Raw genomic sequence first — 288,358 nt, forward strand, 5'->3', positions numbered from 1 at the left:
GAGCCTTGGCTTTTCATACAGATTTGTTAAACAAAATGCTTGGGTTCCATATTACAAATTGTAATGATTTAGCTCGCCTTTTGTCAGAGCCCCACAGGATTATGAAATACTTTCATTTCTTCCCAGACACGAATTTATTTAAAAAGCTCAAGTTAATCACTCTTACATGAATGTTTCCTACTACCTGTTTGTATTGCTTTGTTTCCTGTCTTTGAATTAGAACAAAGATTTCCAAATGTAAATCCAGTGGCTGAGCATACTGCCCAAGCCTGGAGTCTATGTCCATAGACCTTTCACAATCAACCCACACAATTCTCTGAACCAGTTTCCGAAAATCAAATAAAATAGAAAAACAATGAAAGTCCTGACTTCAAGCACCATTGAATTTCGATAATTCACATACCAGCTCAGCTTCTTTGAACATTTCATCTGAAATTGGAGAAAGAAAAGCAAAGCATATTTTATACTTCATTGCTTATTCATAAGTAATGAAATAGTTAAGAACACAGTTAACATATATATGTGCTGCCTTGTATTTGCGATGTTTACAGTGTGAAACAAACTACACAGCATCTATGTGAAGAGCACATGTGGGTCCTCAGGCAATGTGTAGCAGGAGGAGGCTGACAGTATGGCCCACTGAGCTGTGTGCTGCGGGAAGTCCTATCACTCCTGTCCCAGGTGCCTTTCATTTCTTCTATACTGCTCCTGTTTGACCAAGTCGTCTACTAAATGTTACTGGCAACACAATGTTCAGAGAAGCTTCTGATAGGTCAAAGAATAATGTTTTGAAATTCACTTTGATACACACCAATTGACTGCATTTCAGACTGTCAGCCCTTAGCTAAAGAAGAAAAGGAACTTTCACTCAAATGGAATCCCAAGTACAAATAAGCCACACATTTCGCTTTACAGCTTCTGTTAGTGCCATAAGTAAAGCACTTTCATATAGTTTCTTCCTATGACTCTTCCACACCCAACCTGCTCTTGAAGAAATAGTCCACCTGATGTCAGGCAACAAAGAGGGGGCAGTGAAGTACCTCATTGTTGACTTATCTGGTCCCAGGGATGAAGACCATCTTACAATTAACACCACAAATGTTCTGCTTTTAGGCAAAGATCAGCACAGAAACCACATGAGTTTGCATGCCTCCTGCCATTGTTCTAGATCTAAAAGAAATTTGTTATGGCAGCAAATAGTTAAAGAAGAAAAATATTATACCACCATTTTGGAACCTCTAGCATATCAATAGGTAAAGTTGTATCAATTACTAGTTGCCTCATAAAAAGAAAATAAAAATTATCTTATAAAACTTATGATTTATCTTGCCAAAAAGTAAACCTAAATCTGCTCATATCTCTTTATATAAATATTAATATGCTAAAAATAAACAAAGCAGAAGGACACATTTAAAAGATACCTAAGAAATATAATGAGCAAAATTCAAATGCAAAAGTCACACTAAAAATGTAACCCTGTCTCTTAAAAAAAATAAACAGAAAAATGGTGGAGTGAGGAAGTTACAGATGAAAATGGGCTTGTGGTCTCACACAAGAGCAAAAGGAGACAAATGAAAAATTACAAAATATTTTAATAGGAAATTTTAATTTAAAGTAATTTAATATGAAATGGAGATTTCAATACCAAGTAGTTTTTTAACTGACAAAATGAAATTATTTTTAGTTTCCACTTGCAAGAGAGGTAAAAATGAATATAGAATTTTTAAAACACCACCAAACCAAATAACTCAGTTAAGAAATGGGGTTCAGAGCTAAACAGAGAATTCTCAATGGAAGAAGATCAAATGGCTGAGAAACAATCGATGTCCCTAGTCATCAGGGAAATGCAAACCAAAATGACTCTGAGATTCCATCTTACACCCATCAGAATGACTAAGACCAAAAACTTAAGTGACAGCACATGTTGGCAATGATGTGGAGAAAGGAGAACCCTCCTCCATTGCTGGTGGGATTGTAAACTTGTACAACCACTTTGGAAATCAATCTGGTGCTCTCTCAGAAAATTGTGAATAGTGCTTCCTAGGGACCTAGTTATAGCACTCCTGGGAAAGATAATCCACCATACAACAAGGATATTTGTTCAACTATGTTCATAGCAGCCTTGTTTGTAATAGCCAGAATCTGGAAACAACCTAGTCCCTCAACTGAAGAATGGATAAGGAAATTATGGTAATTTACACAATTGAATACTACTCAGCTATTAAAAACAAGGAAATATTGAAATTTGCAGGAAAATGCTTAGAACTAGAAATGATAATCCTGAGTGAGGTAGCCTAGACCCAGAAGACACAAATGGCATATACTCACTTATAAGTCGACATTAGCTCAACATAGATGTCCTCTGAGAGACTCCACTCAGTGGGGCCTGGGGACAGTTTCTGGAACTCGCTGCTGGACTCCAGGTGGGAGTGATATGGAAGAATGGGGGAATGGAAGGACACAGAGGGTTCAGGAGCTCCACAAGGAGACCATCAAGCCTGGCAGATCTGGACCCGGTGGGGGGGGGACAGCACAAACTGTTACACTAACCAAGGACAATGCATGCAGTAAACCTAGACCCCCTGTTCAGATCTAGCCAATGGACAGTTCATTCTCCATGGTTGTGGGGAGATTAGAGACTGCATCTTATATGAACTCTGGTGCCCCCACTCCCCAATTTGATCACTTTCCCTTGGTGGAGAGGCCCAGTGGCACACAGAAGAAGGGGAAGCAGACTGTCCAGCTGTCCAGATGAGACCTAATAGGCTGTGGTCATATCATGGGGGAGGAGGATCCCACCTGTCAGAGGTCTAGAGGAGGGGTATAGGGTGAGAGAGGGAGGGAGGATGGGAATGGGAAGACACAAACAAGGGGATAACATTTAGGATGTAATCTGGATACGTTTTTAATAAAATTATGTTTAAAGTATGATTTTTACAAGTTTCATACACTGATATGAATTTTAATACCACTCTTTCTACTCCAAATCCTTTTAGACTTCTCTCCCCACCACATCTTCCTCCTAACTTCATGTCTCCCATCAACATTGATTCAAGTTAAGGCTGCCCATATGTGAATGGGTGTAGGACCATTCACTGAAACATGGGTAGCCCAGCAGGAGCCACATCCCTGAAAAAAAATAAACACACTCTTTCTGACCAGCCACCAACTGCCAATAGCTCCTCAGCTAGAAACAGGGCTTTTCAAGTCCCGCCCCAATCCTTGCTTCAATTTGCTAGGTTTGATCTTGTGCAGTCAACCTCAGTTTCTATGAGTTCATCAGTACAACCCCCCTGTTCACTGCAGTCATCCCCAACCTCTGGCTCTTATACCTTTTTTCTGACCTCTTTTCCTCCATGTTCCCAGAGGGAATGAGTGTGCTATAGATGACCCAATTAGGGATGAACACTCCACAGTCACTTATTCTCTATTCTTTGTCCAGTTTGAGTCTTCATATTGCCTTAATCTATGGACATGAAGATAAATATTTAGAAGGCAGTCTGATACTATATCCATCTGGCAAAATAGTAATAGTAATTCTCTAGAGCCTATGATCTCACTGGTCATGGGTTCTTGGCCCAATTTACAGTACCAGGCATGAGGCGCATCCTGTATGATAAGCCTTACGTCCAACTAGAAAGTAGTTTGTTACTCCTGTAATATTCCTGCTATTACTGCACACTTATGAACATCTTACCAATAGTCATTGCTGTAGTTCATAAAGTTGACAGCTGTTGATACTTTATTCTCCCCCAGAAGCTGGCATTGCATCTCCTAAAAGTATAAGAACTATGGGTAAATATGTTTAAACATGTGATAAAAATGAGAGCACTTTCCCTCATTCTCAGTCTCAGGATCGCCTGTATTACTAAAAGTTATTGAGAACACTGATACTATTTTAAATGGTTGATACTTATCAATCTGTATATTTTTAAAATTTGTAACTCAAAATGTTTTCAAATCTTTAAAAGATAGCTTTCTTTTCTTTCCCTCTTTTCTTCTCTTTTTCATCTCCTTTCTCTCCTTACTTTATTTTTTCTTTCTGAACAGGGTTTCTTTGTGTACCCCTGACTATCCTGGAATTTGTTCTGTAGACCAGGATAGCCTCAAAGTCAAAAATTCTCAAAGATAGCTTTCTTATTAGAAATAGATTCTCAAATCTACATTTGCATCTATTCCTTTTTGATATTGTCTATCACAACATGTGAAAAGTTTCACAGTTTGTTTACATAAAGGATGGAGAGAAAATGGCAAAAAGAATCTCAGAATTATTATGGTAACCACAGGGCCTTAGAGGCCACCAACCGTCAACCAGACATCATATATGCCATAAGAACCATGACATTTGAGGCAGACTCTGATATATTCCTTAGGTTTGGAAAAAAAAGCAATTGAGTTTGTATTGAGAAAATTTCCCCTTAATTTGCTAATGGTTTAAAATAAAATGAGAAATACAGGAGTTCATTATACTAACCCTTTTCTGATGCTGACTTTTCCATAACAAAAAGTTAAAAAAAAAATAAAAAAGTTGATATAAAAGGGAAATGTTTTGCAAATGGGATAAATATTTTACTATAACACAACTATGATTACAGTATTAAAAAATTTGGGTAAGGGAAATATCAACCTTGGTCTGTTAGCATTATCTATAAAAACATGAATGAATATATTGTAGGCAATACCACATTGTTGTAACATTCATACTCTGCCAAGTCACACAGTTTCATTCCTTTAACTGAAATTGCTTAATGAGTTTTTGCCTCATTAGTATCAGTATAGAGTTGAATAGAACAGAGTTAAGAGATTGTGGGTTTAGATTTCTTTGGCAGTGTAGAGCGTACAACAGTTGTAACAGGTAATTGTTAGCAAAAGAAAGCCTTCTCACTGAGAAAACACTGGTACCGACTGCCTTTTACAAGTGAGCTAACACATTTTCAATGGACAGATCTTCTAAACTTACATAGCATTTTTTAAAATACCAAAAAGTACCTGAAAAGTTCTTAACAAATTCTATAAGACTATTTTAAACTTACTAGCCAAGCTAGGCAAAAACAAAAGAAAGAAAAGCATGGCTGTCTAAATACATCCTATCTACTGATACATTATGTCAAAATATAAAAACAGAAACAAAAACAAAACCTTATCAAGCTAAAACTAATAGAGTATTAAAAACGATATACATTCATACCAATCTAGTATCATCTGTCTGTCTATCTATCTATCTATCTATCTATCTATCTATCTATCATCTTCATCTATGTTTCATGAAGGTAAGCTTTATCTCTATAAATCAAGGTAGACAGTATAATGTCTCACTAAACCTGTAGGGATTTTCTTCTTCCTTCTTTAACCCACTGTGTCCAGTTAGTGATGCCTCGTTTTTTAATTGGATTATTGGGTTTGGTGGTGTTTAATTTCTGAGTTCTTTTTATATTTTGGATATTAGCCCCAGGTCAGATGTAAGGTTGGTGACAATCTTTTCCCAGTGTGTAGGCTGTCATTTTGTTCTGTTGACAGTGTCCTTTGCCTTACAGGAGCTTTTCAGTTTCATGAAGTCCCATTTATTAATTGTTGCTCTTAGAGCCTAACTTGTTGGCAAACTGTTCAGGAAGTTGTATCCTGTTACAATGAATTCTAGGCTCTTCCCCACTTTCTCTTCTAACAAATTTAGTGTGTCTGGTTATGTTGAGGTCTTTAATCCACTTGGACTTTGTTTTGTCAGGCTGATAGATATGGATCTATTTGCATTTTTCTATATATAGACATCCAGATTGACCAGAGCCATTTGTTGATGATGCTTTTTTCCATTGTGTGGTTTTGGCTTCTTTGTCAAAAATCAAGTGTCCATGGTTTATTTCTGGATCTTTGATTCAATTCCTTTTATCTACCTGTCTGTTTCTATGCCAGTACCATGCCGTCTTTATTACAGTTGCTCTATAGTACCAGCTTTACATCAGGATCCTGTATTATTGTATAGGATTTCTTAGCTATATTCATGGGTTTTTCTTTTTCCATATGAAGTTGAGAATTGTTCTTTTTTATTATTCAATTAATTTATTCAGATTACAGCTCAATTGTTATCCCATCACTTGTGTCCTCCCGTTCCTCCCTCCCGCTTTCACTCTATTCTCTTCAAGGTCCATAAAGAATTGTTTTGGCATAATGATGAGAATTGCATTGAATCTATAGATTGCTTTTGGTAAGATGGCCATTTTTACTATGCTAATCCTACCAATCCATGAACATGGGAGATCTTTCATTTTCTGATATCTTTTTCACTTTCTTCAGAGACTTGAAGTTTTTTTCTTACAGGTCTTTCACTTGTTAGAGTTACACCAAAATACTGGTTTTTTGTTTGTTTGTTTGTTTGTTTTTTGCTTTTTTTGTGGATACTATGAAAGGTGTAGTCTTCCTAATTTTTTTCCCATTTCTCATCCTATTTGTCTTTTGTATAATGGAGGGCTACTGATTTTGTAAAGTTGATTTTGTATCCAGTTGCTTTATTGAAGGTATTTATAGTCATCAGGGGAATGCAAATCAAAACAACTCTGAGATTTCATCTTATACCTATCAGAATGTCTAAGATAAAAAACTCAAGCAGCAGCACATGCTGGTGAGGATGTGGAGAAGGGCAAACACTTCTCCATTGCTGACAGGAGTGCAAATTTGTACAACCACTTTGGAATCGATCTGGTGCTTTCTCAGAAAATTGTGAATAGTGCTACCTCAAGACCCAGCTATACCACTTCTCCTAGGCATATACCAGAAAGATGATCCACCATCAACATGGACATTTGCTCAACTATATTCATAGCAGATTTATTCATAATAGCCAGAATCTGGACACAGCCTGGATGTCCCTCAACTGAAGAATGGATAAAGAAACTGTGGTCCATTTACACAATGGAATACTACTCAGCTATTAAAAATAAGGCAATCTTGAAATTTGCAGGCAAATGGTTGGAACTAGAAATGATCATCCTGAGTGAGGGAACCTAGACTCAGAAGACATGTATGGTAGATACTCACTTATAAGCAGATATTAGCCACATAATACAGGATAAACATACTACAATACTTGTACCTAAAGAAGCTAAAAAACAAGGAGGACCCTAGGGAGGATGCTTAATTCTCATTCAAAAGGGCAAAGAGACACTGGAAACAGTTGAAGAGAGGAAACAGGACAGGAGCCTACCATAGAGGTCCTCTGGGAGACTCCACCCAACAGGGGATAGAAGCAGATGCTGAGACTCACAGCAAGACTTCAGGGTGGAGCACGGGGAGTCTTTCAGAGGAGTTGTGGCATAGAGGGTTGTGCAGGGGACAGGAGCTCTACAAGGAGACCAAAGAAGCCAACCATTCTGGGCAGAGGAGGGGGATGCTTCAGAAACTGATGCACCAAACAAGGACCATGTAAGATGAGGACCTAAACCCTCTGCTCAGATGGGCAGCATGCTCTCCTTGTGGGTGCCATAATATGGGAAGTAGGGATTACTTCTGACATGGACTCTGATGACCACTCATGGATCACTGCACCCTGGTGGGGTGGCCTTGCCAGGCCACAGAGAAAGAGGATAGAGGCAGTCCAGATGAGACTTGATTGGCTGAGATCAGACGTTAGGGGAGGAGGGCTCTCCTTTCTGAGGCCTAGGGGAGGGAGGGAGGAGAATGAGAGTGGGAGGGAGGGACCAGGAGGCAATAAGTGAGAGGGATACAGTCAGGATGTAAAGTGAACAAATTAATTTTTAAAAAAGGAAAAAAGGGTCTTTGCAGCCCATGGAATATGCTTTTCTGACTGTGGTTGACAAATATTGACTATGTGTAAGCATACCTATATAGAATACATTTTGTAGTGTGAACATTTAGGGGGAAAGAATCATAAGTTTTCACTAGGGATATGACCTCCTTGGTCATGATTTTTGGCCAGGTCTGAATCTCCTCCTACAGGAGAAACCTTAAATCAAACGAAGGGAGTGGTTGTTTACTGCAATAAAGTGTGTTGCCTATATTGCACCAATTAGAGCATCTTACATAGAAAGATGGGCTGTATCACTCAGGGTCTACCACTGGCTAAAACTGCTGATGCACTCAACTGCAGTAACCAACACAGCACCTTCCAGCAGTAAGAAAGCTAGCCAGCAGAGAGGGAGTTTCCTGGTCAATTCAGAGTTGATTTCTCTATGTCCTACAATGAAAGTGGACGGCACCTTCAGAAATAGTGTCTTACTATCTAATTATAGTGAGGAACCAAGAATAGTGTTAATGGCCTGTATTGTGCTGGCTGCCTCTAGGGCCTTCCTTACTGATAACACATTGAGGGGGTAACCTGTATCTTGCATTAGCATTTTCATTTAATAATCCTTGTCTTTTGAAGCCAGCATGGTTCTCCTATATGGAGCACTTCTCTTCAATTCCCCTTTTAAAAATTACAATTACAATTTTTGAATTGCATGTAGCTTACAAATTAGTGGGTCTACATAAGGCTTCATATACCCTCAACTTTAGGGGCACTGCTTAAGCCATTCCTTATACCTGCTTTTCCCCACTGCCCCTTTCCATTCCCCACATAACTGGCACCATCAGTGGCAGTGGTGGGGGAGGGGGTGGGGTTAGGGTTACTATTTGGAGATAAACATTCCAATTCTTTAACCCGTTCTCATGCGTATACCATTTATTTCATTTTCTATATTATTCTCTTTTCCTAAAAATAGTCCTATAGTTGTCTCCTATGTGTTTTTAAAGCTTATTACAAATTATATATATTTCATATATTAACATTTAAATGTATTATATATAACTTGTTCATTTAGTATAATTGGAAGAGTCACATATTTGACCATCATAACTGTGATAATTTATATTCACCCCCATGCCAAAGAGTTAATAGGCTGTCTCTATGTCTAAGAAGTGCTAATGGTCTGCCTCAGCTTGCCTAGATGGCTTTGGTAAGCTTAAAAGAAATCATTCAAGCCAAGACCTGAGTTCTATCCCTGAAATCCACAGAGAAAGGCGATAACTCTTGAACTGTTGTCCCCTGACCTCTACATGTGTGCTCTCTCACCTACATACCCCTCATCTCCACCAGAATAATACACTAAAGTAAGTAAATAAAACTCTGATTTGTCTTTCATGTGCCGTGCAAACATTTCGTCAGCTGCGCTAGTCTGTTTCTTGTCTTTCACCTGTTTTCCATTAGGCCTTGCCATTTTCTCACTGCAAGCCTTGCGTTTGAGGGTAATTCTTTGTACTTTCTATGCGTCTTGAATTCTCTATTCAAAGTCGGCACTCTCCACTTTTTTTTTTCTTTTTTAAAATGTAAATTTACAACTTAAATAGTAATACAATCAATTTTAGTCTCTCATGATTCATTTGCATCTTTTGAAATGTGTGCAGTCCATCAGATGTGGTTCCTGTCTGGGCTGTAGTTCAAAGACTGCAGGGGTAGCGGGTGCGGGGTTGGGGATAGGAAGCTTCTTAAAGAGACCACAGAAAGTGTTTTGCAAACTGGTATTTGTGAAATAAACAGAAAATTCTCATTTAGTGTTATACTTTAGATTTTAAAAATTGTTCACATGCACTTTAAGTTGTATCCATATTCTTTGACATTATTTAATTACCCATTAAAGTTTGCGTCTGAAAAATATTTAGCAACTTGAGCAAGTATGTAATGGTATAGAGTAGATCGAAACAGCAGACTTACCAGAAGTATTCTAATTGTATGTGGACAGAAAACCAAAAAGGAAGAGTAGCAAGGGGAGGAAGAAGAGGAGGGAGAGAACATGAACAATATGAAAATATTGCTGATATCTGTTAAGTCAGAGTATATATGAGTTCTGTTTTCCATTATTAATTTCACTATATTTTTATAAAAATTTTATATGTTAGGTACATATTGCTTTTAAGGACAGCAAAAAAAAAAAAAAAAAAAAAAGCTGAGAAAAATAAAACCACACAGAGTGAATTGAATAAGCTTGAGAAACACATCTGATAGAAATGCATGTGCAATTCATTTGGTAGATAGTTAGCTGGCAAATCAAATATGCCACTGGGGTAAGACAGAGCTTTGAAAAGAGTGGACTTGGGAAGGGAATTTTCAACAGAACCATGATGGGCAATTTCATATGTCAATTTGACTTAGCTAAGAGATTCCCAAATACTGCTAAAATGTTATGGGTGTGTCTGTCAGGGTACTTCTGGAAGACATTATGCTTTGAATTAGACTAAGTCAAGCAGATGGTTCCTGTCAGTGTGGGTGGGCATCACTGCTTAGAGCTGTAATAGTATAAAAAGGTGGCGGGAGTGGGGATTGAACCTGGGCACCCATACTCTTCTGTCGTGAAACATATACACTGCTGATTCTTGGACCTTCGGATAAGGACTGAATTTCTCCACCAGCTTCCTGGTAGTTCACCTGGCAGATACAGTACTACAAAACCTCAAAGTTCCTCAAATCACATGAGATAATTCTGTAACAATTTCTTATATGGTTTTCCATCACTGAAGTATTCTGACTAATATGACAACCCGAACAAAAATAATTCCATCCAACTCCTTTTAATTGTCTGAAACATTGTTGGTCCATTGAGAGTCATGATTCCTGTGAAGATCTGAAAATCAAATACAGATGCCCAGCTCAGTGGGTAGCAACGAGGATCAAATAGGCGTAATCGACTGCATCTGTATGATCAGAGCCTTTAAATTTTCTTTTTCTGTGTCAAATAGTTACAGTTTTACAGTATTGCTAATAAATAATGTGAGCAAAAGTCTTTGACAAGTGACTAAAATACTCAACTTCTGAGAGCAAGTTGCTCAGGTTTGAATTATGTTTCTATTCTTATTAGCTTTTTGACTTGGAGGAAAATACAAACATCTCTGTGTCTAAGAATCTTCATCTTTGAAATAAGGACAATAGTATCACATTGTAACATTTTAGCAAGTGCTACATCTTTCACTGCTATGGGAACATGGTTCTAGAGCTCGGAAAGTTCTCAGTGCCCCTACCATATAGAAAACACACAGAAAGTCCCATCCCCATGTTCTTCTACATGCACAAAAGACTGAAGCTTCTGTAGAGTTTCAAATGTTTCCTAGGAATGTGAGCTCCAGAAGAAAAATCTGGACTCTTGGCATAAGTTGCTCCCTTAATTTCCAGCTGAAATACATCCCATTTTCTCAAATATACTGCACACACCAAAGGAAGAATGTAATGTGTATAAAGCCAGTCTCCTTGAGCTGATCATTATTTATAAACAATATGAATTCACAAAATTTTAACTTACTTATTTCCTCATGTTTATCTTATATTAATTGGTTTACTTAAATAGTGTTTAGATGAAAAATCTCAAATTTAGTATTATAAAAACAATTTAAAGATTGCTGGCTGGTAATATGTTTAGTTCTAGTCTCAGTCCTGTGACAAACTCTCGTGAGTTAATGACAGACAGCAATGCATGATTACTTCATTCCTCCCTCATGGGTCAAACCACCCTACAGGTATCATCAGAAATAAATAAGAGGAGTATGTGGCCGTTCCACATATAAAGGGCTTACTGATTGGCTCTGAAGACTCTAAGACTTAGAGTTAAGTGCATTCAGATGTTGAGGTTAAATGAAAGCCTTTACTTTCAGAACCTTGCTAGGTCTTTAGTGCTAGAAAGTTAATGTGCCAATGATTGTTGACTTAAAAATGTGCAGAAAAGAAATCACAAAATTCACATCCAATATATGAAATGCTGAAATTGTACATTTTACTTTGTCATTGATATAATGACAGATATACAGTCTGACAATTATTTCTAAAGTTACAAAATAGTTAAACAAATAACAGCATAACTAGTTGATGCTCTCTTTCCAGTTAACACACATGCTTTATAAAATCTACCTTTGTGCAGTCTCATAGACCAAAGTCAGAGGACAATGAGGAGGCAATGATACTGTTGGCCATTCATTGACAGAAAGATCAGTTTAAAAAGAAGTTCAATTGTATGGTTGACATTATTGGGAGTTTATGAATTCATTCTATTATTCTAAATATTATAACATTCCTTGATCACTTGTGAAATTGGAAGAGATTTCTTTGGGAGAAATAATTGAATAATTGTCTTGGATCTTTGGAAATAATTGTGAATTATGCTAAAGGCAGCTTAATACTGTAAAACTCTAGGCATTCAAGAAGAGTAATTTTCTATGAATTTACTTAACAAGTCTGTCTGCTTGATCACACATCCAAGAAATCTCCTAGTTCCAAGACTTGTTGCTACTACAGTGAATATGAAAGACTTTAAGATCACTAGGCTGACCAGAAAGTAGGCAGAATCATCATGGTATGGTGGGCACTGTGGTGTGGGATCCGAATTCTACCTGTCCAATGCCATGATGCTCACACCCAGGGGTAAAAGTGGGGGTTGTTAATGGCAAGACTTAAAGAAACACACTACACACATGCTTTAACTTCCTTTACTCAGATAGTGTATGTCCAATTACCAACTGATGATAAAAGTAGAAAGTCCCATTGTATGATTTGGGCTTCTTTGTCAAAACTTAAGTGTCCAGAGGTGTATGGGTTTATTTTTGGATCCTTGACTCATTCCATTGATCAAGTAGTCTGTTTCTATGCCAGTATCATGCAGGTTTTATTACTATTGCTCTGTAATACAGCTTGAAATTAGGGATGGTGATACGTCTAGAAGTTCTTTTATTGTATAGAATTGTTTTAGTTATCCTGAGTATCTTATTTTTCTATATGAAATTGATGGTTGTTTTTTTCCAGGTCTGTAAATAATTGTGTTGGAATTTTGATGGAAAATGCATTAAATCTGCTAGTGATCCATGACCATAAGAAATTTTTCCATATTTTAAAATCCTCAATTTCTTTCTTCAAAGACTTGAAGGTCTTGTCATACAGGTCTTTCACTTGCCTGGTTAGACATAAACCAAGATATTTTATGTTATTTGTGGATGTTGTGAAGGATATTGTTTCCCTAATTTCTTTCTCAGCCCATTTATCATTTGTAAACAGGAAGGCTACTGATGTTTTTAAAGTTAATTTGTTTCCAGTCACTTTGCTGAAGTTGTTTATCAGCTGTAGGTATTCTCAGGTAGAATTTTGGGTGTCACTTATGTATAGTATCATATCATCTGTAAATAGTGATATTTTGACTTCTTTCTTTCTAATTTGTATCCCCTTGATCTCCTTTAGTTGTCTTATTGTTCTAGATAAAAATTCAAGTACTAGATTGAATAGATATGGAGAGGTTGGGCAACCTTTTCTTGTCTCTGATTTTAATAGCATTTCTTCAAGTTACTCCTTGTTTAATGTGATGTTGGCTATTGGCTTCCTGTGTACTACTTTATTGTGTGAAGTGCAGGGATAAATGTAGAGCAGAGCTTGAGGCAATGTTCAACCAATGACTCGCCAAACCTGAGACCCACCCCATGGGAGAGAGCCAGCTCCTGACACTATTAATGATACTCTGCTATGCTTACAAACAGGAGCCTAGCATAATTGTCCTCTGAGAAGCTTCACACAGGCAAACATTAGGTAGAGCTCTCAGAGTCTTGGTTAAGAGTGGAGGAAAGGGTAGAAGGACCCAATGGGGACAAGAACTCCAACAAAGTCAACAAACCTCGGTCCATGGGGGCTTACAGAGAATGAAGCACAAACAAAAGAACATGCATGGACTGGACCTAGGCCCCCAACACATATGTAATTGATGGGCAGCTTGGTCTTCATGTGGGTCCCCTAGTAAGGGGAGCAGTGGCTGTCTCTGATATGGACTCTGTTGTCTGCATTTGGATCACTTTCCCTTAGCTGATCTGCTTTGTCTGGCTTTAGCAGAAGAGGATGCAGTTAGTCCTAATGCAACTAGATGTGCCAGGGTGGGTTAGGGGTCTCCCATTTTCTGAGGAAATGGGAGTGGGAGAAAGGAAGAAGAGAGTGTGATGGTTGGACTGGGAGTAGAGGAAGGAGGGGCTGCAGTTAGAATGTTACTAGTACTCACTACTGGACTTCAGGTGAGAGTAGTATGGAAGAATGGGGGGGATGGAAGGACCCACAGGGTTCAGGACCCCCATAAGGAGATCATCAAGGCTGGCAGATCTGGACCCAGGGGACCTTCACAAACTGTTGTACAAACCAAGTACAATGCATGCAGTGAATCTAGACCTACTGTTCAGATCTAGCCAACAGACAGCTCATTCTCCACAGTTGTGTGGAGAGTGGGGACTGCCTCTGATAAGAACTCTGGTGCTCCCAATTTGATTACTTCCCCTCGGTGGGAAGGCCCAGCAACACAGAGAGGAAGGGGAAGCAGGCTATTGGATAAGCCCTGATAGGTGGGGGAGGAGGTCCTCTTCTGTCAGAGATCCAAGATAGGGGAATAGGACAGGAGGAGGGAGGGAGTAGAATTGAAAGATACAAGTGAGGGGATAACAATCGGGATGTAATCTGAATAAAATATAATAAAAAAAGAAAAATAAGAATGTAAAGTGGATAAATAAAAATTTTAAAGTAGAAAGGCCCAACATATTGCCTTTATCTGGAATTGCTTTGAAAAGGTTTTTGTTTGTTTGTTTGTTTTGTTTTTACCTATCTCCAGGGCTTCTCAGAAGATGGCATGTTGGACGGTGCTGTAGTTCAATTTGCCCCTCTGTCAAACACTCTGCTCTTCTGACACCTTAGGCATTCTAAACATTCTGGGGCAACAGTAATTTTAAGGGATAGAGCTTGTTTATATTGATTTGATATTATATTAGATTACTATCGAGAAATATAGCTTAGCTCAGTGTTACCGAGGCAACTGAGGAAGACATTAAAGTGTGGAGATTAAAGAAATTAAATGTGAGCTCTGAAACTTTAATGACCTCCTTAGTAGCAAAAGACTTTTATATCTTGCCGCTGAAAAAAAAGAAAGAAAGGAAAAGACTTTGTCAAGGTAGTAGACTTTGAAAGAATGTTAAATTTTCAGCTGTAGTAAATGCAAGATGCCAAGATCAAAAGCAGCACATTAGGAGGTTATGGAACCCTGGAATTAATCATAAATCACGAATCCTGAGGTTTCAAAGTCCCTTTAAGCTTCAAAGTCAGTACACACATCCATGTTAAAGGACACTACTAATTTTTAAAGACAAACCTATAGCCAATTTATAATCTAACCTTTCCAGGGAAGCAGTGGGCCTGCTAAAGAAGGAAAGGGACTATACAACAAAATACCAGCAATACCGAGTCAACATGTGCGAGCACAGCCAGGAAAGTTGTTACGAGATTTATTCCTAAGGCACTGAATCAGGATAACAGAACATAAGTTGGAAAAGTAAGAGTTTATTTGCTGTTCTCCTGGGATACAGGGTCTAACTCCTTGGCAAGACTGTAGGAGAAAGTGTTAACATACAGCTCCTTGGAAGCTTGGAAAAAACAAAGAGTTGCTCTAAATGAAGCAAAATAGTAGAGCTGTTTTGTGACAAATGGCTAGGTGGTGATCAATAGGCAAAGAGAAATGAGCATACCAGAAACTAACACTATAGTTTATGTGGCTAAAAATTCTACCAGATTATAGTATTTTAGAGAGCTAAGAAGGCACTATTCTTGCCAATGCACCAAGGGCTGTACTGGTAAAGGACCTAACAGCATCACTAAGAACTTTGAAAGTATATCCTGTGATAGGAGGGGATATGCTGTTACAGAAGTAGAAATGAAGGTGATTGGGGTTATGTCATAAGTAAGCTGTGCACAGTTACTAAACATATACTACAGAAAAGTCTGAAATGTTGACAAAAAACTGACCTCGAGAGAGCTAGGAAATGATTAACAGCATACAATACACCTAGATCAAAAGAAAAATGGGCAACCAACAGGGACAATTATTAATTTATATCACAAAAATGAAATATTTGTGAATAGGAGGCTAAGGAATTTTGTTTCAATAAAATGACAAAACCATATCTAATTTCTGTACCTCAGCAAAATCTTAGACACAAAACTCAGTGGCTGAAGCCTATATAAGCCTATAGAAGAGACCTCTATGGTTAATGTGTTGGCCAGAAACACTCCTCCCATTTCTCCCAAGGGGATATATAGATATTTATTACTAAAATTATATGCTAGTTAAAGAGGAATATCCACACCGGTCAATGATATTGGACACAGCATTTAATATGACAATTATACATAAGACCTGAGATGCTGTTATAGGCAGACAAATTAGAATAGGCATCGTAAAAGTTGGGAAATAAATGGAGCTCTTGGCAAGTATGACTCTATTAAGCTTTTTTCTCTATCTCCAACATGTAAGTCATACAACTTACATACTGTAAGTCAGGACAGGTTAACCTGAAGTGAGTGAAAGTGCCCACACACTTCTAGTAAAACTCATTTTTAAAAAAGCAACATGGCACTCAATCAGTAAAATCAAAGACGAAGACCTAAATGCAAAAGAGTTGCTTGTTTGTATTATTTGACTTATCAGTCTGGCAATATGAAAGCATTTGGATCATGTCTGATGGTAGTGTATTCCTATAAAGTCAATAAAATAATCCAACCTGCAGCTTCTGGCCAAGGTCTCTTATCATTGCTGGAACAGACTAATAGAGACTTAGGTGCATGTGGTATGAACCCACAGATCTGGCAAGTGACTTATTTTCCATCTCAGTCAAAATGGAGAATTAAAGACGGTTAATGTTCACATGAAACGGGATATGTACAGTATTGACCCAGACAGCTTTAAATATCCAGCGCTCTTGCATAATATACTTCCAAAGGATATGGCTATCTTACTATTTATACTATGCCAAATTGTTCCACTATCTTGGAGTCTCATGTATGTCAGAACAAATGAGCACAAACTTCCAAGTATGCTGGAGACCCTGCTGTGTGTTCTTCAGTTAGTCATGTTATCTTCAGATTCTGAGCTTGCTTGTCATTGTAGTAAAACTGTGCACTTCTTATTTATGTGATGCGTCCTCAGAGGTAGAGGATATGCCTGTCTATAATTATTTATGCTATATAATTGCCATATAGTATAAAATTCTATACTTTGTGGACTTGAGCTACTAGTTTTCAGAAGGGTGATGCTACCACTAAGTAATATGGTAAAAGTCCCACTAAACTATACAGGGTGTTTGGTTCAGAGGACTGTCAGGAGGAAATCAGTTGCTGCTGTGTTATGTGAATAGTGAGGGGCATGTATGGCAGGCAACCTTATGGCATAAAGCAGTTTCTTTGGTCACATTCCTATCTCTGTTCTATTTTGAGGTCTCAGTAGTCACAGCCTGAAAGTGCCATGGTGACACTTGGTCATCCCACCAGACCTCACACTTGGACAAGTAGATGTGTTCACTAAAGTTCAGAGGAATCAAGAATGACTCACAGAAGAGAAAGATGATGAAAAATGGGTTACAATTAGAGGAAGCGATGCAATAGGAACTTAAATCTGTTTTAGTATGGGTCCCTCTGAAAAATGTACCAGTCATAATCCTGGGAAAGGTTTTCCCAGGTGGGATGAATTTCATACTAGGGAGCAAGCAAGCAAGCTGGTTGAGTGGTGCATAGAACACAGAGGTGGGTGCAATCTCCTGTTCTTCTCACATCTGCAATATAATTCCATATCGTATTCCTCTTTCATTGCATTTTAGTTAAATTTTGTTCCTTTACCTACTTGCCACAACTTTTAGGTTTGTTGGGCTTTTTATTTGTTCTTTTTAGAATGCTCTTAGTCCAGTTTTTGTTATAGTGGGGCCAACTTCCTTCATTAGTTCTCAGCTAATCTCAGATGTCATTCTCCCTTAAAAGTTTTAGAAGATCGCACAGTTATTGCATAACGTTGTAACACCTAATACAGTCTGCTAATCATCTTGTTTATTTAGTAGCTGTGTCTGTCTTCACTGAGCCGTAAATTCTGTAAGCACCAGGGACAAGGACTTGTCTGTATTTCCAGCACCAGTGATGAACATATCTGAGGTATGCAGAAACACTTACTTCTTTCAACAGAGAAATTTATTTAAAAGATTAAATCATTTTTAATGGAAGTCAGAAATGATTATTTTTAATATTAAACTAGAACATGATTTTGATACATATTTCCCTCATATTACATGTGGAACAAGAGTAATGTAGTGATTAAGTAGTTAAAATCAATTTTCACTTACTTCTCATGAAGTATTTTATGACAATAGTCTGTGTTTTTATTGACCAGTTTGCCATATGTCAATTTTATATGTTCTCTCTCTTCAGATCTCTCACTTCCTCCCTTCCTCTCTCTCTCTCTCTCTCTCTCTCTCTCTCTCTCTCTCTCTCTCTCTCTCTCTCTCTCTCTCTCTCTGTTCTCATTTGATATTTATAGTAATCTTGCTACTGTTACCATTTTGCTAGGGAGGAAGCTAAAACTCATAGCAGTCTATACCTCATCAGGATTTGTATGTCTGTAAGTAGATTGAGGACCAGAACTCATGTCTGCTAAACCCAAATCAAAGCATTCTAACATCCCTGTTGTCACATCTGTGCTTAGCATGTATTAGTGAATATTGCCCTATTGCTCTCTGGTCCTCCTCACATTTTTCTCCATACCCCCCCCCCCAATCATTAAACAGGAAGAAGTCATTACTCTAGCCAGATGGCAGCCAGATCACACCTCTTGAAAACAAACTAACTGCCTTTACTATAAATGGCATATAATGCTTAATGTTTAAATCACCCTTTCAACATAGTGCCAGGAAAAAATACAGGGGAAATGATTGAATATATAGCAAACAGTCATAAATCCCTTAGTGTGGAAAGGTTTGAAGCTTTTGAAACTGAAAAGGATATTTCAGGCTGTAACACATCTTGCTTTAGAGTACGAGCTGGAAAGACAATGTCTTTTCAGAAAAAGGAGATTTGAGGACTCAACAGATGATATTTTTTTGAGAACTCATGACATCAAATTGGGTTTGGGAATCTTACCAAGGCAACATCCTCCTAGGATATGAGCTTTTATCTTCCTGTGTGTCATCATGAATGTGTATTTGCTCCACAAATGTACCCATTGGATGTGTTTTTGTTGTAATGATGAATCACATTCCCCCAAGGATGCTCTTGTTCTCAGAGATGCATCTTCTTTGCTTAATTAGACTCCTATTTGGCAGGAACAACTTTTTGTAACCTGGGAATTTTGTCAAAGGGGTCAACCAAAAATAGTTGTAATGTTACTACTTAAATCAGAACTTAAACACAAGATACTATACTTTGTTTCCGGTTGCTACTGTTGTAGCAGCAGCTAGATGAGGTAACCTGAGAATTAATTGATAACGCTGATGATTATAAATAAAAGTAGTGGACAACTAACCAAAGAGACTTCCATTTAATGTCTAAGAAGCAGAGAACTATAAATGAAAGAACATATAATTTAAATGGAATCACCATATAATAAGGGACAGAATGTCCAGCTAGACATTTTATGTCACAAATAAACCCTTTAGTGCCAGGAATATATTATAACTTGTTGAGTCATTAGCCAAAGAGGTTCCACAGGCTCTCTCTCTCAACATTACAAACTATGGCTGAGGCTATTAGTTACTTTCCACAACCTAATGGTAAGGCCCTATTGCTGAAGACAAAAGTTATTTCATAGAACATAGAACAATCAAGTTAATGCCTAACTAGAAGTTTCAGTCCTACTAACTAGCATTCATGGTTCTGTGAAGTACTCTTTTTGCTACCAGAGAGAAAGGTAATCAACAATATCACCCGGCTACAACCCCTGAGACCTACAACAGTGATCTTCCTGCAAGATATACTAGTACAATAGTGGCACAGATGTTATGGGAGTAACCAGCCACTTTCTGATTGGATTTAGGGCCCAGTTCATATGGTGGACTTCATGCCTGACACTGCTAAAGTGACCGAGAACCCTAGACTAGATAGGTCATGGGCCTATCTGGAGAGAACCACGACTGTTATTCCACTAAAGGAACGTAGCAATAAAATGGCTTCCATTGACATACTGCTGTACCCATAGATCAGAGCCTCGCTGAGCATTCAGAGAAGCTTCTTTGTGCCGAAGATAGTAATGAACACAGAGACCCTCAACTGGACATTGTGCAGGTAGTGAGAGACTTCAGAGCATTTAGCCATAAATGTGAGGTCTTTGTCAAAGCCCTCCCCTCAAGGCTCAAGAATCTATGCAGAAGAGGAGGCAGAAAGTGGTAGATTACACCAAGAAAAGAAGACTTGATACTTAGGCTTTCAAAGGCCTTTGTATTTCTTCCATTGCATCAGTTTGTTTTTTTCTGAGAGAGTAAAGGCTCAAAGAGAAAATTGTCCAAAATTGTGTGCCTTTGTCATCTTGGTATTATCTGACAATGTACTTTGCTTGATGAGCATTTTATGTTGTGTTTAATGATTTAATTATATATTATGCAATTGTGTTCAGAATAACTCATTACCCAGTATTATGGGATCCATAACATTCTGGTCCCTTGGAAGCATTGAGGCTTGCTGTTTGTCTGCCTTAGATACTCATAAAAGATCACAAATACTTACAAGGAAGGTTAAGGTGAGTTTGACATTTGACCATGTCCCCTGGAGGGGGAGACCTGGTGGCACTCAGAGGAAGGATGGCAAGTAGCCAAGAAGAGACTTGATACCCTATGAGAATATATAGGGGGACGTAATCCCCCTCAGGAACAGTCATAGGGGAGGGGAATAATGGGAAAATGGCGGGGGAGGAGGAATGGGAGGATACAAGGGATGGGATAAACATTGAGATGTAACAAGAATAAATTAATAAAAAAAAAGACAATTTAATATGAATGGAAAAAATATGCATTTAACACCTAGCTCCTTTTAAAGTAATTTTTCTTTATCTTTGTTTGAGGTTTTCACAGATTTATTTACATTCGTGTGATTTAGTAGGTTTTCTCTCTGATTTGTACATTTTGCTCATCACTGTAATCTGTGGTCTCTTCAATTGCACCACTGGGTTGCTCTCTTATTTAGCTTTTGCCTCTTTTTCATAACTGAAGGATGAAAAAGTCACAGGGCTCACATCATGGAAGCTTCCCCTCTTTCACGGCTTGGTAGCTTTCTTTAATGGGGCAAATTTTCCAGCTTAGTTAAAAATGAATCAAGTGATGAGGTTCCCACCGCTTCCCCTGGAGGACTCTCCACAGACTGACAGATCTCATTATGTGGTCATCTTCCTCAGAACGCTCTTCCTGCACTTCCCTTTGTTCCATTTAATCCTGTTTCTCTTGGTTATGCTTTTTCGGTTAACTCCCTCTCTTCTTACTCATATTTGCAGGTGCTTATTAGTTCACCTTAGTCACTACTTGGCTCAACCATTCAATTAGTTCATTCCCTGTTTCCTGTTATCCAGGTCTTTACCTTTTTAAAATCTTTTTTCTTTTCTTTTCTTTTCTTTTCTTTTTTTTTTTTTTTTTTTTTTTTTTTTTTTTTTTTTTTTTGTTTTTGCACTAAGAACTTTCAGTTTTCTTTTTTTCCCATTTTTAAAATTTATTTAGATAACATCTCAGTTGTTATCCCCACACTTGTACTCTCCTGTTCCTCACTCTTTCACCCTATTCCCCTCCCCTAGGTCTGTGACAGAAGGGGCCCTTCTCCCCCACAATATGGTCACAGCCTATCAGGTCTCATCCTGGTAGCCTGCTTATCATTTCTCTGAGTGTCACCAGGCCTCTCCACCAAGGGGAAGTGGTCAAATATGGGGCACCAGAGTTTATGTCCGAGTCAGTCCCCACTCTCCACGCAGCTGTGCGACAGCCTACAGACTGGAAAAAGATCTTCACCAACCGTATATCTGACAAAGGTCTAATATCCAAAATATGTACAGAGCTCAAGAAATTAAATACCACCAAACCAAATAACCCAATTAAGAAATGGGGCTCAGAATTAAACAAAGAATTCTCAACAGAAGAATATCGAATGGCTGAGAAGCACTTAAAGAAGTGCTCAACATCCTTGATCATCAGAGAAATCAAAACAACTCTGAGATTCCATCTTACACCCATCAGAATGGCTAAGATAAACAACTCAACAGCTCATGCTGGCAAGGATGTGGAGAAAGGGGAACACTCCTTCATTGCTCCTGGGAGTGCAAACTTGTGCAACCACTTTGGAAAGCAATCTAGTGCTTTCTCAGATAATTGGGAATAGTGGTACCTCAAGACCACCTATTCCAGTCCTTGGAGTATACTCAGAAGATGCTCCACCACACAACAAGGACATATGCTCAATCATGTTCATAGCATCCCTATTCATAATAGCCAGAAATTGGAAACAACCTAAATGTCCCTCAGTCAAAGAATGGATAAGGAAACTGTGGTGCATTTACACTATGGAATACCACTCAGCTATTAAAAACAAGAAAATCCTGAAATATACGAGCAAATGGATGGAACTAGAAATGATCATCCTGAGTGAGTTAACCCAGACACAGAAAAACTCACAAGGTATATGCTCACTTATAATTGGACACTAGCCCAAAAGGGATGTCCCATGAAAGTCCTCACTTACCGGGAGATTGAGATAGATGCAGGGACTTCCTATTGGGACTCTATGTGAGAGAAATATGGGAGAATGGGGAAATAGAAGGATCCAGATGGTCCTAGAAATCTAAGAAGAACATCATGATGGGCAGATCTAGACCCAGGGGGGATCTGCTCAATCTACTGCACCAACCAAGGGCAATACATACAGTAAACATTGAAGCCCTATACAGATCCAGCCAATGAACTTTTCATTTTTCATAGTCTTCTGACTGCTTTGAAATGAAAAGGTCTGGATGACATCATCAGAGTTGCTATCTCTTAGAAATTTGTAGTCGATATGCATTCACACCACAGGACGGGAACAATGCATCATCTCAGGCCCTTGGCAGCTGCAGGCATAACATTGGGCAGTAGGGCTTTTTCCAGTTGCCTCTTCCACAGAATCCCTCCTCAGCACTCAACACTGTTAGGGGAAGGACTGATAACACCATATGGGGAAATCACACTCAGCCACACATCTAGAAACATCCACAAAGATAAGGATACAATTTCTGAATATACAAAAATTTAATTAAAAATACAACTTTCCCTTTTAATTTTTTGTAAACCTATTTTTTTTTTCTCCCTATATCCTTTACTAGACTCCAAGTTCATTCTGTCTAATCAGGGTTGGAAATCCTTTTCGAACATGATGTTCCAAAAGACAGATCTTTTCTTTAGAAATGCTATATATTAGTAATATAAATAATGATGATGTGAGAAAAATGTAGCAAATATAATTCTTGAGTTCCTAGATACCACAAATACCCTCTTGATCTCCTGGGTGGTCACTGCATGAGTTAGATTTCAGTTCTCATATCAAACTCCTTTTTTTCCCATTTGTGAATGACTATAACCATAAATTTTAATTTATGTTTCTTTTTCTTTTATTCCTGTTGCCACTCACTCTTGACACTTGGCAGCATCAAATGAAGCTACCAGGACAAGTGTTTTTTAAATAATATTTCTTTGCTCAATAAAGTTGGAAATAAAAAATTGCAAATAAATGCTTGCTAACCTGGTGTGTATTTAGTGTGGACTTTCTGGAATCACAGAAACCAAATAATAAAATAAGGATGCACAGGATTTAGTCAGATGGACCTTGAATAGATATTTATCTGTAGCTGGCATTTGATACTTTGTGGGTTCTTCTTCCTTCCACCCTTCTCTGTCCTTTTAGTTCCCTTGCACCTCCCCCTTCCCCCCAAATACTAGGTATGAGAGAAAAAAAGATATAGAGAGGAAAGGGTAGAGATTGCTGAATAAAGTCAGGGTCAGAAAGAGGGTGATGTTATTGTTAAACTAAGTCTGCTGATAGGGGCGCTGAGATCCTTGGGGCAAGTTTGATCTTCCACCAGGTTATCTCTAATTTCTCCTTGCTGTTGCTTCTTCTTTGCACATGAGTACTTAACAAACCAGGACCAATAGCAATGAACAACCCACCACACTAGCGTGTATATACCCTCTGCAAAGTCCCCAGAATACAAAGATTGCACAACTGTACAAACTATCTGCAGCTGCCAAAATCATGGTCCTGCTAGAACACGAGGCAACTCAGAGTCAGCCGCTATGAAGCAGCCCCATATTCTATACCTGGGATTAAAACAAAAACACATTCTTATATATTTCTGGGCTTTTAGAGAAACCCAAATTCCAAAATTTTCACTACATTATTTCTGCTTTACCATGCTACCAAAACCAACCAATTTAGTCTCTATGAATCAGTTGAATTATATTATTTTTCATATATTATTTTATTTATGAATAATAAAATAATTTAGGAGTGAATACTTCATCTTCTTTTTTACTAATGATTGCTTTATTATCTGTGACAATTACCTAGCTTATCTAGTATGTACAAGATCTTGGAAAAGGAGTTAATTGATTAGTTGGAACAGATCTCTCCACAGAGTGTATCAAATTAAATAATGTGGAGGACACAATTCTTAGCCTTAGGGTTACCCATCATTTTCTATCTTTCTTTCTTTAGTGTGATGTGTTGGGGGGGGCGGCTATAAGTATGCAAATATGTATCTGTGAAGGCCAGAGGAGACCATGAGGTGCCTTCCTCCTTATCTTGACTTCATTGCCTTGAAACAGAATTTTCCACTGAGCGGAAAGATGCCATTTCATCTAGGTGTTGAGCACCTGGGACTCAGGATCTACCTATCTCTCTTCCCTAGGGCTGTGGTGAGACGCACATAGCTAGGTGTGTATGTGGTTATTGGGGATTCAAACTTGGGTCATCATGTTTCTAGAGCAAGACTTTTACTCATTTCCTCAGCCCTAGTTAGCATAGTTATTCTGATCTTCCTGGCCCTGGCTCTCTCCTAGAGTCACTCTTGTCATGTGCATGAAATTCCCTATTGGATAGTAGAAATTTACTGGGTACTACTGATACCTGTGTAGGCCTTGCAAATGCTTCTGATATCCTGGCAAAGGCATCAATGTTCCTAATCTTCTATTTAACTTCCAAAGCAATTCCTGGGTTTCATGTAGTAAGTAAGGATAAGGCTGGGGCCAGAATGACCCCCCTATGGCACTCATGTCCAAATTTATCAAGATGCACCTAAATTATGAGAGAAAACAATAACAAATATTTTTGTAGATGTATTGTTCACAGCATTTGTGCTTATTTCTCTTTGTTGTTTTCAAGGGGGTGACTGTCCAAAAGCTGGACATCAGACTGCCCCTTTTGTTGTTATATCACCACCCTCTGACACAAACATTTTTGAGCTGAAGTATCTGGTGTGGTGTCATGGCTCCAATATGTGCAATTTCTGTCAGCTCACATGTGACTGTTAGGTCAGTGGCGCTGCAATACCCAATGGTATGAAGTCCTAGGGTATATTCTCAGATGAGATTGAAGTTTTATGTCCTGTAGGAAAGCAGGCGAGTACTGAATGTCTGTAGGCTATCAAATCGTGGCAGAGGACAATTCTGCCCAGTAGTTTCTCTTCTTCCTGCTTTATGTGGGTTCTGCACATTGAACTCACAGCACAGCCAGACCTCTGCCCATGGGAAGTGGGGGGCTGAGACAGGGTTTCTCTGTGTGTCGCCCTGACTGGCCTGGCCTGGAACTCACTATGCAGAACACGGCAGCCTTAAACTCAAAGAGATATGCCTGCCTCTGCCTCCCAAGTGCTGGGATTAAAGGCATGCACCACCAATGCTTGGCCTCTCCCTAATTCTTACATTTAGATTTTTTTTTTATTTCTTTGTCTCAAATTGACCCCACCCCACCTCTCTCTCTCTCTCTCTCTCTCTCTCTCTCTCTCTCTCTCTCTCTCTCTCTCTCTCTCTCTCTCTCTCTGTCTCTGTGTGTGTGTGTGTGTGTGTCTCTCTCTCTCTGTCTGCCTCTGTCCCTCTTTATTCCTCCTGTGTATCTAACATAATCTTTGTTAGCATTTGATTCTTTTTTTCCATTAATTTTTGCACTCATTGTTCTAATTGTTTGGTGCCAACCTCATGTCATAAGCAGCCATGGCCATTCTCTTATTGTCTTATTGGACAGACAATAAATAATAACTTAAGATGGTATCTTTCTCCTGGTGAAAAGTGATTTTCTTTGGGTAATTTGATAAATTAATTTTTCTTCTGGTGCTTCAGTGGCTCAGTTAGCTAACATGTAGTACATAGATACTTTTCTTTTTGGCATTTCAAAGAAAGATATTTTTTACTTGAATAAAATAAGAATGGCTTTAATTTCTTCCCTGGGAGTGGTATACAGGCAATAGGTAGCTCAGTCTCCATATGGGTACCCTATTAAGGGGAGCAGGGGCTGTCCCTGCCAGGGACTCTGTTGCCTGCATGCTGATCACTTCCCCCTAGTGGGGTGCCTTACCATGCCTCAGAGGAATAGGATGCAGGCAGTCCTGGTGAGATACTATAGGCTGGGGGTCAGGTGGTAGGGGAGAAGAGCTTCCCCTCTCTGAGGACTAGGGAGACTATTAAATAGTAGGACTTGGGGAGGGCAAGAGAGGGGAAGACGGAGTGAGGGTGAGACTGGGAGGAGATGAGGGAAGGGGCTTCGATTGGGAGGCAAAGGGAATAAATTTTTAAAAGTCAGAAGAAAAAAATAGCCAAGGTTTGTTTGTTTCCTTTTACAGAGAAGCACATTGCAATTTTGTTTTTTTGTTTGTTTTGCTCCTCTACTATAAAAGATTCACCTTAGTGTCTGGCCAGTTATCCTATATAATTCATGGCTATGTCATATAGAATCTGTGTTTTATGCTTTGGAGAAGCAATTAATACCTCCAGGTGTGTGTCATCCATGGAGATGGAAGGTTTCTGGTGTCCCAGTGATGGTTATTTTGGTGATATGTGCTCCAGAAAGGGAACTTCTAGGGAGGGTCCCATCTAGCTTAACCTGTCTCTGCTGATTGGAAAAGGGGGAGAGAAAAGAACCAAATAATCTGGATGGCTCATTTAGCACAAGAATGGATGGAAAATGAGCAGCAGAGAAGGAAAGGGTGGTTAGAACAAAGAGGAAATACAATATAATAAAGAGGCTTATAGGTTCCTATAAGTAGGTAAGATTGTGAGCTTTTATGTTTAGAATGTGAGAAACTTTGGGGAAAAACTTACAAGTGTAGAAATTACTGACACCAAAAGAGGTGGAAATGAGATACGAAGCTCTCCTGGAAATCCAAATTGAACCACCTATTATCCCGGAATTTTCCTGAGGCTCGGTAGTATCAACTTCATCTTTTTTATGCTTAAGTAAATTGGCTCTGTGTTCCTGAGTGTCATGACAAGGCCACCCAGTGGAAAATTTAGGGCGGGTTAGATGACAGACCATAAATTATAGGGTGCAAGTCATAGACTTTGTAGCCAGGCAGTCCTTGTTTAAAAGTCTGGCTGGATAAGTGTTTGATGGATAATCACGAACATACTTAACCTCGTTGAGATAATTTTCTTATCTGATAAATGAAGACAGTGCTACCTATCTTATGTGGTTTTAGGATAAATTTTAAAGTCAAGAACATACTTTACAAAAGTTATCATATTACAGTCACTGACTACAACCTCCTCCCATTGCTTAAGGAAAGTGGATTTCTTTCAGGTCACCAAATATGCTGTAATCTTTCCTTTGGCTTGTTATCATCCCAAAGTTATTTCTCTTGCCTGTAAATCACATCTTCCCCTTTTTTCTGTCCCGTGTAACTCCAATTCACCCATCATGTCTCAGCTTAAACATCCTTTTCTCTGTCGACATTCTGTTAGTCTGGTTCTTTTTCTGTTCTTGGCTTCTCTAGTATAGTAAAGAAATGGTGTCACTTTCCCATTGTAACATTAAAGCATTTTATTATGAGTATCTGTTAATCTATTTGACCTCTATCCTCTTTGGTCAAGGACTAAGCCTTTTCTTTATAGTGTTAGTGTGTAGTAGAATATCTGTTAGATGTCATATTCAATAAATATTTGTTAAATGTGTGAATGAATGAGCAAATTATGCAGTACGTTGTTGGGATGGTCATTTTGTGTACTGTGTAAAAGTTGTCTTTGTAATACTCAAATGCTGATTTCTGTACTGGCAGAGAGCTGAATACAGGCTAGACTTTGGTATTATTATTCCTATGACCCATCATATTTTGTAAACACTCACTCTAACACCTTTTGATTGGTTTAATAAAGAGCTGACAGCCTATAGGAAAGCAGGAGAGCATAGGTCTAACTTCCAGGGAGAATAGGAATGCTGGGAAAGAATCAAGCATGGGAGATTTGCTAAACAGACACAGAGGAAGGAACAGATGCTAGGACTGAGGAAAGGTAAGGAGACAGGTGGTAGAACATAGATTATAATGAATGGGTGAATTCAATTTATACAAACTAGTTGGAACATGCCTAAGCTGGGGCCAAGCTTTCATATTAAAAGAAAGTCTCCATGTCATTACTTGGATGGATGGCAGGTTAAGACAGTTTGTGATAGTATGTGGAATGGAGTAAGGATTCAATGAATGGTGTCACAGGATCCTCTCAGCTTTATGATTTACATGGATATATTATCCATAAAATGTGACTAAAAGAAAGATGCTAGGGCTGGAGAGATGGCTCAGCCATTAAAGGCTAGGCTCACAAACAAAAATATAATAAACGTGCTGGACTTTCCTTAATGTAACACAACTTAAAGATTTTTACTGTAGAAAGTGAAGAAAAAGGGATTCGCAAGATGGCATCGGCCAGTATGCACCATAGCTGATCTACTCCGAGGTGACCAGGGACGTGAATGGAGCCACAGACTGCAGGATTTTGAGAACTGTAGGTGAGTGGAGCCCCAAACTCTGCAGACCACCAGTGGGTCTATACCCCGGACAAGTAACAGCCCGGAGGTGCTAAACGCACACCCCAAACTCTGAAACGGAATCCACAACCAAGCTGCAGCCGGCACATAAAACCCAAACTCGCCATTTGGGGAGGGGATTTTCTGGAGCCCCCAACATGAGGAGTCTCAGCGAATAGGGTGAAACTACCATTGAACCTCTCCATCCACACCACGCCAAACTGTGGAGGTTACCTGCCTACCCACAGTGGAATCTCAGGTGGTGGGACTCACCAAAAACAGCTAGAGATGGCATGTAGCTCGCGCTCCGCGCCCTGTGCCCAATCTGAACCCAGACACAAAGGATTGACCCTGCAAACATGGGCAGTTAGAAACCAGCGTGGACTGCTCCCACAGCCCAGTGGGACTGCCCACGTTATCGGGAGACGTGGGTCTTGCTTGTGGCATCTAACTGCAGATCTAAAGCAAGCTGGGAGCTTTCTGGCTGTCACTGGCAGAAAGAGAAGATACAGGGGATTCCCGCCAGCAGTCTGAATCGCCATTGTAGCCAACCACCCGCCCGGGCTGCCAGCACTGAACAGGCACCCCACAAAGAACAGAACCTAGCTGGGTCCATTCTGGTGGGCGTGACAGGATCTCCCACGATATAGAGAGCCGTGGGTCATGCGTGCAGGGCCTAACTGCTGACCTACAGTGAGCAAGGAGTATACTGGCTGTCACTGGCAGAAAGAGAAGATACAGGGGATTCCAGCCAGCGGTCTGAATCACCATTGTCTGGGAGTGTCCTGGCTTACAGGGGTGTGGAAATTGCTGCCTCCTTGGATACTGCCAGTGGCCTGAAACCATATTGTCTCTGGCCCACCAGGCACTGATCCTCTAATCTCCAACAGGCAGATCCTAGCTGGGTCAGCTCCTGCAGACCCAGCAAGAACTCCCAAATTCATGGGAGAGGCTGCATGCTCCTACAGAGTATAGAGGCAGAGCTAAAAGACAGCTGCAGCCCAGAAGATCTGATACACCTGGTGTCTTGACTACAAAGCAACAGGAAGGACAGGCAGCTGGGATCAACCTACACAACCAGAGAGCTTGTGTGCTGACCTTACTCTAGAGCCCAAAACTGCTGGTCTGAATTACAGCAGTAAGGTGAAAAGGCCCAAACAGAAACCTACTTTGCAAGACTCAGCCTGGAGCCTAAGGTGTTGAGAAAAATCTCCAGGAGTAGAACCTGAATCACCTGCCTGGTCCAGGGAAATACTCCCTGATCCCCACAGGCAAGGGCACCCTACCTATAATCAGGCATCAACTATCCACTCTCAAACAGGGAAGGTCACTACAAACCACCTCCCAACACCAGAGTCACCAAAACGACAAGATGCCAGCGAAAGAATGCTAACAAAACCCAAAACAGGCTGGCATCTCCAGATTCCAGCAATCCCAATGAAAACACCTGGAAAACCCAACAACAATTGATATACAAGAAAATAACCTCAAATCCTTAGTAAGTAAGATGATAAGGGAAGAAACAAATAAAATCTGTAAACAAATGCAGGAGGAAGCAAACAAGAGGGCTGAGGATTTAAAAGAGTCATATAAAGAGGCATTTGAAGAATTTCAGAAAAATACAAATAACCAGATGAAGGAAATCATTAAAACAGTTCAAGACCTGAAGATAAGGATAGAAGCTATCATAAAGGAACACATGGAAGAAAAACGTGATCGAGAAGCATCGGAAAAGAAAGCAAGCATCTCAGAGGTAGCCTTATCTAACAGATTGCAAGAAATGGAAGAACGAATATCGGGACCTGAAGATATAATCACAGAACTGGAAACATCCATCAAGGGAAATTCTAAATCTGAAAAGTGCCTGACACAGAGCATTCAAGAAATCAAGGAAACCATGAAAAGATGAAACTTGAGAATAATAGGGGTAGCGGAAAGAGAAGGCAACCAACTCCACAGCCCAGAAAATATCTTTAATAGAATAATAGAAGAAAATTCCCCCAATTTGAAGAAGGAGATGCATATGAGCATACAAGAGGCATACAGAACACCAAATAGAATAGACCTGAAAAGAAAATCTTCCCGCCACATAATAATAACAACACAAAATATACAGAACAAAGAAAAATATTAAAAGCAGCAAGAGAAAAAGGCCGAGTAACATACGAAGGCAAACCCATCAGAATTACTCCGGACTTCTCAACAGAGACCATGAAAGCCAGAAGGGCCTGGACAGAGGTTCTGCAAACCCTAAGAGAACACAGATACCAGGCAAGATTACTATACCCAGCGAAATTATCAATAACCATTGACAGAGAAAACAAGATATTCCATGAAAAAACAAATTCAAACAGTACCTAGCCACAAATCCGGCTTTAAAGAAGTTACTAGAAGGAAAACTCCACCCCAATGGGTCAAACTACAACCAAAACTACATAGGAAATAGGTAACTATACCATCGCAAAATCACAACCTCACAAAATCTCGACTATTACAAATGCCAAAAATGAAAGGACTTAGCAATCACTGGTCATTAATATCTCTCAACGTCAATGGTCTCAATTCTCTAATAAAGAGACACAGACTAACTGAGTGGATGCATAAACATGACCCAACATTCTTCTGCATTCAAGGAACACATCTCAACCACAAAGACAGACATTGCCTCAGAGTAAAAGGCTGGGGAAATATATTCCAAGCAAATGGTCACAAGAAACAAGCTGAGGTAGCCAATCTAATATCTAATAAAATAGACTTTCAACCAAAATTAATCAAAAGGGATGAGGATGGACACTTCGTACTCGTCAAAGGTAAAGTCAATCAAGAAAACATCACGATTTTGAACAACTATGCTCATAATACAAGGGCTCCCACATTTGTAAAAGAGTTAATAACAAAGCTTGAACCACTCATCGATACCCACACATTAATAGTGGGAGACTTCAACACCCCACTTTCACTCAAGGATAAGTCTTTGAATCAAAAACTAAGTCGGGAAATAACTTCATTAACCAATGTCATGAATCACATGGATCTAACAGATATCTACAGAACTTTCCACCCAAACACTAAGGAGTATATCTTTTTCTCAGCTCCCCATGGAATGTTCTCTAAAATTGATCACATAGTTGGTCACGAAGCAAACCTCAACAGATACAAGAAGATTGAAATAATACCTTATATCTTATCAGATCACCATGGTCTAACAGCAACAGAAATAACAAAAAGCATACTAACACGTGGAAACTAAACAACTTTCTACTTAATGACACATGGGTCATGGAAGAAATAAGGGAAGAAATAAAAGACTTCCTGAAATTCAATGAAAATGATGGAACAACATACCCACGTTTGTGGGACACATTGAAAGCAGTGCTAAGAGGAAAATTCATAGCACTAAGTGCCTTTAAAAAGAAAATGGAAACATCCCACATAAACAACTTAACAACACATCTGGAAGCTTTAGAAAAAAAAGAAGCAAAAACACCCAAGAGGAGTAGATGCCTAGAAATAATCAAACTCAGGGCTGAATCAATAAATTAGAAACAAAGAGAACAATCCAAAGAATCAACAAAACCAAGAGCTGGTTCTTTGAGAAAATTAACAAGATAGACAAACTGTTAGACAATCTAACTAAAAGACAGAGAAACATTATCCAAATAAACAAAATCAGAAATGAAAAGGGAGACATAACAACAGACACCGAAGAAATACAAAGAATCATAAGAACCTACTTTAAAGACATCTATGCCAGAACATTTGAAAATCTAAGTGAAATGGACAATTTCCTCAACCGATTCCATTTGTCAAAATTGAATCAAGACCAGATAAACAAATTAAGTAGCCCTATTTCGCCTATAGAAATAGAAGCAACCATTGATAGTCTCCCAACCAAAAAAAAGCCCAGGGCCAGATGGTTTCCACTCAGAATTCTACCAGTCCTTCAAAGAGGAGCTAATACCGATACTATTCAAGCTATTCCAAAAGATATTCCAAAAGAATATTACCAAATTCATTCTATGAGGCCACAGTCACATTGATACCTAAACCCCACAAAGACCCAACAAAAGAAGGAAATTTCAGACCAATTTCTCTTAGAACATTGATGCAAAAATACTCAACAAAATACTCGCAAAGTGAATACAACAGCATATCAAAAACAACATTCACCATGACCAGGTAGGCTTCATTCCAGGCATGCAGGGATGGTTTAACATATGGAAACCCATCAATGTAATCCACCATATAAACAAACTGAAAGAGAAAAACCACATGATCATCTCTTTAGATGCAGAAAAAACATTTGACAAAATCCAACACCCATTTATGTTTAAAGTTCTGGAGAGAGCAGGAATACAAGGCACTTATCTAAACATAATAAAGGCTATATACAGCAAACCAATAGCCAACATTAAACTAAATAGACAGATATTCAAGGAAATCCCTCTAAAATCGGGGACCAGACAAGGCTGCCCACTTTCCCCATATCTCTTCAATATAGTTCTTGAAGTTCTAGCCAGAGCAATAAGACATCAAAAGGAGATCAAGGGGATCCAAATGGGAAAGGAAGAAATCAAATTATCCTTATTTGCAGATGATATGATAGTGTATATAAGTGACCCCCAAAATTCCACCAGAGAACTCCTACAGCAGATAAACACCTTCAGCAAATTGGCAGGATACAAAATTAACTCAAAAAAGTCAGTAGCTTTCCTATATACAAATGACAAACAGGCAGAGAAAGAAATTAGGAAAATTACTCCCCCCATGCCACAAGCGATATAAAATATCTAGGAATAACCCTAACCAAGCAAGTGAAAGACCTACTTGAAAAAAACTTTAAATCTCTGAAGAAAGAGATTGAAAATGACATCAGAAGATGGTGGGATCTACCTTGTTCGTGGATCGGGAGAATTAACATAGTGAAAATGGCCATCTTACCAAAAGCAATTTACAGATTCAATGCAATCCCTATCAGAATACCTACAAAATATTTTGAAGATATTGAAAGAACAATTCTCAACTTCATATGGAGAAACAAAAAGTCCAGAATAGCAAAAATGATCCTATACAATAAAAGATCCTCGGGAGGAATCTCCATACCTGATTTCAAGCTGTATTATAGAGCAACAGTAATTAAAACAGCATGGTACTGGCACAGCAATAGGCCAGTGGATCAATGGAATCGAACTAAAGACCCAGAGATGAATCCACACACATTTGGTCACTTGATTTTTGACAAAGAAGCCAAATCCATTCAATGGAAAAATGACAGCATCTTCAACAAATGGTGCTGGTCTAACTGGATGTCTACATGTAGAAAATGCAATTAACCCATATTTGTCACCATGCACAAAACTCAAGTCCAAGTGGATTAAAGACCTCAACCTAAAAACAGAGACATTAATCCAGTTAGAGGAAAAAGTGGGGAAGACTCTGGAACACATAGGCACAGGAGACAACTTCCTGAACAGAACACCAACAGCCCAGGCCTTAACATCAACAATTAATAAATGGAACCTCATGAGGCTGAGAAACTTCTGTAAGGCAGGAGACACTGTCAAGAGAACAAAGCGACAGCCTACAGACTGGGAAAAGATCTTCACCAACCCTTCACCTGACAAAGGTCTAATATCCAAAATATATAAAGAACTTAAGAAATTAAGTACCACTAAACCAAATAACCCAATAGAGAAATGGGGCTCAGAACTAAACAGAGAATTCTCAACAGAGGAATATCAAATGGCTGAGAAGTACTTAAAGAAATGCTCGACCTCATTAGTCATCAGGGAAATGCAAATCAAAACGACACTGAGATTCCATCTTACACCCGTCAGAATGGCTAAGATCAATAACTCAACTGACACCACATGCTGGCGAGGATGTGGAGAAAGAGGAACACTCCTTCATTGCTGGTGGAAATGCAAACTAGTACAACCACTTTGGAAATCTATCTGGCGCTTTCTCAGAAAAATGGGAATAGGGCTTCCTCAAGACCCAGATATTCCACTCCTTGGAATATACCCAGAAGATGCACTACCACACAACAGGGACATATGCTCAACCATGTTCATAGCTGCCTTATTCATAATAGCCAGAACATGGAAACAGCCTAAGTGTCCCTCAGTAGAAGAATGGATAAAGAAACTGTGGTACATTTACACTATAGAATACTACTCAGCTATTAAAAACAAGGAATTTCCGAAATTTGTGGACAAATGGATTGAACTAGAAATTATCATAATGAGTGAGTTCACCCAGAAGCAAAAAGAGTTAAATGGTATATACTCACTTATATTGAGACACTAGTCCAAGGGGTGCGTCCCCATGGAAAACTTTACCTACCAGGAAAGTGGGTCAGAGGGGAGGACATCCTATTGAGACTTTAGGTGAGAAGCCTGGGAGAATGAGGAAATAGAAGGATCCAGAGGGTCCTGAAAAACTACAGGCGGGTCTGGGCCCTGGGGTCCTCCTCAAACTATGACACCAGTCAAGGAAAATATAGGCAGTTAACTTCGAACCCCTACCCAGACTAGCCGATGGACAGGACATTCTCCACCGTTAAGTGGAGAAGGAGATCTGACTTTCACACAAACTCTGATGCCCCATATTTGACCATGCCCCTTGGATGGAGACGCCTGGTGGCACTCAGAGGAAGGATAGTAGGTCATCAAGAAGAGACTCGATACCCTATGAGCATATACAGGGGGAGGAGGTCTCCCTCAGTCACAGACATAAGGGAGGGGAATGGAGGGGAAGCGGGAGGGAGGGAGGAATGGGAGGATACAAGGGATGGGCTAACAACTGAGATGTAATTTGAATAAATTAATAAGAAAAAAAGGAAAAAAATAAAATTAAAAAAAAAAGAAAGTGAAGAAAAAAATCACAATGGTTTTTTTTCATTTGACATACATGTGACATCGAGAGTGAGCTGCCCTTTTGCTAAAATTTACTCCATGTGTTATATCAACAGTAAGTAACATGTTTTTACTTATGCTGATGTTTTCTAATTGACGTAAAAGAAAACCTGGCAGTTACTTCTAAATACCATGACATTGATAATACGAAAAGAAAGGCACCGCTTATCATTCCTGCAGTCTCCAGAGGCGAACACATTTGTTGTTACCATATAATTTTCCTTTCATAATTTTTTGTGCCTACGCAGCCCACACATAAAAACGTAAATATGTGTAAAGGCTTTTCTCTTTTATAACAGCACACAAAATAACCATAGGGATTGCTGCTGTTTCCACAAACCAGAGCTAAGGTAGCTAAGTCACATTTATCAGACCACTGGGTAAGTTGCCAGGAGTCAAAACACTTCCCACCTGCTTGCTCAAGGGGAAAGTTCAAAAGCCCACCAGGCCCCCTTGAGGTGTTGAGAAACTAAGAGATGAGAACAATTCCTGTCATGATGACTTTTGTTCCAGATCATTCTCCTCGATGCTGTGTTAAACAGCTCCTCAGAAATCTAGTAGTGTGAAGGACATTATTTTCTCCCAGGGCCATTTATCTTAAAATAATATTTCAGCCATAAAGACGGCTCTAAACATGCCAGACAGAGTCAAATTGAAGTGAATCGTTCTTAAGTAGAAAGAACAGGATCCAGCTCTGTCAGGAGCTAGAGAACACTTCCCCCAAATGCCATTCTTGCAGAAGAAGGAAGGGGATGGGCTGAGAAATCCTCAATTGAGAGATGAGACACTAAGCTGCAGATCTCATGTAACTAGACTCCAGTATCCAGCCGATCAAGACTGATTTCAGCAGTGCTGTTTTACACTCACACCAAACACCTTAAGTTGCTGTTTGCTTTACATCCTCCGCATTAGAGCACGCACTCTGTACCTAAGAAAGCTTGCTGCTGTGCCTAAGAGGCTCCCCACGCCGTGGTGTGATGTGCTTCCATTTCACTCCTGGGCACACACCAGAGATATCTGCACTCTCGTGTTTGTGGCTGTTTTATTCACTTATAGTGAAGAACTGGAATCAACCTAGACGTTCATCAACAGATGAATGGATAAAATACATTTTCAAATCTTGGCCTATTCTCTATATATTGAGGAGATAGTTATACCGCCTTATATTTTGATATCTAGCTGTAAGTAGGTTTTAATGAAATAGAATATCTCTGAAGAAATCAAGAGTTTGGTTTACATTAGTGTTCATATAACAGACATGTACTTTCTTTGTTTCACCCCTGCCCATCCCTTTCCCCATCTTTCACCTTGATTTGATACCTTATTTTAAAAGAGAAAATGCTCTATTTTTTCAGTATATTGATATTAATCACTAGTTATTATTTATTCATATTTATATTAATTGCATAGTTACAAAGAAATACAAAGTTAATTATATAATTATAAAATAATAATTTATATTGTAAATTATTAATTTCCTAGTACTGTTTTTTTTATAAATAATGTATAACTACCTGAATAATCTTAAAACTTGGTGTCAATATTTGTTTGCCAGGAAAAGAACTGAGCCCCAGAGAGTTTAACCCACTCAGTTAAATGTATACAGGTATTGATTATACTGACTACTGACACTTTTCTTTATTTCCCACCAGAGCTATGTGGTAAAAATCTTATTGCTAAAGATACTACACAGATAAGTTATAAAACACAGAGAAATCACATGGAGCTGAGTTGGAAACCCCTTCCCTATTTTCTAATGTTCATAATGCCTCAGGATGCTGTGCAGGTTGCTGAGGGAGAAAACACATCAGTCATCTTACCCTGCTGCATGGTATACTTGCTACGCTACAGACCTGCCAAGGCAAATATGTATACTGGTGTGACAGTGGCATGGCTATGTTGGGGTTGGGTGCCACTAATTCCTTTGCGATTGGATTAGAAGCACACTCAATGGGAAGGAATATGTATCTGGCACTACAAAGCTTGTCAAAGGCTAATGGCCAAGAAGGGGTCATACTATGCTTCTTGCTCTAAGTGAACATGTTATCTAACTCCTTTCTAAATACCCATGTTTTTTTTTTCTTTTTAAAATCTTATTTCTTTTTTTTTTTTTTTACATAGACATTTATATTAAATATCCATGTTAATACTCACTGGTTAGTGCTTCTGCCCATCTGGGATGGAGAGGCTCCTGCTTTGCAGAGGGAAACAGTTATCCGAGAGACTCATATCTTGTTAAGGTGCTGTACTGCCCATCCCATGCCTCTCTGAATGAGCTGTGGAAAAATGTAAGCACCCAGAGAGAAAACTGCATCTTTTAAAACTCGAGTTTCTTTAGAGTTGAGAAGTGTGAACAGTCTTAGGATAAAATCTAAGAGCTTAGGGTATTGGCGTGTGTTAGGAGAGGAAGGATATTCCTCAGACATAAGTGGAAGTAGTTTTGAGAATCACAGAATCTAAGGAGCAATGCTAAGTAAAAATAAGCTGGTAGCCTTTTTCCAATAAGTAAACTAACGTTTATTCTCACTGCAGTACAAATGGAATGGAAGATTATAGTGGCAGATAATGGTATGGTTTCAAAAACCATTCTTGTTCTATGAGCCCTTTCCATGACTCCAGTATCTTGGACCTTAAATATTCACATTTCAAGTCTAATAGTAAACTGGGTATATTAATTTCGTTCTCCTCTCTGAGCTTTTAAAATGACTCAACATAGTCTACTCTCTCTAAGTTTAGAGTCCTTCACTTCCATCCCATTTATCAAGATTGAAATCAAGATCACTTTCCATCTGAGGTCTTCTGTAAACCACCCTTGTCACAATGAGTGCAATCATTCCAGAAATCACTTCCCCCTTACCATGGGAACTGTGTAGACAGTGATCACTTACTATCTCAATATGAACAGGCCCCACCTCCACAGTGAGACGTAAGATTCATTTAAATATCACTATGTTTTGCTCCCTTGAGATTCTCACGGTACAAGGCACAGTGACAGTGACAGCCCTGTATGTACTCTTTATACAGGGTGAAATGATGGACTGTGATATTAACAAAATTAAATGAAAGAACATAAAAAGCAATTCTAAGAAGTAAATGTAAATTTTCATTGTATGTTTGAAAAGTAAAGTCTTTAAATGAATGTTCTATGCTTTCAGTGTTTCTGTGTTCAATAGTTTGTAATCAGATTATAAGAACAAGTCACTCTACCCCCACTTGAGGCTTAGAAATGACACTATTCTCCCCCCTATGGGCATTATATAGTTTCCACTGTACTATCCAAACTTCCTTTTTTCAGAATTCCTTCTTATTTTGAAAAATAATCTCTTTGTCTTCCCCCCCCCCCATGATTGAAATACATGGCTTTGATAGATTCTGTTCTTTACTGGAAATTATAATTCTAAATTTCACACTGAAAATCTAGAATTTAAAGAGAATTTCAGTGAGATTGAGAAAACTTTTCTTTCTCTCTTCTTTCCTTCATTCCTTCCTTTTTTCTATTTTTTTTTTTTGAGACTTGATATTCTAAGAGCATATATAGGGGGAGGAGGTCTCCCTCAATCACAGACATAGGGGAAGGGAGAAGGGGAGAAATGGGAGGGAGGGAAGAATGGGAGGAAACAGGTGAAGGGCTAACAATCAAGATGTAATATGAATAAATTAATAAAATAAAAAAATAGACAGCCAATTTCTTCCCCTGGGGTTTCCCAAGTACACAGACAATTATGACCTAAATACCCAAATTAATTCCAAGGGAAATGTAACTTGACTTTTGACTGATGTCACCATTGGGACTGTCTTGCAAATGTGCTACTTAAACATTTGATATTCTTATTTTCAGAACATTTTGCTATTGTGTTTCTTTAAAATAATATTATTCCAATTGCTTTTTAGTTATTTCAAAAATGCTTTAAAAATTATATCCAATTGTAATTTCCTCTCTTTTCTCCTCCCAGTCCCACTCTATCTCCTTATTTCCCCTCTCCTCCCTCCCCTACTCCTCTGACAAGTGAACCCCCCTCCCACTCACCCACATCGGCATATCAAATTACATCAGAACCAAGAACATTCTTTTCCCCTGTGTCCTGGTGAAGAAGTCTCTCCATGGGGAAGTGATCTAAAAGCAAGCAACAGAGTCTATGTCGGAGACAACCCCTCTCCCCTTTCTAAGGAACCCACATGAAGATCACACTGCCCACTATAAATGTATATGTCCTAGGTTGAGTCCAAGCATGGTCCTTGGTTGGTGCATCAGTCTCCGCAAGGCCCCTTGGCCCAAGTTAGTTGGCTTTGTTGGTCTTCTTGTGGACCTCCTGTCCCCTCCAAGTCCCTCTATTCTTCCTGCCACTCTTCCACAAGGCTCCCTGTATTCTCCCAATGTTTGGTTGTGAATCTCAGCAGCTGTTTTGACCTGCTGCTGGGCGGAGTCTTTCAGAGGACAGCTAAGCTAGGCTCCTGTCTGCAAGCATAGCAAAGTATAATTAATAGTGACAGGGGTTGGCTCTTTCCCATGGGGTGGGTCTCTGGGTGGACCAGGCACTGGTTGGACATTCCCTCAATGTTTGCTCTACCATATCCCTTCACATCTTTTAGGCAGGGTAAATTTTGGGTCAAAGATTTTGTGGGTGGGTTGGTGGACCTTGTTCTCAACTTACTTCTTAAGTGTGCTCATTTTTCTGAGCACCATCTAAATGCTTCAAGGATAACATGTGATGTTTACAGTTTGGATTCAAAATCCAGTTCTATTTATACATATAAAGCCTTATGTTTTGGGCTTGTATTAGAATAAGAAGGAAAACCCTTCATAGTAAAAAAAAATGAAATACAAGTGTTACTATGATATTCTCATGAACTATAACTCTCTGCATACTGTATTAATATATAGATATTTACTTCATCACAAGAACAGTTTTCAATCTCCTATCGCTCTCTTCCCTTGAAAGTTGGTTGTCTATTATGAGTATATGCCTCTAAGTACAATTTATTTCTAAACAAGCCAGGCTTGACACAAGCCAATTATATTCTCATTTATTTTAAGAAGCCAAAAGTTTCATGTATTGTTTGCTTATTATTTTATATCTTGGCAAATGGGTAAAAAGAACCAGTTTGCTTATTATTTTATATCTTGATAAATAGGTAAAAAGAAACAGTAAAGTTATTAGTTTCTATTTCATGATATTCTAAAACAGTGGTTCAACTGTATTAAAATAGTCTCTGTAAGAATTGGCTCAAACATTCATAGTTAGGTCTTTTTTCTTCATAGTGAGGTATAGTCAGGATGTTTAATTTTTTTTAAGCTTAATAGGTGATTCAGATATATTTCAAAAGCTTAAAGTGTTTACCTAGAATCATTCATGGAGGATTTCCGAATGTGTGTTGTTCTTAGTGTCTAAGGCTGCCCTGTATTAGTCTTAGAGAGAAGACTTTCACTTCCGTTTATCAGAATGTCTTCTTTGTTCCACTATCTTCAAGCATTATACTAAGTGCTGGAAGCATCCACTACCTTGTGCCATCCAGGAGTCTACAGTTTACAGAAAAACTAAAAGAATAATTTTCAAATGATAAGAAAATCTTAGAGAGCAGATACACTAAGCATCACTAGGAGATTGTCCTGCTTCTCATTGTGATAGCAGAAACTTTGATTTTTATTAAATTACTCTCAACTTGGAACCTTCCTCTTGAGTGTATACTGTGCTTGATTATTCAATTTTGTGAACCTCCCACCTAGTAAAAATCATTCACCCTATTTGTGTGACCTTCAATGTCCCAGAAAGATGAGGGGCCTTTAGGATTCTCTTTGCTATGGATACTATTTGTTACAAACTCAAAATAGTATCTATCTGGAGTCAGGAAAAACATGATGAGCAGAGATAGTTGCTATCCATACTAGCATTCAACTAAGATCCTGTTAACCTTTTACATCCTGCACAGCAATTGATACTTTCCCAGCTGTATCTAAATTCTGCATTGTATTAGTTTTCCATTACTACTATAACAAAGTCCTTCCAGTTCAGTGACTTGAACCAATACAAATCTTTTAGTGTACACTCTGGGTTCAGCATGTGACTTGCCACTTGGCTAAGATGAATGAATTCATATGGCCTACTTCCTTTCTGTGGACTCTAGAGGAGAAGCGCCTTGCCTCTTCCAACTTTTAAAAGCCGCCCACACTCCTTGGCTCATGATTCATGTCTATCTTCAACACCATGAATCTTGCATCTCTCTGAAACTGTATATCCTACATAGTGGGGGTATTCTCCCCATTCATGGAGTTGTCTAAGCATGCTGAGCCTTACTCTAAGAGTCTACAGCAATGTCTTCTACTACAATATCCTTAATCTTAGCTTTTGGTTCTTGTTTCTGCTTGTGTTTTGTTTTGCAAATACTTATGCCATTTAAGGCAAATCATTCACCATTTCCAGGAACCTGAACACAGATATTTCTAAGTCACTATTAATCGATCATATGCATATATGTATTATATTTTAAGTTGGATTGCAAATTTCTTAGGACCTCAGATGTGAGGCTTGTCTATGGTTATTTTCTATGTGGATTCTATCCAAGTATACTGCATGCAAGAGATGTTTCAACTGACATTAGTTAAGTGAGCCAGAAAGTTCAGATTCATGGCAGTAAATGACATAGACATGGAATTTCAATAATCGCTGAAAGAATGACCTTCGGGCTATTTTCAGATCCACTAGAAAGTTCATTAAATTTATGTAACTTTATAAGCATAAGATTACCAAAGTTATTATTCTTTTTATTTTTTAGTGTTTATACATTGTTGCTATATATGTTACATAATCTAGGTTGCTCTGGCAGCTGAGTTCTCTCATGTCTGTAGAACTGATGCTTTGTATTTTTCAGTAACAATAGGTATAACTCATCAACTGGAAATCAGGTGCTATCATGCAGACTCAATGTTACTATCATATGTGAGCCACGGAACAGTCAAGGGAAAGTCAGACTTATAGAGATGGCTTGGGTTCTTTCCCTGGGCAATTGACTTGCTGATCATTTGCAAAGTTTATTTCTAATACAATTGAATGTGATGCTTTGCTATTCAAAGGAGTAGTTTTTAATAAATGTGTCTTATATGGTTTGTATCATATAGAGTCCTGCAATTTGTGTAAGGCAGTTACAGGCTAAAGAACCTATACCTGGCAAGAGAAATAAATGTTCCCGTATATATTTAGCAATTGTTATGTATTAAGACAATTTTGTTTAAAAATTATTAAGGGCTTTATAGCACAAAGACACTGTTAAATTACACAGAAAGGATTGGATTTAGATGGAGGGGTGTACTGGGGGATATTGGATATTCTGGCACAGATGGTATTGATTGGCTCAAAAATATAGCAGAGCCGAGTGGGTAATATATGTTTTGTGTGGTTATATATGTTGTAAAGAAAATTGCCCTTGGTCTTTTCTATAAGAGAACAAGATCATGTGGAGAAAGGTGAAGTAGACACAAGACCAGCATATGTAGCAGATGTCTGGCAGAGAGCAGTCAGACAGACAGGCAAGAGAGCCAAATTCCTCCCCTGGCATGTGAATGACGATTGAGAGCAAGGATCTTTTTTTGCCAAGATTCAGGAGCTCTGGGTGGGTGTCTGTTCTGTGGATAGCTGCCTTGGAATCTAGGTGTAACTCCTCAGCCTCACTGCCCGGTTTGGCATACAGACTGTCCTCCCAGAAGGAACAGACACATAGAGAGTTGTTTCTAACCCACCCCATTCCTTCCTTTCCACAAGGACTCAAGGCACTGGAGAAGGTTGGAACAAACTGAGATATTGTGAACACTTCATAGATTTCTGAACTCATATAAGGAACACTATGAGGTTTTAAAGTTAACCCCCATCTCATAGAAGAGGAAACCTAGACACAGATGGGCCCAAGATCTTACAGATAGTCAGCCAGGACTTAAAAATAAGCAGCCGCATTCCTTAGAAGATGCTTTGAAGTCTTCCCTGTCTCTACAAAAACTGTGCCCTGACTGCTTTAAACAAATGAGCCCCATGAGGGCAGAGTTTCATATTTGGAGTTTTTATAAAATTTGTCAGAATATCTACCCACAAAATAGTCTTCCGTTTCATTGTACGTTAACTATTTAAGTTTCGAATACCATTTGTCAGAAAACCAGTCCCTTGAACCTTAATTCTTAGGGATGTATTCTCAGATGAAGAAAGGCATGGAAGAGTTTCAGTGACCCTCAGCCAAGCTGTCAGAGCATAGGAGATCTAGTCACAATGAAACAGTCTCTGATTATCTGTGACTGTGGTTCCTTATGACTACACCACGGCTATTCTGCCAAGGTAATGGCTCAATATCCCCTCTGCCTTGCTTCCTACCTATTTCTTTTTCCCAAAGATCCGGTAACTAATACATACTTCTATTGTCTCTCTCTCTCTCTCTCCCTCACCCTTGCTCTAGCTCTCACTCCCTCTCTGAATTTTACAATCGATACTTAGATATTGGATCTACATTCATTCAGGCTATCTTGTTTGTGGGACACCCCTCATGGTATGCATTCTACTTTGCTTTATTTACTTCTCAGATTCTTTTCCCACTACTAACTCAGACTTTGTAAGCCTGTCAGCCTGGCTTTAAGAGAGGGACCTGATGTGATCAGTCATCCCATCATTTTTGTTGAGCAGTGTTCTCCAGCTGGACGCCTTTCTGGCTCTGCCCATTCCATGGATGCATTTGGGTTGGGCACACATTCTCTGGCTAGAGAAACTGTAGCCACAGTTAAAGGAGGGGGTGAGGATCACAGGCACTAAAGTATAGCAAATTAGGGCTGGAGAACCACCCTGGAGGGAAGCAGAGGCTTGGCAGGAGCTCCAAGGCTTCTCAGAAGAGCCCCAAATGTGTCTTTTCTGGTAGTTATATGCATGAGAATGAGTAGAGTGACAGCGTTGGGAGTATATGGAAATTCAAGGAAGTTTGGCTTCCTGATACACACAATGAACGACTCTCCAGCAGTACTCAGAGCTCCTGACTTAGAGTATGGTCTGCACGTGTTGTCATGAAGGCGAGCTGATTCAACTTTCTTCAAGACTCATTCATCACTTGTTTATCAAACTTACAATCAGTAAATGAGGAAACTAGAAAGCAATGTAACATAGCATGTAAATCATGATTGTAGTTGCCAAGAGAATATATGCCTTTATCTCTTTTGTTAAAAATCACAAGCCTAATGATAAGCATGGCATTCAAACTTGGTGTGATATAAAGCATTCTTTTTTGTCACAATCTTAAATATGAAACCCCCAGCTCCCTTCTAGAATGCCATATGGAAAAGAAACAACATCTTAAATGGGTTTCTGAAGAACTGCAGTTGACATGAACACCAGAAAAAAACTTCACAAAAACCACTAAATATTTGGCTAGTGTTGAGTCTACTGGAGGTTTTAAAAAGTCTGAAGACAAATTGTTATGTTAAGAGAAAAAGTCTTCAGACCATATCTGACCAATAACTTTCAATTGACCAATAACTTTCCCCACCAAACATTTGAATCATCTACTCATTAGAGCTAGTAACCCTCCTAATTAAGCAGCTTTGCTCCTTGATTTGGAATGGGCCAGTGTCCTACATTAGTTTTCTTGGCAAGGGAATGTGCAATATCTAGTCTGGCCAGTCATTCAAACCACTTTGCCATACATCAAGGATCCAAAATAATTTCAGCAGACACTCTAAAGTGCAATTGCAATTTGCCAACTTCCATCTCATGTATCTTCCTAGAAAATGGAGAACTACACAAGTCCATGGTATTTCTGCTTAAATGTGAATCTTGGCAAATCGCTCAGAGACTGCTTCCTAGAGTGCTAAATGAAGTGTCTTTCATATGAGGCATACATATTAATTATGATGTGAATAATAGTGGTTTACATTTGGCATATAGATTGAATTCAGTTGAAAGGCCTTCTAGATATATGGATATCATGAAGTCAAACCAATAGGCAATAGGGTATAACTAGGAAAGATGATGAACATTGTTGAAAGCCTAACTGTTGTACAATGTTCAGAGGAAATGGCTCTGCATCTCAAATTCTAAGTCAGCAGTTCTAGTAAAATTGTGTATGTCAAAAGAAAATATATATCAATGGTAGGTTCATATTCTGATTTCCTTGGACTTTGCAGTGATGAGAATTATGCTTTTCTACTCAGAATGCTGGCCAAGATTGAAAAGTACTTGTTATAGAATTTCATAGGGTTAAGAAAGCCAGTCTGGTTTATTCATAACATGGCTATAAGAGTTGAAGACATACCACTTTAGCTAAATGAAAAAAATAGGGAAACCTTCTGAATATCAATGGAGAAATATCTACATGCTTGATTTTTTTCAGTCTGCTATAGACCCAAACCTCCTTCTGCTCTTTGGAAAATCTGTTGGCCTTGGGACACAGAAGGGACAAGCCAGGCCAGCATCTGATGCATGTAGGCTGTCTCTTCTTATATCCCCACTGACGAAGGTTTAGGCTCACAGCTGGTCACAGTACAAGGAGACTGGGGATGTTGTCACTGGAAGGTTTGACAGTGCTCAAATACGGAAGCACCACCCTTGATAAATGTTCTTTTCTTTTCTGGAGTTAATGCATCCTAGACTCCATTGGTCTGCTATATAGCTAACATTCTGAGCATCAGCATCTTTGGGAAACTATTATGTCTGGTTGAGAATTTTTATGAGGCGAGAATATTGCCTAGAAACTTTTGAAGCTGGTTCCTAATACAAAATAGGTCTCTGTATTTGTTTGAGGATGAGCATCAAAAATTCATGAGGTAAGTATTACTTTTGTGTGCCTAAAGGAAAAAGAAATGTGTTCCACCAATTTACAGTTTTTAATCACCAGAACCAAACAAGAAAAAGAAATCAAACAAATAAACACAAAGGCCACTACAGAAATTTTATGGATCTTAATGTTTACAGTATTATAGCTATTTTATTTTTTATTCTTTAATATGTTTATTTATGTACAAAATGTATCTTGATTATATTCAGCTCCACGCACTTCCTCCAACTCCACACATCAATTCTCAACATAAAACATCATGTCGCTCTCTCTCTCTCTCTCTCTCTCTCTCTCTCTCTCTCTCTCTCTCTCTCTCTCTCGTGTGTGTGTGTGTGTGTGTGTGTGTGCTTTTTGCCTAGGAGTGTGCCCTTCAGAGCCCCTACTTTTCTATGCTGGTGTTTTTAGAACTGGATTGAATTTATGCAGTTCTTAGGCAAGCAACTATAGCTCCTGGGAGTTCATGTGCGCAACAGCCATGTCATGTCCAGAGGCCAGCATCTCTCAGTGCTCCTCCTGATTCTCTGGCTCTTGCTTTCTTTCCACCGACTTCTTCCATGATGGTCTCTGAGCTTGAGGATGTGGTGACTGAGGCAGATGTTCCTTAAAAGGATGAACACATATAGTCTCTAATTCTCAGAACTTTGAATAATTCTGATTCTCTGCATTAATTACTACCCACAGCCATAAGCAGCTTCCCACCAAGGTCAAGAAGGAACACAAATCTACGGATAGAAGCACAAATATTTAGAAGATAATTTCACACAAGATCATTTAACAAAAGAGAATCAATAGAGTCTCTCCATGGGTCAGTGACTTCCCATCATGAATTTTAAGAATGTTGAAAGTAGTAGGTATGAATTCCCTCCAGGAATATGTGGACCAGGCCTCAAATATAATCAAGAGACCCACTGGTCACCCCTAGAAACATTTCTTGCCCCTATTGCAACAATGGGCACATCTTCCTTGGCATGACAGTATTATAGATGCTGGGGCAAACGTCTGTGTCTTCTCTCCCCCAGCAATATGTAGAGCACCCCTCAGTGCCATGAAAGCTAGCCACAAGAGAGATCAACCTGAGGGTAACTTCTCAGTGATCTTCAACTGAAGTTTGTGGTTTGTTTGTTTGTTTGTTTGTTTCAACAATAGGGTCTTACCATCTAGTTGTGATGAACAAGATGGATGTCAGCCTATATTGATTTGGGTGCTTTGATGCCTCCCTGACCAATTATTAAATAAAAAGTTAGCAATTCCTAGCACTGAGATTTTTCACTGAAGGACCCATGTTGTCGTGAAGCAGTGTTATTCACCCATACAGGAGTATAAACAGAGAACAGAGAGGATCTTCTAATCACACATTTAAAGAACACCTGGTTTGATGCTCTTTCTGACATTTTGAGCTTTTCAGTTCTCACCCTACCCAATGCTGTATCCTGTACTTCCTGACATACTCTTCCTTGTTGTATCATTTGAATGTCACCAGTGCATTGAACTTTAGTGGCGTTTGAATATTTGTAGAGGTAATCCAAAAAATGATGATTGACTTTAGTAAAAGGTCTGAGAAATTACTATAACAGCTGAAAATAATTTCAAAACACATTAGACTCTGAAGTTGATCTCATGGCTCCAAATTTTACCCCTGAGGTTAAATCTTTACATGTGGCAAAGGTGAATTGGTTCTACCTTACCATCTGTAAAAGTACCTGCTTATTCTCCATTCCTTTAGAAACACGTGTTTCTCATGGTATGGTGGTTAACAATCGAAATCCATGTTCCATGTGTGCAGTGTATAATTTTATTTCCTATTCCTATTAAAGCAAATATCCAGAGGGAAAATGTCATGCACAACTCTGATTAGGATTTGAGCAACTTTTAGTTCTTGACAGGCATGTGTAGACAGAAGAAACCAAGGAAAATGAAGGCCATATTGTGACATTGTGGGTTGCTGCTGCAGAGGGAAGCAAAAGAAATTCCTGCCTTGCTCTGCTGGAGAGAGAAAAAGAGAGAGAGAGAGAGAGAGAGAGAGAGAGAGAGAGAGAGAGAGGAGAGAGAGAGGAGGAGAGAGAGAGAGAGAGAGAGAGAGAGAGAGAGAGAGAGAGAGAGAGAGAGACTTTCACATGCACACACATGCCTCTAAATTATATAAGAAGAAAAATAATCAAAGAATTTTATAATATCATAATTATTGATTCATTATTGTTGTTTTCCATCACAATCAAAATAAATATCTCTACTATTTCATGATATTTTAGGACAAGTTTCAAAAAATGGATAGCTAAACCTTGTGTCAACAAATCTAAATGAGAAAGTTATTTTGCTGTTAAAAGGAAAAAATGTACCTTCGCTGAACAGAGAACAGCAGGCATTCTGCTCCTCTGGCCTCCAGGTTCTACTTATTAACTCCATTGGGATGCCTGGGAAAAGAAAGATTGCAACAATGTCTCAGGAAAGCAAGAGTTGTTTTTCTCTTCTTCCTGGGTCTAATATAGGAATCCTTATATGAGTGGGCAAGAGAGCTGTTTCCTGAAGGATTCTGACCTGCTGACAGAAAGTCTTGGTTGCTTCAGGGTCAGTCTCCTTGATGTTATTATCAGATATGTTGCCTTCATATGGCTCATCATTTTACAAGGTCCTTACCAGCAGATCCTACCGGCTGACCTGTCTCGCCCCTGAGAAGACAAGAGCCAGTGTGTCAGCAGAATGATTCTTTGCAATGCTCGGTTCAGTCCCAGATGCACATTGGTCATTATAGGTCAGGGTCTGTCAAGGAGGTGATTCCAGCGGTTTAGAGTGCAGCAGAAACATAGGGATCAAGGTGAGCCCTTCAGTATCGGAGCATCTAGCTTGTCATCCTCATGATCTACAAGATAGTGAACAGTGGGCAGATGCACATCAGCCTTGCTCATTACATAGGCACAAGATGAGGGGTTTTTTTTGTTTTTTTTGGGGTTTTTTTTGGGTTTTTTTTTTGGTAAACAGTTATCCCAGCTTAATATTAGTACCAGAGGCCTCCAATCAGAAATTGCAACTATACATGTTCAAAATATATTGTTACAACTATTTTTAAAAATTTGCATGTTAAAAGTTCAACTAATAACAGCGCATTTTCATTCACTTCCCCAAATTTTCCCCAGATACTCTCATTAAAGATTAAACTATTGTTGGAAAGGGATACCGCTTGCCTTCTTCATTTTGGTGTCCCTTTGCCAGTATAGAAGCCAAGCATTAATTGAGGACATGACCTCAGTTTGCTCTTCTCTTGGACGCTGGAGCACCCCTTTATTCTCTGGGATAGAGGCATCCATGGGATCTCCTGTTTCCATATGATTTATCACTAATAGGCATATTAATTTATAATTTTTGGTCTTTTCAGACAACAGATTTCTCCAAACAATAATCTTGCCACACTTTCCCATGTATAGTTAACAACTGTTAGGCTACTGGATTAATTTACTGACTAACATGTTGATTGGCTGATTTTGCCACTGAGTGTGTTATATCTGAGTTATACTGATTAAGAAAACATCTATTTGACTTTTTTCTTTGCAGCTCTCTAAAGCCTTTCCCCAAGATATGCTGGAATGTTTCTAAACTTTTTTGCAAAACAAAAAAGACCAGAGAAAGTAAACAAAATCTTACTAACAGTGAGCTAAGTAAATTTTGTTCATCTGAACTAACTTCTGAAAGCCCCGTCCTATATTTAAATCACTTAATAGCTCTGCGTAAGAAAATCAGCAACAATCCCTGTTCTTCCCTTCTCTTCACATCTGTTTTCCCATATGTTTAGAATCTCAGGAGCTGTATCCTACATGTGCGCTTTTTCTTTGCTGCTGCATTAATATTCTTTCCTGACCTTTCTGATTATTCTAAAAGCATCTGAGGGGTGGGAATGAGTACTGTGATTTGCACACAGACTCACCAAGGTACTTCTTTCCTCACCACCCAAGTGGAAAATGGGAGAACGCCTCCATACCCTAACCATTTGCCTCTAGATCACCTGTGCATGCTTCTTTTGGTTCCAAGTGGCCTTTGGGCTGGCTTCTTCTGCATGGCACTGTCTTTAAGTAGTGGAAGCACAGCACCAACTCTTCTGCATCCCTATTCAAGACTGTGATGCTGAGGCCCTATCAGAAGAACCAAATGTCTCTACTTTCTCAAATGTAAATAGCTGCATCCTTTGTATATTCTATCATTCCACTGTGAAGACACCCCTGGATGTTTCCTCACATCTAACCTGTGACAGACCACAGCATTATAAGTGAGCTCTGCCACTAGGCAGGAGCTTGGAGAGAGAAGCATATTTTGTGTTATGTTTTATTATTTTTATACTTAACTGCTTTTTTATTTAAATAATTTTTTCAGATTACACCCCAATTATTATTCCCTCACTTGTATCTTCCTGTTCCCCCTCCCTCCCTCTTCAGTTTCTCTTCAGTCCCTCTCACAAAGCTTGCTTCTCTGTGGTCGCTCAGTAAATGTTTTGAAAGAATGAACAAATGTGTGGTAAATTATTTTCTAATGAGAAAATGTAATGTAGTCTGTTTTTTATCATTACTAAGAAACCATCACTTTCTATTTTTAGTGCCTTCGTTATGAGAGTCATTTTTTCAGGATGATAGTCAAGGTAGATGAGGTACAGGTACTAGACAGATAAAAGGCATCTGGGTCTGACAAATTCAAGAGTCTGAGAAAAAATAAAATTCATGAAGTCAGATATTATATAACTTTTAAAGTTTTATATCCATTAATTGAACCCAGGGGTTCTCCTTTGTAAGAAAGTGCCTAAAGGACACAGGACGAAGACTAGCAAACAAATACATTTCTCCTAGACACAAATTTGGTGGGATTTAATGCCAATGAAAATCAAGTTGCAATCTTTCTTCCCAGTAGCTTACACTGTTATTTTTTTTTTTTACTCTTTTATCCATAGTTATGAAAAATTCACTTCTGTTGATGAAGATTATAAGAGAATGAGGCTGAAAGCAAGTCGAACTGTGATAAATCCCACATTGTTGTGAAAGGCAATTGAGTGATGCATTGTATTTCTTTAAGCCATAGATCGGTTATAAAAAGGAAGATGATGACTGCTCTCTCAATCTTAGAAAGTTATGAAGAAGACACAGGCAAACACTTAATGTAAAAGTAGCAGGCTACCAAGAAGAGACTTGACACCCTATGAGCATAGCATATACAGGGGGAGGAGGTCCCCCCTCAGTCACAGTCATAAGGGAGGGGAGTAAGGGGAAAATGGAAGGGAGGGAGGAATGGGAGGATACAAGGGATAAGATAACCATTGAGATGTAATATGAATAAATTAATAAAATATTTTTAAAAAGTGAAATGGCAAAAAACCCAAGTATTTTACTTAAGACTACAGACAGCTGATAAACAGTGCATTGGGATCCTATCATCTTTAGAGCCATCTCAAGTTTAACTGTCAGTTGTTCTGTTAACTGAAGATCCTTCTGTCTTAAATGACACCATCATTCTCTATGACAAAGTCAGCTGTCCCAGAGGCAAGGTAAACATTCTTGAAAGAAGAAAGTCCCTTTGCAGGGAAGTAGAAGGTCATAGCAAACTAATTCTAAGCAGCATGCATATCCTGTGCATTTCCTAATGCATACTGGACGCGCTACTTGTTGTTTCCTCAAAAATGTCAAGACGTGGAGAGAGCTCACCTTCATGACACCTGTGTAGAGAGGGAAGTACTGATGTACACAGGGATCCCTGGCTAGCTGAGGTGTTAGCTGGGCATCGGCAGGCATAGCCCAAAGAAGAATAGTTTCAATATTTGAGATAACTTATAAGCCACTGTCTACAAAGCTTTTTTAGCTCTCTAATATAATCCTGTCTGATTTCTCAAAAAAATTGGCAAGGGGTATAAGCAGGAAGATTAGACCAAGTTTTTTTCAAGTAAAGTATTTTAGTGCCTTCTGGCACAGCCAGTCTATCTGTACCTACTTAGCCTGGACTGTTTTGTTCAGCAATAACATACATTGAATTCGAGTGCTGGCCAGTAAGTGTTCCCAGGTTTCTTTGACATCTTTGGAAAGGACAACCATGTCATAGTAGAAATCAGAAATGACACCAATTCTTATATAATACTACCAAAGCACTAGACTACAAATAAGAGTGAATATGTAATGTGGTTCTTACCATGGTTCTTACTATGCTGTGCGCAAAATGATGGAAACTTATTTATTATCCAGTTAAACCCATGGGACATTCTAGAAAAATCCAATTTTTTTAAACATTTTTTTTATTAATTTATTCTTGTTACATCTCAATGTTTATCCCATCCCTTGTATCCTCCCATTCCTCCCCCCCCCCCATTTTCCCATTATTCCCCTCCCCTATGACTGTTCCTGAGGGGGATCACCTCCCCCTATATATTCTCATAGGGTATCAAGTCTCTTCTTGGCTACTTGCTGTCCTTCCTCTGAGTGCCACCAGGTCTCCCCCTCTAGGGGACATGGTCAAATGTGAGGCACCAGAGTATGTGAGAAAGTCATATCACACTCTCCACTCAACTGTGGAGAATATTCTGACCATTGGCTAGATCTGGGAAGGGGTTTAAAGTTTACCTCCTGTATTGTCCTTGGCTGGTGCCTTAGTTTAAAATCCAATTTTTTATGTTAGGAAGTTATGCAGAGAATCAAGTATCTTACCCGAGGCCCCATGTTAAGCAAGGTTACAACTTAAGTGCGAGCAGCCTGACTCCAGAATTTGTATTAGTCTGTGCTGTTTTGGTTAGTTTTCAATTTAGATCTGCGGGGGAGGCTTCAGCTTTGGTAGTTTGAATAAGTAATACTTTTTCTTAGTAATTATTCAGCTAATAGAGATTGATTGTTACTGCTGGGAAAATCAAAGATGACTATATTGTGACACAATCTTTTCCTCTGCTTTGAACATCTGGGGTACTTACTATAAGCATGTGAGTCATTTTTTTTTCTTTTTTCAAGTAGGTCAGTTTTGTCATTATTAGATTATAAGCTAGTAAAGAAGAAGAGTGATGAGGTCTTTACGCTCCATTGGCCTTATTGATTACACATATATACTCTTCACTTTCTGCAACACACACACACACACATACACACACACACACACACACACACACACACACACACACACACACCACTTCTTTCTATATGCATAAATACAGGGCACAAAGTGGCTATTCATAAGTATTATTTATTAATTTTGTCACATTTTTTTCTTTTCTCTGAATACCCATGGAGTTGTAAAATGTATAGTTGTTTCTGTGCCACTCTGGCATTTATCTCTTTGGTCAGTACTTTCTTCAGTGGAATGGCATCAGATGCCCATAGGAGCTGGATTGTCCAGAAGAGAAAGAGCTAAGTGATGCTCAACTTCGGACCAGCGGAGGTATGGTAGTCTGGACAAGGCACAGTGCTGAAGTTTCTTGTATTTACAATAAAATAAATCCATACCTCACAAGTAGCATCCCACATGATCATTGTTGATGGAAGTCAGAACTAGTGCTTGAATCAGTTGGAGTTTCCCTCTAACCAACTCCTTGGTAGATAGCTCATGTGACACGTGACATTGGGGTTTTGATTTTTGTTGTTTTGTTGTTGTTAGTTTTTGAGCTAGGAAGTGACATTATTTATGAGGTCTGACTACCGTGGATGTTAATCTAAGTGTGGAAAAGAAATTCATGTGTAATTCAGGGTTAAAGTGGCTCTTTAAACCCCCATGTTACCCTTCCTGGCATCCCTTGTTTACGTTCAGAGTTAGAAGTGTATCTGTATCACAGGCCAGGCTGAAGGTAATTTTAATGAGCCAGGGGAAATGACTGTTGATTTTTTTAAAGTTTTATGAAAACAAAGAGAATGGATTTTTCATGAATGAAATAAGTGATTTTATAAGAAGTTGAAGCTAAAATGGAAAATACGCTCTCCCTTCTGGGCTGTTCTGTTCCTTGTTAGTTGAAGACAAAGAAAGTAATTTTGAATCCCTTTTATTAATAATTTTACTCTAGCTATATGACATTGGTTGAAAACTAAGAAATGGGGGAAATTAACTTTAAATTTTCAAATTAATATACTTGTAGCAGATGGTACAATTGAAAGATAAAGTACCAGGATGAGTACTGGAGACTTTCAAATCTGTAGCTACTAAGTGAAGCCAAAAAACAAGAGAGAAGGGCAAGGACAAAGGCCCAGGGCTATCAACCACTAAATGAAAGTGGGAAGGGGTGTCGTGTTATCTAGTTTCACTTCTATTGCTGTGATAGATATACTGACCAAAAACAGTTCAGAAAGGAGAAGGTGTACTATACCTTACAATTCTGAAGTAGACTCCATCGCTGCAGGGAGGTCACAGGGGCAGGAACTCAAAACAGCTTATCACATCCATAGTCAAGAACAGAAAGAGAAGAAACACACACATGCCTAGTCCTTAGCTCACTCTCTCTACTCCTAGCCAATACACAATGTAGTGATTGTGTCAAGCAGAATGCTAAAGGTAGTCATCACACATGTATTTGAGATGCAAAAGCCAGCCAAGTGGTTATACAACAGAATGGTCACCACATGAAGCTTTGAAGAGAATCCTATGCTGTAGTGGGGGAAGGGAGGACTAGATGCCCCTTAACCATGTTATAGCCCCCATGTTTCCATTGTTTTGGGCAGAGAGTTTGGATAAAGTCAGTCTGTAGCTATAAATAAATAAATAAATAAATAAATGGATGGATAGATAGATAAAATACAAATCAATATAAAGAACTATGAACGGGTCCACCTGAGGCACAGCCAGCGTTGTCCACCATCCTGAGGAGACCTGTGGGGGACCTGAGCAACATTCAGTGTACAGCCATCTCCACCTACTCCTGATCTGCCTGGGGCACAGGCAGCAGATCCAGAAGAACCAGCAGAAGCCTGTGGGACACCAGAAACATCCTAACCCACCTGAGGTCCAGCTACCAGAGCCAACACCAAGGGCATCCTAATGGCTAAAGGCCATCCTACTTTCCTACTACAGCAAGCCTTTGATACTCTAACACAGCTGAAACATAAGAGGATGACCTTAAATTCAACCTTATAAAGATGATGGAATACTTGTAGATTTCTAGAACCATCTGTATCCTTTTATTTTGCTATTCTCCCATGTTTCTCTCATTTAGAGTCCCAATAGGATGCCTTTCCCTCTGTCCCAGTTTCCTGGTAAGTGAAGGCTTTTGTGGGACGTGCCCCTTGGCTAGTATGCAGATATAAGTGAGTATATACCATTTGATTCTTTCTGCTTCTGGGTTAACTCACTCATTATGATCATTTCTAGCTCAATCCATTTATCCACAAATTTCGGGAATTCCTTGTTTTTAATAGCTGAGTAGTATTCCATAGTGTATATGTACCACAGTTTCTTTATCCACTCTTCTATTGAGGGACACTTAGGCTGTTTCCATGTTCTGGCTACTATGAATAAGGCTGCTATGAACATGCAGATCTGGGCCCAGGGGTCCCGCTCAAACTAAGGCACCAGCCAAGGACAATACAGGAGGTAAACTTTAAACCCCTTCCCAGATCTAGCCAATGGTCAGAATATTCTCCACAGTTGAGTGGAGAGTATGATATGACTTTCTCACATACTCTGGTGCCTCACATTTGACCATGTCCCCTGGAGGGGGAGACCTTGTGGCACTCAGAGGAAGGACAGCAGGTAGCCAAGAAGAGACTTGATACCCTATGAGAATATACAGGGGGAGGTAATCCTCCCCAGGAACAGTCATAGGGGAGGGGAATAATGGGAAAATGGGGGGGGGAGGAATGGGAGGATACAAGGGATGGGATAAACATTGAGATGTAACAAGAATAAATTAATAAAAAAAAAAAACTGAAGGAAAAAAAAAAAAGATGATGGAATATACCCAGAAAATGCCCTACCACATAACAGGGACATATGCTCAACCATGTTCATAGCTGCTCTATACATAATATCCAGAACATGGAAACAGTCTAAGTGTCTCTCAGTAGAAGAATCGACTAAGAAACTGTGGTATATTTACACAATGGAATACTACTCAGCTATTAAAAACGAGGAATTCTCGAAATTTGTGGACAAATGGATTGATATAGAAATTATCATGATGAGTGAGTTCACCCAGAAGCAAAAAGAGACAAACGGTATATACTCACTTATATCAAAACACTAGTCCAAGGGATACGTACCATGAAAATCTTTACTTACCAAGAAAGTAGGTCAGAGGAGAGGATATCCGATTGAGACTTTAGGCAAGAGTAGCATGGAAGAAAGAAGAAATAGTAGGGCTCACAGGGTCCTGGAAACCTACAAGAAGAACTTTATGACAGGCAGATGTGGATCCTGGGGTCCTCCTCAAACTATGGCACCAGCCAAGAAGAATATAGGCAGTAAGCTTCGAACCCCTACCAGGACCTAGCCGACAAACATGGTATTCTCCACCATTGAGTGGAGAGTGAGATCTGACTCTCACACGAACTCTGGTGCCCCTTTTCTGACCATGTCCCCCGGATGAGGAGACCTGGTGGCACTCAGAAGAAGGATAGCTAGTTAGCAAGAAGAGACTTGATATTCTGAGAGCATATATAGGGGGAGGAGATATCCCTCAGTCACAGACATAGGGGAGGGGAGAAGGGGAGAAATGGGAGGGTGGGAAGAATGGGAGGAAACAGGGGAAGGGCTAACAATCGAGATGTAATATGAATAAATTAATAAAAAATAAAAAATAAAAAAATAAAAATAAAAAGATGATAGAGGCCTTAAATGAGGAAATGAATAAATCCCTTTAAGAAATACAGAAAAATACAATCAAACAGGTAGAGGCCTTTAAAGAAGAAATTAATAAATCACTTAAGGAAATACTTGAAAACACAATTAAACAAGGGAAAGACATTAGTAAAACTGTTCAAAACCTAAAAATGGAAATAAGGAAAACAAACTGATGGAATCCTGGAGATGGAAAACCTAGAAAAGAGAACAAGAACAACAGACACAAAAATCAGCAACACAATTCAAGAATGGAAGAGAGAATCTCAAGCATTGAAGATATAATAAAAGAAATTGATATGTCAATCAAAGAAAGTGTTAAATCTAAAAACTCCTAACAGAAAACATCCAGAAATCTGGGATACTATGAAAAGCCCTAATCTATGAATAATAGGAATAGAAGAAGGCAAAAAACTTCAAGGACCAGAAAATATCCTAAACAAAATCATAGCAGAAAATTTCCCCAACCTAAAGAAAGAGATGCCTATAAACATACAGGAAGCATACAGAACCAATTAGATTGGACCAGAAAAGAAAATCTTCCTGCCACATAATAATCAAAACACTAAACCTACAGAACAAAGGCCAAGTAACGTACAAAGGCAGACATATCAGAAATACACGCAACTTCTCAATAACAGAGACTCCAAAAAGGTAGAAGGACATAGACAGATGTCTTAAAGTCTCTAAGAGACCACAGATGGCAACCTAGACTTCTATACCCAGCAAAATCATATATGGAAAAAAGAAAAGATTCAAATAAAAAAATTAAACAATATTTATCCACAAATCCAGCCCTATAGAAAATACTAGAAGGAAAACTCCAACCCAAGGAAGTTAACATCAAAGAAAATATAGGGTATAAATAATTCCATACCAGAAAAGAGAGAAAGAGAGCGAGAGAGAGAGAGGAGAAGAGGAGAGGAATAAAAGATGACATGAACACACACACACTCTCCACATCAATAGACTCAATTCCCCAGTAAAAAGACACAGGCGAACAGAATGGGTGTGAATCATTCAGCAGAGCTAAAATCAATAACTTAGAAACAATGAGAACAATACAAAGAATTAACAAAACCAAGAGCTGTTTTCTGAGAAAGTCAACAAGATAGATAACCCCCTAATCCAAACTACTTAAAAGACAGAGAGACTATATACAAATTAACAAAATCAGAAATGAATTGGGGGACATAACAACAGACACGAAGAAAGGCCCAAAGAATCATTAGGTCTTACTTCAAAAACCTGTACACTACAAATTTTAAAAATCTAAATGAAATGGGTGCTTTTCTTGATAGATACCACTTAGCAAAGTTAAATCAAGATCAAGTAAACCATCCAAATAGACCTACAGCCCCTAAGAAAATAGAAACAGTCATTAAAAGTCTCCCAACAAAAAAAAAGCTCTGGGCTTTTTAGCATGGAATTCTAACAGACTTTCAAAAAAGAACTAATACCAATACTCCCAAAATGATTCCACAAAATAGAAACAGAAGGAACATTGCCAAACTCATTCTATGAAGCCATAATCACCTTGACATATAAACCATACAAAGACTCATCAAAGAAAGAGTATTTCATACCAATATCCCTCATGACCATTGATACAAAAATATTCAATAAAATACTCACAAACCGAATCTAAAAGCACATCAAAAATATCATCCACTGGGCTTCATCCCAGGATGCAGAGGTGGTTCAACATATGATAATTCATCAATGTAATCCATCCTATAAACAAACTAGAAGTAAAAAAAAAACCATCATCATCATCTCATTAGACTCCAAGACAATCTTTGACAAAAATCTAACACCCTTTCTTGCTAAAAGTCTTGGAGAGATCAGGGATACAAGGCACATATCTAAGGACAATAAAAGCAATATAGAACAAGCCAGTAGCCAAAATCAAATTAAATGGAGAGAAACTTAAAGCAATTCAACTAAAATCAGTGACAAGACAAGGCTGCCCATTCTCTCTGTATCTATTCAATATAGTACTTGAAGTTCTAGTGAGAGCAATAAGACAACTAATGGGAATCAAGGATACAAAAATTGGAAAGAAAGAAATCAAAGTATCACTATTTGGAGATGATATGATAGTGTACATAAGTGGCTCCTAAAATTCTACCAGAGAATTTCTACAGCCGATAAACAACTTCAGTGAAGTGGGTGGATACAAAATTAACTCAAAAATTCAGTAGCTTTTCTCTATTCAAGTGATAAATTGGCTGAGAAAGAAATTAGGGAAACAACACACTTTATTATAGCCACAATATCTTGGTATAACTCTGACCCATCAAGTGAAAGACTTGTATGACAAGAACTTCAAGTCTTTGAAGAAAGAAATTGCAGAAGACATCAGAAGATGAAAATCACTACAATTAACATAGAAAAAATTCCATCTTACCAAAAGCAACCTACAGATTCAATACAATTTCCATCAAAATGTCAACACAATTCTTTAAAGACCTTCAAAGAGCAATTCTTAATTTCATATGAAAAATAAATAAATAAAAGACTCGGGATAGCTAAAACAGATCTGTACAATAAAAGAACTTTGGGAAGTATTCACCATCCCTGACTTCAGGCTGTACTACAGAGAAATAGTAATTTTAAAACTACATTATAGTGGCATAAAACAGACAGCTTAATCAATGGAAGTTTATTGAAGAACCAGAAATAAATCCACACACCTATGGACACTTGATTTTTGACAGAGAAGACAAAACTATACAATGGAAAAATAAAGCATCTTCAACAAATGATGCTGGTCTAACTGGGTATCAGAATGCAGAAGAATGCAAATAGGTCCATATTTTTCACCCTGCACAAAACTAAACTCCAAGTGGAAGACCTCATCATAAAATTGAATATACTAAATCTATTGGAGGAGAAAATGAGGAAGAACTTTGAACTCATTAATATAGGAGAGTATTTCCTGAAAGAACACCAACAGCTCAGGCTCTAAGATCAACAATTAATAACTGAGACCTCATGAAAATGAAAAGCTTCTGTAAGGCAAAGGACACTGTCAACAGAACAAAACTCTTTGCCAGACAGAGGGCTAATCTCCAAAATAAATAAGGAACTCAAGAAATTAAAGACCAACAAACCAAATAACCCAATTAAAGTTAAATGAGCTAAACAGAATTCTCAACAGAGGAAACTCTAATGGCTGAGAAGCACATAAAGAAATGCTCAACATCCTTGGTCATCAGAGAAATGCAAATCAAAGCAACTCTGAAATTCCATCTTACACCCACCAGAATGGCTAAGGTCAAAAACCCAAGCGACAGCACATGCTGGCCATGATGTAGAGAAAGGGGAACACTCCTTCATTGATGGTGGGAGTGCAAACTTGTACAACCACTTTAGAAATCAATATGGAACTTTCTCAGAAATTGGGAATAGTTCTACTTCAAGACCCAGCTATGTGACTCCTGTGCATATATTCAAAAGATGCTCCCCATACAGCAAGAACATTTGCTCAATCATGTTCATAGCATCTTTATTCATAATAGCAAGAATTTGGAAACAATCTAGATGTCTCTCAACTGAAGAATGGATACAGAAATTGCGGTGCATTTACACAATGGAATACTACCCAGCTATCAAAAACAAGGAAAGTATGCTTTTTTCAGGCAAATGGATGGAACTGGAAAAGATCATCTTGAGAGGTAAAACCAGATTCAGAAAAACACACATGGTATGTACTCACTTATAAGTGGATAATAGCCATATATTACAGGATAACCACACAACAATCCATAAACCCAAAGAAGCTGAGTAACAAGAAGGGTCCAAGGGAGGATGCTTGAATCCCACTCAGAAGGGGAAATAGAATAGATATGGAAAGTAGGTGAAAAGTGGGAACTGGGTGGGGCAGGGTGTGAGAAGGGAATGAAGGTGGGGATCCAATGTAGGGAAAGCATGGATGGGAGGCAAGAGGCCTGGGAGAGAGAAGGGAAACCAAAAAGGAGGACATCTCTGAGACAAGCTGGAGACATTCCACAGAGTAGGTTCCTGGGAGGATATAGGGGAAACTCTAACTGAAACTCCTAGCTGCAGAGGACATGGAGACTAAAGTAGCCACCTCCTAACCAGGTGGGACTTCCAGAGGATGGAGGGAGATACAAGCTCACTCACAAAGCCTTTGACCCAATATTTACCCTGACAACAGGATGTTCACAGATAATGATGGAACAGAGAATCAGGGTTTAGCCAACCAGGGCCTGGCCCAACCTGAGACCCAACCCATAGGAGAAAGCCAACTCCTGACACTATCAATGATACCCTACCATGCTTGCAGACAGAAGCCTAGCATGACTGTCCTCTGAGAGGCTCCACCATGCAGGGGATCCAAACAGATGGTAAAGACCCACAGCCAAACATTAGGCAGAGCTCAAGAGGTCTTGTGCAGGAATAGGGGGAAGGATAGAAGGTCACAGAGGGGGGCAAGAACTTCTCAGGAAGACCAGCAGTGTCAACTAACATGGGCCCATAGAGGCTTACAGAGACAGAAGCACCAACTGAAGAGCATGCATGTACTGGACCTAGGCCCAAACACGTATGCAACTGATGGGCAGCTTGGTCTTCATGTGAGTCCTCTAGCAAGTGGAGAGGGGTTCGTATCTGACACAGACTCTGTTGCCTGCTTCTGGTTCACTTTTTCTAGCAGAAATGCTATTTATGGCCTCAGTGTAAAAAGATGTGCTTAGTCCTGATGGGAATTGATGTGTTGGGGTGGGCTTGTAAGGGAGCCTTCCTTTTTTCAGGAGAAAGGCAAAGGGAAAAGGGATAGAGGATAGGAAGGTAGGATGTGAGAAGAGGAGGGAGGGGGTCTGTTATTGGGATGTAAAATCAATAAATTTAATAAAATGTAAAAATGTATTACGGATATACTGTATCAGATAATTAACTCATTGTTTATGAAACAAATATCTGAAAAGCATTAAGTTAAGCACTGAGAATACAGCAAATGAAATTAGATTGTAAGGTAGAGTATTGCATTAATACTTCATATTTCTTATACATTATATCAGTGGAGGTCACTTGATTTGGTTAAAGGATACTTGAGACTTGATGAGATAGTCTCAATGATTTTACACACGGCTACTGTTTTGAGGGCATAATTACTACCTCAATACAAATATAGCCAGAGGCAATGGAAGTGCCCGCAATGCATGGACGCCCTAGTAGGAGAATGGAGAAGAATTTATTCTTTGTGACTTCAAATTAAGCCAGAGTCTTGGAACTGTTGGATACACCTAATAAACCATGCACAAATAGAATTGTCCAGCATCACACAGATGAATAGCCTTTATGACTATTCAATGTGCATCTATTTATAATAATTTAAGATTATTATAATTTATAAAAAGATAATGTAGTAAGTAGTATAGTATTTATTATTATTATTATATCATCCCTTTGGTAATCTTCACAGCTGAGGATACATTGGTCCTGGATCAAGAAAGCTTGTCATTGGATTATTGGGAAGAATGGAATGCTGTGGGAGTATTTGGTTAACATTTTTAAGCTAATGGTTAATTAAAAGCACTTGTGATGAGCCTTAATGCTGGTATTTGTCCTTGGATTAAGTTTTTATTGCAGGTCTAACCAAGTATCCCAAATAATTGTAATAATTATATATTGGAGCCAAACACAGTCTCATGAACATAATGTGTGATAGACTTCTTTCTTCATTTTATACAGTCTCAGGAACCAGGGAAAGAAGATTAAGACCACATGGATGTCTGGTCTTGCCTTGGATGTAGTACAAAGCACTCATTCAACCCAGAAACTTGTATTATAAAGACTTAGTGTTCTTGTCTTTCTTCTTGCTGAGATTATATACATCACTTGGATACTTCTTAAAAATAAGTATTCTCTTGGTCAATATGATCATGACCTATTTTTCTCCTCTCTTGTGTATATAATAATGAAACTGTGTTCTGCACCTGAGTAGTCTATATGCCAATGTTGAAAAGAATATAAAAATATAAATAGGAGTTGGTGAGATAGGTCCGTGGTTAAGGATTCTTTCTGTTCTTCCAGAGGATCAGAGTTCATCTTAGCATACATATTGCATAGCTCACAACTGCATATGATTCCAGCTCCAATGGTTCTAACACCCTCTTCTATCCTCTGCAGACACCCACACATAAGTGGCATACATTAATACAAATGCACATATACAGAAATAAAATAAAAATAAATATTAGTGAGAGGATAGATAGAATCTTTTCTCCCAAATGCTTACAAGCAACTCATTAGTTTGGTCTTCTAGAGTGACTAATGATACTAAAGAGTGAGTAAAGTAGTTTGGTCCTTCATGTCCTGAGTGTAAAATTTTAATCATAGAAAATAGACAGAAGAGATATCTAATTCATTGCAGCACTTGTTGCCAAGGCTGAATACCTGAGTTCGATCCCTGGAACTCGCATGGTAACAGGAGAGAACTGACCCCTGAAAACTGACCTCTGACCTCCACATGTGTGGCATGACATCAGCCCATGTAAAATTTTACCAAAAAAATTATTAAAATGAACAGTCTTTTCTTTTATTGATAGTCAGTTGAATATTTGTTATGAACAAACATCAAATTTTGTAAAATATTTTCTGTAGCTATTAAAATATTTAAATGATTTTTCCTTTAATAATGAGTTGCTTTGATTTATTTCTACATGTCAAAATCAGTCTTTCTTTTTTTGAGTAAACCATATTGTTATATGATCCTTTTTACTAGTTGCTGGCCATAATATAATGTGCTTAAAGCATTTTTTGATCTATGTTAATATACATTCTACTCTGTGGTTCAAATGACAAAATTTTTATTAGGGTGAATCAGTTTAGTCTACTTTATATACTATACATCATGGTGACTATATTTAATGAGTATATATTATATTTGAAATTACTAAGGTAGATTTAACTATAAAAACTATAAAAGTAAAACAATGAGTATATTAAAATTTAAGCCATTAGAAATGTATTCAACATATCACTGGGACTTAGATATATTTGTTATCAACATATGAAAATTATACATTATACACATTTATATATGTAATTTTTAATTCTCAATTAACTAAATAAATGAATGAAAAGAGTTAGTAAATAGACTAACAATTGATAGCAACAAGTGTACCAATGACAATTAATATTTTGTTTCTGACCTGTGCATCAATCTCTTTTGGTTCAGTAAAGTTACTCACTATCAGTTTGGCAATGCAAAATTTAGGTACTGCTGACATTTTCATGATGGCGATAGCATAGTATTGTCATGGATGGATGAATATTACAGAGGAATAAGGTGAGGTGAGTTGATATTTAGAAGAGTACCTCTTATGAAGAACAAAGGTGCTTCTTACAAAAGCTAATAAATTAGAAAATTTGCATTAAGTTATTTTAAAAGTGAGTTTTCAATTCAAATTCCTTAAATATTTTGTTGTATGACTTTTCCTGGAGAGGCATAAATAAGCATTTCTTCAACTCCTCTATGGTACCAATAGCAGTTTAAAGAAATGATCACACTGAAATCCAACACGATGAAACAATGAGCTTATAAGGGCTTATGTACATGAACATATGTGTAATATATATATTCTTCTGAGTTATTATATATATATATATAATCTTCTGAGTTCATTTAGTGTTGCTTGTATGTATATGTGTTTGGAGATGACCAGTGTGGCTTAGGTAACCTATCAGGATGCTCATCCCAGGAGAAGACTGAACACCCTTCTCTTTGTAGTCATCATTTGCCTTTTAGGAGTGGGATCTTGGAAGATTTTCCTTTCCACATTGGCATGTCAACTGCTATTGTCAATGTGCTGTTCTTGTTTAGGCAACCACGTGGTTGAGATTTCATGGGCGCATGAATTAAATTGAGGACATATAAGACACTTCTTGTAGTAAAACTCCTAGTTCTCTTGCCCTTACAATCTCTCTACACCCCTCATCTAAGATGTTTCTTAGGAATAAAGGTTGTGTTATAGATGTAGGGGTTTGGACATCCCTCAGTCAGTTGTTCTTTGTATTTTAAAGAGTTTAGGATTTTTGTGATGGTCTACTAACTGCTGCAATAAGAAGTTTCTTTAATGATGAGTGAGAGCTACATTTATCTGCAGGCATAAAGATAAATATTATGAATACAGATAGATAATTTAATGACTTAGGAAAGTGACAGTAATTGATTCTCCTCCAGGATTCATGACCTACTCCATAAGGAGTTCACTAGATTTATAGTACCAGATATTAATTTCTTCCTATTAAGTGAACGTCAAGTCCAATTAGACATTTATTGATCATCCTTAAGAATTAAGGGTGTCACAGTTGCACCCTTGGCATGTGCCAATGTGTTGGTTATTGTTGTAATTTTCAGGCTAATACATTTCTTATTTATCATCATATGATTTCTCCTGCCTAAAGAAATCATCTTTGTCTTTGTCTAAGTCCACACTGGACTCCCACCTGAAACTCAAAGCAATTAACTTCCTTACCTCAGTACCTGACTTGAATATGAAAGATGTTTTCTATCATGAAGAAAAACAGGGTCCTCTATGGATTTTTCTCTGTGGTTTTCCACTTATTTACATGTTTAAGACCTTTCAAGTCATCATAGTTTTCTCTACTTATTCTTCCATTCTAACTTTATATGGCATTTAACTATGCTGGAAAAGAAAACTCCATATTTCACTTTTTATTCAAAATTTATGCTTGGTTTAGACATCTGTATGATAAAATAATGATGCTTTCAGATATCACAGTGTCTCCCATCTAACATATGTCACTACAAAGTGCTCAGCATAGAGTTAATTAGAATATCAATGTAGACAATTACTCCCCATATCAGTGATACCTCACCCAGTAAGAAAAGCTGCAGCACAGTTGAACCACTAAAGAACACCAGGCAACGTTTGTGTTTTAGGAGAGCGTATGGTGTTGACCAGGGGGTTAACTCCCAGATTTTAATATAGATGTAATGTTTTCCTGGAACCTCATAAATTTCTTTATGAAATTCCATTCATCATACTTGTCTATACCATGGCAATACCACACCCAACACATATTCATGAAAGACTGACTGTATTCAGAGCCAAGCTGTCCGTCAAGTGATGATTTGGTAATGTCGGTATGCTTGATAAACCAATGTTCCTCCAACTGTAATAGAATTTTCTGCAAGAATGTAACACTATTAAATTTTTGAAATATTTATTAAAACTATCTTACAATCTTTGAAACATGAATGTTGTTTGCTCCTAACAAAATATCATGTGTCTAGACAAACTATGAAGAATTTCCTTTTAATATTGGACACATTTTCTAAGCTGATGAAGAAAGCATAAATCAACTTCAGACAGAAAGGCATGAAAGACACACAGATCACCAAGATCAAATAATTTGACATATTCAGAAAAGACCTTATCTTTTCTGCATATTGCTATCACCCCATTGTTTACTACTTAAGAGATGAGTTTCTTGCTATTTTCTTGTTAATATCTATTTATTGATTTTTTTTTTAAAGTTTGAGTTTACTTTATTTTAATTCTTCTCTCATACATTGCATCCTGACCATAGTTTCCTCTGATGATGGCAATAGTGCTACCTTTTATGGAAGAGATTTGTTTTACAGTTACATATATTCAATAGTGTTAAATAAGACTCAGTATCAATATAATTGTTGCACAATTTTCTCAGTAGTCTGCTTTCTCAGAACTCTAATTTTAATTACTGAATTTATTTTTTAAAAAATGGACAAACAAAAACTCAAACCAAAACAACAACAACAACAAAAACCCTCATAAGTACTTCACAGAAAGACAACTAAGGTTCAAAGACAGATGCAGATGATGAAATTTGTATAAAACCAAAGTCTCCTTAGAAGTCTCCTCAGCCTTGTAAGCAGATAGGTGCTGGGGACCACAAAAGCATTTTTCTAGTAGTCAAGCCAGCCATAAATTATCTAGCACTGGAATTGATCGTGGATGTTCTGATGTATCTTCTGGTAAGATGTTTAAGATCATTTAGACAGCATAAAAGTAACTTTCAAATATTTAACTCTTAGAAAGTCTAGACTCACTGAAGGGATAAAATAAACCAATAAGGATGTGTGTATCTCCGTAGATACTAAGGAGAAATGCACTAAGAGATTCCATGAAGCGGAGACCAAAGCAGAGATTGACCTACTCACTGCTCTCATGCTATAACATGTCCCTGAATTTAAAAACTGGTACCATTAATTACTTGTGGTTTTCTTGGTTACTATTTCACTTTTGTTTTGACTTCCTGTAGGAACTGTATGTTTAATCTTGTATAAATATAAATCATTGTAATTCACACGGAAAAGTTTCCACCAGAAATTTGGGATAATAGAAATATCTTTTTGATATTTGGTTTCTTCCACTAATATCACATAACAACATGCATGGCACACATTTGCATATTAATTATGTATTCCCTTCTACCTGTCTACTTGTACAGCTCACCATGAAGCTTTTCCTCATGCCAGGAAATTCCATGTACTTTCTGAAGTTCCCAGACAGACTTTGGTTGTTCTAGTACTAAATGGAATGCAGCCCCATTGGGTCTGTACTATCCTTGTACTCAATACACACTTACATTGTTGCACATGTGTCATATAACTTTGGTGTATGCCTGTTTAGTTGTCTATCTCTTCAAAGGTAAATCCTCTTCTTCAGTTCATTCTCCACAGTTGTGGGGAGAGCAGGGACTGTCTCTGAGCACTTCCCCTTGTGGGGGAGGACCTGAGGGTACTTAGAGGAAGAAGAAACAGGCTATCGGGATGAGACTTGTTAGGTTGTGGTCATGGTGTGGGAGGAAGTGTCCTTTTGTCAGGTCTAGGGGACGGGAACAGGGAGGAAGAAAAAAAGGAGGGTGGGAGTGGGAAGATACAAGTGAGGGGATAACAATGGAGATGTAATCTGAATAAATTACAATAAATTAAAAATTATAGCATCCATATTTGCATCTCCTGTATGGATAGGCTCTCACTCACTCTAAAGATAACTGCTCAATAAACAAATATTCGTGCATATTTATTCTTTTTTTTTCTTTTTTTTTATTAATTTATTCTTGTTACATCTCAATGTTTATCCCATCCCTTGTATCCTCCCATTCCTCCCCCCCCCATTTTCCCATTATTCCCCTCCCCTATGACTGTTCCTGAGGGGGATTAACTCCCTCTATATATTCTCATAGGGTATCAAGTCTCTTCTTGGCTACCTGCTGTCCTTCCTCTGAGTGCCACCAGGTCTCCCCCTCCAGGGGACATGGTCAAATGTGAGGCACCAGAGTACGTGAGAAAGTCATATCACACTCTCCACTCAACTGTGGAGAATATTCTGACCATTGGCTAGATCTGGGAAGGGGTTTAAAGTTTACCTCCTGTATTGTCCTTGGCTGGTGCCTTAGTTTGAGTGGGACCCCTGGGCCCAAATCTGCCTATCATATGGTTCTACTTGTATATTTCTAGGACCCTCTGTATCCTTTTATTTTGCTATTCTCCCATGAGTCTCTCAATTTAGAGTTCCAATAGGATGCCTTCCCCTCTGTCCCAGTTTCCTGGTAAGTGAAGGCTTTCGTGGGACATGCCCCTTGGGCTAGTATGCAGATATAAGTGAGTATATACCATTTGATGATGTTAAGAACTTGGAAAATGATAAGAAAAGAGGAGGGGGCAGTTTGTCGAACTCAAGCATAATTATTTTTCTCCTCAGCTAAGGCTGGTTGCTTTTGTGCTTACATATAAGCACCTAAAATGAAATCTTTAGAATGCCATAGGAGATCATGCGTGTCATGGTTATGAAACCAGCACATACTACATGTTTCTAGGAGCATTCCAGAAAGATTTTGGTGTTCTTATGCAGTCACATAATATTGTAGAGGTCTGGGAGAGGGAGCAGGTGAAAAAGGAAGAGAGGAGAGAGACAGAGAGAAACAGAGGACAGATGGACAGAGAATATGTGCAGGTCTATAAATACAGATACATGCCAGTAGTCGAGCAGTCTTCGTCTCTGTCAGTTAATCACATGGTTTAAGTCTAGGCTCAACAGTAAGCTAATTTCCTGCTTACACAAGGATGTTTAGTAGAACTAGTAGGAATCTGCAATGAGCAGAGAAGATCTAATCCCCTCTAAAGTCTTCTGAGGGTATGCCATTGATCTGACTATAAGATGTCTTGCCTACCATGTCTCCAGATCTTCGGACATTTCTTATAACTCCAAGGACTGTGAATTTAATAGGCGCAAAATGGCTTACTTTATTTTCAGACATTCCTTTAAAAAATGGAATTACATGTACTTTTTCAGTCACCACTTCTAAAGAATAATTACTATTAAACAAGAGCTTCATATTCTTAGGATCAAAAGAACTCATTTTACTTGTAGAATCTTCTGTTAAGAATGTTTTCAGATATTATTTTCTCCAAAATCACTTTCACATCAAAGAGAAAGTAAGTGGGCCTAATGATAGGTTGTGATTTCCTCTGTGTCGTCTTGCCTTGGCTTAATTTCTGGACTTTAACACTATTCCTTTCCAGTTTTTAGCAATGTCTATTTTAGAAGATGACATGCTAGAAGATTTAAATTAAAAATTGGTATGTTAGATTATTAAAAATAATCCAAGACCATAACTTACAAATGGTGCATATTTTCTCCAGAAGTTCTCTGTGTAAGCAACACTGATTAAGTCATAAATTCTATTTTTTATGATGCCAAAGGAAAATTACTATCAAATGTAGAGTGATGTAAGTTAAGTAAATAAAGCCAATATGATGCCTAAATTTTCAAAAAGAAAACTCAGCACCAGTTATAATTTCTTAAATCACTTTTATTAACTCATTAACTTGTTGATCAACACACAAAAACAAGTGGTCATGATTAAAAATGCAGCAAGTGACCTCCTCAAGGAAATATTCCCTGGAAATAACAATTTTGTAACGTATGAAATTCTCTGCATATCTTAGTCACTTGATATCTATCTATCTGCCTTACAATGTTAAAAAATGTCAATTTTGGTCCTTTGGCCTTTACTCATATATACTCAGATATCTGTCCTAAAACTGTTGACCAAGTCAGTGTATGCCTTCCTACATCATATAAAAGCTATCCAGAAAAAAAAAAGTTACTGTATAAAGCAGAAAATAGAATTCAAACTTATTATTTTTCAAAGCTTGTATAGATTAGGTAATTGTTCAATCATCAGTGAAAGTTTTGGGTTTTTTTTTTTGTTGTTGTTGTTGTTGTTAGGTTTGTCTGAAAAACTAACTGCTAACCAAGAATTTTTGTTAGTAGTTCTGGAACCTTCCTTACGGCACGCTCCTTATGCTATCCCAAACTCCCCAGAAGTGCCCATTATAAAGGTCGACCACACACTCACTCTCTGTGTTTAATCACTTCTCAAAACTGAATTTTCAAATTAAAATGTTTTTTTATTCCATCCACTCAGAACTCTGATAATGTACTGAGAATATTTTTTATTATTAGTGTATGAGATTGTGTTAGTTGTATTTTCCTTAAGTTTCACTGAAATATAATCATTCAATCCAAAGCAACATAGCAGATGGCAAAGAATTCTGGCAGGGAGCAGGAGATAAGGTATTTGCTCTATCACCAGTTTTTAAACCAGAATTTATAGATATGTTTCTTGAGTGGTACAGTGATGTATGTGTCTAGATAGTTCTCCAGAGGAAATACAACTGACTATACACACACACACACACACACACACACACACACACACACACACACATGCACCACATACACACACACAGACAAATGTGTGTATTTATGTGTAGATGTATGCTGTATGTGTGTGTGTGTGTGTGTGTGTGTGTGTGTGTGTGTGTGTGTGTGTGTGTGTGTGTGTATGGTACAATTTATATCATGATGTAACACAATAATATACAGATGCATTCCAGCCAAAAGTTTACCAAGGTCTGGGACAAAAGCAGAGATGGTTTTTCAGATCTAATCTAAAAGCATGAAAAGACCATTGTTCAGGCTCAAGCAGCTGATCTATGAGAAAATCCTTATTATTTAGACTGTCTCTTCTATTAAAAACTATAGTTGTAAGCTGGGTGTGGTGGCGCACGCCTTTAATCCCAGCACTCGGGAGGCAGAGGCAGGCGGATCGCTGTGAGTTCGAGGCCAGCCTGGTCTACAAAGTGAGTCCAGGATGGCCAAGGCTACACAGAGAGACCGTGTCTCGAAAAACCAAAAAAAAAAAAAAAGTATAGTTGATTTGGTGAGGCCCACCTACATCAGGGAGTATACTGTAATCATTCTACCAATACATTCAGCTTATTAAGAAGTCATTAGCATATATCAATTCATTCCAAAAGTGTTAAAGTTATTATATATATATATATTATATCTGTTTTGGTCATATTTACCCTTTGCATCTTTTCTTGTCCTCCTCTTATTCCTACTTATACTTTTCTTCCCTAGTAGTGCCCGTTCCACTTTCTTTTTTTTTTTTTCTTTCTTTTTTCTTTTTTTTTAAATTAGGATTGCTTACAAAAGCATGGACAACTTACCAGTAACTACTGAAAATAATGTTTCTATTAATCATTAATTGCTTTCAAGTTATAAGGAGTGGGTGAGACCTTTTCATTCCTTTACCCTAGAAATTTATTAATTCCCTCAAGGAGACCTCTTGACCCACCTCCCCTACCTCAATAATACAATATAAATGGATTTATATTGTGCAGGTCTTGTGCATGGACTCACAGTTGCTGAAAGTTCAACAACAATGGCATGGTATGCCTGGAAAACAGCATCCCACGACACGACACCACCTCCATTGGCTCTTACAGTCGTTCAGCTGCATCTTCTGCGATGCTCTTCGAGCTGTGCATGTCCTGTTTATGTATAGATGTCCCATTTATAGCTGCACAGCCAACACTCGTTCACAGCACACTGATCCATCATGAGCCTCTGCAGCAATGCCCTTCAACTGTATAAAGAAGCTTTTCTGACAAAAGCTGAAGACAACACAAATCTCTGAGCACAAATGTAAATATTTATAATGAAAATTGATAAGGATATCATGCTCATTTAGCAAAACAGAAGATGTAGTTTGCCTACTAGGTCCTATGTCCTTTCCGACCACAAGCTTTTGAGCATGTTTATATTGCTGTATGTGAGTGCTTTCCTGTGGAAATTCAAGAAGAAAGTGGTCAGTGACTCTCATAACTGCCATGCCACTATGGCATCAGTGGGTATATATTTTCTGACAGGTCAGTAGTATAGCATGCAGGGCCACAACTTAGTTATTTGTGATTTTTATGCCTAAGGAGCCTACATAGCACCTTCAGGTACCATCAGATCTAGTCACCAGAATGAAAGCATTCGGCTATGTTCTAGCTTGGTTTCACTATATACAGAACCACAGTATGGTGTCTCCTGTAATGAGGCTTTGCCATCTAGTTTGGTGGGTAAAACATAGCAATGAATAATAGCCTTTTGTTGCTGTTGTTTTTGAGGCCTTATTGGGCTCCCTGGCCAATAATTATTTAACCTCATCAGGAAACATTTCACAGACATACTCAGGATGTTTGACAAAATATCTGGGTCCCTGGGTCCCAGTAGGCTTGCACATCAAATTAACTGTTACAGACATGCGGGAAAGGTCAGCTCTAATCTGTGATGTTCTGTAGTGCAGAGGACAATTGGGGAATGATCTGAGCCCACAATAGGAAGATGTTTATAACAGTTGCACATATGTGAGAAAGAATAAACTGCTCTACAAGAGAGTACGTTTCCAGATTTTTTTTTAACTAGTAAAGCTAGAAGACAGCCTGTAGTGGACACTTCAGAAGAGTTTTTGGTTTCAACTTTCTGATGCACACATGCTTTCCTAGGTGTTTTTACCTTTGGAAAAAAGAGGAAACACTTTATGACATGTTCAGTGTTTAGGAGGCCATTCCCACCATCCTGGGATCTTGACAAACCTTCTGTTGCCAATTTGTTAGGAAAATGTCTTCATGAGAAGCTGATGCTGGAGTGTGGGAGAAATGAAAGCAAGCGAGGTCCCAACCTTAGCCTATATCTAGGAGAATGTAAAACAGGAATTAAAGCACAGGTTGACCCTATATCATCCGAGCTGCCTTAATACCATTTACTTCTCTTACATTTCGAGTTCTCATATGTTGTGCAGGGAACTCTGGTCATTCAGATACAGGCCTTTGAAACAGGTTGTGGAAATGAACACTTGACTCCCAAGGCACAGAGGAGTCAGGAGGATAAGAACAGAATAGAAATTATAAAACGACTTATAGAATCTAAGCAGAGAAAAAAAAACGTGTTCTGTTTATGATAGTCTAGGATGATATGAATTCTACAGATATAATGGAAGGATCAATCGATGAAACAACCATCCACTCAAAATCTTACTACAGACTATGAATATTTTGTTTTACAAAAAAAGATTTACCTGATGTTTTAAGCAGCTTTTTATTGTGTAGAATTTGATCGTGTGCTCTCAAAATAAACAACAGTTAAGTCTTATTAAATATAAGGAACTTCCATGCTGCTAAAATAATAACTGAAAAAAAAGAACTTAGGAAGTGGTGAACTGGGCTCCCATTCAGTTCAGTGTTTTTCTGGAGCAGAATAGTAAGAGTGAAGTTGACATTGTGCTGACTGCTTAACTGCCAACATTGCCACCTGCTATCTTGAGGCAACAAGCAGCCTCATTGGCACCCTTCTGCTTGGTAAGAAAAGCAAAGGATGATGAATAGCCAGGCCCTACAATCACACAGGGCACACAGCAGCAGCTGGCACAAGAGGAAGTCACTAAGGAAATAGAATGGCCAGTTGAAGCTTTCAGACCATTGATCAAACTTGTTTGTCACCAACAATGTTTTTCTTTTGGCTGCTAGATTTTTATTACCCTTCCTAGTCTAAGAGAAGCCAGAAACCCTTCATCTGTTTATACAGACCATATGTAACTACAAACAGAGCTGAATAAAGTGGTCCCTTTGGAGCCCAGGCATCCATGTGCTCCTCCCCTCTGTAAGCCAAGAATGGATGCGTTCACTTCTTGTGTTTCTGTGGAACTTTAAAAAAAAAAAAAACAAAACAGATTTACCAATGCTTGACTTAGTCCATATCTTCAATGTGCACACGCAAGAAAGTAATAAAGCCAGGGGTTCTCACTATTAACAGATATTAGGACCTTTCCAAATCTGTTCACAGATAAAAATGACCCCAAATAAATCAATGTCACCTTTCAACTTAAATGCAGATTGGCTAGCATATAGAGTGGAAGACTTCAGTGCTAGTAGTTGTTAAATATTAACAAGGCTAATTTGAAAGGGAGGAGGTGCCCCTATGGCAACTTCTGTGATGTTCTCACAATAAAGAAATTCCTCAGAGTCGTGTGTCGGGGGATGACAGACAGCCTCACCCAGTTCCTTTAGTTCATTCAGAAAAGCCTTCCTAGATACTGATCAAAAACACAGAGAGGATTTTTAAATAATTTTAGTTAGAGGTTCAGAATGAATTCATGCAGGCAACACTCACTGGATGCAGCATTACCCTGGAGAAATAATATTACTTTCTTACACAGAAAAATTACATAGCTCCAAAATGGCCATGGGATCAAATTAAATGCCTTACATTGGAATTAGGACAATATTTCTGTTACTTGTGAGCCCCACTTTGAAGGCCTCACTTTGATCCTTTTTTAATGTCCCTCTGGGAAGAAATAAGTTTGGAGACCTAAAGAGTTATGCCTACCTAAAACCTCTCTCTGAGGTCATGCTCAGGCAGCAGGAAAGCAGACCATGAGATACCTGATCCCACAGGTTGCAGTGCTCTGCTACCGTGAGTTGATTGTGTGTGAGATCGCTATCATGATTTCATTAAAAAAAAAAATCAACAAATGCTTTTCTTATTTGTTTCTCTAAACACTTTTTAAATCTCCATGTTTCCCAATCTCTTCATCAGAAGGAGTTGCTCTTCCTTGGTTGTGTATATTACATATCTGTCCTTATTTTGGATTGTCTGCCAGTCTTCCTCACTAGATAAGCTTGTGGGCTCCAATCTTTCTCCCTGGTTGTGCATAAAATCCAGCGTGCTGCACATACCAATCACAAAGAAAGATACAGCACAGAATGTTTCCTTTCTCACCTCTGAAAAGTAAAGCTTTACACAGATTGTCTGAAACCATTCCCTTATTAAACAGTCTACAGTAGTGTACATGAACACCTTTTAAGAATGTATGCCAGAAAAATACTGAAATAATACACTTCTAAAATTCTATCTAGACTAGGAAAGCAAAAGTCAGAATAGGAATGCTACCTTTAATACTCTAGTCAAATAGTCACTCAATCTGACTTAAACGTATACATGAAAATGGGACTTGTGGGGCTAAAAAGACAACTCAGTGGCCAAGAGTGACTATTGCTTGTGCAAAGTATCCACATCAGGTCATTCTCAACTACCTGTATCTCAAAATCCAGGGGGTTCTGGTACTCATTTCTAGCCTCTGTAGGCACCCACATCCTCATGCGCACACACATAGGCAAGCGTGCATGCGTACACACACACACACACACACACACACACACACACACATACACACCAATAAAACTAAATAAATTTTTTCTAAAAGGGAGCTTGCCATTTCGTCAATTAGACAATGAATTTTCCCCTCTGGAGGAACACATAGTCACAGTGTTTCCGTTTTGCAGTGTCTTAGTCTAAGTACTCTTGTCTAGACAAGACAGTGCCAGCTTCATGTTCCCGATCTGTGATAACATCCGGACAATTTGACTTCCTTATGGTCTTCACCCGAACACAGCACCATCATTCTAACCTAACCTTCAATGGCAGACAGTGAGGTCAGCCATACTTTCAGTCCTGCCTCTCCTGTGAAAACATTGCTGTGAGACATCTTTTACCTCAGGGTTTCTCTTTGCAGACAATCACACTGTTGACTTTCTAGACTTTGCTCATAACAATTTCTTTTAAGCCAGGTGTCTCCTGTCTTTTCCACACAGGGTGATTTTGGAGCGCAACATTATTTTGTTTTAGTCCAATATTTCAGCCTGTCATAATATTTTTCAAAATTGATGCAGCCATCCATCACATTAACAGTTGCTCCTAGCTTGTGTTGGCTATGGATGTGACGAGTGGAACCTATTGGTGTCTTTTGCGTCATCAATGAAAGAGTTGAATACGAGAGACAAAACTATGAAACTATAAAGTAGAGGCTGAAGAGATGGCTCAGCAGGTACCATACATTGCTCCTGCAGAGAACCTGAGTTCAGTGTGAAACAATCAAGTCAGGTGGCAGCTCACAACTGTCTGTAACTTCATTTCCAGGGGATCCCACATGTTAATCTGGACTTAGGACACCTGTATTCATACATGTACATAGCCGCACATAGATGCATAATGAAAATTTGGATAAAACTTTAAAAGAAAAACTACAAAATATTCACTTTCTTAATCCACTTTTTAAAAGATAGAAAATACTAAAAGCACCATGCCTTATTTTTTTCTTTCTTGGAAAGCCACTGTTATAGTGAACATTATAACTTGATAAGAGCTTTGATTTACTTCAGTTATCTCACTATCTTCCAAGCTTATTTGATAAGGAAACTGTGTTTGGAAGCTGTCTTGTTTTGCCTGTACATCTTAACATATTGTAGTGTTCCTACTTCATTTATGAATGCATGCGTTAGAATTTTACCAAGAATAGGTAGGGATGTTTAAGATCGTGTTTCATTCCTTTTGAGCTTTACACTGAGGTTTCAGTCTATTAGCGTCTACACTATTCATTTAATTCTTTAAACATTGTGCTATTTTGAGACTCCATTTTTATTGAATTCATTAATTCATACATCTGATTCTTTGCCACACTTTATTTTTCTCTTCTCCAGTTTTACCTGTTCGTTATGAAATTCTTTCTTTTGGTGCATAAGTTGGAAGCAATGCAATAGCAGAACATAAATCTTCTAAAAATGCATTATGCCCTGTCTCAAAAAATGTATTACATTTACTGCTGTACTAGGAGCAGGCTCATCTCACAGCTTCTCTATGGAGGCCACGGGGCGGGGGGGGGGGGGCAATTAGCAGGAATCGGTCCTCTTCGCCAACTATGTGGATCCCTAAGATCAAACTCAGGGTATAGTAATCTTGCCTGGTATCTGTGTTCTCTTAGGGTTTGCAGAACCTCTGTCCAGGCCCTTCTGGCTTTCATGGTCTCTGTTGAGAAGTCCGGAGTAATTCTGATAGGTTTGCTTTCATATGTTACTCAGCCTTTTTCTCTTGCCGCTTTTAATATTTTTTCTTTGTTCTGTATATTTTGTGTTATTATTATGTGGCGGGAAGATTTTCTTTTCAGTTCTATTCTATTTGGTGTTCTGTATGCCTATTGTATGCTCATATGCATCTCCTTCTTCAAATTGGGGAAATTTTCTTCTATTATTCTATTAAAGATATTTTCTGGGCTGTGGAGTTGGTTGCCTTCTCTTTCCTCTATCCCTATTATTCTCAAGGGGTTTTTGCCTCTGTGTATGTCTGTGTTCCACATGCCTGCCTGGCCCTCAGAGCCCAGAGAGTGTGTTAAACATTATGGTATTAGACTTATAGATGGTTGTAAGCCAGTATGTCGGCTCTGGCAATCAAATCAGACCCAGGTCCTCTGGGAAAGCAACAGTTTTTCTCTTACCTGCTGAGTCATCTCTCCAACCCTGAAGCTAATATTTCCTGAGAGTTCAGGCTTGTGCTTTAGAATGGTCAAGAACATATTATAATTATATAAAACATATTAAAGCTCAAAAAAAAAAAAAAAAGATCAAACTCAGGTCATCAGACTTTGTGGCAAGCACCATTACCAGCTGAGCCATCTTCCTGGGTTTGGAGCTTAAATCTTTTACTAATAAAAATCAATAAAATCATTTTATCCAAACTTAGCTCTTATGTTCTTTTTATTCTGGATAGTGCTAATTTTGAACCTTTTAAAAAGCAGTAGTGTCTTTCCTTATTCTCTTTTCTCTGGCTACACAGGCCAATTTTGAACTTGACTCATGGTCAAATTGCAAATTTATAGAACTCTTATTTTTATTTTTGGTTATATAGTGTTTATTCTGTCTTTATCATTTGTCTTTGTAAAATATGATCTCATAGCAGGCCATACCTACGGCTTGATTTTTTTTTTAATATGTGATCAGTGACTGTATTATCAGAATGCCATTGTTATTTTCCATCTCTCTGAAGATCTCTTCCTTTTTAGGCCCCTGCTGTGTGGTCATTCCTAATTTGTCTTATACCTTTTGAGAACTGCTTTCCTCAAACTCGGGGCAGAAGGTCTGGCCAAGAACGTTGCTCACATTCCCCAAAGCTACAATTGCTTACATTGACTAAGGCTGAGTTTTCTTGCTGCAAAAAGATTCCATTTTAAAAAGTAATTCCCTTTGATTATTTCTGGAGGAATTGAGAACTGAAATTTATTAGCAAAGTAATATAAGAGCTACTTAAATGAGCTGGGCTTCATCATTAGTAAGGTCATAGGATTTACTATAAGTCAAGTTAAGATGTGAAAAGAATAAGCTGAGGAACATGGCAAGAAAGAAGACAGAGAGGAGACAGGAGAAACAGTGTCAAACAAACAAAAGCCAAAATAATTTCAGCTCCTGATCATATCTACAAGTAAAATACCATGTCTTAACAAGCCATGGTACTAATAATTTGAAATAGATGTTTAATACAAGGCTTGCTAAGAAAATAGTTCATAAGCTGATCTTTAAATGCGATCTTTAAATTATATTTGTATCTATCTCTATCTCACTATATATGTGTCACCTCTATATCTCTATCTATCTTTATTTAGGGAGGGCACTATTCACACTGAGGAACAGTGAGTGAACTCTCCTGGAATGTTATAAGTCTACTATAGAAGAGGGATCCCTACTTTGGAATGTTATAAGTCTACTACAGAAGAGGGATCCCTACTTTGGAGCAAGTAGGGATGGTAGAAACTCAAGGGCCGGAGATGAAGGAGCAGGCAGACATCAGCCCATGTCCCATGGTGGGCACACCCAGTGGTACAACAAAGGCCTTTCGTGGCTTAAATAAAGGAGGCATTTTATCTGGTCCACATTTTTTTTTTTTTCCTTTTTTTTTTTTTTTTTATTAATTTATTCTTGTTACATCTCAATGTTTATCCCATCCCTTGTATCCTCCCATTCCTCCCCCCCCCATTTTCCCATTATTCCCCTCCCCTATGACTGTTCCTGAGGGGGATTACGTCCCCCTATATATTCTCATAGGGTATCAAGTCTCTTCTTGGCTACTTGCTGTCCTTCCTCTGAGTGCCACCAGGTCTCCCCCTCCAGGGGACATGGTCAAATGTGAGGCACCAGAGTATGTGAGAAAGTCGTATCACACTCTCCACTCAACTGTGGAGAATATTCTGACCATTGGCTACATCTGGGAAGGGGTTTAAAGTTTACCTCCTGTATTGTCCTTGGCTGGTGCCTTAGTTTGAGCGGGACCCCTGGGCCCAAATCTGCCTATCATATTGTTCTACTTGTAGATTTCTAGGACCCTCTGGATCCTTTTATTTTGCTGTTCTCCCATGCGTCTCTCATTTAGAGTCCCAATAGGATGCCTTCCCCTCTGTCCCAGTTTCCTGGTAAGTGAAGGCTTTCGTGGGACATGCCCCTTGGGCTAGTATGCAGATATAAGTGAGTATATACCATTTGATTCTTTCTGCTTCTGGGTTAACTCACTCATTATGATCATTTCTAGCTCAATCCATTTATCCACAAATTTCGGGAATTCCTTGTTTTTAATAGCTGAGTAGTATTCCATAGTGTATATGTACCACAGTTTCTTTATCCACTCTTCTACTGAGGGACACTTAGGCTGTTTCCATGTTCTGGCTATTATGAATAAGGCTGCTATGAACATGGTTGAGCAAATTTTCTTGTTGTGTGCTGGAGCATCTTCTGGGTATATTCCAAGGAGTGGAATAGCTGGGTCTTGAGGAAGCCCTATTCCCATTTTTCTGAGATAGCACCAGATAGATTTCCAAAGTGGCTGTACTAGTTTGCATTCCCACCAGCAATGAAGGAGTGTTCCTCTCTCCCCACATCCTCGCCAGCATGTGGTGTCGCTTGAATTTTTGATCTTAGCCATTCTGATGGGTGTAAGATGGAATCTCAGAGTTGTTTTGATTTGCATTTCCCTGATGACTAAGGAGGTTGAGCATTTCTTTAAGTGTTTCTCAGCCATTTGATACTCCTCTGTTGAGAATTCTCTGTTTAGTTCCAAGCCCCATTTCTCAATTGGGTTATTCGGTTTGGTGGTGTTTAATTTCTTGAGTTCTTTATATATTTTGGATATTAGACCTTTGTCAGATGTAGGGTTGGTGAAGATTTTTTCCCAGTCTGTAGGCTGTCGCTTTGTTCTCTTGACAGTGTCTCCTGCCTTACAGAAGCTTCTCAGCCTCATGAGGTCCCATTTATTAATGGTTGACATTAAGGCCTGGGCCGTTGGTGTTCTGTTCAGGAAGTTGTCTCCTGTGCCTATATGTTCCAGGCTCTTTCCCACTTTTTCTTCTAAGTGAGTTAGTGTCTCTGGTTTTATGTTGAGGTCTTTAATCCACTTGGATTTGAGTTTTGTGCAAGGTGACAAATATGGGTCCAGTTTCATTTTTTTACACATAGACCTCCAGTTAGACCAGCACCATTTGTTGAAGATGCTATCCTTTTTCCATTGAATGGATTTGGCTTCTTTGTCAAAAATCAAGTGACCATATGTGTGTGGATTCATATCTGGGTCTTCGATTCGATTCCACTGATCAACCAGCCTGTTGCTGTGCCAGTACCATGCTGTTTTAAGTACTATTGCTTTATAGTACAGTTTGAGATCAGGTATGGAGATTCCTCCGGAGCATCTTTTATTGTACAAGATTGTTTTAGCTATTCTGGGTTTTTTGTTTTTCCATATGAAGTTCAGAATTGAACTTTCAATGTCTTTAAAAAATTGTGTAGTTATTTTGATAGGGATTGCATTGAATCTATAGATTGCTTTTGGTAGGATGGCCATTTTTACTATGTTAATTCTCCCGATCCATGAGCAAGGAAGATCACGCCATCTTCTCAGGTCATCTTCAATCTCTTTCTTCAGAGTTTTGAAATTTTTTTCATACAAGTCCTTCACTTGCTTAGTTAGGGTAACTCCTAGATATTTTATATTGCTTGTGGCTAATGTGAAGGGTGTGGTTTTCCTAATTTCTTCCTCTGCAAGCTTGTCATTTGTGTATAGGAAGGCTACAGACTTTTTTGAGTTAATTTTGTATCCAGCCAATTTGCTGAAGGTGTTTATCAGCTTTAGGAGTTCTCTGGTGGAGTTTTGAGGGTCACTTATGTACACTATCATATCATCTGCAAAGAGGGATAATTTGACTTCCTCCTTTCCCATTTGGATCCCCTTGATCTCCTTTTGTTGTCTTATTGCTCTGGCTAGAACTTCGAGTACTATATTGAAGAGATATGGAGAGAGTGGGCAGCCTTGCCTTGTTCCCGATTTGAGAGGAATTTCCTTGAGTGTCTCACCATTTACTTTGATTTTGGCTATTGGCTTGCTGTATATAGCCTTTATTATGTTGAGGAAAGTGCCTTGTATCCCCGATCTCTCTAAAACTTTAAACATGAATGGGTGTTGAATTTTATCAAATGCTTTCTCTGCATCCAAGGAGATAATCATGTGGTTTTTTATTTTCAGTTTGTTTATATGATGGATTACATTGATGGATTTCCGTATATTAAACCATCCCTGCATGCCTGGAATGAAGCCTACTTGGTCATGATGAATGATATCTTTGATGTGCTCCTGTATTCGTTTTGCAAGTATTTTATTTAGTATTTTTGCATCTATGTTCATAAGAGAAATTGGTCTGAAATTCTCTTTCTTTGTTGAGTCTTTGTGAGGTTTAGGTATCAATGAGACTATGGCCTCATAGAATGAATTTGGTAATTTTCCATCCATTTCTATCTTTTGGAGTAGCTTGAAGAGTATCGGTATTAGCTCGCCCTTAAAGGTCTGGTAGAATTCTGCACTGAAACCATCTGGCCCTGGGCTTTTTTTGGTTGGGAGACCATCGATGATTGCTTCTATTTCTGTCGGGGAAATGGGACTATTTAACTTGTTTATCTGTTCTTCACTCAACTTTGGCAAGTGAACTTGATCAAGAAAATCGTCCATTTCCCTTAGATTTTCAAATTTTGTGGCGTATATGCCTTCAAAGTAGGATCTTATGATTCTTCGAATTTCTTCAGTGTCTGTTGTTATGTCTCCCTTTTCATTTCTGATTTTGTTGATTTCAATACTGTCTCTCTGCCTTTTAGTTAGTTTGGCTAATGGTCTGTCTATCTTGTTGATTTTCTCAAAGAACCAGCTTTTGGTTTTGTTGATTCTTTGGACTGTTTTCTTAGTTTCTAATTTGTTAATTTCAGCCCTGAGTTTGATAATTTCCAGGCGTCTACTCCTCTTGGGTGTTTCTGCTTCTTTTTTTTCTAGGGCTTCCAGTTGTGTTGTTAAGATGCTTATGTGCGATGTTTCCAATTTCTTTTTAAAGGCACTTAGTGCTATGAATTTTCCTCTTAGCACTGCTTTCAATGTATCCCACAAATTTGGGTATGTTGTTTCTTCATTTTCATTGAATTTCAGAAACTCCTTGATTTCTTTCTTTATTTCTTCCCTGACCCAGGTGTCATTTAGCAGAGAGTTGTTTAGTTTCCACAAACGTGTAGGCTTTTTGTTATTTCTGTTGTTGTTGAATTGCAGCCTAAGAGCATGGTGATCTGATAGGATACAAGGTATTATTTCAATCCTCTTGTATCTGTTGAGGCTTGCTTTGTGACCTACGATGTGATCAATTTTGGAGAAGGTTCCATGGGGTGCAGAGAAGAAGGTGTATTCTTTCTTGTTTGGGTGAAAGGTTCTATAGATATCTGTTAGATCCATTTGACCCATGGCATTGGTTAATGATGTTATTTCTCGGCTTAGTTTCTGTTTCAATGACTTATCCTTCAGTGAGAGTGGGGTGTTGAAGTCTCCCACTATTATTGTGTGGGGATCGATGTGTGGTTTAAGCTTTTTTAGGAGATCTTTTACATATGTGGGTGCCCTTGTATTGGGAGCATACATGTTCAGAATTGTGATGTCATCTTGGTTGACTTTACCTTTGATGAGTATGAAGTGTCCTTCCTCATCCCTTTTGATTAATTTTGGTTGAAAGTCTATTTTGTTCGATACTAAAATGGCTACCCCTGCTTGCTTCTTGTGACCATTTGCTTGGAATATTTTTTTCCAACCTTTTACCCTGAGGTAATGCCTTTCATTATGGGTGAGATGTGTTTCTTGGATGCAGAAGAATGTTGGGTCTTGTTTATGTACCCATTCGGTTAGTCTGTGTCTTTTTATTGGAGAATTGAGGCCATTGATGTTGAGAGATATTAATGACCAGTGACTGTTAAGAGTCTTAATTTTGATGTTGTTTCCAGTCGAGCGTTTGTGTAGTTGTGTTTTTGCCATGGGATAGTTATCTATTTCCTGGGTAGTTTTGGTTGTAGCTTGACCCTTTGGGATGGAGTTTTCCTTCTAGTACCTTCTGTAAAGCTGGGTTTGTGGATAGGTACTGTTTGAATTTGTTTTTGTCATGGAATATTTTGTTTTCTCCATCAATGGTTATTGATAATTTTGCTGGGTAAAGTAGTCTGGCCTGGCATCTGTGTTCTCTTAGGGTTTGCAGGATCTCTGTCCAGGACCTTCTGGCTTTTATGGTCTCTGCTGAGAAGTCAGGTGTAATTCTGATAGGTTTACCATTAAATGTTATTTGGCCCTTTTCCCTTGCAGCTTTTAATATTTTTTCTTTGTTCTGCATGTTTTGTGTTTTGATTATTATGTGGCGGGCAGTTTTTCTTTTCTGGTCAATTCTATTTGGTGTTCTGTAGGCCTCTTGTATGTTTATAGGCATCTCTTTCTTTAGATTGGGGAAATTTTCTTCTATGATTTTGTTGAGAATAGTTTCTGGGCCCTGGAGTCTGATGTCTTCTCTTTCTTCAATGCCTATTATCCGCAAATTTCTTCTTTTCATGGTGTCCTTAATTTCTTGGATGTTTTGTGTCAGGAGTTTTCCAGATTTGGCATTTTCTTTAATGGTTGATTCAATATCTGTGATTGTATCTTCTAGCCCTGAGATTCGTTCTTCCATCTCTTGGATTCTGTTAGAAAAGCTCACCTCTGTGTTGCTCACCTTCTTCTCTGAGGTCTCACGTTCTCGTTTTTCTTCTGTCTGTGTGTTTATCATTGAATCCATTTTCATTTTCAGATCTTGAACTGATTTTTTGATTTCTTTCATCTGATTTTTTGTATATTCCTGAGTTTCTTCCATTGCCTCTTTATAGGTCTTCAGAGCTTGAACCGTTTTAGCTATTTCTTTCATCTGGTTGTTTGCATTTTCCTGCAATTTTTCCAGTTCCACTCTATGTGCTTCTTTTATGTCTCTCACCTGTTTGTCTGCGTCTTCCTGCATTTGATTACGAATTTTATTTGTTTCCTCCATTATCATCCTCATTACTAAGGATTTGAGGTCATTTTCTTGTATTTCCGTTGTATTTGAGTTCTCTGGGTGGTTTTCTTTGGGATAGCTGGAAACTGGAGACGCCATGTTGTTTTGGGGTTTTTTGCGTATGCTTTTTCGTTGTCCTTTAGACATCTTGCCGTCTTTGTTTTTGTTGGGTAGCTTCCAGAGTTGAATAGAGGGTGTCTGATGATAGATTCACTTGTTTTCTTACGATTTCCCTAGGCTGCGAGCTCAAAGCTTCACTGGTGTGGATGTTAGGAGGTTAGCCCTGTTGTTCTGGTCTCTCACAGCCAGTGATCCTCAGTCCCTCTCTGCTGTGGATCCTGCAATTGTTCTGGGTCTCTGAATGAGCGTTGGGTCAGGCCAAGGTATCCACAGCCTTCTGTGTTCCCTGCCAAGTCCAGCCAGGAGCACTGGGACCGAACCACGGGCAGAACTCAGCTAGATTCTCAGGGCCAGAACCGTCTGCCAAGCTCAGCTAGGGATTTTGGGCCCAAAATGCACACAGGGCCCAGCCAGAGTTTTTGGGCTGGGACTACGCACCAAGCTCCACTAGGGCCTTTTGGCCCAAAGTGCGTGCTGTGGTCAGTTATTGACTCAGGGCCCGAACTGACCACCAATCTCAGCCAGGAATTCTGGATTCAAACTGTACACTGTGTCCAACCAGAGTCTTAGAGCTGGTGGAACCGAGAGCTCTGTCCAGCCTGTGCCACAGCAGGAGAACTGCGGCTGCTCTGAGTTAGCGCCAGTAGTGGAACAAGTGCTCCACCCGGACTGTGTCACCGCAGGGGAGCTGCCGCTGAGCTGAGGTGGTGCCTAGGATGGAACCGAGCACGTCACCAAGCCTGCGCCACTGCAGGAGAACTGCGGCTGCTCTGAGTTAGCGCCAGTGGTGGGACAAGTGCTCCGCCCAGACTGTGTCCCCGCAGGGGAGCTGCCGCTGAGCTGAGGTGGTGCCTAGGATGGAACCGAGCACGTCACCAAGCCTGCGCCACAGCAGGAGAACTGTGGCTGCTCTGAGTTAGCGCCAGTGCTGGAACAAGTGCTCCGCCCGGACTGTGTCCCCGCAGGGGAGCTGCCGCTGAGCTGAGGTGGTGCCTAGGATGGAACCGAGCACGTCACCAAGCCTGCGCCACAGCAGGAGAACTGCGGCTGCTCTGAGTTAGCGCCAGTGGTGGGACAAGTGCTCCGCCCAGACTGTGTCCCCGCAGGGGAGCTGCCGCTGAGCTGAGGTGGTGCCTAGGATGGAACCGAGCACGTCACCAAGCCTGCGCCACAGCAGGAGAACTGCGGCTGCTCTGAGTTAGCGCCAGTGGTGGAACAAGTGCTCCGCCCGGACTGTGTCCCCGCAGGGGAGCTGCCGCTGAGCTGAGGTGGTGCCTAGGATGGAACCGAGCACGTCACCAAGCCTGCGCCACAGCAGGAGAACTGCGGCTGCTCTGAGTTAGCGCCAGTGGTGGGACAAGTGCTCCGCCCAGACTGTGTCCCCGCAGGGGAGCTGCCGCTGAGCTGAGGTGGTGCCTAGGATGGAACCGAGCACGTCACCAAGCCTGCGCCACAGCAGGAGAACTGCGGCTGCTCTGAGTTAGCGCCAGTGGTGGAACAAGTGCTCCGCCCGGACTGTGTCCCCGCAGGGGAGCTGCCGCTGAGCTGAGGTGGTGCCTAGGATGGAACCGAGCACGTCACCAAGCCTGCGCCACAGCAGGAGAACTGCGGCTGCTCTGAGTTAGCGCCAGTGGTGGGACAAGTGCTCCGCCCAGACTGTGTCCCCGCAGGGGAGCTGCCGCTGAGCTGAGGTGGTGCCTAGGATGGAACCGAGCACGTCACCAAGCCTGCGCCACAGCAGGAGAACTGCGGCTGCTCTGAGTTAGCGCCAGTGGTGGAACAAGTGCTCCGCCCGGACTGTGTCCCCGCAGGGGAGCTGCCGCTGAGCTGAGGTGGTGCCTAGGATGGAACCGAGCACGTCACCAAGCCTGCGCCACAGCAGGAGAACTGCGGCTGCTCTGAGTTAGCGCCAGTGGTGGGACAAGTGCTCCGCCCAGACTGTGTCCCCGCAGGGGAGCTGCCGCTGAGCTGAGGTGGTGCCTAGGATGGAACCGAGCACGTCACCAAGCCTGCGCCACAGCAGGAGAACTGCGGCTGCTCTGAGTTAGCGCCTGTGGTGAAACCAAGTGCTCCGCCCGGACTGTGTCCCCGCAGGGGAGCTGCCGCTGAGCTGAGGTAGTGCCTAGTGTGGAGCAGCGTGCTCAACTACGCCTGCGCCACAGCAGGGGAGCTATGGCCACGCTGAGTTAGTGCCTCAGGCAGAATTGTTTGCTGGGCCGGGCCAATACCCGGGACTCTGGGGCCGAACTGTCCGCCGAGTCCAATCTGGGTCCAAAGGCTCCACGCGACCCAAATCCTGTCCCGAGTCCCCTCTCCCGCAGCAATTCCCTCCAGCCACCACACCAATCGCCTCCACCGGAAGGCTATGAGCTGCAAACCTCAGCCGCCGCTGCTGGTGCCGCTGGTGCTGCCGCCTCTACCGCTGCCGCTCCGATCAGAGAAAAACCACGCTCCTCCCGTGTGCAGGGGCACGCAGGTCCTCCGCACCCTGGTCCCTCCGAACCGTGGAGCACTCCCGCTGCCGTGATGTTCGGACCTCGGTGTTCCTGGCTCAGAAATCTGTGCAATTCCCTGAATTGTTCACTGGAGCCTCCAAACGCGGTCCACACTGCTCGCCGCCATCTTGGATCCTCTCTGGTCCACATTTTTAAACTCTTAAACTGGTAAAAAAAAAAAAAAAAACAGATTTAAGTATGAATCAGAAAGAGGTAAGAGTCAAGAAAGGCTGTTAGGTGTAAGTGTGATGTACATCTCCCATGTTTTACCAAGCAAAGTGGTACTTTCTCCAAGGTGGGTTCTTTTATAGCTCTTATTATTTTTTATTAGCACACATTTCTTCATATTTCTTTCATGTTGGTTAGAGTCTTTCACATTGTGCACAAATTCTTGATTTTTTTTAGCTTGTGATAATTTTCTTTTCTCCATCTTTAAGAATAACTTTTTTTATTTGAAGCAAACTAACAGCACAGAGGCTCAGCTTGTATAAAAATGTCATAAACAAACTGCTCCCAGCAGAAATCCTGAACACTAACTAAACCACACTTTAACCATGAGTCACAGATCACATACATACTATATTTTTAATGGGCTCTCTTCAGTTTTTAGAAATTATTAATATGTCCCTGTTTTAATGGTAAAAAACATATATTTATTTTAAAAAGCTATTATTGAGGGAAGTCTTAGAAAGAAATAACACATTTTACCTGGTCCAACTTAACTAACAAATTTGGCATGGTAAACATTTCAGGTAATTCATAAAACTGTAAGAAATTATATTCAGTAGCTAATAACAGCTGTTCCCGATCAGACACTAGATTGAAAATTGTAATACCTGAATTTTCTATAAACACTAAACTTAAAAATCAAACTCGTTTGTCAGACTCATGCTCCATCATTTCATTGCTTCACTGCCCACAGACTTACATGGAATTTCATAAGCATCTCAGTTCTTTGTGCTATGACTCCGGGGACCAGTGGAAAGACAGGTGAGTGTCATAGTCATTTGCATTTCTTGGCTGTATTTGAGTTTAGGATAAGGACATCAGCAAGTCTTGTTGTGACCAGTTGTTTTCATTCTTCACAATAGATTAATGCCCTGGTATTATGTAAAGTAAAAGTCTCCCAACCCCAGGGACAGTTTTACTGGGTGGAATTTCACAGTTATAATATAATGCCTATTATCCTTACCAGTCCTTTTTCATAGAGAGAGAAGAAAGCATTCTCTGTTACTGCCAGTAAGAAAAACCAGAGACATTCCAGTTCTTTAAAATAACCGATCCCTGAACAGTCATCTGAATAGTAAACCAATAGAGGAATTATAGCACTAAATTATCACACATTTTATATGCACAAAACAAGAAGACTATAAACATGTAGGACATAGCTCAGAGGCTTTTTATGACTCAGGTCAATCTAGTAACAATGTTGTACAAGAAATGAGAATATTTGGTGTTAATGCTCCTTTCTGGGTACACTTTGCTAGTACCTGAATCAGCTGCATTAAAAATAAGAATACTGAGATAAGTTTTATTTCAAGTTATGCCAACATAAAGCTATGAGGGCTTGGGTAAGTCACAGTTCTTGGATCCTCAACTATTTTTGGCAAAGATAATCATTAGAAAATGGGTTTTAAAAGCAGGCAACAGAGTCCTTATGGGAATTGATGTGTTTGGGTGGGTTGATAGGGAGAGGGGGCTCCCCTTTTCTGAGGAGCAGGGGAGGGAGAATAGGGGAAAATAGGGAGGGAGGGTGGGAGTGGGAGGAGAGGAAGGAGGGGGCTACAATTGGGATGTAAAGTGAACAAATAAATATTTTAAAATTATACTTCTTAAAAATAAAAAATTAGTAATAATAATAAAAAGAAAAGAAAATTAGTTCAAATGCCCACTCAATTCAAAGCTTGTATTTTCTTTCATTGAAATTTACCATTAGTAAAAATATGATAAAATCAGCTTTGTGGTCCCTCCTAGTACAGTGGCAAACCCACAGACTGGAAAGCATAGAATTCTACTGAGAGTATTTCTTCAAAATTAGAATACAGTCTCCTGTCCCAGGTTAAGCTCTTGCTATTACTGTGTCTAGCCAAGTGTTCTCTCCAGAATGTCATACATGAGAAGGCTCAGTTGCATGTGGTATGAGAATCGAGTGTGTCTAGAAGACATCCAGGAGAGGGAGTAAGGGCTAAATCCAACCCCCACTGCTTCCCTCTCTGAATGTCAAGTACTCTTTTAAAAACCTGCTCCGTCTACCTAGTGGTGCCATGCCATGACTTTTGGTCTGGTTTTGTGGCTGACTTAGTCATCCCCAGGGCCTTCTGTGTGACTATTAGATTGAAAATATTAATTGGAACCTGGTTTGTTCATCAACGGATATGCGACTAAAAACAATGTTTTCTCCTCTATCTTAATGTGTTAATACCAAATAATTCGCCATTGAAGAGATGGGCCCCATGAGTCCCACCTCTATCCATCCTTGATTATTGATGGGACCTTTCTTCTACAGCCCCAATGTAGGCACCAATAGCTGGGTGAGTTCCCCCATTGCAATTACTGTGCCTTATCCTGAAGGTTATTTCTATTACCAGCTGTTCCATCTCTGTGACAATGAGTCAAAGGCATTGCTTGTCCATGGCTTAATTTGGATACACTGAGAACATTTTCCTCCATGTTGACCCTCTTTTTCTGGCAAACACTTGGTGGAGTGCTCATGTCCTCCCCAAATAAGGGGACAGGTGACTCACCAGGGCTCCAGTGCTCTGAAAATGATGCCTCACAGTTCACTGGAACCTAGCTGACCTTGAAGAGCAAGAGCCAAAATATTATCCTCTTTAGTCACCCAATGGGCCTCTGAGTATATCTATTGAACACTTGGGCCTGTTCCACCAGTCTAGTACTTTTTATTATAGTGTAATATTTAGATAAATCTTGGACAAAACACAAAAACTTTAAATAAGCAATATAAGTGTGTGTGTGTGTGTGTGTGTGTGTGTGTGTGTGTGTGTGTGTGTGTGTATGACTACTATGTTTGCCATTTGCTCTCAGGATCCTCTGCACAATGCACTCTTATCACTCTGATGTCATAAGCCAAAATGCACTCATCTGAAACTTGGTTTTGATCATGGTGTTTTATCATAGCAATAGGAAATTAATCAGTACAATGGTTAAATAGCTTTTATCCCTCCTAATCTGGAAGATGTCTAAGATGGACCTCATACTGTGATTCTAGCCTCTCTAACAGCTGTCAACATACCTACAAATCCTAGATTCCTAAATCCTGAAGGGTTTTTCTCCTTTGGAGAAGAAGATCCATGAAAAAAGAATATCATGAATAGATGTCCTTATAAATCCATCAAGAGATTCTAATGCAGTTTAATTGGAACATTTTAAAATGTCCTTTGCCTTGGCTTCTATTTCTCTGTTGACGGCTTGTAATGTTAAAAACTCTTGCACATAAATTGTAATAAACTAAAACGAAAGAAAGGAATGAACAAAAAATAACATTAAAAAGTTTTTACTTATCTAAACAATAATATGTAACACATTTGATAAAGCTGTGAGATATACTAAATGCTTTTAAATTATCATTAAAAATAAAATATTCATAGCAGCAAAAAACAAGCAAACAAACAAACGAAAAAAACCCAAGAAACTCCTGCACGTACATCTATTTCTCTCACATCTCCTTCTGAGAACATGCTAAGGACTTCCTTACTACACCTTGCTGTTATACAAATATAACCATTGATGGTATTTTGAAGCTCCTCTGCATATACCTACTGGAAGGTGACCCCAATTCACACACCCAATGGCCCCAGTTAGGATGAAGCCAAGTTCAGTCAGGGCTCCAGTTCCACTAATGACAGTTAAGACTGCTTCTTCAGGGAGGGGAGTGACAAGAATATAAGATAGAAACTGAACAGGCTGTCCAGGATGGGTACCTGGAAACAGATGCTCCAGAAGTCTTCCTTGGTGATCTGGGAAGGAAGACTAGAATATAGCTCTAGGTTTTATATCTAGGTTTTTGTTTTTTTTTATTGAGCTCCTCTGTCTGGTTGCTATACATGGAAACCATACTCCAGCTTAGAAATTATTCCATACTGGGAAATAACTTAGGAACTGGATCCTTAGATATTCGTGAGGGGGAAAAAAGGTTGTATCTATTCCCCAACTTTGGCATGCCATGCATCCTAAACCCTCTAGGATTACCTCTTCTCGGGGACAGGGTAATAATACAATAAGCAAGCCTCCCTCTAAATGGAGACATGCCATTGTCTCTGCTCTTAGGAGGTAATCCTGTTTGGCAAGTCTATCACCTGGCCAAGAGATCATCTCTAGTAAGTGAGGTCCGCCCCAAGCTATGCCAAAGAGGTAGCAGAAACAAGCATTCTTTTAATGGGATATTGTACTTTTTCCATTCCAGAATTCCTATTCTCTATAAAGAGACTCCAGGGTCATCATAACCTTCAGTTGAGCCTGCCTGCCTTTTTGAGTCTTAATTCAGAAGGGCATAGCTTTTCCCTTTTTTCCTGTCTCTTTCTTTCAGATGCTGGTCAGGCCCTTTTTCTGGCACTGTGAAATTCCTGACTCTTTCTCTACACTTTCTCTTGTCTTGTCTGCTATATGTCCAACCTCCATGCCAGCTCAAATGGCATGGCCTTTTCTCTTTCTCTTCTCCATCTTCCTCCTCGGGCAGCTGCCCCTACCTTGGAGGGGGTGGATTTTCTTTTATAATTGAAGAAAATTCATGCTTCAGGGGGAAAAAAGTTAAAGGGAGGAGGGGTGATGATGATATTTGGGAGCAGCACTTTTTCCTATCTTTTATCTCATCTATTCTTTTCACTTCCTGTTCCCCAAAACCTAAAGTCTATAAATGTCCTCTTTAGGGCTATAACCCGTCATTAATCTTTAGTAAATTTCATAGTCATAACTTTCTGTATTCATCATTGGAAAGAAAAGTTTCCTTGACTAAAGACGAAAATAGTGTTGTATGTGGATGCAATTGTGAAAGTTTAGAAGGCAGCTTGATGCTGTGTCAATTTAGTGACACAATAGTATTCAGTCCCTCACCTTGAGTCTATTATCCCCCTCACCATGCCTTCCATTGTTTGGAGTAGGTCTCAAATCCAGTCAGAGAATATTTGGTTACCTCCATAACAGTAGGGTCACTGTTGCATAAATTGGCATACCTTGTCTGGCAAGTTTGTCTTCTAAATCCCATTGGGTAAGACCATTGATGGCTTTTCTCCCTCCTCCAACACTTCCTAAGAGCCTGTGCTGCACCTTTTGAAACTACAACAGATTGATTAGAGGGAAGAAGATCTCAGCTCCATTCCAGCTTGGTTTCTCTATACCATGCCTCAAAGTTTGTGGTGTCTTTACTAACAGGGTAGTATCATCTAGTTCAGTGGTTTTCAGTCTTTCTGATGCTGTGATCCTTTAATACAGTTCCTCGTGTTGTGCTGGCTCCAACCAAAAATTTTCATTACTACTGGGATTAAAGGTGTGAGCTACCACTGCCCAGTAAGAGGCTATTGTTAAGAAAAGCCTTCAGGCTTAAAAAAAATCAACTCCGAATAAATATATCTTAATTGAAGGATATTAATGAATGAATGAATACTAATAACTCAAAAATTAGCTAAGAAAATAGAGCAAAATACATTGAGAATGTGGTGTAGAATACAAATTCTGAGAGGAGGGAAGGAAAAAGAACTAAGAGTGCCTCCTAATTTGACTAATATTGTATGACCTGTACTTCATTACCTCCTTTAATCCTTGCAGACATTACATTTTATGTTACTATAGCCTTTATATGGAGGGAATACAGTAAAATGAAATGAAATAATGTACTGATGACCATGTGAATAAACAAATTAGATTCCCAAATTCTAGAAGGTACAAGTGATGAACAACTACAAGTCTAGGAACTCTTCCTTTGAAAATAAATCTTCATTTTCACTGTACAAGGAAAGAATACATATGATCATGAGGTTAGAAAAATATGTTTCAGATGAACTGTATTTAATAGGTGATTCTTGATTGGAGGACTTTCTGTAGTATAATTCCAGTTATGAAATTAAAGTTTAACTTAAAAAAAATTTAACGTAAGCATATAAGTGTACCAGAAAATTATAGATAATGGGATATAATTTATTATGACACTCTTTTTTTAAATTTTTTTATTAATTTATTCTTGTTACATCTCAATGGTTATCCCATCCCTTGTATTCTCCCATTCTTCCCTCCCTCCCATTTTCCCATTATTCCCCTCCCCTATGACTGTTCCTGAGGGGGATTACCTCCCCCTGTATCTGCTCATAAGGTATCAAGTCTCTTTTTGGTAACCTGCTGTTCTTCCTCTGAGTGCCACCAGGTCTCCCCTTCCAGGGGACATGGTCAAATGTGAGGCACCAGAGTACGTGAGAAAGTCATATCCCACTCTCCACTCAACTGTGGAGACTGTTCTGACCATTGGCTAGATCAGGGTAGGGGTTTAAAGTTTACTGCCTGTATTGTCCTTGACTGGTGCCTTAGTTTAAGCGGGACACTACTGAGGGACACTTAGGCTGTTTCCATGTTCTGGCTATTATGAATAAGGCTGCTATGAACATGGTTGAGCAAAGTTTCTTGTTGTGTGCTGGAGCATCTTCTGGGTATATTCCAAGGAGTGGAATAGCTGGGTCTTGAGAAAGCCCTATTCCCATTTTTCTGAGATAGCACCAGATAGATTTCCAAAGTAGCTTACTAGTTTGCATTCCCACCAGCAATGAAGGAGTGTTCCTCTCTCCCCACATCCTCGCCAGCATGTGGTATCACATGAATTTTTGAACTTAGCCATTCTGATGGGTGTAAGATGGAATCTCAGAGTTGTTTTGATTTGCATTTCCCTGATGACTAAGGAGGTTGAGCATTTCTTTAAGTGTTTCTCAGCCATTTAATATTCCTCTGTTGAGAATTCTCTGTTTAATTCTGAGCCCCATTTCTCAATTGGGTTATTTGGTTTGGTGGTGTTTAATTTCTTGAGTTCTTTATATATTTTGGATATTAGACCTTTGTCAGATGTAGGGTTCGTGAAGATCTTTTCCCAGTCTGTAGGCTATCACTTTGTTCTCTTGACAGTGTCTCCTGCCTTACAGAAGCTTCTCAGCCTCATGAGGTCCCATTTATTAATGGTTGACATTAAGGCCTGGGCCATTGGTGTTCTGTTCAGGAAGTTGTCTCCTGTGCCAATATGTTCCAGGCTCTTCCCCACTTTTTTTTCTAAGTGACTTAGTGTCTCTGGTTTTATGTTGAGGTCTTTAATCCACTTGGATTTGAGTTTTGTGCAAGGCGATAAATATGGGTCCAGTTTCATTTTTTTACACATAGACCTCCAGTTAGACCAGCACCATTTGTTGAAGATGCTATCCTTTTTCCATTGAATGGATTTGGCTTCTTTGTCAAAAATCAAGTGACCATATGTGTGGGGATTCATATCTGGGTGTTCAATTCGATTCCACTAATCAACCAACCTTTGCTGTGCCAGTACCATGCTGTTTTAATTACTATTGCTTTATAGTACAGTTTGAGATCAGGTATGGAGATTCCTCCGGAGCACCTTTTATTGTACAAGATTGTTTTAGCTATTCTGGGTTTTTTCGATGAAGTTCAGAATTGAACTTTCAATGTCTTTAAAATTAAAAAATTGTGTAGGTATTTTGATAGGGATTGCATTGAATCTGTAGATTGCTTTTGGTAGGATGGCCATTTTTACTATGTTAACTCTCCCAATCCATGAGCAAAGAAGGTCATTCCATCTTCTCAGGTCATCTTCATTCTCTTTCTTCAGAGTTTGAAATTTTTTTCAAACTCCTTCACACTTGCTTAGTTAGAATAACTCCTAGATATTTTATATTGCTTGTGGCTAATGTGAAGGGTATGGTTTTCCTAATTTCTTCCTCTGCAAGCTTGTCATTTGTGTATAGGAAGGCTACAGACTTTTTTGAGTTAATTTTGTATCCAGCCAATTTGCTGAAGGTGTTTATCAGCTTTAGGAGTTCTCTGGTGGAGTTTTGAGGGTCACTTATATACACTATCATATCATCTGCAAAGAGGGATAATTTGACTTCCTCCTTTCCCATTTGTATACCCTTGATTTCCTTTTGTTGTCTTATTTTTCTGGCTAGAACTTCGAGTACTATATTGAAGAGTCATGGAGAAGGTGGGCAGCCTTGCCTTGTTCCCAATTTTAGAGAAATTTACTTGAGTATCTCACCATTTACTTTGATTTTGGCTATTGGCTTGCTGTATATAGCCCTTATTATGTTGAGGAAAGTGCCTTGTATCCCCGATCTCTCTAAAACTTTAAACATGAATGGGTGTTGGATTTTGTCAAATACTTTCTCTGCATCTAAAGAGATGATCATGTGCTTCTTATGTTTTCAGTTTGTTTATATGGTGGGTTACATTGATGGATTTCCATCTATTAAACCATCCCTGCATGCCTGGAAAGAAGCCTATTTGGTCATGATGAATGATAACTTTGATGTGTTCTTGTATTCGTTTTGCAAGTATTTTATTTAGTATTTTTGCATTAATGTTCATAAGAAAAATTGGTCTGAAAATTTCATTCTTTGTTGAGTCCTTGTGAGGTTTAGGTATCAATGAGACTATGGCCTCATAGAATGCATTTGGTAATTTTCCATCCATTTCTATCTTTTGGAGTAGCTTGAATAGTATCGGTATTAGCTCGCCCTTGAAGGTCTGGTAGAATTCTGCACTGAAACCATCTGGTCCTGGGCTTTTTTTTTTTGGTTGGGAGACTATCAATGATTGCTTCTATTTCTGTAGGGGAAATGGGACTATTTAGCTTGTTTATCTGTTCTTCACTCAACTTTGGCAAGTGAAATTGATCAAGAAAATCATCCATTTCCCTTAGATTTTCAAATTTTGTGGTGTATATGCCCTCAAAGTAGGATCTTATGATTCTTTGTATTTCTTCAGTGTCTGTTGTTATGTCTCCCTTTTCATTTCTGATTTTGTTGATTTCAGTACTGTCTCTCTGCCTTTTAGTTAGTCTGGCTAATGGTCTGTCTATCTTGTTGATTTTCTCAAAGAACCAGCTTTTGGTTTTGTTGATTCTTTGGACTGTTTTCTTAGTTTCTAATTTGTTAATTTCAGCCCTGAGTTTGATTATTTCCAGACGTCTACTCCTCTTGGGTGTTTCTGCTCCTTTTTTTTTCTAGGGCTTCCAGTTGTGTCGCTAAGATGCTTATGTTCGATGTTTCCAATTTCTTTTTAAAGGCACTTAGTGCTATGAATTTTCTTCTTAGCACTGTTTTCAATGTATCCCACAAATTTGGGTATGTTGTTCCTTCATTTTCATTGAATTTCAGAAACTCCTTGATTTCTTTCTTTATTTCTTCCCTGAGCCAGGTGTCATTTAGCAGAGAGTTGTTTAGTTTCCACGTATGTGTAGGCTTTTTGTTATTTCTGTTGTTGTTGAATTGCAGCCTAAGAGCATGGTGATCTGATAGGATACAAGGTATTATTTCAATCCCCTTGTATCTAATGAGACTTGCTTTGTGACCTATGATGTGATCAATTTTGGAGAAGGTTCCATGGGGTGCAGAGAAGAAGGTATATTCTTTGTTGTTTGGGTGAAAGGTTCTATAAATATCTGTTAGATCCATTTGACCCATGGCATTGGTTAATGATGTTATTTCTCGGCTTAGTTTCTGTTTCAATGACTTATCCTTCAGTGAGAGTGGGGTGTTGAAGTCTCCCAGTATTATTGTGTGGGGATCGACGTGTGGTTTGAGCTTTTTTAGGAGATCTTTTACAAATGTGGGTGCCCTTGTATTGGGAGCATAGATGTTCAGAATTGTGATATCATCTTGGTTGACTTTACCTTTGATGACTATGAAGTGTCCTTCCTCATTCCTTTTGATTAATTTTGGTTGAAAGTCTATTTTGTTCGATACTAAAATGGCTATGCCTGCTTGCTTCTTGTGACCATTTTCTTGGAATATTTTTTTCCAACCTTTTAGCCTGAGGTAATGCCTATCATTTTGGGTGAGATGTGTTTCTTGAATGTAGAAGAATGTTGGATCTTGTTTCTGCACCCATTCAGTTAGTCTGTGTCTTTTTATTGGAGAATTGAGACCATTGATGTTGAGAGATATTAATGACCAGTGACTGTTAAGAGTCTCAATTTTGATATTGTTTCCAGTCGAGTGTTTGTGTAGTTGTGTTTTTGCCATGGGATAGATGTCTATTTCCTGAGTAGTTTTGGCTGTAGCTTGACCCTCTGGGATGGAGTTTTCCCTCTAGTACTGTAAAGCTGGATTTGTGGATACGTACTGTTTGAATTTGTTTTTGTCATGGAATATTTTGTTTTCTCCATCAATGGTTATTGATAGTTTTGCTGGGTAAAGTAGTCTGGCCTGGCATCTGTGGTCTCTTAGGGTTTGCAGGATCTCTGTCCAGGCCCTTCTGGCTTTTATGGTCTCTGCTGAGAAGTTGGGTGTAATTCTGATAGGTTTGCCATTAAATGTTATTTGGCCCTTTTCTCTTGCAGCTTTTAATATTTTTTCTTTGTTCTGTATGTTTTGTGTTTCGATTATTATGTGACAGGCAGTTTTTCTTTTGTGGTCAATTCTATTTGGTGTTCTGTAGGCCTCTTGTATGTTTATAGGCATCTCTTTCTTTAGATTGGGGAAATTTTCTTCTATGATTTTGTTGAGAATAGTTTCTGGGCCTTGGAGTCTGATATCTTCTCTTTCTTCAATGCCTATTAACCTCAGATTGCTTCTTTTCATGGTGTCCTTAATCTCTTGGATGTTTTGTGTCAGAAGTTTTCCAAATTTGGCATTTTCTTTAATGGTTGCTTCAAGATCTGTGATTGTATCTTCTAGACCTGAGATTCGTTCTTCCATCTCTTGGATTCTGTTAGAAAAGCTCACCTCTGTGTTGCTCTCCTTCTTCTCTGAGGTCTCACGTTCTCATTTTTCGTCTGTCTGTGTGTTTATCATTGAATCCATTTTCATTTTCAGATCTTGAACTGACTTTTTGATTTCTTTCATCTGATTGTTTGTAAATTTCTGAGTTTCTTCCATTGCCTCTTTATAGGCCTTCAGAGCTTGAACTATTTTATTTATTTCTTTCATCTGGTTGTTTGCATTTTCCTGCAATTTTTCCAGTTCCACTCTATGTGCTTCTTTTATGTCTCTCACATGTTTGGCTGTGTCTTCCTGTATTTGATTACGAATTTTATTTGTTTCCTCCATTATCACCCTCATTACTAAGGATTTGAGGTAATTTTCTTGTATTTCCATTGTATTTGAGTTCTCTGGGTTGTTTTCTTTGGAATAGCTGGAAACTGGAGACGCCATGTTGTTTTGAGGTTTTTTTGTGTATGCTTTTTCACTGTCCTTTAGACATCTTGCCGTCTTTGGTTTTTTGGGTAGTTTCCATAGTTGGATGGAGGGAGTCTGATGATAGATTCACTTGTTTTCTCACGATTTCCCTAGGCTGGAAGGTCTAATGCTTCACTGGTGTGGATGTTAGGAGATTAGCCCTGTTGTTTTGGACTCTCACAGCCAGTGATCCTCAACTCCCCTGTGCTGTGAGTCCTGCAATTGTTCTGGGTCTCTGAATGAGCGTTGGGTCAGGCCAAGGTATCCACAGCCTTCTCTGCCCCCTGCCAAGTCCAGCCAGGAACACTGGGCCCGAACCATGGGCAGAACTCAGCTAGATTCTCAGGGCATGAACCATCTTACGAGCTCAGCTAGGGATTCTGGGCCCAAAATGCACACAGGGTCCAGCCAGAATTTTTGGACTGGGACTGCACACCAAGCTCAGCTAGGGACTTTTGGCCCGAAGTGCATGCTGTGGTCAGTTATTGACTCAGGGCCTGAACTGTCCGCTAAGCTCAGCCAGGAATTCTGGATTCAAACTGCACACTATGTCCAACTAGAGTCTTAGAGCCAGTGGAACTGAGCGCTCTGCCCAGCCTGTGTCACAGCAAAAGAACTACGGCTGCACTGAGCTAGGGCCTCTGGTGGAGCTGAGCGCTCTGCCCAGCCTATGTCACAGCAGGAGAACTATGGCCGGGCTGAGTTAGCGCCGGTGGTGGAATCGAGTGCTCCGCCCAGCCTGAGTCACAGCAGGAGAACTGGGGCTGTGCCTAGGGTGGAACTGAGCGCTCTGCCCAGCCTGCGCCACAGCAGGGAGCTGTGGCTGTGCTGAGTTAGTGCCTCAGGCAGAATGCTTGCTGAGCTGAACCGGAACCTGGGACTCTGGGGCTGTACTGTCCACCGAGTCCAGTCTGGGTCCCAAGGCACCCGTGACCCAAATCCTGCCCAGAGTTCCCTCTCCCACAGTAACTCCCATCAGCCACCACACCAATCGCCTCCCCTGGAAGGCTCTGAGCTGCAAACCTCAGCCACCGCTGCTGCTGCCGCTGCTGCCGCTGGTGCCGCTGGTACTGCTGCTGCTGCTGCCTCTGCCGCTGCTGCTCTGATCCCAGAAAATCCGCACTCCTCCCATGTGCAGGGGCATGCAGATCCTCCGCACCCTGGTCCTTCCAAACCATGGAGCACTCCCGCTGCCGTGGTGTGGGGACCTCAGTGTTCCTGGCTCAAAAATTTGTGCAATTCCCTGAATTGTTCACTGGAGCCTCCAAACATGGTCCACACTGCTCGCTGCCATCTTGGATTCCTCCTATTATGAGACTCTTTAAGCTAATAATGTATTAAGTTTTTAATATTCCTGGAAGAATATTAAGCCAAGTTGTTACATTACATTTTTGAAGAGTGGTAAAGCATAAACACAATACTGTGAAATGAAAAATAATCTCCACATATTCCCTAAATTTATAAGTTTGTCTATCATGATAGCTATAATTAAAGTATTCAAAGTTAAGTGAGTGATGTTTTGGAGAAAATTAATTCTTGGGGATTCCAGTAAGAAGAATAATTACAGACAAAGAAACAGAAAATTTAAATTAAAAAAGAAAAGAAGAAATACTTTCAAGAAGCCTGAGGGTAAAACCTGAGATATTTGGAGTTGTTGAATTCAAGACTTACCTATTGGTCTCTAGCCACATCGAAATCTGTTAGTGAATGGAAGTCTCTTAGTTTCTTCCTCTCTGAGTATTGACAGATATATACACCATTACTGAAATAATGCTTGCAAAGCACAGGGCATAAAATAAACTTTGATTAGATTTTGCTTTAATTTGAAAATTCATCTAAACTTATGAAAAGCGAGCATCCAGTTTCTGAAGTTCCCCCTATGGCTAAAATAGTTTGAATGGGAAATGTTGATTTTCATTCCACTGTGATAGCTTTTTTATTAAATGTCTTTGTGTAAAGAATATCATTTGTATTTCTCTCCCTGTAGGCTAGCTAGTTGGAATGCCACAAAATTTAAAAACAGATGTATTTCTTTTAATACAACAGATGCTATATAATTGAAAATTTTAGCAGCCTCCTTGTTTTTTTCTCTCATGTCAGGCAGCTGGTGCTCTTGTTTACATAGAAAATGCATCAGCATATTTTAATGAGAATGTTTTGAAATTAACTTCTGTTAGGAATTTTTGGATACATCGATGTTGTGGCATCTTGACTTTGATTCAGAAAAAGTCATTACTGCTTAAAGGCCATTGAGAACACAATTTTAATTTTACAACCTGTTTACGATAGTTATCATTATGAACAAATAAATACAGAATAGACAACACAAGCCCAGCCTTTCTGGTACATCAGAATAATCATTTGATAGTTAAATAAAACAAAGCTATGTCTGTGTTCATTTTTTTTTTTTTACCTTGAACATAATTTCTTTCTGTGCCTCATAACATTTTATTACTTAATTCTATCTAAAATATGTTCTAAAGTTTTCTTGTTTTTAAATTATTTAATCATGGACCAACAATTTTTCTTAAGGCAAAAATTCTTACATCTAATTAATCATTGAGCAGGTATTTACTGAGGGCAGCTACGAGGCTGGCAATTGGTAAAGGGTCTTGAATATAGGACTGAGCAAAACAAACAGGTAGAAATATCGATTATTGAAATAATTTCTAGATTCAATTAGGCATTTTGATGAGAAAAGATCACAGGGTTTTCTTCAGTGTTCAGTCATAGATTGGGGGAACACATATTACCTATGGCCCTATCGGCCATACAGAAGAATGATCACTTCCAGATTCTGGAAGAGGGCAGGCATTATCACCTCCACTGATGAGCCTACCATGCACCAATGGAAAACTCTAAATCTATGGCATTCAGATGGTGCTAAGTAAAGTTGGCGAGCTTCACACAAAACAAAACAAAGCAAAACAAACAAACAACAAAAAAAGCATGAACATGGGGAAAGGTACTTTTAGGGGGAGGGGCCAGTATAGGGGATACCAGGACCATAGGACATTCACCACGGCAAGGTGTGGACATGGAGTGAAGCCAAGCTAAGAGACAGGATATGCGTGTTTCAGATGGCAGAGTTTTAAGTGGTGAAGCTACCTGAGGCCTTTGGAAGCCAGGCAATTCCATCACATGGTCCAGACACCAGTTATGGAGCCAATGTATTTGGGATTTACCATGTAAGATTTTGAGTCATTTCATTTTTGAAATGAGAATGTTTGTTCTGTTTATGTTGAAGTGTGTAATTATTATTATTTTTTTGTCAATTTTATAGGAGCTTCTAATTAGGAGATTGCATTCAATTTCAAATGTGACATAGACATTTAACTTTTAAACCGTTGGCATTATTAAAAGTTATATTTTACATTATGAGATGAAAATGACACTTTGTGGACAAAGGGAGGAAGCTTATAACTTAGGGGATGTGCTTAGGTGTTGGGGTTGCAAGAGTTAAAGTTCTGATGTTTAATTTACATTGTCAATTTGATTAGATCTAGAGTTCCCCAGGAGATAAGTCTCTAAGCATGCCTGTTGGGTGGTGACAAAACTGGGTTGAAGTGGGAGCACTCATCTCCTGTCCATGGCACCATTTCCTGGCCTGAGACCTTAGAGTGTATAAAAAAGAGGATGTGACTGAAAAAAAAAAGTGATCACAGACTCTGCTTCCTGATTGTGAATATATTGTGATCAATTGCTTCAAGTTCCTATTGTCGACTTCCCACCGTGATGGACCATGTTCGAACTGTGAGCCAAAATAAACTATTTATTTCCAAATTTGCTTTTGATGCACTACATTAAATTAGCACAGCAACAGAAAAGAGATAAATCATTTTATGCTTTTCTTTACCCTTATTGATTAAACTTGTCTTTCAGTTTATATCCTGTTTCGTGGCACTTCTGAAAAAGACAAAAAAAAAAAAAAATACTCCTGAATTGTCAGAGTCCAATAAAAAAAATTGATGCAACTATTACACCCAAACTAAAATAGGGTTGGTAAGAAGTTTCACTTCATTGTATGTTTATTTTTCTCATTACTAAGCTCTATAAATATTTAAAGAATATATTATCTCTTTATAAATATTTTGTTAAACATGTGCTTTGTGGATGTGTGGCTTGCCTTGTCACTCACTTCTTAATATCCTTAGAAAAGTAGAAACGTTTATGTTTGAAGGTATTCACTTTGTTCCTCTTTGTCTCTATAATTCAGATGTTTTAGTTGGTTCTAAGAAATGAAATTACCTGGTGTAAGGTCACAAAAGTTTCCTTATTATATGCTTCTAGAAATTTGATGTTCCATTGCTTCGTTTATATCTATTGTATACTTTGCATACTTTTTCTTTTTAGGAATAACGACTAAGTTTATATATATTTTTTTATAGTAATTTTTATTTTTTGAGATTATAATGTAATTATATCATTTTCCCCTTCCCTTTCCTCCCTCCGAACCCTCCCACTGTCATTGCTCATTTTCAAATTCATGGAATATTTTTTCCTAATGATTGCTCTGTGAGTGTGTGTGCTCCTAAATATATAAGTAAAGCATTCTTGTCTGTATAATGTTACCTGTAACTGGGCTTAAGACCCTTTCAACAAGAGGGAAATCACATCCATTTCTGAGAACTCTGCCAACTACCCTGTGCTGGTGAAGACATGGTTCTTGGAGAAGAACCTACGACTACTACTTTACTAAAACCAGCATAGCCCCTAACTATATTATAATTATTTGTCCTTATACTCACTGGTAAGTGTAGTCTTCACCCTCCCCAACACGCACACCATCAAGTAAACTACTATTTGTAACAGTAAGAGACTATTTATCACAGACAATACAACCAATCAAAATCCAGAGTTGTGGAAACCATTCTCAATGGGTAGATCTTCAGTACGTTCATCCTTAAGGCTCGGGGAACATTCGAGAAAATCGACAAAAAGATTGTAAGAGCCCAAGGATCAAAGAATTTGATGTGAGAATGTGCTTTGTAGTACATTCAGATGCTATACCCATTGAGTCTCTTAACATGACTACCTAAACGTGAGCTGAACAAGGACAACAACAGACATGCTACCATGGATGTGAGAAAGCCCACGAGGCCTCAACCCTACACAAAGAACTACAGGCAACTAAGGAATGTTGAAAGCAGGATAAAGTCTTACCCAGGAAGGAGCATGCCAACTGGTTATATTTTTCCATGATTGGAAATTTATGGCAGCTGTTGATGTAAAATGAAGTTCTTTTCCAAAATTATTTTGGGTAAGTCCTTGGTATTTATACATAATTTTGAGAATTCTACTTCTCAATTTCCAAAATGTCTGCCTGAAATGAGGTTGAATCTATAGATTAATTTGGAATGTAGTGGTACATTAAACAATTCAGATTTCATGTATGATAACAGGCTATTTGTTTAGGTCTTCTTCAATTTCTCCTCAGTACAGTTTTAGGATTTTGATCTATAAGTTTAACAGCAATTTGAAAATCATGTCCCTAGAACTGTTTCTTCATAGTTATTCAGAATCAGGTTCTCATAGCTTGTTCAATTTATGATTATTTAGATTTTGTTAGTTTTGGAATATTCTTATTTTATCTTTGAATATTTTTTCTGTTTTCCCCTCTGTTTCTAGAATTGTTACTATAAAAATTTGAACATTAACGTTGCCTTGCTCTCTTTTGTTGTTTAATGCTGTTTTGTCACTCTTTTTCTCTTGTCATTTTCTTTAGTTTCTATTTGTCTTCAAATACTTTGGCAACTTCTAACACATACATTCTAACACTTCACCTATTGAAAGTCATTTATGTCTGATAGTTTGTTTTTAATTTTTATCGTTTCTAGACAAAACTATCCTTTTGTTGGTCATCCAGACTTTTTATCTATCATTTACTTTTACGATATTGACCTGGTAGTTGTACTTTATAGAACATTATCATGTGTGTCTGACTCAACTGATCATTTTACTTTAAAATGTAACTGTGTACTTATTGACCTCATGTTTTTTTAACTGAATGCTGAAATTGTGAAGGCAAGAAGAATAGAATACAAGGCAAACAATATTCTTCCAGAAAATATGAAAGGGTATCTGCAAGGCTTTTGGTTTGGGATTGAGTCTTTTTCTCTTGCCCACCAACATTGAAACCATTTATATCTATCCTCCCTAAGGACTTGAATTTTGGTTGTGGTGATTATTTTTTTATTGTCAGCTTCATTTGATTTAGAAGCACTGTGAAAACACACTTCTGGGTATGCATATGATGGTGTTTCTAAAGAGGGTTAACTGGGAAAGGAAAGCTAACCCTGAATATTGGCAGCCTGGGCTGAGTAAAAAAGAAAAAAATAGGCTGAATATCAGCATTTATCCTTCTCTGCTTCCTGACTATGGACACAATATGACCAACTACCTCACATTCTCGAAGCCCTGTGGTCTCCACTGGGATGGGCTGCATCTCAAAATTGTGAGGCATCTTAGTTGTTTCCTGTTACATATTTTGTATCTTGTTATGGCAGTGAGTCAATTAATGGTGTCTGCTCTCCTGACCTCAGCACTCTAGTGGACAGCAATGAGGATATCTGATAGTCTCTCAGCTTTCTGCATACTTGGCCTTAGGAGAACACTCAATTTATCTTCAGCTTCAAGGCGATTTATAAGCAGAAATCAAAGTGTTAGCTTTTTTAAAGATAGTAATTGTTATCTTTTGACTACTTTTATTTCTACCGAGAAATCTTTTTTTGGCCATACTATTGCTACCTTCAGCATATCATGAACGTGTCTCTAAATTTTTTTGGAGAACTTTTCCTTGAGTTTGTGTATTTGGTTGGTTGGTTTTTTTATTGTTGTTGTTGTTTAGCATTTCACCATAATTCACTTTAAATTTGGATTGCTTAAAATTCTGTTTTTGAGTTCACTGAACTTCTGCCATGTGTGTTAGTTAATTTCATCAGTTTGGGAAATTCATATGTGATTGACCCTTTTAATACTGCTTCTGTCCCATACTCTTCATCTTGAAATTCAACTGCAGGCTTACATTATTATGATCACATATATTTCTTTTGTGTGTTCATTATTCTTCCTCTCTGCTCTTAATTTGCTTATTTTTCCTATGACATATTTTTTCATTTATAAGTTCTGCATTTTTCTTTATCCAACTAGATGTTGACTTTCTCTGTTGAATAATTAACTTCATATAGTGAAAATTTGTATTTCTTGAATTTCTTCTTTCTTCTCATATATTTTATTCTTTGTAAAATTCTCCACATCTACCTCTTTTAGTAAGAGTAGTAATAGTTATTATTTTTATAATTATATGTATATATACTAAAAATAAGATCAATGATAGGGGAGAACATGCGATATGAAAAACCTCTGGCCTCCACACACATGTGTGCACATGTGTATGCACACTCAGAACTGAGAGTGCATGTACACACACACACACACACATACACACACACACACACACACACACACACACACACACACACACACACCCATGCAAATATTTTTGAGAAAGGTCATAAAATCTTTTGAAAACAGAAAAAACATTAAAAATACATAGTTTCAAATGGATAAGATATGGTATTTTTTGGTACCAACATAGACCATTCCATAGTCCTGTTTTCATATTTTTGAAAGATTGAATAATCACAATATAGTATTTTAGGGTAGCAGAATACAATTAGAAGCTTCTTTCATGGCATACCATTGCCCTTGCTTTCTTCCTTTTGTACAAATTGTCCCCAAAATTTCAAGTTTAGTTTACATTGTATTTTTGTTTTCAGACAGTTCTGTAGATGTCTTATATGAATGACTTAGAGTTTACCCAGACACTAATCAAAGTTCTTATTTGTGAAAATATGATTATTACACATGTGTAATCTAAACCAGGAAAGGCAAATGGGTTTCATCTTGTATGGAAATTCTAATAAGATGGAATAAACATCTCAAGCTGCTAGAGAACATTCTAAAGTCACATCCAAGATCATTTAGTGAGCTCAGTCATGCCAGGGAAGAAGAAATACAAATGCCAGTTGTCTTGGACCTGACACTTAAGGCTAAACAGAAGGTTGAAGATGCAAAACGGGGGGAGGGGCTTAATTGATTGAATTTACTGAAAAAAATAATAATCACAGCAACTGAGGAAGACTTCTGGTTTGAGGGTAACTATTTTCCATCTGAGTAGTTCACAGCTGTGCTTCACACTATGCCTTGCCAGTAGATTTAATGGTAAATACTCAGTAAAGAATTTCCACTGAATTGAGTTGCAATTTAATATGTAAATGACCCAAAGTTTATGACATGTTTGTTGTTAATGTTCTATAATTGTCTTATAGCTTATTAGGAACATTGGTAAAGAAAATATGGAAAAATGACTTTTGCTGGTACAATATGGATATAAATAGAAGTAATTACAAAGTATTTACTTTTAAATACATTTTGATTATTTATTGCGTTCTTCCCACTTCATTGGGAAAAATAAATTATTAACTGAAACTCATTAGAGATTATTTTTAATCATAAAAAAGATTTAAGTGGTATTCTCACATAATTTTCCTAGGAGGAAACATCTTTGAAACAGATGCCTGAACAACAGCAGCTTTAGAGTAAATGGATTATTGTGTTGTTCTGTTTCTCCTAAAACTTGATTGCCATCTTTCTTCCTAAAAACTATCCAACCATTATAGATGATGGGCAAGCCAGAGAATTTTACATAAAAGAAAAGAAAATTTAAAAGACATATAACTGGGTACCAAATATCGTATACACAAAAATATAGGGGCCTTGCCCCCAAAATGTGGAGGAGAACACTTGAATACAAGCATAAGAAAATGTGAGAAATGATAGAAAGTGTGAACTTCTGTGTTTGCCATCATTTTCTCTAATACTTGACAACCAATTAATTCCATAGGTTGCAAAAGAGTTGCCGTATTTATAAGAGGGGGAAAAAGGCATTAAAAACCACAAAAATTATTATATTATGAGAAAGACATTGATTTAGCAAGAGGAAATAAATATGCACACTCAATATCAGAGCACTTTAATATATAAAACAAGTATGAACAGACTGAAGGGAGAAGTAGACTCTGATGTAAAAATGCCCTAACACTGCACTTTTATCAATGAGTAGATTGTCTACATGGAAAATGTTTAAAGAAACCACAGAATTCAATTGAACATTAGTCCAGCTCTACCTAATCAATTCTTTACAGAGCATTCAACTGAGTAGCTGCAGAATACACATTTTTCTCATCAATTAAACATTTTCAACTGTGCATTATAGCTTAGAATATAAGGCCAGTCTTAACATATTTGAAAAAATTGAAAGTATTTCTAGTGCTTTTTCAATTATAATGCAACAAAATATAAATGAATGAAAAAGAAAAGTTTAGACACTATGGTAATGCATGAAAATTAAACACTGTATCTCTATACCAGTGTGCCAAGGAAGAAGAAATCAAGAAAATAATTTCACTTTTTTCCTAAACCTGGAAACAGAGACACAAAATACCAGATTCTATGGGATACAATGATGATCACATAAAAAAGAACTCAAGGGAACAAGGTTTTTGTAGCGTCCCAAGTATATACAAAGATAAGAACACATCAACCCCTAAATTGGTTGAAATAAATTAAAATCAAAGCAGAAATTAATGATAGCCTTAAAAGTTAGAAAAATGCATCAGGAAACAAAAAGCTAGTTCTTCTTTTAAAAATTGGAAAATCCTTAGTTGGATGAATGAGGAAATAAGAAGGACTAAAGTAAATAAGTTACAAGGAAACTGAGATGCTATAACCAATATCACAGACATTATAACCTCTCCACCAACAAACTGAATAACCTCAAGGAAAATGGATAAATTTTGAAGCCTGTATACTCAAGATTGAATCAAGAAACAAAATCCTATACAGATTAATAATAATAAAAGAATTCTATCAGTCATAATAGACAAACTTTTCAAGGAATTTTTTAAAATTTGAAAAAAAAAGAGGAATAATTGCATTACTTGGGTTCAAAACATACTACAAAGCTACAGTAACCAAAACAACATATGAACAAAATCCAAACATAGAGACTAAGGAATAGAATTGCAAGTCCAGAATTAAACTCAAACACCTATAGTCATTTGATCTTGGACAAAGCTATGTCAGAAATGTGCACAGGAAGTAGAGTCTGTTCCATAAATGATGGGGAAGTTGCATTTCTACACATACTGAAGGACTCTTCTAGATCTCTGTGTTTTAACATTAACAAAGCTGATGCAAGTAGATTTAAAACTTAAATGCAAGCTCACAACTATGACAGCATAAAAGGAAGCCCAGAGGAAAGGTGTCGGGACACAGTAATGTCCAGTATTTTTAAGGTAAGACTTCAAAACACAAGAGCAAAAGTCAAGGGGGGATCCAAGATGGCGGCGAACAGTGTGGACCGTGTTTGGAGGCTCCAGTGAACAATTCAGGGAATTGCACACATTTCTGAGATGGGAACACCGAGGTCCCCACACCACGGCAGCGGGAGTGCTTCACGGTTCGGAGAGACCAGGGTGCAGAGGACCTGCTTGCCCCTGCACACAGGAGGAGTGCTGATTTTCTTGGATCAGAGCAGCGGCGGCAGAGGCAGCAGCAGCTCCGGCACCAGCGGCACCAGTGGCGGTGGCTAAGGTTTGCAGCTCACAGCCTTCCAGTAGAGGAGATGGGTGTGGTGGCCGGTGGGGGTTGCTGTGGGAGAGAGGACTCTGGGCAGAATTTGGGGTGCATGGTGCCTTGGGACCCAGACTGGACTTGGTGGACAGTTCGGACCCAGAGTCCCAGGTTCTGGCTGAGCCGCAGTTCTCCTGCTGTGACACAGGCTGGGCGGAGCACTCAGCTCCACCAGAGGCCCTAGCTCTGTGCAGCCGCAGTTCTTTTGCTGTGACACAGGCTGGGCAGAGCACTCAGTTCCACCGGCTCTAAGACTCTGGTTGGACATAGTGTGCAGTTTGAATCCAGAATTCCTGGCTGAGCTTGGCGGACAGTTCGGGCCAAGAGTCAATAACTGACCAAGCACACACTTTGGGCCAAAAGCCCCTAGCTGAGCTTGGTAGGCAGTCCCAGCCCAAAACTTCTGGCTGGACCCTGAGTGCATTTTGGGCCCAGAATCCCTAGCTGAGCTTGGCAAACGGTTCATGCCCTGAGAATCTAGCTGAGTTCGGCCCATGGTTCGGGCCCAGTGTTTCTGGCTGGACTTGGCAGGAGACAGAGAAAGCTGTAGATACCTTGGCCTGACCCAACACTCATTCAGAGACCCAGATGATTGCAAGACCCACAGCACAGGGGAGCTGAGGATCACTGGCTGTGAGAGTCCAAAACAACAGGGCTAACCTCCTAACATCCAAACCAGTGAAGCATTAGAGCTCCCAGCCTAGGGAAATCATGAGAAAACAAGTGAATCTATCATTAGACTCCCTCCATCCAACTTTGGAAGCTACTCAACAAAAACAAAGAGGGCAAGATGTCTAAGGACAGAGAAAAAGCATACGCAAAAAAAAAAAAAAAAAAAAAAAAAAAAAAAAAAAAAAAAAAAAAAAAAAACCCAAAACAACATGGCGTCTCCAGTTTCCAGCTATCCCAAAGAAAACAACCCAGAGAACTCAAATACAACGGAAATACAAGAAAATGACCTCAAATCCTTAGTAATGCAGATTGGAATGGAGGAAACTAATAAAATTCGTAATCAAATGCAGGAAGACGCAGACAAACAGGTGAGAGACATAAAAGAAGTACATAGAGTGGAACTGGAAAAATTGCAGGAAAATGCAAACAACCAGATGAAAGAAATAAATAAAATGGTTCAAGCTCTGAAGGCCTATAAAGAGGCAATGGAAAAAACTCAGAAATTTACAAACAATCAGATGAAAGAAATCAAAAAGTCAGTTCAAGATCTGAAAATGAAAATGGATTCAATGATAAACACACAGACAGACGAAAAATGAGAACGTGAGACCTCAGAGAAGAAGGCGAGCAACACAGAGGTGAGCTTTTCTAACAGAATCCAAGAGATGGAAGAACGAATCTCAGGTCTAGAAGATACAATCACAGATCTTGAAGCAACCATTAAAGAAAATGCCAAATTTGGAAAACTTCTGACACAAAACATCCAAGAGATTAAGGACACCATGAAAAGAAGCAATCTGAGGTTAATAGGCATTGAAGAAAGAGAAGATATCAGACTCCAAGGCCCAGAAACTATTCTCAACAAAATCATAGAAGAAAATTTCCCCAATCTAAAGAAAGAGATGCCTATAAACATACAAGAGGCCTACAGAACACCAAATAGAATTGACCACAAAAGAAAAACTGCCTGTCACATAATAATCGAAACACAAAACATACAGAAAAAGAAAAAATATTAAAAGCTGCAAGAGAAAAGGGCCAAATAACATTTAATGGCAAACCTATCAGAATTACACCCAACTTCTCAGCAGAGACCATAAAAGCCAGAAGGGCCTGGACAGAGATCCTGCAAACCCTAAGAGACCACAGATGCCAGGCCAGACTACTTTACCCAGCAAAACTATCAATAACCATTGATGGAGAAAACAAAATATTCCATGACAAAAACAAATTCAAACAGTACGTATCCACAAATCCAGCTTTACAGAAGGTACTAAAAGGAAAACTCCATCCCACAGGGTCAAGCTACAGCCGAAACTACTCAGGAAATAGACAACTATCCCATGGCAAAAACACAACTACACAAACGCTCGACTGGAAACAACATCAAAATTGAGACTCTTAACAGTCACTGGTCATTAATATCTCTCAACATCAATGGTCTCAATTCTCCAATAAAAAGGCACAGACTAACTGAATGGGTGCAGAAACAAGATCCAACATTCTTATGCATTCAAGAAACACATCTCACCCATAATGATATGCATTACCTCAGGATAAAAGGTTGGAAAAAATATTCCAAGCAAATGGTCACAAGAAGCAAGCAGGTGTAGCCATTTTAGTATCGAACAAAATAGACTTTCAACCAAAATTAATCAAAAGGGACGAGGAAGGACACTTCATAGTCATCAAAGGTAAAGTCAACCAAGATGACATCACAATTCTGAACATCTGTGCTCCCAATACAAGGGCACCCACATTTGTAAAAGATCTCCTAAAAAAGCTCAAAGCACACATCAATCCCCACACAATAATACTGGGAGACTTCAACACCCCACTCTCACTGAAGGATAAGTCATTGAAACAGAAACTGAGCTAGAAATAACCAATCATTAACCAATGCCATGGGTCAAATGGATCTAACAGATATCTATAGAACCTTTTACCCAAACAACAAAGAATATACCTTCTTCTCTGCACCCCATGGAACCTTCTCCAAAATTGATCACATCGTAGGTCACAAAGCAAGCCTCAATAGATACAAGAGGATTGACATAATACCTTGTATCCTATCAGATCACCATGCTCTTAGGCTGCAATTCAACAACAACAGAAATAACAAAAAGCCTACAGGTATGTGGAAACTAAACAACTCTCTGCTAAATGATACCTGGGTCAGTGAAGAAATAAAGAAAGAAATCAAGGAGTTTCTGAAATTCAATGAAAATGAAGGAACAACATACCCAAATTTGTGGGATACATTGAAAGCAGTGCTAAGAGGAAAATTCATAGCACTAAGTGCCTTTATAAAGAAATTGGAAACATCACACATAAGCATCTTAACCACACAACTGGAAGCCCTAGAAAAAAAAGAAGCAGAAACACCCAAGAGGAGTAGACGTCTGGAAATAATCAAACTCAGGGCTGAAATTAACAAATTAGAAACTAGGAAAACAGTCCAAAGAATCAACAAAACCAAAAGCTGGTTCTTTGAGAAAATCAACAAGATAGACAGACCATTAGCCAAACTAACTAAAAGGCAGAGAGACAGTATTGAAATCAACAAAATCAGAAATGAAAAGGGAGACATAACAACAGACACCGAAGAAATACAAAGAATCATAAGATCCTACTTTGAAGGCATATACACCACAAAATTTGAAAATCTAAGGGAAATGGATGATTTTCTTGATCAATTTCACTTGCTAAAGTTGAATGAAGAACAGATAAACAAGCTAAATAGTCCTATTTCCCGTACAGAAATAGAAGCAATCATCGATGGTCTCCCAACAAAAAAAAGCCCAGGGCCAGATGGTTTCAGTGCAGAATTCTACCAGACCTTCAAGGGCGAGCTAATACCAATACTCTTCAAGCTACTCCAAAACATAGAAATGGATAGAAAATTACCAAATGCATTCTATGAGGCCATAGTCTCATTGATACCTAAACCTCACAAAGATTTAACAAAGAAAGAGAATTTCAGACCAATTTCTCTTATGAACATAGATGCAAAAATACTAAATAAAATACTTGCAAAATGAATACAAGAACACATCAAAGATATCATTCATCATGACCAAGTAGGCTTCATTCCAGGAATGCAGGGATGGTTTAATATACGGAAATCCATCAATGTAACCCACCCTATAAACAAACTGAAAATATAAGAAGCACATGATCATCTCTTTAGATGCAGAGAAAGCATTTGACAAAACCCAACACCCATTCATGTTTAAAGTTTTAGAGAGATGGGGATACAAGGCACTTTCCTCAGCATAATAAAGGCTATATACAGCAAGCCAATAGCCAAAATCAAAGTAAATGATGGCATACTCAAGGAAATTCCTCTAAAATCGGGAATAAGGCAAGGCTGCCCACCCTCTCCATATCTCTTTAATATAGTACTCGAAGTACTAGCCAGAGCAATAAGACAACAAAAGGAGATCAAGGGTATTGAAATGGGAAAGGGGGAAGTCAAATTATTCCTCTTTGCAGATAATATGATAGTGTACATAAGTGACCCTCAGAATTCCACCAGAGAACTCATACAGCTGATAAACAAATTCAGCAAATTAGCTGGATACAAAATTAACTCAAAAAAGTCTGTAGCCTTCCTATACACAAATGACAAGCTTGCAGAGGAAGAAATTAGGAAACCCACACCCTTCACATTAGCCACAAGCAATATAAAATATCTAGGAGTTACTCTAACTAAGCAAGTGAAGGACTTGTTTGAAAAAAATTTCAAAACTCTGAAGAAAGAGATTGAAGATGACCTGAGAAGATGGAATGATCTTCCTTGCTCATGGATTTGGAGAATTTACATAGTAAAAATGGCCACACTACCAAAAGCAATCTACAGATTCAATGCAATCCCTATCAAAATACCTACACAATTCTTTAAAGACATTAAAAGTTCACCTCTGAACTTCATATGAAAAAACAAAAAAACCCAAAATAGCTAAAACAATCTTGTACAATAAAAGGTGCTCCAGAGGAATCTCCATACCTGATCTCAAACTGTACTATAAAGCAATAGTAATTGAAACAGCATGGTACTGGCACAGCAACAGGCTGGTTGACCAGTGGAATCGAATCAAAGACCCAGATATGAATCCACACACATATGGTCACTTGATTTTTGACAAAGAAGCCAAATCCATTCAATGGAAAAGGATAGCATCTTCAACAAATGGTGCTGGTCTAACTGGAGGTCTATGTGTAAAAAAATGAAACTGGACCCATATTTGTCACCTTGTACAAAACTCAAATCCAAGTGGATTAAAGACTTCAAAATAAAACCAGAGACACTAAGCCACTTAGAGGAAAAAGTGGGAAAGAGCCTGGAACATATTGGCACAGGAGACAACTTCCTGAACAGAACACCAATGGCCCAGGCCTTAATGTCAACCATTAATAAATGGGACCTCATGAAGCTGAGAAGCTTCTGTAAGGCAGGAGACACTGTCAAGAGAACAAAGCAACAGCCTACAGACTGGGAAAAGATCTTCACCAACCCTACATCTGACAAAGGTCTAATATCCAAAATATATAAAGAACTCAAGAAATTAAACACCACCAAACCAAATAACCCAATTGAGAAACGGGGCTTGGAACTAAACAGAAAATTCTCAACAGAGGAATATCAAATGGCTGAGAAACACTTAAAGAAATGTTCAACCTCCTTAGTCATCAGGGAAATGCAAATCAAAACAACTCTGAGATTCCATCTTACACCCATCAGAATGGCTAAGATCAAAAATTCAAGCGACACCACATGCTGGCGAGGATGTGGGGAGAGAGGAACACTCCTTCATTACTGGTGGGAATGCAAACTAGTACAACCACTTTGGAAATCTATCTGGTGCTATCTCAGAAAAATGGGAATAGGGCTTCCTCAAGATGCAGCTATACCACTCCTTGGAATATACCCAGAAGATGCTCCAACACACAAGAAAATTTGCTCAACTATGTTCATAGCAGCCTGATTCATAATAGCCAGAACATGAAAACAGTCTAAGTGTCCATCAGTAGAAGAATGGATAAAGAATCTGTGGTACATATACACTATGGAATACTACGCAGCTATTAAAAACAAGGAATTCCCAAAATTTGTGGATAAATGGATTGAGCTAGAAATGATCATAATGAGAGAGTTAACCCAGAAGGAGAAAGGCTCAAATGGTATATACTCACTTATATCTGCATACTAGCCCAAGGGGCATGTCCCATGAAAGCCTTCACTTACCAGGAAACTGGGACAGAGAGGAGGACATCCTATTGGGACTCTAAATGAGAGAAGCATGGGAGAATAGCAAAGTAGAAGGATCCAGAGGGTCCTAGAAACCTACAAGTAGAACATTATGATAGGCAGATTTGGGCCCAGGGGTCCTGCTCAAACTAAGGCACCAGCCAAGGACAATACAGGCGGTATACTGTAAACCCCTTCCCAGATCTAGCCAATGGTCAGAACATTCTCCACAGTTGAGTGGAGAGTGGGATATGACTTTCTCACGTACTCTGGTGCCTCACATTTGACCATGTCCCCTGTAGGGGGAGACCTGGTGACAGAGGAAGGACAGCAGGTTGCCAAGAAGAGACATGATACCCTATGAGCATATACAGGGGGAGTTAATCCCCCTCAGGAACAGTCATAGGGGAGGAGAATTGTGGGAAAATGGGAGGGAGGGAAGAATGGAAGGATACAAGGGATGGGATAAACATTGAGATGTTACAAGAATAAATTAATTTTTAAAAAGTGAAAAAAAAGAGCAAAAGTCAAAGTAGATAAATGGGATTATACAGACCAGAAAGCTTTTTTCTACATAGCAAACAAAACATCAAGTGGGTAAATACCATACAGAATCATAGAGTCAGAGAATACATTTAAACACAAGATAGAGGGCCAACCTCCCTATATGTTTGTGTATATGTGTGTGTGTATACATAGATACATATATGTATGTGTATATATTTCAACTATATAAAATAATAAATACAACTAGCATATAATCTAACTAATGTAGTTCCTAGACTCAAACAAATAATTCTCTTTAATATCATAAAAACTTCCAATGAATATATTTTTTAAAATGTTTAAAAGCACCAGCTATCAGGAAAATGTAAATCAAAACAAAAGTGAAATATGACTTTACCTCAATTAAACGCCCTTCTTGTTTGTTCTAGTTTCGCCTTTATTATTACATTTATTCTGGAGGAGAGGGAGGGAAGAGGGGCAAGCAATGCTAAGGATGTTTGAAAATTCCTTAAGGAATCGTATTATTTTACATTTCCCTAAAATTTTATTTTACATGTAAAATATGTATAATATAATATGTATAATGCACAGACATGCATATGTAATATATTATATGCATATACCACTTATACATGTGTGTATACACGTACATACATACATACATACATACATACATACATACATACATATGTTCCCTGCAAGAGCCACATACTATCTAACAAAAGCTTCAATGTCAGGCATGAGAAACCTCTTTTTCAGTTTTTGCTAGGGAATTCCAGAAGACTCACAAAACAATTTAATATAATGCTGCTGCCCTTGGTTATCTCCCACAAGTCAAAGGTAAGGCTTTATTGCTGAAGACATCACAGACTGTGGACACAGAACTTGAAAGATTTAAGCTGGATCTGACCTGAAAGTCTCCTTCCTGAGTTACGGTTTTTATAGTACTTGAAGGTTCTATGAAAACTACCATGTGAGGGAAGGAATCAGTGGTCATACGCAGCTGTGATGCCTAGGAACCATGACAATGACCAGCAGGGAGAGCTCTATCTAATGATGCAATAGTGGCACTCACGTGTTGAATACAGCAAACAGTACTCTAATTGAACATAAAGCCTGCTTAACCAGAGGGAAATCATGCCTGGTACTGAAAATCTATCCAGCTCTCCAAAGCTACTAAGGTCATAGTTCTTCGAGGGAACTCCACTATCCTTTTACTGGAATGGCATAATTCCTTACTATATTCTAAAATTTATTCTTATACTTAGAGATAAGCATAGCTCTCTCCCTCATTAAAGGAGCTTCTTTGCAGCAGATAGAGACCATTATATAAAACCATAACTCATCAAAATGCAGAGGACAACTGATTGTGGGGTGCTCACTCCCAAGAGATACATCTACAATATAATCCCTACATCTAAGACTTGGGTAACATGTCCCAAGAGGAGATGGGAAGAGGGTAAGAGCCAGTTGACCAGGAAGTGTGCTGTGACACTGTGTATCACATAAATGACAGAGAAGCTACACCCATGATAATGGATGACAAAGATGTAGTGCATATACACAGTAGGGTATTGCTTAGCTGCAAAGAAAAACAAAAATCAGGATAATTGTAAAGAAATGAACAAATCTGGAAAGTGCAGTATTAAGGTAGATGACTCACATGTGAAAGGAAAAGCCATGTGTTATCTCTCATAAGCAGATATGAACTTGCAAGAATGTAAATCTGTATAAGCCTGAGAAACTGGAAAGGAGCCTGAGTGAGGGTTAAAACCAAAAGGTGCTGAGGAAAAGGCAGGGGGAAAGGACACATGTGACATGACGGCTTAAAGGAGACTGAGTCAGGACTATGAAGACAGGGGTCAGGGAATGGAGGAGATGAGCCGGGAGGAGAATCTACAAAACACACTGCCTTAGAAAATGCTATAAGAATATTTAAGCCCTTTATGCTAATTTTTAAATACAAATTTTTAAGGATGTTCATCTTTTTTTTTTCTAACAAGAGAAATGTTCTTTTATTCTGGTGCTTATCCAAATGACTACAGACAGTGACAATGTACTGTACAATTCAATGAAACAAAACAAAAGGATTTTGAGTTTCTGGGGGCTTTCACTACAAAGAGATGAAATATCTGAAGGCATAGATATGTGAACTCTGAGTGGAATGTTATGCATTTGTGAATGTATTGAGACACACACTGCTATCACATTCACATATACAACCTTAGGCATCAATTATAAAAGTCAAGTCATATACAAACACTCTCTCCTGGAGGCAGGGTTAATCTTAATTGTGGTCTCGCTGTTTACTGAGAACAGATCGTCTCTGAAACAAAATGGAGCCCAGTACCAAATGGTGCACAGGATCACAGGCAGAAAAGTAACTGACAGATTCAGCTCTCGCATCAACACCACGTAACAAACTTACAACTCTTTCTTGAAGGAACCTACACTGTCTTTCTAGTTTTTAGAATTATTCGTTTTATTTTATGTGTGAGAGTGTTCTGCCAGTGTGTGCATGTGTACCATATATGTGCGCCTGGTGACCATAGAGGTCAAAATGGAGATCAGATTCTCTGGAATTTGTTTTATGGGGGTTGTGAGCCACCATGTAAACTCTAGGAACCACACCCAGGCCCTCTGAAAGAGTAACAAGTGCTTTCAGTGGCAGACCCATCTCTCCAGCACCACCCCCCACCTCAAACCTATGCTCTTAAGTAAAATAAATTTCTTATTTTATGTTTTTCATATTTGTCTAGAAAACACATTCTATTACAGAAAACTATTTAGATTCATTGCTACTTGATGCAGCACCACTGACTGAGTTGAAGTCTGCTATCTGTTGCATAATTCTTCCTCATGAGGTCTGCTATGATTTCGGGTTCATACTCAATGACTCTGGTGTAAAAGCAGAAAACATTTTCAGTAAAACTAATACATTACACATTCCACTGGATTGGATCCAGTAGGAATTCTTCATGCCAATGCCATGAACTGATCATTTAAGAAAAATTCATATTCTCGAACAGGAGGGAGCAATGCTTGTCTGGTGAAAAGAATGTAATAATAACACCATGAAGCGAACAAAAGGAAAGCAAATGGGAATAGTCTTTGGACTGTGGAAAAATATATTTTCAAAAAGATACTAAGTTTCTTCTGTCCTCCTCTGACTTTGTGGATCATCCACATCTTTTTCCATTCACTATTTTAAAAAAAATTTTTTTTTCATGTTTCCGTCATTAAAAAAAATAGCTTTGCAAGAAACAGCACTCAACTGAAACAAACTGCCAACTTAAAAACTTGTTAATATCAAACAACAAAGCAAAGATGTTGACCTAAAGACTAAAATTGGAAACCAAAAAATAAGCTTTTAATTAATTGCAACTAGCAGAAATTGAGAAGATAAAAACAAAAAAAAGCATGTAGTGCCTATGATCACTTGACATCATAAGCAACCATTGGCTGTGTCTTATTGTTCTGTATGGTAGACTGGAGAGTCTAAACAGAAGGAAAAACATAGCCAAATTAAAACCTTTCCCAGGAAATAAATATATTATTTTATGTAGCATGCTTTGATATAGAATGAACCTGTTTTGATTTTTTGAGTAAAGAAAACTCTCAGATGTGTTTACTTTAAGAGAAATGAAATACTACTCAGACAATATGCAACAAGCTGCTGAAGCTACAAAATCATGATTTAAATAAAAGCATAGAACCAAGAATGCAACTAAATTTTAATAAAGAAACAACTTACCCCAGCTTTAATCCACAGAAAAAGAATAGATAGGAATCTATCATACACGATCTCTAGGCTAAATATTTCCAGATTTTGAATAGAATGACAGGTCAGAGCCTGTGGGCCACCAGACACGGAGGGAACCCATACCTCATCTTCCCTTCATCGAATGTGTAGGGGTGATGCACATAGACTTGGATATAGCGCTTCCTTCTACTTCCTCCCTGAATTCCTGGACCCTTACACTGCCGCAGCCTTAAGGAGACTGGCCAGGCCACCAGTCGGAGCAGGGCCTCCCTGATTCAGAGAACCACACAGCAGCTACAAAGAAACAACCTACTGGTCATTCAGAGGTGACAGCGTGTTGTTTCTCATACTCTGGACCACCAATGAATGAAGTAAAGCACAGCAGGAGTTTTCAGATGTTCCAGCGCTTATCTCAAACTCCACTGATGGATCGTCCTGGTTTCCCCTGCAGAATACTCCAACGGACGCTAGTGAAATCTATCGACGGCCATAACAAACCAGTTCAAAGATGCAAGCGATGACAAGATAAAAAAAAAAAATCTGGAAGGGATAGTTTTATTGTAATGGCTTATTTGATAAACAGAAAAGAAATTGTACTAGCCCTTGAAGAAATGGCAAGAAAAACCAATCAAGCCGAAGCACAAAAAGTTAGGAAAATAGTACAGAGCAGTGGTTCTCAACCTCTGGGTCACAACCCTTTTACATTGGACGCATAGCAGATATCCTGCATGGCAAATATGTACATTACAATTCATAACAAAATTACAGTTATGAAGTAGCAATGAATTAATTTTATGGTTGGGGTTGCCACAACATGAGGAACTGTATTAAACGGCCACAGCTTTGGAAAGGTTGAGAACCACTGACATAGAGCATTGAGATTTATGAAGTCAAATTCCCATTGTCGAACAGTCTTTTTTACTGGATTTAGCCACAATCTGTCAGAAATATTGGGCCAGAAGGCTGAAGGAGATGCTCCAACATTATAGAGAGTTTTGGGTGACTATTCAGGTAGCAAACTGTCTCTGTCATCTTTTCATTTGGAAAGCTACTAACCTGCATTCCTGGTATACTCAGGTAGTCAAGTTTATTCCTTCTCAAGTCTCTGATGGAGTTGAAGACCAAGTAGCTTAACTTTACAATGAAGCTTAGTTGTTTAGGGACTAAGATGTTTTTAGGTCTAGATAGATTTTTTAAGTTGATAATGACAATATGTGATGGAGATTGATTTACAATCAGAATTTTAGAAACACCAAGATAAGAAAGATGTTTTCTTCAAGGCTGTCAAATACAAATAGCCAAAACACTAAGAATGTAACACTTATATAATTCCTGATTGTTTCATAGTTCTTCTTGCTAGAGGTAGTTTATTGTATATTTTCAGGTGTATTTTGATTTTCTTTGTATAGTTTAGTGTAATGTCAGTTAAAAAATGAAAATCACAGTAAGGTTAGGAAAGAAGTCATGAAATTTGAAGATTGTCATGTTCATATAGGCTAATAAAACAAAGATACTCTAAACTGGGTAGTTTGTAGATAACAAATCATTTCTTTCTTTTTTTTTAAGATTTATTTATTTATTTGTTATGTATACAGTGCTCTCCCTGCATATACACCCACAGGCCAGAAGAGGGCACCAGATCGCATTATAGATGGCTGTAAGCCCCCATGTGGTTGCTGGGAATTGAACTCAGGACCTCTGGAAGAGCAGTCAGTGCTCTTAACCGCTGAGCGGTCTCTCCAGCCCCCATTTCTTAGTTCTAGAGACATAGAAATTCAAGATGAAGGTGGTAAACAAGTTAACTGTCTGGTAAAGGCCCGCTTCTTCCTAAATAATGCTGTTATGTTCTCATATAGTGGAAGGAGCAACAATGCTTGGTAAAAGGAAGAATTTAATCCACGCGAACCCCTCCCTTCTGATCTACTTACCCTCCAAAAACACTATGTTTTAATACCATCACTTTTGTGGGTTATGCATCATTCTGTCAATTTAGGGGGTTAGTATTACATTTATACCATCATAATGATTGGAAAGGAAATTTTAAATAATCTTTGATGAATGTAAAAGGAAAAGTTGACCTGAGAAAGAGATAAGGTTTGTGATTGCATTATTATAAATTTATCACAGGACTGATTTTACAAAATAGATAATTGATTTGTGCAAGATTGGAGCTTTCTGACAAAACAGGAAAGCTACCTTATTGTACTAAACACATAACCGGGTCATCTAATCTTGTTTACAAAGAAGAGAAAAATAGAAAAGTCAATAGACTGGGGAACCCCAGAGAGTAGAAAACGCTCATGAATAAATAAACTAGAAAAAATTAGAGATCATAAAAGCAGTGAGAAACTTAGATTAGGAACATTTGGGGGGGACTATATGATAGATATAGCAGAAAATGACCAACCGCAAGGGGTGCTGATTATACATGAAAACTACAGGCACCTAAAGACCTAGGGTTTGCACAAATTGTTCAAAGGACACTTGTAATAACTTAGGAGAGAAATCCATGAGTCTGATCCAAAGTCTCAAAAAAACAGTGAAGAAATGAATAAGAAACTAGTAGAAGATGATAGAGAGAGGGAAGTGGAAAGAGTCATTCAACATCTGCAATCCTGTCTCCTGCAGTGCCGAATCATGGCATATCCATTGCGGATCCACTTTGGTGGACCGTTAGGAGTGTAAACATTACAAAGTACATCGTGAAGTATTGCCCCATATAAAAAAGTAAAGCCAACATAACATTTAAAGAAAAGGATATAGAAATTCTACATAGGCATGACTAAAAAGAATGTAGTGTTAGCAATACAAAAAAAATGAAAACAATATAATATGTCCTCCTTTAAGTTTTATTACTGTTACTTGATGGGTCCAATATCTGGCTGGAGTCTTCCACTTGAAGCAAACAAGACTTCTTAGTGCTTTTTTGTTCAGAAGAACTTGGCTTAAGAGAATTTTTGGCTGTTTCTAAGTTGACAAACTGGGACATGAAAGTAGGGCTGAGCAATTGAGGGCCAAGGAACCCAGCCTGCTGCCTTAGGCAGTGCGTGTCCTAGTAAAGTAGCACTCTGGACTTCATGTCATCAGAAGTAAGGCAGTGGCTTGTTCTTATTGAAGAAGACATTTCCCCTGAAGGCATGCCGAGCAGTGTCTGCAGAAATGAATCAAGGTACAAAGCCTGCGTGATCCTGGAGTTGATGTAGTGTGTAAGACAAGAGGAGCACGGATGAGGTGGCATGGAGTTGGTGAAGGGAGCACTTTCAGAGTTCTGCAGAGACTGGGGGCCCCCTTGGCATGGGCAAGGAGATTGCTCCACACAGCTTGGATTTGTATGGCCATATCATTTTGCCAGGAAACATTTACCCCATGGTCTAACACTGTTCCTAAATTAGGACAGGCAGTTACTGTAACTCTACAATTTTAAGCAGGCTTCTTTGGGGAGAATAAGGATTCTGGAAATGTACTGTCACGGCTTACCAACTGAGCATGTTCTCCAAGGAGATCAAAGAGATGAGATGCTCAACATGATCTTATGAAGCCACTAAAAGGAAAAGGCCTTCAAAATTCAATCCCATTGCAAGGCTTGACTGCAGGTTGCTTTCCATGATCCCACTCTAGGCTCTGGCCTCCCAACTTTCAGGCCTCTAAGACTGGATGTACGTTGTTTTAAGTAAAGAAACAAATCAGGTTACGTTATTTGTGTATATAAGTTCCTTGGATGTGATTGCCACATTTAGTGGGTTGAATTTTGTTGAACCCTTGATACTAATACAATGACATTAATAAAACCCACAAGATTAAATGATCTTATAATTCCAGTGTGCTAATAATGTTTTGATTCAGCAAGGTTGTAATAAGATGGAGGTGGGTGACTAGTCAGGCAGTAAACTGTCTTAAGTCAATTTGCACATTTTGGAAGCTGCTAACCCACACTGCTGGTTCACTCAGGAATTTAAGTTTTATTCCTTCTCAAGTCTCTGAGGGGCATTGAAGACAAGATAGTATAGTTTTACAACCAAGCTTAGTTGATTAGGGGACAAGATCATCTGAGATTAAGTTAGAGAAGTTAAGCTATTAGAGTTGAGATAGGATAGATATTGAATTTGATTCGGAAATTTAGACCCAACAAGACAGGAAAGACACTTCAAACGAGACGAATGCAGATGGCCAAGTCACTATGAATGTAACATGTATAGAACTCATTATTCTCATGATTGTCACATGGTTCTCCCTGCTGTATGTAGTTTATTTTATACATGTGTAATAAAATAAAAGTATTAATATAATTTTTTTAAAAGATGGAGGAATGGAATCTGATTATCTCAATAACTTGCCTAAAGTTTCTGGCCTAAGCAAAGACAGAGCCAAGATTAGAGTCCAGGTTTTATGAGCTTTCTTTTTTCAATCCCAGCTAATCAAACTTAATTTCTTATTTTTCTTTTCTTAGCTGTTGCTTCAGTCATAGGATACATGCAGTCAATCTAATGTCCTGACTCATAAACCTACCAATCCATGCTTTAAAATACCTAAAGAATACAAAAGTACAGAATATTTTAACAAGAACACATTTGTCTTAGAGTCTCTATTGGTATGAAACACCACGACCAAAAACAATTTAGGGAGTAAATGTTTATTTGGCTTGTAATTCTAGGTAACAGTGAGTGAAGTCAGGAGAGGGACTCATGCAGGAGGCAGGAGCTGAAACGGAAGCCATGGAGGTACACTCCTTACTGGCTCGCTGTAGTGTCTCTCAGCCTGCTTTCCTGTACAGTTCAGGACCACCTGCCCAGGAGTGTCCCAGTTCCTGGGGGATGGTATTCCCCATCCTTTATTAATCAAGAAGATGCCCTACAGATGCAGTTACAGGCAACCTGATGGAGGCATTCTCTCAACTGACTTCCTCTTCTGAGACGTCTATAGCTTCCATCAAGGTGAATAAAAACAAAAACAAAAACCAAACATGGTGTATACTCTCTAGCTTTAGCAAATGTAACTTTATACGTTCAGTGCGTCTCTTTTTCTTCTTGTGTCCTATTTCACAAAGGTAAGCGCAATCTGTCAAACATTTCCTTGTTAATACAAGTAGTTCTATACTAAATCTATACATTTGTCAAGTTATGTCGCTGCTTATCAATTTGCAAGTACACATCATTACATAACCATTCCTTTTTATTTGGATCCACACTGTGTTTAAGACTTATCTGGACCCTAAACACCATTTGTTATATTGATGCAATAGTATTTATCCATCCTTCCATGGATGCATTGAAGCATGCTTCATAGTGTATACAATGGTTCCAGTGAATATACGTGGGATTGTTTCTTCAAACATATTTGCAATAGTTCCTATATACCTGAGAATTAGAGTTACTAGTTCAAAGAGAACTTGTGTGTATAATAGATAGAATAACAGATCTCCAAAGCCATTCTTGGGACCAGTGAATATGTTAGATGGACTTTGGGGACGTATCAAGGAACTTGACAGCAGAGACTATCTTGGTTTATTCAAGAAGTACCAATATGATCATATGAGACCTTGAGGTTGGAATTAAAGGCAGAATAGATGGTCAGAATGATAGGACCTGAAAAGTCTTTACCAGCTGTTACTCATCTTGATGAGAAGAACAGAGCCTCCTACAAAGGAATGTGAGGCTGAGGGCATGGGAAACAGATTCTCTCATCTCCAGAAGGCAATGCAGTCCTGTAGACAAGCCAATGAGACTGTGATGGGATTGTGGCTTCAGCTGAGATCTTAAGAACATCCTGCTTTAAGTCTGATTACAGTACTTTGTTGTAGTAGCAACAGAAAACAAATACACCGAATTACAGTTTACTAGTTATGGATGAACTTCATCGAGAGTCTCTTTTCCATGCTGACTGTGTGCTATCAATACATAATCTCCATAATTTTCATAAATACAACCTGTTTAGACTGTATAATATTACTATTTTATATATGTATATAATATATATATGTTATATACATACATGTGTATGTAACAATTAATGAAAAACAGACCATGAATTTAAAAAAGAACAAGGAAGAGGAAAATGATGCAATTATAGCCACAAAAAATAAAAAAAATAATAATATAAAAAGAAGAATCTTCATGACTCATTGACTTTATAAACCTACAATTTTGCCATGCTTTAAAATAATTTTGTTTTGCTGCATCTGAAAAGATAGATCATTCGAATATATGTCTGGTTTTAACTTCATTTTTTTTTTTTTTTTACTTTTTATAATTTATTCACATTACACTGTTACTCCCTAGCTCATATCCTCCTGTTCCCACCCTTCCTCCCTCCCCCCCCCCATTCCCCTCTGGCCCTCCTCCCCAATCATCTAACCTCAGCCTATCAGGTCTCATTAGGATAGCCTACATCCTCTTCCTTTGTGGCCCTACAAGACTCCCCCACCAAGGGGAAGTGATCAAATTGTGGGCATCAGAGTCCTTGTCAGAGGTAGTCAACCACTACATTTACACAATGGAATACTACTCAGCTGTGAAAAATAAGGAAATCATGAAATTCGCAGGCAGATGATGGAACTAGAAAAGATCATCCTGAGTGAGATAGCCCAGACCCAGAAAGATAAGCATGGTATATACTCACTAATAAGTAGATATTAGACCCATATACATGTCCTCTGAAAGACTCCACAAGCAAGGGATCAAAATAGATGCCAAGACTCACAGCCAAACTCTGGGCAGAGCACTAGAGTCCCATAGAAGAGTGTGGGATAGAAGGACTCAGAGGAGACAGGAGCCCCACAAGGAGACCATCACAGCCAACAAATCTGGACACAGGGGGGACCTGCACAAACTGATGCACCCACCAAGGACAAGGCATGGAGAGAAGCTAGAGTCCCTGTTAAGATGTAGCCAATGGACAGCTCATTCTCCATGTGGTTTTACGTTTCAAAGTAAACTATTTGTGGGCGTCAGCATCCAACTTCAATTTTACCAGCTATTAAGGCACACCCCCTTGCTCTCATAGATTGTCATTTCTCCTTACTGAATTCTTTTTCTTATTCATTTACAATAATTCATATGCTATAAATAAAAATATCTGTGTTGATTATATATGCTAAATATATGAAATTACTGTTTGTCTTCTTTTAGATTTATATGTTTTATCCAGCAGTTTTAATGAACACAAATGTTTTCATTCAATGTACTCTTTTTTCAATGTATTCTTAATTGTTAGGTTTTATCATGCCTACTTCTCAACTTCCACATCATAAACTTAGCCTATATTTCCTTTCCAACATTTTAAGTTCGCTTCTTATATCTTGATGTTTCATATATTTGAAAGTGTTTTACATTTTAATACCTGGCTCTTGTAATGTTATTTCTTAACAAATTCATTTTTTTCATGGGAGTTATAAAGATAGTTTCTGTTTCATATACATACACGTGTGTGTATCTTTTTTCTTCCTTCTTTCCTTCCCTCTTTTGTTTTTTTCTTTCTTTCTTTCTTCCTTTTTTGATAGGCTTTTGCTATGTACTGTAGGCAATCTTAAATTCAATCTCCTCACCTTTCAAGTGCTGGGATTACAAGGATGCACAATCACAGATTTAAATATAACTCAATATGCTACTATTTACATATTTATCTTATAAATTTCTTATGTAATTTTTAAGTTCTGTTCATTTGTGTGAAGTTTACGATAAGCACTACCACCACACACACACAAACACACACATTGTGTTTGGGGGGGGAGGGAGGGAGGGAGAGGGAGAGAGGAGAGAAATTTTATTGGAAATTATTTTTTAAACACAGAATGAATTAGAGAGAATGGATCACTTTTGGGTAGCTAGTCTGCTGTACACCATAATTTACACAGAGGAGTAAAACACTTTTTGTGATAATGCAAAATCAAGTTGAGTCTTTAATGTCTCACTTTGTTTAAAAAGTACTTAATACTCATTACAAAATGTATAACATTTTTTAAAGTTATGAACCATCTATTGTAAATGGCATCAATGAATATTCTACATAGAAATAGATCATTTATACAACTGTTACTTTCATAACAGAGTGAGCACTCTAAGTAGCTTGCCCCTGATCACTTAGGTATAATTTTAAAACAAACCTGTTTATTTTTGGTGTTTTCTCCTAACTATGCTTTATCTCCAGTATTCAAGATTTTGGCTTTCATATGAAACTATGATTAGCAAGGACAAGAAGCAGAGATGAAAATTCTCACATTCCCTGTCCCTGTTTCCATGTCAACATTTAAACAAGCAGATAAAGAGTTTCCTTTTTTTTTTAATGAATTTCTCATAATGGAGTTTAAGGAAACATTTACTTTCTCACAAAGTAGAAAGAGCTCCCCTACTCCTTTGAATTGCATTGGACATGGCCTAAAAGGCTGTCGGGAGGTTAGAACAGTGCAGGTTTTCAATCTGACACGCTGGTAGGATTACTGATCTGAGTTTCCTCTGGAAAGTCTGAGAATAAAGTGTCTAGACTGATTTTCAATCCAGAAGCTTAAGCTTCAAGACCCAGAGCAGTCCCGGCAGCCCACGGAGGTGGATTAAGCCCAGCTGGGGCAAACATAGTCATGCTGTTTCCATCAGATTACACGCCAGTTCCATTCAGTTTTCCTCTCTCTGCCAGAATAAGAATCATCTCATTCTGCCCACACTACCTCCTCACCAAAATCTCTCACTTGCTTGCTTTTTTCCCAGTTCCCTTCTGTTCCTGTCATGGTTCTAGCTTCAACCAGATTTTTCCTTTTCCTTTTCTGATGAATATTTTGCCTGAATTTAGTAATATAGCTAGCTATTCTTTGGAGCTTTCCTTTTTTTTTTTTTAATTCTGAGTGGATAAGGAAAGTGGATTCTAACCTCTGATGGGCTCCTTCATTCCTTCATTCATGTATGCATGCATGCCGTAAACATGAAGTAAGCACTGGTTTCACGTAGTAATGCAAAACATTTGGGAGATGCAGGTAACTTAATTGTACCTCAAAAACATAGACATTTGCTGTCAGTCTCCATGCCTCAAATACTGCAACCGTGCGGTTGCTGGGAATTGAACTCAGGACTTCTGGGAGAGCAAACAGAGCTCTTAACTGCTGAGCCAGCTCTCCAGCCCTCTCTTCATGAATTCTAGCAATGATATTTGGACTTGAGCAGAATCCTACTTGATCTTTTTTTTTTTTCTATTCCTTTAATCTATTCATAGACAAGTAATTACTAAAAATCAAATGTTGACATAATGTGCTTGTGGAGTGTGTAAAGCTGGTTAAGGAGTAACCGTTGATTTCACTAACATAATAATTCAATAGTAAATGTTAAGTAATCTTTCAACAATCAAACAACATGAGTGTGTGAGGATAGCTCAGCTAGTAAACTTCATGCTGTAACAATGAGTTCAATCTCCAGGCACAAATAAAAACTAACAAAAAAATGTGTGCTTGCAATGTCAGTGGTGAAGAAGTGGTGAAAGTTGGATTTCTGGGGCTTTCTCACTACTTACGCAGTGTCTTAATTACTTTTCTATTGTCATAATAAAACACCATGACCAATTTTAGAAAATAAAGCATTTAATTTGGGGTTCACAGTCTCAGAGTGTTAGAGTCATCAACTCTGAGAGCGTGGCAGCAGGCAGACGTGGCTCATGAGCAGTAGCCAAGAGCTTATATCTTGAGCCACAGGCACAAGGTAGAGAGAAAGGAGAGAAGGAGGGAGCAAGAAAGAGGGGGGTACGGAGAGAGGGAGGGATGGTGGAAGGGAAGAAGAGAGAGACAGAGAGAGAGAGAGAGAGACTGGTAATGCTATGGGCATTTGAAACCTCAAAGCCTACCCCCACCAAGAAGGCTGCACCTCCAATCCTTCCCAAACAGTTCCACCAACTGGGGTGCCTAGAATTCAAACATATGAATCTATAGAACTGTTTTCTTTCAAACCATCATAATCTGCAATCCCTGACTCCCAAGTGAGAGGTCCTGCATGGGGTTAAAAAAAAAAAAAAAATAGCCTTTGAGAAATGACACGAGGTCAAACTGTGTCCTTCACATACATATATGCACCTGCATACACATTAACACCCCCCACACACACTCAACATCACAGAAGTATGATTATGTTACACACATTCCCTTACCATTTCCTAGTGAATTCTCAATTTGCTGTGCCTTAAAGGTAAAGTAGAAGTTCTCATGATGGGACCCTTTGTGGTGGGACTTCCATGTTCTTTCTAGTCTTACCACCAAGTGGCTTTTTTTAAACCTTAATAATTAGCAAACAACATTTTAATGGTTCCTCTTTGCCCATCCCTAACTAGCTCATATTTGCCTTCTCTAGACAAGCATTTTCTTTTTAAATTTTTATTTAATTAATTTATTCAGATTACATCGCAGTTGTTATCTCATCACTTGTATCTTCCCATTCCTCCCTTCCTCTCTCTTTCATCCTATTCCCCTCCTCTAGACCTGTGACAGAAAGGGACCTCCTTCCCCACCATATGGTCACAGCCTATCAAGTCTCATCTTAGTAGCCTGCTTATCCTTCCTCTGAGTGCCACCAGGCCTCCCCACCAAGGGTAAGTGGTCAAATATGGGGCACCAGAGTTCATATCAGAGTCAGCCCCCACTCTCCACACAACTGTGGAGAATGTCCTCTTTGAACAAGCTTTTATAGACTCCTTGACTAGATCAAGTCCCAAGTAAATGATTGTATGCACCCACCTCCCCATGACAGCTCTTAACGAGGTATTTTATTTGTATTTATGTACGACTGTCTGATAAATCCCATGGGGCTACCCATCACAGGGCCTGGATAGGCCACTTTTTACATAGCTGTTATATAGTCATATATGCATAACTGTTAAGTGTGGGGTTTACTCACTTCCCAAGTTTTTAATGTACTATTCTGAGGCTCAAACAACTTTTTAGGCAGGTTTTCTGGGATTTCTGCATGAAAGATGAAGGCAAATGAAGCAGAAATTCTAGAATGGCAGATTTTGATTCCTGAGCCCTAATGACACCACACAACAAGGGATAGGAGTCCTCTGGAGTCCGCTATAGACTAGATTTGAGGACACTACTATGTGCCATTAACCTCAGCAGTATGTAATTTGTCTTTTACTTAAAGACACAAGTCATAGCCAGTTAAAACTAACTAGCTAAAAGTAGTTATCCACTTAGAGATACGGCATGCTGATATTTTTATAAACTCAAAAGAGGATGTGGAAACATGATTCATGCAAATTCAATTTTTATTAGAAATATCTCTTGGTTTTTATTTTTGCTCTTGAGAACCACTAGAAATTTAGATTTTTCCGGTTGAAGGCTAAACCCAAGAAAGGCAGGACAGTAGAATTGGCATAGGAAAAGACTTTTCCTTCTGCTTTATTTTTACTGTATTGATATCAGAGGGTTGTGATCTATAATCTTTAGTAGTAGAGGTGCCAGTTAGCCAACTCATTCATACAGAATGCAAAGACACTGTTCCACGCCATCAATAAGAAGATGGTTTGGAGACAGCAGATGCACCACATTTTTTCCTTGTCTGAGTTATAAAGTGCTGTGAGACTCTGATGGCCACACTTAGTAATAACTCCAGGCATACATGGCTGAGTTCTAAAAGCCAAATAAGTATTTAGATAATAGAAAGAACAAAAGGTCAGGCACAGGCCTGCCAAAGCCTGATGGCAATGGATGTCTTTAGGAAAAGAAACAGTGATTTTCTTTATTTTACTTTGAGTCAATACTTTGAAGTCTTCACTTACCATAAAATAATAGCATATCATCTGTGTAGAACATGAGGAAGTAATTAAAACCCAACCTTGACTTCTATTACAATAGTTGCATAAAGATAAATAAAACTTTACATATAAACGTCCTTTGAGCCTTTAAGAGGAAGGCTCTGGACAGAATTTGTTCACACTTGATCTTCCCATGAGCAAAAAATGATGCCTGAATCACATATCATACACACCCTTTCACATGAAATCTCAGCCTGAGTCTATGTAGAACTTGATGAGCTTCTATGTATTTAGAGAAATGTCACTATACCTCCTCACCGAGATGTTGAACAGATAGGCATAGAAGTTTGGTGGTAACAAGAGTAAGCACTTGGGTGTGTCTAAATAGGGTCACTTAAGGTGAGGCTACGGTAGAATTAAGCAAGAAGGGTCCTGTTATACTTGTCTCCTAAGCAACCTCTAATATTATTCTCCTGTGTCATTTAAATTACCCAATCACTAAGTCTCTTTAAAATTTCTATGCTGTAGTACTGTCTAAAGGCTAAGAATGTAAACTCTTAACAGAGTATTCACAAACAACTTCAGAACAAGACGCTGCATTTCAGACAACAAGCACTGATGATACGTACAATGTGATTAGAAATGGAGTGGGGAGGAAAAAAGGATGCCCCTTTCCTTTTGAGTGGGAACCACTGAGAATGTTACAGTGTGACTCAGAAGCAACTTCTCCTTTGACTTGATCTTTAGACAATAATAGCAAGGGGATCAGCACTTTTTTATGAGAAGGCTTGTCTACCTGTAGCTTTAGATGGAATATCCTGGAATAACCTTTCCTTATTTGGGGCAGTAAGGAAAACAAGAAGTCTGAGGGAGGCTGCCCTGGGCTCTCAGGCAAGTCTCCTCAACCATAATGCTTCCAGTGGTGAAGGGTGCTTGGATGCCAGGGTTCTGATACGTAAACCAGGGAGTCACCCCCTTTGCCTACAGGTCCTAGAAACTATTTTTGGTTGGATTTTCTGTATACTTATGACAGAAAACAAGCAGCTAGTGACCTTCTTAAAGGCATGTGCTGTTTTCCAAACAATGAGAAGACTTAGTGACCTAAAATATATCTTTCTTATTATGGTCCCTATCTGCCAAAAAGCAGGAGTTGCTGAGGTTCACCAGCATGTTAAACTCTTCCTTTATACAGAATTTCTTATTGTTAGAGCTAGTATAAAAGGGGACTAAGAAATAACAGGTGTGTGCTTGGTTGAGCATGTTTGAAGACTTAGGTTCACTCAAGGTGGCAGTGTTTCTGTGACAGTTTTTCAGGGGAGATAAGTGTATTTGAATACATATCACACACACACACACACACACACACACACACACACACACACACACACACCAAGAGGAAAGGAAAAATAGGAACTCTGTCCTAGAATCTGTTTCCCAAGACTGAAGCAGGGATCTGCCCACATGTAATCTTTGAGGGTGTGTACACGAATGGAATTAATTTCCAGAGGAAACAGAGCTTACCTGTTCCCCAGTGATTTACATGAATGAATAACTCAAAACAAACCAGCAATTAAAAAAACAGCCAAGAACCACATACACATTTGTCTGGGAATTCATGCTGGGAATGGCCTTTTTGGAATTGTAACAATGAAATGGTAACATTTTGATCATTTTAATCATCATTCATAAATCACTGACAGCTCTGCCAAAGTAAATATATTTGCTTTGGGTTAAAATGTACCAATTTTCTACTTTGAAATACTGTTTTCCTTGTTGCAAAAAGCCAGATAATCAACACACAGGAATTTGAACACAACAAAGTGTACCCTCGGCTTCAGCTCCAAAACTATTTTTTTTTTCTTTTTTGTTTAAAATGATGGATTTCATTTGCCTCCTGGAGTTAACAAATGTTAACATATTGCCCTATTTGTTCATTTATTAAAAGAAATGAAATGTGTGGCTATTGCTGATGCCTATCTCCACATTTTGCTCTCCCTTAGTTATACATTTTCCTGAAGAAAACTTTAAACCCATAGACGGGGACGGTGCAAAAGGGAAGCTTAGAGCTCCAGTTGCATACCAGGGCTTTTGACCTTTCCCTATATGTGTCTCTGTCTTTACACAGCATCAACATTGTATCTGATACTTTAAACCAAGGACACATTCTGCCAACTCCCTAACTACATCTAGTATTTTCATTATCGCTTAAAGCCAAGCTCCAGTTGATCTGATCACACACTGCTTCCTTTCTCTTCTTGTTAGTGGGACTCTATTTTGTGGAAGGTCTCATTCTTAGGCTGGAGGGCTTATCTCCATGTCAAGGTATGAACTAATTTTAAAAATCATAATTTTATTACTTTTTCAGTGAGTGAATTGTGTAGGGCTATGTGGCATAATTTCTCTCAGAATAAGAAAAAAATAGCTTCATCTCCTGATGAAATCTATTGTATCTAAATGGGGGAACCTACAAAGGTACACAGGAAGTTTCCTAAAGCCAACACCATACAATGGGGGTGGCTGAGCAGAAATATGGGCAAAATAGGAGAGCCTATAGTAGCTGTTTGCTGTCAGGCCAGGTATTCCTGGTCTCTTTTGATGTGAGCAAATCTCTTTCTAGTTTTAAAGCCAAATCATCAATATTTTAGCTATTGGAAGAAAATAGGGACTTTCTTTAAGCATTTTAATTACTGACTACTTCCACAGCATGCATATTTCTTCAATTGTAGCCACTTCAGATAGACCAGTTACTAACAATATTATATCAGCCATCTTTTTCATGTCTCTCTACACATATTTTATATCTAGAGCTATCTAAGGTTTGATATCTAGGGATGAGGACCCAGGATACAGACATCTTCACCTATAGTAAATACTCCAAAATCCTCCAAAAAGCTTGAAACTATTTACACCCCAAAAGATCTTAAGGCACTTCTTATTGTAGCAGTTTTATGAACTTCTTTCCCAAGGTTATTGCCAATACTGGCTATTTTTCACTCTTTTAAGTCTTGCCAACATGATTAAATGGTATTGTCTTTTTACTTTTGTTTGTGTTTCCATGTGAACACATGAAGTTTAGTCAGTCTTGTTGGTGAGACTTTATGGCAGCAGCTTTGGTATTACTAAGAAATACAATCTCACAGCAAATTCTCTGACCTTCTGGTTCTAATGATATTTCTTCCTTGTGGATAGTTTGAGCAGAAATGGCCCCCATAGGCTCATGTATTTGAATGCTTAGTCATTGGGGAGTGGCGCTACTTGATAGGAATTAGGATTTGTGGCCTCGTTGGATAGATGTGGCCTTGTTAGAGGAAATGTATTGAGGTTGGAGGTTCGGGGGGTGGGGGAAGGGGGTTGGAGGGGCTATGGTGTTTCAGAAAATCAAGCTAGGCCCGGTGCTTCTTCCCTCTTCCTGCTATCTGCAGATCCAGATGTAGAGCTCTCAACCTCTTCAGCACCATGTCTGTCTGCATGCTGCCATGCTCCCTGCCAAGACAATAGTAGACTAAACCTCTGAAACTCTAAACAAGCCCCAATTAAATGCCTTCTTTTATAAGAGTTGATGTGGCCACAATGTCTTTTCACAGCAATACCACAGTGACTAAAACAGAAGTTGATACCAAGGACTGTGATAGGCCTGACCGTGCTTTTGTTTAGAAGAGTATGGAACCCTTTGGGACTTTGGGCTAGAATAGTGACTGGATACTTATGGGGCTTAATGGGCCATCTTAGTAGAAGCATGGAAGACAGTGATGTTAGTGATTTGACTCCCTGTGCTCCACCCCAAGGTTTGACTGTGAGTCTTAGCATCTGCTTGGATCCTCTGCTGGGTGGAGACTTTCAGACGACCTCCCATTCTGTTCCTTCTCTTCAACTATCTATTCTATTTGTCTTTCTGAATGAAGAGCTGGAAAATGGAAGGACCTGGAGGGGTCAGAGCTCTACAAGGAGACCAATGGAGCCAAGAAATCCAGGCAGAGGAAGGGGCTGCTGCAGAGACTGATGCACCACACAAAGACCATGCATGGTGTGGACATACACCCCCTGCTCAGATGCAGTGGATAGGCAGCACAGTGTCCTTGGGGGTCCCATAATATGGGGAGTAGGGACTACTTCTGACATGGACTCTGGCCCCCACACATTGATCACTTCCCCCTGGCGGGGCGGCCTTGCCAGGCTACAGAGGAAGAGGTACAGGCAGTCCAGATGAGACTTGATGGGCTGAGGTCAGATGTTAGGGGAGGAGGGCTCCCCCTTTCTGAGGACTGGGGAAGGCAGAGAGGGGGCTACAATTGGGATATAAAGTGAACAAATTAAAAAAATAATAAATAAAGAGTGATTTGAACTGTGGGAGCCCAGCTCTAGAAGTTACAGAGGGAAAGAATATTAGTTTGTGGCCTAAAGACTATTCTTAATGCTATTTTGGCAAGAATGTGGCTGCTTTTTGCCCTTGTAGAAAAATATGCCCTAGACTAAATTAAGAGCTTTGGACTAACAGCACTGGCAAAGGAGATTCAAAACAGCAAGCTGAGCAAGGAAAAATACAAAATGTACAGTTTGATGAGAAAAGGAGCACTGGGAAGTGTAATGTAGGTCTTTCAAGGGCTTGCGGAGATAAATAGTTTAAATGGGATACTAGATGGAATAAAGGGAGTGGTGGCCTCAGGGCAAGACCCCACCCAGCTAAGCTTCTAGCTTGTGGAACGGAATTAAAGAGAAGCTTAAGCAGTGAAGGGAGCCATTGAAAACAGAAAGCTGATGAAAATGTATTTGAATGAGGGGGTCAGTTCCAGCTCCTGCAAGCAGCAGAACTTGGCAGCTTTGACCCCATGGTTCTGGCTTTAGAGTCAAGGTTACGAGAAAGGGGTTATAGAATCTTTCTCAATGACAAAGGAAAGCCACTGAGGCCAGGCATGTGTCAGGGGTGTCCCTCCATGGAGGTCCAGAGGGGCCATTGTGTGGAGCCGTGAAGGTGAAGCCTGGATTGCCTTGGAGACCCCAAGATGTTGGAGATGCCAGAGCAGTCAGCAGTCAGCAAAGCTGAAAGGAGTTGGAGATCTGAAGAGCGCTCTGACATGAGACACAGAGATGCAGTTCTCGGAGTTTGCCCTTCTGGTCTTCGGTATTGCTTTGGTCCAGTATTTCATTATGCTTTCTTTCTTCCATTTTGGAATAGTTATGAGTATATATATATCCTGTGCTGTTGTGTGGTCTGCTTTTGGGTTTTCATTTTACAAGGGTTACAGCTCAGACATTGCCTTAAGTCTTAGAAGAGACTTTGAACTTTGGACTTTTAAACAGGGCTCAGACTGTTAAAGACTATGGGGACTTTTGATGTTGCATTATGCTATAGCTGCAAGTCTATGGGAGCCTGGAGAGTAGAATGTGGTGGTTTGAATAGGAAAGGCTTCTATAGTAAATATTGTGGCCCATTGTCCTAATAGGAGCTTATGCGTATGTGTTTAGTACTGACCACTTAGAATTGAATAACCTCTCTGGGGACTTGACTTTGGAGAAAACTGATTTTCTCTTTATCAGCAGCCATTGATTGACTATAACTCTTTATCTAGAGTGTGGGACCTTGTAAATTTTGCTCCATCCACATTGGCATGTTAACTTACATGTCTGTTATGCAGGTCTTGTTTAGGCAACCATATTATTGAGATTTCATAGGTACGACATTCCTGCATGGCCAGAAGATACTATGTAGTAGCAGTTGTCCTGGTCCTCTGGCTCTTACAATCTTTCCATGCCCTCTTTCAAAATGTTCTCTGAGCCTTATGTGTAGGTGTTGTACTTTTGGGGAAGGCACCACATGGTCACTTGTTCTCCCATTTTAACCTAACATGGATCTATTCAATAACTATTGCACAAAGTAACTTCTTTAATGAAGTAAGAACAATTCACATCTATGTGGATTACGATGTGATGGCTAATTTTAAGACAGTCTGACACTCTCTGGAATCATCTGAGAGGAGGCAGCCTCAATTGAGAAAATACTTCCATAAGTTTGGGCTAGAGGCAAACCACCTGGGACAGTAGCCCTGACTTCTATAAGAAAGCAGGATGAGAAAGCCATGAGGAGCAAGCCAAGAAGCAGCAATCTTCCATGGCCTCTGCATCAGTTTCTGATGCCAGGTTCTTATCCTATGTGAGTCCCTGCCCTGGCTTCATACAGTGATTGCTTATGATGTGGAAGTGTAAACCATTTCCTCCCCAGCTTGATTTTAACCATGATGTTTCACCACAGCAATAAACCTAACTAAGACAAAAGATAAGAATTTAGAATATATTTCTCAGCCAACAGCTTTTCCTGCACCCCTGGAGGCCTGCTGGCACCAGGGGTAACCAGGTAAGACCCCTACATCCCAATTCCTCACCTTCCCCCTGAACCCCATAAACCTGGGCCTTCCCCAGGTAAACCCAGCAGCTGTGAGGTCCACCCTGTCACCTGTGTGCTCCATTCCCCAGCCCACAGCTCTGCCTACATCCCTGGAGGCTTACTTGGAATGTTAGCTAGAGCAATAAGTCAGCTAAAAGGGGATCAAAGGGATACAAATTGGAAAGGAAGAAGTCAAAATATTGCTACTCGCAGATGATATGATAGTGTATATTGGTGGCCCCCAAAACTGTACTAGAGAACTCCCACAAATGACAAACACCTTCAACAAAGATACTGGATACAAAATTAGCTAAAAAAAATAATAATAATAATCAGTAGCCTTCCTTTATACAAGCAATAGAAACAATACAAGAAATTATTGAAACAACATCCTTCACAATAGCCACACACACACAAAAAAGAAATCTTGGTGTAACTCTGTTCCATCAAGTGAAAGATTTGTATGACAAGAATTCAAGTCTTTGAAGAAAAAAATTGAAGAAGATAACAGAAGATGGAAAGATGCCTCATGCTCATGGACGGGTAGGATTAACATAGTATAAATGGTCCTCTTACCAAAAGCAATCTACAGATTCAATGAGATTCCACCCCAAAATTCCAACACAATTCTTTACAGACCTTGAAAGATCAAGTCTCAACTTCATATGGAAAAACAAAATCCCCAGGGTGGCTAAAACAATCTTGTACAATAAAAGAAGGTATCACTATCCCGGAGCTCAAGCTGTACTACAGAGCAATAGTAATCAAAACTGCATGGTATTGACATAAAAACAGATAGGTGGATCAATGGAATTAAATTCAAGGACCCAAAAATAAAGCCAGACACTTATGGACACTTGATTTTTTATAAAGAAACCAAAACCATACAATGGAGGGGCAGGAAAGCATCTTCAACAAATGCTGCTGGGCTAAGTGGATACCTACATGTAGAAGAATGCAAATAGACCCATATTTATCACCATGCACAAAACACTAATTCAAGTGGATCAAAGACCTCAAGATAAAACCAGAAAAACTAAATATGATAGAAGAAAAAGTTGTAAGTAATCTTGAATGCTTTGAGAAGGAGACCACTTCCTGAACAGAACACTACCACCTCAGGTACTAAGATCAACAATGAATAAAAATGACCTGAAACTAAAAAGCTTCTAGAAGGCAAGGGACACCATCAAAAAGATGAAACAGCAGCCTACAAAATGGGAAGAGATCTTCACCAACCCTACATCCAGCAAAGGACTGATATTTAAAATATATAAAGAACTCAAGAAATGAGAAAGCAACAAACCAACCAACCCAATTAAAAAATGGGATACCGAGCTAAAAGAGAATTCTTGACAGGAATCATTAATGACAGAGAAGCACTTACTTAAAGAAATGTTCAACATCCTTAGTCATCAGGGAAATGCAAATGAAAATGACTCTAAGATTTCATCCTACACCTGTCAGAATAGCTAAGATTAAAAAGTAAAGTGATAGCTCATGCTGGCCAGGATGTGGAACAAGGAGAACAATCCTCCATTGCTGGTGGGAGTGCAAGGTTGTACAACCACTGTGGAAAGCATCCATTGGGTAGCCCTAGGTCCCATACACATATGTAGCAGGTATATATCTTGATACTCATGTGGGACCTCTGACAGCAGAAGCAAGGGCTGTCTCTGACTCTGTTGCCTGCCTTTGGGTCCCTTTCCCCTAACTGGACAGCCTTGCCTAGGCTCAATAGAAGTTGCATCCAGTCCTACTACAACTTGATATGCCACAAAGCAAGTTGATATTCATGGGAGGTCTCCCCTTCTATGAGGAGAAAGGGAGAGTCGCGGAGGAGGGGAAGGGAGAGGAGAAGACTGGGAGTAGAGGAGGGAGAGAAGTTCCCATTAAAATTCAAAGTAAATTAATTAATTAAAACATAATTTTAATACAGTTAGAAATTGTAGGGGTTTAGGAAAAATAGCAGTAACAGCTTGTCCTTTAGGGGCTATGGCTCCTTCAGCCATGGGTGGGTGGCTAAGTTTACAGAACCAGTCATGAAATCTCTTCTATTGAGAAAGCCTTAAGCCCAATAAGACAGCTGTTGGGTACCTCCGAGTGTAAGTGCCACTATTGAACAGTTGGGAATATCTTGCCAGGTTTTGTTGTTGTTGTTGTTGTTGTTGTTGTTTTGAGGTTTTGTTTTTGTTTTGCTCTTCTCCTTTAGCAGATTGCAAAGCACCTTTATATTCTGTGAGTGCTAGTCCTTGGGGAAAATAATTCCCCATCAGTTCCACCCAGATCAATCCCTCCATGTCTTGTGTCCAAAGTGTGTGCTATCTTCAGGCTTACGGTCAAGTTCTGTGTGGCAACCAAGATACAGGTATATGAAATGACTTTCTAAATGAATATGGTTAAAAATATCTCATTGTTATATGTAAGTTCAGTTATATGTGATTTAACTTATGAATAAATAAATACATTTCTTTCAGCTCAAGAGCAAGCCTACTTAGCTTTTTTGTATGTTTCTTTGCCTACTTCTTTGAGACAGTACTATCTGTACCCCTGAATGACCTGGAAGACCAGCCAGGCAGATCAGACTCATTTTGAGCACTTGTAACCTTCCTATAGAAGTTTTGTGATTGCAGATTGTGCCAACACATCTGATAACCTACTTACTGTTAATCCAATGAAATTAGTAGTAGGCTGTGTGATAAAAAATCTTCTGAAATTGTTATTCTAAATAATTAAGATGTCATAAATCTAAATTATGTGGTATGTAACCTAACCTAATTATCTTATGTCCTAAATTACTATATATTTGAAATTTTATTCTAAAAAATTATAACATGTACTGTTTCAAATCTTTTAAAATAAAGTCAGTTATATTTCATGTAGTTTTAGCAATTTCTACTTTATATACCTATGTATATATACTTCACAGTGATTGTATGTAAAATTATAACATAAATTTCAAATTCATTATCCAAGTATGGATTATGATTCATACTCATTTTTTTCAGGTTTTCACCTTCTGAATTCTGATTTTCGTTATTGCTGGGGCTTAACTTCAAGGCCTTGCCTGGTGCTAGTCAGGTTCTCTCCTGCATTGCTACCCCAACATATTTATTCTTAAGTGAACAGGGAATGTGGTTGCCTACCTATTTAAGAGTCTGGTTCAGAAAACAGTACCAAAACCTCCTTTGAACTGAAAGTGATGGGAAGGGCTTCAGAGCAAGACACTCTGACCTTTCACTGTTTGTGTGAAGCATGACGCTGAGGAGTTCTCTGGCTTATTTGTCCTACTAGAGGCCAAAAGACCTTCAGCCCATCCAGTTGTACTCTATACCTAAAGGAAGGATTCCCACACAGAAAGGCCAAGAGAGTCTGAATAAGAAGGACCAAGTGATCCAGTCTCACTTGACCAATTTATTGTCATGAGATCTTACCCTTCTCCACCCCATGTGTACCTGACTTTGTCTCTACTTTGCACTCCACCTAAGAATAGTAATACTCTTTTCCATGGGCCACTCAATCTTCATTTCTGAAGCATCGTTTCCATTTCATGCAACATTTGGTTAAGTAAATTTGACATGCTTTTCAATTACTATCCTATCTTTAGTGTCCAGCATGGCCCTTGAAATGAATGAGGGAAAGAACAATATTTTTCCATCCCTTTGTGGGCTTTAATATCTTCATTTGTGCAGTGAAGAGGTTAACATGGATGGTTGTTGGGGGATGGTCTGATGTATTTTGATGCTAATTACTGTTTACTGTCTCTGTGACTGACCTTTTGCTTAATAAAAAGCCATCCCACCTGGGCAGGGCAGGAAATAGGTGGGGCTAGGAGAGGAAGGACCGCCACAAGAAAGGAGAAGGAGAGAGACCTGAAGTGAAGAGAGGAAGGCTGCCGTAGGTTAGCTGGAGGAGAAGCACATGGCCGGCGGCGTGGATGGAGAATCCAGCCCAGATGAAGAACATGAGCAAGGATATGGGATTATGAATGGGAGGTAGCATGATAGAAAGTTATTGGAAGCAGATGGCATGGGACTGAGACAGGGATCCCATGCCTGAGGCCCTACTATGAAAAGTAGTTTAGAGGATTGATATCTGCCCTGCCCCAGGTTAACCAAGGCTATTTTAAAATATAACAAGTGTCTGTGTCTTAATTGATTGCTAACCAGGCCTACAGGTAATACAAATAATTTAAAAAACAATAGATGGTATAAAAGGACTCTTTCAGATGACATGTATGAAAGGGTTCGTTACATTCCAGATACAAGTGAGCTGATTTTTCAAGGCTAAACAACTATTTCCCCAGAGCATATAGTAGATACATAGATTTTTCTCCTGACTTACTCGAAAAGACAACCCAAAGCAAAATGCCATTTCTGTAAGTATTTCTGGAATCCTTGAGAATTCCCGAGACTTATTTCAGAGTCCTAATGGTTGCCAGTTTCCTCAGAAAGCAGTTAGCCCCACCTTGTGTTCAGTGACTCTTGCTTGCTTTTTCAGCTCTGTCCTAAGACCATCTTGTTAGCTTCTCTTTCTTCTAGCAACCCAAGATGGCATCTCAGGCATCAAAGCTTGTGTTTTTCAAAGCTTTTCAAAGCTAGGCAGGTTCTCTCCTGCATTGCTACCCCCGACTACTATGTACTTATTCATTAGTGAACAGGCAATGTGGTTGCCTATGTATTTAAGAGTCTGGTTCTTCCTGTCTTTCTCCTATGACTAGTAATATACTAAGGATTCCTTGAAAGAAAAATAATATGGCCATTTGGGCCCTGCTTGCTTTGTGTCTGCTTCACGAGCAGCCAACACTGCCCCATTCCTGCAACAAGAGTGTAGGAGTCCAAGACATGAAAAGCCGCCCATAAGAATTTCTGAGACTCATAACATTTGTAAACTAATGATCTAGGTCTCTCATTTTCCTTGGAAAAGTGGCAACCCAGTGTTGCAAGGAGCCAAAGGGAATTTTTAAGACACAAGAAATTGCTTTTATTTAGGCTCTCATTCTTTGAAATGCTAGACAACTTGTCACCTTCCAGTTTAAAAAAAAAAAAAAAAAAAAAAAAGCAAAACTGAAAAAGGCATGTGGATATTGGAAGAAACAGCCTCCAGAGGAGCAAGATCCAGACAGTTTGATCCACCGGAGGAGTAGAACAGTAAAGGCCAGGAGGCAACGGCAGACAAGTGTTGAGAGGGGGATGTGACTGAAGGAAGATTGGGCCAAGAAGACAAAACTAGAAACAACTCATCGGGGAGCCTTTAAATATCCTTTTCTGTGCAATACAGTGGAAAAATCAGAGGAGCCCAAGAGACAGATTTAGATCAGGAACTCTATGAAAGAAATAATGAAGTTCCAAGTAGAGCCAGGCTCTGGGGCAGACTGGATGATAAATTGGCTTGCTTCCAACCTTTCACTCTGGGGCTTTGATATTTAAGTTGTCTACTATTATTTATTGGGTAATACTATTATCTATGGAGGGCAAATGGTAACAACTATTTTAATTAAAAGGCAGACAAAAGAAGGTTTTAACAGAAATGTGGACTTTTAAAAAAAATGAGTCAGTACTTTTAAAATCACAGAGTGGAGTTCTAGGAGAGGTGTGCAACATGGAGGAAGCCGTGTTCCCATTTTTAAAAGTCACATTATCAGATATAACTCTTAGCACTGCTTACCACTCTCCGAAAGCTATCCTTTGCTCAACTCCTTTCACCATAGTCTATGAAAACAGAAGCCAAGTCTCATTTGACACTGTGCTTTCAGTGGCTAGGACACTGCTGAACACATAGTGAGCCCTCTAGAAACATAGTAAATAAATGATGGAGAATCTATGATATGAAGCAGACATAATAGGAAAAATATCTACATGTGTGAGTATGTGTGTGCATGAGCATTGTACATATGCGTGTGTGTGCGTGCGTGTGTGTGTGTGTGTGTGTTCCTGTGTGAGAAAGATAGTCAATACATGGGGAACTTGAAAAAGAAATGAAAGTCAGGATCTGAATATATGAGTGCCTGATGTCTGAACACAAAGGATTACCAAAAGTATACTTTCCATTTTTACCTAACAGTGGTGTTGGAATATAGAATGCTCACTATGTTCTAATCTTAAGGGGAAAAGCAAACAGTAAAAAGCTGTGACTATTATTTCAGGACCCCTGAAAGACCCTTGGCATGAATGATGAGCAATGCCACTTCTGTGTTTGGCCTGGGCTTCTACAAATATTCTTTGTAAGAAATGTTACTGAACTAGATGCTGTGAAATGCCTGTTTTTAATTTAAAGAAATAACAAGTATTTTGTTCAGCTCCATGGTGGTCCTTGTTAAGCAAGTGAAACGATGCTTGTGAGATGGTCTCTGTGAGCCTTGCCACTGCCATTGGTGAATGACTTCAATGTTTGCTTAGAAGAAAACCAGCAAAAAGAACTCCGGAGAACTTTATATTTTAGTGACAATGTCATCACTTCATTCCATCTAGAAATTGGAAAGGAGCTGTTTCGGGAAAATTCACCACACCCATCCTACCTACATAGAAACCGAATCAGGTGAAAGGATCACAGAAAATAAGTAGCCCATATTTTATACCTAAAATTTTTATTACTTAATATGGATGCTTGCTTTGTTTTTCACTTACACTTCACTTTTTCTTTCTCCTGGTGGATTTTATTTTGCATACTAGAAAGAAAAGGTTGAGGTGTGATTTTCTGGAATAGATTGGTTATTTAAAGTAATTCTCACCAGAACACTTTGCTCATCTGATGTAAGTGCCGTACATGATCCAGTTGCCAGAACTACTGCTGGATTTAGTAACTCATCTTGATACAGTTATTCCCATGTCCTTCCTGGACCACAAAAGCCAACATCTTCTTCACTGGTTACTCCTTGTAGAAATTGGTCTTGCTTGCTGAGTACTCCCTTCATTGTTGCTTAAATGAATTAGGCTCCTGAATACTGCCTCTAGCATATTTTACTTTCTCCTTCCATTCATGGTTTTAAATGCCACCTGAATTTATATTTATGCTTTCAAACTTATGGCCTCCATTCCCATTGTGAAATTCAAACCTTTTATCGGGACCATCACCACCCAGGCCCCATAGCTTCTGCCTCTCTGCTACCTCTCCAACCCAAGCCGGTTCAAATCTTCCTTTCTACGTCTTCTCCTGCACCTAACACTCAAGGTATTCTCCCTCTACTCCAAATGGATGCTCATTCTTGCTATTTCTAAGACAAATCTAGGTGGTCCTGGATTAATACTTTTGCAACGCGGAGTTATCTAGAATACCTTTCTACCATGCTTCCACGCTACTCACCCTTTCATTTCCTCCTAGTTGCCTTTTATATATTACCTTGTCAAAGAGGTAAGCTGTTCACCAGATTGAAAAATAGCAGATGCCTCTCCTCAACTCAAGGCTCAGGAAATAATTGTGGAAAGGGAAAGGAAGAATCAAAGAACCAGAGGCCTGGGAGGATTGGGGTGAACAGTGTCTCCTAGATGGTCAGAAGTACTATTCTTATGAACTCATAGAAGCTCTGGTTACCTGGAGACTGGCACAAGATCAAGCTAGCCACCATTCCTGGAGGAAAGCACTTATGGGCACTTACAGCTGGATGAGGAGCCATAGACAGTTGATGATTCTAGAAGAAGAGTTGCTAACCATATGGGCGTGGTTTCTGGTACACTGACCACTATCCAATGGATAGCCCCACAGCTATGAGTGTGTGGGCAGTACAGGGTGGACTCAATGGATTATAAAAGAAAAAAAGACACAAAGTTGGGAGGGAGTGGGGAGTAGGGTAGACTTGGGAGGAGTTAAAGTAGTAGGAATTAAAACATGATAAAAGAATACATCTCATGAATATATGAAATAAATTCTTAATGAAATAATAAGACTATTCTATTAAAAATAGAGCAGAAACTGCTTCTATTTTTCCCATTTTCTACTTCCATTAATTTTCCCCACTGTTTTCATTGAATTAATTATCACTTGTTTACAAGTTATCTTATTTTTATTTCCTATTTCCTTTCACTAGGAGACAGAGCCTGAATAAAGAAACTGTATAGATTTGATCGAGGGATAATTTTTGTTTGTTACTCTCATCCCAATGTTAAAATATAACCTGACACCCCTAACACTGAAAAATCATTACATGAGGCAAAAATATAGCTCAGAAGAAGGGTGCTAGCCTAGGGTCTACAAGCCAGTCTTCATTCCCCAGCACTGCAAGAAAGAATGTTTTAATAAGTTGAATTATAAGGGTCATGTAAAATATATATTTATTTTACTCTTTTTCACTTATTTAGAAGATTAATTTCAAAATTCTAAATGGGTTTTTAATTATCTAATCACTGTTGGTACTTAATAGCTCATGTAGCAAATAATTTGTGACTTTACAAAAATAATTAACATCCATTTTCAGTGTGGAAAGAGCAGGGTTCAAATTTTGGTTGACTCTCTCACGAGTCAGTTAATACTTTTGGCAAGTTACTTATTAATTCCTCAGGGCCTCACTTTTCCAATGTGTTAAAACAGATGAGAATACCAACCTTAGCTGTGAGGATAAATCATACTCACTTAAAGGTGGGACAAAACTGATGGCATTAGCAGCAGCAGCAGCAGCCGCAACAGAAATAATTTCTCCCTGAGCCACAGTGTAAGAGCACCTTCATTACAGGAGTTTTTCAACAGGATATTTAAATGAGTTTCCTAAGAGCTAGCTCTTCCTAGACTGAGACCTAAAATAAACAGATGGTGAGGACAGCCTGATACCAAGACAATTGGAGTGACAGAAGTCCTATAAACATGTAAACCTCGTTGAAGGTAGCCTAGAGTTTCACTCTTGTCCAGAATTAGCTAAAAATGGCTTAGGATACCAGCTTATTACCACAGTTACTCTAGAAGCAACTGGGCTGTATCTGGAAGGTTTTTTGTTTTTGTCTTTGTTTTACCACAGTGTGGACCCAAATCTGTGAAGAACCAAGGCTCACTGCTCTCTGATACTTCCCAGGAGTGCAAACCATCCTTCCTCAACACTTGCTGACGGCCCTGGGGGTGTGGAATGTGGTATCTGCAAACATAGAATTAGTACTTTGCTTTGTATACACAAAGTTGTCAGGAAATTCTCCCTTCCAACATGAATGAGATAATAAAAGTCAGCATCTGTCCACTGAATTCTTTTATCCTCTTTGTTCCCTGTCTTGGTTCCCCTTTCTCTTTCCTTTAAAATTTCATTCTATGAATGAAGAAAAGGCTGAAGCCCAGGATCTGATAAATGCACATTGTTTAGAACTTGGGTTTAGAAAGACATGTTGTGAGGTGATGTGTCTTAAATGAAGAATGGCAAAAGCTTTTATGACTTTTGTTTCTCTTGACCTTTTCTTTTCCTTGGAGAAAAGTGCCAGTCTTAGTCCATCAACAGTGTTCATCTGTTCTAAGGGAAAAGTCAAAGGAGCTCCAGGCAGCCTTATAAAACACTGCCTGTTAGGGAAAGATGGCTAAGGCATAGGTGTGTATGATTTGATTTCATTTTAGATGGGGCTTGGGTGTAGGTGGGGAGCCGGCAATTGGGCACCACTCAAAGCACCATTTCATTGAGTATAAATAACTCTGGCATGGGTCACGCAAACAGCCTGCAAGGGCTTTACCACTGTTCCCTGCCTCCCTAAAGCCAATTTCCCTCTTTTAGTTTGAAAAAAAAGTGCAAATGTGATTATAGAATTATGACTTATGCAGTGAGGCTTCATCTAGCCATGTCACATGCCCAAGCCAGTCACCAGAGGGACAAACATGTTCTGACTCCAAGGCGGTACATAACACTGTTTTGAGCTACACAGGACTGCTCAGGATCACCCTTGTCTGGCTGCCAGACCAAACTTTACCTGGCCAGAAGCTTACAAGAACTACTTTTTTTTTAAAATAGAAGGTCACTGGCAGGACCTTAGGAAATGAGATTCCCAAGACATGGAACAGTTGTCCAACAGGGGAGATTTCACCCAGGGAGAAGGCACTTCCTTGTCTGGCTAGTGGGATGTGTAGAGGGAGCACAGCCCAGGAATGCTCAGCTAATTTTTAAAGTCCTTTATGTGGTTTGAGTTAGGTGAAAGACTTTTTTGTCTCTCATCACTTAGGATTAAATAAATTTCTGCATAAATTTCATTTATTTGTTTATTTTGTGCTCCAAAGAAGTTTTGTGTGTTTGCTGGAACTTTATACCAGAAGAAAATGAAAGAAGTGCATATGGAAAATTCATTGCAAGGCTTTGGTTAAGAGGGTAGCGGAGGTCTGTCTCACTAATGGGCAGCATAAGTGTTTGTTTGCTTGGTCATACCACTGCCTGACAGGAACCCTGTTTTCAATTAGGTATAGAGTTGCTAGCTAGATGGCAACATCTTTATGAAGTGGCCATTCATCATCTGGTTTTCTGTAGCCATTACATTTCCTATAACCATGTTGGACATACTTGATACTCCATATTTCTACCATGCAATGGATGACCTAGTAGCTAAATCTGTTTTCCTGAAAACACTGATATACAGAAGGAAGAAAGACATGTCTTCCCCTATTCATTTGTTCAACAGAGATATTGGGAGTGCTCGCTGTGTTTCTGGCACTGGGATTAAGCTAAGGGTTGGACAATAAGCAAGGAAGACATACTGGCTGCCTTGAGAGTTTATAGTTTGACATAGGATGATGGTAAGTGGAAGAGGGAAGGTAAAAAGGGGATGGTCACCTAATACTTCAATGTGACAAAGGAGGACTAGCCCAGAGAGAGCAAGAACCAGCAAAGGACTTCAGAAGGTTTGGCTTGAAGGAAAGAAGAAAATGGTCACAGTGAACTGAACTTAAATGGTTCCCCTGACTACTAGAAGTATGCCCAAGCTTAGAAAACACTCCCCTATCTCTCTCTCTTCCTCACACCAAACTGTAGTAAAGTTGGGGGGAAAAAGTCAAGGAAATGCAATACACTGAACACACCCAGGGGGCTGTTGTGACTCCCAGACAAAGGAGCCATGGCTATACTATGTTTTATAGTTACAATCCACAAAAACTTGTAAAATGCCGAAACAAATTTTCTTAAAATGAGAAATACTTTAAAATAATTACTACTCTTTAATGTGAAATACTATGAATCATAAATTGCAAACTCATAATAAAGTGATGCAGTTTCTAATTATATATCCATTGTATGTGCCAGTAACAGGACCATTCTCACTGTTCAACCATGAATGAATGTATTTATCACATCATTTGAAGACTGCACAAAAGTCTACAGTTCAGTTGACTTCACACATGTCAAACCGAGATCCGTAGACTTCTTCGTCCATCATGGCATACTTCCTGGGTACACAGAACAGACTCAATGTGCAGTTTTAAGAAAATAAGATGGAGAGTCAAAGTGTAAATGCCACTAAATAACTCAATATAGAAGTGAAACTTACAAAGCTTTGAGCATTTGATGTCATCAATTAATTATTCAGTCTTGTGTTATTGTAGCAAAAAATTAAAAGCATCATCGAATAGAGCATACTGGATGGATATGCAGTTAAGTGGACCACTATTATAATAGTCTTTTCACATAAGCAAAGAAAATTTAGAACCACACAATTTCAGCAATGAATTTATTGCCTCAAAATTTCATATTCAGTTGGTACTTATAACAATAATGAAAATGTGAAAGACAAAAGGCACAGTGGTGGGCTAGTCATAGTGACATACACCTGTAATCCCAGCACTGCGGAAGGCAGAGGTAGGCAGATCTCTGTGAATTCAAGGCCATCCTGGTCTACAGAGCAAATGCAGGACAGCTAAGGCTCTACAGAGAAACCCTGTCTCAAAAAAAAAAAAAAGCACAGTGTGGAGTATTCCCACTGATTCTAAAATATTATAATTCTAAGTGATGCATCTCATCAAATTTCAGTATTAGAAGAGGTAACATCTATTCTATAAAATAGAAGGCCTATATCACTAAGCATCTCCTTCATGTAGACAGTCCTTGGAAGTTTGGCTTTTCTGGAGATGAGCCATATGGTTCCCCAGAAGCATGAGTGACTTGCCAAGAAAAGAAAAAAAAAATCTATTTCCAATGTAGTGTTAGCCAATTCACCAATTGTTAGAAGAAAAGAAAATGTATTTGTTTTTATTTTTACTTTAAAAAAAAAAGTCTCCTAAAACTTAGTCTTTTAAGACAATACACATTTGTTATATCATAGCTGCTGTGTGCCAGGGCTCTAGGCGTTGTTGAACTGGATGGCTGTAGCTCAAGGCAGGGGGCCAAGCTCTCTCCAGACTACAGTTGAGGTTTTGGCAGTAGTTACTGTCATTCCATGGTTCCACTAAGGGAGGATCACTCACTGGGAGTCCCTGGACCCTCCTCATTGGCTGTCAGGTGGGGATATAAGGTCCTCATCTCCACAACGCAGCTGGTAACTCTGAGAGAATGAGTCAAATAGGTACATGACCCCAGCTGAAAGCAAAGTCCATAACACATAGCCCACATTTTTTTTTTTACTATATCAATTGTTAGATTTATTAGTAGTAGCTAGATCATTCTCAAAGAAAGAAGATTTTTACAGTCACAAATGCTGGGAAGAAAGATCTTTAGGGGACCACCTTAGAATCTGCCTGCCTACCAAAAAGAGATTAAAGGAAAACATAAATAGTCCCGTGGCTTATTCTATGAGCACGTGAGTAGGTTTTACAGATCCCTCCACAACACTACCCAGGTAGCCTAATTGCACTTCCAAGCATAGGTGAGCCATTGGCACGCGGAGTGTTGGCGGAGGGGACAAGGCTATCTGGAACATTAAATGTGGACGAACTCCCTCAACTGACCTCATATCCACACACTCACCCACAGATCCCAACAACTCAACCTTCTCAATGTGAACACAAACAAACAACATTTCTTTCTAGTCTTGTGTTTTATACTATTTTTTTTTAATGCTGAAGAATGTGCCCCCTTTGAGAAAAAGAAACTTCATTTTCCAAAAAACAAAAAACAAAAACAAAAAACTGGCCTTTTAGCATTTGTATCTGACAGTTAAACTTGAAGCAATGTCCAGTTGTTGTGTCTAATTTCCTCTTTACCGTACATAGGTCGGAGTTAGGAGGGAAGCTTTCCTTTGTTGGTCTTACCATATGTCTTCGTTTGTGTCCCTGCCTTTAGTCCTCCTCGGGCATTGTGCCCCTCACCTCAGTGGAGGTCACAGGAGCTGAGCTTTTATTGCTCCCTCTGAAGCAGAGTTGTGAACGTGGCCTCACCTTCTAAACAAGACCCTTTCCAATGGCAATGACTTTATTAACAAGTAATAAATTCCTCAGTGATAACTCGATGCCTGTGAAGTTTCAGCTTTTGAGCTCTTACCATAAGCCAGGCGGCAAAGTAATTTTAGATCCTTAAACGATAGTAAGGAATCCTTTCTCACCTGCTTCTAACCCAAACAGATTTTAACACATTTGCATCAGTTTTCTCCAAAAGAAATAAAATTTGGGGCATAACTCACATTACACCACTTCTTCCAGAAAGCTAAATTTCCACAACCTTTTGTAAAACTTAAAATGCTGTCTGGATGGTCTAGTAGTTCTATATCTTTATTTTTCTTTTTATTCCAAACTGGAAGGTTTGCTCGAGGCTGGACAAAGATAATAAATATCCTACGGTCACTTCAAACTCCAAAATGAGCCCATCCTCAAATTCCACTCATGGAGTGATGTACATCATGAGAAATTGTTCAGTAATCATAGCTCTTTGAATTTGCTCAATTTATGACTTCAAGAATTCAGATAATTAACTCAAGATTTCTCTCTTGTAGCCCCTCGTTCTTTTCACTACTATGCTATTATTAGTGGCATCTTAAAGCTCTAGTTAATTGTTGTTTAAAGCATCAGAATGCAAACTAACTCCTCAGGCAGCCCTGAAGTCTGCCTGTTGACAAACACGTGGGAGCTGATGTTCTTCTATCTGCCACCACACTGGCCTCTTCACGGCTTACACAGTATGACCGAGCTGGTCCCTAACTAACTTAGTTACCTTGACTTATGATCTCCATCCATTCTGGGCTACTCCACATGGCAGACAGACTGATATTTCTTTTGCTAAACACAGTTTCGCTCATGTCTCAGATGAGCTCTAAAGCCTTGATCGATCTTCCACCACCAGCAAATAAAGAGCATGCTCTCTACATCCTAGTATTCAAACCTCAGATAATCTAACTTGACAAGGAAAATTCTGTCTCGTTTCTTAAGATTTAGGAGCATTTTCTTCTCTGGTAAAACTTATAAACTGTACAGATGATAATGAATCTGCCTTTATTTCTGCTTATGTTATTTCCTCTGCCTGAAGTAATATAATTTCAATGTGATAAGATGCTGAGCAACTTGGAACCCCAATTAACTGTTAGTTCTTGCATCATACCTCTGATGATCCACCAAAATAATATAGTGATTCAGATAAACCTCTGTCGCTGTTTCCCCACTTTTGAGGCCCTGAGCATATTCTATTTATTTTTATAGATATGTATCTACTGATGTGCTTTTTGCTGTTTTGTACATTTATAAGGGCAGTAGGGTTTGACTGTTAGATATGTGGCCCGTGTTCCTGATGCTTAGCTAATGTGATGGGACTGAATGCAGTTTCATTGAATTAATAAGCTTACCCTACCTATGTAATAAAATCTAAAACTTTCAGGACAAATTATATGAACTTCTTTTTCCCTCAAGCATATTCAGAGGTAGCAGATATTTCCTTAATAACCCTGTTCAAAGGTCATTTATTAGGATAACTGATGATTCTGATACTTCTGTCTTATTCCTGGTCTCACCTGTAAGAGGATATAGTCATCTGTAAGACTGTAGTCCCCAGATAGATAGGCAAGCCTCAGGAAATGCTAGAACCAGCACACTGTAGACTTCTTAATGTTACAAAGTAGGTCTTCTCAAGGTAGCACTGAAAAGGAAAAGCAGCAATCTGTTGCTGTTCTCTTAGCTTTGATTTTGGTTTTTACCATCAAGAAGTCAGTGTATGCTTTCTACATTTAGTAATCAGCTTCCTTCCAAGCTCTTCCTCCAGACAATCAGTAGGGAAGCACTTCCTATGTCCAAATTAGTCTCAATCCCTCTATCCTAGCCCCACATTCCAATCAACGTTAGTGCTGTCTCGTGCAATCCAATTGTCTCTTCCATCCCAGCTTTGCAAAAGTACAATATTAAACCACCAGGTTTTTAATCTTGTGATTTTTCTTCAGCTTACAAAGAATCATTTTCATCACTCCTTTTTATTTCCCAAGTTTCTTTCAAGTCCTGAAGATGAAACAATATGAACCTTCACATACATATTTTTTACAGATAAAAATATGTTAAATATTCTTGTTGGAGGCCAAAAATTATATCTTGTCAATAACATCTTGTGGGAAGATCATCCTGCCAAACCACAGACAAGTCTTCCCCACTAGGCTTCACCTCATTGCATTTGGATTTACTCAAAGTAGAATAATTGAAGTTAAACTGCCCAGAATGTTACTTGATCCAGTGGGAAGAAAAGAAAATGCATCTTAAGTGAGCATAATTACCTCAATTCAAACATGACCATTACTTGTCTCTTAGTGGTCTACTATATTATTGGTCACAATGTAATAGTGGGTGTATTTTGTTAGTCTGCGAAAGTGAAGTGTGCCTGGAGAATACCCCAACGTCACTGTTTGCTTTAGGAATCCATAGCTAGCTTCAGTAAAGCCTACAGGACCATTCAACAACTCCTTTAAAGTAACACTATATTGAATTACTTGGGTATAATAACTGTTCCAAGTGGTTTGCTCTCAGGACTACTATGTAGCTGTCACTCCTATACCATAGCAAATTACCTCACTATTTGCATTACTCTGAGACTCAAAGCTATTTCTCGTAAATATATCTTAACTATAACCTTAATAGGAAAATCTTCAATTTTCTTTGATAGATCTTTTTATTCTCAAATGCCCACTTCTCTGTCTCCTCACCTGGGTGGAACATTCACTTCCAGAAAAAAAAAGGTGAGGAAATAGAAGATAATTTGCTATTTCCCTCTCTATCAGCCTAAACTCTGGTATACAGCTAGGGCTTAATCAATAAAAATATTCAAGTTTCAGTAAAAGGGAGTTGGGTGGCATTTTATCTTAGTGTGCCTATCTCCTAGTCCCTAGCTTAGGGACAGTCTTGAAGACAACAGGCAACATTACTTGCCTGTCTAGGTCTTCAGGGCAAAATTTATTCTCATAGAACTGAAGTTCATTATGGTGACTGTGTAACTGTTGAGTGATTGATCTACCCAGAGGATTTGTTTATTCCTTGCCTATTTAAGAACTATCCAGGGCTGAGAATGCTGTGCAGAAGACATTTGTCAAAACCATTTTAAGGCAAATCTATTAGTAGCTGCCTGGGATGAAGCATGGCAGAGGAAATAATAAACAAACTAAAAAAACTTGGCAGAAAAGGCTAAGCAATGATGTAATTCGTGGAAGAAAAAAAATAAAGAAACCCTAAATGAATGGAAAGGGATATATGCTCATCAAAAGATTCAACATTGTTAAAGAGCCAATAGCTTCCAGTCTGATCTAGAGACATTAAGAAATTTCCATGAAAAGATCAGCTCATATGTTGCTGAGATGAAGAATGGATTGCAGAATCTGTAGGGTATCAGAATAAATCTCAATTAGCAAAAACAATTTTAGAAAAGAACAAACTTGGAAGAGTTACTTCCTGATTTCAAGGCATACTACTGAGACATAGCAATGAAAAGAGTGGTTTACTGGCATAAGTGTAGGTACATAAAGCAGTGAAATAAAATCAAGAGGCCAGAAATAAAGCCATACATTTTTAGTCAATTAACTTTTGGCCAAAGCCATTCAACAAGGGAAATAATAGTGTTTTTCATTAAATTAATGTAGTAAATGGAGTAATGACTTGCAAAAGAATGACCGTAGATTTTTAGCTCATGTTATTCTAAAATTAACTCAATGAGTCAAAGACTTTAAGTGTATAAGAGCCAAAATACGCAATTTTCAGAAGAACATATTGAGTGCGTCTTCAAGGTGTTGGATTTAATCAAGCACAGTTGTCTTCTCTAACACATCAATGACAAAAAAGCTCGGTAAATTGGATTTGCTCAGAATTAGAACCTTCTATTTGAAATACCTTATCAATAGAGTTGAAAGACAAGCTACATAATTATAGAAATATTTTAAGACACTTACCCACTAAGGTCTAGTATCCATAATATATTAAAACTCTTATTACTCTACAGTGAAAAGACCAACAATCCAATTAAAATTGAGCAGAGGAGTTAAGTAATATTTTCCAAAGAGATATTCAAGTGGCTTATGAGCACAGAGAAAGAATCTTGTCAATGTCAGCCCCTAGGGAGGTGTAGAGTAGAACTACACTGAGAAAGACAACCTTACAATCATTGGAAGGTAGTAGAAATAGTAAAAATCATTAATAACAATAATATGGAATATGAAAAGTGTTAGTGAAAATATATAAAAGTAAGATAGTCATACATTGCTTCTGGAAATGTAAAATGATATAGCCATTGTGTGAGACAATTTTGTGGTTCCTTATAGATAAGACCGACTTATCACTTGACCTAACAATGCCATATGGTGGACTCAGAGAGCACTAAAGACAAGGGTTAAAAAAAAAATAAAAATGCTCACAGTACAGCATTCAAAATAATTACAAATTATTTTTTAGATAGTTATTCAAAAATTTTTGTCAAGACTTTTCAAACCCCTAAACTAGAATTAATATTTTGTCCTTCAATCACAGTGTAGCTATTTGTTTAGATGTCACAAGGCCCAATAGATCCTAAAAATTTACATGGTAGGATTCAGTTATTATTTTTAATCTCTGTACACCAACATGCATCTGCCACCATTCTCTGATTCTATATCTGTCAGGACAATCAACCAAGGATGAAAATAATTGGAAGAATTTTGTCTATACTGAGCATGTATTATATAGAGTTTCAGTCATTGTTCTCTAAACCATGTCATAAAAAACCTATTTACATAGCATTTTTATTGTTATATCATAAGGAATCTACTGAGATGATTTAAAGTATTGCACAAGTTATATACAAATATCATATATTTTATATGTGAGACCTGAGTATCTTCATATTTTGATAGTCATGGATGTCCCAGAAGTAAACTCCTATGACAACTGAGAGACAACTATGCTACTTTTTTTATAATTTCAAAAGTGTTAGGTAAACTGAACTTTTATTCTCTTAAATAATCAACCATATGGCTAAAGCTATATCAGACTTCGAAGCAATGAGGCACATTCAGTACAATTAGAGGTAAACTGAAGTGATTCTTGATCAGTTTTCCACAAAGTAAGACCATGGGCTACCTGAAGTGTAGATTTAGTGTCTCGTTGCTCAATTCTGGGGTCTATTATAGCACCATTACTTGAGTATATCAGAGGTACAACTAAACAAGTTAGAAGGTGTTCATAGCTTTCTAATATACTAAAAACTACAAAGTGTAGAAAACAGAAATATTTCTCTAAGAAACCTTATTCAGAGGTGTGATCACAAACGCCAAACAAGTCTTTTAAGTCTGCTGCAGAAGGCTTCATGACTCATCTAGGCCACGAATGCTTTGGAACACCTACTATGTGTCCTGTATCAACCTGATCCTCAACCTGGTGGTGCTGACAGTTTAATGTGGTCAGGGTTGAAAAAAGGAAGTATGCGAACAAGAAAAATTTGGGAAGTGATTATTGCTATGAAAATCACAAAGTAAGGTCAGGGATAGAGAGGTGTGGGGCTATGGGACTAGTGGAAGCCCGCCTGGAGCAAGGGGTGGGGGGGCGGTCAAGGAGTGCTCAAACCTCGGAAATCTTTTCCTGGGATCGGCAGGAGTAGGATTGCTCCTCCATGCTCCAGGCCTGCATGTCCTAAAGCGTGTACCCCAACCCCCTCCAAGGAGGTCATTAGCCTGATGGCCAAATTAAACTTCCTCTCCCCTTATAAAGTTGTGTCCAGCAACGTCTTAATGAGGCATTCTCAGGACCATGGCTCAGCCAATGTTGTACACTGACCCCCCCCAAACCACTAGCCACCCCCCAAAGATTTAAGTAGCCTTTGATTCCTGTCCCCCACCGCTGCTCTGCCAGCTATCTAACTCCGTTGTCTCCCGCGAGTTTGTTCTCCTTGCACTCACCGCAACCTGAGGTCTCTTTCTATGCCCACCTGCCATTGCCTCTTTCCCTCTCAAGAGCCACTAGTGGGGTTGGAGGGAACCACAGAGAGACAGGGAGCAGGAGAAGTCATTGTGTCATATGATCGGAAAGGTCTAGTAGAAAAAAAAAATTTAAGGTGAATCCTAAAGGCTACCAGAGGTCAGCTTTGCAAGGCTTGGCAGTTAAGAAGCTGGCGCAGAAGACTTAAAAACAGAGAAAAATTTGACCTGGTCTCTCTCAGGCCAGGCCTTGTGGCTGGGGTTTGTGGAGGATGCTGCACACCTTGAGGCAGAGCATCCACAAACAGTAAAAAATGGAGGGTCCTCTGGATAAAAAAGGGTCCCTAGCAGGATCTAGAGAGTGAGATGTGGCTAGTTTGCCTTTTAAAACCACATCCCCCTTGATGGGGAGGCCCGGTGGCACTCAGAGGAAGGATAACAGGCTCTCAACAATAGACTTGATACCCTATGATTATATAGAGGGGGAGGAGGTCCCCCTCAGTCACAGATGTAGGGGAGGGGAGTAGGGTGAAAGCGGGAGGGAGGGAGGAATGGGAGGATACAAGGGACAGGATAACAATTTAGATGTAATATGAATAAATTAATAAAATTTTAAAAATGTATGTGGGCTGCTTGCTGTGTAAGGATGAAAAGAGGAGCCAGTAGGGAAGCAGCTGAAGGACAAAGCAACCGGAGATGCTGCTGAGTGAGAAAGACACAAATGTAAATATGGGCCCTTGGACCGTCAGAAAACCTCTGAGCACATTCCTTCAATCTACGCTTCTCAGCTTGGCGGTGGTGGCCCACGCCTTTAATCCCAGCACCCGGGAGGCAGAGGCAGGTGGATCTCTGTGAGTTCGAGGCCAGCCTGGTCTACAAAGTGAGTCCAGGACAGCCAAGGCTACACAGAGAGACCTGTCTCAAAAAACCGAAAAAGAAAAAAAATGCAATCTACGCTTCTCTTCACTTGCTTCTTGCGTTTTTTCCCCCCAAGATTAAGAAAAATACAAGCTTTTACCCTTACTGTCTGGACTGAGCATTGTCTCCAAACACAAATACCAAAAATTTAAACAGAAAGAATAACAAAGGGCTGTGCCATGTTTTAAATTTCCTTTAGATCTGGTGATCGGATTCCTTCAGACTCTTGGCAAACAGATGAAGGCCTGTTCACATAGCTGGATCATAGCCTCCACAGCTAAACCTCGCCTATGTGCACAATCACCTTTTCAGCAGTAGCCCCCTTTATCATAACTTAAAATATAAAAATTATTCTGCAGCTGTGTTCATTGTGGGTATTTTTATATACAGCTGAAAAACAAATGAGACAACACAAAACATCTAATTTTTTCAACAGCTTTGCCTTTTGGCAGGTTTCTAAGATGCACATGTGCTAATGTTTGTGTTAATTGCTTAATTCTAGAGTACTTGTCAAAACCAAATACTTTTCTCATTAATTACTTAAGCATTTCAAGCACAAAACTATAACGGGTTGAAGGCTATTTTCCATGTTATTATCCTCATTTTTAATCAACATATTTTCATAGTTGTTACTTTCAAAAGAAACACTAGTTAATGCCACATGTAGCCAACCAATTTACTCATAAAATGTATATTTCTTACTATGGTTTCATTGGTATTAACTTTTAAGAAAGACATAACAAAGCTACAGTAACCATAGCATTATAGAAACAAGCCACTAAAGTCTACATCACACTATAAATATCCAACAATAGGACAGAGTTTAAATCATCTGTGATGTATTTGTATTATCGAGCACTGTGCATCAGAATAAGAGGATTGAAAGGACTGATAAAATAAGAGGGTCACGATGGAATGACAGCAACATGGCAGGAAAATACATAAAATAGAATTTCTGCAAAACATCATATGAATTCATGTGTCTTTATTTCTATGGAAAATGTCCAAATGTATACATAGGCACTTAAAAAATCAGAATAAGAAGCAAGATCACAAGGTAATCACTTTTTTGTGCTTATATATATGAATTGCCTTTATGCTTTCATGGTCTTTACCACGTGACAGTTGGCAGTTAGAAGAATAGAGAGAGAAGGGAGGATGGTTCTGATAACCAAAGTGGGTGAAGAGTTCAAGAGTTCCCTTATGGGTCCTGTTTTATTCTCCCTCAATATCCTAAATCTTGTGCATCAGCTTTTTAAATGAATATTTAAATATTGCAAAAGCAATGAAACACTCCTACTGTGTTCTAGAATATTCTTTTATTTCCTGAGTACAATTACAGCAATAAAATAAAACAAGAAGATGAAATAGAATCATAGTTCTCATCTTTTATTGGTTATATAAACATACTCAATTAAGGTTAATCTTATTTGTCACTTTCTCCCACTAAATGAAACTACAAACCTTGTGTCCGTTTACATTCATAAATTATCATAAAGGAATTTTTCTGGATTTCACTAGTTTCTACTCTCTACTTATAAATTCTGTAGGACAAATTTAAGGCCTACAGAGTTAAGCTGTTCACTCCATGCAAGTACTCCACTTTGGAAAAAAGAGGATTGATTCTTGAATTCCAAAACGTCCACGTGACAAGTAGAGAAAAGGGAATTGTTTGCAGAAATAAGACATAAGGTCATTTTTCAGAAACAGAAATCTGGACATGTAGCAGCCAGGTGTCAATGTGCTATTGAAAGGAGGTCTGCTGCTTTGAAATCAGCACATTTTATGCAGGTGGTATTATTTGAAATCAATAAAGCTGTTGAAGCTGACCTGCTTCTTATTAGTGGATAATTTGTTTGTGATTAAAAACCAATGACAGCCAATCAAACTTATAAAATCTGAAAGCTCCTTTATACCAGAATGTTGCCTTTAATGATCCATAAAAGTATTTTAATCCTGTTTCTTTGCCTACAGAGAACATTTATTAAAATCTATAGCCCGTTGACATTGGAACACTTGGCAGGATACTGTCTCACCATAGCTTCTTAAGTAGTGAGGCACAATGCGAACATAGTTCTGCCTGTGATATTACTCACACAAGTGTGATGGATTACTCTAGCTTGTTTGATGATATATTTGGCTGTTGAAACTCACTTGTCCTTTTTTAAATGCACATAACAATGTGTTCAAGGAATTGGAACTATAAATGAAAATTCTTAATCTGAGATACCTTAGTCTGTCCCTAGCTGAAGTGAAATTTGTAGAACCTCTCTGAACACCAACTTCTTATATGTAAACTGGATGTTACAATGCTTGCTTCCCTGAGTGGTTAAAAAATAATAATAAATTATATTTAGTTACGCCTGGCACATGCTAAGCGCTCCAAGCCTGGTAGTAATTAGTATTCCATCCCTTGCCAACTTGGCCTTTCTTTATGCCTTGCCAACATGTACAAAGATGCTGCCAACTTTTTCCATGCAGCAAGCTGTCAATCTCACCAGTCTCCTAGGAGAGACACGGATCCACTAGGACAAGTCAGGGCGAGTTTGACGTTTGTTAGGATTGGACACCTGCAACTTGAAGTGACAGTGATACTGATGCCTGGAGTATCCTGACTGCTGCCTGAGAGGGAACCACTTTCAACAAGGTCAAAACGGAAAGTGAGTTTCAAGGGGCCTACCCACTTCTCCAGCTGGCTAGCCACCAGCCATTCTTACCTGCTAGAGGACTAGACAGGGGGAAAGGTAAACCCTTTAAGGTCAGCAGGGCTCAATTCCAAGGGAAAAGAGAAAAGTGTGGGTTTTTTCTCTCTTTTTTATTACTCACAGAGAAAGATTATGAAGAACGGCTTTGTTTCTACCTCACTGACTGCAGGCTAATGCACTACCTGGCTGCAACCCGGTGATGCTATTTTGCTCAGAAGAGCCCTGAGGAAAAGCAGGACTCATGTCTCTCTGTGGGTAAGCCTTCCCACTCAAATCAAAACAAGAAAGAACAGTGAAATCAAACCACCACAAAGTAAATTTAGGGAGCTAGTCTACTGGTATACTTAAGTTCATTGACTTATTTGAGGGGTGGGAAGAAGGTGTGTGTGTGTGTGTGTGTGTGTGTGTGTGTGTGTGTGTGTGTGTGCCCGTGATCATATAGAAAGTGTTCTCTTGGAAGCTTATTTAAATAGATGATATTTATTTGAAAACTCCAGAGAAAATTTATAACAGGCATAAAACAGAAAAACAAAACCTAACTGTAGAAAAGAATACTTAATAATAAGTGCAAACCTAGATTCACCAACACTTACAACTTACAAGTAGACTTTCTAGAAAGAAATCTGTGAAGAACTGATGGCCAAATATTTGTTTTCCGGATTAATGTGCCTCTGAATCCTCATCCATGTCACTCAGAAACCTCAGGACTAAACTGGACTCTTCCCACTGAGAAGAGTCATAAATGAAGAAGAAAAAGAAATGAGGAAAGAAAATCATCAGTTCATTTAAGAAACTTCAGAAAAAAATTCAATATTCGTGCTTGAGAAAAGTTCTTACCTAAGTCCAGGAAAAATATATTCATCATTGACCAAAAGCATATGCAAAAATCTTTCTATAAACCCTATAATTTGAAAGAATTTTCTCAAATACTAGGGACAAACTACTTACCACTACTCTTTCAATATTGTTCCAGGGTCCTAACCAGTACAACAAATGAGAAAAATATATAAAATGTATACATATTTAGATTCCATTGCATTAAAACTATTACTGATAATTTATACATAACCTCAAAGGGTTCATGAACAAATTACTAGTATTAATATAGTTCTTCACAATATTGGATAAACCTAGAGAGGACTGAAAGTTTATGTGTGCTGCACCCAAGGAATCAAATAAACATAGGCTGAAAATATTCTTAAAAACTTAATCTCTATTGACCATGTGCAGGTTTTTTCCCTCATCATTATCCCTTCCATAACAGAGAGTAGTAAACAACCCTTTACATTGTGTTAACTACTACAAGCAATCCAGAGAGGATGCAAAGGACATGAGAGGATATGCACAGCTTACATGAAAATACTATTCCCTCTATATAATTGGCTTAAGCACATGTGGACTGGTTTCATCAGGAACATAGGAACCAGCAGGCCCCTAATAGTGAGGTGGTCCTGTTTACAAAAGTAAGAGAGATTCTTAAACTCTAACAACTAAGCTGCCAAACAATTTAAGCTTATTATCTGATTAAATATATAATATGCTTATACACTATTCAGTTTTGTATACTTGACATGTGTCATGAATTCACTGACACTCTTCCATCTATATCCCCTTCCTCATCAAATGTGTGCCAGATTATAAACTCAGTCTATTGGAGAGAATGGGGCAAAAGAGATGTTATATAATTCTGCAACCAGTTGTGAGCAGGATAGCTTGTGTTGGGTGCCTCATTTGCTATTGGATGGCCATCCACTTTGCCCTACAAACTCTTCAACATCTTTGTGAGTGGTCCACACATAGAATAACCAAGATCAACACATAGAATAACCTCTGATCAACAACCAACACTGATCAACCAGCCTATAGATGAACTGGTGTGGCCCCAATGTCATGACTATGACACTGTCACAGACATGTCAAAAGTCTTAGCAAAGCCTCTTCCATGTTCTTACCTACAGAAACAGTGAAAGATTGTGAATGTTCATACTTGGAGCACCTCCGTTTTTCAGTAGAGCACCTAATAAAACGTACTGTGCTATTCTCAAAACATCTTGGCAAGTAGATACTATTACTGTGGTCACTTTAAAGATAATACAAGGAGGAGGAAGAGGTTAACCAACATGTATAAGGTCATGCAGTGGAGATGGACACTGATGAAGACAGGATGGAAGCACAGCCAGTCAGGATCACACTTGTACTTTCAACTATGATAGCCACTGCATTATTAGGGCACCCATTGGTCTTGGATGCCCAGCATATTGTGTGTTTTATTCAACATCCCCCCTTATAGTAAGTTCCTCCCTCTTGATGACTTCCATTCTCCCAAATCAACAGAGATAAGCAAAATAGGTCTTTTGAGCCCCTTCTGCTGGGGCTTCTCTTTCCTTTTTCTTGGATCTACCCTCTCTGGGCCCCATATCATCATCTTTATTATAAGTAACCTGCTTTTCTCTAAAATCAAGAAAGAAACATTTGATTTTTTTGTTCAAAACCTAAGTCATAAGGAAAGCATCTCACAACCACATTAACTCTATTACTGGGGTGAGTAAGGGTAATTTCCTATACAAATCTGGGCCTCTTGTTATCTGCAAATAAGTATATGTTTCACTCTGAGGTGCTTCTGACAATAAGCCAGTACCCAAACTCCATAACACAGGGCATATCTAAAACCTTCTTTTTGTTTCATCCAGGGTCTACAACCAAAATCCACACTTCTCACCCAATTAATAAGTGGTAAGTTTGACTTCTTTGCTGCCCAGTAGTGGTTACTGTGTTAATTAGTTTTCCATCACTATAACAAAATATATGAAATAGAGATGAACTGATTAAGCAGAAAGTTTGGGTTCACAGCATTAGGGATTCCAGTCTGTGGCTAGTTGGCATCCTTGCTTTGGGTTTATAGCAAAGCATCCTCCTATGCCTGGAGTTTATAGGCAGAGTGAAAATTACTTGTCTCATAGGCAAGAAGCAAAAGAAGAGAAAGGGGACCCAGGATGTAACAGCCCTCTTTATGCCTTCAGTGACCTCAGGATCTTACAGGAATTCCATGTCTGAAAGGTTCCTCCACTTTAATAGTACCACTATGGGGACTAGGCCTAGGAATATAGGAGACTTGGGGGAATATCCAAGATCCAAACTATAGTAACAGTGGCTCTCATTCAGCCTCCAGGCTGCCCTTGGACTTGAAATGCAACATCAGCTCTTCCCTAAGTCCCCAGCAAGCTGCCATGACCTTCAGAATTTGGGACTTCCAACCTTCATTATGAGAACAAATTCCTTAAAACATTTCTGTCTCTTCATGGGTCCCTCTTGACATTTTTTACTCTTGTTGTTTTTCTTTCTCTTTGGTGATTTTTTTCCTAATACTGCTGTGATGCATTTGTATTGACAGAAATTTTTCTATTGAATCATTCAAGGGTTCACAGCCCAAGGCTACTGCCACAAAGCTTCTTCTCCTCCTCAAGCCATGCAAGTATAAGACTAAACATTACCTCCAGCCCTCCTTTGTCTTCCATAGTATGGCAGCATTGTCCTTGGCGATAGGAGAAAAAGGGGCTGTTTGATCTGAGTCCACTGTCTTCTGTAATCTTCTTTAAGGACCTTGACTTTTGTAGCTTAAAAGTTAATATCTTGAATTTTTAATTCCGAATTGTTGAAACATTTCTTTGTCATGATTGATGTTTGATGTTTCATGACTTATTTTGCAATGTGAGGAGCTATGGGGCCATAAATAAAGTAATTAGTGGGGACAACAGGCACAAATGCCACATTGTTGCTCTATCAAAACATCTCAACCACAGGCATGGATACCAGAATTATGTGGGATTATCAAGCCTTCCTGCTTCACATGTTACCACCTACTTATTCCAGTCTATCCTTTCATTAGATGCCTACACATCAAATTTTGCCCAGTAGCCTCACCATCTGCCAAATTGTCATATCGGGCCAGAATAAGGAGTAAATAAACTACATAATTCAAACTTTTTTGCCTTGATGAAAATGTGAGAAACTTATCCAGCAACAAAATCACAAGTATAAACTTTCTGTCTCAAAGACTGGACACCATTTCAATACTTGTAGAAAAGGGTCTATATTTTCCTCTTCTCTGTTTTCTTGTTGAGGTTTCTAGAAAAAAAAAAAAAAAAACAGAAATGGTCACTATTTCTCTTCTCACTTTGAAGTGCCAAGGCCCAATCCTTCCAAAGCCCTTCAGACCTGTTTCCTAAAGATTCACATCAGAACTGACTCTGCCATCTAAGGACAGGTAGTTATACCTGAACACTGAGAATCAAGGTTAGAAGAGAACCCGTCCATGGAAATTCTTAAGTCCTCTAAAGAATCACTATACTTTCTCTTGACAGGAACATCTTATCTTTCTTTCTTTGCATTGGTCCTAGGGATACTCAGTGTCAATATTAAGCCATTTTCAAATAAAAAGGATCTGTCAAGAACCTAAGATGGTGGTACCCAGTGTAGATGGTTTCTGAGTAGCAGAACCACGGTGACTACAGAACAAGCAAGAGACTGTGTTGAGGACTCCATAACACCAGTGCCTGTGTTTCCTATGTAAGAAGAGAGCACACAGGTTCCAGAAATGAGCAATTCCAGCCTCTTCCCACTGGCTATTCCCATCTTCTCAAGGAAAGCTCCTGGGTTCCACAGGTGTGCCATTAGAGCCTCTAGCCACTCAAATCCTGGGACCCAGGGAAACTGTCCCAGCCTCATGTCCACAACTCTACCTGGATCCCCTGAGGAGACCAGCCAGACCTCAGGAGCATACTCTATCTTGCTCCAAAATGGCAGCACCCAGTGCAAGCTATTTGGGAAGCTTGAGCTTAGAGACAATGGAGCAAGCCAGCCAGTGGTGGCACTGATGACCCCAGGAGTGTCCTCAGTAAAAGTAGGGCTCCTGAGTTTCTGTGGAGACCTGCTGGTCCTCAGGATCATATAGGTTAGATATCTCTACTCCAATCCCCTGCCTCTGGGTCTAACTGGGGCATAGCTACTTGAGGAGAATGGTGGCTTATTCCCTAAGATCCAGCAACCAGTCCACAAACATACTGACCATCCTGAGGAGGGCTACTACAGGAACATCCAGAGTCCTGCCCAGAGTCTTTCCTGCACCCTCAAAAAATCCAGTGGGCGCCAGGAACAACCAGTCAATGTCAGAGACAACCAGGTGGCTAAAGGCTAGCTTAAGAACACAATAAACAAAAGCCAGAGCAATCTGGCACCTATAAAACTCATTTATTCCACTTTGAGTAGCCCTGGATACCCTAATATAGCTAAAACATGAGAAAATGACCTTAAATCTATGCTTTTGAAGATGATAGAGGCCTATAAAGAGGAAATAAATAAATACCTTTAAAACATACAGGAAAATACAGTCAAACAGGTGAAGGAAATGGCTAAAATGGTTCAAGACCTGAAAATGGAAATAGAAACAATAAAAAAGCACAAACTGGGGAAGTCATAGAGTGGGAAAACATAGAAAAGAAAACAGGAGCTACAGAGGTAAGCATCATCAAAGGAATACAAGAGATGGAGGAAAGAATCTCAGGTGTAGAAGATACAATTGACAAAGTTGATACATCTGTCAAAAAAATGTTAAATCTAAAAAGTTCCTGACACAAAACACCCAAGAAATCAAAGATACTGTGAAAAGAGAGAAGCTGAGAATAAAAGGAACAGAAGAAGGAGAAGACTCCAAGCTCCAAGGCCCAGAAAATATTTACATCTATGATGTAAAAGGAAAAAGCATGTGCTCGCCCATCTGAAACCATCTCTAGTCTCTGTCAGGCTCCAATATCCTGGAACACTGAAAGTTGGGATGTACCATATCACCTGAAATTTAAGGATTACAGGTAAGATGTTTTAGGCTAAACCAGCCAACCTTTGAGGCTTGTCCTGTGCTTCCTTAGGAAGTTGGGTGTGGCATGAACAAAATCTTAGCATCATAGATGGGTTGTGAATGGGGTCAAAGAGCATGGATCATTGTTGTTTTCATTGAAAGTCTCTGATCATTCTATTTTACCAATAAAGACTCAGGAGCCAGGTGCTGTGGTGAAAAACCTACTAACTCAGAGAAGCAGAGAAAGCACCCAGCTGAACTTTCTACTCAGCTCACATGCCAATGAAGAAGCCCCAAAATGCTCACTAGCCCAGCTGACTACCCAGGAAGAAAAGGCCAAAAACCCAAAGCCAGAGGCTTGCTAGCCCAAAACCCAAAAAAGCCAACGGCCAAGGAGCTGAGGACCTAGAGCTAAAAATCCCAAGACCAAAGGAGCTAAAGAGCCAAAGACCCCTTCTACTGCTTCATGGCATCTTAAATACCCCTCAACACAAAGTCCCTCCTACTCTTTAATACCTATCAGGTGGTTTCTTGCTCCACCTCTTGACCTAGGGATAACTTTATTAAATCCTGTGTACAGATAGCTCTTAAGGTATGTGTAAGGCTCGGTGAACCATGCCTTAATCACTTGTTTATAATAAACAGAAAGTTCTTGGATTAAAGGCACGTTAGGGCTCAACCACAAGAGCCAGGGATTTATAATTTACAATCTCAGGCATCACAATGGGATCAAAGATAGGTTTTTACAGTTCATAATCTCATGGATCACATTGAGATAAAAATGTCCTGTAACAGGTCATGCTACAGGTGCCTCTCTTAGGACTTGAGTTAGTATAAAGTGCTTGAAAAAGAAAATGTGTCTACTGTTTGTAATTTTGTATATTTTGAAAGCTAATGTAATTATCCAGAGAAGTCTGAAAGAACACGTTCTTGGGGAAAGTTAACACAGACCCTCCTCCCCAGAACTTTAATGAGCCCATTCTGAGATGCTTTAGTATTTAGGCTGACAGTTAGCAGTGCCCATGTTTCAACGAAAATTGGCTCAAAAATTTCGCCTGTGAACTTTGCCCACGCTGTTTTTTTCCATGGGCTGGTGATAGTAGAGGAATGCTCATGAGCAATGTAGGAATCTGACCATGCTCATCTGGATCTTATGTAATCCTACCCCCTTTACAGGCTTTTTCGTTCCCGTTCCTTTGGAAAGCACTTGAGACATTTATTTCCGCACATTAAAGTGATATGCCAACTATGAGGGTGGTGCTCACGCTTGTGACAGCCCGTCCCTCACATGATTCCTGTTAAAACAAAACCCTCCTACCACCTAGATTTGCTGCCATGTCTGTGTGCTTTTGCAGGCATTCAGAAGCTCAGACCAAAATACATTAACAGTGCACATTATGAAGGACATATGCTTCTCCCTTTGGTTACTACATGATGAAGAAAAGATTATTAAATACCTTTGATTTCAGTTTCCCTGCTGTGGAGTCTCCCCTGGACTAAAAGGCCCAGATACTGGTGTTTTGTGACCCACAGTTCTATCTGAGATACAGAGCTCAGGTGCTGAGCACCCTACCAAGCATGTGGCTAGACCTTGGCGCCCAGTGCCTGGGAAGACCCGGAAACTTTCAGTAGATTGTCCAGGTGACCTGAGGTCAGTTAAGCAGAAAATCAGTAGAAACAAGACAGGATTTTAAGTGGCTTTTGATGTTCTCACATGTCCTAATTTGGTGTCAAACAGACATGTATGTTCAACGGGATGAAGACAGAGCTAGAGGGCACCTTGTAATGTCATGTCTCTGTGCCACATCTCCTCTTTTATCTCATTTCCTTTAGTAACATTACTTTTGCCATTAACCTAATATTGTTCCATTTTTATGTGGAGACCCTGTTGTGAGTCCCATATTTATAAATCTTTCTGAACCAGTAGATAGTTATTCCCTACAGCATGAGCATTTCAATCTACACTGTTCCTAGTTTTGTTCTTTTCCTAAATGCAAGGCACTTGTTTGTTGCAAATTTTTAAGTATTCTACTATTAAGTCTACTATAATCTCATCCTAAAGATGAGTACAACTTCTTTACCTCTTTCACAGACACAGTTACAAGGAGCACTTAATATGTGCACTCCTCTGCTTATCATTATGCAAATTCTTTCATTTGCATTTACCTAAGACCAGGAGCTTTTTGAAACTAATTTAGGAAATGATTCCCTTTGGAAGAAAGTAAAATACACTTTTTAAAAGGCTGGTGATGTTTTATGCTGTCATATTTTTTCTTTGAGAATCTTTGATTAGCTTGAGAATCTAAGATTAGCTTGAGAATCTATTAACTGAGAAGCTACTATGTTGTGCGCTGTGTGTTATCATAAGAATTATATAAAATAAATGGTTTTCTTCATCATGAATGATCAGAATCAGTCCTCTATAACGTAGATGATTACTATTACATAGAATTAATCATTATAACATAAAGGAAACAGCTGGGTGCCATGACTCACACCTGCTATGACAGCAGTCAAGAGGCTGAGCCAGCCTGGGCTACATAATGAGTGCAGTGTGAGACCCTGATCCACCTCCTCCATCATCATCATCATCATCATCATCATCATCATCATCATATAAAAGAAGATATAAAAATGTTCTGGATAAAAAACTTGATGATGACTTAAAATGACTGATGGGGCCTCAGGACTATTGCTTTAGATACAGACACATTTTAATATGGATTCTCATATAAATGATTTTTTTTTCTGGCTTACATTCTCATAGGTTTGAGATTACTGGGGCCACTTAACAAAATCTGGGTGTCTCTTCCTGCGTTCTTGGAAAGCTGATGAAGTGACATTTTGAAAATTTGATATTTTGATGAAAAAATGTCTTTGTAATGCCAATGACATAGAGAAATTTTCAAGTTGACTGGAAGATGAGTCAAATTAAAAACAAATAAGACATTTTCGCCAAGACCCCCAGCCAAACTACCCATTTCCACGTGGAAACAATGAGTAGCACAGTGTGTCTCACTTTTTAAGATGGTAATTGAACTCAGATTGCAGAGTGCTTCACTGATTTTGTACTTTTATAAAAAAAATATATTTGAGGGCAGCCATAATTACAGCAACCAAACATGTAGGAGAATGTTAAATAAATACAATGTTAGACAAATAAACGCATGGGTTTTCTATACACATTCAGTTAAGGGGGTTTGACTATGCATTTGAACTAGATGATCTGTAATTTTAGTGAGACATTTTAAATATTTCTGGGTTTCAATCTCAATGTGCTGGCGGTATCTATACAACTCATACCATCATAATATGCTGTGCAGCATTAGCAGTTCTGAAAATGCATTGTGTTCATTGATCCATAATAGAGTTACTTATGGTATTTGGGAAAGAAAGTAGAAATGTTTACCATGGGTCACAGTTTGTTTCAAACCTGTGCTTCTGCTTTAAGCAGATAGAAAACTATATGACGTTGCCTTGCAATTAACTATGATACAATCAACAGGCCAGGGTAAGAGTGCTTCTTGAGGTCATAGAGGACATAAGACTGGACTGGCCCTGGAACCCCAGGGGTGATTACTGTAAGCATTTTCTAAAGTGTTAGAGATAGATGGAACAACTGCTGTTTCAACTCGACAAAAAAAAAAATGATTTTTCTGCTTGTCAACAAATGTTGTAACTGCCTGTCAAAACAAGCGCAGTGCTCTCCAATAAGACAACAAAGTCTATGCACTCACAGATTTACAGTGTGCATGCTGTCCAGCACCCAAAAATAAGAAAGAAACTAGTCGAATTGGCAGCAACCAGATAGTTGTGGCCATACAGGCAGAAAGATGAGTTAATCTACACAAATGTTTGATACAAAGGAAGAGATGATGAGAGCACAGAAGAAATAGTGAAAATTGGGCTAAAAAGCAAGACTAGATAGCTAAGCACAGTCATGTTACTAAATGAATTAAATATAAACATCACGATACCATTTAAATGCTATGTTTTGTCTCCTTTTGTATTGCATACAAGAAAAATTTAAATACAGAGAAATAGGAAAAGATGCAAAATAAGCAGAAAGACTGAAAATATTAATAATGATGACAAAGGGTTAAATTCATCAAAAATATGTAGGAGCCATATAATGAAACTTTAAAATACTTGAAGGAAAAGCTGATTAAATTAAAGAGAGAAAGATGAATTACCCTCACTAATTCTAACACTGCAGAGAGCAGCGTGACTGTGGTATAATGAACATTTCAAATATGGTGACCTTTCTGATGCAAATATTACTAAAAGCTTACAACAAACCAGACAGGAGTGTGAACTGTCAAAACTGTTTCAGAACTGGAAGTTACATATTCAAGACAGTATGTATTAGATAGGTCAGATGTATAAATCAAAGTAGAGAGGGAGGGAGAGAAGGAGCAGGTAAGGGGGAAAAAGATAATCTATTCAATAAATTAGGCAGGAAATCTTAGGAAAATGGAAAATGGTGACCTTTGATCTTTACCTGACCCTTGGTAAAAATTAACCCAGAAATGCAATACTGACAGGACTGTACAAGTTAAATCTGTAGGACTTCTAGAAGAAACCAGATAAAAATCTTCTTCACCTTGAGATTGCCAAAGGCACAAGTTTTTACAAGAGAAACAGGTGATAAAGCGAGTTTATATTAGACGTTTCTGATACTTGAGATGTGTTGTATAGAAACCACAGCCTTGGGGATTTGGGGAGATAAGTATGACAGAATGATGTATCAATGTTATATATAGACATATAGATGTCATATGAATATTTGTGCACACATAGCATGATTACATACCAATATATTGTGTATATAATGATTATTTGAGGCCATAAACTTTCATGGTTCATTTAAGCAATTAATACTTTTGTGACAGATGGTCTCAGGAAACTAGACTTCTCCCCCTGATAAAAAGTACTTGTAAATTCATAGCTAGCATTGTATTTGTATACTTAATAGTGTATACTTGTATACTTAATGCTTTTTCAATAAAGATTGAGAGTAAATATATGTGAACACTACTTGACAATGAATAAACATGTTTTTCTATAGATACAAAAAAGATGTACAAATCATCAATAAATGCATGAAAATACATTTAGCATAGCTGTTCATCAGGAAAATGCAAAGTAAAAAGCACAATAGCATTCCATAATATAGATGACAATGAATAAAGGAAGACTGACAAAAGCAAGTGATATCAAGGATTTGGGGTCACGGAAACATTTTTACATCATTGGAAGAAACATGATATGACTCAAATGCTTCACAAAAACAATTCCTACAAATTATGAAGTATTTCCTGTGTAGTTCAGGAACCTCAGTCATAGGTACCAATTTCCAAGCTGAAAATTCATGCCTGGATACATTCATCCAGAAAACGAGTTGTGACAGTTTTGTATACTAAAACCATGTAATGACTGTAACTCAAAGGCCTGTCAATAAAAAAATGAAGGTCTGAACTTGCAGGTTAAAAAGACAACATGAATGAATCTCAGAACCATTAAGTAGTGAAAGGGGATGTGAAACAGAGTCCACACTGTGTAACAACCCCATCTATGAGAGGAAACTATTCCATTTTGACAGACTACCATCTGCTGTTGTTACCTTAGACTATTGTAAGAGGAAGGCAAGGGAATTTGTTAGAAAGAGGAGCATACGCTACTTCGTGGGCTTGGAAGATGATGGCTCTTCATCTTGGAAGATGATGGGTAAAATGCTTCCCATGAAAGCATGAGCCACAGAGTTTGGATGCACAGAATCTACAAAAGTTGTCGTCTGTGTCTGTTTCTCATCACTCTTAATGCAAGAGGATAAGTTTATGTGGGATACCAGGGAGCTTGCCAGCCAGCAGGCCTGCTGCAGTGACACAAAGCATGGCCCAACACCCAAGGTTGCTTTCCAACCTCCACAAATGCAGTCTCTGTCTTGTGCACCTTCACTCAACTCAACACACACACACACACACACACACACACACACACACACACACACACTAATTAGAAACACTTCTATTTCTTCATTGAGAGCATGACCAGGTAAATATGTGTGATTGGTAAAGCATGTACATATAAAGGGATATATTTTGTCTTATATAAAATATAGCTCATTAAAACTGGTTTAAATGAATTTGTGTTGCATTTTAAACTTATACATGCACAAGTACAGAACATTTCCATACTAAAATGTTGGAGAGCTTTACAGATAAATACAGCTATGTTATTGTCTCCAGTTTGGTTCTGATCTGAATCCTCCTTTTCTGTTACTATGCTAGACTTTTATTGATAAACTTGTCTCTTATTTTCTTTATCTGTGTTTCAAGCTAGCCTTGTTTCTTCTGCTTAGTAGAGCAAAGGGGCATCTCAACTATGGAGATTCCATTGACTCATAGCTATTTCAGCTGGTAACAGCCACAAAGAGAAGTGTTGGAACATCAGGAGAACATTGTAATGCTTTTTTCTCATTCTGTCAAATACCTTTTTATTATGACCATGGAATAAGAGAATAATAACATATATTGCCAAGATTCCATTTCCAGTTTAATTTGAGGGAAAGCATGATGGTTTCTAAGGAAAATAGACACTCTGGCAGCCATTATTTCTTGCTGTCATTTGCTTTAGGTCACATAAAAATTCACCTTGTGATTTATATTGTCATGATATAAACATTTCCTCTCAATCCAAATGAATGGATGCCGTGAATACATTACCAAGAATATGTGTGCCAACCCTGTGTTATGAAACTCACATGGCTGGATGTGAGCTTGTTCAACTATTAAGCACTTGCAATAGCCACATATATAATTTTATTCTCAACCTCAATATTTTTGTGCTACAATTGGTTAGATCTTCATTTGCTCTGTTCTCTCTTTCTCTTATTGCTGCTTCAAATAACTGTCTTACAGGCAGCATATACTGGGGTAGAAACAGCTGCTCCACAGTCTCCACATAAGAATGTCATGTTTAAAGGCTCACAGTCTGTCAATTCCCAATCGTGCTGTCTCCAAACCAAATCATCCCAATTCCTTTAATCTTTAATCATGTTTTCGATTGCCTGACCTTCTTCTTAAGCCCCCAAACTTGATATGACATAGTTCTAAGCATGTGTTTAGATCAGAGATTACAATTCCCTTTGACTTTGATTAGAATCAGCTTCTTCAAGGAATACAAATACATTTCCCATGCCTCGTGACATAAGATAAATGTTTCTGAAAAGAACAGAGAGCTGCTCCATCAAACACCCAGCTGTTCTTTTATTACTTAGAGTAGCGCCAACAATTAATTAAATTAAACATTGTCCACTACGTGTTATCTATGTGAACATCATTTGGTGCGGTGAATTCAATATTGTCAATTCAAGCTTCCCTTCACTAAACTAATGAGGTGCAGCTTTATTTTAGGAATATCCGGGTTTTTTTTTCTAGTGATTTTTTTTTTCGTATTCTTTGAAATAAATGAGAATTTTTAAATGTAAATAAGATTGCATTGATAATTTTAAATGTTTACCTAAAACAAACCACTAGACTGTGTTAGTGATAGGGTAAATGTTTATTTTAAAAAGAAAACTGGTTGGTATACATTCTATGCAGTCTGTTCTTCAACAAGGAAGTTCTCCAGGTCCTTTTGAATCAGCTAAAAATCATAATGGGCTGAAAATCAATAATCTTACAAAGGAAGCTGATGCTCAGAACCCTGTATGAACTCAACTAAAATCTCCCCTTTGGGGAGAGTTGGAGTTTTGATTTCGGATGTCTTTGTTTGATTGGTTGGTTGGTTGGGTTTTGGTTTATGTGTTTGTTTGTTTTTAATTTCTCAATCCTAAACACATGAACATTGAATGGGCTTAAAAATTCTTAGTTAATCTACCAAAATTTACTCACCTATGGATAACTCTCATTCAATTATGAAGCTGATATTTTGATAACAATTGAAAGAAGGAAATGGTTTGTAGTAAACTTTCTAGAATGTTACTGGTTACATACAAGTCATTCTGCATTAACAATATCATGCTGAAATGAATAAAGGAATAGATAGTAAAATGGCTGCATGTCTAGAAAATGATAAATGAAAAATAACTGCCTAAAATAGTTAATGCAAATAATTGCCTAAAATAGCTAATGCAAAACCAGTGTATAACTGAATGATTTGTGAATAGGATATACTTGAGACATATAATTTCTTCAGATTAAAAACAGTGCTGCTGTTACCAACCACTCCTAATAATTACAATTGGCCCATTAAACAGCTACAATATCTAGGATTATTTAGAGATACTTAGTATTGTGAAGGTAAAGTCTTTAGCTGAGCAAATGGATCCTTTAGTTGTCTTCAATAGCAGTGCCAACACTGTAGTGCTGCGTTTTCTTCTACAGTTTTTCTTTCTTCTGTGACTTTGGCTTTTTATTGTATTTTAAAATGTCTTTCCATAGCTTGTTGTATTAGGGTATTCTGTTGTCTCTCTTCTATTAATTAATAGTTTATGGCTTTTATTTTTTTTCTTGGCATTTTTCTTAAAGTTTGTCTAAACAGTAAAAGCTTGGCTAGCATCCTTTCACTTCTCCTAAGTAATAGAGAAGTGACCACTTGCTGGGCAAAGGGCAAAGTGTCTTCCAAAAAAGGCAGAATGCTCACTCCCCTCACAGAAAAGGGTCAAACGATGAATACACACTTTTTCTCCCACTGTGGCATCCGAGAAAGCCTGCTGCAGGATCCAGTGACAGTGACAAAGCCTCTCTGGATCCAGAGGTCAAAATGGCTACACAAAATGGATGCAGTCAACTCTTCCATTACAAAGACCTTGGAACCAAGGAGGATGTCTCCTGAAAGGAAAAAAATAAGCGAAAGGCAACCAAATGGCCTCTATAAGAGCTACAGAGATCTAGACTCTTTGCTCCCAGAAGACCCTGAACACACTGACAATGTCTGGGTCTCAAAATGATGCCCCACAGTGGGTATCTGTGTCTCGAGAGATGCAATATGATATGGACTCCTTAGCCTGGACTCGGGGCCTGTTAAGGGTTCTGGGTTTTTCAAGAACAGAGATTCTATGTCTCTGCAGTTTTAATAGGGGCTATTTGCTTGCTCTAAATAAGGAGCCCATGTCATGTTGCTCTTCTCGAGACCCAGATGTCTTCAGTGGGGCATAAGACCCAGACATTGCCAGTGTGCGTTCTTTTTAAGAGTTACCAGTCATCACATGTCCCCAACCCTGAGACCCCTTCACCACAATTCCCTCACCTGTGTATCTGCAGCAGCCTGACTTCCACTGGCAAATATGTAGCCAATTAAGATCGTTTTGTCTTAATGAAAGGCCAACCCTCCTAAGCTGTGTTATGTCCTTCTGTGCCTACAGTAGTGCTCTATTGTTCAGTAAAGTTACCCATAGTGATAGGATCATATCACTTCCTTACCTGTTATGCTTTGGATATGCAATGTTTCCTCAAAAAGCAGTTGTGGTAGGTGTAACCATTGAGAAGCATTTGAATCAGTCATGAAGCCTTTGAATTAATCTATGGATTAACCTGGCAATGAATTCACAGTTTTATGATATTGCAAGAGTAGAAACCTTCAGATGTGGGGCTGAGAGAGGAAGTAAGTCCCTCATGGAATATTTTCTTGGGGACTATATCTTGTACCCCGACACAGTCTTTCTGTCTCTGCTTCCTGTTTACCATGAGGCAAACAACCTTTGTCACAAGCTCCTTGCCACCATGTTATTCTGCCTGATACCATGATCCAAGCATCACAGCAACGTCGTCACATACTGAAACCTGAAATTCAGAGCAGAGTGAATCCTTCTTCATGGAATGAGTTTCTCACCGACACTTATCATAGACAAGAAACTTTACATATCACATTGTGTTGTATGGTATGTCACGTTCAGTCTTCTCTCTCAACTCTGTGTTTTCTTTCCTGCAGTAAACAGTTAGCACTCGATTTTTAAAACAGTTCTGGTCACACCTGCCTTTTGTTATCCCACTTGCAGCCAATAAAGCTATTACACTTGTTACTGTCCTTCTTCAGTTTTTGAACATTCCTTCAGGCTGAGAAGATTGAGCATTTTTAATTGCCTCCCTAGGATTCTGTATATAATTTCTTGTATTGTTGTATTGCTGTATTTGTATGCAGACCCTGTCTCCTTTGTATTATTATTAATCTACTTCATGTAGAATATGAGAAGGCTACAAACGCACAATTCCACGTGCCCTCTTTAACCTATTGGCTGTTTTTTTTTTAATTTTTATTATTAATTTATTCTTGTTACATCTCAATGTTTATCCCATCCCTTGTGTCCTCCCATTCTTCCCTCCCTCCCCTTTTCCCCTTATTCCCCCCTATGACTGTTCCTGAGGGGGATTACTTCCCCCTGTATATGCTCATAGGGTATCAAGTCTCTTCTCGGTAACCTGCTGTCCTTCCTCTGAGTGCCACCAGGTCTCCCCCTCTAGGGGACATGGTCAAATGTGAGGCACCAGAGTACGTGATAAAGTCATATCCCACTCTCCACTATTGGCCATTTTTTGCTGATTATTTTATCCTGTGATTTAAGATTTTTTTCTATGTTTTATGTGTCTCATAATACATTGCTATTAATTTTGCTTCAGCTCAATGCCTTTTATAAAGCAACTGAAGCACATTCAAAGTAAAACAGTCTCTTAAATAAAACATGTGACCATTTCTAGGTCTTGGCATTCCTTCCTAGAATGTCCTTATTTCACCTTCATTTCCAAAGGAAATATTTATTGCTGATTAAGGAATTCTAGATAGATGGAGTTTTTTATTTTCCACCCCCCCCCCAAACAAAACATAGCAAAACTCAGCCCATTGAACTTTGGGTAAAAATGTCTTTCTTAAGAAGAAAGCATTGAGGTTACCATAGCTATCCTCATATCGTGGGGATTTTTTCCTTTGATGACTTTCAGAGTCATCTATTTCTGGTTCTCAGACTTATGATACTATGTCAGAAATCTCTGCGGAATAAGCACTCTAACACCAATGAGGGTGGAAGAGCGGAGATGTCATCAAAAGATCGAAGGCAGGATAGTTCCTGAAAGCCTTCGGTGTCCAGCCTGTGCTCTCATTTTGTATTCTAAAACTACAAGGTGGGATGGGTGAACAAGCAAGATGTTGTAGAAGCCTGCATGGCAGTTGGCAGGTTGCTAAAGGCAACCACCCATTGTTTCAGCTGTTCTTTCAGGTCCCTGGTAGCAAGAGACGTCATGTTCAGGTGCCTAGGTAGTACAAGCAGGGCTGTCAGTAAATCACTAAACAAATCAGTAAGTCAACAACTAATAATGGGTCTTTTCTATGTAAATCCACTCCAATACACTCATTTCTTTTCTACCTTTCTTGATTTACTGAGCTGTCTTGGACTTGACAGTTCTGTACTCATCATAGGTGTTAAAGAATTGCTCTCTTCACATGCTTCTGTGCTCCTTTTTCTTTGATATTTACCAATTTTTTTCCTTTTTACCTGGAATGAGTCGTTTTGGACAATCTCTATTAGCCCATCTTCAAGTTCATGGAGCCTTTTTCGTTAGTGATGGCCTTTATGTAATGCTTACTATTATATTAATAACACTCTTTATTTTGAAGGCTTTAAATTCTAACTTAAGTTGGTTATGACTTACAGTTCCCTCCTTTGGCTGGGATTTCCTGTTTGCTTATTTCTTTTGTCTCCTTTTCCTGAAAGTCCCTAACGTAGTTGTGACAACTATTTTAAAGTCCTTGGTAATGGTTTTTGCTACTCCAGCCATCTGCGATTCACAGTCTGTTGTATTTATTTCCTTGATTTTCTTGGCTATCGTGTCTGTGTTGTTTCTTCCTTGCCTTACACTCCATGGACATTCTGTTTCCCACAAACAAAATCTACCGTCGTTGAAAGTAATTTTTACATTCAGTTTCTCAAGTTAATAACCTTTCTTTATCTTTCTCATGGTTGTTATATTTTAGGAAAAGGTTTATATATTTCTTCATTCATGACCTTTAATCACCAATTATTTAAAATCTTGCTCTGACTCATGATCCAAATGAGTCTCTTGCACTTTGATTTTCTGTTTCTGTAAGTGTGTCATCTTTTAGCAGCCTACACTCAACTTTAGAATCACCTCTGATTGCTACTTTCCAGGCCAGTCAAATGGCATAACTTCTTCTAAAACAGTCTGTCCTACCTCATTTCTCAAACTTTTGTGAATTTTTTTCTAAATTATTTGTTTTTCAAATAATTTTTATGTTTGAGTAAATTTTATTCATGAATACCAAGACAATTCTATTGAAATTCAACCCTGTTCATCACATTCTCACTCTAAAAATGACAGTGATTTCCAAGTATCTATAAAATGTGTAAACTTACTAGGCACATTTCCAGTCACTACCTGCTACCTATGTTTCTAGCAATCTAGCAATATACTTCCTATCTATTGATACTGCTATACCCAAATTTTGAGAGACTCCCCAATCAAACCACCCAAGAGCCGAGTCCAAATGCAATGGCAAGGAAGTCTTTATTGCAGGTTCAAACCCGGGCCACCCCTCCCATGCACTGGCACAGCAGATGCAGGGAAGTGGCCCTGAGAGGAGTTTTTATAGGTTTTAGACAAAGAAATGGGTTTTGCAGTATATAATTGGATGGCATTTGGGCATAAAAAGTGCAAGCAGGGAGTTACAAACCTTGGGTAATAGCTGTAGGGGCAGGTTGGCCTATAGAAAAGATTGGTTGAAGCAGTCACTGGGGTGTTCAGAACTTTGGCCTGGCTTTTCCTAATTGGTTGTTGCTATGTGACAGACCACTTGCTGGTCAGCTTGACCATCAGAGAGTATATTTGGACTTTCCTAAGGTGAGCTGATCATGTTGCTAGGGAATATTTTTCTGTTTAGACTACTTTGTGGTTTTTCTCGATCTGGGTTCAGTCCTTGGCCGTGTTTAAAACAAAATGGAATTTCTTTTTCAAAATGGAGTTTGTCTGGTCCTTTCAATACCTATCTATTATATGTAACATGTAGAGAGATTTTGTGTGTGTATATATATATATATATACATATATATACATATATATTAGATATATATCTCCTGATTTCCCAGGTTTTGCCACTATATTGAAATTATGTGTCAAACAATCTGAACTTTAAGTATAATTTTATGGTCCTTTTTCAGTGTTTAGGCAAATCTGTTGCTTATGCAGAGACGGCATTTCTTCAGTATTAATGAGCAGATTAAAAGTATTTCCTCCACATTATCCATTTCTTGTAAGATACCCTTAACTTATATCTGTAATAATTTATAACATCTGTACTTACCAATATGCATGAGAATCATTTCCATGTGCATTTGCCTCTTGTGCTAGGTCCCAGCCACTAGCAGCGTTCAGACTTCCTTTAGTTCCACGTTGTTGCATCTATAAGTTCTCAATAAGCATATATTATATCTAATTATACTATCAGAAGCCCTGTATAGTCAAGCTACAATGTCTAAGGAATGAAAACCAGGTATATTTTTGGAAATGCTTCATACAAATGCTATCTAGCAAAGCTAAGATTATTAAAGCTGAGTAAACACTGGCAATGTAGAATCTATACACTTGAGTGGTACTAAACTATCATCCCTCTGTCTAGTTTGTACTCCCAACTAAGGAATCTGACTCATTGGTAAACCACATTCTCAAACAAACATTTTAAAAATGAGAATAAAGCAGAACCTACTCCTCTGAGAGCATCACTGTTGCTTTGTCCTTGTGCCCAGAGTCTACAAACAATGTATATCATGACGCTGAAAATACTACGACAACTAAATACAAATCCTGATGTGTTTCTTAGCAGCTGGAGGGGTTTCTCAAGTAGACTGACTCATGAAAGACTGTAACAATTTAGAGATGATCCAGAAGATGATTAAAGAACTGGAATCTAAGGTAGGCTGGGAGGGGAGGAGCTATCCAACTTGAGAAGCAAAGACCCAGGGGTCATATCATGCATGCACTCTTTAAATTCTCAAGGAGACTTGGCTAAGTGATTACTCACCAGATGTTTCCAAACACTGGGATGCACAGACTGTTTGGCTTTAACCATATTAGCAGGGATATAATTTTGTTTAGAATAATTCCATGTGAGCAATAAATACTAAATTAATTTCCTCTCTGCAAAAAAAAAAAAAAAAGAATCTCTTCCACATCTATGAAGCTCAATGTGATGCCTCTGGAAACATGGCCTGATGATAAGTTTCAAGGAGTCCTCTCACAATTATGTACTTGCAGAGCCTAAAGAGATGAGGATGCCCTTCAAGGCAAGTCTCCCTCCCCAGGTGAATTCTAGTTATGCCAGCTTCAGATTGTTTCTAGATATTCTGCATCTGTGAAAGACTTTGTCATCATAATGAAAGCTCATTATGATATAGAGGGTTTGCCGGTGATGTAGGTGAGATTCGTCTTTACATCATCCAGGCCACGAAAACAGTTCTCCTGTACACAAAATAATAAACAAAAATATTATAATTGATATTTATACTATAGCATGTTTTCTTATTAAAGCTTATCTTTGGTAAGTTTCTTTAAGTCTTATACTTTGAACATTGGAATAGTACCCAGTTCTGTATAATTTTTAATTACACAAAAAAATGTAGATATATTAAGTGGCTTTTTCTAAGATTCAGGAAACTAATTGGATAGCTTTTTAAAATAAGTGTTTAAAAAACCACAGACTTTTATTCTGTCACATCTCTTCTTACAAAATTTACAACAATAAACTAACTTGATTTAGTAACTGAAGTGATTGTTCCATTTGAAACACAATGTGCTTTTTTCATGGCATTAAGAAATTTTTAGGAAAATTGATGGTACTGGAAAATATTACATTAAGTAAGGTAACCCAGGCTTAGAAAGACAAATACCACATGTTCCCTCTCACATGCAGATCTTATCTTCTGATTTTTTTATGTATGTGTAATCAAGTGAGAGTGACGGTGTGGATAGATCATGAAACTAGGAAAGGGACCATGTTCATGGAAAATGACATTCTAAAGAAGTAAAGGTTACGATGATAATAGAACACATATGACATGAAGGTGGAAAGGGGAATATTGGAGACACAAGAGTATAAAGTCAGGGCCTGGCTGGGTGTGTGGGGCAAACTAAAACAAAAGGATTGGATGAAGAGGGATCAAGCAAAACAAAGTATTAGGAAATTACCCTAAGAACACCTCTTACAGTAGTGGATGACTACAAGAAAATAATGTTTTCCAAATCCAAGAGGACAAGTGCGAGATCCATGCAAGCTCAAGGCAGAGAAAATCCCAACAGAGAGGAGAGGGTATCTATGAAAAAAGTCCCACCCCTATCAGAGACACTATTGACAATTGAAAGAGTCATACTTTAAAAGGGCGTAACACCTGGCAAGCCAACCATGCTCCAGGGCAGGCTGCACACACAAGAGTTTTGAGCACCGCAAATTGGACTAGAGGAGTTTGGTAGGGAAGCAAAGGTAGGCCTGGAAGGAGTTGGGTAACTGTAATGACGACCAAAATATATTGCACAAAATTCTCTAAGAATTAGTGGGAAAAAGAACACAGACAAACACACACACACACACACACACACACACACACACACACACACACACACACCATACACAGAGAGAGAAAGGGAGACAGAGTGACAGAGAGAGAGACACTCATTCACACACACAGAGAATGGTTAAAAATAGATTATACATTTTTAGAAACACAAAATAATTACATACAATAACATACATTATGTAGTCTACACTGCTAGAACCACAGTGGCTGGCTCCAGCTTGTATAGCAAGGGAGCCCCATGAGGTGTCCGAAGTGTGTGAAACCTCTTCCTGGGAAGCAACTTCCTCCTCTGGCTGCTGAAATATTAATTCTCTGGGGTTCTTCGTTTCAACGGTCTGGTAGCAAAAGGAAGGGAGATGACTATTTCCGTAAAGTGCCTCCTCTCCTGCCAGGCTAGTAAAACTACCATCTATAAATAATGGGGTTTTAAAATATTTTTATTATACCAACATAAAAGCAGCTCCAGTAGAAAATGTTCAATCTTATCACGTGTATGTATGTATTCATTCATTCACTCATGTTTATATTTTGGGGTACCTGTGCCAGGGCTCCCGTGTGGAGGTCAGAGAATGCTCGTAGGAATCTGTTCTCTTCTATCATGTGTTCCCCCAGGGATCGAACTTGAGTTTTACGAGGCTTGCCAACAAATGTCTTTACCTGCTGAACCATCTCCCAGGCCCAATTATACATTCTTCCTTTAAAGTATTATAAAGATTCCTAATTATATTAAAAAGCCATTTTGCACATAATATTGAAAAATAATAATAATTACTATTTCATTTCCTATTAAATCAGTCAGGCAAAATTGTTTTACCAGGAAATCATAAGCAAACCTTATAATAAGCTAAAGCAGTATAAATATTATTTCTGCACTGGCTCTGCAATCAGCAGATATAGACCTATACAACCCAATGCAGTGCTAATTGAATTTACTGTAGAGATGGGTTTCCTTCCATCCCTTGTTCCTGCCCTGGATTACTGCCAATCATCTCTAGAATCACATGTCTACTTGAAATCTAACCAAACTTTCTGTCCTTAGTGCAAGTTTACTTGCTAACCTAGGGGTTTTAATAGAACACAGCAAACTGAATCTCATTTAGATTAGTTTTTCTGCTTGAAACAGAACATGTTTGAGATCCATTTGGACATTCTTTTCTTTACCTATGATCATTTATGAAATCAACAGAAGGACTCTCTCTGCCCAATCGCTCTAAATCAAATTCTACCGGTAGTTAAAAATCAGTTACACAGCTCATATTTTCATTAGGATTCATTTTCTCTAGCACAACAAGAAAAATAATAAATTTTTAAAAACAATGACCCATAGTCTGATGACCTTTATTCAGCTAACCTAGCCCTCACCCCACTAATCATTCTCACTGGTGACTTTCTGTATTTTTCCCTGTCAACTCTTCACAAATGTTTTGTTTTGATTCGGCTGTGGGTAAAGATTCTTGTGACAAAATTCTGATGGATCTCACAAATCTTGATAAAGGCCAGAACGGTACAGTTGCAAAAATATTCCTGCTCTATTCGACTGCTTTTAAGCTGTTCCCTTAGTGATCTGAAGGACTAGAAACTGGAAGGGGGACAAGATGCACAGTTTCCCAAAAGAGTACAGACAATAAGGGCTGAATTTTGTGGAATTCAGTCTCCTAACACAATGTTGGTTTGGGCGGGGGTGTGAAGATTGTATCTTGAATACTGACATCTGCACCTAACAAGATAGCAGCACGCATTTGGACCTTGTATAAACAATGTTTTCAACCTGGCCATTGCTGGCTGCATCAATAAAGGGCTGTCAGTGATAAGAAAAATCATTTCCTGACACCTCTTGGGCAACAGTGTCCCCCAAATAGGGCAGATGAAACCACTTTAGAAAACACTTCCATTCATGGGTTATCCACAGATGAGATAGAAAAAAATAAATTGTAGCTGGAATTTCTTTTCCAAGACAATGCATGTGTACATGCACACACACACACACACACACACACACACACACAAACACACAGAATGTGAACAGAAACATATAAAGATGGCAGAGCAAAAGGAGGAGGAGGAAGAGAGAGAGGGAGGGAGAGAGGAGAGAGATAATTAGCCAGCTGTTTGTGCTTCACTCACATATAGTAGGGGCCTGAGATGCTCAACCCTTAGTAGGACATCTGTATCTCACCTCATCCCTCTGAGGCTCAGGGGTCACCTTCAAAGAGGGGACAGAAAGATTGTAAGAGTTAGCGGTGGTGGACGACTATAATCGTGTTTTCCAGGCGCAACAAGACAGTTCCACATATGACTTGAGAGGTAAAACAGTTTACACATGACTTGTACATGCTCAGGCCAGATAAAATAGGAGCATGGAGAGAGGCAGAGCATGTGAAGTCCCACCCCTAACTGAGGAGCCACCCAGAGCAGGAGAGTCAGTTTTTTGTTAAGGGTGTGACTCTTGGCATGTGGACCACACTCCAGTAGATAGCCACTTACCCAAGAGTAGATGGGCAGTACAAATTGGACTTGAAAAAAAAATTTAGAAAAGGAAATGGGAGATTGGATATGGGGAGAGTTGGGAGAGGAGAGAAAAATGAATAAATATCATCAAAATATATCAAAAGAAATATCAATGAGCTAATGAATTAATTTTTTAAAAAATCACAAAGCCAACTGTAATTCCTCCATTTCCCCGTGCTCACCTCTACTGGAGCTGGGTTTTAAAGTGCCAATAGTCTGCCCTTGGCACACATTTTCTTCTTTGTTTTTTCCCAATTAATTAATTAATTTACATCCTAATCACAGCTTTCCCTCTTTCCTCTTCTCTCAGTCCCTCCCTCACTCCTCCCTCTTTCTTCTCAGAGAAGGGGAGGCCTCACATAGATATCAACCAGCCTTGGAATATCAAGCTTCAATAGGATTAGGCTTATCTTCTCCTATTGAGGCTAAACAAGGCAACCCAATTAGGGGGAAAAGACCTAAAGGCAGGCAGCAGAGTCAGAGACAGCCCCTTCTCCAGTTGTTAAGACCCACATGAAGATCAATCTGCACATCTGTTACATATGTGTAGGGACGCTAAGTCTATCCCATGCATGCTTTTTGGTTGGTGGTTCAGAACCTGTGAGTTCCTATGGGCCCAGGTTAGTTGATTCTGCAGGTCTTCTTGTGGTGTGCTTGACTTCTCTGGCTCCTTCACTCCTTCCTCCCCATCTTCCACAAGGTTCCAGGAGTTCTGCCTAGCATTTGGCTGTGGTTTCTTTATTTGTTTCCACCAGATCCTGGGTGAAGCCTCTCAGAAGACAATTACGCTACGCTCCTGTCTGCAAGCATAGCAGAGTGTCTTAAGGGTGTCAGGGGTTGACTTTCTTTCATTGGTTGACAATTCCCTCAATTTCTGCTCTATCTTTATCCCTGCACCTCTTACAGGCAGGACACATTTTGGATCAAAGGTTTTTGTGGATGAGTTGTTGTCCCCATTCCTCCATTGGAAGTCTTGCCTGGTTAGAGAAGGTGGCCATTTCAGGTACCATGTCCCCTGTTGCTACGAGTCTTAGCTAGACCAGGGTCACCCACATGATTCCTGGGAGTATCTCTTGTCTTAGGCTTCTGGCTCATCCCAGAGGTGCCTTCCCCCAACTACTGATTTCTGTTCTCTCTCTCTCTCTCTCTCTCTCTCTCTCTCTCTCTCTCTCTCTCTCTCTCTCTCTCTCTCTCTCGTCCTGCTCCCCACATCTGATCCTCATCCTCACTCCCCTCCCCACCTCCCCTTCCACCCATTTTTCTCTCCAACAACCTTTGATGTCTATTTCATTTCCCCTTCTGAGTGAGGTTTAAGCATTCTCCTTCAGGCTTTCCTTGTTAACTTAGCTTCTTTGGGTCTGTGGCTAATATTCACATATCATATGTGTCTTTCTGGTTTTGTGTTACCTCACTCAGGATGATCTTTTCTACTTCCATCCATTTGAATGTGAATGTCATGATGTCCTTGGTTTTTAATAGCTGGGTAGTATTCCATTATGTACATGTACCACAGTTTTCTTTATTCATTCTTTGATTGATGGACATCTGGGTGGTTTCCAGTTTCTGGATATTATGAATAAAGCTGCTATGAACATAGTTGAGCAAATGTCCTTGTTTTATGATGGAGCATCTTTGGGGTATATGCCCAGGAGTGGTATAGCTGGGTCTTGAGGTAGAACTATTCCCAAATTTCAGAGAAACCACCAAATTGATTTCCAAAGTGGTTGCACAAGTTTGCACTCCCACCAGCAATGGATGAATGAGTGTTCCCCTTGCTCCACATCCTTGCCCAAGTAGAGCCCATGGAACAGAACTTTGAGAATATGAAGACTGGAGGGAGCAGTTTAGGTTTGTTGCTGCCTAAGGGGACATCATAGGAGCTCAGGTCATGAGGTATAGAGGAACTCTGCTCGACTCCACCAGCATTTGCCCAATTCAAATGCAATTTTATACAAACTGCCTCAACTAATCTTTTTTTCTTTTGAAGGCTGGGAACAACTTTGTATTTTTTAAGCTTGAGAATAAAATGTTTTTCTCTCTCTTTGTACTTAATAGTGAACTTGAGACAAAAATCAAACCTAGCTTTTGTTAATTGTTGTTTTAGGACTATGAAGATGTTTAATTGAATAAGACACATGAAACTGTCATTTACATTTAAACCAAGCATGAATGGCAGTGAAAAAACAAAAGTAACACAGGATTAAAAGCATTGAAATTCATCCTGAAGTGCCATATAACCCCGTTTGTTGGCTGTTATAAACTCCTCATATTTTACTGTAACAGTAACCAGATATAACTGGTAATAACAATCTGGAGTGTTGCAAAGTCTCCTCCAACATAGATTGCCAGAGCCCCACAAAGAAGGAAACTGAGGCTGAAAGAGTTTGGATAGTTTTCGCAAATCATCAACTCTTTGTCATGACTGAATTCTGATTGTGGTCTAGGTTTTCTGACTCTCAAGCCAATGATTTATTGTCTCTCATTCATAAGACACCCCGTGCAAAGACAACAGAGAAGCTGTGACCACTCTTCGGGGCACCACTCTGCTAAGATGCAGTTCTAAATGAGCAAATGTGTACAGATAAATATTCACCAAAGCTATTTTGTTTTGTTGTCTAATTATTAGTATGTCAAAATGTGATAGACATATGTTCCCTGCCTTCAAGAATGCTAGCTGTTTAAAAAAAAAAAAAAGAATTGTAAATCAGTCCTTTCCCCCTTATATTAGTCTGGTTCTTTCAACAGGCAAGGAAGCACATATTTAGATTTCATGTGAGGAACAGGTTTGTAGTTGAGATGGCAAAGCATAGTCTCTAAAGGCCTTCAGGAAGAGTAGGGCAAGTGGTACTGTGGTTTCAAGTTAACAAGAGTGGGAGATGAGAGAGGGTACCTGTGAAAAGCCGGAGAACATACCAACCTTACCTTCCTACCTCCTAGTTGACCTATTTTTGTAAGCTTCTTGTCTGTCTCCTGTCTTATACTTATTAAAACCACTTTATTGACACTCAAGTATTTTCATTAATTTTTGAATGCTAATTTTTAAAATTACTCTCTTTTAAGGGGATCCTTTCCACATCCTAGTGTCTATGGCCAGGTTGCTGCTACTCCAATCACCTTTGTAAGCCTGATGCTCATCTTTGGTATGTCTGTCAACATGTCTTTTATTTAGTCAGCTTTCCGTGGCTTGTTAGAGGGTCATGTGATATAAACATGGTAACACAATCAAAGATGATCCCAAGTGAACAGGGGTAGTCTTGCAACCATGAACATCTGAATATCATTAAATATTTCATTTTATTTTGAGAAGTTTAACTTATTGCTTGCCTCCTATTCCTATTGAAAGATTTTTCAGTAAATATAACATTTTAGGAACACTTCAGCAAGTGAAGAATTTTGATTGTAATTTAAAAAATGAGCAAATCTGTGTTTTTGTCTTATGCAATGAGGATCAGTAATTGGTTATTTTACCAAAACTCATTTAATATAAAGAATTTTTTTAAGTAATACATTGTTTAAATATGATTTTTCAACTTAACTATACATCTTTGCCAAAGTCTTATGTGATTTCTAAGTTTGCTGATTTTGGCTTAAAAACATCTTCAAATTAATACTGATACATAAATCTTGAAATTTTGAGAATATTTATAAAATCCTTTATAATGTTATCATTGACACTTAATTTAAAAAGAAAAATTAATTTAGAAACATTGTTTCCTTATCAGAAAACTGAATTTAATACTGATGGGAATAATTATATTTTAGCTATGTTCATCATTAAACTTTATTTCTATTAATGAAACCATTTTAAATGAAATAAATAACAATAGTATAAAGTAACACAAAACCAACTGTAAGTTTACAACATAACTGATATGAATAGAATAGTCAAAAGAAAAGAAAATATGTTCTTGGTTATAAGTATTTGATATGTATGAGCCACAGTCAATGTGATTTACAGAAAGAAAATCATGCTGATAAATACTAACAAAGGATAATTAATTTAAGAAAATCTAAAATAACATAGAGTAGGCCTGGCAGTTCAGGTAAAACGATAGGAAGTAGACACAGGTGCTTTCTCAGAATATGCACAAAACTAAATTCCAACCCAGTGATGCCAAGGCAAACTCCTTTTCTCCAACCATAAAGGAACCAAAAATGTGAATTAATCCAACAATAGACTCACTCTTTAAATGAATCAGGAAACCAGACATATCAGGAAACAAAAACAGAGCAGCAGTTAGCAAGCTCCTGAGCGGAAGCTGCATCTGGGCCTGGGCATGTGCTGTGTTTTTCAGTTTTACATGTCTAACCAAGAACAGAGAACAATATTAACCTTGGTCCCCAGAAAACTAATTGCTAAAAGGCAAAAGATTTATATGATCTGGGCTTGGTGGTGCATACCTTTAATCCCAGCACTCAGGGGACAGAAGCAGGTAGATAGCTGTGAGTTCGAGGCCTGCCTGGTCTACAGAGCAAGTCCAGGACAGACAAGGCTACACAGAGAAACTCTGTCTTGGAAAAAAAAAAAAGAAAGAAAGAGGCTGCAGAGATGGCTCAGTGGTTAAGAGCGCTGTCTGTTCTTCCAAAGGTGCGGAGGTCAATTCCCAACAACCACATAGTGGCTCACAACCATCTATAATGTAATCTGGTGCCCTTGTCTGGTGTGCAGGCACACATTTGGACAGAACACTGTATAAATAATAAATAAATAAATCTTTTTTTAAAAAAAGAAAGAAAGAAAGAAAAGAAAAGACTACTTGCTAAAGATTTGAACATTTGTTGAGATAGCTCTTAGCCATTTTTATTTCTCCTTTTGAGAACTCTCTGTTCAAATATATAAGCCATTTTTAATAGGGTTGCTTATTTTCTTGACTCCTTTTTTTCTTAGTTCTTTGTGTATCCTAGAAATCAATCCTCCATCACATGTAGAGCTGGGACAGGCCATTCTCTGTGCTTCCTCTCTACTCAAGTGATTGTTTCCTGTGCTATACTGAACTCTTAAGTTTTATGAGCTCACATTTGTTAATTCTTGACCTTAATTCTTCTGAAAATAGATTCCTATTCCTGCATACTTTCTGAACAAAGGTGAATCTGAGAGGAGCTGGAGGAGACATGAAAAGTGAACATGATCAAGATACATTTTTGAAATTCTCTGAGAATTAATAAATATTTCAAATATATATGTATATATACATAAACATGAAAACAGTGACAATGGAATATATTATACACACATATATACATACATATATGTGTGTATACATATATATGAAAACAGTGACACTGGAATATATATTATACACACACACAAACACATATATATGTATGTATATGTATACACACATACACACACACACACACACACACACAATTAAAGCTTTTACCCCTTATCAAGAAAACTTCTTGCATCAGATGGACCACTACAGAAAATAATAGCTAATCAAAACGAAGAGTTGTGGAGCCGAGACCCAATGGATAACACATCTAAGGCTCAGGGAACATTGTGGGAGAGGGCTAGAAAGACTATGAGGGCCACAGGATTAGGAACATTACTGTGAGATTCTGTCTTCTAGTAACATCAGAAGCTATACCCATAAAGTTTCCCCAGCATTAATGCCCAAACGTGAGCTGAGCTAGAGGGACACCAATGAACATGCCAAAAGGCATGGGGAAAAGCACATGAGGCTTCACTCCACACAAGGAACTATAAGTAACTGAGTAAAACTGGGAGAGGAAAGCACACCAATAAGTTGTTCAGTGCCAAACAGTCAGCCCTAATCACATACATACAAATAACATTACATGGACTCCACAGGCTACATTTGGGAATGTATGTATATATAATACGTATACACACCTATGCAATAACAATTGATTTTATAATTTGAAGAAGAGTAGGGAGGGCATACAGAAGGATTTAGATGGAGAGAAATGTTGTAATTAAATATATTCTCAAGAATAAACAAGAGAGAAAGAATGACGAGATGTCAGCAAAGCTATCATGTTCTGCTGTGGGCTTTGATTTCTTTTTAAACCTAAATGTTTCTACCTCCTTTCCAACCTACCAACCCTTGGTAGGAGAGAAAGAAAGTTAGTAAGGGGATTTAGATCATTTTAGACTCAGTTCCTTGAGCAATTCCACTCTTCATCGTCAGGATTTCGGCAGACCAGGAAAGCAAAGCAAACACAGCAGCAGAAGCAACAGCAAGGACCAAAAGCAGCCTCTCCTTCCAGAATGTATTGTAGGAGTTACATTGTTGAAGACTTCTTGCCACCCAAACATTGAAACAATAAATATCTTTCTCTTGCCTAAGATATCAAGGTTAATATAGCTTGTTTATTGTAGCTGTGCTAAATCAATATAAACAAGCTTTTCTGAGCAACATCCTGTTTCTAAGCAACAGTGCTACTTGTTATAAAGAAGTTTGTTCTGCAAAAGGATACACTTTGATGTCACCAAAAGAACTCAAAGATTATTTAAGGATAGATATTTTTGTATATTAAAGATAATCCTAGTATATTTGGAAAGAACATTATGCTCAAGGAATGGCCTATGTCAAGCAAGCTGGCTTATAAGAAAGAAAATAAGACAAAGGTACTCTATGATAAATAAAAGTAAAACTAGGCATCACCTTTTTGTGTGTGGTAATGAAAATCAAAGCATGTGACTGGTATACATTAGAGGGAAAAAAATTAAAGAGAAATCCATTGCTTCATTCTACTCTGGGTCCCAAATACACTGTCTTTTGGTGACAGAATAGCAGATTAGTGACTTTACACAGCACCTGATTTATAAATGGGAGCTAAGAACAAGCATTAAAGACCTCTGCAGTTACAAAGCTAGCCCTTCATCTCTTCAGACACCAAGTAGAGACCCAAGTCCTTGGCATAAATCCCAGTCTCTGTGCCTAGGCCTTCCTTGCTATTGAAGGTCTGCTTATTTGAAGTTTCTGAGCTTAGTTTGTACAATTTGTTGTATTTCTTGTCCTGACTATAGGAATGCTAAGCATAAATAAGAAAGTTTCTGGTGGCATGAAAACATCCCCACAGACCCCACACCCCTAAAAACAAGAACATCGGAAGGTTACCTTGATTATTAGTTGCATTTTTTCTCTCTTTTCATTTTCCATTTATCAACTCTTCAGATTAAGAAGCATAATGTAGAATATAACTTATAGAGAGTCAAGCTTCTTTTTAATTATTGAAACAGGAGCCTGAGACCTAGTTTGTTTATGCCTTACTGGTCATCACACAGTGAGTTTGTAGAACAAAGCCAGAACAAATTTTTCCCCAATTCTTAATTCTGCTTTCATTAGAAAACATCACACTGTAATCACAAGAAAGAGGTCACTATATTTTTTTCAGCATGATTTTGCCTTGCTGCTGATAGGTTTAATGATAAATAATCCATTTGGGGGATAAATGATGTACATGTCATGCCATAGTTGTACAGGTTTGGCTAACTCCTGATCCTTTACACATTTCAGTATCATAACCCCAGTGTACAGTGGAAACTGATTTTGCTTGAGTTGCTTCCACCCAGGGATATTGTATTTCTGTAGACAGCTTTAATATACTGATAGATTCCATTAAAACATACAAATGAATGTAGCAGATAAACCTGTGCCAAATACATACTTGGCCTTTTGGTGTGTTTTAAAGAATACTGAAAGTAAAATAATTCTTCTGGGACTAGCTGAAATATGGTTTAATATCTGACTGTGATGGTCCCTCTAATTTACCTGCAATATGACAGTGGTTGGCAGTCCTGAGTTTATTCTTCTCAAGTGCATGTGGGTCCCACTCTCAGATGGCTCAGTCCTACAGAGCAGTGTTATCAAGTAGTCCCCTGATATTAATACATCATACCTTTCAGTGTGGAAAGGAACAAAAAAAGCAATACCCAGCATCTACTAGACGCATAAACTACTATGTTTCTTCAGATGGCTCTAGTTTAAATTACTCAAAATTAGGTCATAAATTTTGTGTCTAAAGGAGCATTCCTGGAGCTTTGTTAACCTCTTTTATTCCAATTTTTCTTCAACCACAAGTCAACTTCAGTTCACTTGTAAGGGATTCATTGATAGCCTTGCAAAATGCAAACATCAAAAAACAAAAACAAACAAACAAAAAAAAAAAAAAACAAGGAAAAAGAAAAAAACCAAACCCTGCATGGTTTTTTTAGGCTAGACCATAATCAAATAGCATTTCTATCATTTATACAGTGGGGTCCTACTTTAAAATAAAGGATACATTTTGAGTATTAAAATAATACTCCATCCTCAGTATCTTCTTTTCTCCCACAAACCTAGCAAGGAGAGCATCGATGCCAGTTGGTTGTTGCTCTTCATAATGTGCCCTCTTTATATACCTTCATTTTCATATTTTTCATCTGTTTTCAGATGCATCAACATTCTTGAAGAAACAAAACTACTCTTTCCATAAGTGGAGACTAGAGACATAAAATAATCTCTGAGTACACTGGGCAATTTAGTACATGCTAAGCAAATGACTCCTCTAAGGAAACACTTTTCATCCAAATGACTTGAAACTTATTTGAAAAACCTACTTTACTGAATTTTAGTTCAAATACAACTGTCTGAATATTTGACCAAAGAGTGAGGGTGGAGAAGACATAGAAAAGTCATGGATCTACACCCATAAAGTCACACCAACATGGCTATCTAAACATGACCTTAACAAAGATGACACCAATACCCATGCTAATATGGAAGGGGGTAAGCTCAGGAAGCCTCAGCCTGGGACAAAGAGCTACTGACAACTAAGGAATTCTGAGAATGAGATAATAATCTTCTCAAAGGAAGAGCATACCAATTGGTTACACAATACCAAATGGTTAGCCCTGAAAACATATACATAAAAGTAAAATAATACAGAGTGAGCAGGTTGTATTTCTATATTTAGGAATACACACACACACACACACACACACACACATACACAGAGGGAGAGAGAGAGAGGGTATAACCAAAATTGAAGAGCATGAAGCCATGAAATTGAAAAAGAGGCTGGGGTTATGTGGAAGGATTTGAAGGGAAGAAAGGGAAGGGGAAATTATATAGTTATAACCTCAAACATAGTAAAATTAAAATATTGTAAAGCCTATATTGTCTCTATTTCCAGTGCTGCTTTTCAGGCACAGTGATTGGAGCCTTAAAGTGTCCAGTGAGAGCCAAGCGTGAGCAACCCTTCCTTCCTCTGCACAAAGAACCCTGCTATGGTAGCAGATCCTGTGTACATCTGTCTGTGGTCCACTTGAGAACCAACAAAATAAAAAAAAAAAAGCCACCGCTTCCAAAAAGAAAACCTTTCATTTCTTGTGTTATTATTTTTGAGCCAAAATTCTCTTCTATCATATTTCAACAAGAGTTCTTATATGGGAGCAAACTCAGCCTACAGGGAAGTATGGTTGGAAGAATATGCAAGCTTCTCTTATAAAGAAAAAAATGTAGTCCTTTCTCTCCAAACCATCACAGAACACTGATCATGGCATTCACTGCATTTCTGTATGCTTGGCCTTACAACACACAGCTTCCTACAGTGACTATGGTCTTCTGGAAGCCAGACCCATCTAGAATGGCGAGTTTGCATCTCAGTAGTGTTCTGTCCCCTGAGGTATGAGGGGAGCAATGCCTGATACCTTGACATTCTCATCTCAGAAATGGGGAAAATAGCCAGGAATGTTCATAAGTAGACGCCTTTAGTCAACTTGCAAAATTTCTGGAATCAAAAATGTGCCTTTGCTGGGCTGGGCTGGCCTGGGCTGGGCTGGGCTGTGAAAGTGGTGTTTGTTCAGTTCTCACATTTGTGGGCAAATGGATGCCCAGAGTAGGAAATGTGAATGTCTGTCCAAGAGGTGTGGGCGTGTCTGCCTCCATTTCCTTTCTAGAGCCTTTCTCCCTGGGTTGGCGCATCTGGAATTCCTCCACTTCCTTAGGAAAATGTTGATATTTATTCAGACTTTCTGGGTCCTGACAATAATAGCTAGATGCTTGTGGCCACTTCAGCCTCTGGATGAGAAGCTGGCAAGCCTCAGGGCCACTGACTGCTTCTAACAGATTCTGCCAGATTTCACAGACTGGTCAAAGTCAGGTCCAGATAGACAGTGTGTAAATGTTTAGTCTGAGGTATTTTTTATCTTGGTCTTTTTCTTTGAACAACTTAAGCTCACCCTCCCAGGTTTGTTGGGCCAGCTTTGGTCCTGACAAAATGAAGTATAGACTATTTTTCTTTCTTGGCCCTGCAGAAAGTAAAACTCCTTTTATGATATGAAGATGAAAAGATATTGTTATTAACCTAGCACAGTTGAACTTGGTAGAATGCTTGTACCTTGTAGGGAGGAAGGAATTCACAGGAAATTGTTGAATTCTCATTCTCACACTGCATGAGACATGACTAGTCTAAATAATGCAACAGACGTGATTACTCTACCTACACCCTTGAGTACTTAAACTCCAGCTGTTTCACCACAGCCCCTGAACAAAAGGTGGCAACTATGGTTAAAGGACTGAAAGAGGAAACAATACCTACATTTGTTTTGAGGAGTCTCATGACTTAGTCCACTCCACCTGAACGACTTCTTTCTTGGATTCCCGGTTATTTGCTCTAGCATTAGTAAGATAAAAGTAAATTCTAGGGCTGGGTATGATGGTGCACGTCTTTCATCCCAGCACTCGGGAGGCAGAGGCAAGCGGATGGTTGTGAGTTCAAGGCCAGCCTGGTCTACAGTGTGAGTCCAGGACAGCCAAGGCTACACAGAGAAACCCTGTCTTGAAAAACCAAATAAATAAATAAATAAACAGACAGGTAGATGATAGATAGATAGATAAATTCTAAACTTAGTACAGTAATTTTTTTTAAGCTCTTCTATAAAACAACATGGTTTTGAGTTCAGAGCCCCACCACCCATTGAAAATTCCAGGCATGCTGGAGAGCACCTGCTACCTCAGGACTGAAGAGGTGGAGACAGGTTTTTATTCAGGCTTTCTGGCCACCAGTGTAGTCAAGTCAGTAAGTGGAAGGTGGTTGAGGGAGACAACCGACATCAACTTCTGGTCTTTCCATATGCAGAGTTCCATATGCAGATTTACACACACACACACACACACACACACACACACACACACACACACACACATACACACAATAAAAATGTCGATACAGTGCATCAGCATGACTCCCGTGGAGCATCAGAACAGGGTAAAATCTAGTGTCATGGAACTAATTTGGTTTTCCAGTTCAGCAATATAACAGAGCAAAGATGCAAATGAAGCCATTGTACTTAACCCTTTGTGTGTTTCTTTATCCAGAATCAAATGTAAGATCCCACAGAATGAAAATATGAGGTATGAAAATACGTTGGGTAAGAAACAGGTATTTCTAAATTCTTAAATGTCAGTCCATCAGCTAGATCTGGGTAGGGGTTTAGGAGAGTGGGGTATGACTTTCACATGTACTCTGGTGCCTCATATTTGACCATGTCCACTGGAGGGGGAGAGCTGGTGGCACTCAGAGGAAGGATAGCAGGTTACCAAGAAGAGACTTGATACCCTATGAGCATATACAGGGGGAGGAAATCCCCCTCAGGAACAGTCATAGGGGAGGGGAATAAGGGGAAAATGGGAGGGAAGAATGGGAGGATACAAGGGATGGGATAACCATTGAGATGTAACAAGAATAAATTAATAAAAAAATTTTTTAAAATGTCAGTCCATCAAGGAAGAATGAATGTGACAGGAAACTTCATTCATTTGTTTACCTTGAATAGCAGACAAGACAAAATATTGAGTACTGAGACTAATTTTCAGAGAGAGGGCATGTTTGCACTACGCATTTGGAAATTTTCTAATAATTATCTATTTTAGTGCAACTTGTAGCAGTGAAGTGGCCACAGCTATAGAAACCCTTGGCTTAAAATTCCACTACGATTGTTTGGAGTGAGCTCCTTCTTGTCAAGGCTTTGCCTTAGGTCTGGAAATGTTTCTTCTGAAAGCTAGAAGGTGTTGAGAATCACAACAGAACCAAGTGGGCAAAGGTCAGCAGGATGCTGAAACAGAAAGTCAAGAGCATCTTAGTCTTACTCCTGTTATGTCCAGCACCATAAGCAGCTCCTGATAGAACATTCTGTGCACGTTTCAGTGTTTGGTTAAATAAAGAAAAGACATGAGAATACACATCTGCAAGAGTTTATTGTTCTCAAAACAATGCCAATATAATTTATTCTAGTAATTTGGGGACGAAATCTCAATTTATCTGTGTTAGAGTTCCCCAAAAAAACAGAATGCTTCTAAATGCATCTAGTGTACACACACTCACACACACACATACACACACACACACACACACACACACACACACACTTATGTAAGAAAATAAATTGGGTCAAGTCTGAAAACTGCAAGGAAGATCAACAGCATAGAGATTTCAAAATTCTGGCAGAAGATGAAGGTACATTCTTGATTCAATGGCAATCTGTAGGCAGAATTCTTTCCCCTTTGGCCAATCTTGATTTTGTTTTGTTTTTTGTTTGTTTGTTTTGTTTTGTTTCATTTCTGTTTCTGTTTTTTCTTAATATTTTCAACTGACTGGTGCTCACTCATGCTATGGTATAATCTAATATTCAAAGTATGCCTGCTGACTTCAATGTTAAGCTTGTGTAAAATATATCTTCACTGTAGGATACTAAACTCGTGTTTAATCAAGCAAGTGGGTACCATGGCCTAGCCACACTGATAAATATAATTACTCACAGGATGCAGGATGCCTTTCCCTACAAAGTGACACTTGGGAATCATTTTCTGACCTTCCTTTGGCTTTTTCTTCTTAGAATTATCTGGCCCACCTCCCATGAAAGCAGTTTACAAGGTAACAAAGGAAATGGAGAGATAACTCAACCATTAAGAGCACTTGAAGCTCTTGCAGAAGACCTGGGTTTGGTTTCTAGTGGTAACATGGCAGCTCTCAACAATTTGTAACTTCAGTTCCTGAGGACCTAAGGCCCCCTTATGTCCTTCTCCACACCAGACATTCATGTGGTGCACATGTAAATCTCAGATAAGCATTCATACACATAAAATAAAAATAAATCTAAATAACACTTGAATAATCATTTCGTGTGTTGTGGCTTTCTCTAGTCTGTTGTTATAGAAGCTCAGCCACAATCTTTGCAATGAACGAGGACATAATTACCACTTAGTATTCCTGTATTCCTATCATGAGAATAAGTCATTTTTCTTCTCAGTACAAGAAGATCAGATTAGATTGTGGAAAGCCAGAAACCTACGAAGGCATGGAATATGAATGTAGCTTTGATACAGATGATTCCAGTCTTATAGTTCCAGTTGCTATTTGACCCTTTTCTAGGTTATCCTGCAGAGGGAAGGGTGCCTGGGAGTGATTACCCTTAAGCCTACAGATCCATCAAAGTGGACAAAGTTACTTGGAATTTACATCAACACTAAAAGTACAATTTGCAGTAGTATGATGAAGAAATAAAGAACAAGAATTTTACTAAAACTGAAAGGTGTTAGAAAAATTTTAAATATGTGAAAGACATATTGAGAGTACAAACTCAATAATGGATTTTTTTTTTTTTTTTTTTTTTTTTAGTTAGACTTAACTCCTCTGAGGATGCCAGCTTTTGATTGGATATAGTGGTATTTCTGAAGTAAAATGTAACATCTCTGAATATTAATGATGAAAAATATTGCAATGTGATGGCAATCTGCATTTTTACGTAAGGCTTCAGTTATGAAGGACATCTAGAATGTTTCTGATGAGAAGGAAATCCATGACATGCAGTTCTTCATCCAAGTAGATTCTAAAAGTCGGAGCGAATGCAAGATTTTCACCCTTAATCCTGCTCTCTTCTTAGTTGTACCCATCCCCCACCACCCAGGTCAGGTCCTGGCTTGGCCTTCACGGAGGACCATGGAGAAAGTGGGGGTTTTCCTGCTTCTAAGCTCTATTTCTTACATGCACAACCATTATAAAACTCTTAAATCTATTGAATGATCGCAGTTGCACCTCAACTAATGTATGAAAGAGAAAACTTTTACCTTTCATATGACCTATAAATTCTATCATCTGAGGGGCCTAAAAATGGACAATATAAGAAGATAAATCTTTTACTTGTTCAGTTGACTGTTAATGTCGTCATTATTATAAGCAAGCTGCATCAACACCAAGAACTTTTCAGTATTTGGAAAAAAATTGTTTTCTGTCTTCAACATCGTCTTACTGTGTCCGTTACGAAAAAAGGTGTGATTGCCTCAGTTTTGACAATCAGGGCACCTGTTTTGTTTTGTTTTGCTTCTCTCTGTCTGATTAGAAATGAGACATTAGGACATCCAAAGATGGCTGGGTTAAGAAAAGAATCAAAGTAGATTCTCCTGGCACTTTCTTTTCAGAAATATTTGATTTCTTACCTGTTATTTTTGGTATGCTGGGGTCAGTCATTGATTACCAAAAGTCTTTGTTCTGGAAAAGTAATAAAATAAAAATATTATTGAGTTCTACTCAGTTCCCAGCTTCATAAAGTTCACCTCATTAAGATATAAGTAGAAGTTTCAAGAAAGCACAAAAAGTAAAACATTTTTTAAAAGTAGAACTGCCTTCACATTGGGACACACCTGTTTCCACTTTTTTAATTTTTACTTTGCCAAAACATTTTCCTTTCATGTTGCTGACTTGATGATTCCTTATTTAATATTGACTTTTGTGAGAATGAGTACTTGCTTCTTTGATGCATTAATACTATGGCCTCAGTCTTTTTTATTACACACACTTATCAATAAATTTGAGCATACACACACACACATACACACACACACACACACACATACAGTACACATCTATTTATTTACAACATAAGAACTATGCTTTTATATTAGGTACATTATAAATATATGAGACACAATTTTAAAGATATTTTTTAAAGTTTTGATCATGTGTATGTGGAGGCATGCACATAAAGGCAAGTGTCTACAGAAGACAGAGGATAGCATTGGATACCTGGAGCTGGCAGTTGTGACCTGCCCAATGTGGGTGCTGGGTACCCCAGCTTAGGTCCTCTGTACTTTCAGTATACACTCTTAACTTCTGCGACAGCTCTCCATCCCAGATTTAATACTGCATAGTAGTCTATGATTTATCAAAATACGGTAAGAATTCATCTTGGTGAATCATTTCTGCTTTGTTGAGTGACTGCACCTCCGAACCTTCACCACAGACACTGTTATCTTAGCAAAGATGCTTTTGCTTCTGGGTCTTAGCTCCACCCAAAAAAAAATCCTTTAATTTTAATTTTTTGAAAAAGAACTCCACCTTTTCCCATTTCTATCTCTTTTGTCCCTCCCCCAATAGCCAGATTATCTCAGTTTCACTTTCCCAAGTACCACATTTATCTTGGTAACTACTGGTCCTCTGAATATGCCCTATTTCTGCACCAAATGGATGAATATGTTTCAGTGCATATCCTTATCCTGCCTCAGCACTCAATTCCGTTAACAGTTCCTACAACCTTCTTCAAATGCCTTTCTCCCTTGACTTTAGCCTCAATAGGGAATTGCTAGTTGCTAAGAATGTAGACCTCTCAAGGAAGCTTAATGGGCAGAATCCATGAGGTTTCTCTTCTGAGGGACTGGAGGAAAAGTGAGAAACTGCATCCTAAGTTTCTCTACCATCTTAGTTACTGTTTCATTATCGTGACTAGATGCTAGGCACCATAACCAAGGAAACATAAAATAAAGTTTTAATTGGGGTCTTGTTTGTAATTTCAGAGTGTTAGTCCATGATCACTGTAGTGACAGGCAGGCAGCCATGATGCTGGAGCCATAGCTGAGACCTCACATCTGATCCACAAGTGGGAGAGAGAGACAGAGACAAAGAGAGAGAGGGGGGGGGCTACAGTTAATTGTTAACTGAGCACCAAGAATTAAAATGTATTAGGCTTTCTTTAAGTGCTTCTTGGCCTTTGAATGTTTCTCTGCTGAGAATTCACTGTTTAGCATACCCCATTTGTAAATGGATTATTTTGTTTGTTGGTGTTTAACTTTTTGAGTTCTTTATATAGTTTGGATATTAGCCTTTGTCAGATGTAGGATTGATGCAGATCTTTTCCAAATCTGTAGACTGCTGTTTTCATTCTACTGGCAGTGTCCATTGCCTTATGGAAGCTTTTCAGTTTCAAGAGGTCTTATTTATTAATTATAGATCTTAACAGAGGCAGGAAGACAAAAGGCATGAAGAGAAAAGAAAAAAGTATGGGTGGTGGCATCTCTGTAGTACAGGCTTCTGGGAGGATATGAGGGGGACTCTAGCAAAATCTCCTAGTAGCAAGGGCCATAGAGACTATAGAGATTTCCTCTAACTAGACAAGAGTCCTAGTAGAGGGAGAGGAACATCAAGGCACCCACAGAAACTTTAACCCAAAATTTACCCTACCTAGAAGATGTGAAGGGATAAAGATAGAACAGATAGAATAGAAATTGAGAGAATGTCCAACAAATACTTGGCCCACATCAAGACCCACCCCATGGGAGAGAGCCCACCTCTGACACTATTAACAATACTTTGCTATGCTTGCAGACAGGAGCCTAGCAGGGTTGTCCTCTGAGAGGCTCCACACAGCAGCACATTGAAAGAGATGCTGGGACTCATAGCCAAACATTAGGTGATGGGTAGGGAGTCTTGTGGAAAAGGGAAGGGGAGGAGAAAAGGTCCTGGAGGAGACAGGAGCTTCATAAGAAGACCAACAAAGCCAACTAACCAGAACCCAGAGGGGCTTGCTGAGACTGACAAACTAACTAAGGTCCCTGTATGGACTGGGCATAGGCTAAATGGTAGCTCAGAATTCTTGTGTGTCCTCTAGTAATGTGGGAGGGCTGGGTGTTTCTGGCACAGACTTTGCTCCAAGCTTTTTGATCACTTTCCCCGGGCGGGACTGCCTTCCCCAGCCACAAGGGAAGAGGACATGTTCAGTCCTGACGTGACTTGATGAGCTGGGGTGGACAGGAAGGAGAGCTCTCCTTTTCTGAAGAATAAGGGAGGAGGGATAGGGAAGAGCAAGAGAGGGAGAGACTGGGAGGGAGGGATGTGGCTACAACCAGGAGGTAAAGTGAATAAACAAACAAAGGGGGAACCCAACCTGTTAGCCTATGGGAAACCCAACATGTTAGCCTATGGGAAACCCAACATGTTAGCCTATGGGAAACCCAACATGTTAGCCTATGTGGGCCACTCTTACTCAGACCACCACATCTATTAAGTAGCTTAGCCCACCATAGTGCTCCTCACTCCTCAGATCAGCTTAGCCCACCATAGTGCTCCTCACTCCTCAGATCAGCTTAGCCCACCATAGTGCTCCTCACTCCTCAGATCAGCTGTGCTGTCTATCTAGAGACTGACCTTTCTTCTCTTGCATGGCATGACTACTTTGATGTTGGGCCAGTATTCAGAGCTAGAACTGAGCTTTATGGCATGCCCACCAAGGAGAAATAATTTATTTGACCCAGCTTTTATCCTGTGTCATGTCCTGGTCACCAGTCAGCTTTGCTACTTGGCTCTAAGGATTTCTGTGGGAGCAGGCTTAGGTTATGGTTATGGAGGGGGCATGTTCCTAAACTTGGTAGCAGGTGATTTGTATCTCCTAAGCAGCTTCTTCATCTCTTCTCCCTACTACTGTTCTGTATTTCACATCCTTCCTTCTTGGATTCTTCCACAGCCATAGCCTCTTCTTGCTAATCTTTAATAAAGGTGTTTGCACCAAGATTCTGTCCTTGGCCCATTGTCTATTCTAACCCACTCCAAACACCTGGCTTTCCCTATTACTTACAAGTAATAGCTCCCATACTATGTCTTTGGTTCTGCAATCTGTCCTAAGTTAATGATCCCTGCTTATGCCTAACTGCCTACCCTCTGAAATGTCCTCTATTTACCTCAACATAGCAAGGCTGGTCTCACTTTCCTCAGCCCCACTACTGAGTTTCCCACCCTTTCCCAGCCCAGATAATAGCATCCCTATCCCTAGACAAATAACAAAGCCTAAGAACTCTCCTAACTAAACTTCTGCATTCATCGGGGTTATATAATATCTCTTGTGTGAAATTTTATTGGAAACGTGTTTTTATTGCTTATTAAATACATGAAAGCATCACAGTATTTTAAAACCTTACTAAATGATATACTGACTTAATATTCACTATTGGTTTTTATTATAAATGAGTTCAGCATATATTATTTCAAATAGAAAATAGTTGTGTACTTGGCCCTAAGTCATTGTAGAAAATACTCAGGAGGATGCTTTGGAGAGAATATTATTTCTTATTTAGTATTCGCTCCAAGAAAAGGAGGTACTGTTAAAACTCTCATTTTACAATAAAGAGAGATATTGAGAGACTTGTGCCACATTTCAGATGTAGTAAGACTCTGGGCCTGAATTTTAACATTGCAGAGGCCAAGCACTTAATTATCACAATTTATTTCTTCTTTCTATGATACAGAATTTGACACATGGTTAAGAGACAGAATGATGATGGGATGGTGACAGTAAGAAATCAAATTGCAGCAAAACTGCCAAAAGTTTGCTTTCTTTGACACCAGCAATGTGAGAATGTTTTCCCAGTATAGTTCCTTAAAGTTACAAAGAGTGCACTCAAAAATGCAATGCTCTATCATAAATCTTCACCTTTCTCACATTTTCTTGTATATTTACCACTTTTATTTTATAAGTGTATTGTACATGGATATCTTTATGATGCCTGAATCCAAGCATCATTTACACACACACACACACACACACACACACACAGAGAGAGAGAGAGAGAGAGAGAGAGAGAGAGAGAGAGAGAGAGAGAGAGAGAGAGAGAGCAGAGACACAGATGGAAGTTTCATATTCATATTCAAAGTCAGACCATCTAGGACATAAAAAGGGAGAGTCCAAAGAAAATGAGGTTGCTTTCCAGGAATTCCACTGTGCACTTAAATACTGACCTTTTTCCTCCCCCTGGAAATCTTCCGTTGTTTAAATTGTCTGTACTTGAAGCTTTGTTCTCTGCTTAAACATTCAACATAAGGGACATGTTCCTATGCATATTTTTAAGGTTTCTTCACATTTTGTTTGAAAGTTGCAATAAATCAACTTAATTGAATCATTCCATAAGCTCGTGTGTCCCTATAAACCTTCACTTGAATGTAAACCATAAGGATACTATTTCTCTTTAATCTTGTGTGTGTGTGTGTGTGTGTGTGTGTGTGTGTGTGTGTGTGTGTGTGTGTGTGTGCTGTTTCTAGAGCTCAGTGTGTTTATTTGTGCTGTTCTTTTATTCATTCCTTTACTCTTTGGCAAAAGTTTATCGGATGTCTACTGGGTGACAAACCTTATGCTAGAACGTGTAGAAACACAAGAATAAATCAGCCATGAACTTTATGTTCCAAGAGCTCTTAGCCTGTGGGACAGTGGGGATTGCTGTGCATTCTAAAGAGCTTGGTAGCTTAAATGCAGTTTGAAATACATCCTCACAATGGGTACAGGCATCTGTCCTTTGTTCAGGAGCGTGCTCACTCTCCAACTCTCTAACCTGATGAGTCAGTCAAGGAGACATCATGTCTCCTATCCCTCTTCTGAATACCTTTCCCTTAGCAAACAGAGAGAAGTGGAAAGGTGCAGGAGTGGTCCTCTCTGTGGGATGATGCCCTCCATATGCCCTTCTAGAGGAACCAGAAGCAAGTTGTTCATGGGACTTTTATGGTGCTCTAACTACACCGTTTCAGCCCCAGGAGATTTACCCAACTCTGACATTTTCAAGCCCCATTCATGCCTTCCCATATCATGTGCCTCACAGCCTCTTAACCCTAGGTTGTCCTTGATTACAAAAACTTTGGGGCCTCCTCACACAGCGAAGTTCCATGTGAACCTTGCTCTGTTCCTAGCCCCTTACTCAGAGCTGGCACCTTTTGCTTCCTTAGTCCTGTCGATTCGCCACTGAGAGCTCTGAACAGCCCTGGCCTTGGAGTATGTCACAAAGATATGTCAGCATCTCTGTGGCGCTATTCTAGGAATGCTTGCACCAGATCCCTTTACTCAAAGAATTTCCACAAAGAAATTCCTTTACCAGGAAAACAGCTAAAGTTCTAACTCTGCTTAGACTTGGTCACTCTGGCATTTGTTTAATTTTCTACTCTTACTTATAGATAATCATAGTCCTGTTTAAAGTAAAATAGATATTTTGTTATGCTTTAAAATATGGTGACTAGAGAGATGGCTCAGCAATTAAAAGGGCACACTGCTCTTGCAGAGGACTCAGGTCCAGCTCCCAGCACCCACGCTGGGCAGGTTACTACTACTTATTACTGTATTTTCCCTGGTCCCTGCACCCTCTTCTAACCTCCATGGACATCTGAGCACAAGTGGTGCACATACAGACAAGCAGGCACATGCACATATACATAAATATTTTAAACAAATGAATAAATAAAAATTACTGATGTAGTCTGGCTATGATAGCATCCATTAGCCAGCCAATTAAACATGGGCATTCTAAGTGTCCTTTCACTTCCAGCTCTCAACATTTGTGTTCACTTCTGGAATAATGGAAAATTCTCACCCAATACCTAAAGGGAACTGATTTTTACCTTGGAATTTCTAGACTGGGACTTTGCATTAATTCATAAAACATGCTCTCTCTTTATTAAGGAATCAAGTAATCTACTTCTGGCATTCAAATCTTTCTCCTTAACTAAAAAGTTAAGTTAGCTTTGTGCTATGTAGTGCTATAAGAGATTAGCACTAAAGACTGTGGTAGCTGGAAAAAGTACCCCAAAGTCAGTCCAGCTATCTTCACTCACCTGTAACAATATGAATCTTTAAGGGTTAAGTGGTTTGTCCAATGTATGAGAGTTTATTACTAACCAACATAGTAGCCAACTCTTGTCCTCCTAACTTCTTTGATAGGAACATAACCTCATATGTTATAATGTTTCTCAAGCACAAATCAACACAACCACAAAACAAAACTCGTGTGATCTGGAAAAGTCTAGCTACTTAAGCTTATTTGACATTCTCTCTACTGGGCACCACACTTAGAGGGATGAGACTAAATTAGATAATAACCAAGCAGTCCCATTTGCATTTATATCCAGTCATGAGACAGGGCCAGGTGCTCTGTGCACTTGAACAAGTGCACAGAACATTGGTTCAAGTGCACAGAACATTGGTGTTTAGTCACATTTTGAAATGAACACAATGTGTTTGGAATGTACTTGACAATGACATTGATCAAAGGCTCACATGCGGGAGAGATAGCAAGTTTGGCTCAAAGCCACAGAAGCCAGATTTCTGGACTCTGTGTTCCTCTGCAGCTGTTTCCTGTATTTGTAACAACCTCCTCACAGTTTAGCCACTCTCAGAACGAGGTCAGGAAATAACCTGGGAATATGCCTCTGTGAGGAGTTTTCTCGTGTTCTGGGCAATTTTACTATACACCTTTACACCTTTACTAGAATAACTAGAAGACGCCTTTACAACATGGCTAAGGTAAAGGAATAAGAGGAACTATATCGTTAAACCATGTCTTCCACAGACTTCAAGTAATGGAACTAACTTTGCCAAAATGTTTTCACCAAGTATACTTTTCTTAGGAAAATTGAGGTGTGCATATGTTTCTGGAACGTCTTTGGAAATATTTATGGGAGGGAATAAGGAGCAAGGCCCAAGAAAACTAATCTAGCTTCATAAAATGGACATTCCAAAAGCAGAGACACGGAGGAGCAAGGGAACTGTGCATACAGACTGGAAGATTTATGGAGTGTTTACATATGTAGTGATATGGCTCCTCGGCCTACTTCCCTCCCTACCCTGATTCATATAACTAATCTTTATTGAGCTCATAACTGCTGCCAATAGTGAGAATATGAGAATACTATACAAGACATGGTTTCTAACGTTCAGGAATTTATCATCTCCTTGGGACATAAATGAGTATACCAGTCCCTACAATGCAGAGTGACATTAGTAGCACTTCCTTGAACTTACCCTGGGTATCATGCAGGCATGGATTTAGAGTTGTTTCAGCAAGATATTGCCTTACCTGATGCAGAAGACAGTCTCAAGGTATATTGATGATCTTTGAGACCTTTATAATGGCCCTAATAAAATGAAAGTTTGCAGTCAAGGGGATTGTCTTGTTAGTATATAAAGCTTCGTAGTTTAAGGGTATGTGTGTAAATGAGGAAAAACCTTAAGTTTATGAAGCTATTTGGCAAAAAGCCACCAAAATGCTATGAGATGGGCAGGGTCTATACAATTTCCCTACTTCACAGTTAATGGAAGTGAACTTTGGAAAATTTTTTTCTCTATTTCTGGGTGTAAACAAAGCCAAATTGGGCCCTGGCCTCCCAATGCCTCCTGTTCCTCCTAGGACCAAAGGCTGCTTTCTTCCTTATTGGTGATAAATGACTTCTACATATGCTCAGTGTTAAAAAGAGAAAGATCATGTGAATGTCTCAATAGAAGAATACAAATGAACAAGTTTTACTTCAAGATTTTTCTATTATTAACTATATATTTACTAAGTTTCGGGGACTTCTATTACTTGCATTTTGTTCTTTTGGTTTTTTTGCTTGTTTGTTTGTTTGTTTGTTTGCTTGCTTGTTTCCTTGATTATTTGGTTTTTGCTAACTCACTCCTCCCCCTCTAAGATTATCGTTGTGACCCATGTCGAGGGCAGTGTTTTATGTTGAAATTTTCTGAGGCTTAGTAATGTGTGCTGCACATAGGGATCTATTACTCTGCATGTCTTTCGGTAATTAACATTTGATTTTAAGCTCCTGGGAAACGGCCCATCTTGAAGTTTTAAGACTTGACATTATACTAAGTGAAATAAGCCTGACAAAGAAAGACAAGTACCATATGCCCCAATCATATGTGGAAGCTTAAAAAGTTTATTTTACGAAATGAGAGAGTGGAGTCATGGTCACCAGGGAGTCAGACAGATGACTTGGGGTGTAGGTGGAAGACCGAAGAAACTTGGAAAACAATGGATTAGATAGATAGGTGGAAGAACTTGTAGTGTTCCATTACACAGTAATACTGAGAAGAAAACACTTTAATATACATACCATAAAGAACCTTAGCAGAAGATTTTAGAGGCAACACAAAGACAGAGAGATATTGAACATTGTATACACATATCAAAACATCACATTGCATTTAATAACTATGTGCTATTGTTTTATGTAAATTAAAATCTTAAGGCCCAAGGATGCACAGTGGTGGAACTGGAAATGATTCCAAACCATGACCTTTCATTGTTGTGCCACCCCCAAGGGCCACTTAACGAACTCTGTTCCACCATGCTTCTCCCTAGTGAGAGCCCTTAAGCCGTTAATCTGTAAATAAATAATGTATCCTCTCTTTAACTTACATCATTTTAATCTGCTTCATCCTGGACAATGGTGTCAACTTTCATTCCTATTCACATTTTATTCTGTACTCCTATTTCTCACATCGTCTGTACCAAATACAATCGAAGCATCCAGCATGGCTACTACAGGTAACTCAGGCCTCCCTGTAACGGGTTCAGTGTGTTCTCTGTAACATTCAGGTGCCGATAATAGTGGGTGGAAAGGTGGCATGTATAAGGAGTTGATCTAACCCTGGTGCACTTCCTTTGAGAGTAAGATGAAGGCTTTTTATAAAAGAGGCTTTGCCTAGTGTTAGGCTTAGCCGGCCCACCGTCCATCATGACTCTCTCCTCTCAGAACACACATTAATGTAGTATCACCTCAAAACCAAACAGTAGCCCTCACCAGACTTTAAAACCTACTCACATCTTGAGTTTGGACTTCTCAGCCTTCAGAACTGTCAGAAACAATCTTATCTCTGTATAAAGCCAGTGTTGTTTTAATATAGCAGCCATTACAATAATAAACTTGTTGACTCTGACACCTTCCAGCCTTACAAACTGTTCTTTTTGTTGTTGTTCAAGGAATTTTTCATTATCTGAAGTCATATTATCACTACATTTATCTTGTTTTTGTTTATTTCATACTAAAACGTATTTTCTAATTCATGAAGATAAAAACTTTGTATTGCTCCTTACTATGTTATAATTTACTAGACTCCATTGTAGAGAACAAGTATGTGGATGGCCAAACGCATGGCACATAAAACAAGTGGGTGATTAAATGGGTAAATGCAAGAATAAAATATACTGTGAAAATAGAGAAGTAATTAAGCCTTAAAATCATGAGGAGAAATAAGTGTTACAAAGAAACTAAAGACGAGCATGGACAGCTTTGAGTTTTGATTTTCGTGTTTTTCTTTTTGAGAAAGGGGTGGGAAACAAAGGGGGGCCAAGAGGTGGGGCAGTTCTGAGAGAAGTTTGTGGAAGGAAAAGACTACAATAAAAATACAGTATATGAAACATTTAAGTAAAACAAAAAAAAAATTAAAGAAAACTGGTTGACTACTTACTGTTGTATAACTAATGGCAGGGAGAAGGTGCTGTCATTCCTGGGGAAGAATATTTCTTCTGTTCTCAGCATTTCTTAGTTACCTGTAGTTCTGTGTATAGAGTTTGGTGTAGGCTTTGATCTTTTACAACCTACTTTATTTGGGGTTCTTTAATGCCTCTACCTCCCTTTTTAGACTCAATTATTTGGGATGACTTCACACTTTGATATCAGGATTACAGAAGACCCATTATACAGCAAAACCAGCAATTCAGCAAAAGCTGTGGCAACTGCAGCAGCAGGTACCTTGAAACATTCTCTTCAATGTTTCTCTCTAGGAGCATCTTGAAGCAGAGAAATGGACAGCCAAGTGATGCAAAGCAACGCAAAAGCGATTGATCTTCGTTTTGGTGCCTCCTATTTATGTCCTCTTAGAGTCCATACCAAGATGTTTTTCAACTGGCAAAGTCCATGGCCCTGTACAAAGCAGTTTCGCATCCCACACTTGGGATCAAAACAAAAAGAGGTTTATATCCACTACTCTTGGGACTCTGTAAGGTTTCTCCATTTGGGTTAGCATGTGCAAGAGCTGTTTCTTAATTGTCACCTGTTTACAACTAAAACTCAAATTTCCTGACATGCCTGTGAGGGATTTTCTTAATTGGATTATTTGAGATGTGAAGACTCACCCTTAAATATGGCTACACCTTCTCAGTGGCAGCCCACAGGAAAGATCATGGAAGACGGAAGCTTTTGCTCTGTGTTGCGTGCCCTCACTCTTGCTGGTTAGTTCATCTATCCTGCTGCTGAGGCATTCCTTCACCTACATTGGAACTAACTTCCTTGGCATTCCAATGAATACTGGGGATTCCAGCTCCCCAAGGATCCTCTAGGACTTCAGAACCAGATGAGACATCCAGGTTCAAGAACTAAACAAGTACTGAAGTCTCATCCAGTCTGCTGTGAGGGACTGCATTCATAAATCAATCTAATAAATTGTGTATGTGTGTTAGGGTGTATGTGCATGTGCGTGTGTGTGTGTGCATGTGCGTGCATGCGTGCGTGCATGCGTGCGTGCGTGCGTGTGTGTGTGTGTGTGTGTGTGTGTGTGTGATGTCTTACAAATTCTTTTCAGTTAGAGAACCCTGACTAATACAGCATCTACTGATGCCATCCTTGGTCATGTCCTGTTTAGGCAACCATATTGTATCCATATCATGGACAAATTTTCCCTGTTGTTTCTAAGAGATACACTCTCACAGCAGATTTTTCTGGTCCTCTGGCTCCTACAATCTTCCAGAGTGCTACTTGAGCCTCAGGCGCAGGAATTGCGTTGTAGATTTATTTGGGGGCTGAGGACCCAACAACGGCTAATCATAACTAACCACCACACATGCTAACATCTAATGGAGAAATCTCACAGTGCCTAATCACTAGACAAGCCTTTATATTTTTACTAGTTGTGGTTTTCTATAATGGCCCCTGTCCAATGTGTATACAAATAACACTAAATGGATTCAGGATGCTGTGTTTATATGTGTTTATATTTAATACACAACAACAGAAAGTAATAGGCCATGAATATAAAAGGGAGTGAGAACAGATGATGAACAAGGAAGGGGTGGAGAGAAGAAAGAAGAGAAATAATATAAGAATACATTTTAAAATTTTAAAGGAAAACTACCACGGAGTTATTATGAACAAAAGGTTTAGGGGCTGTAGAGATGGATCAGCCATTAAGAGCTGCAGTTGCTCTTCCAGAGGACCTGGGTTTGATTCCTAGCACCCACATGGCAGCTCATAGCCATCTATAACCCCAGTTCCAGGTCATCAGAACACTTTCCTGGCCTTCGAAGGTATTGCATGCACATGGTGTACATACATGCATACATACATACATACATACATACATACATACACCCAAACACATAAAATAAAAATAAATGAATCTCAAAAAATTAAGGTTTAGATCAAAAGTATCCAGAAATGGGGCCATTTCTCACATTAAAACCATGAATTAAAAGGTCTTAAACATCTAGGTACTTTAGATTGACTCTTTGATAGTGTAGACCAGATTTTAAATGTAAAAATAACATGATTTGGTCTGTTGTAGCCTTGGGTGGACCACATTTTACCTGGGGGGTTGGTGGAGTTAAGGTGATGTGTTACATTACCAACTATTAATTGATGTTCACAGTGAATAGCTAGATGAAAGCTATGACCACAAACATTGGCAAGGGAAGATAGAGACGAGAGATAGTTCAGAAATAAAATTGCGTGACAGAATTGAACGGCTACACTGCAGCAGGGGTGGGGGAGAAAATGAAGACATCAAGGTGAGTCCATGCTGGATTGCTTGAGAAATATAAACAGACTAGTGGCCCAATGCAAACAGAAAGGTCAGGTGAACAATCAGGGAAAATAAAAATCACACTCCTAGTCTAAATCAACAAGATATCTGGCATTTGATTGGATTATTGAGTTAAGACACATTGGACTCTGGGATAGCAGACTACTCTTTGACAGGGCACTGTCTGCAGACACAGATGGCGGTGGAAATGATGACAGTCTCCACCACACAAACCTCAGGCACTATAATTAGTTTGTACCTTTTGCATTTGAAAGTTTCTAGAAAGAACTAATGTCCTGTCCAGCAGGACCAGTAATTATGGGGTCACGAGGGGAGCCATACCTGAAATGATGACACGGGAAAGAAAGAGGCGAGACCGAGTAGCGTCCCTATCAAGGTCCTTTTACTGAATCAAAAGCAAAAGCTTATATGGGGTGGAGGCAGGAACTAAGCAGTAGGAGGGGCCCGAGAATGTCTCCAGATAATACCATCAGGTCAGGGGAACAGTTTCTATCTTATCTTAGCTAACTATCTCTCGGGAAGTCCCGAGCTAATCTGCTAAACAACATCTGCATAAGCTGAAAGGAAGTTATGCAGAGGCTGAAAGAAGAAAGTTATGCTTTGGAACGGGGCATCAGTATTTTTTCATAGCCAGTAGACTTTTAGCCTTGAATGACCCCGGGCTGGCTCCGAACAAACTAACATGCCAGTAAGTTAATAATGACAAAAGGCAAAGGAACTTGTCATCTTAATTGTCTTTTTCTAAATATACAGTGACTACGATCTTTAAAACAAAACAAAACAAAAAACAAACAAACAAACAAACAAAAAACACTGTCAATGACGGCCTCTCATTCTTCCCGAATATCTGAAATGACAGAAGTCTAAAGTTTTTAAATCTATAAGTAATCCCTTAGTCTAATCTTCTAGAGAATGAAATCCGTAAACCTCTTGCATCAATTTACCACAAATTAATTCTTATCTTTGTTTATCTAGGAATTTAGCCATGGACCCTCCTTGGGACACCTTTAAGGTTTCCTAAAGCTCATTTGATATAGTAGGGAAATTATATGAACTAAGAAATACTCTAACCCAAGGGCTACAAAAATCTGAAACTGCCATTCTGTCTTCACTGTATTCAGGGAGATGTGCAAGAGAAAGAAAAATAATGAAACCGGTAATGAGATGCAAATTTTCCCGTCTTGTCAGTAATGAGCAATGGAAAGTATTCTTAGGAAGCATGCTGTAGGGAATATAAGCACATACACATATAATTACATGATTTTTGAGACAAGAACTCACGTAACTCAGGCTGGCCTCAAACTCACTGTGTACCTAAGGATGACCTTGAACTTCTGATACCCATCCTGCCAACTTCCCAAGTATGGTGTGTGCTTACAGGTGCTGTGACTTCCTGCATGCCAGGCACATTCTATCACCTGAGCTACTAATGCTTTATCTATCTCTTATTAACAGGATAAAAAACAATTAGCAGTTATTATTTGATTGGTATGCTATATAATACGATTAACCTGTAATTTCTCAGATGCTTAATTCTATCAAGCAATTCAATAAAAAAGGTATATTAGACTGGTTTTTCAACTAAGAAAACAGAGGCAGGAGCAGACTAAATTAGCATTTCTGAAGTCATATGTCTAATAATTACCAGAATTGAGAGTCACAGAAAAATCATCTGAATCCAATTTAAATTGGGATTTTTCCATCTCCATTTTAATTTCTTTTAATGTTATAAAAAAACAGAAATGAAAAAAATATTGACTAGTAGTTTTCAGCTCAGAGTCAAGAGTTACTGATAAGAAACCAGTGATTCAGGGATGTAAATGTAGCTCAGTTGGCAGAGTGCCTGCTTAGAATGCACAAGACCCTGGGTTTGGTACCCAGCACCACATATACCGAGCTTGGTGGTGCACAACTGTAATACCAGCTACTCTGAGACAGGAAGATCAAAAGGTTCAGGGTCTTCCAGGGCTACAGAATGAGTTCAAGATTAGCCTGATCTAGTTTGTGCACCCCTGTCTCTCAATAACAAGTAAAAAGCGACTGGCACAATAGAACACTTGCAATTAGCAGTGCAGAGGCAGGAATATTGAAACTTTGTGTGGGTGAATTTCTTACCAAATGAATGTTTCTCCTCCACGCTTACCTTCTTTTTAAAAATTATTTTTGGGACTATAATATAATTATATTTCTCTCTTTCCTTTCATCCCTCAAAACACTTCCATATACACCAAAGAATTCATCCAAGAAATACTGTTGAGATGCCTTAATGAGTAGGGCCAAGTCTGACTATGAGAGTTGGATCCCTGAGTGGAAGAAGAGAATCAGCTTATCCAAGTTGTCCTGTGACCTCCACATGTGTGCTGTGGCATGCATGAACACACACACACACACACACACACACACACACACACACACACACACACACTTTTATTTTTTATTTTTTTTCCAGTTTTTTTTTTTTATTAATTTATTCTTGTTACATCTCAATGTTTATCCCATCCCTTGTATCCTCCCATTCCTCCCCCCCCCAATTTTCCCATTATTCCCCTCCCCTATGACTGTTCCTGAGGGGGATTACGTCCCCCTGTATATTCTCATAGGGTATCAAGTCTCTTCTTGGCTACTTGCTGTCCTTCCTCTGAGTGCCACCAGGTCTCCCCCTCCAGGGGACATGGTCAAATGTGAGGCACCAGAGTATGTGAGAAAGTCGTATCACACTCTCCACTCAACTGTGTAGAATATTCTGACCATTGGCTAGATCTGGGAAGGGGTTTAAAGTTTACCTCCTATATTGTCCTTGGCTGGTGCCTTAGTTTGAGCGGGACCCCTGGGCCCAAATCTGCCTATCATATTGTTCTACTTGTAGATTTCTAGGACCCTCTGGATCCTTTTATTTTGCTGTTCTCCCATGGGTCTCTCATTTAGAGTCCCAATAGGATGCCTTCCCCTCTGTCCCAGTTTCCTGGTAAGTGAAGGCTTTCGTGGGACATGCCCCTTGGGCTAGTATGCAGATATAAGTGAGTATATACCATTTGATTCTTTCTGCTTCTGGGTTAACTCACTCATTATGATCATTTCTAGCTCAATCCATTTATCCACAAATTTCGGGAATTCCTTGTTTTTAATAGCTGAGTAGTATTCCATAGTGTATATGTACCACAGTTTCTTATCCACTCTTCTACTGAGGGACACTTAGGCTGTTTCCATGTTCTGGCTATTATGAATAAGGCTGCTATGAACATGGTTGAGCAAAGTTTCTTGTTGTGTGCTGGAGCATCTTCTGGGTATATTCCAAGGAGTGGAATAGCTGGGTCTTGAGGAAGCCCTTTTCCCATTTTTCTGAGATAGCACCAGATAGATTTCCAAAGTGGCTGTACTAGTTTGCATTCCCACCAGCAATGAAGGAGTGTTCCTCTCTCCCCACATCCTCGCCAGCATGTGGTGTCGCTTGAATTTTTTATCTTAGCCATTCTGATGGGTGTAAGATGGAATCTCAGAGTTGTTTTGATTTGCATTTCCCTGATGACTAAGGAGGTTGAGCATTTCTTTAAGTGTTTCTCAGCCATTTGATACTCCTCTGTTGAGAATTCTCTGTTTAGTTCCAAGCCCCATTTCTCAATTGGGTTATTCGGTTTGGTGGTGTTTAATTTCTTGAGTTCTTTATATATTTTGGATATTAGACCTTTGTCAGATGTAGGGTTGGTGAAGATTTTTTCCCAGTCTGTAGGCTGTCGCTTTGTTCTCTTGACAGTGTCTCCTGCCTTACAGAAGCTTCTCAGCCTCATGAGGTCCCATTTATTAATGGTTGACATTAAGGCCTGGGCCGTTGGTGTTCTGTTCAGGAAGTTGTCTCCTGTGCCAATATGTTCCAGGCTCTTTCCCACTTTTTCTTCTAAGTGAGTTAGTGTCTCTGGTTTTATGTTGAGGTCTTTAATCCACTTGGATTTGAGTTTTGTGCAAGGTGACAAATATGGGTCCAGTTTCATTTTTTTACACATAGACCTCCAGTTAGACCAGCACCATTTGTTGAAGATGCTATCCTTTTTCCATTGAATGGATTTGGCTCCTTTGTCAAAAATCAAGTGACCATATGTGTGTGGATTCATATCTGGGTCTTCGATTCGATTCCACTCATCAACCAGCCTGTTGCTGTGCCAGTACCATGCTGTTTTAAGTACTATTGCTTTATAGTACAGTTTGAGATCAGGTATGGAGATTCCTCCGGAGCATCTTTTATTGTACAAGATTGTTTTAGCTATTCTGGGTTTTTTGTTTTTCCATATGAAGTTCAGAATTGAACTTTCAATGTCTTTAAAAAATTGTGTAGTTATTTTGATAGGGATTGCATTGAATCTGTAGATTGCTTTTGGTAGGATGGCCATTTTTACTATGTTAATTCTCCCGATCCATGAGCAAGGAAGATCACGCCATCTTCTCAGGTCATCTTCAATCTCTTTCTTCAGAGTTTTGAAATTTTTTTCATACAAGTCCTTCACCATCGATGATTGCTTCTATTTCTGTAGGGGAAATGGGACTATTTAACTTGTTTATCTGTTCTTCACTCAACTTTGGCAAGTGAACTTGATCAAGAAAATCGTCCATTTCCCTTAGATTTTCAAATTTTGTGGCGTATATGCCTTCAAAGTAGGATCTTATGATTCTTTGAATTTCTTCAGTGTCTGTTGTTATGTCTCCCTTTTCATTTCTGATTTTGTTCATTTCAATACTGTCTCTCTGCCTTTTAGTTAGTTTGGCTAATGGTCTGTCTATCTTGTTGATTTTCTCAAAGAACCAGCTTTTGGTTTTGTTGATTCTTTGGACTGTTTTCTTAGTTTCTAATTTGTTAATTTCAGCCCTGAGTTTGATAATTTCCAGGCGTCTACTCCTCTTGGGTGTTTCTGCTTCTTTTTTTTCTAGGGCTTCCAGTTGTGTTGTTAAGATGCTTATGTGCGATGTTTCCAATTTCTTTTTAAAGGCACTTAGTGCTATGAATTTTCCTCTTAGCACTGCTTTCAATGTATCCCACAAATTTGGGTATGTTGTTTCATCATTTTCATTGAATTTCAGAAACTCCTTGATTTCTTTCTTTATTTCTTCCCTGACCCAGGTGTCATTTAGCAGAGAGTTGTTTAGTTTCCACAAACGTGTAGGCTTTTTGTTATTTCTGTTGTTGTTGAATTGCAGCCTAAGAGCATGGTGATCTGATAGGATACAAGGTATTATTTCAATCCTCTTGTATCTGTTGAGGCTTGCTTTGTGACCTACGATGTGATCAATTTTGGAGAAGGTTCCATGGGGTGCAGAGAAGAAGGTGTATTCTTTCTTGTTTGGGTGAAAGGTTCTATAGATATCTGTTAGATCCATTTGACCCATGGCATTGGTTAATGATGTTATTTCTCGGCTTAGTTTCTGTTTCAATGACTTATCCTTCAGTGAGAGTGGGGTGTTGAAGTCTCCCACTATTATTGTGTGGGGATCGATGTGTGGTTTAAGCTTTTTTAGGAGATCTTTTACATATGTGGGTGCCCTTGTATTGGGAGCATAGATGTTCAGAATTGTGATGTCATCTTGGTTGACTTTACCTTTGATGAGTATGAAGTGTCCTTCCTCATCCCTTTTGATTAATTTTGGTTGAAAGTCTATTTTGTTCGATACTAAAATGGCTACACCTGCTTGCTTCTTGTGACCATTTGCTTGGAATATTTTTTTCCAACCTTTTACCCTGAGGTAATGCCTTTCATTATGGGTGAGATGTGTTTCTTGGATGCAGAAGAATGTTGGGTCTTGTTTATGTACCCATTCGGTTAGTCTGTGTCTTTTTATTGGAGAATTGAGGCCATTGATGTTGAGAGATATTAATGACCAGTGACTGTTAAGAGTCTTAATTTTGATGTTGTTTCCAGTCGAGCGTTTGTGTAGTTGTGTTTTTGCCATGGGATAGTTATCTATTTCCTGGGTAGTTTTGGTTGTAGCTTGACCCTTTGGGATGGAGTTTTCCTTCTAGTACCTTCTGTAAAGCTGGGTTTGTGGATAGGTACTGTTTGAATTTGTTTTTGTCATGGAATATTTTGTTTTCTCCATCAATGGTTATTGATAATTTTGCTGGGTAAAGTAGTCTGGCCTGGCATCTGTGTTCTCTTAGGGTTTGCAGGATCTCTGTCCAGGCCCTTCTGGCTTTTATGGTCTCTGCTGAGAAGTCAGGTGTAATTCTGATAGGTTTACCATTAAATGTTATTTGGCCCTTTTCCCTTGCAGCTTTTAATATTTTTTCTTTGTTCTGCATGTTTTGTGTTTTGATTATTATGTGGCGGGCAGTTTTTCTTTTCTGGTCAATTCTATTTGGTGTTCTATAGGCCTCTTGTATGTTTATAGGCATCTCTTTCTTTAGATTGGGGAAATTTTCTTCTATGATTTTGTTGAGAATAGTTTCTGGGCCCTGGAGTCTGATGTCTTCTCTTTCTTCAATGCCTATTATCCGCAAATTTCTTCTTTTCATGGTGTCCTTAATTTCTTGGATGTTTTGTGTCAGGAGTTTTCCAGAATTGGCATTTTCTTTAATGGTTGATTCAATATCTGTGATTGTATCTTCTAGCCCTGAGATTCGTTCTTCCATCTCTTGGATTCTGTTAGAAAAGCTCACCTCTGTGTTGCTCGCCTTCTTCTCTGAGGTCTCCCGTTCTCGTTTTTCTTCTGTCTGTGTGTTTATCATTGAATCCATTTTCATTTTCAGATCTTGAACTGATTTTTTGATTTCTTTCATCTGATTTTTTGTATATTCCTGAGTTTCTTCCATTGCCTCTTTATAGGTCTTCAGAGCTTGAACCGTTTTAGTTATTTCTTTCATCTGGTTGTTTGCATTTTCCTGCAATTTTTCCAGTTCCACTCTATGTGCTTCTTTTATGTCTCTCACCTGTTTGTCTGCGTCTTCCTGCATTTGATTACGAATTTTATTTGTTTCCTCCATTATCATCCTCATTACTAAGGATTTGAGGTCATTTTCTTGTATTTCCGTTGTATTTGACTTCTCTGGGTGGTTTTCTTTGGGATAGCTGGAAACTGGAGACGCCATGTTGTTTTGGGGTTTTTTGCGTATGCTTTTTCGTTGTCCTTTAGACATCTTGCCGTCTTTGTTTTGTTGGGTAGCTTCCAGAGTTGAATGGAGGGTGTCTGACGATAGATTCACTTGTTTTCTTACGATTTCCCTAGGCTGCGAGCTCAAAGCTTCACTGGTGTGGATGTTAGGAGGTTAGCCCTGTTGTTCTGGTCTCTCACAGCCAGTGATCCTCAGTCCCCCTCTGCTGTGGATCCTGCAATTGTTCTGGGTCTCTGAATGAGCGTTGGGTCAGGCCAAGGTATCCACAGCCTTCTGTGTTCCCTGCCAAGTCCAGCCAGGAGCACTGGGACCGAACCACGGGCAGAACTCAGCTAGATTCTCAGGGCCTGAACTGTCTGCCAAGCTCAGCTAGGGATTTTGGGCCCAAAATGCACACAGGGCCCAGCCAGAATTTTTGGGCTGGGACTACGCACCAAGCTCCACTAGGGCCTTTTGGCCCAAAGTGCGTGCTGTGGTCAGTTATTGACTCAGGGCCCGAACTGACCACCAATCTCAGCCAGGAATTCTGGATTCAAACTGTACACTGTGTCCAACCAGAGTCTTAGAGCTGGTGGAACCGAGAGTTCTGTCCAGCCTGTGCCACAGCAGGAGAACTGCGGCTGCTCTGAGTTAGCGCCAGTGGTGGAACAAGTGCTCCGCCCGCACTGTGTCCCCGCAGGGGAGCTGCCGCTGAGCTGAGGTGGTGCCTAGGATGGAACCGAGCACGTCACCAAGCCTGCGCCACAGCAGGAGAACTGCGGCTGCTCTGAGTTAGCGCCAGTGGTGGGACAAGTGCTCCGCCCGGACTGTGTCCCCGCAGGGGAGCTGCCGCTGAGCTGAGGTGGTGCCTAGGATGGAACCGAGCACGTCACCAAGCCTGCGCCACAGCAGGAGAACTGCGGCTGCTCTGAGTTAGCGCCAGTGGTGGGACAAGTGCTCCGCCCGCACTGTGTCCCCGCAGGGGAGCTGCCGCTGAGCTGAGGTGGTGCCTAGGATGGAACCGAGCACGTCACCAAGCCTGCGCCACAGCAGGAGAACTGCGGCTGCTCTGAGTTAGCGCCTGTGGTGAAACCAAGTGCTCCGCCCAGACTGTGTCACCGCAGGGGAGCTGCTGCTGAGCTGAGGTAGTGCCTAGTGTGGAGCAGCGTGCTCAACTAAGCCTGCGCCACAGCAGGGGAGCTATGGCCACGCTGAGTTAGTGCCTCAGGCAGAATTGCTTGCTGGGCCGGGCCAATACCCGGGACTCTGGGGCCGAACTGTCCGCCGAGTCCAATCTGGGTCCAAAGGCTCCACGTGACCCAAATCCTGCCCCGAGTCCCCTCTCCCGCAGCAATTCCCACCAGCCACCACACCAATCGCCTCCACCGGAAGGCTATGAGCTGCAAACCTCAGCCACCGCTGCTGGTGCCGCTGGTGCTGCCGCCTCTGCCGCTGCCGCTCCGATCAGAGAAAAACCACGCTCCTCCCGTGTGCAGGGGCACGCAGGTCCTCTGCACCCTGGTCCCTCCGAACCGTGGAGCACTCCTGCTGCCGTGATGTTCGGACCTCGGTGTTCCTGGCTCAGAAATCTGTGCAATTCCCTGAATTGTTCACTGGAGCCTCCAAACGCGGTCCACACTGCTCGCCGCCATCTTGGATCCCCCCACACACACACTTTTAAAGGAACACAGAGAGTTTAAGCAGTTTGTTTAGCAAACTCTGGAGAAATATTGGGGCATTGTAACCCAAGGAATTGTGGAATCAGTACATTAAGTTCTGCATTATGGATTTTTGGCAAGCATTGGGGGTGGGGATGCTGTTCAGTTGGAAGAGTTCTTGCCTTGACTGCACAAAGCCTCAGGTTTGATGGATCCTCAGCACATCATAAATCACACCGAAAATCTCAGCATGCAGGGGGAGGAGGCAAAAGATTAGAAATTCAAAGCCACCTCAATTAAATAAAGAATTCAAGGCTAGCCCAGGCTATACGAGACACACTGTGGGGAAAATGTTCCAAAGAGAAAGATCAATGGTTTAGAAATTAAGATCAAGGGAGGAGGACAAACAATACACAAGAGAAGAAAGGCTGAGGGTCCAGTGTGAGACCCCAGTACCGACCACAAATCCCACATAGGAAGATGTCCATGTAAGCAGGCTGACAATGAAAACTAAAGACAACACAAAATCAGCTCCTTTCAAGTTGAAAGCAAATAAGAAGAAAAAGACTTTCCCTTGGACTTCCAGGTAATAGTTTGTCTGACCGAATAGATCAGGCCCAGAGCACTATCCGCAATTCACACAGAAGCATTATCACTGAGTCATGAAAAGGCCTCATCACTTTTGCTCCTGTTGTGAGACAAGAGTTTCCCACCCAGAGGAAAAATCTTTGTTCTAAGAGACATGAAGATAAGAAATATCTGAAGCACGAGACTGCCCAGGGAAAAGAAGTAAATGAAACAAGGCCCCCTAAGCCTGATGAGACGGGAGTGTTAATAGGCAACTTGGTGTAGAGCAGTGTTTGCCAAGCATAGCTGCAGCCTCCTCTGGGCTTAGCAGAGTGAGTGTGTAGCACTGGAGGTGGCCTTCAAGAGTTGATGGGGCACCCAAATTCTCAGTTCTGCTTCTGGTGGCATACAGAAAATCATCTCAAAAAAACATAAAAGTAACATATGCTTTTACATTTTCACCACGAAATCCCTTGTTACTTAAACGTCTTCTATGAACACTTGAGATAACATTTTGGAGGTCTGTATGTAATTAATTTCCATTTATCAGTGAGATCAAAAATATTAGTATGGAGCTAATGAATCAAATTAACAGTACTCACAGATGGGCACACACACACACACACACACACACACACACACACACACACACACACACACACCTTCTCAGGGGACAAAAGCAAACTAACTGGAGAAATACTGTCTTTTACTTTGTTGACACTTTATTGTTTGTTAGGGATTATATTCTAAATGACATTTAGGCAGTGTCACTGGAGCCTGGTTGCTGATGTCTGATTGAATATTAACTCTGAGTGTGGCTGGAGGAAATAAGCATCTGAATCAGTAGACTCACTACATCAGACAGTGCCCCCAGGGGCACCCTGTAATATGAACTGAACACGGAAGTGGAAAAGGAGGGATTCACTTCTTTCCTCCTGACTACATGAATTAGGATATCTATACTCTCTTCTTGTTGGCATTTATGATTTTTAATCCTATAGACTCAAGCCTACACTGGGCCTCTGGTGCTCAGGCCTTCCAACTCTATTGCTGTCTTTTCAACCCTCTATGTTGAACAAAGCTTCTCGATCTCTCTCAGCACAGGAGCCAATAAGTGGTTCTGTTGGTCCAGAAGTCTATAACTCAGGTAAACAAATATAATACACTGTACATGCCAGTACAAAGTCATAAAATTACTTTATTCTTTATGATATCCTATGATATGTTTGATATTACCCAGTAATGCAACTTGAACTCTTTGGTGTTCTACCTACGACAATAAGCAATATATATGTAGAGCTTGCTCATCATACTGTAAATTGGTTAACTGTTTTTAAAAGCAACATATGTTCTCTGAGATAATGGCTCTAAACCACAGCATTGCTTTTACCTTTGTGGAAATTTCAGTCATTTACCTGCAACATGCAAGAAACACACATTTATTTCAAGAGGACCAATATATTTATCATTATTTCATTCCATTACATTAGCCAGTTCCTTTCACACTCCAGAGGGCAGTGTTTCAAATAGGAAAGGCAAGTTGTAAATGTACAAGCCCAATCTCAAAACCACATTTCCTGGCAGCCTTTGTGGGGTTTATTTTAAATCACACACACACCAGCAATATCTATCTCGGAAACTCTTGCCTGTGTATCCATCCCACAGCAGGAGATGGTCTCTTTTTGCCTAAGCAAAATTATGAGAGAAAAATCTGAGGTAACTTAAAATAAAGGATCCTAACATCCCACTCTTCGTGTCTACTTCAGGACCCTTCCATCACTACTTCCCAGATTTATTGAAGGAAGAAATGGGGTGCCAAAAGAAGCCTTCAGGATTCAATTAAAAGCAATGAGATCTTGGAAAATACTTAGCAAAAAAAAATCTCCCCAATCCATAGGAATGTGAAACTCGTGAGTATGGCGGATACCATATTCTGATTATTCTTGGTGTATAATTAGAACTTGTTCCCCTAAGAAGTTTGTCCTTCTTATCAAGTAGGAAGATATTTAAAGCTCCTAAAATTTACATTAATGTACTCAGGTCAGAGGAAAAGATGAATAATTTTTTAAAGAAATACCTGCTAACAACAACAAATGAATATCCAAAACCCATGGCTTTAAGATGAAACTTGAAATCACTTTTTAAAATATTTAAGATTTATTTTAAGTGTGTGTGTTTGTTTGTGTATGTGTGTGTGTGTGTGTCGTGTGTCATGTATGTATGCGTGCATGAAACATGTGCATGTGAGTGCAGATGCCCACAAGGCCAGAGATGTCAGATACACTGGAACTGGAGGTAGAGTCAGTTGGGAGCCTTTTGATGTAGATGCTAGGAACCAAACTCTTATCCTGTGAAAGAGCTACACATGTTCTTTATTGCTGAGTCATCTCTCCTGGCTACAGGATGATTCCTTTGATTTTTTTGTTGTTGCTGTTGTTTGTTTTTAAGAAGAGACTTTAATTAACTAGAATGCAAACATTTTGAAAATGTACAAAGTTAGAGCAAGAACCAACCTTCCAAGTATGTCCAACCTTTGGTCATTGCAACACGAGATTGTCATTTGCAGACGTCATCCTTAAGAGCCATACTACTGAGTTAGCAAATAAACAACAACCTCATGATGGTTTAAGTATGTTTATGGATTTTTGTTACCATATATTCATGGGTATCTTTGCCTGTAAGTGGCACATGGGTGGTGGGGTAGATACCCTTGAATCCAACCTCATCGTTTTCTCAACAATGCCTGAGACATAGTAAGGTGTAATGATGCTGAGATGAAATCACTGTTCAGGAGGAGAGCCACTGAAATCATCTTCCTTTCAAATAAAGCTATTGGGTAATCATGCCGGGTTTTTTTATTTTTCCCACCTAATCATTTCTTCGGCCTTCAATCAGCTCTGAAGGCATTGCAGCAAAAAATTATTCCTTAGGCTGTTTCTCATACTTCAAGAAACATATATTGCTTAAGTGATAGAGTGAAAAACTTGAACAATGATATTTCTCAATTCAGTTCCATTAGTTCTTTTATAGCATGTCCAGAAGGCCTGTGTTCTTGAATTCTGACTTGGTGTGATGTAGAATGGATGGCCAGACATCTGTGAACCCTGCTGAAGTGAGATGAACTCAGGTCTAAAGGTAAAATTCTGTGGGAGTATTCTTAGTCATTGAGAGGCAAAACAATTGTCCTGTGAAGATATTTTTATACACATATATGTACATATACATATATATCCACCTTCAGGGGAGAGTCAAAGTAAAGATCTTTCTAGAATTAGGGTGCAAAGCCATCTTGGTCTTGAAGGGTTTTTGTTTTGTTTTGTTTTTTTTTATAATTCTTGGAAGTTAGGGTTCTTTGGTCTTAGCTCTTTTAGTTAATAAGAAGGTTTTATTTTCAGCCCTTAATACTTCTCAGAAATCTTCTGATTCTGAAATTCATTAAAGTCCAAATTCACCTAAAAGTACCTAGTTTGGCCATGATATTATCTATGAAGCACAAAATTTAAATTGGGTCTAGCCAGGGCCTCTCCTTCCAGCCCTGATTAATGTGACTTCCACTCTTTTCCCACTTCCTCTCCGAGGGCTGATGTGGAAAGCAAGCTTACACCGAAGCCTAAGAAAACAGAAACTTTCTTCCTTCATTCCACTTTTAAACATTGTAGTTTTTATAACGTATTGATTAAAAGCATATTTTAATCATACTTAAAGTGATGTCTTTAACTTTTTCCCAAATAAAACAATAACATTCTCCAATTCTTGGTTAAGCTCTTTTCTTCCAAAACCTACTAACCAAAGAGCCAGACTGGAGTGATCAGCCCTCTGTTTTGCATGGAGGTAAAATTAAAATGTACACTGAGTCAGACTTGAATAATCAGGGAGGTTTAATGAAATCAGGTTCAGATGTGTGATTACAAACAGCCTACTCATCGTCATGCTGTGGTACGTTTCCTTCATCTTCCCTAACTGGAGAGATTTTGCTGGTGTCAGTCACTGGTAAATCATGTTTGCTATAATTCATCACATGCTCACACTTCTATACTTGTCCATGTTGGCCTGTGTTTCTTCAATATGCCATAGGATATAATAATAAATGTTTTATGGGCTGAAGGGCACTAGACTCCTCACATTTCAAACCAGACCACCTTTCATGAAAATCTTTATTTGGCTTTATTGTATAATGGATAAATTGAGAATTTTATTCTTTACAGAAAAAGAAATGGGCCTTTAACATACTTCTAAGTTGCAACATCTGTGGGGACCAGGTAAGTTTCTACAGGACCCTCTTGATCCACACCAGCATCAGTCTGCTGCCTTTCAAATTCAGCCCTGGACCAAACTAAAATAGCCAGAGGTGATTAGGTAAGATCCCAAACAATGGAGGATATGGAACCTGCAACAAGCTATCTCCAGTAACCAGGAAGGACTTCCAATAGAGTGATTGAGGCACCAACCCACCCACAAAACCTTCAACCCACAATTTCTCCTGTCTACAAAAGGTGCATAGGTAAAGATGGAGCAGAAACTAAGGGAAAGATTAACCAATGACTGGCCCAGTTTAAGACTCATGCCATGAGATAGAGCCCACCCCTGGCACAATTAATAATATTCTGCTATACTTGCATATAGAATATATGCATTAGATTAACTATATACTACCATAACTGTTATCTCAGAGGCTTCACCCAGCAACTGATGGAAACAGATGCAGAGACCCACAGCCAAACCTTAGGTGGAGCTTGTGGACTCCTATGGAAGAGGGGGAGGGAGAATCAAAGGAGCCAGAGAAGTCAAGGACACCACAAGACAACCTTCAGAATCAAGTAACCTGGGCCCATTGTGGCCAAGAGAGACTGAACTGCCAACCCGAAAGCATATGTGGGATGGACTGAGGCTCTCTGAACAGTTGTGCAGCTCTGTGCTCATGCGGGACTCCTAACAGCAGGAGTAGGGGCTGCTCTGACCTTGAGGTCCTTTTCGCCTGACTTGGCTGCTTTGTCTAGCCACTATAGGAAAAGATGTGCCTAGTCCTACTGCAACTTCATATGCCAAGGCTGGTTGATGTCCATGGGAGGCCAACTCTTTTCTGAGGAGAAAGGGAGGACTGGGACATGGGAGAATAAGTGAGAGGGAGGGACAGGGAAGAGAGGAGCAAGGAGAAGCTGCAAGCAGGAGGTAAAGCCAGTTAATGAATTGATTTTTTTTTAAAGTGCACTAACTGCTTCCTCATTTATTCTTCAAGTCGAACTTGACAAGAGCATGCTGGGAAATACAGACAATAGTCATTTCTACACCACAGATGCATGTTTTACTTAACTCTACTTTTCACAATCTATGGTGTGATTTATATGTTTTAAATGTAGACTGTTACTAAGGGGGGGGGGGGAAATGGAGTCAAGTATGACAAATCTGAACTCTGCGCGTCTTCGAGTACCTTTCTTCATTTCTGCATAACTAGACCACCAGGCTACCATTACAGTGTATGTGAAATGTTCAGAATTCTCTATTTATCAACAACATAGCATGCTGCCTGAAGTTGAAAATATTTATAATTCCAAAATCTAATATTAGATGAAAAGTAATAAAGACAGATAATTGAATCTCCTGTCCCATCTACAGGAATTGGAGATATTTCCCATCCAAAATTTAATATTAAAGAAAAACTAATGAATATTTAAAACTTTCTACATATGAAACTCGGATATTGTGCAGCTTAGCGCAAGGATAAGTCCAAACTGATGTCAGTTTCACTCACAGAAGACATCAGTGCATCTTCTGCCATGCAGTCTAACTTTTCCTTATGTAGAACTTTTAAGGCAACTGAAATCCTTGCCTTTTACAGGTCTAGTTATGAGAATTCATAACACACAGCAAATACATCCCAAACTGTTCATTCTTCTCCTCATGTCCACAGTGAACAAAGTCTGTACCACAGATTTCCACTCTTCCTTCTTCAAAGAGCAAACATCCATGCTTTGCTCTCCTGGGCTTCACAAGTGTACCTCACCCATAAGTGAGATGCGTCACATGGTAGAAGAAGAGCCAGTGCTAAGTACACATTAAAGAGTTCAGGAGACAGTACCTATGTCCTTCAATCCTGTGTGAAGAAGACACTGGTGCCTGAGACAAACTCTAACTCAGCCTTTCTTTCTGGGTGTACACAATCCTATGGAAATTCAAAGCAAGCATTTTCAGCTCACTATTGGCAATGGCTTCCTAAGGCTTGGATTTCAGGGTTTCAAAACAAGCCTTTTGTGCCAGCTTGTCCCATGGCGGGAAGAAAAGCAAATGAAACCACAGAGACGTGCCAGTTTTAATTTGATTTCCGGCTCAGCAACCCAAGCCTGGTATGAAAATAAAACTTAAAACTCAAATCCCTCCTTTAGCAACCACCACCAAAAAAGCCCCCCTCCCCAGGTCATCAAAATTCTTCCAAATGAGACCAGTGAATGCAATAACCTTCTCAGAGGGAGGGAGGGCCACAAAGCACTGTCTTTAGAGGAGAGACAACATGGTGGGGACACATAGCCTCAGCGGCAAGATACATGTGTTAGTATAACAAAAGAACAAAGGGAAATTGAACTTTGACTTGGAATCCAAACCTCTAGTCCTGAAGACAAAATTAGTGTTTAATTGAATGTAACAGTTTTAATGAAGCCTTTGGTAGAAATGCTTTTACTTCTACCCCCATGAACTGTGGGATTAAATCAGTTCCATAACTGATTTAACATGCACTGTGATGGGTGCTCAAAGCCCTGGCTCCTAAGTGTAGGCTATTTAACCAAAACAGAAACACCAACACAGGACACATGAAATGCTGTGAGGTCCAAAGTATACAGTACATAGGAAAAGTTAAGAAAGCACAAGGAAGGGCTTATTCTGCCTTTGAGGCAGGATAAAAGATTTGTGCTAATTTCTAAATAGCAGGGTTCTTCATTTTATGTGCAAATATTTTCTTAACAAAAACTCCGAGAACTAAACTTGCAACACGTTATGATGATTTCTGTGGGATGTCTGTTTACAAGAGAAAAAAAGCACATAAATGAAAGAGAATAGATATTTGGGTGGGTTCTGATGAGTATATCTGAGCTACCTGCACAACTCCTGGGATTTCTTTTCTTTTTTTAATTCACTTTACATCTTGGTTGTAGCCGCGTCCCTCCTCATCTTCCACTCCCACCCTCCCTCTCTCTTCCACATCCCCTACCCCTATTCCTCAGAAAAGGAGAGCCCACCCTTCCCATCTACCCCAGCTCATCAAGTCATGTCAGGACTGAGCACATCCTCTTCCCCTGTGGCCTGGTGAGGCAGTCCTGCTAGGAGGAAGTAACTGAAAAGCTGGCAACAGAGTCCACGTCAGAGACAGCCCAGCTCCCCTTACTAAGGGACCCACATGAAGCCTGAGCTGCCCATTGGCTACATCTTTGTAAAAGGCCTAGGTTCAGTCCATGCAAGGTTCTTGGTTGGCTCTGTTGATCTTCTTGTGGATCTCCTGTCACCTCTGGGTCCTTTTCTCTTCCCCTTCACTTTTTCATAGCCAAGCCCAGTGTTTGGCTATGAGTCTCAGCATCTGTTTCAAGGTGCTGCTGGGTGGAGCCTCTCAGAAGACAACTCTACTTGACTCCTGTCGGCAAGCATAGCAGAGTATCCTTGCATGGGGTGAGTCTTGGGTTGGGCCAGGCATTGGTCGGACATTCCCTCCACCTCTTCTGTATCTGCTCTATCTTTATCCCTACACATCTTGTAGGCAGTGTGAATTTTGAGTCAAAGTTTTAGTATATGGGTTTGTGTTCCCCTCCCTCTACCAGGAGACATATCTAGTTAGAGGGGCCTCTACAGTCTTTACGGGCCCTGCTACTAGGAGCCTCTGCTAGAGTTTCTCTCATATCCCCTCGGAAGCCTACCCTCACTTAAGCCTCCAGCTTATCACAAAGATGCCCCCCAGACACACATAGAGTTTCTCTTTTCTCTACAGGCCTTTTGTCCTTCTACCCCCAAATCTTCCCAAGTCTGAGCTTTACCCTCATATCTATCTGTGCTTCCTCTCCTACTTTTTTCTCTCTCTTCAACCATTACCTCTGTCTATTCTTTATCTTCTTCTGAGTGAGGTTTAAGCACTCTCCCTTGGATCCTCATTGTTACTTCTCATCTTTAAGTCTGAGCATCACAATATGCTTATCCTGTACTATCTGGCTAAAATCCACTTATAAGTGAGAACATACCATGTTTATCTTTCTGGATCTGGGCTATGGCTCAGAGGCACAGCACTTGCCTAGCATGCCTGAGTCCCTAGGTTCAACCTCATCACTGGAAAACTGGGATTTCAAATGTGCTTCTCGTCTTTATTCTTATAAAGTAGACTTGAGGTGATCCTCGTGGTAGAAGACAGGGTTGATGGGTGATAAGCAATTGCTGAGGATTACACAGTAAACCACTGGGGATTATGCAAGTAAAGAGCTAGAATGTTGCATATCTCACTTTTCCCTGATTTCATTATATGCTCTTCAAAAATGGGCTTTTTATTGTTTTTTTTTAATATGCTTGTTTTCTAATGAAAGACCACAAAATAGGTATGGCGTTGGGTGGGTAAGGAGGTGGGAAAAATCTGGGAGAAATTGGGAGAGGAGAAAATATAATCAAAATATAGTATGTGAAAAAATTAATTACCATTAAAAAGAAAAATATAGAAATGGGCTGTTGGCACTTGATTGTGGCTGGCAAAGGGAGAATCCATTTTTATTAAGAGTGTGGCCCCTGGTAGATCAACCATACTCCTCCAGATAGCCACACACCCAAGAGTATATGACATAAGTTAGACTCCATTGATTTGGTGGAAAATGAGGACACAGAATTAAATGGACAGGGAGTAGGAGTAGGGTAGATCTGGAAGGGGTAAATATGATCAACATATACTGCATGAAATTCTCCAATAAGTTTTTCATAAAGAAAAGAGAAAAACATACCAAGTAAACTTTCTAACATCTGATATAAGCAAGATAAATTGAGATTTTTAGAAACTCAAAGCCATAGGATGCAGTATGCTGTTTACTCTCCTTGATCAGTCTATCATTAATTCCTCTTTGCTTTCACCTAAGAACTGGTTCCTACAGCTTTAAGATAATGTTTTCTCTCTGATTTTAAAATATTTACGTGTGGGGCTAGAGAGATGGCTCAGTGGTTAAGAGTGCTGCCTGCTTTTCCAAAGGTCCTGAGTTCAATTCCAACAACCACATGGTGGTTCACAACCATCTGTAATGTGATCTGATGTCCTCTTCTGGCCTACAGGTGTACACACAGGCAGACCACTGTATATATAATAACAAATAAAAAATGTTTAAAAAAAATATTTACGTGACTATTAGTTAGTCATGTGGATTCAACAAATACAAATTCTCCACCAGTCATTTTAATGCTTTATTTTTTTATGTTTTGGCTTCTTAAATTTTAGCATATGTTTATTGTACAAAATAATATGTTTTCATTATGCATTCTCATAGATGTATCCTGTACCTGGACCACATCCACTTTTCATTGCCTTCTCTCTATTCAAAATATAACAAAGACTTAAATATAGGGCCTGAAGTTTTGAAATTAATGTAGAAAAATATGAGAAAAACATTTCAAGATGCAAATTCAGGTAAATACTTTCTGGGAAAGATTTAATAGCAAAACATTAGCATAAGTTTACATGTAATTTAAAAACTTCTGCACAACTGAGAAATCAAAGTGCAAGAACAGCCCATGGAATGAGAGAAATATTTTCCAGTGATAATATGTACAAGATTATTTTGTTTTTTTAATTAATGCTAAAACACTTTAAAGAGTGCACAGTTGTCATGCAGTTTCTTTCACCATATTTCAGTATGTGTCTCTAAAGCACAATGAAAAGATAGTGGCAACAATCTCACCCTTAAAGTATTGAATAACAAAATATTTTAACAAAAGTCAACTTTGCTACATTTTTACAGACACACATGCTGAAATAGTAAAACCTGGAGCATCTAGGCTTGATGTAAATGTTACTTATCACTACATTTAACTGATGCAAGAAGATGAAGCGAAAACCTGATAAACTTACACAAAACATTGAGATTGGCTTATGAAAGCCACTTGAAGATGATGGTGGAATAGGATATTCTTTTTTGGTATTGTCCTGTACTGAACATAGCCCTGCATTTGTTTTTAATCCATTCAACCACATTTAATATTTTAAAATGACAGGAATCATAAAAGGAAAGTGAGAGAACTTATGAGCCAAAGTGCTCAGGAATTTGAGATTTTAAACTTTAATATCCATTTATCTCTATGATTATGTCAAGATATTTACATTATTTTTTCCAAGTTGGGTGCAAAGCAGCTAAATCTGGATCTACAGTTCTTAAGAATGTAAACAAGAGAACTAATGAAAATATTTTATCTAGTGACAAGTGATAACAAAGATCACAGTGACGTATAGAATTATAGGAGATTCGGGTTCAATTTTTCATTTGTTTGCTGTTTTCACTGCTGTTGTGTTCGTTTGGCCCAACTTAATGCTTTAATTATAAAAAGTAAATTGCAATTTACAAAGTACATTCACACTCTGAGTTAAAGGAAGAGATCAGTTTATTTTTGAATCAAAATTCTGTAGAAAGCTATATTGTATTGGCAAGGGACAGACAGAATTAATTAGAAGGAATAATTATAAAGTTGTGCTGCTCTGAACATTTAAGCCAAGGTTTCCAATCAATGAAGTAAGTTAGTGTATTCAGAGAGTGAGGACATGCTATAAACCACACTTTTTAAATTAGTTGTCTTAAGAAAAATTCCAACGTTGCTTCCAAGGATTCATAGGCACTTTTTATGCCCACCTCCCTACTTAACATGCTTCTATAATTAACTAATAGCTAATTGCACCAGTCTAGCTTTAGCTATCAGGAGAGGGGGAAGCCAAAGACTGCTGGAGTCCCCAGAGAGGAGGCAGACTTTTCTAACTCCCTCAGCTTCTCTCTGCTCTCACCCCTGCTTTGCTGCAAAAAGACAAAAGGTGAGCATCTCAGCCCACTAAGTGTTCTCTTCTCAAATTCTCCTGAAATTAAGATGACATCACACCATGCTGTTCCAAGCCATCCAAATATTTCCACATTTGGTGTTGCCTCCAAAATTACTAACTAGCTCATTTTCTATCTCTCCCCATTAGCAATGAATTAAGTATCCAGGACAAACAGATCTCATTATATTTTTACCTGGTTTTACAACCATGTTAGTTTTAGAATGTCAAACTTAGTTAGTAAAAATTAACAAATATTCCATAATTTTATTATTCTATTTTGCAATGTTCTGTAAAAGGGAAAGCACCAAAAGTAGGTCAGTAATGATACTGGCTAGTACATTAGCTAGGCTAATTTTTTTTCAGTTTTATCTTTAAATGAAAAGACTGGACCACATGATTTTTGGTATTTTTATTATTGTTTTACATGCAACAGTCATATGCTTATACAATGCTTTCAAATATATAATATAGTTTTTAAACTTTTATTTGTTTGTATTTATTGTACAAAATGGTATATTTTATAACCATAATTTTTCTCATCCATCATTCAATTTGACCATATTAAATCCACCTTACTCTCTCTTGCCACCTCTCATGCCTCCTGACTCTTCTATTCCTGTTTCCATTTCTGTGTGTGCGTGCTAGAAAGCAAGCCAGAGAGAGGGAGCCTAATCATATTGAGGGAGAGAGGGAGGGGGAGTGGGAGGGGAGAGGGAGGGGGAGAGGGACAGAGAGGTGTGCATATGTGAGTGTATGTAGTATATATGAGAGAAAACCTGTATTTGTCTTTTTGAGTGTAGGTTATTTTGCTTGATATTAATGATTTCCAATTGCACCATTTTTCTGGAAGTGACATCATCTTTTACAGGTCCAAGTAAAACTATCTTGTAGGGGATGGGTAGGTGGCTCACTTGCTGAAGCTCTTGCTTCAGATCCCCAGCAGCCATGTGAAAAATGAGTTGTGGAAGTGCGCACTTGTAAACCAACTTCTGGGAAGACAGAGGCAAGCAGAGCTCTAGCATCCACTGTCCAGCCTGTTTTGATCTAGCTGATTGCTGGGTCTTCTATGGCATTCAATTAATCTACTGCCCACTTCAATGGCAGTACCACTTTCTACTACAATGGCTCTGTAGTATAACCTGAAATCAGACCTTGTGACATCCCTAGCAGCATTCTTTCGCTCAGGATGACCTTAATACTTTAGGATCTTTAGTGATTTAATATTACTCACAGGATTATTTTTAGATTTCTATGAAAAACAATGCATTGAACTTTAGGTCACTTTCAGTAGTATAGCCATTTTAAAGTACTAATTCTGACAATGCATGAATAGTATATGTCTTTCCCTACTCAATTTTGTTTCAGTTTATTTCTTCAGTGTTTCATCATCTTCATTGTAAAGGTCTTTTATTCATTTATTATGTTTATTTAAATTTTTTGAGGGTGCTGCAAATGAGATTGTTTTCCTAATATCTTTCTTTATATGTTATGGGCAAATGAATAATACAGTCTTTTTACCTAGGAAATACATATCCATGTGTTTTCATTTCAACTTCCTCTCTCCCACGGCACCAGTATCATCTCTGACATAAATGGCCCAACACCTCTCTGCCAGTTCTTCATCTCCCTATTCTAGTATATTTTCAATTCATATCTCCCATAGGAACAAATATTATTTTAAAGTAGAAAACTAGATACTAAAACCCAGAGGTCTTCCTTTGCATTCAAATAAAATGCATGGGAAAATCCTACCAGAATCCGTCAACAATGGGACAATCCCAGGAAGCAACATTCTCACCACTTTCTGGCACTCTTCCCATCTTCATTAGGAATGTGCCCATTGCCCTGGCCTGGCTCAGCTCCAAGGTTTTTACTATCTTGAAATAGGGACTGTTGTTTTATTTTGTGTGTGTCTCTACCTCCGCCTGATCCAGTCTTGTACTCAGTGTTCACATGACTTTCTCAATCTCATCTCTGGTGGTTGAGCTAACACACTGCCTCACTTCAAATGTCACTTCTCTAGACAAGCAATTCCGGATATTCTACTTTGCTGTTGTTCCTGTATCTCTGCATCTCATTTGTTTCTTTCGTCAATCTTATCTAAATTATCTATTTATTGTATCTCTGTAGAAGGGATCTCTTTTGTCTGTATGGGAGCATTACATGTCAATAAAACAATAATGGCCTGCAGATGACACAGGCGATCATCCACCAGGGAGGAAGGATTCTCGGATGGAGCCAAATGCAGGACAGTCACCTGGGAAGACATGAAAGAGAACAGATGCTTGGTACCTGAGCAAAGGTAACCAGCCATGTGGCAGAATATAGATTAGTATAAATGGATTGTTTTGAGTTATGAGCTAGACAGAGAAGGTGTATGTGATAAGTATTTGTAAATATATTTTGAATCTCGTAAGTCATTATTCTAGAAGCTTAGGGACAGGAGAAAAAGACCCCAAACATATCTCCTTTGTTTTGTGTGTGTGTGTGTGTGTGTGTGTGTGTGTGTGTGTGTGTGTGTGTGTGTGCCCTATTCATATAACATTATCTCCAAAGCATAGCACATTGGTTAGTAATGCTAGATGATCACTAAGTACCTGTTGGATTAGTAAATTGAGAAGAGCGATGTGGCTGATTCAGTTTTCTGGTATGCAGCACCTGTGTACCGTGTAGATCCTTCGCACAAACTCTTTGATGTACACAGAGAGATAAACCTATGATGAGTTCATAGAAGCAGAGGAAGAAGGATGATGCTTAGGTGACTTAGGGAGTTATTCTTCATACAGAGCCAGAAACAAATTTATTTCACATTGGAAACATGGCTACCTGATCTGTCTCAACCGTTACTTACCCGTGTTTATACTTCTAGAAGTGTCTCATTCCTCACTCTCATGTCAAAAACAAAAACAAAAACAAACATAAAATGAAAATGCACTTCCAAGGCTTCCCTGGAGTCTCTTCTTATGTGGTCCAAGATACCTGTGAAGTAGAAGGCCAGTCTCCTTTCCCAGGCAGTGCTTTGTAAAGGTCAATACCTGGCAAAAAAGAAAAATCGAAACAGATATGACACAAAGCACACAATGCCATAAATTTATCCTCTGCACATGTTGAAGCTTCCCTTGAAATAAGACTGCATTAGTTCACTCCACATCCTGCCCAAGCATTTGGCAATGACTTCCCTGAGAAAAGGCTCACTTGCTTCAACTCCAAACATTCAAGTGAGGAGATACATTACCTTCTCCTCATCAGAGTTAATTATGGAGTGAGAATGAGGGACATAAACAACTGTCTCTACCAAAAGTATTAGAATCTTATCCTTGGGCACATTGTTTGATTGGGAATTTTGACATTACTTTAATTTGTTAACTGAAAGAATTATTCATTTCCTCTGGTAAATTGCTGCTGATAATGATGCAAATTTACATTTCCCTCTACTCAAATACAATATCAACAGAAGCTTTTCTTGAAAGTTGTTCAACCAATCACCCTAGGGACCTCCACAGAGTCTCCTCAGGTTTTTTTTTTTAAGGTATTCCAATGTATCCAACTCTATCTGATCTCAATAGAAAACAAAAATTATTCTAATTAAGACACTCACTATAACACAATTTGATGAGTGTCTTGAAGTTTTGTGCTGCCCATATAAGTTTATTAATGCCATAGAATTATTTTAAGTTAGCCATTTCATCCCCAAACCTCTATAGTTGGAAAAAACAACATAATTATTCACATAAAATGTGAACTAACACAATGATTACCAGATTATTCTCATAGGTAATATAGAATTGAAATTCCAAGTTGGAATAATAATAACAATAATTCCAAATAAAAATCTTAAGGTCAGCTGGGTGGTGGTGGACACCTTTAATCCCAGCACCCGGGAGGCAGAGCCAGGTGAATCTCTGTGAGTTCAAAGCCAGCCTGGTCTACAGAGTGAATTCTAGGATATGTCCAGTTCCAAACAGAGAGAGAGAAGGGTGGGAGAATGCTAAGGTTATAAGAATCAACTACTTCAACTATGATATTTTTATAGGCTTAAAACAAAATGAGACCCAGGGCATGAGCACAGGAGAGATAAACCTTTCCCCTTGCTTCCAAACAGTCACATGGTTACAAGAGGCGCCTCCCCTCCCACCTCCTACAGCATGTAAGAGAGCTGGCTCCACCCCCTTTCAGCTATAGCATTCAAGAGAATGAGCCTCACACTTTCACTGGGCACCACTGTAGAGCTGGCCATGGTGCAGTGCATATGGGTGATCTGGCCCCTAGGGCAAGAGCTAGAGAGAGCGGGCCCCATCCCTCACTGGCTGCACAGTGTTGTAGCACTAGAGAGATGACCCCACACTTCACTTGGACAACATGGTGGATCTGGCCTTGTTGAGGGCAGTGTGGGTGAGCTGCCCTACCCCTTGTCAGATGCAGCAAACAGGAGAGCTGGCTCTTGTGACCTTCGTGCAAGACAACAGGCTGGCAGACCAACTCAGCTACCAGCCAGGCCCAGATCCAGGATTTTGAATTATCCCACTCCAGTGTTTACTCCATCTATAAACTGCTGGGCTGCAGGAAGGTGCCAGTCCTACAGAAGTAAAGTTGCAGGAACTCCATGACACAGAGCAACAACAGGACATCCAAGAGGATCTAGTATCAATAGCGAGTGCAGCAGAAGCCAGAGGCCTCAAACCAGACCAATGACTCACTGCAATAAACATTTGCAAGTAAAGCTGTTTAGACAAAAGGGTACAGTATGACATATTGCAGCTTCCATGGCAAGATGTTTTGTTTCATTTTGGGTTGTTGTTGTTGGGTTTTTGTTTGCCTTTGTTTGTTTATTGCTGTTCTGTTTTCTTTAGCATGGTGGTTTCAAGGACAGAGAGCAGAAGTGGAGGGACAAGGGGATGGGTGTAATTGAGGTACATGATGTGAAATTCACAAAGAATCAATAAAAATGTTTTAAAAGACCCTAAAATATTAAAGAATTTGACTAATTGTACACTCTCACTAACTAGAATTAGTATTCAGGTTTCATCAACTCTTCAAATGTGCTGTTATACTTCCATCCTTGGGTAGCAATATATCTTTAGTGTTCAAGATACTTATTACTATTGCCAAGAATTGTCCTAGTGAAAAGATGAAAATGGAAAGAGGAATTCCATAAAATAGAACAAACCTAATGAAATCAAGGACTGTTGTCTTGTTATAAAACCTTCAAAGCCCTTAGTGTCATTAACCAGGAACACTATTCAGACATTATCCAACACTGAGAAATGGTAACATATACCAGTGCCAATCTAACAACTGATGTGAAAAAAATTAATCTCTTCAATGATAACATTGTGAGATAGAGCATATAATCTTTTTTATATGTGCTCCTAACACGGACATAATCCAAAGCATAGTAATTCATGTCTTTGGCAAATAATATGTATAACAAATCACAATAAAACTAGCCATTTTATTTGTATTTCCATGACTTTTGTATTATTAAATTTCAGGCTATTAACATGACCAAAAAATGTTTTGTTTGTTGTTACTATTGCTGTCATCACTGTTTTAATAAATGTGATAGTTTGTGGCAGACATTGATAGTTTAAACTGATAGTAATTTCCTCTCTCAAAGTACTCACAAGGACTCCCTAGGAGGTGAAGGCGAATGAAAGTGACATATAGCATTTTCCAATAGAAGCATTTGATTAGCAAGGCTGTTTCCAATTTATTCTTCCTTGCCCCAGGATTTATGGCTATGAAAGCTTAATAATGCTCCCTTCATAGAGAACAGCCTTACTTGTTTGCCTCCAACACATATTCAGAAATCTGTAGTGTGAAATTTAAAAGGAAGAAAAACCTGTTCCACAAGATGTGAATCAATTAACAAGCCCAGTCTCTTCCTTTTCTAGCCCGTTTTACTCACACCTTCTTTGGCAATCATTGCCAATACCTAGATAATGATAATTAACTAGGCAGACATTGTTAACAGATAAACAAAAAAAAAAAGAATAGATGGTTGCAGGGGAGGCAACATTTTTGAGCTTCAGCCCTTGAATGTTTCCAGGGCAAATGGCATGAGTTGTCATGCTTAACTTCAAGGGAATGGCCCCAGGCACCCTGATGTGGAGGCAAATTAGATATTAGTGTCTGTCAAAAACATGTATTTTAAGAGGAAGATTTTTAAACCTTAATTGCCTAAATGATTTTATTTTAAAATGAAAAAGGTGTTGAACTTGAAGTTGCATGTCAGTGTCAGACAGAAGATGGAAACTATGCCATTAACTTGAGTAGAGAAAACTTAATGTGATAAATTAATGAATAACAACTGAAAATGGCTAAAATGGACTTTAATAAATGTGGACAAAACAGTCACAACTACCACTTCTTGGTGACAACATCTAAACAAAACAATAACCCAGAGGACAGCATCCCCAACAGGTGTGTGGCAGGGTTCGTTGAAGATGCTATAGTGTGGCCTGAAGATGTTTGCTGGGGTACCAGCAGGCTGCAGCTACTCCTCATGAGGGCGTCTACTAAGGGACCTAAAAATTCCCTGCAGAATGAATGACACTGTTCATCTGAAACACAGTCAGTCATACCATGGGAGGAACATATCCACCACACCAGAAGCAAAACAAGAAAGTCCTTCTCTTCTATGCCTTAAAACACCCTTCCAGCTCCCCACTTCAGTTCCCTCTCCAGCTCCCCTCCCTAGATCCTCTTCCAGCTCCCCCTCCATCTCTTTTCTCCGGTTCCCCCTCCAGATTCTCCCTTCTGTTAGACTACTGATAAAGAGATGCCATGCAACAGATCTAGTATAAAGAAGTGTACCGTATAAAGGGAGAGAGATAGAGAGGGAGAGGGGGCACCTCAGACACAGGGAAGAGGAGAGAAACTGAGGCAGAGAAAGTGTGTAGCGATAGGTTGGTTCTCTATATCTGGTGTGCAGCTGAAGCATGTCTGGAACACACCTGGCAGTGGCAGGTGATGACATCAAGTTGCTAGGCAACCTAGGAGTGGTTTGGTGGGTGGGCTTATGAACTAACATTCCTCTCTTTTCCTATAGTTTAAAAGAATGAGGAGCCTGGGAGGGGTGGCGAGGTGGGAATGAGGACTTTAGGCTGCTTCTCATGCAAGGCAAATTGAAGTAATTAAATATGGGTTCGTTGGAGGCTGCTCTTGACTGCCATGCAAGGGGAAAGGGGGGCCAAGAATATCAAAATGTCTGGATTATATGGTGAAGAGGAAGGGGAAGACCCTGCCCTGGAAAGTTTAGGGTAGATGGTGGGGTATGCCAGCCATGCCCCACAGCAGATCGGGACCAAGGAATGTTGGGAGAACCTGGAGCTGTTTGTCCCAGGTCTGAAGCAAACCATTGTAGTCTTTTGTTGATAATAAATGGATAAGGGTGAAGAAATCAATTGTCTTTGGCTACTTTCTGATGACACTGGGGTGGCAAGAGGAGGGAGGCAAAATGCTGAAATGTTGGCCAAGTCTAGAAAGAATGGGCTGTTGTATTTGCTGCTGTCTAGGATCTAAGAACATCTGCAGCTAGGAGGGAAAACGCAGGTCCAGGTGGCACAATCTGTGAGGTTAGACTGGAGAACCTTGGGTAAGTGCTTTGGCACTGTCTTGGATGTAGGAAATCTGGCAGGATACTGGAACATGTATATGGGCAGAAGACAAAGCCAAGTAGGTTAGGAATAAAATTCTTTTAGGTGTACATTTGCAACTTTTGGAAGGGAAGATTTGGAGTGAAGACGAGAAAAGTTTGAACATAGAGAACCTCCTTCCATTTACCTGATCACTGGAAATCATTTAAAAGGTCCCATTTTGGATCTGTTATCTAAAGGATATTGAGGCCAAATTTAGTTGCAGAGGCAAGTAAGCGGAGTGTCCTTAAAGCGGGTGCTAGGCATAGGGATCTGAAATTCTCCAGAAGACATTCCAGAGGATAACCTGGAGGGACTGGCAAATGGACTTCCCATGGGAAGAATAGGAGTCAATGACCCATCAAAGTGTCCCAAGAGCATGGTTCAATCTGTTCCAGCAGCTCATCAGCGCTGGTCAGAGACCGAGGGCACAGTTGCCCTGGCAGAAACAGTTTACCTATCGCTAGGATTTCAGGTGCCTGTGAGAGAAGAAAGGATAGACGAAACGGTGCTGGCAGAGAGAAAATCTCACCCAAGGGAGACGGTCCTGGATGAAAGATGTGTAAGCAGGTTGGTAAGAATGGCAGGAAGCGTTTACTCCAACCAGAAGAGAGGACTCGCCAATCAGCAGGTGTTGAGCACAGGAATGTAGCCATTGGGTAACTGAAAAGTTGGGGGAGTCCCAAAAGCAGGGAAAGGGGAAGGAGTCCCACCTTCTGGAATAGGCAGTAGATGGGGAACTTAGGCTGTTGATTAGCAGTACTTACCTGCATTCCATTTGACCTGGGGGATGGATTTGAGTGGATCTCCTGTAGCTTACAAGAATCCTTTTTAAGTTTACAAAGGGAGATAAACTTCAGACATGTTGGCATTACCATTGTTTGTAATCTTCAGTGAAATACCCATTGTGGAAAAAGGTAGTAGATATAAGTAGATATATGTAACAGCATAGCAGAGGCTTGGGAGAAAAAAAACTTTGAGTCAAAGGCATGACTATTCTTTGAGGTGAGCTTAGGAGAGGCAGAGGCTTTACGGATCCTTCTTGCATCTGCTGAATGATAATGTGGGTGCCCACTTGGAGGACAGAACCCTCCTGTAGAGCAGAAGGGTAAAAGCTCACTTGATTTTAATTTTCAGCATGAGTACACATCATGAAGGAGGGGCTTCTTCTCTCTATCCAGAAGACTGGGTGTATGTAAGCCAAGCGCTATGAGAAACACTTCAAAGTCGAGCCTTAAAAAGATACACCAAACAAAATTTAAAATCTTGAGCTTGGCCTGGCGGCACTCAGAGGAAGGATAGCAGGCTACCACGAAGAGACTTGATACTCTATGAGCATATACAGGGGGACGAGGTCCCCCTCAGTCACAGACATAGGGGAGGGGAGTAAGGGGAAAATGGGAGGGAGGGAGGAATGGGAGGATACAAGGGATGGGCTAACAATTGAGATGTAATATGAATAAATTAATAAAATATTTTTTAAAATCTTGAGTTTAGAACTATGATAGTGAAAGATTGTTTTGTTTTGTTAGATGTTTTCTTAGTTCCTCATACCTTAAGCTTCTGTATCCTTTTTCCTATTTACCATGAGACACAGGTGAGACTGCTGGGATCACTCACTCACTGCCTTTTAGCTAGAGGAATGATAAAAAGTTACATGTGAGATGCTTTCTAAGTCTGGCAACAAGGTAGGCTATATCTAGAACTGACAGTAACAGCTCTAGGCGTGAGGCTTAAGGCCTGGACCCCTGGACATGAAGAGGACCGAGAAGCCATTTAAAGCCTCCCATGACAAAAGTTGGCACTGAGTAGAAGATTAAAATAGACCTGCAGTATCACCCTGAGCTCAGCAAGAGTAGTGGAGGTGACTGAGTATGGGAGCCTTCAGTCCTCCACCAGGCCATCAAACTCAAAGACTGCAAGTGCTTGAGCTGATTAGGTCTCCCTATCTGTGCATAGATGGTTAGTCTGTGTGGGACCATTTTGGCTTCCAGAGGCCAGTCAGTTGGTAGGCAGGGCGGGGCTTGTTTGAGCAGCTGTGACACCAGTTTCCTTCCTGGCTACATTCGAAACAGGTTCCTGGTGGTGTTGACTCAGGCTGGGCCCTGGCGCATACTTTTCTGCTGTAGCTGAGCCTATTAGGAAGGCTCTTCTTGGGCTTTAAAGACTTTAAAAGCCATCTTTAGCAAGTCCTGTATGGGGGTTCAGGGGCCATCCTCAGCCCTTTAATTAAGATGGCAGTGAGACCAAGTCTATCTCGAGTAGATGTAAATAGACACACTCTGTTTGGTTTTAGTTACTTTTTGTTAACTTTGAAGATATGTACAGGATGCTAAATAAAATTTAATTCTACAATCAAACAGAGTGGTTCTTCGAATGACTAAAAATATATTTCTAAACACATTACAGGATTTGATCATTTATAAGATCCTAATCATTAAAGATTAAGAGTTTAGGTTTCATCCCTGTTAGCCTGGAGACTTAAAAATTATAAACATAGTCCATAAAGACATTGGGAACCTTCTGACACTTTTATGGTACAGCACAATGGAGCATTAACAGTTTCCTGTATGATTTAGTTTATAAAAGGTCCATAGCTTATAAAAGTCTAAGGCTATATTAATAGACTAATAACATTACCATATTCATAAAACAAGGCTAAACATATTCCTAAGGCAGCAATTTTTAACCTTTTTAGAGTGAAGATAGGGCATCATAGGCAAGTTCTAACGTGTAAACAAATGAATGTCTCTAGAGTTATTTCCCAATTTTCAGAGCTGGAAATACAGTAGAACAGTATAAGGCGACCTTGAAACTGTATTTGAATTTATTATACAAACCCATTGGCCAGGAAGCCTGCAGCTGAACCCTGAGCATAGGCAGCAGGCAGCAGGAGAAACACTATTCACTCACTCATGCATCCAAGAACCAGCAAAGACATAAGCACTTAGACATACATTTTAAATTAGCTTGTTAATCTAAATAGACCCTCGCAAACCTTAAATTTCACCATTTTATTTTGAGCCAGGTTTGAATTATATATAGGATGGGAAAAATATAACTTTGAATTTCTATAAAAATCTATATCAATTTAAAATAAGGCTTGTTGTTTTCTTGGTTTAAAAGTAGATAAAGAACTTTTTGAGAATAGAAGAAAATCAGATTGTGAGCCTAGCCTTAACAGACGAAGGGGAGAAACGATATATGAGCATAGAGATCAGACCTGGGCAGAGAGGGGATCTAAGGACAGAAGGCCTGTAGAGAAAAGAGAAACTGGCCAGGGGCATCTCTGTGACAAGCTGAAGATCTAAGTCAGGGTGGGCTTCTGGAAGCACAGACTTGTAGCAGCAGGGTTCACGGATATCGACGAGGCCACCTTCTAACTAAACAGGACCCTTAGTGGAGGGAGGCCAACACCAACCCACCCACAAAAACTTCCTCCCCAAATTTACCCTGGCTTCAAGACGTGCAGGGAAAAAGATAGAGCAGAGATTGAGGGAATACCCAACCAATGCCTGGCCCAACCCATGACCCACCCCATGGGAGAGAACCAACCCCTTACACTACTGAAGATGCTCTGCAATGCTTGCAGATGGAAGCAAAGCAGAGTTGTCCTCTGAAGGGCTCCACCGAGCAGTGGTTTGAAACTGATGCCATGACTCAAAGGCAAACATTGGGCAATGAGTAGGGAGAGGGGAGAGGGGAAGGAAAAAAAAAGACCTGGAGGTGACAGGAGCTTCACAACAAGACCAACAGAACCAACCAACAAGGCCACAAAGGGCCCTCCCTGCTGAGACTGAAGCACCAACCAAGGACCATGCATGGACCTGACCTAGGCCCCCTACACGGTTGTAGCTAAGAGGCAGCCCAGGCTTCATGTGGGTCTTCTAAATAAGAGGAGCGGGCCTTGTTTCTGACATGGACTTTGTTGCCAGCTTTTTGGCCCCTGTTGAGAGTGCCTTGCCAGGCCATAGGAGAAAAGGACAAGCTCAGTCCTGATGCAACTTGACCAGCTGGAGTTGATGAGAAGGGGGCGCACCTCATGTGAGGAATAGGGGGTGGTGAGAGGGAGAAAGGGAGCGAGGGAGGGGGAGAGGAGGAGAGAAGGGATGGGGGCTATGACCAGGATGTAAAGTGAATAAATAAATTAAATTTTAAAAAAAGGAAGTATACAATTAAAAATCGGAAAAAGAAATCAGAGAGAGAGAGAAAGAGGATTTTTTTTTTTTTAATGTGTTGGAAAGTAGAGTTTTAGAGATAAGAGCAGAGCTCGGGTATTTGGGAATCATTTGTCTGTAAGAACTTGGAAATTTGGTGTGCCAATTTTTGGCTTCGAATGATGCCAGTTTTATTTTAACAGAGTCCATTGCAAGGAAGGAAGGAATCGGGGCATGGGCTCCTGCACTCCAGCTGCTGGAGTGGAGGGAGGGGTGGGTGGCAGCAAGTTGGGTTCACATGAAGAAGATGGAGCCAGAGCCACGTGGGGGAATTGGATCAAGTAGAATTTAGGATTAAATTTACAGACAGATGGTTTCCATCTACCTGCAAAGGTGGCCTAGAGAAAGCTTCTTGCAACAGAGCAGCTCGCAGAAACGCAGGCCAGGTGGGGCAGAGGCTGTGGCAGCAAAAAAACAAGTGTGGGGTCCAAAGCAGCCATCGCTGCTGCTGGGCTCCAGAGCACGGCTAACAGCCCTGAGGTCTGTTCAGGAGTGGTCAAATTCCCGGCTTGGTCTATAGCTAGTGATTGTAGTGATCAGGCAGCGTAAAACCAAATTTTGGAGCAAGAAAAAAGGCACAGAAAGGAAAGGTTTTAATGCCCCCACCTCAGGATTTTTTTGTTTTGTTTGGGGGGGGGGGTTGCTTGTTTTGTTTTGTTTTATGGCTTTGTAGACCAGGCTGGTCTCGAACTCACAAAGATCCACCGGTCGCTGCCTCCCGAGTGTAGGGGTTAAAGGTGTGCGCCACTTGGGCGATATGATTTAGACAATTTAAAAGCTACGTGTCTCCAAAAAGCTTGGAGGTCTGAATTGGGACATTGTTCCGTGGGTGGGTGGGTGAAAAGAGAAGTAAGCCAGGAACCCGTGGTCAAACATGTTGTTACACAGTTTGCCAGGGTCAGGACAGACACACAGCTCCACCCCAGTGACACAGTTTCACCTGGTACCAGGATTTCAAGCTCAAGAAAGGACAGGGGGAGGATCATGCGGGCAGGAGAGAGAGAGACTATTACCCAGGGAAGGGATCCGAGCAGAGGTCAGCGGAAACAGCCTACTGTTGCTGGGTATGTTGACCAGGAAGGGAAAACCTACCAGTCAATGTTAAATGGGGCGCCTTGCAATCAATGGAACAGTAGGCAAATGTGTCGAGGGTGGCATGGCAGGTAGAAAAGATTCGCCGCGTGCGCAGACACTACCAGAAAAGCCTCACCGTTTTTGGCACCAATGTTATACTATTGATAAAGGAATGCCACGTAACGGAGCTGGTTGAAGAGGTTTATTGTATAAAGGCAGAAAGAGAGAGCCAGAAAGGGAAAGAGAGAGGGAGGAAAGGAGGGAAGGAGAGAGGGAGGGAGGGAGGGTGGGAGGGACAGACATAGAGACAGAGAAAGAGACAAAGATGGGAGAGCATCCTAGACTCAGGGAGGGAGAGAGAAACTGAGGCAGAGAGAGTGAAGTGATGGGTTGGTCCTTTAGATCTGGCACACACCTGGCAGTGGCGGGTAATGACGTCTAGGCAAACTAGGAGTGGGCTTGTGAACTAACAACTTTAGTTTCCCTCTCCAGCTCCCCCTTCAGCTTCCCTGTTTATAAATCTTAATACAGTACAAACGAGAGAAGAAATTTTCCATGGAGTATAAATATCAAAGAACAGAGAGGAGACGGAGGATGAGAGAGAGAGAGAGAGAGAGAGAGAGAGAGAGAGAGAGAGGAGGAGAGAGAGAGAGAGAGAGGAGGAGAGAGAGAGAGAGAGAGAGAGAGAGAGAGAGAGAGAGAGAGAAGAATAGATTTTGAGCTAAGAAATACTGAATATATCGGTACACGTAAGGAATATGTCATATCAATAAAGCTGATAGACCACAAAGATTTGGCTTTATCAATTCAAACGTCCACTCTGCTCTCCATGAAGAAATAAAAACCACCAACATCCTTCAAATAGCCTACATTTACAATGTTTTCAAATCCTGGAATGATAGATCACAACTTCCTTCATATTTTTAGAGAAATCTATAGCTTTATAAGATTAAAAATAGCCTGGGTAGAGAATTGAATAAATATATAGATAAATGGGTAAAAAGCTTTTTTTTTTCTGCATCAATTACTTCAGATTCTCTAGAGCAGGCCTACAAAAACAATCCTGAACAACAACAAAAAAAACTTTTAATGACTCTCTCCAAGGAGAGAGGTTGGCAAAAACAGGGATGTCTCTAGCAAAATTTAGAAAGAATAAAATTAAAGGAGTTCAGATTCTTCAGACAAACATTTAGGCCGAATGCCACCCTCACTATTCTGAACTTGCAGCTGGCTTTGGATACCTGTGCCTGGGTTTTGTATAATTTTTCCAGTGGTATGATTCCACAAGTACAGAATTAGAAATATATTTATTATTTTCTTTGGAAGATTATTTTTTACATATAATAAAACGGAGCCACTTTTGAGACCAGCATGTACCACAGGCAAAATCTCAGACCACAAAATTTTAGGAAGGGCTTTTTTATTTTTTATTTTTAATGAAATTGAAATTCCTCTCAAATAAAAATACCTTTCTATTGTTTGACAGGCTGTTATTTCAGACAAATTCCTGAAGAGGTCTGACAAGTACAGAACACATCTTCTACCCCAAAGCTGAACACACTTCATTGTGGATACCTGAGGAAGCACAGAAGATTTTATGCTGTACAGGGACACCTCACATGACATTATACAGGACAAGCAAGAAAATTTTATGAAACAACCCACCCCTGTTCACAATCACCTTTTACTTTTCAGAGAAAATACAAAGACATTTTTAAAAGTTGGTTATTAGTCAGGCATATCCATATACAGAATCCTGTTCAATGAGGGGATTTTTCTCTTCTGCTGCTAAGCAAGACATTTTTCACTTAGTTGTGTAGAGGTTAATTTTTTTCCTTTACAGGAAGACCCCCACTTTCCTACAGAGTTTGAAAGCCAAACACCTAAAAGTGTTTACCAGTATACATATGTAAGATAATATCATCTGTGTTCCCAGCAGTCACTACTTCCCCTCCAACATAGTTTGCTAAGTGGGTGAGGGATTGGTATGTCCAGCGATGGTGCTTACTGAGGCTGTGAGTGAGGGTGAGGATGAGGTGAGCATGGCTTAGGGATTCTCTGTGATCCCGGAATCTCCAGGTTTTGAAAGGTGAGAGTAGATAAAAATCATGGTGATTGCAATTATTGCATTAGCAAAGTGAGAGATTTTGAAAGGATGGACAATGAAAAGAGTGGAAAGTATTTCGTTGTGAAAGTCAGGCAAAGAAATGGAAGTGTCTTCACAGTCACACATAAAAGCCACTGCCCTACTTAAGAGTCACATTTTCACGAACAATGTGTCAAACATATTAAGCACTTCTGAGGCAGCTGTCCTATATCATTTATGAATTCACACTGTGGCACAGCAGGCCTATCTTGTGGGTAAGAATTAAAGGCATTATTAGCCACTTTTAACATGAGAGAAACTTGATGTGTTTCTATATAAATGCCTCGTTGGATACCAATTGCTTGTCAATGCCGGACTCAAACTTTCAGGTAGTAATACTCTTTGTAACATCAAGTTGATGCGTCCAAAAGGAAGTAGTCCATTTTTCGAAGATGATAAAGGGAAGTTTTGTCACAGCATCTCTAGTACCTGAGGGAAGCATTATGATCTCACCCTGTTGAAAGCTGCCATTTGCCCACACTGAAAAGTCATGGCAGGAATTGTGCTCTCCCTGGGACAGGATGATTGGCCGTGTCTTTATATGGCCTTTTATTGAATCAATTCAGCCAACGTTAGGTTATCCTGGTATAGCTTTATAGAAAAACTTCCTCTGAGATAAACACTCTATCTTGAAACTACTCCTTAGGACACAGGATGCTCAAAGGGGAAGTGAAAAATTCCATTCTTCAGAGAGGTTTATTAAGTTGAGGAAGCAAACAACTCAAAAGTATCAGGAAGTCCCCAAAATCTACCAGATTCATTAGACCACCACAAGTTTAAGGACTGCTGACAGACACTCTTAGACAAGCTGCCCAAGCGTGGCTCAGATCAGCCAAGTTGTATGAAAGAAAGGTTCGCCAACCCTTTGAGATTCCTAAAAGTTGTGCAGTGAGGTCCAAGTGTCCAACTTTCATGAGCCATCATCTGTGCTTTGAGTTATTTCATCTCCTTGTAACTAACCCATCTGTAGCTAACTCCAAAAATATTGCTTAGCCAAGCTAGATTTTAGTAGTATCCTTATTTTGCAGTGTCATGGGTTCCCTATGTGAGGTGGGTGAAGGTTTGCTTATCTCTCCCCCAGGAGTTGTGTCACACAACACACAGCTTTACCAACTGTAATTCCAGCATACAATGTGCTAATGTGGCCTTGTGATTCTAATGCAGTCAGCTGTGGGCTCACAGTGCCCTGACACTGAGTGATGCTTCATTGTTAGATGTTGTTTACAAAGTGCAGTTTCCTTGGAAGTTATGAATTCACAGACATTCCCAATGGGTGGTGACAGCTGATGGCTAAATGTGAAAATTTTAAACAGGACTCAGGGATTCAGTTTGACCGTTTTCAATGTCCCTTGGTACCTGTGTGGTATGTGTGGAGCTTTGGGCTCTCTGACACTCTGAGTGCTGGGTGTGGGAGAGATGCTAGAGACAGGGCTATGTACTGACGAATAATTAGACAATGAGGAACAGGGGTCTTGGTAATAATGTAACTGTAATTGAGTCGAGGAGACCATCTGCCACACTCTAGAATATTGGTGTTGAGAAGGGCATGCATCATAAATGTGTGTAAACATAGAGCATAGCTTAGTGAACACAGAAACAGAATTGGATTTGTGGAGGATAGTTCACAGAAATAATGGGCAACATTGTGAGCAAAGCCAGAATGCTCCCATCAGGAAAGAGACTGACATTTAAAAAGGAAACATTACCAAGATAGGAAAGATGTCTTCGTCAAGGCTGTCAAATACAAATAGCCAACACACTAAGAATGTAACATTTAAATAATTCCTGATTGTGTCATGGCTCTTCTTGCTATAGGTAATCTATTGTACATATGTATAATAATATAAATGTATATGTAAAATTTAAAAATAAAAAAAGAGCCCCCCAAAAAGGGAAACATTAGTCCACACTGAGCTCACTGACTGTCTACAGACGCACATTGCTGCCGTCCTGACCAGCACTCTTTTTGAAGTCAATGATGGCACCACCAAAGCACTGGGGATGAGAAGCAACTACAACTCTGCTGGCCTGGCTGGCAGGACGAAGTGACCAGACATGGCCAGCTTTGGTATCCTCCGGTGAGTTCCTTCTGAGTGTTCACTTCAGTGTCAGCTTCTCACATGTGGAAGGCAATGGTACACAGGGAACACAGCAGAGCAGAGAGCTAGGACTCAAATCTCAACTTTTCCACAGGCCAGTACTGTGACCCTGGTTTCTGTGTGCCTGTGTTTCTTTCATTAATAAGATAGAAAGGGTAGGGACCTAGAACAAGCGTTTGGTGAAATCAGAGCAGCACAATATGAAACATAACACTCCGTCAGCTACCTGCCACTCACAGGATCAGTAATCTAGCATATGTGTTGTCGCTGCCGTTCCAACACTTCCAGTAACATTATTTTCAATAAAAGTAAAGAAACTTTGATAATATAGGTCATGGTTTATGTGTACAACAACCATCACTCACACTCTTTGTTCTGCTGCTATTTTTTTTCATATGCAAGAAAACCATCCACCGCCAACGAGTTAAGAGAACAAACTACAAGAAAAGGATACTTTACAGTTTGTCACTTAAAGTAATGCAAGCAACTTTCTTGCTTTAAGACTTTTATACTTTAATTCACGGTATGTGTAATCACGATGAAATCTTTCATGTCTTAGTCTTTCTTGAAAGACACACTTGTCTTGTGCAAGTGCTGAACAATATTCCATTACCAATATGAACATGTACCAATTCTTAATGACACAATAAGATGGAAAATTCTTGATGTGTTCTTTGTCAATTAACTTTTATACACATCTAATTAATTTCTAGATCGTATCAATTAATTCATTATTAAGCATTGCAAGTATATCCAAAGAATGTGATAAAAGAAATCATGATTCTTAGAAAATGATTCTACATGTGAAAATATCAAGAAACTTTCATTATGATATGCGTCTCATTTTCTTACTTTATTACAATATGCTTTTGTTAAAAAATTCAAAAAGGTGATTTCTCTGGGTCTTTGCGAAAACTATGTGCAGTTGCATTATATTATGCAAGACTTGGAACATGTGTTTAATTATAGCAACTTGGTAAACCAAAACCTTTGTAATTATAGGAAGCAGGGCACACCTGTAGCTCTAGGTTAGCTCTGATTGACATGAATGCCAACACACACAAATGCACAGCAAATACGAGATGAGAGGGAGTGAGACCAGAGGTCTCAAATTAAGGCCATTTTCCACGAGAGGAAACAATAACTAGTTGCACCAAGGTCAGAAGCTATGTAACTTTTCCCTGTGGTTTTCTGCTTTCTCCAGCTGAAATCAGATAGAGACAAAGTGCTAAGAAACGGAAACACTGACCAATTGCCTTTTCTGTGAAACTATTACATGCTTGTTAGGAGAATTAAAACCTGGATAAAAGACTTCAGGAATTTTGACCTATACTAGAGCCTTCAAATTATGGGGGGCGGAAAAAGGAAAATCTGATATTGGGTACATACCTACTTTGAGTAAGACATGTTAGCTAATGCTACAGAAATAGGGAAACATTTTAACTATGAAAAGCAACATTTGATAATAACTCATGATTAAAGAACACAGAATGAAACCTTAGCTTGAGTTTTGTTTTTTGTTTGTTTGTTTGCTTGTTTTCTTTTCTTTTCAACTTTGTTAACTCTTGCTCTGATATTTGTGTGTGCTTTATTTTGAATATATGTATTTATTGGCAAGTTGGCTGAAATTAAAATTTTTGTTAATTTTAGGATTAGAAAGAACCCCTTGCTTAACCACCCCTGTAGGGCTCCCTGGTTTTTTTAACTCCAATCCCACCCACTGTGGCTAACAGAACACAACCTCTTGCTTGTGCTCGCTGGCCCAAATCACAGACAAGAGCAGTCTGTAGTGAATAGACTGAGATAGCCAATGCCTGCCAGATGAGGAATAAGATTGAGATTTCTAAATTCTGACATAGAAAGAAGAGCAAATGTGCCCACATCAATAACAAATCGGGATTTCCCCATCCTTCGGTAAGTGCTTCTAACAGGACCTCCTAATCTTGAGAATTGGACTCCTCTGATAAGCTTTAAAACTACATGGCATGTTTCACACCCTAACACCCTATGCCCACCATCTAAAGAAAGAAATTGTTGGCCTCAAAGTTTAAATTGCTTTCTCTGAAAATGTGATGGATTGACTAGAAAGAAAACTAATTTCATAGCTATGGTGGGCACTTGAAATCACGTTTGAAGCAAATATTCCTTCACGTTGAGAAAAGTTTTTCTAAAAGACCCCATGGAAAAGTAAAGACTCCTGATGGAGTACAAATATGTAGAGAAAAACCATTATTTTAATACTTTAAGAACTGGTGGTGTGTGTGTGTGTGTGTGTGTGTGTGTGTGTGTGTGTGTGTGTGTGTGTGTGTGTTAGAGAGAGTTTTGTCTGTTGTAAATCTGGGCGTTTAATAGGGAGCCTAAATGGTAAGGCTTGGGAGGGTGTGGTGAAGACACAGTTGGCATGGTACTTACTACCTTCTGGCTCCTTGAACTGCCTATGAAGCTCTCCGGTTACAGTGATGAAGCCACACAGCCTAGGTGTCCACAGAAGACACTGAAAGTCTGGGTCCTGGGAAGTGTGGTAGCAGCAGGGAGCTGACTCTGCATCTCAGTGGAACCTGGCCTCCCATCTCAGAGCTGGTGCCTGTGCTAGTATGTGTAGACATCACCATCAGCAAGCCTACAGAAGGTCTGGTTGTGAACACCATTAGCCAAACCAGTCACCATGTAGACAACAGATATGGCCTCAGAGAGTAGTAAAGTTCACATGCACTCAGGCCATACACATTCTAAATAACAATACCAAGTAGCAATGGGAAATCTGAAGCAAACCTATCTGGTACACATGGGAGGAGCATGAAGACACATTCCAAGAACAATCGCAAGTTCTGAAGAAACTGAGGTCACAAGACTCTTATCCTATTTTCTTGGAGTGGTCTCAACAGCACTCAGAGTTCTGCTCATACAGCGCTATTCCTGGACTGCACTCTAACAGAAGACATGTAGGAGTCAGTTTTCTCCCTCCGCCACGTGGGTATTAAGACTAACTCAGATCTTCAGACTTGGAAGCAGGCACCCGTACCTGCAGAGCTCTCTCACGAGTCCTTGCTGACCAATTAAGTAGTTCCATCTTCTGTTACCACTTCCTAAGTTTTTAAAGTTAAAATCAAAAGCAGTCTTTCCTTTCACACGAACTCTGGTGCCTCACATTTGACCATGTCTCCTGGAGGGGGAGACCTGGTAGCACTCAGAGGAAGGACAGCAGGATACCAAGAAGAGACTTGATACCCTATGAGCATATACAGGGGGAGGAAACCCCCTCAGTCACAGTCATAGGAGAGGGGAATAAGGGGAAAATGGGAGGGAGGGAAGAATGGGAGGATACAAGGGATGGGATAACCATTGAGATGTAACAAGAATAAATTAATAAAAATTAAAAAAAAAAAGCAGTCTTTCCAGGTGGTAAGAAGTATGTTTGTCCAAAAGTATATATTGGTTTTAGTCCCTTGTATAAAACACTAAAGAAGCTGTGATGGCCCTTTGGCATGGAGATATAAATATGTAAAAACATACCCATTAATCTAAAGATGTTCCTCCCTCAAAGCTCTCATCATCTAGACACAAAGAACTTAAGAAGTGAACTGGATATAGCATGGTGAGCTTCATGTGAATTAGAAGCACTCATCAAGGTTTCTTATGAAACGTTTAGTGAAAGTTTGGGACTGTGAACACTTGTGGCCGAAGATTTACTAATATAATCTACAAATAATAGGGTCAATTGACCATGCAGCCAGGCACTGAGGTCAGGTCACTCATCCAACTCCTCATTAAACTATACTTGACTCTTGTCTTTTGTAGTAATTGGATGAACGATGTCACTATTGTGAGTCTGTACGTCAGTAAGAGGCCCTTGGGCAGCTACCCTACTAGTTTGCCTGTTATATAATCTGTGAGGGGTTGCAGGAAGGCTAGCCAATCAGTGACAAGAACAGCTCCAGGAAGTCGTGATCATTTTTCTTCAAGATCTGCAGCATATAGGAACATCTCCTGAGTAGGTAGTTGAGATCAAATGGGACAGCTTTATGAGATGAACAGAAAGAATGAGTGTACAGGCAGATTTATACCTCAAGTCTACACACTGCAGAACATGACAGCTTCTCAGAATATAGCATGTATCTTACCAATGTACTAAACACATGGTTTAGTTTGTGTGCCAAGTACCTTCTTTAGGAGTGTAGCAGGAGCACAGGACATGTCTTTGACAGAGGAGAGACATAGTTATCCCACCTTTCAAGAAATCAGTAACTTAGTTTCAAAAGCAATAAATCCATGCCCATGAAAGTTACCAATATTTAAGACACCACCAATACGCACCCAGGGCAGTTTTTAATTTGGTGCCTATAGAGATCAGGTAATATAGTGATCTGAGAAGCTACCATAGAAGATAGGATACAATAAGCTAGGCCTTTAAAGTGTGTGAGATCTGAATAGCAAACAATATTTGGATCATGGGGGTCCTTGAGAGAATAAGACCCAGAACAATAAGACGAGGGTATGAAGAACCAAGTCCATGGAGTGCAGCCGTGTAATGTGAGGTGTGGTGAGGAGACTCTCTGGTCCTGTTTGCTTATCAGGCTTCTGGGTCGGGGCTGGAGAAGCTGAGGAAGGCATTTGGAATGTGAGAGGGCGAGGGTAAGGAGGACTTATGCCATGATACCAACTCCCCAGTTCTTACTGTTAGATTCAAATGTCCACTGCTTCCCCAACACTCATAGGGCTCAGAATTAGTCCACCATATATCTTCCATTAGTTTAACATGTATCCTTACCCAAAATTGTATTCCTTCTTGCTCAGGATTCAACAACATACCCTGGAGTTTCTAGTGAAGAAAATTCCTTTACATCCTTTACAGATGCTCCATTTCTTTCTTGACTGCTGTAAGATACTCCCTCAGTGTGTAAAAACTGCGCCTGCTGCGTCATACTCAGCTCTCCTACTGAAGTTTTAAGGTTTGGAGGGGTAAGTGGGGTGCACAAGTTCCTAATACCATTACTCTTACACTTAGTTAATTCAAAGCTATATAATACATACATACATACATACATACATACATACATACATACATACATACATACATACAGAGAGGGTGTTGGTTCTAAGGCCTATTATCATTAGCCAATTAAAGATAGCCAAGTATATTTGTCATTTCGGTAATAAACCCATCTGCCCGTGTCTACTATCAATCACTGAAAATTTTGTTTCTATCTTCTCTTCCATTCTCACTCCTGCCATTATTCAGGTTCAGTTCAGCATCCTGTAACTTTCCTATTAAAAATATCTTAGCATTCCTGTTGGTTTTGCTGTGAGCCTGGCCTATAGCCCAGGAGGAGAGGTGTACCTCTCAAGCTTAGAAGTTGTCATTCTCTGAGCACGCTCTAGTTATTAGTCCACCCTAGCCTCCTTTCAGTTCCTGGACTATTGGAGTCCCGTTCCCAGCTCAGTTCTCTCTTCTGAGAACACCAAGACTCCCATCTTCAAAGGCTCCCATGCACTTCTTTTCAGAACACCAATTCCTTCATCAACTCTTAGTCCAAATAAACTCCTCCTAGGCAAAGATGCCATGCTCACCACACCCCAACTCATCTGGAACAGAGTTAACCAGAGATGTTCAAGTGGGAGATAATGTTGTACCCACTGTAATATTTGGTAATGTCTATAAACACTTGTTTGTCAACACTGATGAGAGCGACTAGTATGGGTGATAGGCATAAGCCAGGGATGCTGCTTCACAGTCTACAGTGGATGAGACAGCCCCCTCCGAGAAGAATTAGCTCACACTGAATGTCAGTGCTGAAGCTCAGAAGCCCTACATAGGGTCAAGGCTGTGCCTGTACATTTTGTTGTAACATTCATTACATTCATATTGCTTACTGTTTGTCTTTCATGCCTGTTGGATTGTCAGTAGATCATGAGTAAATTCCACCTCAAACTTGGTAGTGACCAATGCTCACTTGAAGAACTGAAAAAAGATAAAACCCAGAGATGAAAAGATTCTATAATGAGAATGTTTAAACTGTAAGTAGAAATTGTGAAAGTAAGAGGAAACAGATAGTTAAAGAAATAATCATAAAGGATATGAATAATTAAATACAAGTAATGAAACATATCAGAGGGGAAAAGGGTAAAGACTAATGCAGTCTAAGATGGAACTAGTAGAAACTTTTTCAATTTTAACTGCATTATTTATGATTCTTTCATGTGAAAATTTGAGACACCTTAAGAGCAAAGACATATTCAGAACAAAATATTAAGTGACCAATAATGACAGCAACTGAAAGATAATACATTCTTACCAACAATGTGAGAGAAAAGTAAGTGCTGCAATTTAATGCAAAATAGAGAATTGAGCCTGCTGAGAGCCATGGCACAAAGAAAATAGAACATGATTGGCCTTTGACAGAGTCTTAACCACTCACCATGCAGGTTTCTTCAGAGTTGTTTTGTTATTAATATTTTTAATTTTGTGCTTTTATTAGAACAGATGAATTTTCCTGGAACTGAACACTAAAGAGATGATAACCAAATGATTCTTAGAAATGTTAAGTAACAGTGCAAACATTTTCAGTAGTAATTGTGTAGAAGTCCCTGACCATCGTTTTGTACCCTTTTTATATATGCCCATGCTCAGCTGGGAACCGGCCACTGCAAAGCTATGTTTAAATACAGCTGAGAGGTCTCTGGTAGGAAAGCTGTCAAACCATGTGCAGACCCTCTGCACCATCCCCAGAACCAGTGACAGAGTTCCTTTTGTGGCCAGAGCCTAATAGGTAGATTCTGTTAAGAAATTAAAAGGAAGATGGGAGTTAGCAGGGAGAGAGTTAACACCATGTGGAGGTAGCAGTGCAGAGAATTCTCTTTCCATCAGTTTATATAATTCTAAACAGCTATCTTCTTGGTCCTTCATAATGTCATTTCTCTAAATTGTCTCTAGATCTTACATGACAATGACTGTACTCTGATGGCTATTAATGGTAAGTATTTGTCTCATTTGTCTAAAGCTAACTTTTGAGGAGATGTAGTCTCAGAAAGGAATTAAATGTTGCAGGTAGAATCATTATTAAAATGAAATCCTGGGTAAATGAGACAGTAACAGAAAGCAAGTTCGATGGGATAGTTCTAAGCACATGACATTTTGTGGCACAATTAAATCAACGTTTGCTGAGGGCCATCAATAATGACTTTTATCATTGACCAGACGATCTCAACAGTACAGTAACCCTTGAAAACAACCTAACATCATTCCTTACCATTGACTACAGTGCGTTTGTGATTAAAAATTTTTTTTCACCTTAAATGAACTAAAATGAAACTATTCTAGCTTAATAATCTGAGTACTGGCTGGCACATAACTGACATTTAAAAAGAATGCAACTGTTAAGTATCATGTGCAATTTCTCAAATCACCAATTTGAGAGATGGTTTGCATCATGTCCTGAGCTGGACAATTTTGAAAAAACAAAGCATTCTTTCTTCATAACTAGAGCAGCTAATAAAATTCTAGGCCAGTAGAGATGATTGTCTTTCATTGGTTAAATACAAGATTTTTTTTTGTTGTTGGAGAATTAAGAGGAGGGGTTGGGAATGGATGAATTTGGAACATGTGGAGGAGGTGGGGGTATAGAGAATTCTTTTTCCACCGGTTTGTGTTGTTCTAAGCAGATATTTTCTTATTGAATTCAGATGTTATTTTTCTAATTTGCCTCTGGATTTTTAATGACATTTACTCTAAATATGACATTTAATAGCTCTGTGAAAATAATAAAATTGAACAGAAGGGAAGTATTTAGTAAGAAAAAGTTGGGTTTAAATTTATTTTCCCAGTCCTCTCCTTCTCTTTTCTCTTTTGTGTTTTGCCATTGACAATAATTCCAGTGTCTTAACAGTGAGAGCTTTGGGAATGAGTCAAAATATAAATTATCTATATTTATTTGTATAACTGCTGGAGGAAAGACAACATCCCATTTGAAGTTCATTATTAATTGAGATTAGATCTAAACCTCTGCAGTTAAAACAGACTTACGAGGGCTATTCTGGCTTCCAAAATCAGCTTGGCAAATTTACGGTACCATTGTTTGAAAGTAGAGAATTAATTTATGGAAACATTCTAGTCTAACCCCTGGGTTGGATTTACATAGGTTTGTGTCCTGATTCCTCACTGGTGGGCAACAAAAACACCGAGCCTTGACAATTAGGCATTACGGTCTGTGGCCTGCCTTTCTTTCTGGTACTCAACGTCCCTGTGTTCAGTGCAAGCCAAGGCATGCTCTCTGGGCCCATTGTTTACCTGCCTTTTGACAGCTGCCCTCTGTAGGGGTTAACTTCGAGAATCCTAATTCCAAGCCACTGCTCTTTAACTACAAACACCATCCACTTTTTTCCCTCTAAAACCCCTAAGCTTGAATGCACTGACCAGTGCCTCCATCACTGAACTTTCCCACCATTCTATCATTGCACTGATACCCTTGAACCACTTTAGACTATTACCTATAGGCCCATAGTCACACTTTTGTATCTTGTTTCACATACTCCCTGGCATGGCCGTATCTCCCTGTATCTCTCTGGTGTCACCCTCTTTCCCAGCCTTTGATTAATGCATATAGTACTGAGGATACAGGAAATAAAGAAAGAATAGAAACTAAGTTATGAAGTGACATATAATAAGTGAAAAGAATAATTGATCATTTGGACTTATGTTTTAAATAAATGTAGCTTTGGTAATAATGTCTTTTGTTTTATATTAAATGCTGCATGAAATATAATAGTATGAAATGTTAAATAATTTGACTAGTTTCCATTATTTTCAGAGCCTGGATTTTAAAAGATGAGCTTCTGAGTATGTTCCTTCTGAGTCGTTCTAGGTTAACCTAAACATAAAAACAAACAAAGACTCTATCAACTTCTTTTCTTTCTTTTTTTTTTTTTTCTCAGCTGAGACAATGAGATGATTTGTACATGAGCTACACTTGGCCACAAGTGAACAGAGCCAGTGCAGAATGCCAAAGGTCCAGGGAGGGGAGGCAGGACTGTTTTGTTGTTACAGTGAGCAGTCAGCTTGTCAGGTGGTCTCAGGGAGATGGTGTTCGAGGTGCCCTGAAGCTCACTACTGACCGCAGCAGCTTCCCGGCCTTCAGCATCCCTTACTTCTGCTCCTGTAGCCTCCGTGGCGAACGAAGTGTTTACTTGGACCTCTGCCTCATCTTTCTTCTCTTGCGCTTCAACCTGAGCATTCGCTTTGTCTGCCACTTTGCTCTCATGGCGCAGGCGTTTCAAGGAAGATGGCACTAAGGCCCTCTTTTTTTCAATAGACATCATTATTCCCCCAGTCTTTCTTTTTTCACTCTGCACATCTTCGTTGGGACTTCCATTAACTACTGACTTGATTGTACCAATGTCTCTCTCTTCAGTGTCCCAATTTTCTATCTATCTCCCAGCAACGTTGGATAGAGTAACCGTTTTTTTCTTAAAGAGAGATGTACCACGTTTGCCCCATTTTAATAATTAAATTATCTATTCCCATTTCTAAGCTAACATTACTATAAATTAATTTCTTTTATAATTTTAAGGAGCAGTATTTTAGATTAAAAAAGAATGTCTTAAAGTATTTGATAAAATCTTTCAAAGGGAGCTTATAGATAAAGTGAAGAAATGTAAACAAGAAATTGGCAAGGTTAGTGGGATTTGTGCCTGACTGCAAAGATAATGTGCTCCCAGGCTTGCATTTACCCTTGTCCTACTCCCCATGTTTATCAGTGATTCTGTTGAAGACAAAGGCCATGCTTTTAAACTCTTTAGAAGACGAACATTTTGGAGATCTACATCAACATGACAGGAATTCAAAACACTCTCTCTGCACTTGAGGATATGACATGAAGTTTTATGAGAATGGAGTAAACACTTAGAATAGAATTAAATGGTTGTGCAAGTTCAGTAAAGAAAGATCCTAGAAACTTACAAGAAGAACATTATGATGGGCAGATCTGGGCCCAGGGGTCCTGTTCAAACTATGGCACCAGCCAAGAACAATAAGTGCAGAAAACTTCGAACCCCTACCCAGATCTAGCCAAGGGACAGGACATTCTTCACAGTTGAGAGGAGAGTGGGGTCTGAGTTTCACACAAACTCATATTTGGTGCCCCATATTTGACCACGTCCCCTGGATGGGGAGACCTCATGGCACTCAGAGGAAGGATAGCAGGCTACCAAGAAGAGACTTGATACCCTATGAGCATATACAGAGGGAGGAGGTCCCCCTCAGTCACAGTCATAGGGGAGGGGAGTAATTGGAAAATGGGAGGGAGGGAGGAATGGGAGGATACAAGGGATGGGATAACAACTGAGATGTAATATGAATGAATTAATAAAATATATTTTTAAAAAGAAAGAAAGCACCTCTTGCAAGAATATTAAGGACTGTAGTCCACCTTGGGCTTGACACAGGTTGATAACAAAGCTAGATAAGTGAATCTGAGGCTAGTGCAATAAAATGTACACAGAAGACAAAACTAAATAAACAGATGATGACTAGTCTTGTCTTACTTACCATAACAAAAGTAGTTCTACACCTACTACCAAGGGAACATGCCAGTCTCCTGGAGCAGTCATTCACTTATCTCTATGCTAGTTTCTGGTTTTGCTAGGGTTCAAGACATTTCCCTTGAGTAAATAAGTGGACAGGAAATAGCGGTGCAGCTCAGTAGGTCCAGTGTTTGCCCAACATGCACAAAGCCCTGGCCTCAATACCCAGCACTGTACAAAAAAATAGGCACAATGGCCTGGAGTTACATTGATATCCATTGGCTGTGCTGCCACTGGGGCCATGTTGATGTGAGTGGACTGCGCTGTCATCTGAGGCCATGGTCTTTACTGCCACTGGAGAACACACTGAGGTCAGTGTCACTTGCTGACACCAGGGACTATGTGGATGTCTGTGGGAATCAGTTTTCTTTAAGGAGCTGGCCCCCCCAAGAGTGTGACAATGCTCCAGTAGGCAATATAAATTGGTATTGGCTCTTTCTTCTTCTTCTTCTTCTTCTTCTTCTTCTTCTTCTTCTGTTTCTTCTTCTTCTTCTCCTCCTCCTTCTTCTTCTTCTCCTTCTCCTTCTTCTTCTTCTCCTTCTCCTTCTCCTTCTTCTTCTCCTCCTCCTCCTCCTTCTCCTTCTTCTTCTTTCTTTTTGGAGGGAGGTCCTAAGGGTGGGGAGGGGTAGACCTGGGAGGATCCAAAGTGAGTGTGCTCTGGGTTCATGTTGTGAAATTCCCAAATAATCAAGAAAAACATTATTTTAAAGTATATAATGATATACACCTTTAATACTAGGTCATTCTTAAATGTATCAAGTTCCAGACCAGCCTGGAATAAACAAGACCCTCAAAATATATATAGGGGAAAAAACAATGCTTCAGTGGGAGATAGAAATATAATATGGATATTACTTATGATGCATTGTATCACAGAAAACAAGTTATGAATATTTAATTATTTCACAAAATTGTATAACAAATATATGGGGCAGAATAAGGAGATTTTGGATATTTTAAAAGATTAAAAGATAAGGTAAGTATAGTTGACTTGTTGAAGGAAAGAGTTCTCAAGAGTCAAGAGAAGACAGATTAAAATAATAAGTGATGCATTGGCCTGTCTACGTTGGCCCATGAGGTTTCAGTGGAAGTAAAGTAAACAAAGGCTATCTTTTTTTTTTTTTCCTTCAGAGGCTGGGCCTTGTAAATACAAGCATGGTTAACCATTTAGTAAACCATTGTAGATCAACTCCTAAACCGCACCAGAGTGGCCATGTGGCACTGGATTCCATATCCTTCTGCCAAAGGTAAATGTTGTAACTATCCACCATAAAGGAAATTGGTAGATGCTCTCATTAAAATGAGGACCGGGTTGTACAGGACACTTTTTTCTAAAATTGTTTGTCATCAGTAATAATGTGAGATGCTAGATAAAATTCAAAAGCATGTTTTTTCCTAAAGTTCTCAAAAGGATTTTTTTTTTGTTTGTTTTGGTTTGGTTCGGTTGGGTTGGGTTTTGGTTTTTTGTTTGTTTTGGTGTTTTCAAGACAGGGTTTCTCTCTTGACTGTCCTGGAACTTACTCTATAAACCAGGCTGGCCTCGAACTCACAAAGATCTGAGTGCCACTGTTTCTTGGGTGTTAGTATTAAAGGTGTGTGTCACCACCACCCAGCTAAAAGATTTTTTTTAGTAGTATGGGAAAATGACATCCATCCAAATGTCCTCTAAAGTGTGTCTTAAAAGGTGGTGCTGGCTACAAAAATTATCTTGGTTTTGCAGATTTTTGTGGACACTGTGCAACAGAGGTTTTTTTTAGAGGGAAACATGAATGACCATACATGTAAGTCTTAGCTCTAATCATCAGAAGTGACAAGTGAAGCTTTTGAACTCATGTACTAACTCCAACCATTCAGTAATGACTGCTGAAAATACCAGGATAAGAACTTCTAAAACCAAGTCAAAGTTGATCAAGGAAAGATACCATGATAAATCAACTGTCTCAGGTGTGAGTGATAAAACAACAGTAAATTTTTTGTGGCAGCTATCAATCCATGGTGTACTGGTGAGAAATAAAACCAATACAACTTCCAGACATCCAAAAACAGTTGACAACTAGCCTCAGCCTAGTTTTTTTTTTTTAATGACAAATAAAAATCATAAGGAAATATTTGGCCTATATCTATTTTCCCTTAATCATTTCTTCCCTTACCACTTCTATCACCCCTGTGTATGGACTGGTATCTCTGACTTCCATAAACCCACTCGAGGTCTTTTGGAGTAGACTTCATGTTCCCGATGTTTCCCACAATGTGTTCACTGAATGCATCTGTGGTAGAAGCCTCATCACTCTTGTTATCTAACATGACAGCTACATGCAGCAAGAGGGATAGCATTAAGATGTTATATATTCCTTGTCTTTAGAGGCCATGTTACCACTTGAAGGTAAGCATGGCAACAATGATAACCCCAAAATGCTTTGGATGCATGTACTTTATCCATGTATAAAATATGAGCCAAGATAAGAAATTCAGTATTCTTTGCTACAAAGTGACACCAACATGTACCAGGGCTCTTGGTAACTTACCCAATAACAGACATTGCTTGGGATGCCATTAAGAAAGATGCAGTAGAACTCTAAGTTAGCTCTTTGACTTTGCTTCCTGGAAATCACTTCAATGAAATATAGTTTGCTTTGTTTATTGAATTTACCTATTTCTAAAAACACATTTAAATGTATTATTTAAAAATGAAAATATCCAGAAATTGAATACAAATTTCTTATAGCTAAATATACATATATTCTTAACAGTTTACTTTCTATATTCATGAAGAATATTTCTTTTAAATAAATTTCATGAGTTTGGTTATTATGGTAACCCCAACTGTTCCTCCCAGTCTTAGTGGTTAACTCAAATGAGTCTGTTCAATGGTAGTTCAGGGGAAAAATCTCAAATTTTATTTTTATGAAACTGGCTGACACTGAATTGATTTGGAGCCAACCAACCTATTTCCATGTATGTGATAGAACAGCATAAAACCAAAATTTATCTAAAATTGGGCAATGGTCTCAACCAAGGAAGGCCATATTCTCTGATTCCCTGTGGATGTTTGGCAATGTCCAGACCTCGTATGGGTTCCCACAAGTGACTACTGGAAAGTTTTATTGGAATCTATGTGGTAAAGTCCAGAAGCTGATAAACAGCCTACAACACACATAACAAATACAAGTACTTATATGCATACACAGAAAGACAAACAGAGGCAGAGACAAGAGGAGAGGAGAAGGAGAGGGAGGGAGAGAGGGAGAAGAAGGGGGAGAGGGGAGGAGAGGGAGGGGAGGGGAGAGAGGGGGAAGAGGAGGAGAGGGAGCTATTCAACATAAATCAGCAGCAATACTGCTTGGGTCAAGCAATCATAAGATATGAAAGACGTCTTCTCAATCTAGTCTACATCTCTTTATGTAAAATTTAGTATAGGCATTCCAACCACACAATGTTAAGTAAAATGTTATTTACTTAACTGTTTTTACATCTAGTAAACACTAAGCAGTGAAAAGGGTATGCCTCCTGAGTAACTGTTCTGCATAGTCGGACTGGCCAACTCAAACAGCTTTCAAATACCTGGCCATAAGCAAAGAGTATCTACGGTAAAGTCAGGGTTGAAACGGCCAAGATGCACTGGATCACACTCCAGGTCCCCTCACTGCGCGTGGCTCTTTGGACTCAAACACATGTTTTAATAGCTTTCAGGGGGAAGCAGGCATTTCCTACCACCACTATGTCACACATACATGCTTAATCATGTTTCCATGTTTGAAAAGGAACTGGTAAGGGGAAATGGCTCATTTCCCTTTCTTTCTTCTACCACCCCTTCCTCTATAAGGCACATAATTACTTCCATAAGAAGGGATATTATGTGATAAAAAGAACTTATATGTTATTTGAGATAAAGCATGAAATTTTGGAACCCTCACATAAGACTATAATTACTGTGAACACAATATTGAACTGTTTAAACAAGCCCATGATTCCAAGAAATCGGTTTTACTTAGAAAATAAGAGTGTCCCTGTTTTCAACAGCAGAAGTATGCCCTGATCTCTGTCTCTTGCTAAGACCCTTTGACAGGTCCTCCACAGTGTGTCCAGCTCCTGGAAATAGAAAAAAAAAATGTAGCCATTTTTTCCAGAGACCAACATGTCCTTTCCTTCCTGTTCCTTACCAAGAACACACTAGTTGAAAGTGTCTAGAGAAAAGTAACTTAGCTGGTACCTTTAAAGCAATTCTCTTCATTGTCTAGGAGTCAAAGCAAAAATCCTGGAGTAGAAACAAAAAGATGATTTTTATGGTATTGGTGGACGGAACAAACCGCTTAACTGAGTAGGAGACAGTCCAACACTTCCCTTTACAAGGTCCAGCTACTCCAGGACACCAGCTTGGATTTCCTAAGATGAGAAATAGCCAGACAAGTGTGAGATAAATCAGTTGAGCAAGAGAGGAGACAATGACGTTATCCTGACCAGTCTCCAGCCTGTCTCAGTGGAGGAACAGAGGATGAGGCAAATGTCGGACTTGGAAAAAGCTTCAAAAAGTTGTCTAAATCTAAGCTCTTCATTTTGGAGATGAGAAAACAGAGGCTAAGATGTGCGTGTGTTGTCATATGCCGGGGAAACTTATAATCAAGCTCGCCTACTCCAAAGCAGGTGTCATTTGACCCCATGACCACTTTTGAGAAAGTACCTGAACCTTATGTGCTCTTTTTGCTAAATTGTCTCCACTATCTCTACTATGATTGTTCAGCAGAGTTGGCAGTATTTGAGATCTGGTGCATTGAAGTACACAGATGATAATAAAGTAAGAAACATTGGTAAGTACCATGTGTGATTTGCTAAGCAATAGTCTCTGAAAACAAGTCTAAGCTATTGATGTTACAGAAAGGTTATGCAGTTTTAATATATGCACATTTTTGAGTTTTGGGGTCAACCTGCACCTTAGTGTATTAGCAGTCTTTGGTGCCTTTAAATACTCTTAAAATATTTTTGAAAAACTAAAAATCATGGCATGAATTCTACAGACATGTCCATATGGAACCTATTGTTTACTTGGCCAAGAGATAGCAGTTGCAACATCTAGAATAGTGTGAGAATATAATTACAACAAGACGAAGCCTAGGCATTCAGGAGGGAGCCCAAACCTTCAATGCACAGTCACAGTCTTCCTTTTGTAAGAGTAACACCACGGGTTCCCAAGGGCATGATAAAGAGTCAATGGCCCTTTCTCTCCAACTTCATTCAGCTGTGAACAATGAAATAAAATTAAAGTATTGGCTTCTCAGATTTTCAGCTGTCCTATTAATACTTTCTGATGCTGTTTTCATGCCTCTTTAAGGCAGCCAAAAGCGAACATATTTTATAATGGTGCTCATCAAATGTGTCCAAAGGCAAATTTACTTTGCAAGTCACACAGAATGAGGTGACAATGGAGCTATAAATAGCCATAACTTTAAAACTAATCAACCTAGTTCTTTCTGGTTCTAAAAAAAAACTGACCTATATATTATTATAAGTGATAATTTTTCAGTGCATTTGGTTATTTTAGTGCCTTGAAGGTAGAGCAAAAATGAGCATCTTTGTGATGCACCTCAGAGCAGATCTCAGAGCACTTTGTGAAACTGTAGCAAAGACATAATGGCATGGCTCTGAGTATCAAAGACCAAGTGTTAGGAGTTCCACCCAAGATCATGGCCTGTCAACCTCACAGAGGAGCTCTGAGCCCTTGGCTTAGGCCATGGTAAGCTGGACAGGCCTAACTTTAGCTGTACAGTCTCCCAGAGCTGTAGCATTGTGGTGTAACAAATATTCCTCTGTCCATGTTCAAGGCCCTGCCCCTGGTCACCAGCCTTGACATGAAGGACCTAGGGAGAGCACCAGCAAGGTCAAGTGGGACGTGTCAGTGCCTGAGTGGTGGTCAGCATGGCATGCGAGAATGCTAGTCAACAAACACTGGGGACAGCCCTTGGGGGTTTTCAGCATCTGGTCTTTAAATGGTGAAGTTGTTCGTCAGTAAAGCTAGCGCATTTTGTACACTTTGTGTTGCCCTTCATAGGAAACCTTGTTCTCCATGAATGGTTTGAGGAGGTAAGTTTGTTTTTTTTACCATTTCAAAACATTACATATGCCTGTACTTGTCTACTGCTTGGAGGCAGAGATCAAGAAATGATGAAATAATGGTTCGCAGCCCAAATGATCAAATTTAGAAGCTACCTTAGATTATAACCATTGCCACATGTGCAGTTTTATTTGTCTTTGCTGGATAGGGAAAAAGTCCAGGATTTCTACATACTTACAAGCATTTTGGTGCACCTAAAAGTAGAAATAGTAGGATGATGCTCTGAAAATAGCTTTTGAAAACTTAGGAAATACTGTTTGAAAACAGAATTGGGAAATCGCTTCTGATAACGAGACTGTCTGTAATTGTTGGCTGGACTGAGGAAAGTAGGGTGGAGGAAATTTAAAAAGATTTTGCTAGTATGTGCTACAAAAAAATTGCTCTTTATGTTGCCCAACCCCCCTCTCTCTCTTGCGTGTGTGTGTGTGTGTGTGTGTGTGTGTCTGCATGCGTGTGTGCATGTGCGCATGTGTGCACACATGCACATGCCGCAAATAACTGGTAGGTTTTATAATAAGATCTTATGATCTCTAGGTATTAAAGAAGTTAGTAAGCTAACACATGTGTGCACCTATACAGCTTGTGTTTAAATTCATAGAAAGGCTATCTTTTGAAAAGGACTCTTTGCACATACGGTTGATAACATCACGTCTGATATGAAAGAGGGGGTCCTGGAAGAAATGGAGAGCTTTAAACCAGAACTTTCAGATATGGTCTTTGAGACCTCTGTATAGTTTTTTAATATCACTGTGAAAGTTCTTCTTTAAAACATCTAGTCTTTCTAGATACTGTTTAGATGTACACAGTGTATATTAAAAGTGGAGCTACTAAATAACACATTTTGTAAATATCTTTTTTTAATTAATAGCAAAAGATTGTGCATGTTCAGGGAGGGTATAGGAAAGGTCTTTACCCTTGTTTGTTTTTTTTTAATTTTCCTTGAAAACATTACACTTGCATAAGCTGACAAGTGGGTTGCTAGAGATGGGACAGGCTTGTGGTGAGACTGTGTTTATTCAGAAAATATTTTCCAATCATATCCTTTGGTAGGTGTATGTAGTTTATTCAATGTAATGCTATGTGTCATGGAAAAGTTAAGTCCTTATTGGAAAAGTCTGGTTTTTCTAAAAGTTTAAAAATGCATACTGTGCTTTTAAATATAGCCTCCATTTTTAAAGTAGAGGCTAACGCAACATGCTTTCAGGGTATTTTCATCACTTTATGGTTGCATTTGCAGAATGGCATATTAAACCCGACATCTTGGAGCAGATGCTGTCACCTGCTCTCGAGGACTTTTGCTGACCATAGTGGCATGAGCGTGGGACTCTGTCCTTCTGATTTATTAAGTTAGCAACTTCATTACATCTGTAATAGCCAGATAAAGCAAGAGTTTCCTTTTTAAATTTGGGAAATGCTCATGACTTGCTTTTTAAAATTATATTCAAAGGTCTTCTTACAAATGGCCAGTAAATCTTCCATAGGCATTTTAATCTCCACACACAGCATGCATTTCTCTCAGGTGGAATAATTGACCTGATGATTACCATTGTGCCCCCATATAGGCCTACACTCACCACCCAAGACTTTCAAAAGCCTTGGTAAGGGTAGGGGGCAAAAAGGGGGGTGTGCAGTGTAGTTTGCATCAGATTGTCCAACAGTTGCTCAATATACACATTTCAGTTAATATCATCAGGGGTTAAAAGATAAGACCTAATTCTCAAAGACTATTGGAAATAGCAAAAAATAATATGTAAATGTCCTGTTAGGTTTTCAGGAAGAACTGTCTACTGGTTGTGAGCATGGCTAATGCACCTCTTGCAGCAAGTGGCATCCTGAAGTCTCTGTGCTAGTAGTACAGAGGTGAGAGAGGAAGAATGAATGAAGGCCTCTTTACTGGCGTCTCCATATCTGAACTACAGCTTTCAATTATAACCACAAGTCTGAACTCAGTTTTAGTAAAGTACTTGTGTTGAATGTGCACAAAGCTCACCCCACAACACCAAAGCTCTATGGATGCTGACGGTGGCAATGTGTCAAATGGCACAGCTAATGAATTAGCTAATTTGTAAATGTCTTATGATCAACAGATACCTATTGAACACAAAGTGGTGATGCCACCTTGGGCCCTGCGAGTGAGGAAGCTGAGGGACAGATGAAAGTCTACTGGGAGAGGTATGGACAGGCATGACTAAGCTTGTGTTTTGATGAAAGCAATTAATATTTGTGCACCTTCTGAGCATGTTATAGGAAAACATCGGCTCCGTGGGAACACCTAGTAATTTAGTAGTGTGAACTTGATAAGGCACTGGCTTAGAAATGACATTCAGAGTAATTTATGACTCTAAAGTTTCCCTCTAAAGTAACCACTAGGAAATGTGGGGTTTTTAACTGTAAACATTTTAATACTAGTTTATCTGAAGACCTATTGCCATTTTTTTTCTTCTGTGCCAAAGGAAGGCAAGATTGAAATTTTTTTCTAACAAGATTGAGTTGGCATGATGTATTGTCAGTTATTAAAATACTCTTGTAGCTTGGTTCTTTTTAATTAATGAATGTTCACACTGTATGGAAAGCAAGATGCATATTTTATAGTTTATGTTACCTGAACTGGAACTGTATTATGCACACAGCATTGAAAAGGACATGTCTAGCTGAACTGCTTGTATTGGAAGACATTGGCTTTGGGGTCTTGTTTTTCTTCCTGTAATGTATGTAAACTTATGAATTTCTGGATAAATACAACAAACCAAAGTCAAACAAAGATTAGGTAAATAATTCTAAGAGACCCCACAATATCCAGGAATATAGAAACAGTAATTTAAAATCTCCTAATTTAAAATCTGGAAAAAGATTAAGTTTTAAAGTGTCTCAGGTTATGGAGAGTGTTTTCAAGGAAGGGTCAAAGAAAGTCCCCAGACTTTCCTTTCTTTCTTTCTTTCTTCCTTCCTTCCTTTCTTTCTTTCTTTTTGAGACAGGGTTTCTCAGTGTAGCCTTGGATGTCCTAGAGTTACTTCATAGACCAGACGAGGCTGGCCTAGAACTCACAGAAATCACCTGCCTCTGTCTCCCAGAGTGCTGGGATTACAGTGTGCATCACCACTCCTCGCTCTAAAATATTCTTAATAAAATTTCCATGCTCTACATTTCATAGCATCTTTTGAACTGTAAATGTGAATTCAAAAGTCTAAATGATTAACCTTTTTACTGAACTGCAAGGCATTATCCCTATGTGCTGTGCTAGATTTAAAAACATACTTAGAATTAGAGCAATTCAACCTCACATTAGTTATAATGACTAAAAAGATAAAATATAAAAGCTGGCAAAGGCACAGGAAAAAATGGGAATGTAGAATAGCATAGTCATTAAGGATGTTCAGTATGGAGGTTCCTCGAAAATCCCTGAGAACAGAATTACCATAATTCTATGTCTAGTTATGTATGCAAAATAATTGAGACCAGTGTATTGAAAGAGACATCTGCCCTCCCATGTTCATTAAAGCATGACTCAGATAGTCACTTTGCAGATGAATGGATAAAGAAAATGGGTTTTACTCAGCCTCCGAAAAGAAAAAAATCTTTTCCTTCATAATAACATTGATGAACCTGGAGGACATTTTGTTAGTAAATGAAATGAACCAGGCCAAGAAGTACCACATGATCTCCTCCATGTGTGGCATCTAAGAAAGTTACATTCACGCAACTAGAAAGTAAAATAGTGGCTAAAAGTAAAAGTGTAATAAAAAGGCTAGAGACAGGGCAAGTGAGTTTTTTTTTTTTTAACAATGTTGTTCAAAGGAAAAACGTTTCAACTAGACAGAGGGAATAAATTTTCAAGACTTAAAGTCCATACAGCATAACCCAGTAAAAATACATCAAAAAGCTTAGCCATTCTAAATATGTATAAGACAATAGACATGTTATTTTAATACAATCTTTCTAATGTGTGTAAATGTATCAAAATATTTTCCTTGAACCATATATATATATATATATATATGTATATACACATACATACATACATACATACATACATATATATGGTTCAAGGAAAATATATATATATATATATATATATATATATAATATTTGGAAAATAAAGATAGAAGTCTTAAACAACAACAACAAAACCTATTAGGCAGATCATATAGTCATCCTTATGTCTAGTAGAAAGTAAAGAACAAGCCAAACAATAAAACCACAAGCACTTCCATTTGTAGCCATCCATTTAATGCTTGACTGTTTATGAGCCTCTGGGGAAACTCTGAGCAAATGGCTGGCCAGTAAGTATTTATGGAAGCCCTAGTTTCCTCCAAGAGACAGTATGAAATATTACCTGCTCCAGCATCTGCCCCATGAGATCAGCTCTTTTGCCTGAGACGCTATCCTAGATGCTGTCATCGTCGTTGTCGTCCCTCCCTGGGCTAAGTCTCTGATTCCCTACTCAGTTTCCCCAGGGGACTTATTCAATACACTATTTGAATGTCAGTATCCAATGCAGGTTCTGCTTCTGAGAAAATGCCCCAAGGTAGATGTTCACATTTTTAAAATTGGTAGAATTCACATAATCAAGATTCCTAGTTTTTCTTAATATATAGAAATATCTGGAACATAGAGGCAAGAATTCTCATGAGCTAACATCAGCAAGAACGCCTCAGGTCATCACTGCCTTCATCCAGCCTACCTCGGTCATTTGAGTCACCTGCTTGTCCTGCTGTCATCATTTACTACTCATGGAATTAGTCCATCTAATGTTCTCTGAAACAGCCCAAAAGATCCCCTTCTGAGATACCCAGAATTTAAGTCAAAGGGACCTCATCAAGTTTAATTAAGGCATAGAGCCTGCAGCTGCAGGCTAACATCTGGATTATTCAAACAGCTATAATGTAACCACATGAGCTAAGTGGGCAACTGTTTCAGCTATGGTCACAGAAGTGTATGATGGAGGACAGGTCAGAAAGATTCCGTATCACTGGCTTTGAAGACGCACAACAGACAGAGCTACAAAGCCTTGAATTCTGGCCAGAGCAAGGAAAAGAATTATTCCTGAGACTCTAGAAAGTATTAAAGACTTTCTAGATCCTTCATTTTTACCTCAGAGAAATTTGCTTAAATTTCTGACCTACAGAACTCTGGCATAAATTTGCCAGTGCTTTGTTAGAGGAGCAATAAATAAATAAATTTTTTAAAAAACCAAAATGGTACGTTCCAAGAAGTTAGAGGTTCTGCCTTGTTTATCACCGTACCACATACACTACTGCCTGATATATAAGAACCATTAAGCAGGACTTAGGGGCTCATACCGTAGGTGAAGTATTTGCTTTGAAAACATAAACATCTGGAGTCAATTCCCATAGATTAAGTAAAAATTTCCATCTGTGGTGGCATGCACTTATAATCCCAATGCTAAGCAGGCAGAGGCAGGCCAGTCCCTGACACTTGATAGGCAGCCAGCCTAGCCTACTTGGTGAGCCCCAGACCAGTGAAACTGTCTCAATCTCAACAGAGATGGTATCTGATAGAATGACAGCCAAAATTGTCCTCTAGCCTCCACGAATACGCACCTGAATACATGAGCACTCTTACACACAGAGATATCCACACAAATGTACAGAGACAGACAGACAGACAGACAGACAGCGAGACAGAGACAGACAGAGACATACAGAGAGAGACAAAGACAGAAACAGAGAAAGATGAATAAAAGTTTATTGAACTATTAGATGGGAGCATTAAAAATGATACTTCTAAGCTATAATGGAAAATTTTTCAATTGAAGCTCAGCCAATATTTTTTAATATCAAGAAGGAGTTATATTATTTTCCATGGACCATCTCTTATCAATATAGACTTATGATTACTATAGCTCTTTGCTCTTTTTCAAATTCTTTCCTGGTTAAAATAGGCGGAATTGACCTCAGTGTTCTGTTATTTCTGAAGGCTAAAACAGATAGAAATATTTCTCCATGGGTAGGATGACAGGACTGTGATTGGGGATGGGAGCTTGTGCTCTATTTACATAAGCTCAGGACAAGCACGCATCTGAAGCACACAGAGTTTGACTTCCCAGCATTTTTCCAGTCCATCCACTGATCCTTATTCTCTGCAGAGAAAGAGAAAAAACATTGATATAAGAAGTGCATATCTGATTACATTAGTAGGAAAAAATAGTTTATTCTGACTTGCAGCACAAAGATAATACAGGCATATACAGTTCTAAGCTTATTTTTTTTTTTACTTTAGTCTATAATATCAAAAATAATATAAGGGTAGCGGTATCTTATAAGGATTTGAAGTGCTCTGTCAATATTTTGGCTCAGTGGCAGAGCACTTGCCTAGAACAGGTGAAGCTCTGAGTTTGGTCCATAACACCACACAAAGAAAACTGGGGTCAGGGAGAGTCTGACAGAAACCATACTAACTTGAACAAAAGATTTTAGAATAGTCATCTGAAGCAGAACTAGATTCCATGTAAACAGCTACGTGGTAGGAGAAAGAAGCCAGCGTAAGAACATTCATAAACTCTTAGAACCTGACCTGAGATGTCCTCAAGTCAGCACTTAGGAAATCAACTCCAAGTTGCAGAAAGAAAAAGACCAATGCAACCTTGTATCAGTCACTTAAAGCAGGTGCATCAGTCATTTCTCTCTCCCCCTACTCATAATTATTCTCATTTTTGAGGCAGGGTCTTAGCTATACTAAAGTATACCAGCCTGGCTCAAATCTATTAGGTAGTGGAGGGTGACCTTTGACCTCTGACCTTCCTGCCTCCTAAGCAGCAAGATTAAAAGTGTATGCTACAACTCTACATTTTAACATTTTTTGACAGAATGAAATAAACAAACATACCAACATTTTTTTGAAAGGAAGAAAGAATGCTGAACAAAAAAAGCATGTAGTGAACTAAGAGTGAATTATAAGTTCTTTTAGTGAATTTAGTTATTTCTTCCTTTATGTTATACCTCAGCGCTCCTGGTCTCCCCTGCTGTTATTGCTGTCAATATGTTTGACTCCCCTTTCTCTTACACACCTGCTAGGCCAGCATCATGCCACTGGGTTATAATTCAGTGCCCTACCATCTGTTTTTATCAACAGCATCTATAAAACTACCGATAGTAAGATGGAGTAGAAATGTGACTTTTCACTAATTAGCTTATTCTAGTGGGTCAAATCATTGCCAGGTTCACTTGTCTACAACATGGTATATTTAAGCTTCAGATTTTCCTCTAAATTCAGGGACCACTACCGAGTGATCAACCAGGCTGATAATAGAAACGAGCATTTGTTCTGAATTTGTGCAGCGAGCAGTAAAAGCACTGATGTGGATAAAGTCAGTGAAATCATCTCTGGTAGTGTGATAACCTCTCTTCGGTACCGCCGCCGCCGCCGCCGCCGCCGCCGCCGCCACCCCGCTGCTTAACCCTGTGTTGTAAAACCGGTGATCCCAGAATCAAATGATCAGTGAGTGAGAGCTGCACGCTGGGATAAAAATTCGCATGCAACAGACCAGCCGGCCCCGCTGGTTTTGAAACTTTGAGAAATACAGCCACCTGTTGGACTTGGTCTGGTATCACACTTTGTTCCAGTTTTCATTTAAGTCCTTTGCTGTGAGGAGACTGAACTGCTTTCCTTCATGAGGGAAATATAAGAAATAAATAGAAGCACAATTGGCACTGTTGGGAGAAACAAAGATGACAAAAGCAGGTGACTTCCTTACTTTGTTAAACGGTGGCTCTCTACGTCAACAGGCTTTTCTAGTCTAAGTAGGCTGACAAGAAACTTTCATTATGAAGAAAAACAATAAATGAAGTTTTTTTTTTTTTAATCTTCCTTCAAGAGACTGAGGAATGGCTCAGTGGGTACAACGGCACAAGCATGAGGACAAGAGTGTCAATCCCTGGCACCCACAAAAAAAGCTGGCTATTGCCACATGCCACATGTACACCTGTGACCCCTAACATGGGTGAGTCGGGAGAGAGAGGAGGATCTGTGGGGCATACTGGATGCCACTAGCTGTAGGCTCAGGGAGAGACTCTGTCTCAAGGAATAAGGTGGAGAGTGATAGAAGAGTGCTTGATGTCCTTCTTAGGCCTCCACATGCATGTGTAACACACACACACATAAACACACACTCCCCACCCCCAACACACACACACACACACACACATGCACACACACACTTTCTTCCTTCAAATAAAAGAAAACGTAGGCATTGATTATTTAGGTTTGGTTTGGTTTTTACCTCTCTCTATCACTGGCCTCTAGAGCAGAAATTATCAAACATTCCTGTAACATTTTTTTCCCAAATAGTAAATACTTCGGATTTTGAAGGGTGAGTGTTGTTCTTTTCTCTCTTAGAGAAAGATGAAAGTTGTTTACTTTGTTAATTAAAATAATGCTTTCATATGCACATACATAATGAGTTGATTGCTATGATGTCAATTAATATATCCATCTTTCCACTTGACCGTAAGATCTCTGGTGCCCCATATTTGTCCATGCCCCTTTGTTGGGGAGGCCCAATGGCACTCGGAGAAAGGATAGCAGACTACCAAGAAAAGACTTGATATCCTAGCACCATATTCAGGGGGAGGAGGTCCCCCTCGGTCACAGTCATAGGGAAGGGGGATTGGAGTGAAAGTTGGAGGGAGGGAGGAATGGGAGGATGCATGGGATGGGATAGAAAATGAGATGTAATATGAATTATTTTATTTTTCAATAAAAATGTGTTTAAAAAAAGACTTAGTGGCTTAGAAAAGTTCAGCTGTACAACAAAGAATAAATGGTTGTGTCATCTTTGTATTGAACATCATATCTATATCTCTAGAGATTATTCACTTGACGGAGCTGAGACTTCCTCATCTCTGGTCCATGCTTCCTATTTCCCACCCCCAGTGCTTCGGGGAAGCATTGTTCTACTCTCTGCTTTCCTGAATTTAATTTTTTTGTTGTTGTTGTTCCACAGGTCAGTGGAATCATGTACTTTTCTTGTTGTATTCACCTTATTTCACAACTTGTCCTCCAGAGTCGTCGTCCATCCTGTTACAGATGTCAGGAATTCCATAGACAATAAGGAAACAAATGGGTATGTCTGTGTGACAGTAAAATGCTGTTGATAAAAACAGATGGGAGGGCACTGAATTATAACTCAGTGGCATGATGCTGGCCTAGCAGGTGTGTAAGAGAGAGGGGAGTCAAACATATTGATAACAGCAGGGTAGACCAGGAGCACTGAGTTGTGACATAAAGAAAGAAATAACTAAGCTCAATGAAAACTGACCAAAGGAAGACCAATAAGCATAAATGAAGACTGCATTCATGAACTCTCCAGGATAGGTGACTTAGTTAGATTGTGCCAGAGTCTTGAGAGAAGAGGAATATGAGAAGTAAAGTAAATGAGGAAACTCAGTTGATGTCTAGATGAACACAAAGGGCAGGGTTTTCTACCATGCTGAATTGTGGATCTTCAAGCATTGTCATCACTGTTTCCAGTGCTACATATTTACCTTCCGTTTGACAAGAGAAACTGAAGTCGTGGGGGGGGGGGGGGGGGCGATAACTTAGCTAGGGTTCCACAGAGCAGAAGCATGGACTCCAATCTCAGGCCACCTTGTCCAGTCTATGTCCTGTTTGATCTCTGGGTCTTCTAGGACAACTACAATTGATAACTTTATCTGAATACGATCCAGCTGAAGTCATTTAAGTCCATGAAATGCAGACAGAATTAGGCCAAGTGACTTATTGGGAACAAAGCTAATAATTTATCATAAAATTATGGCCATAAATTTGAAGCATAAAAACTCAGATATTTTATTTGATGAAAGAGAGAATAAAATAAGGCTGGGGAAATATGAAGTGAAAGTATTCCAGAGGTGGTTGGTCAATCTTTCTTTCTCCAAGAATGCACAAATTCCAATTAATTTTATTAAACTTTAGGACCAATGAGCCAATCTCTGATTTCCCATCAAAAATAATCAAGACATTTATTTTTTCATGATTACTTTATTTCATATGTCAAGGGCATGAGTGATTATCTTTTAAACGGTCTAGTTAGTTACATTTTTAAGCCAACATTTTCTTGTATTTTAATTTCCACAGTTTTGCCCTTTGGAGTGTTTCTAATAAAGATAATAATGTTTTCACCTGGGAAATGCAGCATTTCTTGGTTTTAATTTTTTTTTTCAGTGACCTGTTTGTTTTGGCTAATGAGAAACTTTGTCTCATTTTACCAAAAGAAAAAGAAACTTCAGGACCTGTCTAATGAAACAATGAATTAATGACAATTCTTGGGAAATGCATCTATGTTTGATTTCCAAGATTTAAACGGAGTTTGAATGCCAGGATGCAATCTCTATCCAACATAATAAGTAGTCTTTCTGAACCCCAGGGCTAAAGACACTAGAGAAGATGGCATTTTTATGACCTTTTACTGGAAAGGCTGTCTTTCCCTTTGCATGATCCGAATCCTTTACAATTGCATGCAAAATGGTCTTTGAGGCACTGGCCTAGTGAAGAAGTACCTAAGGTCTAGGAAATTTTTTAAAATTTTTTTCTAGCTAGTTACTAAGCATATGCTGACTGGTGATAATTTTCCTCTCACCCAGCAGTTTAGAAGTAAGAGAATATTGCCACAGATAGAAGTAGGTTGGTCTGGTGGAAAGAGGATGGATATTAATTAGGACTGGTCTCCCTTGGCCAACACCTCTTCAAGCCACTTGAGTTGTTTAGAGTTTTTTCCCTCTATCCTTTCCTGCCCTCTGCCTGAAAATAATTCACCCAATGTCAGCTACCAGCTAAACAAGGTAGATATATATGCCAGAGGGTGGACAGCAATGTGTCCCAGCCTGAGTCTGCACAAAGATTACCCATGCACATCTTCAGTCCACCAGGATCCATAGAGTCTAGAAGGTTTGGGAGAGCTTCCATATCCAGTGTGGGAAGAAGATCTGACATAAGGTGTCAGGTTCTAGGCAGAAGTTAACACGGTTGCCTAATGGAGAATATCAGAGTGTGGGAGAGGGGTAAGCCATCATGAAATATCAAAGTCCAAGCAGGAGACAGAGATTATCCCGTTAGCAGAGCTTCCCCCACACAGGTCATCAAGAGCAGTGAAATGGGCATCCATGGAGGGGTCTCCAGTATGGCATAGAAAGCTCAGCAGGTAGGAAGGTGGCCTGTGGGAGCAGCTGAGGGGCATCAGAATCTGTCGGCCTAAGGAAGACATGCACATTGTGGATTGGGCTTGATGGTGCTGATGAAAACCTGTGATTCTCACACTTCAATCCCAGAAAAGGCCAAGTTTTTAAAAATAAAAATAAAAAATAAAATGCTGCAATGCAAATATGGAGAGAGAAAAGCCTGGAACAAAATCTCACTAGAGTCGGTTTAGACTTTAAGAGAATGACGAAGAAGGAAAAGATATGTAGATAGAACGGATACACAGACAAAGCATCCTATCTGACTTTTTAATGAATACTAAGAAATTTGTGTTCCAAAATTCATCTAAGGTCTCTTTATCACTGAATGTTTACCTTGTGTGATGTAGTGGAAAGGAAATTCTTCTTGGATGCAGATGCAGGTAATACCTACATTCAACATTCATCTCAATCACAGGGTCATTTTACTTAATTGTGGTAAAACAAGTAACAGGGTGGAAGCAAGCTACAAATTATCCCTTATAAAACTAGCTACCAGGCCAGCGTGAGTTGGCTACACAACCTTGGCGATATTTTGGCCGTGCTTAAAGACATTTTTGTTTGTCATGATTGGAAAGTTCTAATAAAAAAAAGTCAGGGATAAAAGTGAGGAGTACTTGTAAACAACTAACAGCAGAAAGGAGGGCCTCCAGCAACAAGAAATTGTTGTTACGGGCTGTGCCACTTCAACATCTGTGCATTGTAGCCCCAAGTCCCCAGGTTTTTCAAAATATGGCTCTGTTTGGTTTAGTGTCTTTTAAAACCGTGACTGAGTTAGACTGGGTGACATCATTGGTGGGTACTAATCTAATACTACTTTATGTTTACAGGGAAGGAGAGGTGGATATGTGGACAGGCACCAGAGATGTGACTGTACATAGGAAAGACATAAGGACATGGCAGGAAGGCCATAGCCAGAGAGAGACACTCACACACAGGAAACTAAACCCACAGATATCCTGATCTTGGATTTTTCATCTCCAAAGCTGTGGGAGAAGTAAACTTTGGTTATGGAAGACATGTGATCTGTGGCGTCTAGTTGTAGCAACTCTAGCAAGCTAATGTAATTTTTACAGAGGAAAGGTTGAGCAACTCTGGTTTATGACATACAGAAACAAGGCTAAGAAAAACATTTGTATATATGAAAGACAACCTGGCTAACAGTCATGATTAAATGATAATATATATTTTTTTAAAAAGTAGAGGAACAGGCACAGCTTCCCAGGAAAAGAAAATTACCCCCTGTGTCTTTGCAGGATGATGAGTCTATGCAGTTAACATTCTCTTCTGGACTGTAAAATTCCTTAGCAGGCAATTAAAACTGAAATACTTGTGAATGTGTATTAAGTTTGTTTTTATTTTGATCTTTATTTCTACCTTTCTTTGCATAGATCTATACACAGACACACACACAAATAAAAATAAGTAAAATTTATAAGATTATATCAAGAAAATTAAAAAGGTGAGGGATTTGAGACAGGAATAAAATACATATATCTGACAAAAATAACAAGAATGTAAAAATGAACTCTTATGATTCAGTGAATCTCTACAAAATCTTCTAAATATTTGGATGCAACAAGAAATGCGGGAATCATCAGTAAACAAATCAAAATAAGACTACAAGGAGTCCTAGAGTAACTGAAATTACTAAGTGTCAGTTAAGTGCTAAGAAACTGAGGGTCATTTGCTCTTTGGAAGAGAAGTCATGAAATAGTGCTACCATTCTGAAGAAGAATCAGGCACTTTCCATAGTGCCTACGAGTCTGAACATATGACTAACATATGCACTTATTTGTACTTGCCCCAAGAAGTGCAAACACAGAACACTTGTATATGTGTACCAGGCACCATAGCTTGCAAACCATTAACACAACCAAAATCTTTATTGACAAAAACAGCATAAACCAAACATGGTTTATTCATACAAGGCGATATCACTCGACAATACGAGGAAACAAACTGCTGATATGGGCAATAACGTTGATAAATCTACTTGATGTTATGCTGCGTAAAAAGATCTGACAGCAGAGTAGACACTATTTGATTCTGTTACAATAAAATGTAAGACTAGATCAGGCCAACTGATGGTAGGGATCAGCAGAGTCTGCCTAAGTTGAGGTTGGGTGGAAAGACTAGAAAGTAGCCAGTCTAGAGCTCCATTACACTAAATGCCTCCATTGGACGGCCAAGGAAGCCCTGAGTGCGTGAAGTTCTTCGGTGGCTATGTATTTTGACATAAACCTTGTCTCTCAAGGACTCCAAGGTCAATTGACTCATGGGAAATTGGGAAAGCCATCACTCATAAGGGCCAGGATCAGGAGGAATAGTAAAGCTTTCCTTGGGAGTCTGAGTGTGAGTGGTTATGAATGATTGATTTGATCGGTGTGTGTGTGCGAAGATAGAAACTATGGCTTCCTCTTCCTGGCTGTTTACAGTCTGAGACTGCCCACCTGCAAAGAGCTCCTGCCTAGACTAGCCAATCCTAGGCCCCGTGCAACACCTAATAAACACAAGTGTGCTCAGGTTCCAGGACAAGGCAGCAGCACTAGCGAACGGCATCGGATGCAGACTTCCCCGTACATGTGCCTGTGTGTCTGCCCATTCTTCATTCCCTTGTGCCCCTAGCCAGAACTGTGGGGCCTTTCAAACCATACAGGACCCAGGACATTACAAACATCTTGTACCCAGTGATGTGTAAGATGGCTACTGGTTGCCATTTCACTGTCTGAACTCAAGGAGCAAATGGCCTCCAAACCGTCATTTCTGCGAAGCCTCTGAAGGAAGGAGACAGAGGGAAGCATTTGGAAGCCAGAAGCATAAGCTGGGGTCATACATGAAACGGGGCAAAGCCTTGCAAGGAAAATGGTGACGCTAACTGCACTCACTCAAGTACAGAGGGAAGAAATGTTTCGTTCCTTGTAGGACACATGGCTGTCAGTGTCGTGGCTATTTGTGATGGGAGCAGAACTTCCATTTGTAACCTCATTCTCTTCCTTGGACAGTTCATGCATACTTGCTGACTTTGTAAGAGCTGCTGGTAACTCACCCTCTCAGACCTTTACCCCTACTTGAATATAAGACATTAAATTCTACCAGAACAGGCGTACATTAAAGAAAATAAAATATCTGGTATTTGGGTCACTCCACAGACCCGGAAACAATGACCCCAACCAAAGAAAAAGAATTCATCTGGTGCTACAGACTGTACCAGAAACTAACACATGATGCAATTTTTAAGCTTCAAAACATTCAAAATTTTTAAACTCCCCATCTGTGATAGTCTATTATAGAAATGGGGCAATGGAAGCAAATGTTCAGAATGAAAGTCAGTCTTGAACCAAAGAGTCCAACTGCGGCACTAACTCACAAGCAGGAACAAATGGCTGGTTATTGATCTATGAATGCTTTGTATCATGTATCACTGTACATAAAACAGCATACAAATAACATATAGGCCATTTATGTATTACTCATACAGAAGATATATTTATACTAGTTATGCTCCTTTTAGGATTACCCATAAAACAGAAATCATGATTGTTTCAAAATTATTTCTTTAAAAATCTGATTTTTAAATTTTCTTTTTACCTTTTGAAATTGTAAAATAATTACATTATTCCTTCCGTGTGTGTGTGTGTGTGTGTGTGTGTGTGTGTGTGTGTGTGTGTGTGCGTGTTCCTAGATATATAAATAAAACCTGATTAACATGTGTAAAGTTACTTGTATTTTCAGGGATGAGCATTTGGTATTGGGCAACCACTTGATAGGGAGCTCTGATTTCAATGCCACACTTATTCACTTGTTCTGACTGGAGAGGTAGAAAGAATGATCTTCTATCTACCTGACCTCTCATTCCTCCCAGTCTGCATGCTGTTTATAACTGAACATGCCATAGGAAAGAGTCCCTTGTGAAAAAAAACAAAACAACAACAACAACCCTTAAAAATCTGCTAAAACAAGAAAACTGGTAATTTTGGGGAAAGAAAATTAACTGGCCAAAGATATACTGAGTGTTAAGCCTAGTTAATAGTTAGGGGAATTAAAAAATTATAAGTGGTATAGTTAAAATTGGGGAAAAAAAAAAAGCTTCAAGGATGGTATCATGGATAAAGACATGAGAATAGCCATGGAAGTAAAACTAGTAAAAGTCTTTCCAGGAAGGCACTTAGCATGGTATTCCAAATCCCTTGACAGAATCCTTCCCTTCCAGAAGTTTGCGCTACAGATAAATTATCATATCTAGATGCTAACATAAATGCTTATAATATGTATGTGCATACATACCTACTGTATTTCTATAGATACACTTGATATGTGTGTGCAGGCATATTATTATTGTTTTAATTGGAAAACAAAAGTAATGGGTTTCATTATAACATTTCCATCTTTATGTCAGCACACATTGCCATTATTTGTGCCTCTTCACCCAGCCTCCCCCAATCTCAATCCTCCCTCGCACTGGTCTCCTTTCTTCCCTGCAAACCGTTCCCCTTTCATATCACACGCATTCCACTCCCCTTTCTCCTCCCGCTCCACTCTTAGTATCTCTCCTTCCCTCTCATTATCCTCTTCCTAGTTTCACAATTTGCACACACACACACACACACACACCACATACAACACACACAGGCATGTGCACACACACTGCATGCACACATGCATGCATCACACACACTAATTTAAATCTAGACATAACACTGGGTTCGCACCGGGTTATGGCTGGTCTAGCTGGACTAGATGGTAATTTTGGGAGTCTCCACACTGATTTCCACAGTGGCTGCACCAGACTCACTCCCAGTAGCAGTATTAGGATGTTCCTCTCTTCTCAAATCCTCACTAGCATTTCTTGTTTTCCTTTTCTTTCTGTGGTGTGGTGTAGTATGGTGAGGTCTGCTGTAGTGTGGTGTGTGGTGTGTGTGTGTGTGTGTGTGTGTGTGTGTGTGTGTGTGTGTGTGTGTGTGTGTAGACAAAATGTTGAGATGAGGTATCTTCCCTTGTTTCTCTTCTCCCCATTTTTGGAAACAGATTCTCTCACTGATTCAGCTAGATTTGCTAGTCTAAGGCATCTCTGCCTTCACGTCAGGACAGTGGGATTTGCATTTCCAAGATGCTTAAGGTTACCAAATAGTTTTAGATTTTTTAAGACACTTGCATTTCTTCTTTTGAAAATTGTCTGTTCAGTTTATTGGCCATTTATTTATTAGGATGGTGTAGCATGTTTTTGTTGTTGTGTTGTTTGACATTTAAATTTTAGAGTTATTTGAAGATTTTTAGATGTTAATAGCCTCTGAGATACATAGCTGAGAACAACATTTTTCTTCATTTTATGGGCTGTCTCATCACACTGGTGACTGTTTTCCACTGTGCAGAAGCTTTTTAATGTCATACAATCCTATATGCATTTCCTATAATAGGAGTCTTTGAAGAAGAAGAAAAAAAAGTCCTTGCCAATGCTGCCTCCAGCACCAGCTTCACTCCCCCTTGCTTTCTGACTGTGGATGCAGTGTGACCAGCTGCTTCAGGCTCATGCCCCCTTGACACCCTGTGTCTTCCTTACCACAGCAGACTGAACCCTGAAGCTGAATAAACTCTTCCTTAAGTTGCATTAGTCAGGATATGTCATAGCAACAATGTGAGTAGTTATAGGTCTGGGGCACCTTCATCTAAAGTCTGGTGTTTATAGCTGGGTGTATAGCACACACCTATAATCCTTGCACTTGAGAGGCAGAGGCAGGTGGATCTCTGAGTTCAAGCCCAGCTTAGTCTGCAGAGTGAGTTCCATGACAGGAAGGGCTACACAGAAAAACCCTGTCTTGAGAAACCAGAAAGGGAAAAAAGAAAGAAAGGGAAAGGTCAGATAATTATAGCTGTGTGAATTTATTCCTGGTTCCTTTGTTCCTTTATTCTAATTTGTTGGGCTGCACGTCTTTATTTGTATAAGCACTATACAATTTTTTTTTTTTTTTTTTGGTTCTTTGAGACAGGGTTTCTCTGTGTAGCCTTCACTGTCCTGGACTCGCTTTGTCGACCAGGATGGCCTCGAACTCACAGCAACCCACCTGCCTCTGCCTCCCAAGTGCTGGGATTAAAGGCATATGCCACCACAGCCTGGCTACATCATATAATTTTTATTCCTATAGATATGTACTATAATTTTTGGAAATACATTGGAAGTGGTGGGGGTGGCACAGAGCAATTTCAGAGATTAGAGAACAACTTTTAAGAGTTGGTTTTCTTCTTCCAATATACAGGTGCCATGGATGGAAGTCATTCCTCAAGCTTGGGGGCAGCCAACTGCGCCCTTTGAACCATCTCACTAGCCCCTTTTATTTATTGGGGAAAGCATCTCTGCAATGGGCCTGGGAGCCTTGCTGCACAGTCTTGAGTCCTCACTGCATCTGGAAAGTTGGAAGGGCTGAAGAAGAACTCAGTGCTCTCAAGGCATCTTCTGCCCACAAGCATGTTGCAGCAGGACCTTGGGATCACACTGTTTTCCCATTATCAACAAGTGGGTCTCCTTATACAAACCAACTTTGCTTTTAGGGAAGACTCCTGAGGATGCCCTGAGGACCACTTCAGCTCAAGTAAACCCATCTAAATCCTCAGCTCTTTGGCTTCCATGAAAATGGCTGTCTTGTGCCTCCAGACCAGAAAAAACACCCTCCATCCTGGTAGTAACTTCGGCTGGACCATCGCAAGAAGATGCCATTGGTTTTTTTGTTTGTTTGTTTGTTTGGTCTTTTTTTTTTTTCTTGTTGTTTTGTTTTTCAGATAGGTTCTTGCTATGATGTTCTGGCTGGTGATTAATTAAAGAATCTTCTCAGTAGAGAGATACACTGAGATGAATGTCACGTGAAGTATCCTGAATAATGTTAGCTTCCCAGAGCTGGAGACGCAGGGGTAGGAAAGCCAACTGCAACCTCCTCTATAGTGTAATTTGAGATCAGTTATAAAGCTACCTCCAGCATTTCTCTTTCCAGCTTTGATTAGTTAACTCTTCAAAGGCTTTAACTGATGTTTTGTCGTGCTGTTTTTTTCAGGACAAAGAATTGAACCTAGAGCCTCTCATATGCTTAGAAAGTGCTCTACTACTGAATACAGTCCAACCCTTTTACTGTTTTGTTTTTGTTTGTTTGCCTTGTTTTGTTTTGATTTTGAGACAAGAGCTTGCTATGTTTGCCCAACCTGCCTTGAACATTTAGTCCTCCTGCCTCTTCCTCCATAAATGGTGATGTTACAGATGGGTGGCATTTGCAACCAACTTTTTGCTACTGTAAAATTTTTACATTTATTTTTATTTTTGATTGTACGTGTGCAGGGGGGTGTAAGTATGTGTGTGTAAGTGAGGTTGTCCATGGTGGCCATAAGCAGGCATTAGATCCTCTGGAGCTGGAATTGCAGTGCTTGCAGTGATTTGTATGGGGCTAGGAACCAAACTCAGATCCTCTGCAAGGGCAGTATATGATCTTAACCCCAGAGCCTCTACCATTGTAATTTTTGAAGCAACTTAAATGCCTATTAGTAAGAAACATGTTAAAAGTAATGTATAAGCAAGAGTTATATATCAAATTGTATCACATAAAGATGCTGTGACATGAAATATGTAAAGGGATATCTAAAAAGGAACTTCTCTCACACACCTCAAGATAGATTATAATTGCGTACAAACCGATTATATGTGACGACATATATAAGCTCACACAGGAACAGGATTTTTAAAAGATCTACAACATTTTTCTTTACTGTGGATAGTTCCAAAAAAGGAAAAGTAAAAATCCAAAAATGGAAAGCCAAGCTGTTTTGTCATTGTATATTCTGAGCTATTGGAATATTTCAACACATGTTGACTCCATGGTCACTTTATCAGTAAAAGAAGATATCCTGATTTTAAATTCATAAAAAACACACACAGTCTAACAGTTTTCAATGATTATTTGTGATTAGAGGATCAACAGCTCAAAGGAAGCATCAGTTCAAAATCTACATGTAAATACTTCAGATTTTTATATTACACCTAGCCCATGGTATGCCAAACAAAATGCTGTTTATGTATATGAAGGCTTATCTCTCACAGGTCATTTTCTCATTTTCTCAGCTCTGTGTTCCCCAGGGAAATTACATTTTTTTGAAAAGCAGCTTGAATTCTTAACAGCTTTGTTCATTCCCAACTGTTTTATTCATGCCCTCTTTCTTCTATAAAAAAAGAAAGTTAATATTAAACAAGGCAAAGCTATTATAAATTTTTCACTTTGCCATTAAAGAAAATTGTTTCTTTTAAATAATATAGGTATTTAGATGTTTCTGCTAGTGGATATTTGAGCTGTTTCCAATAATAGCTGTTTGGGAATAATCTGATTAAAGTTCAGTGAATATTTGTAGTTAAATCCTTTTATGAACATAAGTGTTAATTTTAAGACTTGGTAGATTGAATGCAGTCAAGACTATCTAAGTTCCTTCTCTCCATTTTGGCCCTTCACTAAAAAGAAAGAATTGATCTCCAAAGGCTCAGCCCATACAGCTACTTTGAATTCTTCTCTCTCACTTATTATCTATTCAAGTGACTCCTCTAATATTACTGTTTTCTTCCTATTACAGATCTCATCACTCCATAACCAACTACATTTAAAAACAAAACAAACGAAACTGGTATAAACAACCCCCACTTTGTTCTGCTCACCATTGGGCTGGTTGGTCAGGAATGACAAAGGACACAACATGCTGGTTCTCACTTACATTATCACGGTACCTCAGCCCTCTGAAGGATGAACTGGCCTGTGCATGTCATGTGTGGCTGGACCCATCGTGGAGGAGAGCCTCTACCATAGAACTCACATGTGTCCTCCCTAGCATGGTGTGTTTGAGGTAATCTGGTTCCATGCAGTGGGTAATTTCCTCCAGAGCAAACCCTCCCACATGGACTTTCCCATCCTTGCCTAGTCTTAAAACAGCTGCTAAACATGGACCAGAACACTTCTATGTAACGTTTCCTGTTTTTTGGTGTACATGTGGGAAAGTGCTTTGAAAAATATGTAGGATTTCCCAAAGAATTTGAAAATACAAATAATGATTATAGCAAAAATTGGGTCTTATCATTATGAAAGAATACGTACCGAGGTACAAGTCACTGTTTGTATCTAATACAGTTTTCCTTTCATTTTTCATCAGGAAAATGAGAGGCAGTATTCTTGTTCTTTTATTTGGAGCCATTATGAGACCAAAGCAAATTTTTCTAACAATTTCCTTCTTGGCTTTCATTTTCAGAAAATGTACTTAGTGAGAAAATTATACTAGAGGACAGCAAGAAAAGAAGTCAAGTGCTTTTTAAGGGGCAAGTAAGGGAACAGAGGAAAGTTACATAAATGATGCGACGCTACTTGTACTCTTCCAGTTTTTCAGGGATTGCTGCCAAGCCACCACGGTGGACGTCAGGGGCTGGAATACCAACAGGAATGAGGATTTTGTCCAGCTGTCCAGGGCAAAGGTGCCGGGTAAACTAACTTGCTAAGATTCAACGTTTGCACTGGGTGATGCAGTGATGATGAGTAGAGATGCTGAAGGGAGAAGGGCAGAGAGGGCTTAGGAGACTCTGGCTATAGTTCAGTCAAAGAAAAAGTCTGTCAGTTCCTCCCCTTGTTCTTGGAAGGAAAAAAAAAAGAAACACTGAAATCTTTAAAAAAAAAAAAAAATAGAAGTCTATGTCAAACTGAAACTGTCACTTCATTTTATAATCCAGGACAGCTGATCCATCTATTGAGACTAGGTACTAGAAGATATTTATTTCCTAAATGGTACCAGCAGGCAAAAATTTAATGAGAGAGTTAGCTACAAAAACAATGACAAAAGTTCACTTGTGGAGGAGACTATAAACCCAGTTCCTGAGTCCGGAAGGCAGACAGTTGGAAAGATCGATGTCCACAATGGAGCTCCAATCACTTTTAATGCTGAAGTGAGATTAATAACGACTGACACTACCTGCTGTATGATCTTCAAGACTTTGAGGATAGTATACACAGCAGTGCCATGGTGCACAAAAGCAGGAACATGGGGGAGGAACATGGAATGGGATTTTGGAGATTCTGGAGGCAGCGGAAAATGATAGAGGAAAGCTTGCTGCACTTCTGATTGTGGCAGTAAAATCTACTCGTGCTATGTGTAACATATAGCCCAAGGAAAAGGAGGAGGTCTCTTTAAATTCAGAAAGTAGATCTTTAAAGCAGCAATAGCATTGTTCAAAGAAAACCCCAAGCTGGTTAGTTTTGGACAAGTTGATACAAACTAGATTCACCAGGAAGAGGGGACCCTAGTTGAGGACTTGTCTCCATCAGATTGGCCTGTGGGGATTTCTGTGGGTCATTTTCTTGATTCACAATTGATGTGGGAGGATCCAGCCTACTGAGGATGGTGCTACCTACCCCTGGGAAGGTGGCCCTAGGTTGCATAAGAAAACAGGCTAACAAAAGGGATGTCCCATGAAAGTCTCCACTTACCAGGAGCTTGGGATAGATGCAGGGATCTCCTATTGGGACTCTAGGTGAGAGAAGTATGGGAGAATGGGGAAATAGAAGGATCCAGAAGGTCCTAGAAACCTATAAGAAAACATCATGACAGGCAGCGGGGAGATCTGCACAAACTACTGCACCAACCAAGGACAATACATGCAGTAAACATTGAACTCCTACTCAGATCCAGCTAATGGACAGGACATTCTCCACGGTTGTGTGGAGAGCGGGGACTGACTCTGACATGAACTCTGATGCCCTATATTTGACCACTTCCCCGTGGTAGGGAGGCCTGGTGGCACTCAGAGAAAGAATAGACAAGCTACCAAGATGAGACTTGATAGGCTGTGACCATATGGTGGGGGAAGAGATCCCCTTCTGTCACAGACCTAGGGGAGGGGAATAGGATAAAAGAGGGAGGGAAGGCGGAACAGGAGGAAACAAGTAAGGGGATAACAATTGAGATGTAATCTGAATAAATTAATAAAAAATAATAAAAAAAGAAAACACGCTAAACAAGTCAGGGAAAGCAAGTCAGTGAGACACAGTCTTCCATTATTTCTCCTCCAAGCTTTTGGCTTCCCTAATGATGGGTATAACCTGTGAGCTAAATAAACATTTCCTTCCAAATTGCGTCAGGTCAGTGTTTTATCACAGCAGCAGAGTAGTACACTAGAACACCCTCCTACCAAACAAATATCAATTCATTCAACCCCTTGTAGTTAGTTCTTGTTCTTCTCAGTTCTGAATTAGGCAGTTTTATGAGCCAATCTTTCAGCCTTTTTACTATATTTCTGAAAATCTTTACTCAGTCTAGTGACTTAACCATGGGCACAAAGTTATTAAGGAATTCCATCATGAAGCATTCCATCCTAGGTTATTAAAAGCATGTTTGAGGGGCTGGAGAGATAGTTCCGCAGTTGAAAGTCCTTACTGCTCTTTCAGAGGATCTGAGCTCTGTTCCTAGCACCCACATCAGGCGGCA

This window comes from Acomys russatus, chromosome 8 (genome assembly GCF_903995435.1).
Source record: "Acomys russatus chromosome 8, mAcoRus1.1, whole genome shotgun sequence".
Classification (NCBI taxonomy): Eukaryota; Metazoa; Chordata; class Mammalia; order Rodentia; family Muridae; genus Acomys; species Acomys russatus.